The following is a 224,722-nucleotide window of genomic DNA, read 5'->3' as shown; positions in this document are numbered from 1 at the left end:
TATACAGAATGAATAATATTGGCCCTAATATTGAGCCTTGTGGAACTCCCCGAGGAACAGGTGAGGCCACAGAACAGCTATAGGTACCACTTTCACTGCACAGTTCCACCTTTTGAGAACGGTCTTCTAAATAACTGGAAAACCATTTCAGCGCAACAGAGTCGAATCCATAGTAAGCAAGCTTGGATATAAGTAGGTTGTGATTAATTGTATCAAATGCACGCGAAAAGTCCAGTAAAGCCAATAACGTTCCGTTTCCAAGGTCTGCCTCTGACAAAATGTCGTCGACGACATCTAGTAGTGCTGTCGCTGTACTACGACCTGCTCTAAACCCGGATTGTTTTTCAGGCAAGATCCCATTAGCATTAAGATACTCCGTTACTTGTTGACAAACGATTTTTTCAACTACTTTGGACAGAAATGGTAAAATGCTGATCGGTCTGAGATCCTTGTAATCAGCCGGGTTATTATTTTTAGGAATTGGTTTGATTCGTGCTTCCTTCCACATATCCGGAAAAACTCCAGTTTGGATAGACTTATTGACTAAAGCTGTAATAATTTTCAGGGTATGTGGTAGTGTCAGTATGATCATGTCACGTGATATCCCATCTGCACCTTGGGCATTTGACTTAATTTTCATGATAATTTTGGAAACAATAGCTTCATTCACCGGTTTTAAGCTAAATGAAGACGCGCCGAAGCGGTTAAATTCATAAAAGGTAAGTTCAGAGATCGCGACACTATCATTTCCTGGGAGAGTAAGGAAATGAGCATTGATTAAATTTGGGTCATTTAAATTGGGAGGAAGATTATACTGTTTTGAATTGAAGCTAACAATATCACGTTTAATATTTTTCCATAGTTGTCGAGGATTTTTTGAACTATTATTAATATTATGTTGGAAGTATGCCTTTTTTTCAGACCACAAAGCCTCATTTACGACACCTTTTAGTTGCTTGTAATACAGTTTATGGGAATCTAGTTTAGACGTGCGAAATTTAGAGTGGGCTTCATCTCTCAGTTTCATCATTTCCCTTACCGTAGGTGTTATCCATGGGTATCCTTGTTTTTTAATTAGGGATTTTTTAATTGGAGCATATGTGTCATAGATGTACAGTATGTATGCATTAAAAGCTTGTACGGAGTCGTTGATATTATCGTTTAAAAGTCGATCCCAATTGACAGATTGAGTAAAAGCATTAAATTCATTCAAGACGATATCTTTCAAAGGTCTGTACACTATAAACTTAGGCAACGGCTTAGGTTTTCTAACGCTTAAGTTACAAGAGATAAATGCATGGCTGCTAAGATCTGGGACGTGATCAACCTTCAAGTTGGTAACGCTACAATTGCTACATATAAGATCTAAAATTGTCTCAGAGTGATCTGTGAAGTGAGTTGGGCTAGTAACATATTGATTGAGGCTCATATTGTGTAAAAAACTTACCATTTTCTTAGTATTCGTTTCGTCAGTCGAGCTCATATTGATATTAAAATCACCCATGAGAACAGTATGATCAAATGTGGAGAAAGCACAAACGGATTCGGTCAATGCGTCTATAAAGGTATCTATATTTAACCACGGGGGGCGGTAAGCGGTACCGATCGCAAGTTTCAGGCCGTTCAGCTTGATACTGATCCACATTTGTTCCACTAGCGGTGACTCTGGTGGATGTAGTTGGCGCGCGTAGATGCCAGAACGTAGGTAGAACCCGACGCCGCCGCCTCGTGTCCTGTCACCCGCGGGACGCGGTATGTGACGTAAGCGGTAACCCACCGGCATCGGCGCCCGGCCCCCCTCCCCCTCTCGCAACCAGGTTTCATTTATTGCCAGGATATCCACTCCGTGTCGCTCAAAAGCTACCATAAATTCCTCATGACGCGTTCCTAGCGAGCAAGGATTCAAAAGACCTACTTTCAAAAACTTATTAATTGCAAACTGTATAATATAAGAGTGTGAGATTTGTACGTACTTTAAATTTATCAGAAACCTTTTTAGAATAGTTACGTGCCGCAAATTGGTAAATATACGTATATTAATATTTTTAAGATATTGTATGCCATGATAATAACAAAAATACTCGAATTCATGTTTAAAATAGGACAAAGGCATAATTAAGTAACTTGCTTCATTATCGCTCGTTGCTATATACTTGTTTTTACATGTGTTTAGCGTTAAAAGACATTCATTGAACGTTTTAGAAAGAGGTATCCAATAGGAAAATACTGCAAGTAAATATAAAGCAATTGTAATTTTATTTACATGCGTGAGATGCAATGAGTAGTAATACGCACCGTTATATTTATAGGGTCCATATAGTAATAAACCATTAAAATGATAAATTAAACATTGCTTTTCAAGGTAAATAAGGTAAATACATAATACGCGTACAGTAATTACATTCCAATTTTCAGGTCTCAAATAAGTAAGTATTGCAAGAAAATATAAAGACATTGTAATTTTATTCACATGCGTCAGATGCAATGAGTGGTAATAGCAAATAGCATCGTTATATTTATAGGGTCCATATAGTAATAATAAACCATTAAAATGACATTGCTTTTCAAGATAAATACATACGCGTTCAGTAATTACATTCCAATTTTCATGTATAGGTAGGTGGTTACACTGGTTACATACTTCACTTTGTCGAATTAAATCGTAGCTATTTCCTATCGGAGGCAGTAGGGACCACACCGAAAACACGTTGAATGTCTTGCTCGGATTTGATATTAACAGCTTTGGTGTCAGTGTTGTCAGAACGTTTAGCATAGATACGCCCCTCTCTCGTCCATACGAATTTCCAGTCGGAGGCTCTGCCCGCTTGTCGTGACATCCAGAAAAGTCTACGGTTACTTTTTGTTAACCGCTCATTGATGTAGATTGGCTGCGGAGTGTGCTCAGGCAGTCCTATATTTTGAGAGTCAATTCCGCGGCGTACTTTGGCGTTCCGGAGCATCTCGTCTCGAAGTGCGCGCCGAGCCAGCCGCACGGCCAGCGGCCGGGAGCGCGGCCGGGCGTCGGCCGCGGCCACGGCGCCGACGCCGGGGGCTCGCGCGGGCCCCACACGCTCGACACCAACAACATCCTGGGGCTCCAACTTTACGCCCAATTTTTGAGCTACGGCCTGGACTACGTGCGTAGTTGATTCTCCTGTATATTCGGGCACTCCCGAAATTTCTATATCGTTGAGAAGTAACGCCTGGTCCCTATCATTTATGTCTACTAGCAATTGATCGAGTCGGCACTGTATTTCTGATGTGTTAGGCTGACTTTTTTGGTTATTTTTTATAATATGTAACTCTGTGCTCAGGCGCTGGTTTTCAGATTCGAGTTCTTTCACTTTTTTATCGATTGTACGGATATCTAATCGGAAGCTTTTCAATTGTTCCTCCAAAAAATCCGTGGTTTCAGTGAATTCTTCTTTAATCTCTTTAATGGCGAGTTCAAATTCTTTTTTCATTTCACTGAAAATGTCTTGCTTAGTTGAGCTTAGTTTTGCATCTATTATACTTAGATCCTGTTTTACAGTAGCGAGTTTTGAGTCTAGCATGATGGAAAATGACTCCATAATATTCGTCATCGGGTACTCCATGGTGATGGTAGACTTGTGATTATGCAATAGTAGATCATCGACTGAGCTTACGTCTTGTTGAGATGCATCGCACATCGATATATCGGCGCCGGTCTGCGCAGGCGGCGATTGTTCATAGTGGCTGCGTACAGGAGTGCTGTCGCCCTTACGTCCACGCCCGAGCGTAATATTATTACACCGAGGACAGTGCCATTTATGATCTCTTTCTTGCATTCTAGTTTTGTAATATTCTATAGGAATATTCAGACAATAGTAGTGGTACTGGTCTTTACACAGAGCGCACAACAATATCGTGTCTTCAGTGATTACCTCGTTACACGCTACACATGCCATTTTTACGTATCACTTGTATTCACAGTTTAAAATAAAGAATTCCAAATGCAATTCGCACGTCAAGCCACAGCTGCTCGTCCTTGACCGCGCACTTGTCAGCGTAAACAGTTCGGCGCGGTAGGCAGATTCACCACAAGATTAACGCAATTGATAACCCTAAATCACAGTTTGGTCTTAATAAACTATATCATATTCACATCACAATTAGATTTGTCTCACTTTTGTCACAAACATTTGGTCGTTTTATAGTTTTTTCACAATATTATCGTAATAAGTTAGCAGGAGCTCAATATAGTTAATGTTTACACCGCTAACGCCACATCTACCTACACCGCTAACGCCACATCTACTATGTAATTCAAAAATATTGTATACAAAAAGAATGGTTTTAAAACAGCCTGTGCCAATGCCAAGTGTAATTGTAAAGTAAATAAAAGTTTGAAATACTGCCAAAGCCAATCCTCAAGTCCCTAATACACAAAATTATTGCAGGATTGAAATTCCTACATGCTGCTGTGTTGGATTTGTTTTTCTTTTATTGTCTAGTACCTCCAGTAAACTGGACAGGTGTGGTAAAAGTGGTGAATTATCAGCTATACTATACGCAAACCAAACTAAAAACGTTGTTAAATATCTCATTCACACTTGCATAGTCATAGCAGGAGTGAATGAGATGATAATATGATTTTGGTCATCAATTTGGTTTGTGTATAATATAACAGTGTGGACAGTAACCACCAAGTAGCTAGATTTAATACAGGATAAAATGAAACCATTATATATTTTAAATTTTATTACAAAAATAATTGAAATTTCTTCAATTTGCTAATCATCTATTTTGCTTTCCAAGCATTTTATCAACACTTTTTTTTTAAATAGAGATTTTTAAGAAGGTACAAAAAATCTATTCAGCAGAAAAATTTCTAAGATATTGTTGCCAACTAAAAATAATAATATTAGGGAGTGAATTAAAACATTTTTTAAAGTTAGTAACCAAAATGAATGACTATTTGGAAGTCAGTAATTTGAAAATTTTCTTTGAGTAGGATAATATTACTTCTAGAGAGTAATCTATAACTATCTAATGTTTTATTTAATTCAAATTGTTTCAAAATGTCCAAATCCTTCTCACACTAATTATTTAATTGGCAAAAGTTTAATTGTACCTACTATTCTTACATAAATCTGTAATTTTATTCATACCCAAACAATCTTACTACAAGGTTGACCACTTAACTCAGTTGATGAATGAATTATAAACTGTAAAGTGAATATTCAGTGCTACACAGTTGATGAATGAATTATAAACTGTAAAGTGAATATTCACTGCTACACAGTTGATGAATGAATTATAAACTGAAAGTGAATATTCACTGCTACACAGTTGATGAATGAATTATAAACTGTAAAGTGAATATTCACTGCTGCACAGTTGATGAATGAATTATAAACTATAAACTGAATATTCACCGCTACACTACTGAACTTACCCAAGGAACTGACTGAGTTAAGTGGTAGTCCTGTGATAAATATATAAAGTAATAATTATCCTAGATAATTAACAAATGCAAGCCTTTATTGCTTTCCTACATATCGACTAGATTTAGCACCATAGCAAAAATAACCGTGCCTTAAAAATAACCAGTATTTATCTTGATGTCAAAAAACTTTCGTTGTTATTTTGAGTTATTTTTTTCGAGTAAACATAACTGCATTTTTCGATTAGATGTTAAATGAACACTTGAATGTTACGTACGTATTTTTATTATTATTGAATCACAATACTTATTGGGTATTTTTGGTCAGTGGCCAAAAGTAGTTATTAAACTACTTATAATTATTGTTTTAATTTCTGTTAAAATGGAAAGCAGGCTGAACCAAAGTAAGTCTGCCTCTTATTGTTTACTTTAGAATCGAAATGTTAAATAAATAAGATTTTATAATATATATCAGTTAAAACATAATATGTAACATAAAATATACAAACGAATAACAATGAACAAAAGAATAGACCAATAACGACTAATAACCATTTACAAATAAATATAAATGGCATAAAATATTATATTTAGTCACATAGATTATGATAATTGACAAGACAAAATATAACAAACTATCTCTAAATAACAAAATATATTGAATACCTAATCTATCTCAACGCTTAATCCATGTATTATTTGTGCATTACAGCATTGAAGCGTATCTATTTATTTTAATAATTCAAGAGCTAAAATATTTTACATATGTATTTATAATAACTTGTTTGATTCCATAAAGTTCCAGCTTTGCACATTATAGTGAATTATCCATAATCTTAAATCTATTATAATCATTTGAAAAATACGGATAAATTGGGAGGAAAACATTTGCATTTGTGTATTAGTATTATGTGAATGATATAGATAATGTTTACAAATAATTTATTATTTACTTTTTAAATCTATTAAGTCGCCATTTAGACACCAACGCTGACGGCTGAAGTACACATTGTAAGTACGAGTAAATGCAAATATTTTTCGTATCCCAAATTATCAATGTCCTTAATTAATATGTTATTTTGCAATAAATAAAAACTACCCGAGGAGCGCCTTTTCTAAAACATTTCTACGTTATTTTATTACTGTTGGCAAAGAAAATAGTCGACACGAAGTTGACCTTAAAAGTGGCAAAATACTTCATTTTGGAAAATAAAATTAAGCATATTATGTAGTTATGCGAGTTTACTAGTTTTAGACCACAGACGCGAATCTACCAGTCAAATTTAGGTATAAGAGACAGAAGAAAATTTATTTTTGCGAGTCTTTCCTTGTTGTATTGTCTCATACAGTTTAGCAGCTTATCTAGTTTACAATTATACTATTTTACTAAGCGACTGGGTGCCTAATTGAAAAGCATCCAGTTTAACATTTTATAATTAGCTCAGAAATTATGTTTATTAAAAAAACTGAGTAGGTATGATAAACTTTTTAAAGTATGTATTTTTTGTTTATATATACTTCTTCTTCTTCTTTGCCTGGCCCTTTCCCATTTTATTTGGGGTCGGCCCTCCGTATCATGCGTCTCCAGGTAGCTCGGTCCTGGGTCGTCTGTTTGTTGACTTGTTTATATATACATAGGCTGTAAAATATTGTGCAAGAAAAAAGCATAATCGTACACAAATTTATGAGCTGACTATAAATATCACCTTAATAAAAGTCTATAAAGTCGAAAATAGCTTGTGTAACCGGCCTCGATAAAAGCTAAGCTAGGATGGCCTACAAACTAATACAGTATTTATTACCGAAAACACAACCGATTAATTGTAGGTAACCAAATTACATTTTATTTATCAAATAATTTAGTTTAAAGGGAAAAGAAATAGTTTTCTAGAAGGTCCCGTTGGAAATTTCCAAACATTACTTACGAGAACAAGATTAATCACGTATCGGATATATCGTATACATTTATTTTTCGTATGAGTAGGTAGGCAACAATTAACAAAAACCAGTTGTGTTTCCGATTATGTGGGAATTTTAAGGGCGAATCACACCAAACGCAGCACGACTCCAGCTCACTGGATAGACACGCGCCTGGTCTGCATAACCATTTGGTGTGTACCTATTGGCCTTAAAGGGCTTCTACGAATCTATGTCGTACTTATATGATATGTTTCAGGATATGTAAGGAACTGTAAGAGTGAGAAATATCATAATTAACTTGCGCTTTCGGATCTTTGGAAGACGAGTGTTGATTCGGGGTTTCTTACTGAATCCTTACTGATTTGTTTATGATCTGGTATATCATCCCCCGTCCACTAGCTAAGCTTCTTAAGCCGCCTACTCTATATGCTCTGTGAATGACTGTGGCGCCGCCCTGGCGGGTATAGAACACATTATCACTTCGCACATAGCCAATACCGGAGCTCATCTTAAAATATGTTGTCTATAAAAAGAAGACAGGACAGCATAGGCCCAACGTAAGCATTAGTCATATGTGCCTCATGGTTTACAAATGTATTGAAAATAATTATTTTAAAGAATCTCAAATTTTCATAATTTTCATTGCATTCTTAGGATAAAAAATGATGGCATTTCGCATAGCTAGTGAACGATTCTCAGTCTGCTTTTCCACCAGAGCCAAGTTCTACTACATTTCCGTAGGTATGTCCAACTCTCACATTCGTGGCTTAGCTTGGTCGAGTTGTATAAAATTATACCTTATAATTCTGGTCGAAAAGCAGCCTTTTCTTAATACATTTCACCCTCAAACCCCTCTAGGAACCTAAGGCCGGTTTTCTAACAGTATTTGTGCATTTATTTTAGTTTAAGAATTAATGTTTAACGCCTAACACAAGATATTAACAAATAACAAATCGACTTATTGAACACTTTAAAATTTTAAACAGAATGTTATATTGTACGAATAGGGTGCATACGCTTCAGATTCATATTCATATCAGTTAAACGGTAGGTCTTAGCTTCATACCTATATGTACTATCCTCCTAAGGCGTCCTCCATTGATGAAATTTAAATCATATTCAATTGGAACAGAGTCGCTTTTGCTTTGTTTCGTTAAATTTTGAAACTACGCAAAATCAACTCTATTTCCTACACTTTAGGTTCAAATTTCAGTGGATTTTTATTTGTATGCTTGGGTCTTAGGAGGCTATAAGTACCAATTCATAATTGTCAAATATGTGATTTTAGAAAATTTTTACTGTAATTCTATTATGATACGGTAGTTGTCGCTAAGCGCCTTTCTAGAACGTTCCTCAATTAATACATACTCCTGTATTTAAAAAATATTGTTTTTAAAATCACCTCGTTTCTGAGAGAAGGGATTCTCTCCGTGATTGTCTAAGTTCATGCTGCACCCTATTGAATATTGAACACGTCACAGCTGTTAATAATACTTTGGTCCAATCAGGAGCATCTTAGGACGAGCAATCTTATACGCCTTTACAAATTAATGCAAGCTCAAGAAACCGAATGTTTTTAAATGACACAACTCTGAATACATATTATAGTACCTACGTAGTACTTAGAAACCTTGAAAACTAAATAGTCACGTACAGAAATTTCCTTCCACGAACGCGTCGGCTGTGGAAGAAACTGCTGCTGAGTTTTCTCGAGGAACTACGGATTGTGTCTACACTTCGACACCTTATGTACCATGTACCTACCTAACAAGGCGCCGCCATAATCCTATCAGTTCTTTTCTCAGAGGTTAAACTCTTTGCAGAGTGTATTTTCAATAAGATAAGGTTTTTCTGTACGATGTTATAGATCTGAATTCCGACTGATATATCCGACTATTGTAATTCAATGTTATATCAAGTTGTGCCATTTAACAACTATCTTTCAAATTAGTCAAATTAGATTCCAGTCCAGACTTTTACTCTAGCATACACTAAACATCAGGGCTCACAGCCCCATCCCTCTGCTAGAACGTCTGTATGGGCCTATACAAGCCGGTGTACCCACACAGGCGCGCGCGCAGCCCCGTGATCAGCATCGCCGCGCCCGACAAATCGTCCAACAAGTTGGCACACTCGCACACCAGCAGGTACATCTTGTCGCCGTGGCTGGCGACGGACTTGTGTAGCGCTATCTTCCTCATCCCGACGGAGTGAGGGAGATGGCGGTAGAGCATGCGCGCGCCGGTCCAGTATAGCCAGTTGCGCTCGAAGCGCTCGCCATCGTCGCCTTCGAATACCTGGAAGAAGATTGAGGGCAGTTAAAGGAAAGCATCCAACAATAAGGTCCTAAAATCTGGTCTCGTTGGCGGTCTAGTCAATATTGTAGAAAGTGTAATATAACGTTGAGAAGAACCCCATCTCATAGCAGACGTTTTTCACATAAACTGATGACGATCCAGATCTAGAGCACATCCCAACTGGGGAAGTGGGGAATACCTGCACCTTACAGAAAACCGCAGCCAAATTATACTAGACCCTTACTCATAGTGTTGTGTTCCTGCCGGTGAGTAAGGTTGCCAGAGCTCAACGAGGGTGCGGAGCTGCGGAGCAGCGATATTATTTGAGCTGCAACGTTCATGTAACACCTCTAGAGTTGCAGGCGTCCATAGGCTACGGAGACTGCTTCCATGGCGGGCCGTATGCTTGTTTGTCACTGACGTAGTATAAAAAATAAAAACGATGTTCCAGCCTACTTCATTAAAAAACCCGGGTACAAAATAAAAATTCTTCTTTAAAAACTTATCTACAAAATTAAAGCGATCTCTACTAATAGTCTCATAACTATTGGGCCATAAAACTTGAAATGAATCTCATTGGTTCCAGAAACTTTATCTCCAGACAGTATTTACCACACTAACCACTAATGCGACTTTCAGTCGTCTTCGGTTAGTAGGTATACCAATAATACTCGTAGTAGAAAGTCAGAATCCTACCGAGCTCTATGTGAATTTAAATTTCTAAATTATTATTATAGGACGTTTAAGGATAAACGGGACGTTAAACCAGTGACTTCGAAAACTTTCGTCCTAAAAATCCGTTTTAAATAACCACTTTTACAAAAGTAGGCGCTCGTTTTATTTTATCATCCACTTCAATGCACCGTAGTCTTTAGAGACGATCCAAAAGTCGCAGTTAGACAAATCCCTCTGCCAAGACGGCACCGTATGGCTGTTTTAATAGGGCGGAAATGAGTAAAGTGGCAGATCACTTTTCTTAAGTGCTCCATTTGGTTGCCTTCCAAAAATCTTGGCACGGTCCCTCTTATGATCCAAGGTGTATCAACTTATAGAAAGTTTAATAAAGAATTGGAGCCAAATTACGAACGATGTAGCATTTGTTCTTGTAGACTGGTAGTAACAAAGTAAGTACATAATGTGTTCGGTAACTTGATAAGCTAATGTAAATGGACAGGGCAGTGTAAGAACATTGGGTACAAATGGGTCATCTTCGTATACGAGTAAATATCTTAATTGTTTAGCGTTTAGCGTAGGTTATCACGCATGCAAATTCTGTGTCATGTAATAGCTTTCAATAATTTTCTCTCTTATTCTAATGAGTATACAATTTATCGAAATAACAGGCTAAAAAAGGATTGACGTCTATGAATAAGGGCACTTTGATTTACAATTGAAGAATCGTTATTGGATACTCTATACCAGCGGTTCACAATCTTTTTTTTTGACGGAACCCTTTTGGAAAGCGAAATACTTGATGGAACCCTACAATGGCGGTGGCGGCATAGTAAAATTTTTCGAGGCGACTAAAGCATATAATGTTCTAAATTATTGCGGAACCTCTGCAGGGGTGTCGCGGAACCCTAGGGTTCCGCGGAACACACTTAGGGAATGGCTGCTCTATACTCTAGAGCAGCGGTCGGCAACAAGCAGCCCGCGGGCCGTATGCGGCCTCCAAACCTCTCACTTGCGGCCCGCGAGCCTCCCTGGCTATTTTGTATGTAATACTGACAAACGACAATGTCTGATAAAGTCATAAATATTAACAAAGTGCGGCCCGCGGCAACTTCGTTAACTACTATGTGGCCCTTGGCATAGAAAAATATAGTAAGACAAGAGTGCTCACTCCATACATCAGTTTTGGTACCAAAAAGACTAATATATTCATAGTCGACATCTAGCATCGAGTAGCGGAATTGTCAGCACTTCGAACCAAAACTGGTGTATGGAGTGAGCAATCTTATGTATTTTTTTCTCTATGCCCTTGGCTGCTAAAAGGTTGCTGACCGCTGCTCTAGAGAGACAACGGTGCTGTGTCAATTCTGTTCGTGTCCGTGTAGTTAAGTAAGGTAATGTACTGACCTTATAAACACTAATAATGAATCCAGTAGTCGGCGTGTGCGACTTCTTCGGCCCCCCGGCCAAGTCCGTGAACGGCGGCCGGCAGATCATCGCTACCTCACTATACAAGTCCAGCGTATGCGCCGCCGAGTACCGAATCGCCTTCGGATCAAACTTGTTCAGCGAAGCACTCCTCATGTTATTGTAGAAAAGCAAAGGATCGGTTTGCGTAGTATTTATCACATAATATGATATGAATGGGAATTCTGCGTTCCTTTCCATATTTGCGAGTAGCATCCCTCCTACAGCTGTATTCGCCTGAGCTACTTCTGTTAAAAGCTCCCCCGCGGCAGCCTTCTGTTTGATTAAGGGCTTGGACATTGGTGATTCGAGTATTGGCTCGATAGGCTCGAGAGGGCTCATCAGGTGGGCGAGTATGCAGAGCTTGGGGTCGGCAATCTCGAGGATGCTGAGTGAGTTCTGGGCAGTCTTCGTTGTTTGGCCTTTCTCTGGTGTTGGAGGGGGGACTGGAAGCTGGAATGAGAAAATAGGATTTTAAAACTATTTTTTTAAATGTATAGCTTTGTATGAATCATTTAGAAGAGTTGTTGAGAATCCGCGCTGGTGGTAAACTTGAGTTGTAATTAAGTAGGTAAAGGGTATACTAATTTCATTTTACATTTCATTAAGTACTCTCAGATCTCTTTAGCTTCCTCATAATTTTCAAGGAAGTAAGGGCGGAAAAAGACGTTAATTCGGTATTCTTTTATAAAAGAACTTTAAGGACTTTGAGGATGGAGAGTATGACAATCAAGATGAATCAATAAAGAAGAAGACTTACAGGGACGCCATCAGGCAGGAACCTATCCAGCGCGTGCGCCGGTATGACAAAGCAGTCGCGCTCGAGCGTGGCGAGCGAGACGGGCTCTGTCCTCGTCTCCCTCCTGCTGACCCGCTCGGACGCCCGGGTGTCCGTCGGCCTGTCCCAGCGGAGCAGCGACACCCCCGGCTCCCGCGTGACGAGGGGCTGCGGGGGCTCCGCCTCCGGCCCGGAGCCTACGCCGAGCACTGGCCCGCATCGTTCTGAAACAATAAGGGTAATGATTAACTTTACTCACGTCTTGGTTGTTAGTCACAAATAGTGCGGTATGTTTCGGATCCGTCGGTATAATTCTTCAGGGGTCTTAAATACATTCGCATGAATCGCATCACACATCGCACTACTTAGTTGCTGATTCGTAGCGCTACAGTTAAAATTGAATCGGGTTATCTTTACTCAAAGCCTACTCGAAATGGTCAACTATATACCAAGGCAAATAGTACCCTTCCAAGGATAGGCATAAATCCTTCAATATGAACGATCAAGTTTATCGCTGTATCGCACACATTCGATTGTGACATAATGGTAATACGAGCACGCAAAAAAGTGTGTGGCGGAGTTTCATATTAGTTTTACTACGGATTTAGTTTTGCATTGTGTTCCTATCCGGCAGAATTGCAAAGGAGGATCTAATGGAAAACTACTGTTTCCTGTTTAACAAGGGTGGGTTTGGTGTCGTGTGGTCGTGAACCGTCTCTTCAAAGTGTCAAAGTCAGCAAAAAATACATTATTAGATTAAATGGAACTACGAAATGAAAATGTCAAGGCGTCATTAATTTGAGAGCATGACTGGCGATAATACAACTCACACGTTACATTACTTGTATCCGCCGCCATCACAGAACTTAGTGCTCCGCTAGACGAGTGTTTTTGTAATGCTGCTTCGTTTGGCCTCGCTGAAAATAGCCGGGAAGTGTTTTCAGCCAAAACGGTCAGTTTGAGCCGGTTTGAGCGGGTCGTAGGGATTGCACTCGCGGAACTGATTGGAAAGAAAGAGACCAAAATAGCGGATTGGATAGGCAGTAGAAAAAGTGTATTCAGCCCAACATGGGGTCGATTGATCAAAACTTCACATTGATTTATCCATTTAGGCATTTTTTGCCGTCGACATATCGGTGTGCCTGCTCCGATCAACGAATTCCGATATTTTACGTGCATATAGCATGGACGAATTTGGTCATTTCACGGGCCTTCATATCGAATTTGATACCTAATTTACAGGGAAAAGTCTCTACTGTTCCCAAACGTTAAGAATACTGGAGTCCAATTTCTTGTTGTGTTGTGACTTAAATGGTTGATATACGAAAACTGCTCCCAATGTAGAAGTTGTGGGCATTTGTTTCACCAATTATTTATTACAAAGTTCTTATTAAACTTTCAGGGACAGAGAGGCATTACTAAAACCTAACTCTCGGATTGAACCACTCATAAAAACCATGTAACATTTATACGCGTGACAAAATCAAGTAGTTATGTGTAATGTGTGAGATGAACTTTTTTCACTCCACCAGCCCAAGCCGTGGGTGCACTCATCATACTCAAAAATGTCCCATAGCTCTTATGTCAGCGAATTAAGAACTAAATATGAGACATATTTTTGAGTAAGTTGTCTGCACCCATATTTTTTCAATTAACTGTACTACATTATTAGATGTCAGCATAACGTTTGTAGCAATTGTCACGTCAGTGTTGTCCCGTTCATTCAACCGCTTGTGATGTGGTGCGCGTCACGTTGCAGCGTGGCTGTCCGCTATTTATAATGCGTGACTTGACGCGTTGCTGGCATCTTGTTATTAGCGGACAATGCGTCTGGCTTTCTTGGAAGCTGGAAGCTGGCTGGGTGGAGCTTTGTAACTGGGACTAAATTTTGTCGCTTATTTAACGCATTATACCTGATCTAAATCAGCATCTCTGTTCATTTTGTTGTGGTCAATGTGTATATTAACGAAATATTTTTGTAACACGCCTTCAGCTACGTAAAAAAATTAAAATATGATGACTTTCGGTAGTTTCGGTAATTCATTTGGTAGAGTCGCGATTTCGAATTTCGCTTGTGGCAGTTAGTTTTGTTTGTTTATTTCATAGGTTTATTTTATTTATAAACCGCAATTTTTTTTTGAAACCTTAAAAAAAACACAAAAAACAAGTATTTAATGAAATTACCACATAAAAATGCTGAGTAACTTATACATGGCTTTACCGTTTCTATTAAGTCAGTATGTTTTTATTTTACACCGTATTATTTTCTCAGTAGGTCGTAGTCGACGTAAATCGTAAAATGTAGCCAGGGTCTAAGATTTTCATCGAAAATGCCCGAATTAGAAACACTATTCAGCGCGTGCCAATTGCATTCTGCATACCAAAGCGCAGTGGAACGTTCACTGCAAGCACATGTGTAATGAATCATAGCTTGTCCGATTTATGAACTGTATAGGACTGATACTTTGATTCAAAAGCTTGTAGGATTCTTTTGAATTCAGTTTAGTGGCAAACTAATGTAGTATTTACACCTATGTAAACAAATAAGTTATAACGATTAGGCATTTACTTCAAGTAAATACTTACCGTATTTTCTTAAATTATAATTTTTAACTTTTAAACCGACTTCGAAAATGCTTTTTGTAATTCGATCGTTTGTGTTTTTGTTAAATAAAATTGAATTGCAACTGCCACAAGAGTCTAAACAATTTAAGACTAACCATGCCAATAAGTATTCGTAAATTCTTTAAAAAAACGCATTTTACCCATTTGCAAGACCGAAGTGATCCCATAACTCCCATAAGTGCTCCGTGAACAAAGTTTTGTACGGAACACTAGATTAATAAACATACATACCTAGCCACTCCATGTCTTTAAATATAAACATAGTTGTGAGTTATAAACATAAATGTCCATGTAGATTAGAAGTGGCTCATTGTAGACCATTAACATGATAACAACTCTACAAAAACAAGCAAAACATCGTACAAACAACTGAATATGATGGTTTCTCTAAGAAAGTTTGATAACGATTTAAGTTCTACCTAATTTGAAGCCACGGAAAAAGTTTTATTTTGAGTTGTAAACTTACCTGTTCAGCTAACTTTACAGACCACATGTTTATATAAAAACACTTTCCGCCTTGACACTTTCTTAAAACTTTCACGTTATTTCGTCGAGAACTTTTCGAAAACTTCTGTAACATACTTAAAAACTCCACCAACAGGAACACCACTATTAACACATAAACAAACTTTCCAACCTTTACCTGAGCCCTCGTTGTACTGAGTACTGGCCCTCGGCGCCGAGAAAAAAAGATGCGTCCTGTAGTGTGTGTGTTCCTCCATAGAGGAGTAGCGCTCGCGTTCCCGGCGCTTCGCGTTCCGGCCGGCCCCGAGCGCCCCCCTCGCCTTGCCCCCTCCCCCGCCGCCCCCGCCGCCCGTAGTCTTCTCCGTGCTGAAGTTCTTCCGAAACATCAGATTCATCTTGGACTGGTGCCACTGCGGTCTCTCTCGCACTAATTAGAAACTAATTAAGTCCCGCTCTGTCGTGCGTTTAGTCTGGGTTTATGGCTTGTGGAAATACATAGTTCGTTATGGTTGATTTCTTAACAGGTGCAACGTTGCGGTTCAGGTTACGGGTTTTGGTTAAACTGTTTAAAAAGTTATAAATGGTTTAATCAACGTATATAATATCACGTTTCTCTTATTTGAGTCTCAAGTACCTTCTGAAAATATGTATAGCACCTGCCGGCCTAGCCAAGGTTACAATCGCTATCGCCTCGACAACGAAAAGCATTATGTCTCTCTATCACTCTTCCATATTATTTACTGCGACAGTGACAGTTGCGTTTCGATCGCTACGGAGCGTAAGCGATCGGCATCTTGGCTACGCGGCCTGTAAAGGTGCAGCTTTCGATTGCTGTTAACTTTGCGATGTCTACAGGAAAGAAGCGAACTAGTTAACCATACAATAAAATGTGTACGACCCGTCAATTTCTCCGCCTGTAGTATAAAGACAATAATATTGTATTCTTTATAGTTTATTAATTGAGTTTAATTGTCGGCCTTCCTCCGTCAGTCGAGTACTAATTAGAAATGCCTCGTTAATGCACATGAGTGTATTGATGTAAACTTGGAAAACGTGCAAATGTCGTTGCCATGTTTTATTAATGAAATCGAAATCAGCTGCACTTTCCCTCAAGAACAGTGCAACTTCCAGACAATCTTTGGTTGAATACAGAAATAAACAATATAAACATATTAGGTATCAAAGTAGGTACCTACGTGGCAGTAACATAAAGCTATATCAGGGGCCCTTAACCGTTCAGTGCTAACGGGCAACTATACATTTTTTTTATTCGTCAAGTATAGGTAAATTCTTAAGAGCTGGCGCGGGATTTGTACTGAACTGTCAACATTTTAATAGAAAAGCCGCGCCAGTTTTCGTGCAACGACCTATACATATACCATACCTCCAATTGTTAGAAGTATATTCCTTTGATAGGGTACGTGAGCCACTTAAGGGCGCACCAGAGAGTGGATCAGCTACACTCTAATAACACGAGTTAAAAATTGCCTACTCCAGAGCACACAGTCGCTGTGGCCGAAATCGGTCAGGAGAGTATCATCATCATCATTCCTTTGACTTTGTAACATCTCACTTTGTAATCAAATGCAAATTTTGAGTTGGTTTTTTATGTTTGCTGGTAGAAATGACTTTTAAATGATGATTTTGGATGATAAATTTTTAATTACATTCATTTGGATTTGATTTGGTTTGATTTTGTTTGATATTTTACATTTAATATTTGCTTCAAGTTGGTGTGGTGAAAAATTTTGTGTTTCACTCGGGGGCAAATTTTGTTTAACCCTCGTGCTTTGAAACCCTCGCAACGCTCAAGATTCCATTTTTCGAACCAATTTTGGAATCTTTCGCTTGCTCGGGTATCAATATTAGCACGAGCAGTTAAACAACAACTTTGCCCCCTTGTAAAACAAATAACTATTTCGCCCTTATTCAAATTTTACACGTGATTTAATTAAATTTTAGATATATATCGGACGATACAGTAAGGTATATGCGCGCGAGCGAAAGCGAAGCGGCCTGCCTAGTTAGAGCGCCACTCACTGTGGTCTTCTTCAGACTCCTGAGGAAGACCACGTGCCCCTTGTAACCTCAATGCGTTGCGAGATTTTCGCGAATGATTGGATTTTTTTCTGGAAGGCATGGTAATGCGTATTAAATGCGAGTCCCAAATCGTTTGACTCCGCAAACGACCAGTGCCGTTTTGATGCCCTAAGCATTTCTAGACCATGGTGCCCCCTCTCCCTAGGGTCATCGAGATTACATTGAATTTTTTAGGTTAGTTGAGTGACGTTCATTGCCACATTAACAGCTGAGAATGGAAATTAGTCACATCATTTTATTACGAAAATTGACAGTGCTGCAGCAGTAACGTTGCAACAGAGTAATGCTGCTGCAGTCGCCATACCTTAGAAAGTTATTGAAAACGCGAGCGAAGCGAGCGCGAAATTTTTTCGATATAAAATCGCAATTTGATAGACAGTTGTACATTTTTACTTTTAGTATGGAAATCAGTCACATCATTTTATCACGAAAATTGACAGTGCTGCAGCAGTAACGTTGCAACAGAGTAATGCTGCTACAGTAGCCATACATTAGAAAGTTATTGAAAACGCGAGCGAAGCGAGCGCGAAAATTTTTCGATATTATAACGCAATTTGATAGACAGTTGTACATTTCTACTTTTAGTATGGAAATCAGTCACATCATTTTATCACGAAAATTGACAGAACTGCAGCAGTAACGTTGCAACAGAGTAATGCTGCTGCAGTCGCCATATCGTAGAAAGTTATTGAACTACTAAATGGGAGATAAAAAATAATATTAAGCGTGGGTTAGAGTGATCTCAATACAAAATATTATGAATGTGGGAAAGTTACTTATAATTTGTTCTACAATCGTTTATTTTTCTTGTTTTTCGTAAATAACTCGTAAACGGTAGCCCACAGCAAAAAAATATCTTTTACGTAAATAATCTGTTTCAGATTTCTTATAAAATAAGTACTACTGTTTTTCGGTACCATCAATATTTAAAAAAATATTGAAGGGAGAAAATAAATACTTAGGTCCCCTTTTTTAGTCATTCGTAAATAACTCGTAAACGAAGGCCAATAGCAAAAAAAATTTTAGTACATGAATAATTTACATAAAATTTCCTACAAAAAAGGTCATTCGAACTTTTTCGCTAGGATCAATATTAAAAACGATATTAAAGAGAGAAAATAAATTCTAAGGTCCCCTTTTTAAATATTGATCCTAGCGAAAAAGTTTGAATAACCTTTTTTGTAGGAAATTTTATGCTAATTATTCTTGTGTTAAAATATTTTTTGCTATTGGACATCCTTTACGAGTTATTTATGAATGACTAAAAAAGAGGACCTTAGTATTTATTTTCTCCCTTCAATATTTTTTTTAATATTGACCTTAGCGAAAAAAGGAGCACTTATTTTATAAGAAATCTGAAACAGATTATTTACGTAACAGATATTTTTTTGCTGTGGGCTACCGTTTACGAGTTATTTACGAAAAACTAAAAAATAAACGATTGTAGAACAAATTATAAGTAACTTTCCCACATTCATAATATTTTGTATTGAGATCACTCTGGCCCACGCTTAATATTATTTTTTATCTCCCATTTATCAACAGTTTTGTATAATAAACTATATGTCGGACCCTGACACCAGAAAGACGTATTGCAGCGTTATAGTTCATTATTTTAGACGCCTGTATAAAATCGATTAGCAATGTTGAGCTACGTATTATTTGGTTGTAACAAAATAAATAAAGTTGCGTAGAGAGTAACGCCATCTATTGGCATGTTGTTGAACTAAGATGACAGGTAGAATGCTTTGGAACGTCGAGAGGTTTCTCTCGAGTGAGCGTAGGCACGAGTTGGCGTTTTTGTCGGTATGTTGGTAGACTGGTCGAGCAGGTTTGCCAACTTGACTGAGGCGGGAGCGGAGAGGCTCCGCCGCTGGTAGTTCTTCTTGATCGGACCGCGCTAGAGATCGGACGTACTCGTTAGCCAACCTCGTGCCTAACTCGCTACGTTCCTGAAGGCTTATACCTGAAGGATTATTCTGATAGCTTATAGAATCCCGCGTTCTTTAACCATTTAGCTAAGTGTTTTATTTCAAGTGTTATTTTGATTTCTTATGTTTCATTAGAAGCTTACTTTTGTGAAATAAAGAAATGATGTGTTATGTGTTGTTTTAACTTGTTTTGAAAAGATTTGTCCTTCTGAGTATGTTGCCGGTCCCATATAGGGCTAAATCTTCTCAGGTCAGATATGTAGGGTTGAAGCCGGCCTAGTTTGACTTGACTAAAGATTTAAACGGTTTCTTTTTACTTTCATATCGCTCCCTTGAGTTAAAAATAGCAATTAGTTCTTTTAAACATTCAGTACTGAAGTATAGTAGGCACTAGTATGGTTAACGAGTCCTAATGTTTATTTCATGCACTGATAGCAATGGTAGCATACTGGTTTAGCTGTGAAGTAATATATTATCGTACTACCCCCACGCGCCCACCGCCTTTGAGACCATCGGTATTCGACATCAGCAAGTGGGATTGCCAAGGTATCATGTATTGCTTACACGGCCACCTGGGAGCGTGGTGTATTTCTGGTGACCTACATTCCATAATCTGGACACGTGGTAATGGTAAGCTCACGTGTCTAACCTTGATTGAAAGGTGAGTGTAATTCATTGTTATTTGGTGAGAATGATTGTGAAATTGTGAATAAAATTGTGATTGAGGCAGTCGAGCATAGCGGTCGTTACGTGACGTCATCTCTGGGATCGTTACGATTCTTTGTAATTAATTTTTGTAATCCATTTAAATCGAAGCGATCTTGAGTTATTTTGATTTGAAATCCATACTGTTAATTAAAACCGAGTATTAGCTATTACAACGTAATATTATGTCATCGCTCATTTGTGAATTTACCCTCAATAATTGATTTTTCATGAAAATACAATTAATTTTTATAATCCATTTAAATCTAAGTGATCTTAAGTTATTTTGATATGAAATCCTTATTGTTAATTATAACGAACTATCTGCTATAGCGACGTGATATTATTTTATCGCTCACTTGTGAATCTACACTCAATAATTTAGCTATTGTTTAATACAATTAACATTTATTTACATACAATATATATACAGTGGTACTACTAAACGAAATTAATAACTAGCTTAAATCTAAAATAGGCCCTTGAGGCATTGTACCAAGGATGCTGGCGGCATTTCCTCGCTGTATCGCAATGCTGATACGTTGTGCGAGGTAGCCGCCAGCTCTTCGGTCACCAGTTACGTCAACCAGACGCTTCGCGATTTCTGCGAACAACTTATGCGCGCTGGGACCCCATGGACCTAGAGTTTCAACACCAAATGGTACAAAATGGTACTCTCTACCGAGGCTCTTATATTTGTTACGTTTTAGAATTTCGGCGCTTTCCGCCGCTCCGCCCGCTTTTACAGTAGTCCGTTGGAGGTGGGACGGTGCCAGTGTGTCTACGCAGGTAGCATCCCACACCAACATCCGTCCCAAGCTCCAAGGAACTAAGGACACTCCATCGGGCCTCTTGCCATCATCTCTGATAATGCCAGTCGGCTCAAGAAGAGCAGGCACATTGATGGTGGCAAGAGACCGACGGACTATGTCATTAAGCGACGCATGTCTCGAAAAACGGCCTGCACTTTTTTGACAAGATAATCCGTGGTGTCCCAGTCGGTCCACGTCCGTGCCACAAGAGCATATGTGTGGCGTACACACCGAAACCCACAATAATTGATTTTTTTATGAAGATACAATTAATTTTAATAATCCATTTAAATCTAAGTGATCTTGAATTATTTTGAAGTGAAATCCATATTGTTAATTAAAACCAAATATTGGCTGTCGCGAGGTGATATTATTTCATCGCTCACTTGTGCATCTACCCTCAAAAATATTTTTTTTCATGAAACTACAATGCACCGTTAGAAATGGATCCTGCTGATTTGCCAATGCATAGGATTGTATAATCCCTACCCTGTAACGTTTAGTAATTAATAGAATTGCGACAAATTATTGCCCGTAATGCCGTGATAGATCACAAATCTTGCACACTATGGAAACATGAGCTACGCATATGAAAATTAATGTTACAGTGTCCTGCAGCCAGAGCCGAGCGAACTTGCAGACGCTATTACGCCCGTGAAACAGAAGCAGCTGTGCAGTATCTTCTGTGCTGGAGATTTGGAAATAAAAGGACAGGTTTCGTTCCAATTGTTTATTAGTGAATTTTATTTCAGTGGAATGTCGAAGCATAACAGTCTAACGTAACTAATAAGCTGTCACTTTTCGTATTGGCCCCTTTTACCGCGTTACTTATTTTTATGACACGTGTTTGTTTGTTCATAGAAGGAAATAAAACGCACTCGTTGAAAAGTCCCGTATCCTATGGCAATATGTCTTTGTGTCCGCTACTAGGGCACATTCACAAACCCTGAAGTTTAACCTGCATACATGATAAACCTGATACCGTGCAAATGATGATTTCAGTAATAGCCAGCTATGATGAACCACATCGTGCATCTCGCCATCTGCCGCAGCAACGGCAACTGCAAGTTGGAAAGCATCAGCCTTCGTGCTTGGGTCGGACTTCACCACCACCACCTTTGACTTGGTCGCGTGCATCATGCTTTATTAATCTGGTGAGCAGTTCCCATTTCGTTGGGATTATTTTGAGAGGATTTACTTCTGTATAGAAGTGTTGAGCGAGTTTTTGTCGTTAAAGCTAAAGTAGAAAGCGATCTTTAGTGATTTGATCAGTAATGTTCAGTTTCAGTCGATCAGTTGACGCTGATAGTGTCAGTGATTCTAAGTTACATGATTGTAACGCTTTTTTTATTTTCTTTTTGGAATTCACTCTTCACATTGTTTTTGCTTTCGATGGACTGAAAGCTTGTACTTTCGAAGGACTGAAAGTACGCCCGATGGACTGTGCAATACTGTCATGCTTTCGATGGACTGAAGGCAAGCCCGATGGACTGGGCACTACTGTTTTGCTTTCGATGGACTGAAGGCAAGCCCGATGGACTGGGCACTACTGTTTTGCTTTCGATGGACTGAAGGCACGCCCGATGGACTGGGCACTAATGTTTTGCTTTAGATGGACTGGGTATTGTTTAGTGACCGCATCAGAAGTGCCAGAGCATGTAAGAGGTGCACGTGGTCTGCTTTTTATGTGCAGAATGCTCTTTGCAAGGACGCTTACGCGGCTGAGATTGTTACTTCTGACGAGGGTCTGGTATCTGCCGAAGGACTGGCAATGCACCGAAGGACTGGTGTTGTTTTGTTAAAAATGAATTCCCGTTGATGTACTGTGTTCATATGAGTAAAATTGGCATTATTAAGTCGGAGTGCTATTTATTTTAAGATGTCCTACAATGATTATTATCACATTTGACACATTTTTTTTAATGCCAGATAATTTCCCCGTAAATTGATATTGATGACAATAGTAGTGATACTGTCGAGCAATGAATTAGAGCTGTTGTGATTTGTGTTTTTGATGTTTGAGATTGTTCTGTTTTCACATAAATTTGAGAGTATCCGCCAGATGGAGGCGATGATTAATGGAGTGTATCCGCTAGATAGCGGCGATGATTACTGATTATTTTTATTAAGTCGTTGCTCGATGGACTATTTTTGACTAGAGAATTGAGGATTGTTAAAGTAATTTTGAACAATCATTTTTTCTGGTTTGATTGATAACAAAGTTTGATTTTAATAGTAATTTGAGTGAGAACGAAATTGTTGGTCAGGAATCACCGAGCGATGAGATACTGTGCTGAGTATTTTGTTACAGAATCAAATGCATACACCCACACACGAGGACGTGTGTAGCGCAGGACGGCCGTGTCGGACCCTGACACCAAAAAGACGTATTGCAGCGTTATAGTTCATTATTTTAGACGCCTGTATAAAATCGATTAGCAATGTTGAGCTACGTATTATTTGGTTGTAACAAAATAAATAAAGTTGCGTAGAGAGTAACGCCATCTATTGGCATGTTGTTGAACTAAGATGACAGGTAGAATGCTTTGGAACGTCGAGAGGTTTCTCTCGAGTGAGCGTAGGCACGAGTTGGCGTTTTTGTCGGTATGTTGGTAGACTGGTCGAGCAGGTTTGCCAACTTGACTGAGGCGGGAGCGGAGAGGCTCCGCCGCTGGTAGTTCTTCTTGATCGGACCGCGCTAGAGATCGGACGTACTCGTTAGCCAACCTCGTGCCTAACTCGCTACGTTCCTGAAGGCTTATACCTGAAGGATTATTCTGATAGCTTATAGAATCCCGCGTTCTTTAACCATTTAGCTAAGTGTTTTATTTCAAATGTTATTTTGATTTCTTATGTTTCATTAGAAGCTTACTTTTGTGAAATAAAGAAATGATGTGTTATGTGTTGTTTTAACTTGTTTTGAAAAGATTTGTCCTTCTGAGTATGTTGCCGGTCCCATATAGGGCTAAATCTTCTCAGGTCAGATATGTAGGGTTGAAGCCGGCCTAGTTTGACTTGACTAAAGATTTAAACGGTTTCTTTTTACTTTCATATCGCTCCCTTGAGTTAAAAATAGCAATTAGTTCTTTTAAACATTCAGTACTGAAGTATAGTAGGCACTAGTATGGTTAACGAGTCCTAATGTTTATTTCATGCACTGATAGCAATGGTAGCATACTGGTTTAGCTGTGAAGTAATATATTATCGTACTACCCCCACGCGCGCACCGCCTTTGAGACCATCGGTATTCGACATATATATTTTCTTAAACGTAATAAGTGTAGCTTTACAACTATATTTTTTGTTTTCAGATTCCTACTACACTTAAAAAAAAAATTGGTAATTATGAAAAAATCCAAGATACGTTTTTTTGTCTTTTCTACTTTATGTTTTTTTTTTGTTAGAAAGTGCATTGTTTTGGTTCCAAAAAAAAATTCCTCATCCTTAATTTAACCGAAAATGATATATCACATGCCCTAATAAGTACAGTTTTAGAGAAATGTTGCTCCAAGTGAAGCGCGGCGGCGTCGAACTTCCCCCCTCCCCCCCCACTAAATGAGACGTGGCTCTCGAGGTCTCCCGGTCTGTATCTGCTCATGACCAGCTAAGAATCAACTGTGCCAAGTTTCAGCGCATAGTCACAAAGTGCAAGGTGTCGTGCACTAACAAACTAGCTACAAGTACCTTCTGAAAATATGTATCGCACATGTAAGGGTGCAGCCTAAAAAAATTGCTTTTGGTTGCTCTTAACTTTGGGATGTCTACAGGAAAGACGCATACAATAAAATGTGTACGACCCGTCAATTTCTCCGCCTTTAGTATAAAGACAAAGACAATAATATAGTCTGTAGAAGCGGTGGTGGCCGAGTGGATATGACGTCCGAGTTTCAATCCGGAGGTCGCGGGTTCAAATCCTGGTTCGTACCAATGACTTTTTCGGAACTTATGTACGAAATATCATTTGATATTTACCACTAGCTTTTCGGAGTTTTCGGTGAAGGAAAACATCGTGAGGAAACCTGCGTACATTTGCGAAGAAATTCAAAGATATATGTGAAGTCCTCAATCCGCATTGGGCTAGCGTGAGGACTATAGTCCAAGCCCTCTCGCGCATGAGATATATAGGCTGAATTATTATATTACTCGTATAATATTGTATTCTTTATAGTTTATTAATTGAGTTTATTGTCGGTCTTCGTCCGTCAGTCGAGTACTAATTAGAAATGCCTCGTTAATGCACATGAGTGTATTGATGTAAACTTGGAAAACGTGCAAATGTCGTTGCCATGTTTTATTAATGAAATCGAAATCAGCTGCACTTTCCCTCAAGAACAGTGCAACTTCCAGACAATCTTTGGTTGAATACAGAAATAAACAATATAAACATATTAGGTATCAAAGTAGGTACCTACGTGGCAGTAACACAAAGCTATATCAGGGGCCCTTAACCGTTCAGTGCTAACGGGCACCTATACAATTTTTTTATTCGTCAAGTATAGGTAAATTCTTAAGAGCTGGCGCGGGATTTGTACTGAACTGTCAACATTTTAATAGAAAAGCCGCGCCAGTTTTCGTGCAACGACCTATACATATACCATACCTCCAATTGTTAGAAGTATATTCCTTTGATAGGGTACGTGAGCCACTTAAGGGCGCACCAGAGAGTGGATCAGTTACACTCTAATAACACGAGTTAAAAATTGCCTACTCCAGAGCACACAGTTGCTGTGGCCGAAATCGGTCAGGAGAGTATCATCATCATCATTCCTTTGACAAATATACCCAGTTAACAAAGGGTAGTCCTGTAAATTCGCGGGCCGTTTCAGGTACCTGCTTCCAGGAACCACTACTGGTCCGCGAAATACCAGTTAAGGACCACTGCTCTGTTTCAATAAAACAAAATCCTATTTAAGGAAACTATTGAAACGGATTATATCGCGTATATTGAATTCATACTACATCCCGACGTTTCGAATCCTTTACAGCGTTCGTGGTCAACAGGTGACTGAGGAAAAACTACACTACACATTTTTATCTTTACTTGAAAGTTTTCCGCGGTAACCGAAGACAATATTAAAATCCTATTTATTGAATTCACATTTACCATACTTTTCCGCCTATTGTCTGAAATTCATTAATAGATGGAAATCGCTTCAATGTCAGGCAAAATCGATGGAGTAGGTATTCGTGCCGTGAATATTTCAGCAGCGGGGATCGAACGCGCAACAAGTGATCTACTTGCCGAGACACTACTTACGTCCGGTTAGCCTTTAAACTCTTTAAGGTAAACGTCCAGAGCTCGACATGCTAATGCCCAATAGATGACACCCTGCTGTCATCTCTATTGACAATGACTTCTACTGGGACAGTGACGATCACTCGGAGGTCTACCTTACCACAGAATAAATAATAGTACTAGGTACAGAAGAATAACTCTCTAACAAAACGATCGATACGAACGATACGATCAGGACAGATATGGCCGTTAGGTGGCGACAGCGCCACGCGCGGCTTATGGCTAGCCACCAAAATTGGTGTGGAATGGAACGGATGTACTTCTAGCTACCTGTAGCATAGCGACGAAATCGCGGAGTGAGCCACGCCTGATCTTACGTAGTAAACCTTGAAACTTTTTCGAAAATAAAATTCGCAGGACTTGAACCCGCGACCTCTGCAATCCGTGCATCGCTCTTAACCAACTGAGCCTTGCAGAGTTGGTTTATAGACAGACTCGACCTGTGCTATGCCGTAGCATTTAAGGATGTCTCACGTTAGACCAGGGGGCCCATTTTTGAATTTCGACCGCTCGATTTCGTGTATTTCGTTCAATAATATCTCCAGTACCCGGCATTTAAATTCTACTAATAGAATTGAAAACGAGTGGTCAATACCACTCGATTCCCAATTTCTATCGCTCGTATTTCAAAAATTAGCATTTCGCTGTTTTCCACCGATTTTCGAGTGACGAAATCGAACGCTCGAAATTCAAAAATCGGCCCCCGGGCCGTGTCCGGTCCGGAGCTTCCGGCGCTTACTTTTCTATGGCATGACAGGCGATCACGTGATGCTTTCCATAGAAAACGACGCGCCGGAAGCTCCGGCCCGGTCTAACGTGAGTCATCCTTTACCCGTTTAGGAGGCCAGTTCTTTAACGATTGTGTTGTTGATGTCTAATTGCAGTTTGCGCACACAAATCAGCGCGAGCAATCATAGTCGTGTCATCTCATTCGCACTAACATGTGTGAGTTGTTAGTGCGAGTGAGAACGATTCCAGGTCATAATCAAAACAAGATTAAAACCTTAACAAATTCTTAAATTAGAATCAAAGTTGTTCTCAAGTAATAAATCCTCCGTAGATCCTTGACACACACGCGTAATCATGATATGGGTATTGGAACTGTTGGAAATGGAAGTGCCATGTGTTGGGCCTTTATTAATTCTAGTATAGTCTGTGGGCGACCGTGGGCGTCCACTATAATAGGGTATTTGACTACTAGTTAGTCAAATCAGTTTCTTGTTTTGAACTGTCAAAACGATTTTGCTACTATGGAATTTATTTAAAACACTAGCATGTAACGTTACAATGAAATTACCTACACTTTATAGTTTTATACGGGTTTTAAAATATAAATTGTGTCGTAAAACTAACTGCTACGTTTCTCTATTTATCATCTAATGCTTTATTTCATGCATGGTATAACATAATTTATTTTAAATACAGTAAAATACCCTATTGTTAGAAAAGCAGTTAAACCACGGGTATACTGCCAACAATGGTGTCCATTATAATTTACAGTCCGACTAATCCGCCGCCATAAAGACGTTTTTTACGAGAAAACTAATGATCCGCAATACTTGGACTGTTTTATTGAGCAATCCGCAGGAGATTATGGCTTTTACTGTGTTTATGGTGGTTTATGTGGACACTGATCTGATTGTTTTATGGCGTTGTTGGTCTATGGTTCGTGAAATGAATTAGATGCGCAGGATTCATAATGGTTCGAATTTTCAAATTATATGATTAACGGTTTAACCATGTAGGTAACATCTAGTTTTTAATAAAATTGTCAGAACGGGTGAGTACCTAGCTTGTTTTTGTACCTTTAAACAAGCTACTTACGTTAGCTCTTTAGCTCAACTTATCCTGACCAAATTGTGTTTCATTAAGAAAAAGAAACCCTTTAAATTGAAATAATATAATAATAAAAAACTTTACTCCAGAGTCTGTAGCAAATCGAACACAAACTTTAAACGACAAACATTTCTTAGGCATTGGAACATAAACCTAAAACCCCTGTAAACCTAAGCTCGCTACCGTTTTATTTAGTTTTTATGTGGCAGTTGAACTTTAAAACCAGGCTTAGCCTATTTCTGCAAACCCTGACGAATGTTATCACTATCGTTATCGCTATCGCCCCGAAATGCCGGCGTACTTACGCAAAAGGCTGACATTTTAATCGCACGCAATCCTAACGTTACAAATTCCCTAGTTCTTTGGGTGGTTAAAATTGCTTGACACGATTTTTGGTTGACCGACGAAGATGTATCATGTATATATGTAGATAGAGTCGGGCGAAGCTAAGGGCCCATTTAGACGATGCGAGAACTCGCATGCGAGTTTCATTACATTGCGGGTTTTGATCGGTCGGTTGAATAGGACGTAACCAACAGTCCGCAATGTAACTAAAATCAGATGCGAGTTCGCGCGCCGTCTAAATCAGCCCAACTCTGCAAGTCTGAATGACATTTGTAATCACTTCAATGTCATCATTAATGTCAGAGCCCTCGCCTTACAGACCAGTTTAAGGTCAATAATTATGTACTTAATAAAAAAATATTTGCAGAATATTCGACACTTTAACCGAATAATTCGGCCGATTACGAATATTGGAAAGTTGCCGAATATGCCGAATAATTACCGAATATTCTAATCATAACGTTAAACGCAAAATAAATCAGTACGTATATGATGGTCGTTCTTGTCTACGTGACAGCGTGATAAAACGGTGTCCGTCACTTTCTATCCCACGGTGTTAAAAAGTGACAGTTATTTTATCACGTGGATAAAGATGGATAAAGCCATCCATAATACGCCGACAGGCTTCAAAAGCATGAGCATCTTAGGTACCTCCTACTTAATAAATAATAATAATAATAATAATTCGACGATCATTGTCCCGATAGTCGTTTCAGTGAACGGTCTAATAGCGAAGAGTCTCGACCAACACCTAGAGAGACTCTCGCTGGGTGGTTGGATCAAGGGCCAGATGCAGAAGGCGGTAATTTTGGACACGGCGCGTATAGTACGTCGGTTCCTCACTCTGCGGCCCTGACCACCGGCAGCTTGGGCCAAGCCCCGCTGCCGGCGGCAATCTAGGTTAGGTTTTTTATAATGTGTTTATATGTATTTTATATTGTTTTGTAAATGTTTTTATATTTTACTTTTATATTCATATTATAAATAACCTAACTTAAGAGGAGAAATAAATAAGGATAATAATAAATATTAGGGGACATCTTACACAGATCAAACCTAGCCCCAAACTAAGCAAAGCTTGTACTATGGGTACTAGGCGACGATATACATACTTGTATAGATAAATACATACTTATATACATAGAAAACAACCATGACTCAGGAACAAATATTAGTGTTCATCACACAAATAAATGCCCTTACTGGGATTCGAACCCAGGACCATCGGCTTAGCAGACAGGGTCACTATCCACTAGGCCAGACCGGTCGTCAATTACTCGTAATAGTAGTAATATCGTTACTTCGGGGAAACCTATTTTCAGTACTTATCAGTATTTATGAGGACAGATCCCCAATGAGCTATTTTATGACCCATTTTTGACCCGATAACCAATACTGTTAAGTGCTTTTGGCGCTCAACTGGAGTACACAACGCTTTCCTAGAGGCACTTACTGGGGTCTAAGTTACGAGCTATTCAGTGGTATCCAAAATAAGTACAGTGACACTAGTTTGATTTTTTATTGTTGCGGCATTTTACCTGAATATGTACATATAGAGGTATAAGAGGTGTGGGAACCATGACAAGAAAAGTAATTTACTAATTCAAAATGTACAGTGACACTATTTAGATTTCTTATGGTTGCGGCATTTTACCTAAATATATAAGGAGAAGGTGTGGGAACCATGACAAGAAAAGTTACTTACTAATTCAGAAAGTGTAAGATTTATAACGAGATCTCATTAAAAACACGCGCACAAAAATCAGCTCCGTTCACCAGATTTTTTTAAACTGTTGTCATGTCAGGTTAGACCTAGAGTTAGACCAAGATAAGTCTGCAACGATTTCGATAGCACACGCAGTGCAAGTGTTATTTATAGTTACTGTAGATAGACTCTCAGAGAGGAATTTCGGATTTTATCATTGATACACTGACAAATGTCGTCAAAATGAGATGAAATTGCCATAAATTAGAAAGTTACAATCGGCCGCCTGCTGCTTGCAACTGTGCTCATGCAACTAGAGTCGTAAACATCCAGACTTAGAGCCAGACAGATCATATGAACCGCTGGGTATACTGCTGCGGTACCCGGAACATGGAATTGTTTGATTAAATATTTTGATTTTTATGTAGTAGTAATAGACAAATTATAAACTGAAATATGCGTCCTATTGAACCAGCGTCTACTGCATTCGTGGCAGTCTTCGAGCAACACGGAAGGGAGGCGGCATTCGCACTATTTCCCCTCTGCCTAGGTACAAGATCAACTGATCTAGCGCGGGTAATAAAACTAGTTGCGCTCGGATTTTTCAAAGTGTGTGAGAAGTGCGACTGTGTGCACCTTTCCCCCCGCAAAAAATGGCAGAAAGATTTGTACGGTAAGATATCGCTTGGGCCCCTCCCTTCCGATGTGTCGGAAGTCGGAAGCCGGTGTTGCTCGAAGGTGGCAGTAGTATGTGTAATACTCTTATTCTTGTGTCTTGGTCATGTTTTCTTTCGTACCTATTTTCTTATTTTTACACGACTGCCTAAAAAAAGACGTGTGGGTAATTATTTTCATATTTTCTTTTGTATTATCTTATCTATTTAATTCTGTCAATGTAGTATTGTCGTTTTATCATATTATATATAAGTAATTTCAAAGTATAATTTTAAATTTCTTTCTTGATGTTAACTTTAAATGTGAAATACTTAAAATTAGGTTAAGGCTGTAGCCCCACGGAAACGATAAAACCATCCATTACTGGCCACCGGAAACGGAAGCCCCGCCCCGAGCGAGCTCGATAAAAAGATCGCTCAAGTGATAATCGATACAGTGGTAGACAAAAAAGTTAATTAAATAATTTAACTAAATGGGTAGTTTAAAAGTAGTAACGGCTATTGAATTTTCATATACGCGTCACGTAATTTTTTTTTATTGAATGAAATCTAATTATGTTTTTTAGTGACTCTTACTTATATTTATATTAGTTTAATATACTTAGCTTCGCGAATCAATTTATAGTCTCATCTCAACACCAAACCTTCGACTGAAACTTAATAAGTATTGAAATAGTTTTACCGCTGAAGTACCTACTTCTATTGTAGCTGGCACGGTGTCGGCCTGAATCTAATTTTAACATCCGTCAAAAATTAGATCTAGATCCGATCCATATCGTATCCAGAACTAGTTTTTGACGTATATTCAAATTAGAATCAGGCCGTAAGCGACGTACGGCGGTGTTAGGTGCTACGATGGCGTAGCAACTATATACCTACGCGTAAGCCTTTCGTAGCAATCGCTACGCCGCGTCATCTACACAGTTGCTATCAGATATTTTAACGGACAAGCCTCTCAAAAATACCTTAACAGGCACTCTAAAAATAAAAGATAAGATAAAAAAGATAAAAAAATAGTTTATTCAAGTAGGCATATTACAATGCGCTTATGAACGTCAAATAAACCTTTACCGGCTCCAACCGTACACCTCTGCCCCGAGAAGATTTAAATCCCCCCTCAATTGGAGGAGGGTATCCCAATATGGGACCGGCAACAAACTCGGCGGGACACATATTTTCAAAACATTATTACATCTTATAATTAACATGCATTACGAGTAATTAAGAAAAATACAATTTAAATTACTATAGAATTCATGCAATTATACTCAAGAGATGCGTTTTAGATATGTTTTTATATATATGACGCAGGCTGTACCTATGCAACTATGGACAGATAATTACAGTACTACATGTACATAGAATTACGTTTGATTTTCTAAAGTATCTAGTTTAAGTATTATCAAGTGCTTAGAAAATGGATATTCGTACCTACTTTGGACCCCCTTCATTATTAATCACTATTCTCACGAGCAACAAAAACAAGTCACTTTGTATTGAATATTCTATGCAAATGACTCATTGTTAATTGCTCGTGAATGTATATTACCAAACATAGGCATTTAGCAAAGCTCTAATGGTGAATGTAAATCCAAAGGCATATAACGGTAAAGGCTACTATCTCATCATGGTTATGGTTATCAGTGTTATCTCTCTTCGACACGCCTTAGTCACAGATTACTCGACTTAAGAACAAACACACCACTCACAATAACGGTTTTAACACATTCATTGCCGCTAAGTGCTACGAAACGAGTAGCCGCGTTTTCGCCGGGGTAATTCTTATTCTTATGCATTTTTTGTGTAACACGTAAGAATAGCATGTATTTTTGTGAAAATAAGAAAACTCTATATCAATATACTTAGCAATTTACCTCTAGTTTTAGGTCAACCTAAATGTATTGCCCTAAGAGTATTAGAAACATATAAAAAAAAAATTTAAAGTGCGAAATGTCACGGACCGTGTAGTGTGACTTCCCCAGATTTTATGATATTTGATTTTTTTTTTTAATATGAAGTGATTTTGCAATAATTTATATCAAATATAAAACACTAATCCTTGTTCTACAACACTGTTAAAAATTGTATGGATTTATAACGATTTTATATAGTTTTAAACAACATACATTTTGTGATTAGTTTTCGCGTCACCACCGCGCGTGGTAATATAAACATGCGGTACTCGGTAGAAAATTATCTTTACTACTGGCAGCCTTATTAAAGTTTTTTTAGAACAGCAACACTATGTTGTTGTCAGGTTTACAAATGGCTGAAGGGAGAAGTTTTGTCGAAAATTATTTATTTGTGTTCATTTGAAAAAACGGTCAACCTTAACGCGTCACCGCCGTGTTAGAGTTTTCAAAGTAAGTTGCAGTTTCACGTTATTGTTTGTAACATAAGATATACCTCATACATTGCAGATTAAGCTAATTATTTAACATTTGCAAAATCAAAGGAAATGTTTATGTTATATCGAACATGTTCCAAATTATCACGACCGTGGCCTCAAAAATCTGTCACCACCACGGAATTTTGAGTCCACGTTCGTGACATACAGACACGTGGTCGTGTCATTCTTAATTCGTTTGATTAATTTAGAGGCACATGCACTTTTCAGAAATGCATTTTTATTAGCTACAGATCATTTGCTATTAGTCGGGCGACTGCCAAAGCAAAAAAAATGTTTTTCGCTTGTATGTATGTATGATGTGTATCGAATTCTTTGTCACGCTCTACAGCCTTTATAGTTTAACGGATTTAAACGTCTGAGCTGTCATTAGGTTTATCGTAGTCATAGGAGTGACTTAGGCTATGTTAAAATAACTATATAAATAAAAATAGCCGAGTTGGCCACCTTAATGCCGAAATGTCACGACTGAGGGACACTTTGTCACAACCGTGTTTATGTACTCATTTTTTTTACCTTTCCTGAGGGTATTAAGCTTGACCATATGAATCAAAAAATTGCTTTTTGTATGTACTTTTGATATATATAATAATATGTGAAAAATAAAAACGTTTGTCGTTTATGAAAAAAAAATTTTTTTGGACACAATTTAAGAATCACCCCCGTATGCAGCGCGTAGTCGCTACGAACAGTGTACCCGACTGTCGGGTTCTTGGCCCTGAATGTGTTAAGTAATCTTTAGAGATAAAGAAATGAGATGATGAAGAAATTTTCATATTATTAATTTGTATAACAAATTATTCTTCCATTAACTGTTCTGTACCCTAGTGTAAATTTTATTCGATAGCGTGACGTTTGGTACCTATGGGATTTTGAGTTTCCAAAACGTCCCGCTTGGCGCGCTGCTCTAAATCCCATACAAAATAGGACTGGCTCCTCTACACGATGGGCCAGCGCCGGCCACTCCAAGGGACGCATTTATGCGTTAGAGGGAGCAAGTGATATTGCTATCTCATTCTACCGCATGGCTGCGTCCCTTGGAATGGCCGGCGCTGGCCCATCGTGTAGTTATACTAAAGATTCTGCTTAATATTGCATTTTACTATACGCAAACCAAACTGACGACCGGCGTCCTAAAACTTCTCATCTCACACACTTGCATAGCCGTAGCATGAGTGAAAGAGATGGTAATATAACCTCTGACGTAAGTTTGATTAGCGGATAGTATAGGTTTAGGTCTGCCGGATGCATGATGACAGATGGCCCAAAATAGCCACTAGCTGGCATCCCCAGGGTAGTCGAGGCAGAGGCAGACCGAGAAAGAGATGGCGGGACGATTTGGATGCATTCCAGCGGGATTGGCGGGATCTTGCTCAGCACAGGGAGGATTGGATAGGGAGAGGGGAGGCCTTTGTCCAGCAGTGGGACACACACATAGGCTAATAAAAAATAAATAAATAGGTGAATTGGTTAGTGTACCAATAAGTATTATTTTTGGCGTATCTAAAGTAGTAATTAAGTACCTAATTTATCTGTGGCTTAGTACACTTAGTTCGCGTACCTACTATTAATGCACTTACTGTGCGTAGTTAGCACACAACGGTTATTAGCAGGAATATGGCAGGAATGTTACATAAAATTCCCGAAAATATGGGGGATTTAGGAATATAAAAGTAGACAGACATGTTGCTGGCTACTTTGCTCTCTCTTGGGAATTTGAATCCGAGAGCGTCTGATCATTGCAATTATAAATTGGATATTTAACTTAAATTGCTAGTTTATTCTATGTAACTAACTGCATGTGCTGAGCATTATGGGCACTTTTGCACCGGAAGCGATAAGGAACGGGTTTGACTAAATAGTTACTTCGTGTAATGATGTAATTATTTATAGTAAAATAAAATAAATTTAAAATAGGTACTAGCTGTTTATTAGGTTTATGAAATTAAGTTGTACGAGGATGATTATCCTAATCTCTGGAGCAACATGTGAACTTCAATGTCAAATCAATATAAAAATCGACGACCTACTTAAAGCACGAATGCCCTCGAGCGTACCTACTTAACTATAAATATGTTAAGTATGCGTTTGTTACTTTGATTTTAGTATCTTGCATCGGACGAAAATAAATACTATAAGCTTGTTGAATACGATAGAGGGCGTTGTTCCTCTCAGCTGATGCGTTATAAGTAGGTACACACTAATTCCGTTAGATAGTGCCATCTGACACGAAAGATTTCTCTTGATTTATCTAAAGGGAATTAAAAGTTAGATTTTATTTATTAGACCTAATAAGGATTACAATACAGGAAAACCAAACTGTTAATAATACTCTACTGTTTATTGTTGTCTCACTTCTACTTGCACCTGATAATATATAGTCTGGTAAACCAAAATGTCAGTTTTAAGAATAAGCGGTTTAAAAATAGAGTTAGACCAAGAAAAGTCTGCAACGATTTTGATAGCATACGCAGTGATAGCTTACGTCATGACTTCATAGAAGTTTGGCGTTTAAAACGCCTACTTAAGATTATTAAAATAAACTGCGCTCTTAATAATTTATTTTTTAGTGTTTGGCGGTGATCAGCGGAACCAGGGGGCTCTGCATCTGGATATAGGACGATGGTGTGTGAGTAAGACAACGTTATAGATAAGAACAGCGCTGCCTCGCTCGAACATCATCACCGCATCCGCAAACCGCATCAGTTTGTGTGCCTTTGAGTTAAGTGTCGAGGACTAATAAGGTTTTTTATATTATTTATATTTTTTATACCTTTTGTCTTTTTGTCATTTATTATAATGTTTTTACATTTTGTTTTCCATCAGTTGTCAATGCCGGCTTTTTCGTTCGCTCCCACATTATTAGCTATGGAATTGGTTAAATGTCCTCGATTCCGGGACATTTTGACATAACCTTGTCTCATTTACATTCCTACTGACAATAGTTTGCCAAATTACCTCTCCATTACTCGTCTTCCAGACCCGAGTGTAAGCCAGGGCATGCACAAGTCGCTATCGGCACTGGTGGTGAATTTACTAGGGCCGTTAAGTCTGGCCGGGTGCCAGCCCTGCGAGATATCGTGTTATGCTCTGTGGTCGGTGGCGGGAACCGGCACATGTTTTGTTTGTTATTGGGGAAGAGAGTTCGGGGAGTCGACACTAGAGTGCGCTACTTGCAAAGAAAAGTGAGAAAACTTACGAGACGTTTGTATGTGTTTGTAACTACTAACAGCAACTTTTAACTGATAATGAGTAGCTTTTTGCAATAAGCTTTATAAAAGTAAACAAGGTTCTGGCAAAAGAAAAATTGTTGGTACAAGCTTTTATTGCTGGCTTACTTTTCTTTCCACGAATAACTAATACTCATCGAGACAATTCTGACAACTCCAAACAAAGTTTGAGTTGTCTTATCCCATGGCATGGCCACCTCCTGTCTCCGACATTGCATTGTCATCCGAAGTGGGTCAATTTTAGCTTCCAAGATTTACCCAAACTAAATAACACACACACTATTATAACAGGGCAGGTTAAATAAAAGCTTGTAAAAATGAGGCCGGAATTAGACTATCATAGAAATATGATTACGGGAGTCACTTAAATTTGACGAACGGTGTAATCCGTGTAATAACAACATATGATTAATAATTAATCATGGATAAAAAAAACAGTGTAGTCATTTTGATTGCTCGTTCGGTAACCGCTAAAACACTGTATAAAGGTCATAATCGTTAATCAAATGTGTTAATTACCAAACTTATCAGATCGCGTGTGGTCGCACTAAATATTATTCAGGCGAAATTTCATGTGTCCAGTTATTTGCCGCGATTGTATGGTGTAGCATGAACCCTGAACCTTATAGGGTATTTTCCTACTAATCAAATCAGTTACTTTTTTAGAACTGTCAAAACGATTTGCTAATATGGATTTTATATGAAACATTACATCGTGACGTCACGATCAACTCACCTACTTTTTATATTTCTATCCGATTTATTAAATAGAACTTGTGTTTAAAAATAACTCCTATCTGTGTTTTTATAATAATTATCTGGTGCTTTATTTCATGCATGGTGTAAAATAATTTATTTTTAATACAGTATAATACCCTATTGATAGGTTATTGCGTGGCAAAAAATAGGCTCAAACTAACAAAACGAACGAAAAGTTAATGTTTAAGTACATACAACTATCATCAAAATAACAATAAAAATACTTAGGTAAATAGGCACCTACATTCTTTAGTCTAGTAGTAATGGTTTTAGTAAATATTAGCTTACTTTAAAGTGTTAAACCAAAAAAACATCGTCATAAAATTACAGTAAATTGGCACTTAAAATAATTCAATTGTTTTCCTATTTGTACTGAAAGACACAAAGAATTCAGAATTTGAGATACAACAAATAGCCTGCAATTTCTGTCAATCAATATTACCTCCATTACATTGTAATCGATTTCGATTTATTTATCCTGCTTTCTTGAAAAAAAACCCACAGTATCTACCTACACCTACAGAGTTAACCTTTTCGACGCCGTGTCAAACACAAAAGCTGTCACTCGGATCAGACAGCACGCCACCGAATTGTCAAAACTGAAATTGAACTTTATGCATATGCAATTATGCACGTAGGTCTATGTTGCTCTGTGGTCTGTGACCGATTAATCGGTCTTTGGCGTTGAAGCTGCGGTGCGGATATATTGGTCATTGGCGTCCAAAAGGTTAAAACAAATAAACAAACACGCATTCGCAAGCACAGAATAAGTGGGTAGTACAGTCGCCATCAGATATATCGGAGCAGCCAAGGTGTCCGCAATATCTGAACACGCACTGTAACGCCTTGACAATAGAGGCGTGCTTAGATATTTGTGAGCGCCTTGATTGCTCCGATAAATCTGATGCCGACTGTACAAATCTCTCACTGTATTGTATGTTCCATCATGGGTATTTTATTTATCGTAAACAATCGTTCACTACGTAAATACGTTACGAATAAATATGAATGTGCGTAGTGCAACAATAATAAAAATTATCCTAAATTAAAATGAGTCTAGATTTTGAACGAGTGTTGGTTGGTTTGGAGCCCTTCCAACTGTCAGCTGAGGCTATGATCTGTCGACAACCTGTGTGTCATCTTTTTCCCGATTTTACCCCGAATGTTTTAACCCATTCACAGCTAGCTAGCTTTGAGACAAAATATATGTAATAATGAATTTATAATAATATAAAAGACTGTTTTACATTTTTGCGTTTTTTTTTATCGCGAGGTCTTGTGACAAACTAGAGTATTTCATAAAAATGTAACAGTAAGAAATATTTTGATAACTGCAAAAGGATTCCACATTCATGTTCCCAAGATAGGATATTGTTACGAAAATACGGAGATATATACCTATTACAAGGGCGTCTGAAGGAAAGAAAATCGTACCTACTTTTCATAGCATTTATATCGAAAACGGATCACTCTAAATTACATTATATAATTTACTTTTTTGAAACCTACTCCTGAATTATAATAATACAGATTATACCTTTTTTTCAGTCGTTTTACACTCTGCTGAGTGTCGTGGTCAACTGCTGGTAATTTCAACATATTTGTTGTTGTTGTTCTATTTAGTATCCGCTTACAGCAGTTTTGATCAGATGTAATTTCACTATACCTAATTATAAACGGATTTAAGGTCATATATTTTCAAAACATTTGAGATCAACTTGTTATCCCAAAATAGGCACAGGTTATGAGCCGTCTCTCCAAATGAAATGCTTCTCCCAAACCCATTCAGAAACGCCTCACTCAAGAAATATAACAAGACACGGGTCAAACCGTTTTGGGGGAACGTGGTCGCGCGACCATGCGGTAAATGGGATGTCTTTCAGCATTCGCAATGCCTGCTTCAAGACGACCCACTTTACGGGTACGCAAATCTGAATCTTAAAGCCACAATGATACAAGACAGTTATGTTTTTCATGGAATTATGTTCCTAATTGATCGAAGCGTTATAGTCCAAAACGGTATGAACACTGGCGTTCCAATTATCGTCCAATTATGTCTCTTAGGTTCTCAGGTGAAAGTAAAAAGGGTATTGGAGTATTAGTCCTAATCAAAAAAATGTCTTTGAAGATATCAATGTAAATCGTTATGAATGTTATCTTGTTAGTCGTATACCTATTGAATAAGTAGGCATAGGCACCTATGTCAAGTCTTTTCTGCTCAATGTATTTTATGATAGGATTTATAATGGATGCTGTTATCTTCCTGTTTAGCTTTATCTATGGATTTTCGTACGTATGATTTGATCCTAGAGATATACGCACGTTCATAAAGTTACATAGACTACATTATGATAGTAAATACCTACTTTTTTACTGGTATTTATGCATGGATTTATGCTAGTATTTCAGGCATCCAATTTTATGAGTGCACATATGTTTCATTTTTATCTGCAAAATTAATGTGGTCTTATAATCAGGTTAAAATGTAGGTACAGGGGGTAGGGTTTGAACTATGTTAGGAGCCATTGTGACTGAATTTTACGCGCTGTTATTATGTAGGTACCTCTACTAGTATTCTCTGCTATGAGTGTTAGTATTCTGTCATCAAGGCAGTCCGTTGACCATTTGTAAACCGTACTACAACGAGGTAAGGTCTACGAATGGTCAGTTAATTGTGTTGCTGTCAGTAGGTACAAATTACAAACGCCATGTCGTTGTCGTGTCGTGATACTCGATTTAATCGCGCTTGCTAATGTCACACGCAATGTTGTCTACATATTGGCAAATAGTTGATCAATGATCTAACTAATTGTAAGCTAAGGTTATGTCAAAATATATGCATGAATTTCAGAATTGCTTATGCAAACATTTTTTTAAACAGGTAGTTGCAAATTATAGCTAATACAACAATAAAATTTGCGCTTATTTTATGAATAATTGAATACCGAAACTAAACTAGGTTTTGAAGGTTTCTATAGGCTTCGTACGCTATTAGGACCTCAACAGAACCTCAATTTTCAAGTAGTTTTAACTTATAATTTCGTGAACAAACTTTCTTATTAAAAATGCCTTCCTGTATACTGTCGCTATGTCGCTATTCTCACATTCGCGACTAATAGTCGTCGTTTATAAGCGTCCGGACTGCATGCCGGATATTTCGGGCTTTTGCACGTGGGTTGACAGTGTTGACACTTAGCGGATAATACTGTATACTGTGTACATGTAGATCTTCGTAGCGTCGAATCGTTTTTGTTATAATTATATAGCAAACCGCTGGTGGCTTATCGGTAAGAGCGTGCGACTTGCAATCCGAAGAAGGCTCGTACCAATGAGTTTTTTGTATCGGAACTTATGTATGAAATATCATTTGATATTTACCAGTCGCTTTTCGGCGAAGGAAAACATCGTGAGGAAACCGGACTAATCCCAATAAGGCCTAGGTCACCCTCTGCTGGGTTGGAAGGTCAGATGGCAGTCGCTTTCATAAATTTTATATTTATTTTATATCTATATGTATATGTATGTAGTAAGGTTTTGACCGCGACTGTACTCGCTTAGTTAATTGGCTCTATTTATAAACGCCAGACATTTATTTCGGCATAGCGACTCTCGCGTTTAATGTAACGGTGACGTCGTTAAACGTTGGGAGTGTCTACGAATAAACTTGTGGTTTACATGCAGTGCTTGATTTATTCCAGGAATCGGATACCGGTCTTTTTTGTATGGGAACGAAAACGGTATTTTATCGTTCTTTGTCAATTATTTCATTTCTAATTGGGCAATCAATACGAAGTCACACAACTGAACTGAGTCCTACATTTCGAGTATAAAATAATTCGAAAAATATGGTTATTTCGAAGCTTTTGCAAAAAACCGATTCCGATTCCTGATTTAAATAATGTGTGGAAAATAGGCAGGAAAATGAATTTTTGCATAATAAAATCAGTCTCAGGGCATTATTTTCCTACAAACTTATTATTTTTCCGGTTTAAAAATCGTCAAATGACTGCTGGTATTTTATTGTTAGTGTAAAAGTGGAACTGTGCACATAAATTATATGACCTTTACAGACACCACGGAAAAACTTCTCAAGTCCAAGTTTAACGATACGGAAGTCGATTCAGAATGTCCCCATAAAACCCATATTATTAAACAGATAAAAGGTATAGTAAATTATAAAAAGACGACGTCGAGTTTTGTAAAGACAGGCCCGAGAATTTTAAGACCTAATTATATACCCTACTTGCACTTTGCAGGCTTGCACACAATATTTTTTCTAAGACAAATATCTGTTTCTTTGAACATAAGAAAATATTTATTTCGATGGACATAAAACCTTAACGAAACGCCCCGTCCAATAATGTCCCAGTGATTTAACATAAAGTTACACCCCTCCAAATATCGCCGTAACGATCTGAACACTTAATCCGCTTCCTCAGTATTTTGCCAAGACGTAGCGATAAAATCGTCCTTAGGTATGTATGGCAATAAGGGTGTTGATGTTGCAGTAAAAGTGGAATTATTCATGTCTACATTAGACGGTAGTTCTTTCAGTCCTGGCGAGCTTCCAGTCTCAAGGGCTGTTCACACGGTGTTTAGAAGTGGTACGAATATTTTAACTGAAATTTAGATATAACCTGCACTGCTGCTCGTTAAAGGTTAAATACCTAAAGAAATAAACAGCTACTAGTTTAGATTATATGTAAAAGGATAGTGGCTCACCGAGATTTTAGAAAAATAGTTGGTATAGTAGTAGTTTACGGTACCTATACGGTTTCCCATTCGAAATCATAACCATATTGTAAAACGTAAAACTTTTTTTAAAGAAATCCGACTTCAAAAAGGATAAAATAAAATTTCTCCCTTTTATATGCGCTAGCAACTGATATGTTTGAAGTCGGTGCCAAGCTATCGGATATAAAATGTATAATATTTTAGCTAATCCTTTTTGAAGTCGCTTTTCTTTCGTTTTCATAAAGGTTTTTGTTTTTCTATTTTTAGTTCCGTATTCAATGTGAAGATCGCCTTAAGCGGAGAAGTAATTTAACAACTTGTTATATTTATATGTGTTTATCTTAAGAGGTAGATGCGTGTCGTACCATCATTAAAGTTAATCTTGTATTTGTCTTGACAACTTGGGTGTTTACCCGAGTTACAGAGAACCGTAATTACCTAAGGTCGTAATTTGAAGATACAGTTAGTCTGCTGCTACTTTTACAATTTAGTTACAAATTGTAATTGTATTTGTTACAAATTGACGTGCTGCTATAACACTTAGTTTTACCTGTCGTCGCTAAACAAAGTTTATTCTTTTCTTTTTTAACGGCATCCGTGCCAAACTATTTACGAAAACTATGCCACGGCTGTTATGAACTTATGAAATGCGAGTCGACTAATTGTTTTCTAAATCTCGCTTCTCAACAGTATCAATATTATTAATAGGCTGATAAGTTCACATAGGTTAATTTGATCACTATTATGGCCAATGAAAACTATTAAGTATCAAGTTTAAATTAGAAATAATAAATTGATTATTGATGGATTTCAAAACGTAAGTACTATAAGTTATGGGATGTCTCATACTTTATAATTTATTAACTAGTCATGAAACCCGAATAAAAAGCGTACACTGAACTGTTCCTAATCGTAATAGTAGTTTGTAAATTTTTTGTTGTACCTATGAAAAGTTTTACAGGTATCTATGAAAGGAACTATTTTTATAACGTTTTATTGTGTGCGATGATTGCTGCATTTATTTCAATATCAGATCCACGTTAAGTGACGGTCAGGCCGATCCTTATTTAACAATTTGTAATAGTTTTGGTCTTGTTTCAATACGACCTTGACGTTTGTCTTGGTGTGATGCACATCTCACGCAATACTTGCATTGCATTTTGCATGCTCTAATAATCAGCTCGTATCAAATTATTAATTCAGAATCTGTCTCAATATCATGTCATGTTCAATAGTGAGTAGGTACCTATCTATTTATTGTTTTCTGTTTATATGCTCTAAGTAAAACCATTTAATTCTTTTGAAATATTCATAAATAGTTAAATACTTCTTAAGACAAGTTCCACCAGATATCCGCATACTTGTTAATTTCGCGCCATTTTGACCGGAATACCATTTTGAAAAGAGTTCCATCACCGAACAGGAAGCGGGTATACGTCACTCATAATGATTTATTGTTTGAATAATGGAATCGAGACATTTACAAAGGAACTGGTCTTTTGTGGTTCGATATTTGTGGAAAAGCTTAGGAATACATTAAGAGGTTGTTTTGATTTCGTTTTCTTTGTCATATTTAATATTTTTCTTATGATTTAAGTAATACATAGTAATACTTTTCAGTGTCTACCAGTTTAAAAAACTTATTTGGGAATAGACTATGAACTTTGAACTATAGCCACCAAGGCATCATTCATCAAACACCCAAACCACTGGAGCGCTGAACTTTTCGTTTGAAATGCCATAAGGTCAAGGCTAAAGTTTTCGTGATCTCAGTGAGTTACGCATTTTTACGTGGTAACTCACGTTGTGGAGATTCTTGAGGGAGGGTTCAAGTCTAGCAGTGGATACCTCTGACAGGTATGATGAAAATGGTAGGCATTATTTTGCCGCGATCAAAATGGGAAGGGTATAAAAATCCCAAAGTAATAAAAATTGAACTGAGAATTACCTAATTTCCTCACCCTGAAATATCAAATGGGGGCACTGGGGACGCCCCTATGTTTTCCTTTCCACATACATATGTATGTAGACATATATATTACGTAGAAAACAAGTCCAGATATCAGTTTTACGAGCAGTACCCATAGTAAATGAAATCCCTAGGGCCTAGACAAATAAGCCGTAATTCACAAGACTTACTACGACGACATCTGAGACGCGATTAGGCAAACTTTTTATGTTTTCGGAAAATGAATGGTTAGTTATAATCCTAATGAAATGAAATTTCTGGTGTTAAATAAAACATCGTACTTTGGGTCGAAAGTGCTAAAGATTCTAAGAAAGAAAAAAATAGTGATTTGTAGTAAGAAATCGGATTTCCGCTTATTACCGAGCGTAAATGTAGGTATGGCACTGTCCAATTACGCGCCATTGTTGCAGATTTTAAGGTAAGGTTAATTTACCGACGTTTATCTTACGTAGGTACCTACATGACCTCGTACGATACTGGTTTGCCTTATAACAGGGGACTCAAAACTACGGCACACGAGCCAGGTAGGTATTCCAATCCAGCTCGAAGACAAGTACCCTTGGGTCTGGACATGGTCTAATAAAACATGGTCTTCCATTCCCAGAGTGACACGGGCCTACGTCACAATAACATTGCCACTTTATTTCAACATAACATGTTACATGGGTACATTATACCTATGGTTAATAAGTTAAAATATTTCTTTATAATTTTCATTTATATGTATTTTAGCTTAAATTTTACAATAACACGTCATTTTTAATTACTCGTTAGCAATATCTTCCGATTCACGAAAGAAATTTCAGACTTTCGGGTAATTCTGTTTATACTACTGGCAACACAGGATAGCGCTGTGCACATTTGACAATTCGGATCTAGATAACTTCATGCCCTGACCGTCATCCTTGTCGAACGCGTGTTAATTGTTATTTCCTTCTCGCTCAGTGTCAGCAGTCGCAGTGTTTTCCAAACTTTTCACGTCGTAAGCTTGGTAATTAATGTGTAACTGTGAATTAGTTTTTCAAACGTTTGTCTTGTATAGATAAATAAAGTTTAATTTAATACATTAGATTTGTTTTATTTTACTATGTTTCTACATGAATAACTTAAAATTAATGCCGTTAAAATAATTTTCACCGTTGGTTAAAATTCTCCCACATTTCAAAGTTTGAGAACCTGTAAACAGCATGATGACGTAGACGCGTGTCAGTTAGGTCATACGCGAATCTCGGAATGGAGTACCAGGCGGAGTATATTATTATACCATGGGTCTGGAGACCTCTGACATAGAACATAACTCGATTAACCTGCGCCCCTCGCGCCCAATAACAAATAGCCGCCTCATTACAGAACCCACTTAGGGTAAACAGTGTCCCAAGGTCCATTACGCGAGGTCATGGTGCATGGGGTGCTTACATTGTTTGTTTTATTGGTGGAAAATGCGTAGGCTTGTCAAAGGGACTTAAGTCTTTGAAGCTTTCTTTCAAAATAACCCTCTCATGAAACTTGTTGTTTCGAAAGCATCGAACAACTTATTCATTCTGAAGCGCGCGGTTTTTTTGCCGCACATCCATTTTACATGGTATACTTAACAATGACACTACATTGTTTTACGCGGTAAACGCAGCGGTAAGTTCATTGTCATTTTTCCAACATTCCGTTGACGCATGCATTCAACGCTGCGTATATCGCATAAAACAACCGCGCGCTTAAGTAAGTATCATTTCTACGAGTATCATCACTACACATTTTAAAACAAAGTCCCCCGTCGCGTCTATCTGTTTGTGTGTTTATTCACGATAATACTTAACTGATTTTCATGCGGTGTTCACCTATCAATAGAGTGATTATCGAGGAAGGTTTAGGTGTATAATTTGTTAACCCGTGCGAAGCCGGGGCGGGTCGCTAGTTAAAATTAGATTGATATCCCAATTGTCACAAATGTCATTCGCAGTATTCTGCGTGGCAAGAGATTTCATAACATGTGACCTCTATTTAGATTAACGGCTGTGTTATTGCTGTGTATGTGCGTAAACGTTTGATCTCAGTATCAAAGCAAAGTGGGCAGAAATCTCGACGCCGTCCGTTAATACTGGATTTACGGCGCTTCTACGCTAAAGGGGCCCACTGATTAACAGTCCGCCGGACGGCATCGGCATGTCAGTTGTGCGGGACTGTCAAAATTTTGTTCTAACTGACAGGCCGATACCGTCCGGCCGTCTGTTAATCAGTGGGCCCCTTAATAGGTTATGCCGACCTTCGACTTGGCATACAGAAACAAAAAAGATCGGTAAAATATAAAAGATAAGATACCTATAAAATATTTTTTAGCTAGTTTTAGTTTAGTATTTTTAGTTATTACTTTAACTTATTTTTGTTCGTCATTATTATTTAGTTTATATTTATATTTAAGTTTAGTTTTTAATTAGTGTTATGTTTGTTTACTTTTTTGTTGTTATACCTATAAAAGAAAAGAAAGTTCTTACTGTTAGAATTTTGTCGGTGAATGTTACTGGCGAGTACTTAAGTAATTGGTAGTTAAAACATCTATTTAGTTATGATAAATCATACCTACACTATGCCAGTGCAATAAATCGTTACGTCTACTACAAAATTTTATTTTTAAAGTTTTCCTTTTTTATTCAAGGAAACGTTTATACGACTTCGCAATACTCGTACCATATTCCATTTGACCTAATGCATATTAAATTTAGCGTCCTTAATTTCTTCTACGAAATAATCTCAAGCAAACTTTAATATCTAGCTGTTAAGGTCGACATTTGTAAATTTAAGATTCTTAATGTATTTCTAACTTATGAAGAATGATTATGGGTCCCTACTGAATTCATTTCAGGGATGAAATCTTCGTCTCCGAATTGGAGAAATCATGCTTTGTGGTCTGTTTACCTATGGAAGGATTATTGAAAATCATTTCAAATTGAAATAAATTTATCAGAATTTATTCAGATAACGACTCAGTGACTTTTATTAGTTTTGCTTTTAACGAGATTAAATTTAAGCTAACAAAACTCTTACTTAGTTATCATCTATAATTTCTTGTAACTGCGAAACAACCTAACAAGTGTTACCTCACTGCGGTCAAAATATTTTTTATTTAATAAGATTTGTGATGTAAAAGGTGTCCAAGTGCCAAAATTTAGCTACAGCTGAGAAACGCAGTTCACACCATCACATTGCAAGAGGCGCTCAATTGAACATGGCGTTGCTAAAATAATTATTGTCCTTTAAATTCGCTATAAACTTTTAACAATTAAGACTAAGGATACATTATAAATATTATAATTAAGCGTCTGCTTTCACCGCCCCAATTCTATTAAAACTGTTTTTGTTAGGATTAGTTTTAATAAGTTATTTATGTTTGGGCTCGGCTAACAAAAACATCATCAGTGGGGCGTTCCTTTGGAAGACGAGGGAAAAGAAGCTTCTTCGTTATTAGAACTACGGCATTTAATTGGAAAAGTTGCCGGAAGTTTGTTTTGCTAGTTTTGCTACTGACAAAAAGTAAAGTACACATCTACGGTAATAGATGGCCTAGATTGCTTAATAATTGTTTGCGAGGGTCACTTATTTATGTTTTTAACGAATTAGTTAGTTTTACATGAAAATACATGTAAATAAGGCCCTGCGGAACCATAAATGATTAGTTAAAGATAGAACTAGACTTTTACTCATAGGTACTGAAATGATATAGATAGGTAAAAAACAAATTTATTTAGTTTTGTTTTTAATTCGTTTTATGTTTAGTTTATGTATTATTTTAATTATGGAATAAATTTGTTTCCACCAAAAACAAATATAAATTCGCAAAGACTATCTAAAATTGAACGACGGGTCGATATCACTCATCTAAAAGTATTGTTTACTTTTACCGATGTCTCAAAAAGCTATCAGTCGTATGTTCTTACTGTTTATATTAGTCTATTCTCAATAGCAATAAAAAGTATAAGCATTTCTTTACATAAAGACCCGTTTTCATTACTGTAGAAATCTTAGATAGAAATTTTCTTAATGATCTTGGATGTAGGTACTAGGTTTGACAAATTCAGATACTATTACTGTCTACTCCTACTGTTGGAGCCCATAATGGTCCCGATATTCTTCTCTCAGGCATCCTTTTTGGTGAGTCTATTTACTCTTACGGTGACTTGCGTGCCATTTATCTTGTTCTCTTCCTTCAATAATATCGACGCATATATTATATCTGTAAATCACTCATAAGCTCGCTGTCGCCAGCGCCAGACACGATCGTATAAATACAAGGGCTCCATCTGTGTTTTACTACGCAGTAACTACATTATACGAGTGTATCTGCCTTGTTACATCGTAGCCTGTTGGACTAAATCCGTTGGCCATACAAACTTGTATGTAGTCTAAGTGTGGGCTACATGAAAGTGGGTTCTATCGAAAAATGTTTTGAAATAGGTACAACATTTTTGATCTAACATTAAATTTTAAAACGAACTAGATATACCTACCCATGAATCTCTTTTAGCCCTAACGAGTTGCAGATTTATATTTGACACTTATTACCTATTTAGTATTTAATATCTGCTCAGTCTCAGTGTAATTGATTTTGCAGTTATGTGTTACATTAGTTATAATGGAAACATTTCTAAATATCAACCATCAGCCGTACTAGCCAAGTTTAATGTAATAGAAAATGAATTCATTTCCCGAGAACTAACAACCTTTGTTTCCAAGACAAGCCTTTGCATAACAACCTGATTTCCATTTAGACAGATGAATACAGATCTTTATGAATTATTTACTCTGTACAACAGAGTTGAGGTTAAAATTATTTGACTTAACGAGACATCTATCATAAAATTCAACACAAACTTAATGCTGTCCGTTGGGAAACTCTTACGTTTTTATTTTTTAAACTCTTTTAGAGTTAAACTAATTTTTTTTTAGAGGTAAATTAGGTGATTTAGGTCATATATGAAAGAACAAGTCCCCACCATCACCACCATGGATCGAAACAGCGTCTACTGCATTCGCAGCAGAGACGACATAACCTCTAGGCTACCCAGATAACCCAGATCACGGCAGTACCTACCAAATTCAGATTATAACATATATGTAATATTTAAACCCTTACGGCGCGCGTTGTATTTCTACTAATTAAAAATAATTTGATTTGTTAAGAAGTCTTTATTAAGCCATGCGTCGACTTGAGATCCTAACTAGCTCATTAAACGGTTAGTTATGTAAGATTCAGTTATATTAAAATTGACAGTTAAACATATGAGCACAGTCTTCCTGTCATCGTTGGCACGGTTCCCGGCTACACATTATCGTTTTAGCGATGTCATATATCATCATATGGTTATGAGCATACCCATACAACCATTTCCAGTCGCCGTTACGACGCGGTGTTGACACATCTTGTGTCGACACCGTCTGTTTCGGTCACAATTCCAGTCGCAGAGTCGTCGCCGTGTCGACACAGTTACCAGAAATGGGGAAGGGTCGACACATGACACAAAGTGACATAAAGTGTGGTCGCCGTGTGCACACATTGTTTCGGGTTTGCGACTACTTTATGCCAAAATCATTCGTTCATTCGTTCATTTTGTTCCTGTCAAATGGAAACTGTCAGATGGAAAAATACTTAAATAAAAATAAGTGACATTAATACGCCATCTCTAAAACGGATTACAAGACGTAATTATATATTGTTTGCATTTATATTACAATAGGACTTAAATTATTATGGGGAATTAAACTGCTCGAGTGATTTGATAAACTAAGTGTAATATAATCAACGCGCCACCACATTGTTTTAGTTTAGCCGGAAATGAAATTGTTTACTTCTCAGTGCCTGTGTTCATAACTATATTATTTGAAGCATTTTTAGTACTTCGATGCGTATACTATACTTAAATAACGCTTTACATACTACGAAACTTGTTAATTATGATGTATAAATATGGTTTAAGGCTGAGAAATATTGCAGTCACAAAGTAGTTGCAATGTTTCGACTTTGTGTCGACTCTGTGTTGACACATGACACGCGCTGTCAAAAGTAATAACAAAGTTACTGGTATGTTACTGGATTTGCAAAATGGCTCCTTGTGTTGATTTGTTTTCAGATATTCTCAAAGTGTAAAAATGCCGTGGTCAGAGATAAGCATTAATCGATTAACTGTTTATTCGACTAATTAATGGAATAAAAAAAGTTAATTCTCAAATTTTAATCGCGATTAGTTTAGTCGACCTAACATAGATTGAAATTGAATTAATCTGAATATTAATCGAATAAATTATCGATTAAATCTCGATTGAAAGTTGACAGGGGGCCATTTTTGTACGTAAAAATAATAGAAATGTCTTGCATGCAGATGGTAGCAAAACACTTTGTCATAAAAGTCGAGATGGGTGTCGATATATAGGTTTTAGGGAGTGCCGATTTCGAAAATAATGACCATTTTGGAATCCGAAATGGCGGCCATGCACTGTGTAATAAAAGTCGTCATGGATGTCGTTTTATACGTTTTAGGGGGCCCCAATTTTGAAAATGATGACCATTTTGGAATCCAAAATGGCGGCCATGCACTATGCCATAAAAGTCGTTATGGGTGTCGTTTTATAGGTTTTAGGGGGCGCAGATTTCGAAAATGATGACCATTTTGGATTCCAAGATGGCGGCCATGCACTATGTCATAAAAGTCGTCATGGATGTCGTTTTATAGGTTTTAGGGGGCCCCGATTTAGAAAATGATGACCATTTTGAAATCCAAAATGGCGGCCATGCACTATGTCATAAAAGTCGTCATGGGTGTCGTTTTATAGGTTTTGGGGGGCGCAGATTTAGAAAATGATAACCATTTTGGATTCCAAAATGGCGGCCATGCACTATGTCATAAAAGTCGTCATGGGTGTCGTTTTATAGGTTTTAGGGGGCGCAGATTTCGAAAATGATGACCATTTTGGATTCCAAGATGGCGGCCATGCACAATGTCATAAAAGTCGTCATGTATATCGTTTTATAGGTTTTAGGGGGCCCCGCTTTCGAAAATGATGACCATTTTGGAATCCAAAATGGCGGCCATGCACTATGTCATAAAAGTCGTCATGGGTGTCGTTTTATAGGTTTTGGGGGGCGCAGATTTCGAAAATGATAACATTTTCAATTTAAAAATGGCGGCAATGCACTATGTCATAAAAGCCGTCTTGGATATCGTTTTATAGGTTTTAGGGGGCGCAGATTTCGAAAATGATGACTATTTTGGATTCCAAGATGGCGGCCATGCACTATATCATAAAAGTCGTCATGGATGTCGTTTTATAGGTTTTAGGGGGCGCAGATTTCGAAAATGATAACATTTTCAATTTCAAAATGGCGGCAATGCACTATGTCATAAAAGTCGTCATGGATATCGTTTTATAGGTTTTAGGGGGCGCAGATTTCGAAAATGATGACTATTTTGGATTCCACTTTTATGACAAAATACGTAGCCGCCATCTTGGATTATAAAATGATCATCGTTTTCGAATTCTGCACTCCCTAAAACCTATAAATCGACATCCGTGACGACGCAAGTTATCTTTATTTTCAGATCTAACAAATTGCTACAGAATACAAAGGACAAAAAAGAAGCGAGGAGGTAATGAAACAAGCAAAAATACAGATGATTCCTCGACGCAATTGGGTGATTCTTAAATTGTGTCCAGATTTTTTTTGTCATAAAAGTTTTTATTTTTCACATATTAGGGCATTTCCATTTAAAGTTGTACCCTCGAGTTTTTCGCATGTCCCCTTGCATTTTTTGCAATTTACTCTTAAGACGAATTTTTTAACTGGGCAAATGATGTTTTTTATTGAAATATATTATATAGACACATCATTTATGAAGTTTAATGCACAATAAATCACTTTTTTCTTACTTAAAATCAAGTTTTTAGATATGATAAAATGACCCCGTAGTACTGTCCCCTTCACCGACTTCAATTTTTGATGGACTTTTACACATATTTTTTCTATGAAGGCAACACCAAGTAATGCATTCCTGGCATAGTTTAAATGTTGAAAAATGTGTTATTGATGAAAAAGAGCTTTAAAAACATCAATAATAGGGTTTAATTTCGATAAAAACGTTGTCCCCGCGAAATCGTGAAACGGACATAGTCCGGGTTGGTTACGCAGTTTTCGCTACTCAGCGAAATACTTTTTACCAATATTTTAGGTTTTTTTACATCCTGGAAACCCTGTGACCATAGATAAAGCTTGTTTAAACGTCAAATTTGATTTAAAACAGTCAATTCGCAACCTCCAAGGCGTGCTGGCGTGCGACCTGTAAGTTTACTCAATGTTTTGTCCGTTTTGTTCAACTGTTTATGCAGCTTGAACTTTAAGTAACTAAAACACTGTTTATATTAAATAAAACTATGTTTCATATAGTTATTTGTCAAGTCAATAAGTTGAACATTGCGGTTAGTTTTGTTTTATTTTGAATAGATTTAATTCTGGATCAGACAAATCGTTACGTCCGTTTGGTTACAATTTGAAGCGTAACATATAGGCGGACTAGAAAAATGTAACCGAACGGACACGGTAAAGTCGCACGCACATTGAGTATGTATAGTTTTTACCGTGACTTTGTCTATACTTATTTAATTCATGTGCAATTAATAAGTCATATTTTATTAAGTAAAATTGAGTTCCTTATGTTTAAAACTCTATCTACTGATTTTAGTACATATTTAGGCCTCCTTTTTTTATTCGCTGAGTATTTGTGTAAATTTTTGATTATTGTGATTTCGTCTTTACTTTGTCCATTAAGTTACATGGGTGTCCATTTGGAAATGTCCCCTTGATTTCAAAAGTATTTTTATTGTTTATTCAAAGTTTATAAGCTAAAACATTTAATTTTTTTGACAATAATCACATGTTTTGTTAATTCTAATGATTGTTATTCGTCACATGGCAGTAATGCCAATAACTATTTAATAAACCTAAAAATAACGTACGATTTGGGGCCACCTCGTAACCAAACCGCCTAAAATTCCCTTTTATGAAAAATGTTTGCGCTAAATTGGTCAATGATAATTGTTTTTAGGTTGTTTATTAACATTATTATGCTTTAAACATAAAAACATTTGCTTCAAGTATGTATTTTAGTCACTATATCAAAAACCATTTGTAACCAAACGGACCGCAAAAAACCTCCCTCATCCTATTAAATATTAATTTTAACTGGTTTATGCTAAAAATATGACGATTCTCTTTTGTGTTTCATAAACTAGAATATATTTACTCATAGAATTACATAAAAAAGTACCAAATAATCCAAGTTATATTTTCAACTCGTCAAGTGAGTCATGGTACAACTTTAAATGGAAATGCCCATTACTCTCACAAGTTCCGTGACATTTCGACCTTGTAATTTTTTAAGTAAATGTTTTTGTTTATCTGTGAGGATCTCACTAGAATAGTATAATCAAGGTATGTTTATATTTGATGAATGAAATAGTAACGCAAAAAAAAATATATTTGTGTCTTATATTCCTGCCGAAGACTTTTATTTTACCTTTTCCTTCTACACAAGTTTGGCCAAGTAATAAGAATTTAGGGCTCTCAATTTTATTTTGACTTCTACAACAGTAAAGCTATGAAGCCATGTTTGGAATCGTTTTCGTATAAATTCGCAGTACCAAATTTAGTTAAGGTATCACATTGACACCATTCCGAAGTAAAAACATATAAACTTATTAAAATACTTTCTTTTAAACTCCTCTTCACGCTTAAACTGCTGAACAGTTTTAATTTAAATTTGGTACACATATATTTTGAGTCCCGAGACAGGATATAATAAGTTATCTCAAAAATCATCCTTTAAAGGTGTGAAATGAGGTGTAGGGATTCAGAATTGACTTCTTGAAGTTAATCCTGTTTAAGTTTAGGTTTGAAGTCATGTTTTTTCATCATTTTTAACTAAATCAAAGATGTAGACCATCCCAAATTTCATATAAATCGGTTCAGCGGTTATTGATTTCCCGTACAAATTTCCACGCCACTTTTCACACCTTCAAAAGATGATTTTGGTTATAAGATCTATCCTATGTCCTGTTCCGGGACGCAAACTATTTCTATACCAAATTTCAACGAAATCGGTTCAGCGGTTAAGCGTCAAGAAGAGTTTCAAAAAAACCGGCCAAGTGCGAGTCGGACTCGCGTATTAAGGGTTCCGTACATTAAGTCCGACTCGCGCTTGACTGCACATTTCTAATAGGTTTTCCTGTCATCTATAGGTAAAGAACTATTTTGTGTATTCAGACGGACATACATACAGACGCACGAGTGATCCTATAGGGTTCCGTTTTTTCCTTTTGAGGTACGGAACCCTAAAAAGATTTATTTTTATTTTGTGGAATGGTGTCAATGTGATATCTTAAATGGATTCAGCACCCCAGATTTATACGAAAACGATACCAAACACGGCCTAGCACCTTCACTGATATAGATATATCAAGATAAAATTGAGAGCCCTAAATAAACTTTCAAGAGCGGATATCTCAAAAACTATTCAACATATCGAAAAAATTGACTGAATAAACTTGTAACAAATTAAATTAACTTTCATTTTGTATAAGTGGCCATGTCGCTGAGATGCATAGTTTCCGAGATATAATCGAAAAACGGGAAAATGGGACCTTCAAAGCCCCCTCTCTCCCCCCCGCTCAAGGGCTACGGCCGGGGACTTTTGATATGTTCACCTCCTAACTTGTCAAACCGAGTTACGGAGTCAAAAATTGTGTTCCGAGCATTTCCCTCTACAACTTTTGGAGCATTCGTTGCCTGACCTAAGTAGCTTATTGAATTTCTTTAAAAACTTTTCTGTAAAAGGTTGACGGGTGTTGGGTGTTTATATGGCTTCGGTCGATTATTATCATTTGCATTGCCCATGATGACTTACTAGAATTACGAGCACACGAGACACTAATAGTAGTTTGACAAACCTTGGTTTTCAAGAGGTATTTTATATTGACATTTGCTGTCACAAATTTGCTGTCAGATTTAGTCGCAAACCGCACGCAAAGTGCACACAAATGTGTCGACACCTTGTTACGGAAAAGTGTAGACACGGCGACGACACTTTGTTTCGAAACAATTCTAGACACATTGTGTGGACTCTGTTACGACACATCTGACATTTAGTTACCACTTTGTGATTCTGCGACTGGAATGGTTATATGGGTAACTATGTATTACGTTTTCATTGCAGGTTCATGCTTCTCCTATCATCTCGGTACGTTTTACTTGCCTGTTTTGAGGCTAAATCAAAAATTAAATATAATTAAGTATAATTAAATATAATAAAAAGGAACATACTACAAACAATAATAAAAATAAACGAAATAATATATTTTCATAGAAAGTAATTTAATTTGTTCTGAGAATAATAATCTTAAAAGCTAAGAATCATTTTGGCGATACAGTTTTCTGTTGAGTCACCTGTTCCGGTGTAGGATTCGGCAGATTCCCACGGAACCGCCGAAATACGACACCCTTCGGCTAGAAGTCGGCGCTCGCGATGGTTCGCGACGGCGCTAGCAATTTTGAGGTTAAGTATCAAACACATTATTATGAGCCTTGAAAGCTTGCCCAAAGATTATAGGTTTTGACATGTATTGTTAAGTAAAAGCAAAGTAAAAGTAAATGACGACTACGAGCATATAAACGTAAAGCATAGCATCAGCAAAATTTGCATACCTATTATCGTTTTTATGCAGTATTTCAGTCTAGTGTTTAGGTACATTTGTAGAATGGTCCTTCACTAATCAAAAGCTCGTCACTATGAAATTCATATGAAATCACATCGTAGACAACTTTGCCTTTAGACGTCAAGCTTGGTAGTTTCGCAAAGAAAGCAGGAAGGTAATGCGATCATCACTTAGCGGCGCTCCGCTTTGTTCGAGTCAGCTTATCGGCAGTCTTGTGACGGACGCAGCCCGCGGGCGACATAATAATACCAAATAATACTTAATAAAATAGAGGTAGAAGAATGCGAACGCAACACGTATTGATGGACCTCTTATAGGTGTCCGAATGTAACTTGAAAGCTCGTCCTACAATTCGGACTTCGTAATTTCTATAATTCATAAAAAAAATAGTTATTTCTACTCCGAAGTACTATCCAGTAATCAAATATCCAATATATTATAAAGAATCAATGGAAAAAATCACGGATTTAGGCAACGTTAGAAATTGGATTGGTATTCAAACGTGACAAGTTAAAATCTTGGCCGCGTGGCGACTTTTTTTCTATTGTCGCTACCCATACAATCTATATATATATTATGTACGCAACAGTGCAGCTGCTAGGCTGAATTTTAACATAGCGAGTTATATATGTACATATATTTTTATCATTTAACAAAGAGGTGTAGCGTTTACGTACACAGTGTACACACCCGTTACTTCAAATCAGTCTGTTGTACCTGTCAAAGAAGCTCAAAACATTTAATTCCCTAAGTATCTTTAGAAGTCAAGACTGCATAGATATATTATTCAAGCTTTTTCATGTGTAGGTACTTGCAAGCCCAGTAAAGTTTGAAAGAGGCCGTTAAGTATGGTGCGACTGGTGGTGGGCGAAACTGGAGAGTTTACCTCGTAAATGTTAAACTACTTTAAAACATTCATTCAGGACTTTACATGATTGGCAAGCGGCGATGTCTTTCATTTGTCTTTATGTGTATTATTTTACACGACTTGTTATGAAAATTAACGGATTGGTTTGTTTTAAGAGTTACATAGAATTTACTGTGAGCTGTAGACCTCGCGAGCATAGCTTAAAACTCAATTTCAATTTATTTATTGTTTGTTATTTTCTAAAACAGTTGTGTCGATTATAACCTGCCTTTAAGGCGTACAATATTCTAATAAATTCTTATCTTGATTTATTACCTTGCCAATGACAAAACTCGCAGACCATCTCATTGGAACTCGATTCGTATCCAGTTCGTATACCAACAGTTCGTATCATATCAATAACAAATCGAATCAAAACTTTTTGAATTCGAATACGCCTCCTACTCTCATCGTATCTGAGACCTGCCTAGGTACGTACAGAAAGCTGTTTATTTGCTGCTTATATGTGTTGAGTATGTATAGATTTATACTGGCAGGTTAGTTATCAATGTTATTATGAATCTTGACTAGAGTTCTATGTCAAAATGTCACAGCGCTAAAGAAAGGAATATCTGTTATTGTGTTATAATGTTATGATGGTTTAATTTAAATATATATTATATTTCCAACGTCAGTGTATTACTCAATATGGTAGCAGGATCGTGTGAATGAAGAATAAGCGGCAAGATATCGACAAGTAAGTGGCAAAATGAGTAATAGCGATAAAATAATTATACCCGTGTTTGACGGAACTGAATACGCGAACTGGAAAATTCGGCTGATGAAATATTTACAATTTAAGAAATGTAAGGAAGTAGCAACTAGAGATAAAACAGACAAGGACGATGCTAGTAAATGGGAAGAGATGGATATTCAAGCCACGAATTATATTTACAGCGCTATTACCAACCGGCAGTTAGAATATATAAGCGAGGTAGAGTCGGCATATAAAATAATATTAAAATTCGACGAAATGTATTTGAAAGAATCTACCGCTTTACAAATTGTGTGCAGAAATAATCTAGAAAATATAAAGCTGGCTAAATATACGGATATAAATGTTTTCTTCGACGATTTTGAAAGATGTGTCAATGATTTGAAAAATGCCGGCGCCATTATTTCTGAAGGTGAAAAATTAAATTATATGCTAAAAGCGCTACCGGAAAGTTACAGCTACATAGGCGATTTAATAGACGTGTTACTAGTATAGTAAATAAAGGTAGTGGACCCCGCAGTAATTCCTCAGCCAGAAAAGCTTTACAGTATGATAAAGTATCAATAAATAAAAAGTAATGTATAAATTTCCAAAGAATAATAATAATAGAATTAAAGTAAATACCTAAAGTCTTAAATCGTTAATATCTTTTTACGGAAAAATGCTCCGTTCAAACTTTCTTCACCAGACATATTCATGTAACTTATTGCAACAATATATGAAATATCAAAAAAATATCCCAGCAGAAATACCAGTATTAATAAAATAAAATTTTTTGGCGTGTCTTGGACCGGAAAATTGCTCAGTCTAACTTTTTCGCTGGAATGCCATTTTATTGCCGTTTTATACCTACAAAATAAAAATCTAAAAATTTTCCACTCTCAGTTTTTAATAGTTCTATAATACATACATTTCGATGCGCATTTTTTTTGGATTTTTTTACCCACTACGCCAAATTATATTCTAAGATCATTTAAGTAGAAAAAACTGACAGAGCAATTTTCCGATGAAAATGAGCGTCAAAAAAAGGAAGTATCATAAAAAAATATTCTCATGTTTGACAAAACTTTTAGATTTTTTTCTAGTATCACATACTGATACAAATAACTTATTTTGTAAAATAATTTTGGACTGAGGAATTACTCGGTTCAATATATAATCAGATTTGTGTTTTTACCTAACTTAGGAGTATTTTTTTTTGGATATTTATAATGTTAGTCTCGGCTCATACTATACAATAACCAAGCTAAATTTCATCGACTGAGAAATTAATGCATGGGTCTCCATACAACAACTTGCTTCATTTACTACACTATACCGGAAACTGAAAGAACTGTTGAATATCTGAAAAGTAAAATACGAATGAAAAATTTACAAAAAGTAGATGAAGTGCTACCTAACCGATCGAACGCATTTAAAGTAAATACTGAAAATAAACCGACTTGTTTTACGTGTGGAAAGCCCGGTCACGTGCGCAGAGATTGCTGGCACGGAAGTCGTGGTCGCGGCAGCGGATATTCAGGTCCACATCATGGTCGTGGACGTGGTGACAATAATTTTAGACCAAATAGAGGTAGAGGATCTTACCAGAGCAATACATATTATAACAGAAATAGCTTCCACACATCAATTGTGCATAATTCGACGAAAAGTGAAGAGAATACCGTAAAGTCGGGTCAGATAAATTGGCTTTTAGACAGCGGCTGCACAGACCACATCGTAAATACTGATGAATATTTTGACAAATATATAACTTTAAAGATGCCCGTAAAAGTAAAAGTTGGAGATGGAAGATTTTTGAACGCAACGAAAGTTGGCAGCATTACAACATATTTTCCCGTTTATGAGAATAAAAATAAAGTGGTCATTGGAAATGTATTTTACATAAAAGAGATGAGCGCAAACTTGTTGAGCTATGCGAAGATTACAGACAATCACACAATAATTTCGTCAGGACTTTTGTCAAAGATATATAACCGGAATAGAGAACTAATAGCAATTGCGAAGAAAGAGGACAGATTATATAAAATGACAAGCTTCATTACAAAAACAATTGGTGTAAATGTAGCAAGCAGTAATATGACAATGAAAGAAAAACTTCATAGAACACTTGGTCATGTAAATTTCAATCATCTTGACGTTATGTGCAGAAAACAACTATTGGAAGGAATACCTGAGCAATTAGAGTCAGACTATATGAAATGTGCGATCTGCGTTGAAAACAAAATGCATAACTTACCATTTAATAATAATCGGACGAAAGCAGAAGATATATTACAGATTGTGCATACAGATGTTAATGGACCACACAGAACGACAGGACATCAAGGAGAAAAATATTTTCTAACATTTATAGATGATTTTAGCAAGTTAGCAAAAGTATTTTGTATCGGATCAAAGGAAGAAGTATATGACTGTTTTGTGGAATATGTAAATGAGCTACAAAATTTAACAGGAAAAGTAATAAAGGAATTGAGATGCGACAACGGTAGAGAATATATTAATAAAAGAATATTTAATTTTGCGAGAGAAAAGGGTATTATGATTAAGCCCTGCCCAGCATATGTGCATGAGTTGAACGGTACAGCAGAAAGATATAATAGATCGATTATGGATATGGCACGATGCCTTTTAGCAGAAGCAAAAGTTGACAGACGATTTTGGCCAGAAGCCGTAAAAACAGCAGCTTATTTAAAGAACCGAATATTGACAAATACCCAAGAAAGAAAGACTCCCTATGAACTATTTTTCCAGAAGAAGCCATCTGCAAAATATTTAAAAATGTATGGCAGTAAAGTTTATGTTAGAACGCCAGAAGAAAGGCGAAGGTCAAAATGGGACCATAAATCAGAAATGGGAATTCTACTCGGATATACTGATGTTGGTTATAGAGTACTGATTAATGACAGAATTATCATAGCAAGACATGTAGATATAATTGAAAAAGATGTGAAATTAATTGCTTTTGACGGCAAGGAAGAAGTTAAAGAGGAAAATAAAAAAGAAGAAGAAAAGTGGGAAGATACCCTAAATGAAATTGAACCTGAAGATACAACACAAGAGAATGATAATGATAATGATAATGACGACAACGTAATCGATGGGACGAGAAAGTCTAAGAGACAAATTAAAGCACCAGTCCGTTTCGACGAAGAATACGGCTACTATTGTATAACTGTTAATTATTGTGATGCGATGATTCCAGATACTTTTCAGGAGGCGACCAAATGTAACGAGGCAGATCAATGGAAAGAGGCAATGGATAGAGAGATGAACAGTCTTGTGAAGAATAATAGTTGGATGCTGGTAAATGCTCCAGAGAACAAAAAGGTACTTGATTTTAAATGGGTGTATCTGAAGATTATGAAGAAAACCAACGATCTCTATAAGGTCAGGTTAGTGGAACAGTTATAGATATTATAAAAGTGAATTTTGAAGATAATACAGCGGATATCTTGACTAAATCGTTAGGTCATGTTAAATTCTTTAAATTTAGACAAATGTTAAATGTAACATAATATTATTATACACCGTGTTATACATCGTGTTCAAGATAAAGTTTGAAAATTGTAATTGTTCAAAGAATGTGAATTCAATTTAATTTAATATTGTACATTAGTGTTGCAAGTGTTTATGTGTTGCCATGTATAAATCTAAGGAGGCGTGTTGAGTATGTATAGATTTATACTGGCAGGTTAGTTATCAATGTTATTATGAATCTTGACTAGAGTTCTATGTCAAAATGTCACAGCGCTAAAGAAAGGAATATCTGTTATTGTGTTATAATGTTATGATGGTTTAATTTAAATATATATTATATTTCCAACGTCAGTGTATTACTCAATAATATGTACAAGAAACAGGGCTACAAGTACGTGTGTAAATAAGTAGATTGAAAATTGACTTTGGCTAAAGGTTCGCCAAAACCACATATTGAAAGTTGTTATTTGTTCTCCCTTCAGGCGGTTTTACCTCTCCAAGAGGTACTTTTGAATAAAACATAGGGGCCTATTCTGTGTCAACAATTTGATATGGTTTTACCCTATGACCTTGACCGCGATCAATCAGCGTTAGCGGTTCAAACTGATTGGGGTGTTTACAGAATGCAATCACGTGTCGTCACATAAGGCATCTCGCTCTCACTTATTGGTTCGCGTGAGATGCCTGATGACACGACTGAAGGTCGTATAAAAATAATATGAAAACCAGAATCAACCTCGTAGTCGGAAACTCCTTGATGCTCGCAGTCAACGGAAAGGGATCAAGTATTCACGTAATTGTCTGACGAATGAATGAATGAATGAACGAATGATTGAAGTCGTCCCGTTCTCTGGCGCTAACGAGTTTTAGAGCTATAAAGGGTATTTGTAATATGTGAATTTCGAATCAGTTGTCTAAGCTTTTATCCTCCATTTATTTTTACGATAAACTAGTATACCTTACTTACCTACAGATTTATTTTGATATAAAAAATTGGAAAGCCATCAAAATTAAAATGTTTTAGCAAACCTTAAAACGTTTTTTTTTGTTTTCTATATAAGTAATTCTATACTTTTAAATCGTTACCTATGCATTTCAAAGCTAATTGGGTCACCCCACGAATGAGTAACGCAATTCAAGATTTCAATGTTTATTAAGATCTACTCCAGTGGTGGGCAAAGTACGGCCCGCGGGCCATCTGCGGCCCGCGAATGGATTTTATCCGGCCCGCCGCCGGTCCTATGAAATAATTAGTATGTGGCATTGGCCCACGATCAATTGATTGGTTGGACGATTGGTTGATCAATTTATCATAAATCAAAATAAATTTTGGCTACAATTCTGGCCCTCCACTTAAATTTTCTTAACTTTCTGGCCCCCCATGAAGAAAGTTTGCCCACCACTGATCTACTCAAATCTTTCTCTAAGTTCTCATCATTATTTAATTATATCCAACGATCTCTTCAATATCCGCTTTGTGCTATGTAGATGGCGTCGAAGTTAGCATAAAATCTACGAAGTAAAAAAGATCAAAGAAATGCGTTGTATACTTACATAATATAAACGAATATCTATGTATAGACCGTTTTGCCAGAAGGGGCCGCTTTTGAGGGATGGGAAACGGAGCTTAATTATAATAGAACGCACATTAACGTATATTATAGTGAAAAATAAAACTCAGTTCAGCCATTTTGTGGTGTACAAATCAACTTTTCACTCAGGCCAGGCAAAATTTAACTCTATGTCAGTAGCAAAAGGATTTTGATGGGTGAAAGTTTTTCCTCTTTATCTGTACTATTTTACATAGTGTGATATACACATAGCATGCCAAGGCCTTCTTTCACGCATGTGTAATTAAAGGTTTTAGTGAGCAAGGCGTGGCGGTAGCACGATATATCATCATATATTCGGATTCGTTTCTCTCAAAAAATATGTGCGATTGCAAAAAATACTACCAATGAGATCGTGGGGTAGAGGAGCGCGTGGGCTCCTTAAGGAGCTTGGTAAGCGGTTAAGGGAGGCAACAGGGCACTCTCGCGCAGGCAGCTTTCTCGCGCAAGGGATTGCCATCGCTATAATACAGCGCGGGAATGCTGCCTGCGCGATGGGCACCTTGCCGAGGGGCCTAGGCTTTGAAGGTAGGTTTTAGAGTTTTTTTTGTTAGGTTTAGTTTTTGTTATATATTATTTTATTTTATAAGGTACTTAAGTATTAAGTTTATATTATTTACGTTAAATAAACTCTTATTGTTTTAGGTAAGGTAAACGTACTAATGCTCGACATGCTAATGCCCAATAGATAGATGACACTTTGCTGTCACCTCTAATGAGTGGGACCGCGTCGAGCACCAATAAGTTTACCTACGCTGTTTGTCCGGCTGCTCAGCGGGTTGCATTTTTCAATCGATTCTCATGAATTTTTTGAGCAGTTTTGATCATTTTTATACCTAGATTTTTTAATCGTATTAGTTTTTGCACTTTTTTTCAAAATGGCGTGAGCGTGACCATGGGAGTCGCAGAGGCTCTTAATTGATGATTGGCTGGCTAAGTTTCCAAGGATTATATTCACGCCGAGTATTACGCACGATGCAAACAGTAGGCAGTAGGTAAGTATTAGACCGGACGGCAACTCCATGGAATAGCAGGACACTAACTTTATTCACCGAAAAGTATAATCTAATCTGATGATGCAGTCGGAAGGAAACCAATGAAATTCATCGATGGAAAACAAACACATCGCGTTTAGGCTCATTAGAAAGACCTCGAGAAGTACTTGATAGACATGCAAATGAGAAGAAGTAAGGTCAGCCATAAAAGTCGTGTGTTACAAAAAATAATTTGACAGTTAACTTGATTTTTTAAATCTTATAGTGTACTCAAATCAAACGGTAATCTACTTACGTATAACGAGGATTGAATCAGTTCTGCGGTGACAGTTACCAAACTACTGCGATGTATCAATTAGAGTCCCATCACTCACGCCGACAAATTAACGACGAGGACCGTGTTGAGAATTAATTGCACAATACCAATATAATTAAGAGTTTTTATACCACGTCGGAGGTAAACAAGTCTACTGTCCAAAGGTAAGGTAATCAGTCAACACATTGACACTTGCCTCGGAGAGAAAATTGAATTCGTTTTACTTTGATTTTCTCTTTCTCAAATGTAGGAAAAATATCAACCTTCAACTATCAAATATCAACATTCCTAAAGTACAGGGTATTTGTAATACAAAATAGTCAGCTTTAGCAGAGTAAATTTCTCAACATTTACAAATAGTGTAGTAAATAAAGGTAGTGGACCCCGCAGTAATTCCTCAGCCGGAAATAACTTTACAGTATGATAAAGTATCAATAAATAAAAAGTATTGTATAAATTTCCAAAGAATAATAATAATAGCCCGCAGGGCAGCTTGTGGCGAGCTGTTGGGGAGTAACGACCCCACGGACCCGAGTGCTCCCGAGAGTCGGTCAGGGTCTCCGTCTCCGGCGTGTCTTCGTCGGTCGGAGTGGACCCTAAGGGGACCCGCAGGGCTCTCAGCTCTGGCTTGCCTTCATTGGCCGTCCAGAGAGGAGTCGCTAGAGCTATATGCTCCAGGGGTGGAAGTGAAAGATGCATAAGAAGCGAGTTGGCACAGTGGCTGGTAACAGCCACTGGGTAGAAAGCGGCGCACACCTCTCGACACCCCTGAGCCGCTCACACCGATGTTGCTCCTGGTCGTCTTTACGACGGCAGTTTCAGGGGCCCATCTAGTCAGCGGCGAGTCACCGCCTGCCTCGATGACGGTGTTAACATTGTTATGGCAGATGTCCGGACCTCTTTTACAATAGCCCAATCTCATTGTCCACCCAAACATCAATCCATAGACCGGTCTACTGTTCACTTTTTCTACAATAGTCCCAATGCCTGCTGAGACCGGTTCATGGGTGTCTATTGTTGCGCCTGTGAACGGGTTCCAGCAGGCGTTCTACATGACATTAAAGCTCTCCAAAGGGCCTCTACGTGTTGGATCTATATCCCCACGCAAGCCTATCAAAAGACCGGGATTTATAGGCCCGTGATATCTAAGGAGATACAAATAATAATAGAATTAAAATAAATACCGAAAATCTTAAATCGTTAATATCTTTTTACGGAAAAATGCTCCGTTCAAACTTTCTTCACCGGACATATTCATGTAACGTATTGCAACAATATATGAAATATCAAAAAAAATATCCCAGCAGAAATACCAATATTAATAAAATATAATTTTTTGGCGTGTCTTGGACCGGAAAATTGCTCCGTCTGATTTTTTCACTGGAATGCCATTTTATTGCAGTTTTATACCTACAAAATGAAAATCTAAAAAAATTACCATGTAACTGTACTATTTTCAGATTGCCTTTTTACTCGCTGTGGAAAATTTCTCTATCCATTTTATTTACTGAATTAAGTTCACAGTTGTCTTTCTATTCAACTATAAAAACATCCAAAAAATAACGAGCGTATTAAAAACTAAGCATATCGGGAGCAGTGTGTAGGGAGCGGGGTGTACAAGGGATGGTATTACTTTTGGATATTTTGGATTTAAGTGTATACGTGACTACTTAGTACATATTTAAAAAGAAATCAGGCTGAGAATTTTTCCACTGTCAGTTTTTAATAGTTCTCAAATACATAAATTTGGGTATGCATTTTTTGTTTTGATTTTCTTACCCACTACGCCAAATTATATTCTAAGATCATATAAGAAGAAAAAAATGACAGAGCAATTTTCCGATGAAAATGAGCGACAAAAAAAGGAATTATCATAAAAAAATATTCTCATGTTTGACAAATATTTTAGAAATTTTTCTAGTATTACAAATAACTTATTTTGTAAAATAATTTTGGACGGAGGCATTACTCAGTTCAATATATAAACAAATTTGTATTTTTACGTATAAATACCTAACTTAGGAGTGTTTTTTTTGGATATTTATATGTTAGTTTCGGCTCATAATATACAATACCCAAGCAAAATTTCATCGACTGAGAAATTAATGCATGGGTCTCCATACAACAACTTGCTTCATTTACTACACTAAAATAAGAGCTCACAATTCAGTGCTTCATGCGGTTTTTTATAAACACCCATAAGAAAAAAAATCATTACTAATTTAATGTCCTTTTTCTAATATTTAAACATATATTCCTAACGAGAAGAAGACGCTCTTACTGGAACAAGTACTCATTGTTTCTAATAATGAGCGCAAAGTCCTGGATTTCGTCGAGGAATATTATCAATTTTATTATTTTGATTTATCTTGTGAATGCGCTCTTAACATCCGCGCGTTACCGTACTTTTAAAAAGCTCGTATCTTCTGTCTTTACTCTATAACTTGTTTCGTTCATAACCCCTATGCTACTCGTATAGTTATTATGCAAATGTCCTTTTATGCTGAAGCTACGCTTCAAAGAGTTTGGAGCAAGCAAGCAACTATGTAACTAAATAATTATTCCACTTTCTTTTTGCAAACATTTTTTAATGCACATATATAATATATCTTAGCTTGGCAGTTAAAAAACGTAAACCGTCGTAGTTTAAAATAATGTGTCTGCTGTACTGTTCATTTATTGAAGCAAATAGATAATAAAACGCCCAGCTTTATGGCCGAATAAATTTATTGATGACAGGATTATAACTATTATAACTATTATAAGTCTGTGGAATAAATAACTGATATTAGGTCCCGCTCTTATTTGGCGTATATAATGTGACAGTAAGTAAATCCAAAAACTCTCGTAAGTAAAGACACCTACATACAATCGGTCTAACCTCGAAATCTCTAGAACAGTCCTGAAATTTGGTATGTATATTAATTAGGTTTCTTTCATGTCCACACTATTTGATATTTGGGGACCGCGTTAGTACGGATATGATGGTCGTTTTTGTCTACGTGACAGCGTGATAAAACGGTGTCCGTCACTTTCTATCCCGCGGAGTTAAAAAGTGACAGTTATCTATCACGTGGATAAAGCGATCCATTATACGCCTGCTGGACTGTTAAGCTGACAATTCCTATTGTATAACAGATGCCGAGTTTAGCCCATATATGATCTGAAATCCTAAGCGCCTAAGCGGATTACATTAAAAGGTATTTACAAAGCCAAAGCCAGCACTAATATAATGATTTAACGTTTTAATGTTTATTTGGGCACAAACGGTACATGTTTCTTATAACTAATGTCTATACAAACTTCATAAACCAATACAGTTATAATTCTATTCATTTTCATTTTCACCTTTACATTTTCATTCGCATCCTCGGGGCGTCGCCAAGCGCTTGTCACGTTTGTTTCCGAATTTATATATGCTAATGTTATCCAGGAATAGAGCTGGCTGGTTCGCGAAATAAATCAACTACACCCAGAATACCACCTAAAATTATTTCGCACGGGACCAATCGGACAATAATGTCTTATAATATTTCTGCCATAGGTATTTTAGGTACAGGCCGAATAATAAAGAGCGGTTTTTAGCGAGCGAGAGCGAGTAGGCCTTACACTGGAACAGTAGAGAAGTGTAATGGTGACGGTTGGATGGCAACAGCAACTGCATTACTGTTGAGTCAAGACCTTACTGATGCTGCGGCATATATGTGGGCGCCAGTATCTGTCAATGTGCTTGATAAAATGAGTGACGTTCACCGCCGTATTACTGCCGCGATTATGAAGTTCAATCGTTCATTAATTTTATTAAGGAAATAAGTAGACAAATACAGCGGCGGCATCAACGCCGCAGCAGTAATGTAGCATCAGTAATGCAGCTGCAGTTGGCATCCGAATGTCACCTTAAACCTAGTTTTGACGTTGACCGTAATATATGCGATCTACAATTATTGTAACGGTTCTCAAGTTTGTTTATTTATTTCCCTGAATCAGTAAGTGCCGCTCGTCGATGTTGCTATGCCTGCTTACTTGCTTAGGTATTCTACTAAAATGGATTTTGCTTTAAAATTCAAACACGGGACATCGACTTTAGTAGGTAATAGGTATATTCACTCCCTTGTACTTAACCTTTTGGACGCCAATGACCGATATATCCGCACCGTAGGTTCAACGCCAAAGACCGATTAATCGGTCACAGACCACAGAGCAACATAGACCTACGTGCATATGCATAAAGTTCAATTTCAGTTTTGACACTTCGGTGACGTGGCGTCAGCGTGACAGCTTTTGTGTTTGACACGGCGTCGAAAAGATTAAACAATTTTATCCGTTCAGTCACTAGTCGCATTAAACAGCTTTTGCGAATTAAACAGGTAGGCATTACCACGCAAATACATGGATGTACATAGCTTAAAAGATTACTTCACATGAGTGCCCGTGCCCACAGACAATGCATCATCATGCCGCCAAAAATGCTTATGTGCCTCTCATGTGGAAACAGCGGCTTTGTTTAAAATCAACTTCGTTATTTAATACATTGGTAATTCTTGTCAATATCTTGATGGAGCTCAGATCAGTGATGGAGTCGTAAGGTTTGTGTACCTATATTCGTGAAGTTTGCACAATTTACAACAGTTAGAGGTGCTCCGCCGAGGCGTAAATTAAGGGGTTATTTTATTTATCTTATTTCTGGATGCTTTCTGCCGAGAGGTAAAGAGAAAATGTATGTTTCCTTGTCCCTCTTAGAAACAAGATGGCAGAAAGTGTCGAAGGGACAGATAGCACACAAACAGTTTTATTAAATTATGACGTTTAAATAACACTTGCACAGCCTGAGCTATCAAAATCGCTGCCAACTTAGCTTGTCTAACTCTAGATATAATAACATTATTACTAACCAATGTAAATTCAGTGTTTTTAATATCGAGAACTGATACCTATCGATACCTGGTCTGAAAGAAATATTTTAATGTTATAATGAAGATTTTGCTCTCTTTGTCACGTGCCAAAAATTTAAAAAATAGGCGATCTGTGATCATATTTATACTTACGATTCGCGCATTATGTCTGGAACGGGCTTAGGGTATATTTCCAGTAGTCCTATTGACAGTTCCGTTAATAGAACTACGACTAAGCTCAGTATTTACATTCCAGATTTAAAAATGACATTTCGCTTGACATGACAACTTGAGTAATCGGATTATATGATCTAAATTGATCTACTACTATCGAAATATCTGAGATATAAAATAGCACATGGTATGTAATTTTTACTTTCAACTAGCTTATGCCTGCGACTTCCTCTGCGTAGAGTGATGATTTATGCATTAATTAAAAAAATAATGATGAAAAAATCTCATGTCATGTCCCCCAGGACTCCATACAAAATTTCATTTTGATAGGTCGGCACGGTTTATGGAAGGGGTAAGAAACAGACTGACATACAGCCAGACAGAGTTACTTTCGCATTTAGAATATTAATTTTGGAACTTGTTTCAAAGTAGTAGATAACACTTACTACTTTGAAACAACTAAGTAGAGTTTGTGCGGAATGAGAAGAGTCGTGGAATGTATGGGGCCCAATATATTCCACGACTCTTCTCATTCCGAACAGACTATAGATTCAGTTATGACCACATGGTATTGAACTCGTGGTAAATGTTTGACACACCCACCTTGGCCCATAGGGTGAAATTCATGTCATTAACTACAAAATACGTCTGTTTGTGTTCTGATTCATGAGTACCCTTGAAAGGGTAGCCTTATTCGCTTCTCTATTCCGGATTGACGCTGAAAATAGTTTCGTCGAACTCGTTTTTCTTTTAAGTCTAGACGACTAGGGGTCTATTAATGTCCAGCCGGCCTAGCCAAGGTAACAATCGCTTGCGCTTCGCCATCGAATCGCTTTGTGTCTCTCTATCCATATTAGTGTGACAGTGACAGTTGCGTTTCGTTCGCTACGAAGCGTTAGCGATTGGCATGTTGTCTACGGGGCCAGGTGAATTACTGTAGCTTAAATATTGAATTGACGAAGCACGTTGCAGTTTGATTTCTGAGATATTTACTTAAGAATTTGTTTAAAGTTTAAACTTGGGTCTTACGCGCTGTTTAAGTTATTATTGATAATGATAATGGAAAAAAACCTATGGCCTTATATGTTTCCTGGGGGAATATGTTACCTGGAACGATTTTTAAAAATTAAGGTATACGAGTACTTACTTACAATGTATATTCCTGAAGTCAATAATAATGAAATATATGTATAATTACCTATACTTATGTATAGCTTAGGTTAGTTATTTATCTTCTAGAGTGATATGATTTTGGTACCTATAGAGGTACCTACTAAGTTTAATATAGGCACCTGTAATGGCTAACCTGTAATGATAGTTGTTTCACAAAGAAACGAAAACACGCAAAATATTTGATCTTATTGGTAGAGTCATAACTGTCATAAGAACTTGTCATATATTTTTGCGCGCTACGTTGAGAAAGACTGTTATTGCGATAATAGAGATGCAGGAGTCTATAGGCTACGGAGACTGCTTACCATGGGCGGGCCGTATCGTATGCTTGTTTGCCACCGATGTAGTATTTAAAAAATAATACATGTCGTATAACGTATTCACTTTGTTTAACTTATCATGTCAATACATCTATGGATTTATTAAATAATACGGGAGGTTATATTATCAAAGGTAATGATCGTATGCCGAGGCTATAGAAATATTTAATGAATCTTTTGAAAAGGTCAACTGTAGTCGTATTTATTGTGTACGTTTGTTTTTTATTTCAAATAGGTAAGTATTTTGTTAAAGAAACTTACTTTTAAATTCCACATTTAAACCCAGATATTGCCATCCTGTTAAGAAATCTTACCATAACCTAATATTTGAGCACTTAAATTCAATAACACTAACACATTTCACTTAAAAGTTTTCGCACTGTCACAATCACACGTCAATTTCGCCAAAAAATCAAAACCGTCTGAACACATATCGTGCGTATTCGAATTTAGATCTCCGATTCCGTCATTCGATTTTTTTCATTGTTTTTTTTTCTTTTCGGCCAGTGGAGCACTGGCTGTTTACGTCGCGTCTATGGTGCTCACGTGGCGGTAACTTTTCGCCGACTGACGGCGCGACGTCGTGGTCACTAGCTATCGTTGATTTTAATCTTGATTACCACTAACAATCGGGTCAGGGCTCCGGTGTTTATGTTGAGCGAAAATTGACGAAAATTCTTACCGACCGTGAATTGTGAGCGGAAAATTGACATGACGTGGGGAATTGTATTGCCCTTTGGTAATGGCAAAATTATAGTAGAGTTGAGCTTATTATGGTAGCGTGATTGATTCTGTGATGGCATAATTTCATGCCGACATTCGGTCACCCCCATTTGAAATAACTTATATTAATATGCGGTCTTACTTTATTGTTAGGCTATTCTAATGACTTAGCGCATTAAGATACAAGTTGATTTTAACTACCGAGCATATCTCCTGATCCTAGTGATTTTAGGAAACACCATTAGAACCAGGACAAGACGCGTCAAATACCACTCGAAGCTCGGATGTGGTTCTAACATCTCTGATGACAGCATGATGTGGAAAATGAACTGCACCTAGGTTGTTCTCTTCCTAGTATTAGAACACGTATTTGGATTCAATTTAAATTTAGATAAAAGAAATCTAAAGTGGTCACGTTACTTGGTCCCCTTTCTTTTTATTTTATCTATAGTATGAAACTGTAGTCCGGTTTCTTCCACTTCCCCACCTTGCACTTTGTATATATGTATAGCCAATGAGTGAGATCTGAAGTTTGCACCTGTAGCACTGATGTGCAAACATTTCAACTCATCATCGAGTCATCATCTATATAAGTATACCGAGAGTTTTCTTCGAACTTAAATTCCATATTTGATTTGTTATATTATATTGGTATCAATAAAAAATCAATTTGAGACTTTTCTTAAAGCAGAATGCACCTCCTGATCATAATTAGCGACGACGTCATGGAGTTGCTGAATGGTGTTATATGCTACTTATAGTTTTTTTTTATATTACGTCATACGATTAAACGAATAAATAAATTAGTAAGCGAATTTTTCACGACCCTGTTTTCTTGAGTGATAATATTGCATTTTGTAGCCAATAAGAATGAACTATAATTAGAATCGAATTACACGGTAAACGATGACATGAGATCTTAAAATACTGCAACTAAAATGGTGGTATCTTAAATACATATTTTCTATTTTTATACTAACGCATTTAACATTACGTATTTTGAATAAAAAATTCTCATAAGCTGAGCTAAATTGAACCTTGTCTCAGTGCCATAGAGACTGACATGTGAAAGCTTTTAAATCTGTATTTACCCATCCACTTACTTAATCATCGTTAAAGTGCGAGTGAGACTAATAGCGCCGTCCTTCTTCCGCCACTATTACAGGAAGGAAGGTCGAGGTCGTTAATATATTTTTAATATTATCAGTTTCTATCTATGAAACGAATTGTTCCGTGTTTATGTGTATTTGAATAGATACGAAAACCAAAGTTCCAATGAAATTTAGGAAAGTACAGCGAGCTGCAAAATTGCATGGACACACTATGAATTTATTAATTCATTTGAGTTTTTTCGCAAAGAAAATATGTACCTAAGTTACACAAAATGTTACTTTTCATGAGAATATGAAAAAAATTCTAAGCCCTGTCAACATTTCTAAATTAATATTCTTAAACTCAATGTTTCGTAAAAGTTTCCGGCCTTTAGCGACTTACAAAGTTCGGAGAATATAAAGACGTCCTTTGGTACTTAGTTCCGATTGCTTTATAGCTATATTGGGGTTACATTTATGATTATGTAATTATTGTAAAGCGTGGAGCTGGGGTCAGAGCAGAATAGGACTAAGGGCCTGTTGCACCAACCACAATTAACATACTGATCAACGTCAAGCAGCAGAGAACTATGAAACTTTTCATACAATAAAATTAAGCGAACGCTAAAACGGTGAAAGACGGTTTGGTGCAACCGACCTTATATCTTTATATGTCAGGACGGTTTAAGAGTATAAAACTAGATAGATAAAGATAACAATCACTAACATGTATGAACATGTACAGACTACAAAAACAGAGAAACGGAACATTAAGTGCGCATCACGAAATAGACCCAACTCAACATAAGTCTGCCTTTCCACTATGGCGGATTTTAGAGGAGACGTGCGGGATTCTACCAATAGCATTGGTTGTAATCAACTGCTATTCTGTTCTTTATTTGCTTTAAGATCATGCAAAATTGTATACAAGAAAATAAACTTAGCCTAAATCATGCATAACATTCAAAATGAAATTCAGAATAACATAAATTGACAAAAGGCTGATGATAAATGTCCTGACAAACCTAAAGATGAAAGAACCATTTAAGACTATGTAATACTAAATTATTTTAAACAACATTGATATATTTTACACCAATAAAGATAAATACACACTAAAAAAAAAAAAAAAAAAAAGGAAAAAAAAAATACACACTTAAAACAGATGAATATAATTATAATTTAATTATTAAATATAATTTAATTACTATATAATTATATTTTATTAAATGTATTGGTTGATTCCCGCACGTCTCCTCTCATCTCTGCCTCAGTGGAAAGGCAACCTATAGCTAGCTATGAAATCAGCGCTGGTTTTCGGAAGGGCTCATTTAATTATCAAACATCAACGCATTCTCGACGTAACGGTGTCTGTGTGTTTGACCGTCAATCGATCAGTTTTTTTTCTATACAGGATGATTCAGGAGACGTGAGCAGGACTTACACTGCGCATTTCGTAAATTATAAGCAACTTTTTCGTATCAGTATTAATGAGGTTAACTTTAATTTTCTAGTCGTGTTGAAAAAAAAAGTTATTAATTTATTTACGACATGCATGGTCACCCTACAATTAGAATACTAAACTACCGATATTCTGTGTTAAATTGAATGTCATCACTGTCATCACGGTCTGGTTACTTTTGAAAACTCGTATCTCACTCAAGTTTGACAGTTTATTTTCTTCGTAATCAGAATGCTCTCATTACGGTTAAAGAGGTTTTATGTTTATTAATTAGGTCTTGTAGTGACCATGATTGTAGAGAAATAAATTTGCCCTCACCAAAAAGTTAAAAAATAGGAAAAAGTGTGGCTGTTTCACCTAAATACGACGGTGATCGATCAATTATCAGTTACTGAGTGTGCAAGATTAGTCCTGCTCACGTCTCATGAATCAGCCTGTATATGTAAACAACGAACGCCGTAATTGTATAATCACAATCGTAATTGTATAATTGTACTACATGGAAGAATGCTTATAGAAATCGCTGGTCAGTAATAACTAGGTACCCTAATGTCATTGTGTAAATTGGTTTTAATTTTAATCGGTTGCTAGTCTCGAAACAACTACCTTCAGAATACGTACAACGTCCTTTAACCTATTATATATAATATTATATTCGCAAGAATTTAATATTCCTTTGTGTAATAAATTCCAGTAGCTGCTCAAGTATCTTTGAAATCTTTGACCTGTAGAATTCAGTAGGCATTATCGAAATAAAACAGACACAATATTATCTCTGCAGTGAAAAGGGATAGCATGGTCATATTATCATCTGAAGAATGTCCACTGCTGGACAAAGGTCACCCCCAATGTTCTCAACCATTTCTGTGTCGAATATTTTTCTGCGATCTCGACCACATCGTCGGTCCAAGATATATAACTATGTAGAATTTTAAAATTATAAAATCCCCTTCACGGGACGGGCATTGCCGAGCATAGAGGTCACTAAATGCAGTAGGTACCATTTTAAATTATTTTCAAAAATAAACATTTTTTATTTCCTAACGCTACATATCAAGACAAAACTACAATTACATTTCAGAGCGCTGACACTTCAATATTACAAAAGGGATACTAAGTAGGACACTTGTCTCAGTCCTGATGAAGGACACTCGAGGGAGTTCTCAGACGTAGTGACGCCGGCGTCGAGTGTCTTCGGGTATAGTAAATTTTAATATAAGTACACAACAGATATTATGAGTTTGTTACTGTGAGTGTTTCACTAGGTTATAAAGATATGGGATAGCGATATATACATATTACGCGAAATAAAGTAAGTTGTAGTATAATTAGTAGTTTACAGTACATCTGGTGCTACATTACGACACCAGGTGTTATAATAAGCACATTACGTAGGTAACTACGTCGAAAATTTGAAGGGCCATATGATTCGCTTAACTTAAAACTCGGGTAAATCCATCTGTCAGATTATGCGATCATGGTATTAAGTAAAGGTACTAAATACGGTAGATATTTGCTGAAAGGGTCGAATGGATTTACCCGAGTTTGAAGTTAAGCGATACATAATTATGTACTGTAAAACGTTGTACGATACACGTACGAATAGGTAATTCGCAACTCGTGTCGATTTTCCTGTTTTTCGCAGATTTATCGTAAACAATCGTAAATAACTATAATATGACTACTACCGCTTTATAATGAAAGGCATCAAACTATGAATGTGGATTTATGAAACGAGCTGGGCTATAACCGCGAAAATCGAAGTTCGTAAATTGCGGGCATTTTTCTCTGTCACTCTAATTACGCCTTCATTGGAGTAAAAGAGAAAGATCCCCGCAATTTGCGAATTTAGGTTTTTGCGGTAGCTCTTCTGAAACCGAGTAGAGTCTGTTCGAAATGATAAGAGTCGTGAACTGTATTGGGCCCCATACATTCCACGACTCTTCTCTTTCCGCAATAACTCTACCCTAATTATTGTACTGCTAAGATTTGTATAATAAACATAGGTGTGTTGTGTACATATTTATATGTACACAACATTTGAAGGACCCATTAAGTATTACATTTAAATACCTACACTTTTTCTACATACCGAATAAAAAAAGCTTCTTTCAGCAATATTTACTTTAGAAAAAAATCAACCTTACAATATTGGACAGCATAATATACTTTATGTACTTACTTACGGAGTAGTAATTTTTTTATCCAAATTGTTCGCCTAACACGAGTTTGAATAATTCAGGACATTGTCTCCACAAAACGAGGGTAGGTATTGTCAAGCGGCCTAGTTTTTACACCCGACTTGCCTTGCTAGCTCCTGAGCCGTGAGCCTATTCAGAATGACAGACAATCAAAAATACGAGCTACTTAAACTTTTTGTGATTTCATTGTAAAGTGAAGACACGGAGTGCACTTAGCAATTTTTATTTTATGGAGTCGGATAGAAATGTACGCGCTAGGTATGTAACCTAAAATTTTGTTTTAAATCCATAGCTAAACATTAATCTAAATATTTAACCATGTCTGTTACCTTTTTAGGCTAATTTAATTTTTTTATTTATACTTTGCGGATCTTTAATCGACCAATTTGTAAAAAAACTGAAGTAATAAAAATTAAACTAAAATGAATTGCTTCGCTAATTAATCAAATTACTTACACTAAATTCTCCTGCCATTCTAGACTTCTCAAAAGTAATTGAAATTGGTTAGTAATATAAAAGTTTTTTTATTCGTTATCATTAGTATTAATTTATTCTTGCTTTCAAAGTTATTCAGAAAACGTCTACGACCTCAACTTCCTTCAGTAGCACTCAATCAATTGTACCTGCTTAGCCTACACTCAGGATGGAAGTCAATTCTAAAATAAAGTTGACATGGGTATTACAGGCATGGAACCGTGCGCTTTGGAGGGACTGCCATCTTGTGACCTAAATCGAAAATTTTAACATGAAATTTACGCTTCACGCCAAAGAAATTGCTGCCCCCTATATAGTTTAAGGCCAGTCCGACGAGATTATTTTTCGCCCATTCAGGTGGTGCGAAATTTCGCTCGCCGATTCCACTTGATTCGATTGGCCGATCAAATCAGGAGACTGCGAACGCAAAAATGCCAATTTAGTTATTTTAAAGTAAGTATGCACTTTTCGGGACAATTTTTTAATTTCCGCGCTTTGTCACCGTAAAGATTGTCTACGGTGTGGACGCTAGATAAGATTGACGACAATTTCTAATCCCGTCTGGATGGGCCGAATTGAATACTTAAAGGTGACATTTACACTTCGGTCTAAAAAACAGGAGCTCCTGTGTCCCTAAAGTTCATGCGCATACATTTTCGTTTTGTATTACTTGTAAATTCTTGACTTTTTGGGTTCTTCGACTTCGTGGCGTTTAAAGATTATTAAGTAGTAAACGATGTCTATGTCTACAGTCTTAAATTTAAAAGAGAGAGTGACGTTTAAAATAGGTTCAGTTCTAATTAAATTTCAATTAAAGGGGTTTGCTTAATCATAAACCATAAAATACAATACAAACATAAACATTAACTACGCAATAAAAATAACCTACCTAATTTTCAACAGAGCGAGAATAAAGCTCCAACTCGAGTTCTTTAATGGGTTTACTTTACAGAGTAGCGACTTGCGAATTGTTTTGACAATTTAATAACGAGCTAACGACGGTTCAGAAGTTAGTTCTAATACTTCTGGGCCACTTGCACCATTCACTAACCCGGGGTTAACTGGTTAAACCCTGAGTTACCAAGGTTACCAGTACAATTTGACACTGGGTTAACGGTTTAACCGGTTAACCCCGAGTTAGTGGGATCGTGCAAGTGGCGCTAAGGGCTATTTTACAGTTCAAACAATGAAAAAAACCGGACAAGTGCGAGTCGGACTCGCCCACCGAGGGTTCCGTACTTTTTAGTATTTGTTGTTATAGCGGCAACAGAAATGCATCATCTGTGAAAATTTCAACTGCCTAGGTATCACGGTTCATGAGATACAGCCTGGTGACAGACGGACGGACGGACGGACAGCGGAGTCTTAGTAATAGGTCTTTGTAATTTGATTATTATTGTTGACATTGTATAATTACGTTTGCATGATAACTATTGACGATCATAATGTAAATTCATATCTAGATTAGCGTATTAAGAATAATTTATACTGTAATTTATCATTATGAAATAAATAAACTAAACTAAACTAAACTAGGGTCCCGTTTTTACCCTTTGGGTACGGAACCCTAAAAATTGCCAAGTGCCTTATGACCTATGACACCAATGGGAGAGACCACGGGGCAGTGTTGGCCGAACGTTCATTGCAATTGACCATTAACCATTACAAATTGAACCGTAAACGGTAACGGACGGTTACAGTTGACGGTTCAACTTGTACTGGTTAATGGTCAAGAATTTTCAATTGCATTAACGTTTCGGCGAACACTGCCACGGGGTGCCAGCGCCCCCAATTTTTTTTTTGCAGAAATCGCGCAGCGTCTGGTGGACGTAACTGGTGACCGAAGAGCTGATGGCGGCTTCTTCGCACAACGTATGCAAAAAGTCACAATATCAACATTATTTAACAGATGCAGTAAAGCAATAAATTGCGACAAACTGAATTATAACATTATAATGCGTATGACGTAGCGACGACGTCAAACATCCTGAAATAGATGACACTCGCACTTTTGTTTTCAAGTTCACAAGTTCCGTGTGCCAAAGGTCAGTGTGACGGATGGCGACTTGCAAGTTTCGCGGCTCTGGGGGCCTAGCTTACACGACAATAGTAGATTGTGTGTTTGTGTCACAAGGGAGCACAATGTCATATTTACGGTGAGGGCGTACATTGAATCATGATCGAAGCGAAGGATTCCATAGTATCTACACAAAGTGGCGTAGGTCGATCTAAATCCGAAAGTTATTAAACTCAAGAGTTAATATTTAAACATCGCTAAATGATTACATTTTACCGAAAACCTTCAACTGTCAAACATTATTTTTGTTAGACAGGACCTTGAGTGGCATTCGGAATTTACAAATCTCAATTTGATCTTATTTGACGTCACTCGCGGCTCACCGCGGTCACCCACCACGAGCGAGATGCATGCTAGTAATGATCACATGGGGATTTAATGCCTAACAAAACTTCTTTGAGACACAGACATACAGGTAATAATTCGATAGGTATAATAAAACCAGTCACCTGTACCACTACCAACAGTTTTGACACTGACAAATTCACTCACGTCTAAGTAACTTACTTTCTATGCATCTCGGTCGTACTCGCATATTAGTGCAAGCGAGATGTATAGATAGTAATTTACGTAGACGCGAGCTAAATGTCAATGTTAAAACTGGTGGTAGCCGTACCGGTCACTCACGTAGTTGAAGTCGAAAATTGCAGGACCGGTCTTACGTGCTTCCGTTGAAGCTGCTAGTTATCGAGCTAAACATGTCGAGCAATATTCGACTTAAAATACGTGAATGACCCGTTTTAATACATTCAATATGTCTAAATGGAGATCTGTTCCTAAAGTAAGAATACCGCTCCTGTACCTATTTTATTGTAATCTATTGTGTTACAAAAGTTCTCGTGACGTGGCGTGACGAACGACGCGGACTTGCAAGTTTTCGCGGCCCAGGGGATACTTCAGATATTATATGGCTGGAACTTTGGCGTTTGAATCAGGGATGTTGCGAATATCCGCATCCGCAACCGTGGAACTTCCGCATTATTTTCAAAATCCGCATCCGCATAAAATCGATGCGGAGCTTAATGTGGATGCGGATGTCGACCAAGTCGGTACAGGAACGTCTAAAACGTCTTAGCGGCGGCGTAAGTGTAATTTCATCATTACCTATAACGAAATCGTCTAGATCCAGAGAAAAGTCGCCCAAAAGTTACTGTTTATTAAATATAACGCTCCTATATTCTTGCTCAAATACTAAACGTTTCGTTTTTTTCTAAACAAAAAATACTAAAATGTAATATTTTAAAATGACGTTTTTTAAGTACCTAAATCTTGACATCCACATCCGTGGATGTGAGCCTTTAAATATCCGCATCCGCAACATCTCTGGTTTGAATATCGAATTATAATGGCTGCTACAATGACCTTTTATTTATGTAGACGTGTGACGTTCATAGTTGACAAAACTAAAATTTGATCCAACGATTTTGACAACTTGACAGGTTGGCGTCACCCATACGACTAACTAAATATAGGTTCCGGAACCTATATTTGATGGCTCACGATCGTGCGCCTGGTACCATATCTACCTCTTTTTACTTACATCCATGGGCTGCTATTTAACTGATCACCAGATATAGTAAAATTTAACACCAAAAAAATCTATTTTACCACCCTAAAATAATAAATGATCACCAAAATTATACCTCCATTGTAATGTGAAATGATTACCAATTTTATTACATTTTGCTATCCTATTAAAGGAAATGACACCAAACTTCAATCATTATTAACCTAAACATAGTAAATGATTACCAAATTTCAATCCCATATTTTTAATGTGAAATGATAGCATTGATAGCCAAATTTTTACATCTTGCTATCCTATTAAAGAAAATGACACCAAAATAATCATTGTAAACCCAAAAATAGTAAATCACCACCAAAATTAGAACTCCATTTTAATGTAAAATTATAACCAAATTTTTTAATCTCGCTATCCTATTAAAGCAAATGACTCCAAAATAATCATTGTAAAACCAAAAATAGTAAATGACCACCAAAATTGTAACCATTGTATTGTAGCATTTAATTTCTGTAACAGTCGCAGTTCTAACCTAACCTAACCCACTTTTCTAGTAGCATTTCGTTTCTGTAAGGGTCGCAGTTCAAACCTAACCTAACCCAATTTTCTAGTAGCATTTTTTTTCTGTAAGGGTCGCAGTTCAAACCTAACCTAACCCAATTTTCTAGTAGCATTTCGTTTCTGTATGGGTCGCAGTTCAAACCTAACCTAACCCACATTTCTAGTAGCATTTCGTTTCTGTATGGGTCGCAGTTCAAACCTAACCTAACCCACTTTTTAGTAGCATTTCGTTCATGTAAGGGTCGCAGTGCTAATAACCTAACCCACTTAACTGATAGTAGTTCAACCCTAACCTTACCTACTTTTCTAGGAGCATTTCAGTATGCTACTAGAAAAGTAAGTTAGGTTAGGCGGGGTACAGGGGGTTGAGCGGGAGGGGCTAGTAATTTTGGCATCATTTTACTTTATTTGGTAATATGTATACATTTTTTGGTAATCATAGTGGTTTATTTAGGTGAAAATATCGCATTAATTTGGTCTTCAAGGTTTGGTGATCATTAATGATTTTTGGTGATCATTCAATATATTTGGTATTCGAATACAATTTGAAGTGCAGTCGTTATTAAAACGGTGGTACTTTTGTAATTTTAGGCCTTATTTGTTTGGTGTTCAGTATTTTTTTTTGGTAAGCATGATTTTTTTATTTAGGGTACCAAAGTATTTTTTGGTGGTCATTATATTTGTAGCCAATTATAATCTCGATATGACATACACATACTGCCGTATTCGAACTTCAAGATATTCACAAGAGACGACACGTACTAGATCCATTCTAGATACGTTATAGTTTAGATACCAATTAGTTCTCTTTTGCAGCGCAATTCGGGCAACCATCAATGTCACTTTTACGTTAGATAGCGTAAGATATCTATTAGATGTGAATTAGATCTGAGGAAATCGTTCAAGAGTATCTCCAGAATCGCGCAAATGTCATATTTGACAGGTTAGATCTTAAACATATCGTTATCGTATCTTGGTGATGTCTAAAAGATATCTAATAGATGTCTATTTCAAAATCCGAATCGGGCCCATAATATCAGCCTATTATTATATGTCTTGTATAATGTAGGTAGGTATATGATGGTGGCCAAGGTAGGTAGTGGATTCAAGTCCCGTCGTGTTGTTTTTAATACTTACCTACTTTATTTATATAGGTACATATGTCGGAAATACAAAATGTGCTGATTTACACGTATATAATATATATAGTATACTATATACCTACCTACTCTTATAAAATGAGATGTTTCGTAAGGAATTTGCAAGGTGGTTTCCTTGATGATAGTAAATTGTACTCAGTTTAGGAATAAGAGTAAAGTAGGCTTAATTTTTACTTACTGAAAGATTAATACAAATCAGTCCCATGTTTAAAGAAACAACAGTCTCAGTACATTACATAAAAATTACTGCCATCTATTTTATAATAATAAACACTACTGTCCTAGAGCGTAACTCCCATTATGTTAGCGCCATCTACCGGGTGGGTTCGGAACTCAAGCTGAAAGCTTTCGTTGTTTCAGGCTCCTCGTGTAGGTATTTGTTGCTTCGACAGTGGCTTGTTGCCGACGTAGGCCGCTAGGTGGCAGTGATAGGCTAGATCCGTACTTTAAGCACAAAGGGAAAAACAACTGTTCAGAACCCCTAACCTTATTGTAGCAAGGTTTAGGAAGGTCAGTTAAGTCTTGTATGGTACGGTCACCACCAGATAAATTCGAGAAATTTTGATTTTCACGGTAGGCCCTATGGTTTCACTGCGGTTGCCATAAGTACCTACCTTAGGCTTTATTATTCTATGATTATAATGACATAGATTAGATTAGATTAGATTAGATTAGATGTTTTATTTCATGAAAGACAATTACATAATAAGTTTGCATTGATGTCAAAGATATAAGAATTTCTATCATGATCGTCAAAGTAAAATAAAATAAAAATGAAAATAATAACAATTATAATGAAATAAGATTATAGCTCCAATAAGGATTGTCAATAAAGTGCCATAGTGCTTCATATTATAAAATATTTTCTGTGTGTTCGTGATCTACTCGTAATTTGACATTGACGTATAAGATCTAAGGACTGGCCTTACGGGCAATAAGAATGGGGCATGAATGGGGCCAATACAGCGTTGTGACACCGCTACAACGCGATTGGTTGATGAGTTCGCATTACGCGCGCGATTGGTCGCAACTAGTTGCGTTAGACTGCACGATTGGTTCAAATTCGTGAGTGACACCGCTGAACTAGTACCATTTTTAGTGCCCGTAAGGCCCGTCCTTAGATATTATACGTCAATGTAATTTGGTGAGACGACACGCGATTTATCCTGACCCTAATGGGCCACGCGATGCAACCTGACATGTTTAATGTTCCGGTTTTATTTTAACATGAAAATGGTGTTAAGCGTTGTTATCATACAATCCAAGTTTCAAATCCAAATTCCTCGCGAACCGCAGCGAAAGGACCATCGAGTATCTGAAGAGTGCAAACCTCAATCTCTAGATTAATATTTAATTTAAATCAATAATTGTAATGCCATACGATAAATAAATAAATCATACAATAAATTATAGTAATATAAAAGTATACAGTTATAATACCACAATACATACAGGGACACAATAAATGTATATAACCGACGACCGGTCTGGCCTAGTGGGTAGTGACCCTGCCTATGAAGCCGATGGTCCCGGGTTCGAATCCTGGTAAGGGCATTTATTTGTATGATGATACAGATATTTGTTCCTGAGTCATGGTTGTTTTCTATGTATTTAAGTATTTATATATTATATAATATATCGTTGTCTGAGTACCCACAACACAAGCCTTCTTGAGCTTACCGTGGGGCTTAGTCAATTTGTGTAAAACATGTCCTATAATATTTATTTATTTATTATTTATTTTATAACCTGCCTAGCTTACACAGTAGCACAGTAGTAGGTACCTAATACTCGTAATTGATGTTTGGCATTTAAATCTTCGATAAAAACATTCCCGAGCTTACTAATTCCGGTTAATCCAAACTACCTCACAGATTATAAATAATAGTTCTTACGACCTATATAGTATCGTCTGTGATTATAGGCAAAGGGCGCTTTTTTAATTATTTTACTTACTATTAGCCTCCGGCCACGGTTCTCGCAATCGTCTTTTCAGTAGATTACTGTCAGCTTAGTCTCGTAGTTTTAGACGAAAGCGCGCCCCGTTTTGGAAAGGGTAACAAATGAGTGACATCTTGGGCAGCATCTATAGGTAAACTCATTCTCGGCCCTATTACCTTGTTATAAAGTCTACATTACTACGGGCCAATGTTAATGAAAATTGTAATTTGCAAACCGTCAGCAATGCATTCATATGCAAGCAAGTGAAACATGCTCCAAGCCCGGCTTGGTAACAATAGACTTTATTTCGCAAGGAACCTTCCTCTTTTTCTGCTCTTAGAGTTTTGATGCATTTCCTATTTTAACATGAAAATGATGAAGTAAATGATCTTTATCTTATCTTATCTTAAACATTCTTGGTCTTGGGTCAGACTTGAGAAACAACTTGCGTCAATAAAATTAAGGCACGATGAAGCGAGTTCAAATAACTTTTACAAAAAATAATTACGCAGTGGCGCCATGTTTCCCATAATAAAATCTATATAGCCTATGTTAATTTTCTTTTTTGATAATTATATTATTGTTCGTTGGTATGGTGATCAACTATCCCTACAGCTGACTGTGCAAATATAACTATGCACCAATCGATATACAAAAAAAATGGGTTAATGTAGGTAGGTAATTTATACAATTTTCCTGTATTTATTCTTGGGTTGCCGTCATTCACAAGTCACGAAAGGCTTTGTTCAAATGCCGTTCGGGTATTGTGAAAGCTTAAGAATTTTATAATAATGACATGACAAAGTTTATGTGACATTTTAAGTTAAGTCTTACTACCTACTTACTTAAGCTTGTTCGTTTTGTTTGATGATATATTTTTCAGTGTACCACTACAGCTGATTATTTGTATTACATTCATTGCTACTTGACTCATTGATAAAGTCTTGTAATTTCTAGCCTGTATCAGATAGGTACGTACTACGTATGTGTACCATATTTTTTTCTTATTTATCAATGTGTGTCAACCAACGACAAATTGTGGTAAAAGTGAACACGCATTGATAATATTGTCATTTGAAAGCGACAGAATTGCACATAGAAATAATAAAAAATATTTACTTAAACATAAGAATAATTAATTAAGCATTATTAATACGATAAGTTTAGGTATTGGATAGGTGCTTAGGTAGATAATATTAAAATATAACGACATGACGAAACTATTCCGTTTTTGTCATTTTGCCAAAGGTATAAAAAGCAAACTAGAAAATAATAGACTAGCAGCATCATTTAAAAAATACAGATAGATTGTAAATTAAAAATATTTGTTTAAAACACAAAAAATGGTTGTCAGAAGTGGGATTCGAACCCACGCCCACAGAAGTGGACTGCGACCTGAACGCAGCGCCTTAGACCGCTCGGCCATCCTGACATGTCAAGAGCTGACGAAAGTAGCGTACGAGAACGCATTATCATTTGCATTATAATATAAATAAAAGAAAATTAAAATACTTAATAAAAAACTCGTCTATCACTAAGGGGCACTTGCACCATCCCACTAACCCGGGGTAAGCTGGATAAACCGCTAACCCAGTGTCGAATTGGTACTGGTAACCATGGTAAATCCAGGTTTAACCGGTTAACACCGGGTTAGTGAATGGTCCAAGTGGCCCTAAGGGCACACACACATTAAAAATAGGCCATGTCATAGCCGCTGTATTTACGGAATTACAATTTAAATAGTTCAATAAATCCTGGTCCTAATAGTACAAGAAAATAAATAACATCACATCAGCCCACAGGGGTTCAAAAGTAGAAATACCTATATATGTTTTTAAGTGATATATAGTATGAACTGTCTTCTTATATTGTATATTGAAATATTCAGATCAAATAATAATTAGTAAGGTGAGGTATGCCCAGCCTGATATGTGTTCTTTTCGATCTCTAGTTGCGCCAGTTCGGGATTTCCACTATGTAGTGACAATCCTAAACGGTTTCACGATTGCTTACATTACATTTAAGGTAACTAGATAGGAAATGGAAATGACAATAGATACCACTAATTGGAATAGGTAGGTAAATCTCGCTTCCTATAGAAAGCCGACTACTTAGATATTTTTAAACTTTTGCTAACACAAGGAAACAAAGTATTAAATTGTATATGAAACACAAGTGTTCGCCGCACTTTTACTCAATATCCCCAATGCAGTACTTTTACTGCAACCAGTTTAAAAGTATCGAAAAGTAAACCAATATTATATATCCATTGTATGTTCCATTTCCCACCGCCTCGGGAGCGCTATTCCACATGTTTATTTGACAGCTAGTAATATTGAAGTTTTTGTGATAATCTATGATTAAGTTTTAGAGAGTTTAAATTTTCATTTCCATTTAAACTACAAAATATATCACATTTTCCTCCAAAAATTAGTAGAATTAACGAGTTTGTTTTACGAGTAGGTTAGGTACCTCATGTAGGTAACTGATACGTCTATGTTGTATAATTCTTTCAATTATATACATATTTATGAGTTGAAATTTAGCTAAATATCGTACCCACTTTGTGCGGTACTGATTTCTGTATTAGATACAACAATAACGCTGTTTAGTTTTGACATGATCCTCAAAATTCACGCTCCGGGTGCCACCTTGGTATTTGCATTTACACTATGAAACTGATTCTTTAGCACAAATTGCTCTGACTTTTCAAATAACAGGAAAACTGTTTACCGGTGCCATCGCCACTTTCATCAAGTGGAATGTTTGCCATGTCACAAGTCGTCGTTAAACAAGTTGAAATTGTCGGCTGTAATGCTGTCACGACTGCACTAGTTTGTGGTTATGATATTAAAATTTTTCAAATGAACACGGTCGTAAGTTGCATCCTTATTTATATTATATTATTACGCCGTATTTATATTATATTATTATCATTAAAGCACACCGCACAGTTTATTTGTAAACGAATTCGGTGTATTATTTTGTTTATTGAATAACTTATTTACAATATTTGGTGCGTCTGTTTGTAAAAATAGTTAAGAGTTGTAGGTGTAGACTCTGTGCGGAAAGAGAAGAGTCGTGGAACAGACCTACTTTGTACCTAGGTAAAGTATTTACCGGAAAAAGTATGCATTTTTTTTTAATTATATTGATACCTAAGTAAAAATCCGAATATGCGTCAATCTCAGGCAAAGAAAACCTTAACCTAATATTGTACTCAAGATACTCGTTATTGTCACAATTTTTTTTTGTGTGCGCTGTCCTTTTCTAACTAGGTACTTAACTAATATAAATGGTTGCTGTGGTGACAATGCTTTTACTTTACTCTGATTGTTGTTGCAGTCAACTAGTAATTTAATAAAACAAATAGACCGAATTAGAAATGACAAGCGTAGAAATGGATTATACCAAGCACGCAGCAGTAATTAATTTACAAAATTATTTGCGAATTAAATGCGTGCATCCAGATATTAATTATGGTAAGTACCTATTTGGGGGCATGCTACGATAATGTCGCTTACAAAATGCTTTTGCCTTGTATGTCAGCTACCTGAATCAAGTGCGTATAGTTTTAGAATACCTACTTATACTGCCAATTTGTTAACCAAGTCATTAATATTACTGGAACAAATATCGCTTCCTCAGCATTTTCAAAAATATTAGAAGAATGGCATTTTGTACGCTTACAAAATGCCATTCTCTATTCATTAGAGAATGTCGCTACATTCTCTTGGAATGTCCCCTTGTAGCTCTATTAGTTAGAATCTGTATTTTACTATTGACTGTATTTTGTAGTTAGTTACTTAATAAGTTTGTGTGTGTACCTACTAACATTAGTTGTGAGATTAAAATGTGTCACTAACGAAATTTATCCTTTGTTGGTCTTAAATAAATTTAATTTTATTTTAATTTTATTTTTGTCTCAAACGTAAAATATCTAAGTAGATAAAGTTCCTTAACAGTGTAATCTTGTCTCTGATTAGAGGCCATGTTTTGTGGACTAACTACACTAAAATGTGTATAATATACACGTATATGTAGGTAAACACATTTCTGTAATCATCATTAGGTATAAGGGTCGACTACATTCAACCTTATTCCACCGAATTAAAGTCGAGATTTGAATTGACTGCAAAGCGTCAAGCGATGTTACGAGAGTAGATGCTGCAAGTGGTTGTATCGATCCTGGTGCAGTACAATGAAACTGTTGCACCAGCTTAAATCACTAGTAAAATAAAGCCATATTTTCTGTATAATACACCTGACCTCTGCTTTTCACCTGAGAGTGACAATTATAAAACCTACATAAATTGGACGAAGAAATTTATATTATTAAACTTTCAAAATTTTTACCCATTTTTAATAACGAACACGGGATTTACGACGGACAGGTCTTTCTTCGAGACTACAGAGACAATGCCGTGGTCGAAACGTCGGGGGTAAATTTAAAAACTTAATTACACGCGATTAAGTCCCGTTTTGCTAAAACATAAGTAATACGAGTTCTGAGAAAATACATTTTAACAGCTTTTACCGTCTCTACATTTTATTGGCGAATGTCTTTCCTGTCAGCAACAAATAACAACACAACGAGGATTTATTTTAACGTTCCGGACGTTCAACGTACAATAAAATAAAATATAACACATGCCCAATTTATTTATCAAAATATATACTGCACTATCTCTCACTAAAAAGGCTCGGTTTAATAAGGTAAGAGAAATATACAAAGCTACATTTAATACAGATTAAACAAGCGGAATTTTATAGAATTTTATTAATTGATATTACAGATTCATTAGTCAGACTCGAATCGTGGACTATAAAAGTAATTCGTGCTGCCACTGCTGATTATGACTACTTACTGCTCGTTATTAATAAAACCATTTTGTAAAATCCTTTCATGAACGGAGAATACTGCGATAATGTTATTTATTATTATTATACGCTTATTTATTTAGGTATTATTATTATGCGCAGTTTCATTATTAATGTTAAGTGTTTATGTTTTTTATTGAATTGATTTGACCATTAAATAGTGGGCTTAATTTTAAGCTCATTTCAATAACTTCTAAATCAGTATACCGTTCTAAATATAGATATAAGAAATAACCTTACTTTTGCAGACGAAACTATCAGCTTTCTCACGGCCCAAGCCACCGCCATAGGCTTGCATGCAAAAACGCACCTAGTGTCCCCAAACAACCCCGTACTAGTGGTAACCTGGGGAGGTCTGCAGCCTGAGCTGCCGGCTATACTGCTAAACTCGCATATGGATACCGTGCCGGTAGAGGTAAGATCAGGCAATAATGGTCCCTATTACTTCTTCCTCAAGGTACAAGGGGCTTGCCTGCAAAAACGCTAGTGTCAACAAACAACTCCGTACTAGTGGTAACCTATAGGAAGGTCTGCAGTCTGAGCTACCGGCTATGCTGCTCAACTCGCATATGGACACAGTGCCGGTAGAGGTAAGATCAGGCAATAATGGTCCCTATTACTTCCTCAAGGTACAAGGGGCTTGCCTGCAAAAACGCTAGTGTCAACAAACAACTCCGTACTAGTGGTAACCTGGGGAGGTCTGCAGCCTGAGCTGCCGGCTATACTGCTAAACTCGCATATGGACACCGTGCCGGTAGAGGTAAGATCAGGCAATAATGGTCCCTATTACTTCTTCCTCAAGGTACAAGGGGCTTGCCTGAAAAAACGCACATATAAACAACCCCGTGCTGTTAATCTGGGACGGCCAGTAACCTGATATCGTACCGGTAAAGGTAAAATCAGACAATAATGGCCCTTATTACTAATCTTCAAGGTACAAGCTACCATAGATTACCTGCAAAAGGGCATATAGTGTCTATAACAATCCTGTACTGGTGGTACCCTGGGAGGTAGGGTGGTCCAAAAAAAATTTTTTTTGAAAACTGTTTCTCCACATAGCTCATTATTGTCTAAGACCTATAAAAACCGTATATATCAATTTTCATAAGAATCGAGTGGCATTTAGAGGTAGCTCAAAACAAACAAAGTTTGAAATAAAAAATGTATGAAGAAAAATTTATTAACCACAAACTATTAAACTAACGAAGATTTAGATGGCACAGGAAACCGTTTTCTGTGATTTGCAACTAGACGGAGAATATATTGCTTCTGTTCTTCGTCTTTGGTAAGAGTCTGGTTGTATTTTTGAATCAAACTGATCCCTCGTTCAGCCGTGTCATTGACAACTCTGACCTTGGCACTCTTTTCCTGTAATTCTAAGAAAACCTTGTTACTTGGCCATTTATAAGATGGAAAGTTCAAAAATAGCTGGCTTTTTTGTTTTCCATCATCATCAAGGATGTCAAAAAAGGATAACGTTCGTTCAGTAACGAAACTTTCTAACTGAACGTTTCCCTCGCCCTGAGTACCCACATCGATGCGTCGAGGAAAGTTAGTATTTTTTGGGCGAGTTAGATTTTTTGCCATTTTGTCTTTGTTTTCTGAAGACACTCGGTCATCAAAAAATGCAAATGCAACTAAATGTTCAGAAAGAAACCAAAGGTGCCTTGCAAAAGCTTTATAAGTTTTTTCACTGATTTTTTTATTAGGGTACGACTTTAGGGTATCCAAAAACAGTAAATCGTTCAATGGTGCTTTGATGCCCAGAGGTGCTTCATTCCAATAACGCACATAAGCTAAAACTGCAAAAAGAGCAAACTGTTCTACGTTTTTGGACTCTCGGCCGGTCAAGTGAAATTGTTCTCGAAACAGATATATTTTAATTGCGTAAATGGCTTTTGACATCCAGCGAGCATGATGCGTGGGGCCAGGTGCTCGGAATCTTTCTTCAACACCTCCGCCGCCCAGAAATAGAAGAGACAAATGTAGAAACTCCTTGTAATCATCTCTCGGTTGCTGGTTTTTCAAGGCATTCGATAAGTATTCTTGTAAATCATTCCGCAGCATATTAAGCATTGGATTTTCAAACAGTTCATTTTCAGCCGCCTTGTACACCGTGTGGTTGAAACTTGGCCACTTTTTTTGGAAACGGTTGAATAATCCTACTTCCGGAGCTCCCGTAGAACCAAACAAAGATGAAAATGCTGCAGAAAGTACAATCTCCATGATATGGTGCCGGCACGCAACCCAAACTAGTTCACTTTCAAGGGCTTTTTCAATTTCTGTACAAGCACCTGTGTGTAGGCCAGTATTGCTTGCTGTTGTATCAAATACGAGTGCTTTTATGGAGTGAGTCATGTTCCATGCCTTAACCGTATCGACGCATGCTTGGGCTTGAGCTTTTCCTGTTCCTCTGTCTATTTTAGGGATAGCTAAAAGCTTTTCATGGCCATTCCCAGACACAAGTATGGCGATTCGATCAACTTTGGTTTTCGATTCATCAATATCTGGCAAGAGTTTGCCGTCCCAGTGGAGAAGCAAGGGTCCATCCATTTCAGGAGCTGTTAGTTCCGCTTGTGCTGCTCTCTCTCTTTCTACTCTTCTGCCACGTCTCACAGAGCTCCGGGAGAGAGTTTTATCTGAAATATTATGCCCTAAAGCCTTGACAATAGCTCCTGCTACAAAGACAGCTCCTCTATCGGGCAAATTTACACGATCTAAAGCAGCGACAACTTCTGCAGATTTAAAAATATTAGTGCATTGGTCTGAAGAAGAAGCCTTAGGTTCTTGGCATAATTTAATATCATAACGTGAGAGTGGGAAACATATTTCGTTGTCGGAACTTTCTGAAGAACTTGACGAATGCTCAGTTATTTCACGTTGCTCATTATTTTCCATACACTCGTATCTCTTCTTGAAATTACCTTCTCTTTGTTCCCGTTGCCTCTTCCTGTTCTCTTTTGCTGTCGTAACAAGATCAACACTGCCCATACTGCACGAAAATACACTTTCCCTTTGTTTTTGTAGAAAAAGTCGGTCTTCCTCATTTTTCATTGTACTAAAAGCATCTTTTGTGGCTATATCAAATAATTTTTCAAGGTCGTTTTCAAACATACACTGACGCATCACATGATTATCACTTTGACGAGCACGGTTCTTTTTCAGGAGTAAGTATTGCGTATGTAATTTAGATAGTTTTCGTACACACGAATCGACACGTTGCGTAGGTATCCTCGCTCGCTCCCAAACACATAGAACTGCATCACAGGTATTTTTGTAACTTACTGGCAAGGTATTGCCCTCATCTATATGGTAAAATTGAAGAACACGAAGTACGTCTAATGCTCGAGGCAGTCGTGCCGTAGAAAAACTTGAAATTGACTTCCCTAAAAGCCAATTCCTTGGTGCGGATCGAGTCGACATAGTATTTTTGATGTAAAACTAGGCAACATAAATGATGATTGCATGAGCGACCAGTAAAACGCAATCAAATGAGTTAATATTTTGCACAACGATTTCAACTCATTGACAGACAAAAACTAGCTATGTGGAGGTAGATTTAGAAAACTTTTTTTTTTCTCCATACAACCGTGGACCACCCTACTGGGAGGGTTACGGTTAACTCGCATATGGATATGTTGTACAGGTATAGGTAAGATCAGACAACAATGATTTAGATTTAGAATTACATTTACATTTAGATTAATCGAGCGAAATATGCCTCCTGTACCTACGACCATGTAATTTCGAAATAAATCTGCCAGGATGCCTTAACAAAAGTATATTGAAAGCACAGTAAAATTCCCTAATGAGTATTCCAGACGCCTGCCTCAAATAATCATCAAGGTAACAAAGTTTTGACATTGGAAATGTCTTTTCGTTCGCTCCAGTATAGGGTCCGATTTCACGAAAAAGTGCGATCCCCTTATATCTCGGAAAGTTGTGAAGATATGATATTAAAAAATAGGCTCAAAAGACGCATAATCACGAGAGCTGTAAGGTGCAAAAATAATTATTCGAGAAAGTCAAAAACGAAAAAAGTTATGGTCGAAATAGTGAAAATAAAATTCAATTTTTTCCGAATTTTTGATTTTGGTGCTCGATAATTTGGAAACGAAGAATGATATGAAAAATTTGAGAAAAACAGCTCTGGACAATTTAGTCAGCTACATTTTGAGCCTAAAACAAAGACGATCGGGTTAAGGGTTTGCCCTGTAGCCTAACCTTAAAATAGTCAAAAAGTCAGAACGACATTTTTCACATGACATTTATGACTTCATGTTTCGGAGAGTTCGTTATCGGTGTTTGTTGTGAATTATCGGGATTATGACGGCAGAATTTGGGGTAGGGGTAGGGGTAGGGGTAGGGGTAAGGGTAGGGGTAGGGGTAGGGGTAGGGGTAGGGGTAGGGGTAGGGGTAGGGGTAGGGGTAGGGGTAGGGGTAGGGGTAGCGGTAGCGGTAGCGGTAGGGGTAGCGGTAGCGGTAGGGGTAGAAATAGAAATAATTTTATTCGTGAGCACAAACACAAAATAAAAACTTATACAGAGAAACATAAAAAAGAAAAAGTGCCACGAAATGGTCTCACCTCAGCATGTTGCTGGCGGCTGATAGCAGATAGCTGATGCTGAACCCTGGCAGTACCTAGTGGAGCTCGGGTTTAATACAACATAAGCACACGCTGTTTTGGTCATCGGACTCGTCTCGATGAGTACTTAGGAGAGTAGTACCAAGATAGAGCTGATGCTGAACCCTGGTTGTACCTAGCGGAACTCAGGTTTGGTGCAACATAGGCACGCGCTGTTTTGGACATCCGATTCGTCATGATGATCACATGGTAGAGCATTACCCAAGATAGCTGATGCTGAACCCTGGTAGTACCTATTGGAACTCAGGTTTGGTGCAACATAGACAAACGCTGTTATGGTCATCTCTCGTCGCGTCAAACTGCTGTCAAGAAAATTTCATATCTTGCAGCAAATGGGCCGCTGCCGATCAAGACTCGAGTGACGATAACGGCGATGTGGCTACCACTTCTCGAGTTGACTACGGATTTGCCGTGTAATAATTTTCTTGTACTTTGAACATTAATATATCCTCCTTATTAATCGAAAAATGAAATATGTACCTATATTTATGTGCCACGGCGACAATTATTCAAACTTCGATACGCGTGTGGAAATTTTGCAATTTGTTTGTTCACATGCGTTGTGTCCAGGATACTTGTGTTAATCTAAGAATAAAATAATTATCATTCAACGTTGTAGTTTTATTTTGTAACTTTTTCCTTATCCAGACTTTCTCATCGCTCAGCGACAATATTTTTTCGAATTCCGTAGATTCATTTCCAATGTGCTCGATAGGCGTGTGAGGCACGAAATCTGTGAATTTTTTATTGAAATGGAACGTCCTTTTAAATTAAGAATCTACTCGTAATTTTCTTGTTTCAAACTAATTTTACGGCTTTGAAAGGAGACGCCAGAAAAATGCAAACACGACGAGATTGAATTAAGGAAAATGGGTCTTGTGAAAACTTTATTTATAAGGTAGATACAAACATTAAATAGAAAAATAAACTAACTTATTTATAAAATAACACTAAATTAAAACTAAATGGGTCTTTAATTATGCAGCATTACGGTCAGATTTGGTATTCATAAGATTTTCTTAGAATCAAAATGTCGCTTGAAATATCAGAATACTAATAAGCTAGGTACATTTAAAATGAACCGCATCAAAAAGCGGTCTGTATCAATCTTGTTTCAAATATCGTGTGCAACAAGGAAAACGCTTGAACAATTTTAACCATTACTTTTTTTCTAAATACCTATGTAACATTCTTTCAAATTCGGTTAAAAATATAGCAGCAGCTGAATTCTTTATTGTGATAATTTTAGGGAACTTGGAGGCACGCTCCATTCGCAGCAGAGATAGAAGACGGTATGATCTACGGACGCGGCGCGCAGGATATGAAGTCTGCCTCCATCCAGCACCTGGAGGCAGTTCGGGGGCTCATAGCCAAGGGGAAGCGGCTGAAGAGAACTGTTCATCTTTCATTCATGCCAGGTTTGTTCAAAGTCATGATGAACCCTGTTTTTGAACACATCAGATGATTCCAAGTAATGCCTATTAGTATTAGACATAGAAGTAGCAAAATAAAAGCAACATTAGCCACAATGTTTGTTCATTAGGTATATTAATCGGCCTGCCATCAATACATCTAGAAAACTACTACTAATATAGTATTCTTTTCTTTTCTAGTTATCCACTAAGTATCTCACGAGATAGAAAAATGTTCACCAAGATTCAATTGTAAGCAAACAGCGTCTTCTTACTGTTGCAAGCATTGTATTTTAAATTCCGAGCTCAACGCTCAGGCAGTACCGTAATACAGAAATCGCGTGTCTCCCGAGGAAATAAATTATTTCGCTAAAATAGACAGAACACAGTGGCCTAGAACCCAGAGTTTTCGCGTCAGGTTCTTGTTCTGTACCTAAATATTTAGGCGCATCCTTTGGAAATATGCAAATCTGCATGTTTTAATAAACAAAACGTGGTTTATATTCTGCCGGATTTCCGCGGGTCAAGCGCGTAAGCCGGGAATTATTATTTCGTTGGCGTATTATTAAATATTAAATATTTTTAAGGGGTAGGTTCTTTAAGTCTGTCGCTCTGATGATCTAATAAAAGATTCAGAGTCGATTTTAAAGGACAAAATCAAGTTGAATAATGTGGGTTTTATTACATTAAATAAAATAATGTAGGGGAAGTTATTGCTTTACTTTGAGTATCTCCCGTTGTTAATTAGGGTTTGCTCCCGGGAAATACCGGAACCGAAAGTACCGGGAATTCCCGGGATTTAGAGCTAAGCAAAGAACCGGGATTTCAAAATTTAAATCCCGGTACTTTCGGGATTTTCGGGACTAACATTTCCGGTACAATATTTGACTGTTTTCATGAAATATCATGTTTTATAAAGAAAATAAATATATTTTATCAATCTAAGGCTGATGGTAATACTTTTACGGCTGACCGTGACCACTACATTAAAATAAAATACAATAAATACTTAGTCAATGGACACAATGGGTTTGACAATGCCGACAATATAAGTTGCGTAATTTGAAACTTTAAGGTTATAAGTGTGTTTACGATAAATAATTTTATACGAATAATTAGTTATTTGTATACTAAATAGAAGCAAAAACTAGAGAGAATTATGTAATGATTATCGATACTCCTTTTAATTCAAATTCAAACACGGTATAAGAAACTCTCATATGATAATGATATTTTAAATGAATTAAGAGCCCATCAACGTGCACACTCCCTTTTGAATACATCAAACTACTTTTTATGTTGCTGGATTCGTCAATCTATGCGTCCAAAGTTAAACTTAAATACAAAATACAGTACGTAGCGGCACCCCTTTTTTATTAATACCTGTCGTTAAGTTTAAATAATCACGATTATTTAGCAGTGGCGCTAGTGTGCACGTTGATGGGCTCTTAAAATCAATATTACAGTGACATGCCCGGGGTCCTTGGCAAATTCTTAATTCTGGCTTAATAATTTCTTGAATTGTCGTATTGATAGTTCTTTTATTATATGTTCGAAGGTCCACAGCCCATTTTGAACGCATGCGAAAATTAGTTAATTTTTTATCCATTTCACGAAACAAAAAAATAAATGATATTACTGAGCCACAATTCAGTTTTTGCCGATCAACAGATACCTAGTAAAAATATCACATGTAGTTTTAGGATTAAACCAAATTATATTATTTAGTAGAATAGTATGCTGACGCAGTCCATATAACATACGTTAATGTAGGCAATGATTGTGTGGCTTAAAGACACATATTATCGTACAAAAGAAGTTGGTACCTTCATGCTACTTTTTTATTGTCCCAATGTTAGAAAAAGATTCATGGTCGTTTCACGCTTTTTTTACTGAAAATGTATGTAAAAATTGATTTTTGAAGGCAGTCCCGAAAGTACCGAAAATACCGGGAAATCCCGGTTCCATTTTTGCCTAGTACCGACAATCCCGGTTCTTTTAAACAGTACCGGTTCTGCAATCCCTATTGTTAATGTTAAACCAATATAAAAATCGTATCTCTTGCTAATTAAAATTAACTTTACTAGTGAAATAAGATTGCAAACGAAACTGAATAAACTATTAGGGAGATTTTATAGAGGCTGTAAAGGTGTTGTAACGACCTGGAACGAACCGGCGTAGTTAAGTGCTTTGATCTTCCTAATGCAGGGACACTGTAGGTATATTGTGGAACATTTCTCTTTAGAAAAAGTAAACGCTTCTCCATATAAATTTAGCTCGTATATATTCCTCTCTGGATATTAACAAAACAGAAAATATTAGGTATTACCCAATTTAAGGATGACTCACGTTAGCCCTGGCCGGAGCTTACTTTTCTATGACATGACAGGCGATCACATGATGTTTTCCATAGAAAACGATGCGCCGGAAGCTCCGGCCCGGACACGACCCGGGCTAACGTGAGTCATCCTTTAACGTTTGTTTTTGTAAATTACAAGAGAGAGGAAAATGGAGTCTACGTCTGCATGGAGAAGTAGTCTCCCACAGGCGGGCGTCTTTTGGCGTCAGAGAGAAAGCGCCTAACTAGGTACATATATAGAATATGGTAGGGAGTGACGCGAGTGACCCAATGCGCAATTAAATTTAGTTGATTTTAAAAACTGTAGGTACTACCTGCGTTTAAAAATACTAACAATATTATTATGTATTTATTTTAGGAAATAAAGTTTAATCTTAATTTAGCCCTTTTCAAATTGAAATTTTAGTTATTTTTTTATTTATTTTTTTATTTACATACAATATATATACAGTGGTACTACTAAACGAGGTACTACCTAATTTTAGTAATTTGAACGTTGAACAACGCTACAGAAAACTGTAAACTTTGTTACGGATTTACGATATACCTAATTTATTTACTAGAATTATTCATAGGTACTTTTTCTTTATGTCTATTCCAAAAAAAAATGGAATGGACACATTTATGAATGGAATTCACTCATAAGCTCACTGAACACAGAGCTGCAAAAGTGCATGGAGAAATTATGAATGAATTCATTGTTAAAGTCGCCATATACTTTTGCGGCTGATGGTACATTTAGGAGCAGAACGAGCAAATTAAATGATTTTTGCTTATTTTAGATGAAGAAAAAGGTGGCGAACAGGGGATGCGAGAGTTTCTGAAGACCGAGGCCTACCGCCGCCTAAATGTGGGTTTCGCACTAGACGAGGGGCTGTCCAACGCCGGCGAAGAGTACTTGGTCTTCAACGGGGAGAAAACTAAGTGGCGTGAGTATATATAGTCCTCATAGAGTATATATAGTAGTCAATAATAATGGGGCATCAATGGGGCCAGTACAGTGGTGTGACACCGCTACAACGCGATTGGTAGATAAGTTCGCATCACACGCGCGATTGGACGCAACTAGTTGCGTTAGACTGCACGATTGGCTCGAATTCGTGAGTGACACCGCTGAACTAATACCATTTTTAGTGCCCGTAAGGCCCGTCCTGAGATATTATAAGTCAATGCCTTCATCTCGTGTCCGATAACGGCGACCTTTACAATCTCCTCTGATGAGCACGTCGAGTACGCGTGTTGCACATATATGGGTCGCAAAACAAAGTTTTTAAGATACCTATACAAATATGTACTAATATTATGTAATTGCGTATAAGTAAGACCCTTCCATAAATCAAGCCGCGTCTGTCTGTGTGTTTGTTTGTATGTTCGCGATAAACTCAAACACTACTGAACGATTTTTCATGCGGTTTTCACCTATCAATAGAGTGATTTTTGAGGAAGGTTTAGGAGTATAATTTATTAACCCGTGCGAAGCCGGGGGCGGGTCGCTAGTGAAAAATAAAAGTAATACAATTATTGCGGGACTGATTGATTGTGAAAAAATAAATCCTTAGCATAACAGCATAACACTGGCAACGAAAGTTTTAAAAAGTTGGTAAACGTCCCATTTACTTCAAAGGACTGCTATAAAAGTACCAAGTACAGCAAAAGAGCATTGTTTTAACTACAGATAACGGAACTTTTCATTCCCCGAAGTGAAATAACCGTCCGTTTAGAGGTGCCTCGTTGTCTTGTTGATATAATCGGCAGTTAGCGGAATGACTTTGTAATGTAACTCATATAACTTCATCATCATCATCATCTCAGCCATAAGACGTCCACTGCTGAACATAGGCCTCCCTCTTGGACCTCCATACGTACCGGTTGGAAGCGTCCCGCATCCAGCGTCTTCCGGCGACCTTAACAAGGTCGTCTGTCCATCTTGTGGGTGGACGTCCTACGCTGCGCTTGCTAGTCCGTGGTCTCCACTCGAGCACTTTTCGACCCCATCGGCCATCTTCTCTGCGTGCAATGTGGCCTGCCCATTGCCACTTCATATAACTCATAACTCATATAACTTATTGACTCATATAACTGATTCATATAACTTATTGTATTTTAAAAATTGTTTCATGCCTCATTTCGTGATCAAAAAAAATTTGAAATCACTTAACTTGTAGGTACAATTGTTAATGTTCCAAGTTACAATCCTTCAAACATTACACTTGGTAGATGACTGCCTGCTGCCTAGAAATTATATCCCATGTCTCTCTCTGGACGACCACAAACACGTAGATTCCTATAATCGTAACCCTTTTGCCGTAGGTGGGAGAAAATAAAAAAAACCGGACATGTGCGAGTCGAACTCGTCCACCGAGGGTTCCGTACTTTTTAGTATTTGTTGTTATTATAGCGGCAACATAAATACATCATCTGTGAAAATTTCAACTGTTCATGCTATTAAGGTTCATGAAATACAGCCTGGTGACAGATAGACGGACAGACGAACTGTGGAATCTTAGTAATAGGGTCCCGTTTTTACCTTTTGGGTACGGAACCCAAAAACGGACAGCACCACTTTCACACTTATAATATTACTAGAGTATAATGTAAACCATAAGGTTTTAAGTTTTAACCAAAAGTATATTATCGCTCGTAGAAGTCAGATGAGCAAAGTTTGTTCCCTTTAAACTTCGGTTCCAATAATATATAGCTTAAAGTTGTACCGAGCAAAACGGTCCTGGCATCGGCGGAAATTGACTTTCATTGGTCAATTAACGCTTTAGAATTAATTAGTTAAGTTGTTGTTTTACCGCTTTTTGTGTCTAGGTACATATATGTGTACAGAAAATTGCTGGTTTTCCCTAACGTTTTTGACCCTACACTACCAGACTTTCGTACACGGCATAAGCATTAAGATATTTTTGATCAGGGATATTTCAAACAATTTTGCACTAAGTGATGCTTCTCTACCTGCGTATGTAGTATATGACTTACTTAAGAGCCCATCAACGTGCACACTAGCGTCACTGCTAAATAATCGTGATTATTTAAATTTAACGAAAGATATTTAAAAAAGGGGGCCGCTACGTCTGTCTATGAACTCAAAACAAAAACGGCCGTTTTAACTTTGGATGCATAGATTGACGAATCCAGCAACATAAAAACTAGTTTGATGTATTCAAAAGGTACTTAAATACAAAATACAGTACGTAGCGGCCCACTTTTTTAAATACATGTCGTTAAATTTAAATAATCACGATTCACTGATTTAAACTTTCACGATTATTAAACATTATCAAACTGCACAACGGGACTTAAATACGCGATTAGGTCCCGTTGTGCAGTTTGATAATAATCACGATTATTTAGCAGTGGCGCTAGTGTGCACGTTGATGGTCTCTTAATTATGAAAGTTATAATAACACGCGCAGACAATCCATTTCCGACACATTACGCGCCACCACAACACAACCCTTAGTAATTATGGCCTTCAAGTCCGTGACTGTCACCCGTTTACACCTTCTTGGCCTTGCGAGTTACTAAGCCGTTATTGTTTACTTTTGGTAACAACATTCCTCTATAAAGTACCTATGTAAATAAATATTTACCTATACAGAGTATTTTTTGTTTGTAAATTCTATTCTTGTTAACTACTTTAGATTCAACCCTTTTTTTTTATTGTTTTTGGTTTAGAAGAATCTTTCTTATCAATGTTGCTTATAATGAAAACATACTGTACATATAACGTCGTGTGAAAATTACTTGAACCGTCAAATTATTATTTGTTCTACAATTCTCAATAAGCCACGTACAAAATCAAAGCTCACACAAATATACTGCAACATTGCCGGCTTTTACAAATCCACCCTTACCTCACATAAACCAAGTAAAATAATAGCTATAAGAAACCGAAATAAGCTGAATAACATTTTGTTATTCGATATTTTCTCAAGCAATCTCACGTCTGCTGTTACGGACCCAGAATACTAGATCTCATGAAAGTTATTTTTGCTAAAATATTGTTTTTGAGGAATGGTCCTGGCAGATTTTATTAGGGTCCTCATTTCAATGCATGGTTCAAATATTTTAGGTTTTATTAGCTTGTTTTTCTAGTAGGGTGCAAGAATGATTGGTTTTTTCTTAATAGCAGTTAGAGCTTTATAACAAGCACCTACTGCACGCGATATACTTTTGAATCCAATTACGTAATTTAGATAAAAATTAACTACACTACTTATGTCCAACACGACACTAAATAAAAAAAAAATAAAAAAATATAAATAATCAATTTTACGCAAAAAAGTTTTTATCGATTGCCTACCAACCCAAGAGCAATGAAAAGGGTAAAGTTTGTGAAGGTGATTTTCTTCTGCAGTTTATTTTATTACCATAACTCTAACCCGTCAAGTTTCACGAAGTTCTTATTGGAAAGTACACATAGCTTTCCTCGGGTTTCAGGCGATAATTTACTTAACGCTAGCACATGTAGAACTTTTCAAGAATATAGGTGTTCTCGACACCTAATCCGGGAGATTAGCTCATGGAAAAATTATTATTTGCTAATAGGGAAATAGAAAACGGGAGATAGTAGTAGAATTTTAAATTTTTAAACTGTTTGGTAATTTGTAGAAGCATGCATATAGGTTCTGATAGTCGTAAAATTAACATTATTCTTTCCCTAGGTTTCCTAACAATTTGCATTGATTTCCTAATTTCCTAAGGTTTCCTAACAGTTTATATACCTATGTAATACTATGTATATTTTTTGTTCCGGCTATTTATTTTTTCGCTCTCTGGAAAATTAAATGTATCTGTACAAAAATGAAGATATTTATTAAATTGTTATACAAACTTTACGTTATTTGCTGGTTAACCTGATAATCTGTACTACCTGTAGAAATATTACAACCACAATAAACATTATTAGGGAATATTCATTAAAGTCTCAACCAATGCAATAACAAATAATGTACCTACATACCATCAATTAAAATTTTATGTCAATGGTTAACCCGCTAAAATACTACTGTGGATAGTACTTATATATCGTACAGTCAACTGTAAAAATATGGGTGCACAAATCATCTCAAAAATATGTACCATAGCTCTTATGTCAGCGAATTAAGAACTATGGGACATATTTTTGAATAAGTTGGCTACACCCATATTTTTACAGTTGACTGTACAAAAAGCAACACAAATATGTGATTTAATTAAAGTAATGAGCAATGCGGAACGGCCCGCAGTAAGCAGCGCAATGAAGAGGAGCGCATTACATTACTTATTCATCCTACCGGCTGCGCCAAGTAACTCGCCTTACGAGGGCAACTTGGGTACCTACTTGATCACCTAAAAAATATTGGTCCACTGTTTTTAAAAAGGCGAGATAGATTATTTGGACTTTTGAAAACCTTGGTGTTATATACGTATGAAGGTGTATACCTTGATCCGTAATCGCCCAAAAAGATATAAAATCTTAAGACACCTGATCTAAAATCTTAAGACACTGATCTAAAATCTTAAGACACCTGAACTGATTTAAAATCTTAAGATGTCCTCTGCTTTAGGTACTGAAAATATTCTAGTAGGTACAAGTAATTAAGATTCTTGATTTTGTCTCTGCGACGAGGGTACCTAGTGTAAATTAATGAATAAAATAAGACAGGATTTCAGTAGTTTCTGGTTTGTGAACTACTTATCACTCACGGTTGGCCATTTACTTATTTTATAGCCTGTAAAGACAAGAGTTTTTACGAGCCAGGGCCGCTATAACATGGCGTTAGGTATAAAATACTTTTAGTTATTGGCTCAACTTGAGTCTGGGATAAAATAAAGTTTCGACTTTGAACAAAGTTGTTTTACGAAAGTGATTAAAGTGATGGATTCGCAAAAAATATTGCCGGATAAACGTCGACAAAATGTAATCATGATCAATATTTATCAGCACTTACTCTCAATACACCTTGGTAATATTATTTTCTGTTTATTGACGAATTATTATGAATAGTGTGCCAGTGACTATAATCCTTTCATTGGTGATGTTCGACATCGCAGTAATATTTCTTAAATTTAATCGCAAAACATTGTAAGTAGGCATACAAAAATACCTATGCGTATTTGTGTACGCCTGTTGCGAACTTTTGGACATTGAAGTAATCAAATTTTCAGAAGGAAAGTCCACGTAGAAACATTTTCTTGTGCCTGGGGACCTGAATCCAATCCTAATTAGACTAACTTGTTGTGAGGCTGACCCCAAAAACTTCTAAGCGAAACTTGCAAACAAGAAATAGTTGTTACCTGCATATTTACAGGTAAATCTTACGAAGCCTTTAAGTCTTAATGACCGTGTGCTGTTATAGTACCTATCATGTTTTACATACTATTAGTATTTATTAATGTTTAAGTATTAGATTTGTAGGTAGGTATTAATATTACATTTATTACAATTCATATTATGTACATGCCATTCGTGAGTGACTCTTATTTAAGTATATGTTTTTATGGATTTAGATCACACATTTTGACGTAATTTTAACGATTAATTTTATAAATGGCATTATGAGAATTATCTAAGATCACAGAACTATCAGCAGTGATATATTTTGTTTTTTTTTTTTAACTTTTTTTTTTTTCAGAAATGAAAATAGTGTGCACTGGAAAAGCAGGACATGGTTCTATGCTCCTTCCGGACAACAGTGGGGAAAAGGTACGTGCCTCTACGGTGCAATGAAATTCCGCAGAAAGTGACTCGGATCAGATTTAGTTTTGTTTATTTAACCTTTATTATAATCCACTCAGTTTAATGTTTCTAAATGTCGCTCTACTTAGTTTTAAATACATTTGTTTACCAGTTGGTTTATTCAGTTGTCTGGGTCTATAATATTACTCTGGGTTTAATGGCATTCAAATAGTTTAACTTGCCTAGTAATGCATCCCGTACGATAAAACTAGATACCTAGGTACTGTAGGTTATTTTGACGTAGGAAAGATAAATATTATATACTTAGGGTGTGTCCTGTAATATGAGCAAAAAATTAAACTGTAGGCTGTACTCTTCAAACTGACCAACATTTCTGACGTTTTCAACTTTCAACTAAAAGGTACTACATTGTCGGCTGTCGATAAGGTCGATTTAGAATTGAAGCTATATGGAAATAGCGCCTTATTGACAACCGACAATAAGTACCCTTTTGGTTGAAAATGGCACATTTGTTCAGCTACTTTTAAAAATAGCTTGTTTTGATTTTAACACACTTTAAAGTTTATTCTAAGACGCAATGTATTGCGAATTTTGTTTTGTTTAAAGCGTGACAAGCAACGTCAATTACACTGATGACAGCGTACATTGAAGACAATATTTAAGTTGTAATAGAAATACGAAGTCTAAAGTCTTCATTATTTTTAAAAGTCGCTGAACAAATGTTGGTCAGTTTGAGGAGTATGGCAACAGTTAAATTTTTTGCTCGTGGCACAGGACACACCCGGTATACTGGTATCACTAGTTTTAGCAAAAAAACTAATGTGTAAATAGAGATTGGAGAAATGCGAAACTTACTCTGTCTGTCTGTCTGTTACCTCTTCACAATTAAACCATTGAATCGGTTGAGATCTAATTTTGTAGGTATGCATGTACATAGTTTGTACCTCGGGAAGGGACGTAGGATAATTTTTGACACAAACATCATCGTTTTACGCAGACGAAGCCGCGGGCAGAAGCTAGTATGATCACATGTGTGCTATTTACAAGTAATAATCATGTAATATACTAAGTAATGGAGTCTGAAGTGCAGTTATTAAACTGGCGAGCAGCCAGTCGCGTCTGTGTTTATTGCGCCAATGAGAGAAGTATCTCTAGTTCATCCATTACGATTTACTCGTACCAAAGTGTATAATTGGGTCGGGGAAATAGTTTATGAATTTGAATACCTACTATCAAATTCGTTTTATTTTCAATCTAAGTCATTTATTTTACACATTCAAATAAAAATTACATAAAGAAATCACAATGACACAGACAGATTACAGAGAATTTTTTAATTGGATGATGTATCTAGGTACAGTCAGCAATACTATTACTTAGGACTTTTGCATACAAATTTCTATGCAGGGGGGTACCTTTTTTCTGCAGCTGACTGTACGTTAGCGCCGCGTGCCTTCATGTAAATTGTGTCTTTCAGAGTGTTCGTTCCGTTTTCTGAAAACTCTCGTGTCCAATTCTCATCTGTACTCGTACATTCGCGTGTCTGCCTAGATTTAGACACGTGAAGTACTTATATGTATAGACAACTGAGCGTTTCTTTTATTTTTAGCCATTTTTATTTATTGTGACCTTTTTTGCCACTTTTGTGTTATTACTACTCAGAATCACGAGCTCTTACGAGGGATAAAAAAAATGTCCCAGAGTTTTTTTTCCTATTGTGTTACTTTGTATGGCGGTAACAAAAAGGAAAGTTTGAAAAAATTATGGAAATTTTAAAACACTTTTTTTCTCCTATAAGGATGAAAAGGGCTCGCGAACCTGGCTAGAAATAACACAAAAGTGGCAAAAAAGGTCACAATATATAAAATGGCAAAAAATAAAAGAAACGCTCAACTATAATGGATGGACTCTATTTGGAAGGTAAGGTTACCTCTGTGTTTTTCCTTCAAAGTTTAGATTGGTTTAATTTCGACTTACACTCCGAAAAAACCTATTTATTGTTGGTACGTTATGTTACGTGTTTATGAAAAGGGTTTGGGAATGGGAAATGTCTAAACGTTTGTTAGGTTATGGGCACAACTGTTGGGCACAGGTCATGGGTATGGGCACAGTCTATAAAACAATACAGTCATTCGACGAAGCCGTCTCGACAGAAACGCACCCGAGCTGCATACATCGCTATTGTTAGTAGCTCGGTACTACTTGCAGGGCTACCGTGTCTTAATTCAAGTTTAAACCCCAGGGGCAGTGGGCAGTTGTTTAAACCCCTGTGACAACCCTGTCTGTGACAAAGGCGTCGGTCCACTGTTACTCTTTACACTGTGGCATGGGTTTGGGTATTAAACGACAAAAACGATAAATTAACGACCCGATATAATCTGTTAGTAGACAGCTACAGCGGCAGAAGGCTAACCGCTAAGCATGCCACAAGGGCTTAGTTCTTGACACGACTATCTCGAGATAACGCTTGATAGACGGTTCTTCCTAGGAGATGAGGCATATTTGCAGACCTATTTAGACACAAGTTGCCTGGGAATATTGTTATCGATTGTTTGATTGATTGCCCGTCTGATGGCAAGCGATCGCTGTAGTTATATAGGTACGTAATATCTGGGAAACCGAGCTTTGCTCGGAAAACATATAAAAACTCAAAAATGCGCGTTTTCCCAGAGATAAGACCTAGCAAGATCGAAATCGTTAGAGCCGTTTCTGAGATCCCTGAAATATATATATAAATAAATATATATACAAGAATTGCTCGTTTAAAGGTATAAGATACGGCTGCAACTCCAGGAATGTTAAGGGGCCTACTGATTAACAGTCCGCCGGACGGTATCGGCCTGTCAGTTGTTCGGAACTGTCCAAATTTTGTTCTAACTGACAGGCCGATACCGTCCGGCGGACTGTTAATCAGTGGGCCCCTCATGCGCGTTGCCGACCCTTTAAAACCTGATGATTTATGAGTTGTCATAACAAATGATATCCTCTACGAACTTCGTTCAGCAAGTTTCAAATATTATGGTATCTTTGACACCACGAAATAAACTCTTAGATTAATGATGTGACTTGATTAACTTTCAAATACCTGCTAAAGAAACTAAAAATAGGAACACCAATGACAATTCCGCTGTTAAATATAAAAAAATATCTGCTAATTATCACTGCCATTAAAATATAAGCTTAAATAATTACAAATATACTTTTGAAGTCATCCCAAATTACTAAGAGTTAGTGAAAAGGGTAACTGTTTGTACATTGTACATATGTACCTACTTTACTAATATTTACCATATTCGGTAAAACACAAAATCTCGACATCTGTAGTGGCCAGAAAGTTACTCGTAATTCCGAGTAAATTATGTATGCAATCTTACTTTACTCATCAGGGTATCTTTAAGGCCGGATTTATAGCCCAAATTTATATTATAACCTAAGCTTTGCGTCCATTTGGTACTTTGTAGTACAGTCGCGTATATAAATTGCCTTTTTTTATACGACGTGTAGATGACGTTGGTATTTTTAATTTTATTTAGGTGCTAGGATTGAAGTAGGACAGAACGTAATTTTGACACATGCAAACATAGACAACCGCCACAGAAAACAGGGGTTGGTCTGTGCATGCAAAACTACAAATATATTTAATAAAAAAATCGAATCAGACTGTATTTACCTACGGCGTACGCAATCATGCCCATAACCATTAAGAAGCATTAGGAAATAACGAGATAAATTTTGCCTGGTCTTATTGAAATAATTTCGGTTGCTTAAAATTTTGTTGGGACTGTGTAATTTGAATAGAAATAATATTTGCAGTGGGCTTGACTCTGCGTAAGATCTCACTTCTTTCTCCGATAAAATGCGATTAACAAAGCTTGCTATGTTGATAAAAAAAGTTTACCTACTGTAAGCCAATTTGCCATTTATTTGTACGAATCAGTGGCTCCCACTTAGGTATAAATAGGACAAATTGTTTACTTGCTTACTCCTTTGTAATAAGGCGAAAAGTGTAAACATATTTTTAACGTCGACTGTACCTACAGAAAGTACGTTCATTGTCGTCGTGTAAGGCAATCCAACGTAGGTACATCCTTATCGAATCGCACCAAAATCATGGTATGCTTCAAAATTTGGCTTGACACCGACTTCAAACATATCAGTTGGTAACGCATAGACTTCAAAAAGGATAATATTTTATTTCATCCTTTTTGAAGTCGGTTTGCTTTTTTTTGTAAAAAGTTTTTATTTTTCCATTTTTAGTTATAACGCATTGTTAAGAGCGCGACGCATGAATGAAAAACAAGATCATGTTTAACACTAAATTCGTGTACCTATTACTTTAATAAATATGTATGTAATCAGGAATTTTCTCGAGTCCGTCTGGGAAATTATAATTCCTGTTACTACTACACTAAATCCATCCTCCGCCCCGCCACTGGCCCAATCCCTCAACGCCCCGATCACTCAACCTCACAGCGCATCAACCCCTGATCCAGGAACCCCTCGACCCTGAACCAGGAATTTTCTCGAGTCCGTCTGGGAAATTATAATTCCTGTCAACTAAATCCATCCGCCCGCCCCGCCACTGACCCAATCCCTCAGCCCCCCGATCACTCAACCTCACAGCACATCAACCCCTGATCCAGGAACCCCTCGATCCTGAACCAGCAACCCTTCAACCGCCATTCCCCGACCCGTTAATCTCTGACCCCTTAACTCCTAACCCTAACCCCCGATCAGTAGCCTTACCAGCTTACCACGAGTTTGACATTGATATATTCGCTAGCATGTGTGTAACTTACTTCCTATGCATCTCGCTCGTACTAACCTTAGTGTGAGCGAGATGCATAAAAAGTTACATTTAGATGCTTAAGACGTTAGCGAATATGTCAATGTCAAACTCGTGGTAAGGCTACAGTTGCAGTACATCAAATTGGTGGTTTTCGGAAGCAAATGCTCGAGTTACTTTAGAAAACCCCGAAATCACTTAACACGTGCCTTTAAAAATTGAGGAGTTCCCTCAATTCCTCATGGATTCCATCATCAGACCAGAACCAAAAATAATACGTAAACACCTTGGAGGTAACTTCTTCCAAACAAAAAAAGAATTACTCAAATCGGATCACAGGTGCCGGAGTAATCGGTGAACATACTTACATTTAAAGAAATCATCATCATTATCATAAAAATAATCATCATCATCAGGTCTACTTCATCAAATTAGTGGTTTTCGGGAGAAAATGCTCGAGTTGCTTAAGAAAACGCCCAAAACACCATGCATGTGCCTTTAAAAATTGAGGAGTTCCCTCAATTCCTCATGGATCCCATCATCAGAACAGAACCAAATAAAAATGGGACCAACTCGGAGGTAGCTCCTTTCAAACAAAAAAAGAATTACTCAAATCGGACTACGGATGTCGGAGTAATCGGTGAACGTACATAGAAAAAAAAAAAAAAAAAATAGCCACAACCGAATACAGAACCTCCTCCTTCTATGAAATTGAAGTCGGTTAAAAATGGAGTTTACGAAAGTTCATACTTTGTCACGTTAGCGACAATCATCTCTTTATAGAAATCTCTTTTAGTGTGTGGTGAAATTATTTTCACCACACACTTGTTATGAGTTTACCTACAACTTATAAAGCGGCCCACAGATTACCAGTTCGCCAGACGATATCAACCTGTCAGTTAAACGCAAAAGGTGACAGTTCCGAACAACTGACAGGCTGATATCGTCCGGCGAACTGGTAATCTGTAGTTTTGTACTGTTTTCAGGTGCGACACATAATTAACAGCTTCATGGAGCTACGAGACAAGTACCGCCATCAGTTGGTGGACGACTCGAGCCTTACCATCGGCGACATTACCACCATTAACCTCACCAAGCTCGAAGTTTGTATACCTACTTGTTACATTACATACACACCATTTCCATTGGCATTTCGTCCCAAATACGCTCGATAACCTTTTTGAAATGATCCACGTTTATGATTTTATAATCATGTAGTTTCGAAAGCATGTACGACCATACAAAATAATCTAATACGTTCAAGTCTGGAGAACTGGGTGGCCATTCATGTTTCGGCAAAAAAATCTGTCAAATTAGTTAAATACTTGCAAAATACATCCCTGCTGTTAAAAAGATAAGTTTTTTCGTCTTCTTGTGCCTTTTCATTGCATGTATCCTACACAAAGTCGGCCCATCAAAAACAAAGCTTTACTGAAAACAAAACTGAGTGAAATTCCCTTGAATAATTCAAAAAGGAACTTCACGTTTAGTCTATAAGTGTTTCAGTCTGTAATTAAATCTGAATGCATATCGCTCTGTTTTTACTGAGGACTAGGTGGCAGTGTGCTCCAGGCACGTGCCAGATAATTGCGGTTAAAAAGTTATAGCATCTACGAGGAGCTGTTTTAGTACCTGGAAATAGGTGAACTTCTGGAATAGTTGTGGGTTAATTTTACGATAAAGATAGTCATGTTAAATCGACATTTACTACGAGAAAACCGAGCTTTCCAATACCATTGCTTTATCAATATCCAGTTTTCAATATCATTCCATTCCGAAAGCCTCAAACGCCGCAAATATGTCACACTAGGTAGTAGCTACATATTTGCGGCGTTTGGAGTGGAAACCCTGGGGCCGTGGGGACCTAGCGCGCGTCGCCTCTATGAGGAGCTGTCAAAGCGCCTCATAGAGGCCTCCGGTGACCAGAGGGCTGGCCAATATTTTGCCCAAAGGATCAGCATTGCTATCCAGCGGGGCAATGCGGCCAGCCTTCTGGGCACCCTACCTACAGACCACGATTTAGGGCAAATTTTTTATTTATAAGTTTTCGTAGTGTTTTTATTTTGTTGTAAAAGTCCTGAAATAAAATACAAGTTGTTTTTCCATGATGGTAATTTTATCCAATATCTAAGTATAATGTAGACAAAAACTTGAATTTAGCAAACATATGTACAATATATTTTCAAAATAGTGATGAAACATTATTAAGTAGGTACATTGTTAATGGATTTCATATTCACAGCACAGATAGGTAGTAATTGTTTGTGATTTAATTGTATTGCTTTACCTACCCACGCTTAAATAAATTACTACAATGTCGGCATTCGACATTAATTGAAGTAATAAATTTATCGATAGGTACGCCATTAAAATTATGTATTACAATTGGAACAAAAGAAACTACATTTGTACGTAGGTCTGGTACAATGAATAGATAATTGGACTTTCCATAAAATTGAGTATTTATTATAATTTATTGTCTCTTAGGGAGGAACTCTCACCAACATAGTGCCAGAGAAGTTTACAGCCACCTTCGACATCCGGCTGGCCACAACAGTCAACCATGAATTATTTGAAAGGATGGTAATGTAAAACTTGAAAATATTTTAGGCCAAATCCGCCTAAAACATATTATGTACACGATAGTCGAGATGCTGAAAAAAAAAAGTGTCTATCGCTGCTTTATTTAATACTAGCTTTTGCCCGCGGCTTCGCACGCGCATGAGAGTTTTTTTAATTTTGTTTTTTTTTTTTTACGGACTGAACAGTGACTGACCTTAGTCTCACCTGCTGGAAAGTGATGACAAGGCCGAAGGTGTAGGGTTGTAAAAAAACGGTTTTTTTTTCTGACTTGAGAAAAAACATGAAAAAAAACCGTGAAAAAAAAAACGTTTTTTTTCTGGTGTACGTTTTTTTTCTAAAGTATGAAAACTCAACATTTGCAAGGCAGTTAATACTTTTATACGGTTGTTTTACTTGTTTTAGACTTTATGTCAGTTTATGTTAACCATTAAACCAATTTAATTTAACAACTTTGATTAATAACAACATAAATGAAATTTGTAGTGGTAGTTATCGCAATTTACTGTTGGCAACACCAACGCCTCTCGTCGCCGCATCGGGGAATTCAGGGATTCCCCAAAAATTACTTAGTTTTAAGTTACATATACAAATAAATCACGAAAAACCGTAACTGTGGCATATTTTTGTTCATCTGAAAAAAAAAACCTAATTTAGAAAAAAACCATGGTGCCAGGTTTTTTTCATGTTTTTTTTTCATAAATTTGAAAAAAAAACATTTGTTTTTTTTTCTATTTGCAACCCTACGAAGGTGTAGCTCACTATTTCAGTAAAAGCGTATTCACAGTATTCACTCTTGACTTGAAGACACCAATTGTAATTATATCGATTAATCGAGCTCGACTTATTTAATATAATCTAATGTACGTTTTGTACCTAACACCTTTTAATTTATATTTTTTATTTATGTAGTTGTAGCCTTTTGTACCTATAGCACCTCCTTATACACTACATTAGTGGTTCTCCCTTGGATTGCTAGAGGACGATAAACATTGGGACTCAACTTTAGAGGAAGCTGCGTTGTGCGATTCTCCCTTCAAGCTGCGTGAACTTTTCATAATAATGTTAGTTTTTTGTCAACTTACTGACCCGTTAAGTCTCTGGGAAAAATATAAGGACAGTTTTTCGGACGACATTAAACGGCAACTTGAGAGAGAATTGCAAAATGGTGCGGAGTTTTACATGGATGAAGTGTATCAGTGTGTGTGATTTGCTGATACCTAGCGGAGGTGTCACGGTTTACCTCGGGGTGGGTTTGCTGATACCTAGCGGAGGTGTCACGGTTAACCTCGGGGTGGGCTTGCTGATGCTGATACCTAGCTACTGCTTCCCACGGAAACAGTTGTCCTGCCGCTACCAACTCGCAGAGACTACCGTAAGTAAACGGGCGCGACATTTCAAGGCAGTATTCAACGGAGCTGGAGTAATTATCACCGTTACTGTTAATGAGACATAATAACAAACTCCTCCCAGTTGGCCACCACGTGACTAACGATTTGCTCGCGCACCTCCCTGGCCATCACCTGCGTATCATACAGAAGATAGGAGATGGCGCGAAACAGCCGGCCTAGCCAAGGTTACAATCGCTATCGCTTCGACAACGAAAAGCATTATGTCTCTCTATCACTCTTCCATATTAGCGCGACAGTGACAGTTGCGTTTCGATCGCTACGGAGAGTAAGCGATTGGCATCTTGGCTACGCGGCCTGACAGGCTCCATCTCCAATTATAGGTACTACGGTGTGAGCCAACATGGTCCCATCAATATCCAACAATTCAACAGCCATTGTAGGTATTAGTGAAATTTTCCCTGAGCTAATAGCTAAAAAAATTACTTTAAGGCATTGCATTCTCAAAAGTCTGGATCACGTGTGGCTGTAAATCAGCGTGTATGTTACAACCGTCTATGCTATCTTCGTAATTAGCATTCCCCACCAGGGGCCATAGTTCACGTCGGCTACGTTATATTTTAATTTTGATCCCATTTTTGTAATTAGCGTCCCACAAAACCATGGAAATGATACCCATATTGATATTTTGAAATTTCAACCCCATTGCACCCCCACCAGGGGGATGATTGTTCACTTCGGCTACGTTAATTTTAATTTTGATGCCATTTTTGTTATTAGCGTCTCAAAATACTATGAAAACGATACCCATATTGATATTTTGAGATATCAACCCTATTGGGGACTTTTCCCCCTCTTAGGGGTTCAATTTTCAAAAAAACCTGAAACACGTGTTTAGTCATTTATCTTTAGGAGTACTCCTGTGAAATTTGGAATAAAATAGTCTAACTAATCTTGTTTCCCCATACAAACTTTGGACCCCCATTTCACTCCTTTAGGGGATGAATTTTGAAAAATCCTTTCTTAGTGGACCCCTAGACCTTATAAGGAATCTAGTTGCCAAATTTTCTAGACTTTCTAGTCCCAGCGGTTTGGGCTGTGCGTTGATTTAAGTCAGTCAGTCAGTCAGGTCTTTCACGTTTCAGGTTTCGGTTTCAGGTACCTCGACACGACTATTAGGTACGTATTTGTAAATAAACTCCTTGTTGAATGAATATTTTGCTAATACGGAACCTAGTTCAATTTATTTAAATGTGAATTGTCAGGTAGTTTAGTACTTTTTTTTCATTGATAGATAAACCGATGGTGCAAAGAAGCTGGCAGCGGAGTGACCGTTGAGTTCGAGGCCAAGGACCCACACGTATCACCCACCAGAATGGACGAGAGTAACGCGTATTGGATCGCCATGAAAGGAGCATTCGAGAGCATGTAAGGACTCTTCATTATTTGCAGTCCAATTGTGCTAGTAGTCGCTAAGTAAGTAGAAGCCTTTGAGAGCCTTGAGGGCTCCTAACAGTCATCACACCCTCTTTTTTAGAGGGGACAAAACAATAGACAGTTTGTTTTGTTCCATGTACGAAAGAGGTTGTTTTAGATGGGTACTTTAATAGCAAAGATTAAAATAGTTAGATAAGATGATTTTAGCTTCCATACAGTTTTCCCTCTGCGTTGGAATCCAATGACTGTTTTGGTTGAGGCCCTTCCCACGCTGCAGTTTCTGGTACATGGTCATTAGCAATTATGATCAGCCTACTTGTCTGACCTTGGTTCCTCATTTATAATCAATTTTGCCATTATCCAGGAGCATCCCGATAATCCAGCGCACAATGCCGGCCACGACAGACGCGCGGTTCCTGCGCGCACACTGCCCAGCGCTCAACTTCACACCCATGAGACGAGTGCCGCCAATGCCACATCAGAGTGACGAGCGACTACCGCTGCGGGTCTTCGTCGAGGGCATACAAGTGTACGAGAACATTCTTCTGGCGGTGGCTAACGTTTAATAAACGTCTTAACTACAATCAAACTGAGATGCTGATGAAGGTCATCACCTAATCACTTACACACATTCATTCCACCCTTTTTCATTCCTTTTTTCTTTCTTTCAATTTCATATTTTTCCTTAACTATTACATCACCTATTAGATTAGTTTCTTTTCTTAACCTTTAGTGCAAATTGCGAATACGGCTGCCGCGTCACAGGCATGGCCTAGTGTGGGGCCACAGGATATTGATATTTGTTAACAAGGTTTTTTCTTTCAAATAAATATTATTCATATTCTTACGTATTTTATCTTAATATGTTGTGTCAGTAATTTCTCCTATCCTCCTATCAAAGTCAGTTGTCAACTCACATATGAAAATCACTGCCTCGTCATAGTGATGAGCGTTTACCGCTTCAAGTCTTCGTCGAGGGCATACAAGTGTATGAGAACATTCTTCTGGCAGTAGCTAACGTTTAATAAAAGTCATTTTATCATCACTACACAACGGTAACTCTCGTGGCATTTAGGTAGCACTTAAAAGATTAGTTTAGTTAATTTCCTTTTTTTAGTGGTTTCTTTTTCTCGACTCGTATAGGAAGAACATTGTCTGATCACTAGTCTGTGCCTGCTATCTAAATGCCACGAGTTACCGATGTGTGCTCATCACTAATCTTTTAAGTGCTACCTAAATGCCACGAGTTACCGATGTGTAATCATCACTCCTAGTTCAAGACGAGTTGCCAAATTCTCACGATGTACCTATAGAGACTTCACTACTCTGTATGATTTAGTAAGTACAAGGCATACCCAGTAAGCGCATTTAGATGTAAAAAGTATACACGTCTACAAAATACAAACAAGGTGTTAATATTGTATGTTTCATGGCTCCCACGCTAGAATTTATGGTGACAGCATATGTTTTTGAAATCTTAATACACCGCCAGCAGTGAGTAGGCATCTAACTTAGACTCTCATAATAGTAGGTAATGACGCCGTAAACAAGAAAGTCGAGATAAGTATTTTTCTTCGATTTTTACTCTAATAGGTAAAGGCTTTACCTGGTCAGGCTGACCAGGAATATATGATCACGCGCCATGTTGCGGAATTTCACTGGAACTAATTTTTGCATACTATACTGAACTGTCACCATGAGAATAACAGCGCTCTCTTGACAATGATCATATGTTACCGGTCAGGCTTTACATGGTAAAATTAGCTGTTAGGTGATGATTTTGAATGATAAATATTTAATAGCGTTCATTTGATTCATTTAATTGTTTTTTTTTTTTGTTGATTTAATTGTATTTTATTACGTATGTAGTTTATAATCTCAAATATATGAGCGCCGATTAGACGTGCGCGCCGCCGCCATAAGGAGTCCGCGCGCCGCCGCCGCCGCCGGTAGATTAAAATGCGCGCCGAATATTTTTTATAAGACAGTATTATGCAGCGTTAAAATATGTAATAGGTTATAGTCCGATAAGAAATAGTTGAAATAGGCGCCACTTCCTACGTAACTCTCACATTTTTGACGTAAAATACTTACTTAAACATGGCAATAATTACGTACCTACTTACGGAAATTTTTTGGTCATATAATTTAATTTCTACTATTTTATGTCGCACCAACACCATACTAACTATTTATTATGTGGCAGTACGATTTACATAAAAATGTGTTGTATGTACCATGTACCTATGGGTAAAACACATTTACAAAGTATAATGTCCAGTGTTTTAACCGTTGTCGATTACAGGGCACTAGTGCCAAGTATGCGAAGAGTAAAATTATCACGTTTTCTGGTAGTTTTTATGAATATGAATATGAATTAAACAGAGGGATTTTAGGTGTTTCAAAACCTTTTAAAAAGTCATTACTTGTCGTATTGCAACGTAATGAACCAAATAGATAAAAAAATATTATTACGGTTTTTTTTTCCTGTGCGTTCATCAAGACATCAAGAGACAGACCCGATTTCATTTGAAAAATTTCTTACGAAAATATTGATAAAATTGCATGCATTGTTGTATACCATTGCTCAGATGTTGCTGGGTCAATTTCTGAACACGAATTTTTTTCTGTCCGTGATGAAAATCGGGGGTTAGCATTAGATAATACTTACCATTTTTTTTTTACATAAAGAAGTCACACTTTCACACCGAGTTCCATATGAATTCACTGATTAATTGGTTTTTAGAGTACACTTAAAAATACATAAAGGCTCAAATTACTACTCCCGTGCCCTGTCCGGAATCTACTTTTGAGCATTATGAAAAATCCTACGAAAAATTGTACATTAGTATCACTAATTTAGTATCAAATACTTAAACTAGATGATATTTACTATCACTGAGCACATACACTATTAACTTCATTGTGGTAAATAGCTCGTGATCGATGTTTAAATTTTGTCCGAGCGCGCGAGTACAATTTCGTCGGCAAAACCCAAAGGGCTCTGACAGCCGACGTCTGTATTTGAACCGCCTCGTGTCCCGCCTCACCTGTACTGGCAGTATTCGGCTGTCTCTCAAAGCAAGCGGATGTACGTCAAGCCGCGGCGTGTTCGAGCAAATCGCGTAATTATTTCGGAATCCGGGTGGGCGACAATTTTTTTCTAATTTCGATGCCCCTTATAAATTTTATTTCCCACATAGCTTGTCAATAACAATTGTCATATTTAGGAGCCCTTTATGTATCTTTATGTTAGCGATAACATAACAGTTTGGTCAAACACGATTTAAATTTTTGGCGATTTTTTTTATTACGAATTCTAATTTCCGTGCCCTAATTCCCATGGAATATTTGCCTAAAACAGCTGATTAAGTGGCACGGGAATTAGAAAGTATTACATATATTGTCAACAAATCTTTTATTGGGGGCACTGTAAGTTAATTGGCAATGTTTACGTCATATTATTATTATATATATATGTATATTGGCATTGAATATATATCATATGTAATAACAATATGACGTATATCTTTGTATTTTACATTTAAGAAAATCTTAAAGAATGCACAAAAATCTGTAAACGGTTTTTAGTATAAGTACTATAGTACATACAGGGTGGACCCGAATAACCCGGGCAATTTTAATACGTAAAGTAAGGTGGGGTAAGACGACACCGGGGTAAGTCTCACTTGTATGGAATCCTCGTACTGTTAGTCTTGTCCCACCTTACCTTATTCATTGATCATATTATAAAATTAAAATATTATATAAACATAAAACTATTTTTGGAATTATTACATATTATAATACCTGTGCCTAAGGTTACATAAAACAAAATGAATCAAATTTGCAATGTTCTTTTTTGTAAATTAGACAGCTGACAGCGTATGCCGTATAAAGTTTGAACATCTGGGAGACCGAGCTTTGCTCGGAAAACATATACCTACCTAAAAACTAAAAATGCGCGTTTTCCCAGAGATAACACCTAGCTAGATCGATTTTTCACCCCAGAAAACCCTCATAGTTCCTCATAGTTGTTATAAATTAGCTTTTCTAATACACGAATAATTAAATATATCCTATTCTTACTATATTATAAATGCGAAAGTATCTATGTCTGTCTGTCTGTTATCTTGTCACGCTTAAACCGCTGAACCAATATCATCTTGATGATATTTGGCATGGAGATAGTTTACCCCACCTTACCTCATATGTGGTCAAACAATTTTTTGTGTTATGAATTTATGAAGGCAACATATTCGATTTCTTCAGATTAACTTACACAATAACTTCTTCTCACTGTGCCCCTATTTATTTCTTAGTATCATTTCCTATACGGTCATATACCAGATCATACACCTTGTACCTATCTACATGCAGATACATAATGACACTTTTTAATGAATAGTTTTGTATGTAAGGCGGACAAGTTTACGCAACTACTCAAAGTATTGTTTTGAAATATGTACATTTTACTAAGAAAGAGAGATTAGTTGCCATTAAAATAAAGGAAACGATTAGTCAAATACGTAGTTTTTAGTGTATCATACTTTCGTAGATTTGTCGTCCGAAACTAAAATTAAAGAAGGTAAATATGTTCAATGCCGCTTCAGTATGGTTGCAGTATATTATTGTAGATTAAAATATACATAAATAATAGTTTTAACTACCAAAATAAGTTAAGAAAACAATTCCTGGGCCATGTTCTAATTTCCGTGCTAGTAAAATCTAATTCCCATGGACACACTAATTCCCGTGCCCTGACCAAAATTTTAAATTGAAATAACTTTTATAGTTTTATGAATATTTTTACCCAATAAGAAAATTAAAGTTTATTATATTTTTTATCAAATTATCAGCATATTTTTTTTTTGTGTAATGTTGGTATTTCAAAATTCCATGGGAATTAGACAAAAATGCTCGTTTGGTGAAATTGACCCTGCTGCATCCTACGATACCCCGCTAAGTTTGATTTAATGTTAATAAAATGACGCCAATGACTGGTAAAATTTTACCACCTACGAGCTATAAAGCTTTTGGAAAAATATAAAAATAATAGGTTTTACTTTAGTTCATAACATAAGTTGACATTATCAGTAAGTGTATTTGTAATTAAAAATGCAATTATTCTATATTTATTAAAAAAAAAAACATGAATTTGACAAAAAAAACCTTATGCATATAAAGTACTGTATACTAACTAGGCAACGTCCAAAATACTAGACGTCTTTTCATTATGCGGCGTATCTTTTTATTTACACCGACTGGCAACATCCAACATATTTGACATAAGGTAAGTACCCCTATTAACGACCCCATTAAAATTGGCATTCATTACCGAGGTATGTATAAAATAGCGTTTAATAAAAAAGCTTATTAACTTTCTTTGAATCTAAGAACACAGAAATAAAGCTTTATCTTTTGACTGTCGAATAAGTATAACACTAGTACGAAAACATCACGCAAAAAAGTCGAAAATCGTAAACTAGCGCATCAGGAGCGCGAGATTTGGTTGCTCCATACTAACACGCAACATCTCAAGTAAGCAAACGCGTATTATATTTAGTGATTAGCGTAATAATGGTAAATATTCTGAAAAGACTAAGACTTGAGATTGATTCTTAGTTATTATCTTTATGATTCCCAAATACTTTATTTGCGATATTTGCTCGCCAATAGGAAAAAAATAGGAAATTAAAAACATCGGTGTTAGGTTCCATTTTCTTTGTGTGACACCTAATTTCGAGGTATACCTCGGTAATAACGGAAACGGTATTTTAGATTCGAGCGATGTTATATTTATATATAAATGCACATTTCCTTGACTTTAAATGTTATTGAAATATTTAGCCACCTATAAAGCTAAAGAGCTATTAACGAGGTATGAAATCTATGCAAGAACTCTTAATATTTATTACAATTTTAGACACCTTCTCAGACGTTTTCTTAGAAACCCTTATATGAGAAACTTGTTTAAGTATTGATATAAAAACAAAAGTATGGTTATAAAGTTTATTTTAACCATTGTTTTGTAATATTTGGAATCATCCATATTGATCGTATTAAAAAAATACAAGATAACTATTTATTTTTACTAGTCGTAAATGAGTTTTAAAATTATTTGAATTGAACCGTTTAACGATGGTTAGAAAAGACATCACTCGGTAATAAGCTGTATGAGAACCTAATACAGACCCACCCAAAACTTTCATGGCTTTGATATTAATAGATTCTTAAAATACCTAATATTACTTTTGATAGTCTTTTGTATACCAGGTACATAATAAGGATTCTTCAAATTCAAGGGCCGAAGACAGGCCCGAGAATTTTCAGACCTAATTATGTACCGTTGCACACAATATTTTTTCTAAGGCAGCAAACATAAAATTATATATAAAGACAAAGTAAATATTGGTTTTTAGATCTTTGCCTAGAAGATAGCATTTTTTTTTAATACAACACATGGCTATTGTGATATTTGTTTTCATAAATACCCTACTCTACCCTACGCACCGCGCTTCAAATGTAGTTGATTTGGATATCACTGGCAGTCATTTAATCGACAAATAGAAGTGCTGGAGTAGAAAAATATATTTTATGTTATTTTAATAATAAAATAGACACACAAACATACAACATTAACATTAACATTAACTTACACAGATCTTGTATATGTATTGTGTAGAATATAATTCTGATAGCTTGAACGTTTTGGCGCAATTTGCCCTCCACGTCCGGTTGAAATAATTAAGTACCTATCTATTTATTTAACGTAGGTAGGTAATAAATTAAACAAGAATTTCGACAGCATTACACTTGCTCATAAAGGGTAACCCACGATGTTTTTAGCATTAAAGGAACCAACTATTTTCACTTTAAATTCATTAATTAAGTCTTATAATATGAAAAGCGTAGGTATTAAATATACATTTTTTTATCCATTATTGTCAAATAAATAATATTTATCATAATTATGGAACTAAAAATGCGACGGGTTATCCACCCTCGTAAAAAGGAACCCATATCCGCGGTATTTGGGTAACAGTGTTCCAATACCACGGTAATAGGCGATTTCGACATTTTGGTTTTAATAATTATTTTTTCCTTTATAATTTTCTAAAACAAGGCCAGAAACTAAAATAATATAAACTTTAATTAACAAACTAACATAAAAAAATATGTCTTGGTCCATACACCGCCGGTTTATGCTTAATTTTTGGCTTTTTTTGAAAAACTTGCTTAACCCCCTCGTTAATAGGGGTACTTACCTTACCTATGTTTTTTTCGAAACTATTATAAATAGATTTTTTTCATGATTTTTCTACAATAAACAACCACATAATAAGATAATAACACCAAAAAAATGATACTAACACAGTTTTTTGAGATTTTTTTCCCTTGTCGATTTAAGGGTTAAGCATGGCTTTTCATTATACGTCTTAATATTGAAAAGTTGAAAAATTCCACGCCGCCGCCGTGGATTTTTTTCTGGCGCGCCGCCACCCAATTTTTTTCGACCGGCGCGCACGTCTAGCGCCGCCCAATAGGCATTTAGCCGGCGGCGGTTCGCCGGTCAAAATTGGTTGGCGGTGGCGGCGAATCGGCGGCGTAGCCTTGAAAACTTGGTTTATGCGAAGAGAATTCAAACCTTAATTCATTTAATTTCATTTCATTTAATTTATTGAATTATGGTAGGAAAAAAGTTTTTCATGGCATTAACTGTAGATAAGCAGCATAATGAACATCTCTTTATATTGTGAGGTTACTGTTAATTGAATCTATCACTAATTCACTACACTTTATAAAACAAAGTCCCCCGCCGCGTCTGTCTGTAACTATATGAATGTATGTTCACGATGAACTCAAATCAAAACCTACTCAACTGATTTTCATGCGGATTTCAGCTATCAATAGAAAGATTTTTGAGGAAGCTTTAGTTTAGGTGTACAATTTGTTAAGGTTTTGTGTAATCCGTGCGAAGTCAGTGCGGGTAGCTATAGTCAAATATAATAGTTATTATATGTACGTATCGCCAGGAAAGGTGAATGATTACACACACTGCTCGCACAGACCATTTATTAATCGCAAAAATAGTATGAATGAATCAATGAGTGAATGTGACTTAAATGTACGATATTAAAAGCCTATAAAAACCCCTTCAAGAAACTTTTTTGCAGTTGATATCAACTTGATATTGGTACGAAATACGGAACCCAAAAAGAATATTAATTTCAAAAATGTCTCAAAAATTGTATTGAACAACTATTTACAACTAATATTGCTCAAAGGTTAACTGGAAGAGATCCCTTAAAGGCATAACTTCGCCTTTGTACTAATGACGAATGTTATTTTTCCTGTTTTGTTTTGATTTTTGTACAATAAAGTGTTTTACTACTACTACTACTATATTAAAGCAGAAGGAGTTGAAAATAAAGTTCCAGTTAATCCTTGTTTAATATTCGCTGAAAGTTGTTGAGCATTAGACTTTTCTGAGTGAGCACTCTATGTATTTTTTTCTTTATGTGGTTAAATGCACGTAATGATTATTTTTAGATATAATTTTAATTTATATTTTTGTTCGGTAAATAAAACAAAAATATGATATGAAAAGTTTTCTTGATTTCTATTTAAAGTTAATTGTTTTTATATAAAGTACCATCTCTTAAAATATCGGTACCTAATTTGTTAGCACGTTATATAAAAGCAATAAATTCCCGATCAAACTAATCTGCATAGCATTTGCAACGACAACGTGTGTAAATATCATCGTTAATGTCAAAATTCTATGAAAATATGACGTTTATATTATAATAACACTCCCTCACTTTGTTCTGTTCAAATCGGTGCAAAGTTAGCTTAGACAGACTCTAGTATTTAACAAGGTCACGCCGATGCCACACCGATAGCGCAGAATTTTGGCGGCGGCGGCGGCGCGAAAATTTTGGCGGCGCGGCGCTCATATTTCATATGGAAATGTTTTCTGGGATTAATTATTTTCATTAATTCATTCATTAACCTCGTGCCTTGAAACGGTCGCAACGCTCAATTTTACAGATTTCGAACCACTTGCTACGCTCGTGGTTAAATCATGAAATCTTTCGCTTGTACAGCGATCAATATAAGCATGAGCAAAAAGAATAGATAGTAAGTTACATATGTCTTTGGCATGAGGACTTAACAACAACTTTAACCTCTTGTCGCAAAGTTTTTGGTTACTCTTTGATCAAGTGCAATGAATACCGGTATTAAATACGAAAACCATTACCGGTATACTGAATACCTGTTATTATTGAGGTATTAATGAATACCGGTATTTCATTATGTCAATTAGTGTACAAATAGCGATAAAGACAAAAACGGAATGACAGCAATACCTCTAATGCGAATATAGGTATAACATTTTAACCGGTATTCGTTTGACAGTTTTTATACAGGTATTTAATAAAACCGGTTATACGGTCCCTGGCTTAAATGGTATATAAATTTGTAAATCATCGGAATATTGATGATAGTTGCAATGCTTTATATTGGTAATAATATCAGCACTATACAAGATAAAAAGCAACGGGCCTAAAATTGATCCTTGTGGGACTCCACGTATAACGGGCAGCGGACTGGAGATCGAGATTGAAACATTTTCATCTCGAAGTTCAACAGATTGCGTGCGTCCAGTCAGATAGCTCGCAAACCAGTTCAGAGAACGTATATCGAATCCATAAAATGCCATTTTGGAAAGTAAGAGCGTAGTATTAATGGTATCAAATGCCCTAGAAAAATCTAACAGCACCAGCATGACATTTTTACCACTATCTCGATCCGCTAAGATGTTATCTACTACGTCTAGTAAAGCAGTGGTGGTACTTCGAGTCTTTCTGAACCCTGACTGTTTCTTCGGCAGAATTTCATTCGCCTCTAGATACTCTGTTAACTGAAAACTAACTGCTTTTTCTACTATTTTGGATAAAAAGGGTAATATACTTATTGGACGGAGATCTTTAAAACTTACTGGATTGGATGTTTTTGGGATAGGTTTAATAATGGCTGATTTCCATGTGTCGGGAAAGACGCCTGTTTCTATGGAATTATTAACTATGCTAGTAATTAACGAAAGCGTATGAGGCAAAGTTAATAGTACCATATCAATGCCTTGTGCATTAGAAGAAATTGTCTTTATTATATTAAACACTATAGTCTCTGTTACTGGTTTGAGAGAAAAAACTGAAGCACCAAATCTGTCAAACTCTTATTTTGTTAGAAGGGAGATATCCACGCCGTCTTCACCAGGAAGGGTCAGGAAGTGTTCATTTAATTTTTCGGGATTAAATAAATGTGTTGGTAACTCAGTATCTTTAGGTTTGAAGTTAGCGACGTCCTTTTTAGGGTTCCGTACCCAAAGGGTAAAACGGGACCCTATTACTAAGACTTCGCTGTCCGTCCGTCCGTCCGTCCGTCCGTCTGTCACCAGGCTGTATCTCACGAACCGTGATAGCTAGACAGTTGAAATTTTCACAGATGATGTATTTCTGTTGCCGCTATAACAACAAATACTAAAAACAGAATAAAATAAAGATTTAAATGGGGCTCCCATACAACAAACGTGATTTTTGACCAAAGTTAAGCAACGTCGGGAGTGGTCAGTACTTGGATGGGTGACCGTTTGTTTTTTTTTTTTATATGGTACGGAACCCTTCGTGCGCGAGTCCGACTCGCACTTGCCCGAATTTTTTTATATTTTTCCATAGATCTTTTGGGTTTTTAAGGTTACTATTAATATGGTGGTTGAAGTATGCTCTTTTTTCATTGTAAATCGCTGAATTTACTATGTGCTTTAAATCTTTATAATATTGTATGTGGGAGTCTGTCTTGGTTGATTTGCAGCGAGCGTGCGCCTCGTCACGCAGCTTCATCATGTTTTTAATAGTATACATTATCCACGGATACGACTTATTATTAATTCTAATTAACTTGAAAGGGGCAAATTCGTTAAATAACTGTAAAATGTGACTATTGAACATATTTATCATGTAGTTTACGTCATATGCGACAAAGTTATTCCATGGTATAGACTCTACGCGCTGGTTAAACAGTGTCATGTCTATATCTTTTATAGGTCTGTATTTTATCCAACGAGGTGACGGCTTGACTTTTTTAATTGAAACTTCAAATGTAATAAGTGCGTGATTACTAAGGTCTTGAATATGGTTAACGCATAAATTAGTGACACGCGTATTTGAACAAACTAAGTCTATCAATGATTCGCTATGATCGGTAAAATGAGTAGGACGGTCAGAAAATTCGACTAAATTAAAACATTTACAAAAATCAAGAAGCTTTGTTGCGTCATGGTTTTGTGCGTTTAAAAGATTGATATTAAAATCCCCTACTAAAATGATGTTATCAAATTTCGCGAGTGTAATATAAATTATATTTAGTTATAAAAAGGTATAAGAGTTTAGTTTTCCCTCTGGATTGGAACGTTATCAATGTTATCATGTGCATGTCGTATAAAACAATTTTATGAAAGGTAGTGCACCTATTTGCGATCTACATCGTGACAATGAAACTAATACACCTATTTACGATGTAAGATATAAATACGACCCCAAAAAGACGTCCATGGGTAAACGTGTCTTCAAGCTAGAATACCTATCGGATGTACGATAATTTCCGCCTAAATTTAACATGTGTCATGCAGATCCGGAGTCGGCGTCTTGATGTGAGACAAGAATCGAAAATTAATACATTCGCCGCTGAGCTACGGTCTTAGCGCTACATCGTAGCCGATAACTTTATATGGGTTTCCCTGTATGTAGCGAAAACGACAATGTGTCGTAATTAGCGCTGAATGGATTGCTAAGATATGTTAGTAGGTAAATATAGCCTTTATTTTTTATAATTAAAAAAAAAATTAAAAATTGCAATCACATACATTTTTTATTGCAGTGTAGCAATTATTACGAGTCCTGAAAAAATCTAGCCCTGAAACGGACCTGACTTTCTGTTACATATAGATAGTATATAGGTTCAAACTCAAAAATGCAAATGTGTTGACACATAAATGCAAATGGGTGTTGCTTGGTGTTGACCCAGCAACAACGTAAGAATAGGGCTAAATGGTATTATTGGGCACTGGAGTTAACCCTCATCACATAGCCTCATGGCTGGAGTTTGCCATAAATATTGTATAACTACAGGTGCAAATATAAAAGTGTCACGAATTCCTCAGATGAGTGTAATGAATCATTAAACCTAAAAATTGTACATGCAGGGCCAAAGGGCCATTGTCATATGAAATGATTTATTTTGATAAAAATTATTAAAATAAAATCTTGTAAAATTCGTAGAGTTTTGACAGTTTGAAAAAACAAGCTGACATGACTTGTCAGTCAATATTCCTATTGATCGAGTCAAAACAGGTTATTCAGATTTTTTAAATACGGTAAAAATTTGATTTTATTGTTGGGGATACGTATCCCTCTCACAATAATGCTAATATATAGAATCTGTTCGAAAAGAGAAGAGTCGTGGAATTGTATTGGGCGTCATGCGTCATACATTCCACGACTCTTCTCTTTCCTCACAGACTTTACTCTACTCTTCAAGTTATGTACAGATGACGCACCTTATTTGTATCCTTTGACGTGTGATCAAAACCGCGGCAAGCAAACAGATATATGTATATGTAGGTACATTCGCTATTTGATTGTGCAAAGCAATTAGCTAACACGAGACGTTGAATTAGTTGTGATTACCTACCTATAATAATATCTAGGACTCTAGGTATAATGTCTGTCGATTGGTAACTGGCCCCGAGCCGCTAATGCTTTGTCTATTGTTAAGTAAAACCGCAAGTGCCTCTTGCTGTAAAAAAAGGGTCGTGTAATTCTCTACGGTTACAGAGTGCTGGCAAGTCGAACTCTAAAATGTGTCATCCAGATGCGTAACAAAGGCGCGCTATCGGAGACCGCACCTACACTGGTTTTTTGAGCGTTGGACTAGCCCGCGTTCAGGTGCCAATTAGAATAATTAAGACCCTTTTTTCAGGTAATTAGCACGTGCGGTTTTACTTAACAATATACAAAGGATTATACTACGAATCGACACACTATACTATCCTTTGATTGATATGAAAATAATATCTTAGTACCCTTAGGATTGCAACTGCAAGGGAGAGGTAAAGAAATAAAATGCCGTTTAGTTATAATAATTTTATTTTTGACTTAAAAAGGTTAGGTAGTAATTATGAACAATCTATTTACCATGGAACGGGTATACCTTGATAAAAAGACTGTCATTCGTTTAAAAGGATTTTTCACTGAATTCAGGGTATCTTACTAGACGGTCCCGGTCCCGGCAAATGCATAGATTGGCCACCTAACAAATGATTTCGAGACGCATTCTGTTTCCTTATTCTCATCAGGTGGTTAAAAACAAGGTTATCAATCTCGTTCATTAATTGTAATCTATCATCTTGCTCCAGTGGTTTCAACTTCTCGGCTAATAGTTGACCATATAAGTCACATTCTCTTACTTTGTCTTCTTCTCTTTCATTGACATTGGGAAACTCCCTTTCTTGAGCAGGAACTGTTTCTTGCGTTGCTCGTCGTTTCTTAGTAATGCAATAATCCTGCTCGCTAGGGGTAGAATCTTGGGATAAGCGGCGAGTATGCAAAATTCTTGGCCCCCATGACACAGACCGTTTGTTTGAGTTTATTCTCTCTATATCTACGTCAATGTGTGATTTATCGTCTTCGTTGTATGTGTCGGAATCATTTGACAGCGGATCTTCGTGGTATGATTCTAATCCCTGTTCCTGCAAAATATAATTTAGCTAGGTTTAATACTAAAGTACTGGCTTTAAAACAATCAAAGAATAATTTCATGGGCTCTAAAAACATTGATAGCAATTGGGTACCTATTCTTAATGTAATAAAATTTAATAAAATCAGAAATCCTTTAAATTTTCCTAGGTCACGAAATAAAAGTTTAAAAAAATATTTTGAGCTCACAGTATATACCTAGTACCTATTTAAATATAAAAAGATTAAAAATAATTATTTTTTATTTTCTACTAACGCTTTCTTCGAGTAATAATCGGTACCACACCACACACTGTGTTATTTGTGTGTGCATAAATGATTACGTCAGATGCCCACCAACTGGGCACGGATTGCACACACTTGTGCTGTGCACATTCCTGTGTAAATGTATGTACACGTATGAATTCACATGTGTGAATGGCAACGATTAGAGAGGGTCGGATATATTTTGTCGGATTGCCGATAAAAAACTAAACTCGTAAGTTTACGTAGGTAGAGTTTGTGCGGAAAGAGAAGAGAATATATATATATATATTCTCTTCTCTTTCTCTTTCCGAACCAGTTTCCGAACAGACTCTACAGTATGTACAACGGTGTGTTATTTATTGTGATATCGTTGTAATTTGGTTTGCTCATAATTACATCAATCAACTAAATAATTTAAAACAAATATGTAGTTGTTATTGGTTTATATTACTTACCTCTTGTTTTACGGCGCCATCGACAGGACTTTCGTACAAATTACTTAAATAACTGTTCATGACATCAAAAGCAAACCAAGACGGCTTATATATCTCTTGGTCTTCGCCGTCGGACGCTTTCTGCTGAGATTCCTTGATTCTCCTCAAAATGTCTCTATACTGCGTTAACAGACTGTTCCTTTTTCTTTTTAATTCTTCAACCGGACACGACAAAGAGAAGTTATTTTGAATTCGTTTCCAGGCTTGACTCACTAGTTTTCTACTTCTATGAGTACTTGCTCTGTGGTTCCATATAGAGGGTTCTGTCTGTAGTAGCTCGAGGAATTCTATGATTTTTTCAGTCGTCCAATCCATTTTTGTCGTCAACACACGCACAAGCGTTCGAGTCGGCGAGCAGCGCCCCACTGATGCTTTGCCATGTGGGCTCGACCTTTGCAAAATTGACAAAGGCTAACGCACACTCACAAAGGCAACTGTGTGCGTATTTGCGTATTTGAAGCAGAGTCGCGCACGAACATTGACCCACGTCTTTATTTGGAATTTGTATCTTATACTATCTTTAGGTATTATGTGTGTGTGTGTTTTTTTTGTGAAACGTAGTTATGACTGAAAAGCAAAATGTTTGCACAAAGGCTTTTCGCGAAACTAGTTTTCAGTAAACGATAACTTTTATGCATTTAATATTCTCTAAGCGAAACATACTGCTTCACATGTCTTTATGTTTAGAACGACCGCTTTGCTAGTTGATTCGAGACAGGCACACAAAAGTTTTGAAGTCAACTACGAAAAAATAAAAAATAAATAAATCATTTATGCAAATGAAATAAACCTTATTATACAGATTTTTTCTTCTGCCAAACTGCAGGGCAGTTTGTTGGCGGAGGGAACTCCCTTAAAACATAGATGGGTAAACTTAGCTAATTGCCTAATTAATTGTTACAAGTAATTAATTGTTAAGTACATCTTATTGCTTATGCTGGTAGCTGGTAGCTGGTAGTTAGTAAAGCAACCAGACTTGCAAGTTGCTCAGACAATTTTACTAGCGTTTAATTTCTTGAGTTAAATAGTCGAATTAATCGAATAAATAGATCCAATTAAAATCGAATAAATCGATCTCAAATAGATACATAAAGTAAATATGCTAAGCTAAGGAATTAGTAAGTACGTAATAAATCCAAGGGTGAGTCAACCGAGTGCCTGGCACGGCTCCGAGGCAAATGAATTAAGGACAGTACTCAGATGAATTAAGGACAGTACTCAGTACAGACGATCCTGAGGTTTGATATGACTTATAAAAATGTAAACGGCAGCGTTTACATTTTTACAAGCCCTATCATCCACCCATCAAGCCGCATCTATAGGTACATGCGAACACACAGCCCACACAGGTACAAATCAATTCGATGCTTTTATTATATATGTATATATATATATTTATTATATTATATTATATTTTACCTATTATGTTTAATACGTATTTTTGCTTTTCTAAACGAATGATAATTTTCTTGTTTTGATTTTGCTGCTAAATAATGCATATCGAGAAGCGAGATGACTAGTAGAGAAGTCTAAGATTAGCCTACCTTGTTTACTAGATTTTATTGCATTGTCAAACAAATTAGAATAAAATTTTCTTTTTTTTTTGTATTGCTGCTAAGCTGCTATACACCTCGGGAAGCCTATTAGACAAACGGAAAACCTTGTAAATTCCAACTGCATGCCCGAAGAAATTCGTAGATCTGTCACAGAATTTTACCAACATCAGCAAGTCTTTACTTATCCCTTCCATCTAATTACAAGTTTCGCAAATCGAAAGGTATATTAAGTATATACCTACCTACATGTAAATAAATTTTTTTTTTAAATAAATAAATATCTGGGGACAGATCAACTTAGCCCCAAACTAAGCAAAGCTTGTACTATGGCTGCTAGGCGACGATATACCTACTTATATAGATAAATACATACTTATATACATAGAAAACATCCATGACTCAGGAACAAATATTTGTGTTCATCACACAAATAAATGCCTTTACCGGAATTCGAACCCAGGACCGTCGGCTTCATAGGCAGGGTCACTACCAGACCGGTCGTCAATGTAAGTAGTTTCTCAAATTTTCCTACTCAAGCTAGCTTTACTTTAAATATTCCATCGCAAACCCCGGAACCGAACTTTCTTAATTCGGAAGCACATAAAAGAAGCAGTAAAAATTTACGAAATGAAATTTAAAAATTCATCGGAGGCATTGTTAGCGGGCAATTTGTCGACGTACAGACAATGCCTGCCGAGGCAATTATAAATCGATTAGACAATACTAGATGGAAATGATTAACTGACTCAATTAACTTTTAGATTTTAGGAATAATTTATAAAAAGGTGCTGTAAAAATACTGCTGTAAATCACCCTTTTGACAAAGTGTAACTGTAGAGATAAACCATATAAATAAAGTGTGCGCACCTTTCACGAGGCACTTACCTACGCCAACACTACGTATTTGCGAGGTAATCTTCGAGCAACAGTAAGTACTTACCTACTTTTGTTTGCTTTCGCGTGAACCGGCGAATTTACATGAAACTGACAATTTTTATTCGTGATTTTGAGGTTGGTCCCATTGCTATACTAAAACTCATTTAATAGAATTGCTCTTAAGGAGAGGAAATAGGAGATTATAAGGGTCGAAAGGGGTTTCCAAAAGTAAGTAAGTACCTTAAAATCAAATTATTAAACTCAAGGACAGGAGCGAGATTTTTAATTGTTAATGTATATTAATAAGGATAGAGTTTATGCCTGCATTATTCTCAAAATTCAGGTCAAGGTAGGTACTTATACAAAGTTGCAATAAGAATAATGCACTTGACTCGAATCTTTATTTATTTGCATACATACTCGACCGGCACTGCATTTTATTTGCAACCAGGGCTATGACCGCGAAAATCGAAGTTTGCAAATTGAGGGCATCTTTCTCTGTCACTCTACTTACGCCTTCATTTGAGTAAAAGAGAAAGATCCCCACTATTTGCGGATTTCGGTTTACGCGGTAGGCCCCCAGATTCGCTTGCACTTCGTACCGTCTTGTGATAGTCGCCTATAGGCTCCGGCGCAGTTTGTCATTGCAATTTAATAATATAGACTATCAATTTCCGCCAACAGGCAACAAACTGAGAAATATAATAAAAAAAATAAAAAGGTTTTCTTCTCAATCCTAAAGATTACGGTATATCTTACAAAAGTTTCAGTAAGTAGGTAAGTTTTGTTTAGCGCAGCGTACCGAAAGTTAACGCTTACCGCACGGAGGACAGGCAAAGCTATTTTAATGTATCGTGATATTAGTAGTGTATGAAATTTAGGTACTTGGCTATTTTGGTGATGAGGATGGACTAACTCAATACCAAACGCCTGCTTACAAAAACGGTGTCCAGTTTTAAAGTCAGACGGTGACTCATTTTTTTTTAAAGTCCCGGCAAAAGCATTACCAGTCTTTACTATTCACTTGTCTTTTATCGTAGTATGCTTTCTGATTCGAAACAATTGGGCTATTGAATAATATATACTCCAAATCGATTTTCGAGGTTCGCGTGAGGTTTTTAAAAGTGCCTTTTATATATTTAATGGGAATTCCCTAGGCTGCGATCATGCCTGTTTTTGGAGATGGATAACGGATGGATGAATTCTACGAAGATGCGAGGGTACTTATACAGTACAGTCAGCAATACTATTCCCTTAGTACCTTTACATACAAACTTATATGCAGGGAGGGTACCTTTTCTTTGCAGCTGACTGTACCTATTGTTTTTTTAAGCCTACTTTAGTGTCCCACTGTTGGGCAAAGGCCTCCCCTCCTTTCCTCCACTCAACCCTGTCGTTTGTACTTTCCCACCAATGGAGAATTCCATGAAATTGTCTACCGTTTGTCCCGTACAAACGCGAATTTTCTGAAGATTTGCAGGTATAAGAGTCTCCTTTTATATGACAAATGGTCAAAAATATGCACAGTAAAATAATCTCCTGCTTTAAAATTTAAATGCCGAAAAAAAAGTCGCAACACAGGAAATAAAATGCGTTTGTACGGGACAGCCCGTGGAATGCTCCCAATCCGGATAAAATGCGCCCAAGTCGTCCCGCCTATTACCTATTGATTAGTGATTACTGATTACACATAATAATTACCTACTTATTGCATCTTACGGCGAGATGCATGGAAACTTGGAGAGATAATATTCAAAGTAAAAGTTTTTATGTAATAACGGCCATAATTAATTTGGTATTCGTACGTAAAGACGTACATATACCATTAATAATATAATTTAATATATAATTTATTGTTTTTTTGCATGTTTTTGTAGCATATACATATATGAATAAATCTAAATATATAAACGTGAAAGACCTGACTGACTGACTGACTTAAATCAACGCACAGCCCAAACCGCTGGGACTAGAAAGTCCAAATTTGGCAACTAGATTCCTTATAAGGTCTAGGGGTCCACTAAGAAAGGATTTTTCAAAATTCATCCCCTAAAGGAGTGAAATGGGGGTCCAAAGTTTGTATGGGGAAACAAGATTAGTTAGACTATTTTATTCCAAATTTCACAGGAGTACTCCTAAAGATAAATGACTAAACACGTGTTTCAGGTTTTTTTGAAAATTGAACCCCTAAGAGGGGGAAAAGTCCCCAATAGGGTTGATATCTCAAAATATCAATATGGGTATCGTTTTCATAGTATTTTAAGACGCTAATAACAAAAATGGCATCAAAATTAAAATTAACGTAGCCGAAGTGAACAATCATCCCCCTGGTGGGGGTGCAATGGGGTTGAAATTTCAAAATATCAATATGGGTATCATTTCCATGGTTTTGTGGGACGCTAATTACAAAAATGGGATCAAAATTAAAATATAACGTAGCCGACGTGAACTATGGCCCCTGGTGGGGAATGCTAATTACGAAGATAGCATAGACAGTTGTAACATACACGCTGATTTACAGCCACACGTGATCCAGACTTTTGAGAATGCAATGCCTTAAAGTAAATTTTTTTAGCTATTAGCTCAGGGAAAATTTCACTAATACCTACAATGGCTGTTGAATTGTTGGATATTGATGGGACCATGTTGGCTCACACCGTAGTACCTATAATTGGAGATGGAGCCTGTCAGGCCGCGTAGCCAAGATGCCAATCGCTTACTCTCCGTAGCGATCGAAACGCAACTGTCACTGTCGCGCTAATATGGAAGAGTGATAGAGAGACATAATGCTTTTCGTTGTCGAAGCGATAGCGATTGTAACCTTGGCTAGGCCGGCTGTTTCGCGCCATCTCCTATCTTCTGTATGATACGCAGGTGATGGCCAGGGAGGTGCGCGAGCAAATCGTTAGTCACGTGGTGGCCAACTGGGAGGAGTTTGTTATTATGTCTCATTAACAGTAACGGTGATAATTACTCCAGCTCCGTTGAATACTGCCTTGAAATGTCGCGCCCGTTTACTTACGGTAGTCTCTGCGAGTTGGTAGCGGCAGGACAACTGTTTCCGTGGGAAGCAGTAGCTAGGTATCAGCATCAGCAAGCCCACCCCGAGGTTAACCGTGACACCTCCGCTAGGTATCAGCAAACCCACCCCGAGGTAAACCGTGACACCTCCGCTAGGTATCAGCAAATCACACACACTGATACACTTCATCCATGTAAAACTCCGCACCATTTTGCAATTCTCTCTCAAGTTGCCGTTTAATGTCGTCCGAAAAACTGTCCTTATATTTTTCCCAGAGACTTAACGGGTCAGTAAGTTGACAAAAAACTAACATTATTATGAAAAGTTCACGCAGCTTGAAGGGAGAATCGCACAACGCAGCTTCCTCTAAAGTTGAGTCCCAATGTTTATCGTCCTCTAGCAATCCAAGGGAGAACCACTAATGTAGTGTATAAGGAGGTGCTATAGGTACAAAAGGCTACAACTACATAAATAAAAAATATAAATTAAAAGGTGTTAGGTACAAAACGTACATTAGATTATATTAAATAAGTCGAGCTCGATTAATCGATATAATTACAATTGGTGTCTTCAAGTCAAGAGTGAATACTGTGAATACGCTTTTACTGAAATAGTGAGCTACACCTTCGTAGGGTTGCAAATAGAAAAAAAAACAAATGTTTTTTTTTTCAAATTTATGAAAAAAAAACATGAAAAAAACCTGGCACCATGGTTTTTTTCTAAATTAGGTTTTTTTTTTCAGATGAACAAAAATATGCCACAATTACGGTTTTTCGTGATTTATTTGTATATGTAACTTAAAACTAAGTAATTTTTGGGGAATCCCTGAATTCCCCGATGCGGCGACGAGAGGCGTTGGTGTTGCCAACAGTAAATTGCGATAACTACCACTACAAATTTCATTTATGTTGTTATTAATCAAAGTTGTTAAATTAAATTGGTTTAATGGTTAACATAAACTGACATAAAGTCTAAAACAAGTAAAACAACCGTATAAAAGTATTAACTGCCTTGCAAATGTTGAGTTTACATACTTTAGAAAAAAAACGTACACCAGAAAAAAAACGTTTTTTTTTTTCACGGTTTTTTTTCATGTTTTTTCTCAAGTCAGAAAAAAAAACCGTTTTTTTACAACCCTACACCTTCGGCCTTGTCATCACTTTCCAGCAGGTGAGACTAAGGTCAGTCACTGTTCAGTCCGTAAAAAAAAAAAACTAAATTAAAAAAACTCTCATGCGCGTGCGAAGCCGCGGGCAAAAGCTAGTAGTTACATAAAACTCGTCACAAAAAAACAGTATGTATTGTAATTATAAAAAATTATACACCTAACGAGATAAATAAAACCATTAAACATTAAATAAATAGTTAGTCCAACAGGCCAATTTATCTATTGTGCGTCTCGCTCGCACAAATACATGTAGGTACTGTACTTGTCTACGAGCGAAATACACGACATCATTAAGGTACATGTCATTTTGATGTACCTACCTATGTACGTGGCCTGCAAGACAATGCGACCGAATTCCCTAGGCTTCCATTACCGCCATTCCCGTATGCTTAAATTACTGAACACACATAGTAATATGTTACCGGCCAATTTTGCCTTCATGCTAAAGTGCCTTGATAACAGATCGCTCCCAGGTGTCAGTCCAGCTGAGACTTCGATGCTTAATCACCAGTATTAATGTTAGTGCACAAGTTATTTATAAACTATGAGATAGGTATAGTTAGATTTTATTTAATGTTGTAGGAAGGTTCCTACAATTCTGACAGCCTTGGCCAAGTTTGTGATGTCTACCCAACGTTTTCATAGACTTTCGTTAAGTAGGACCCAGGGCCGTAGCCAGAGTTGAATTTAGAGAGGCAGCCGTATTTACAGGCAGGGCACAATACCTATATTATCAAAGTCGATGGTACTACTTTTAAGTTATTTCCCTTTTTCTGAACTGTGACGTGGTGGGCAAATTCACGGTAAATAAAATATATTAACATAATAGGGTGATTCTTATATTGTTATTCTTAAATTGTGTTCATTAATTTTTTTTTTTCATAAACGTTTTTATTTTTTACATATTATTACATATATCAAAAGTAGGTACATACAAAAAGCATTTTTTTTATTCATATGGTCAAGCTTAATACCCTCAGGAAAGGTAAATAAAATGAGTACCTAAACACGGTTGTGACAAAGTGTCCCTCAGTCGTGACATTTCGGCATTTTGATGGCCAACTCGGCTATTTTGATTTATATAGTTATTTTAACATAGCCTAAGTCACTCCTATGACTACGACAAACCTAATGACAGCTCAGATGTTGAAATCCGTCAAACTATAAAGGCTGTAGAGCGTGACAAAGAATTCGATACACATCATACATACATACAAGCGAAAAACATTTTTTTTTGCTTTGGCAGTCGGGCAATACGTAATAGCAAACGAACTGTAGCTAATAAAAATGCATTTCTGAAAAGTGCATGTGCTTTTAAATTAATCAAACGAATTAAGAATGACCACGTGTCTATATTTCACGAACGTGGACTCAAAAGTCCGTGGCGGTGACAGATTTTTGAGGCCACGGTCGTGATAATTTGGAACATGTTCGATATTACATAAACATTTCCTTTGATTTTGCAAATGTTAAATAATTAGCTTAATCTGCAATGTATGAGGTATATCTTAAATTACAAACAATAACGTGAAACTGCAACTTACTTTTAAAACTCTAACACGGCGGTGACGCGTTAAGGTTGACCGTTTTTTCAAATGAACACAAATAAATAATTTTCGACAAAACTTCTCCCTTCAGCCATTTGTAAACCTGACAAAAACACAGTGTTGCTATTCTAAAAAAAACTTTAATAAGGCTGCCAGTAGTTAAGATAATTTTCTGCCGAGTACCGCATGTTTATATTACCACGCGCGGTGGTGACGCGAAAACTAATCACAAAATGTATGTTGTTTAAAATTATATAAAATCGTTATAAATCTATACAATTTTTAAACAGTGTTGTAGAACAAGTATTAGTGTTATATATTTGATATAAATTATTGCAAAATCACTTCATATTTTTTCAAAAAAAATCAAGTATCACTAAATCTGGGGAAGTCACACTATACGGTCCGTGACATTTCGCACTTGTAATTTTTTTGTTTCTAATACTCTTAGGACAATACATTTAGGTTGACCTAAAACTAGAGGTAAATTGCTAAGTATATTGATATAGAGTTTACTTATTTTTACAAAAATACATGCTATTCTTACGTGTTACACAAAAAATGCATAAGAATAAGAATTAAGTACCCGAGCAACAAAACAAAGTTCAGTTATTTTCGAAAATAACAAGAAACCCAATTGAAACCCAAACATCATTTATTTTCTGGAGTAGGAGTAGGTGTTACGCACAGGACGCCTACGTGTATCCAGTATTTATTTTTCCTGGATATTTACACAGTATCACTAGGTTTCCTTTTCCATTTCCTATACGAGTACGAGTATATTGGTAGTGAATAAACCAATAGCCATTGATCATGTTCTCAGCTGTCCGGGCACAATATAAATCAAACAGGTTTACGCTGTCTCGAACAAACCCCTCGTTACGCTCGAATTAACCCATTTAGCGCTTTTGGGCCAGCAATGCAGGTTCATTTTTGTGCATACTAGCTTGCATTTGTTATGCACAGAGTGAATAGCGTGAGCCGCGCATTCAAAGTTAAAAATCTCCCAACTTGATGTCAGTTTAATATCTACAGACATTGAGGGTAGGTACCGGCACAGATTAATAAATAGTTACTATGTAACAGATACTTCATTCCCAAACAAAAGCGAAAATACCTACGCTATAATAGCCTACAAAACCTTAATAATAATACCTGCTGCTCAGGACAAGAAGAAATGTACCATAAGTACGCGCACAAAGAGTCGAGACTGTGTTGCCCGCCGTGCGAGTCACGTGCTAACGCGTCATCGTAAGAATGCGCTAGGGTTGTAGGCATCTACCTATGATGATTATTGTAATAAAACGAATGTTGCGGATCAACCATATTTTTTATTAGTCAATCAAATATGTTTTAGTTTTATATAATGATTTATATTTTTTTCCCTTCTCGGAATTCTGTTATTAAATTTTATAGTTGTAAATATCCTAAATTGCGTAAATAATTTTAATAAATACTCAGGAGCAAAGCAACGGAAAATCAACGGTTTTTAAAGTTGTAATTCGGTGCTACCAGGCCGATTAATTATTACGTCGTCAAAATTATTTAAAAATACTTTTCTAACCCTTCAATATAATTCTTAAACGTTTCAGGTGGGACCTTTAGCCCGCCATAAAAAGATGAATCTTTATTATAGGCTTTTTCCTTTGTTTTTTGACTTTTACACCCATTTACTGCACAATAATTACGTGGTTTCGGCATTTCGAAGCGTAAGCGCGGGAAACGTGCGGTGCGAGCGTTCAGGCGGGCGTTCGGCGGCCCTCTGTCGGTTGTATCGTCGACGATACGCCGAGCGGTAGGCATATAGCGCGTGGCCTTGAGCGTGTGACGGAGCCGGCGGAGGCCTGGTACCGGACAAAATAATGTCGGCGTCTGCGGTGCCGTGTAACTACAACTACTATAATACAGTCATGTCACAACGTGTCATAAAGTTCCATAACCATTAATGAAACTGTTTTTTCACGCTTTACGAGCTTAAACCAATTATCTACCCCCGAGGGTTGCGACCACGAACAATTACGCCGTAACTGGCACAAACAGACAGTGCGATATCGCATGGGACTGCCACATTCATATGCTAATCTAAAACGTCGTATGTCTATAAGAAATTATTTGGTGATATGACCTTCTGGATTAGTACAGGTGATGCCGATTGAAGCATTGGGAAGGCTGTCGGGTTAAACTGTTAGTGTTAATCACTTTAGTGATCAGAGCAATGTTACCATTTTACTCTCACCAAAAAGGAGTATTTAATAAAATTATCTGAGTAGGTACTCCTACTTACACTTAGATAGTTGGCAGTCCTGAACTGCGCGTGTCTCCAGATTGCCCCGAGCATCTTTTGCACGTGCAAAATGAGGGACAAAAAGTACGTAAAGCAGCCTTGGCATTACCGTTAATTTAAACTAAAGTAAACGCAAGTGAAACTCAGCTTATTTACATTTTGTCGTGTGATATATCTTGCGCCACAGAGTAGATAATGTAAAATAGTACACCGCATCGTTAGTACACTCTCAAAGTCTACGAGATGACATTAGTTATGTATAGTGAGCAGCCGAAGTACCTAGTCAAGTGTATGAGTGAGTATGAAGTGTCAGATTACAGATATTGACCACCAAGCGAGCACGCTTTGCTTTTGATTATCATCATTCCTCATTGTAAATAATTTGCCCTTAATGTTTTGAGTGGAAAACGCTTTCTACACCGCGTTTAGATAGTACAAAATCAAATCAAAGGACTTCAAAATGTGTAGCAATTTGGAACTTAAGAAGTTGCGCATTGCGCAGCAAAAGAAAAAATCTATTATGTTACCAAATACGAGTACCTAGTTATAGGTAACCAAATAGTTTGAGTCATTCTTGAAAACATTAAAAAACGCCAAAAGAGCTTACATTATTATGGGCCGCTCACGTGTTTAGATCAAACATTGAACAATGAACATTGCTCGACATATTTCGCTCCGTAACGAGGAGTTTTACCTAGGAGCCGTTTACATTGGCCAACTGGCTACTGCCCAACTAGATCTGCATGAACCTTTTTCTTTATCTACTCTATGTCTACATAAGCTTCGTACCAACATTACACATAAATCAGCAGGTACGTCTACTACGGACTCAAACGTTTCCCCGGGCAGCTTTTTCTGTTTACTTCCAGCAGTAGACTAAAGTTTCTATACAAATCTACATATGTTTACATTACTTTATAACATTGATATAGTTTACGTGCTCGTTTTAATTTCAGTGCCCTACCTAATCTATTCCGTTTTTTACGGTGATCAAATGGATCAAACTGTATTTGGTTTATTCAAACGTTGACCGAATGACACCTAAATACCTAATAACTGCTAATAAAAACGGGATATTTATAATGTATATTTTTATCAGTGATCGCCCGAATACTGCCGATATTTCGGCACTATCACTGTGTTTTGGTGCTTTATGGCCATGTCAGGTTGAAATCGAACAAAGGAAGTAAGTTATTCGCAACTCAGCGAACATGCACACTGCTTCGGCAGCCTCAATAGCTCGGGATGTCAGTTATTATTACCCAAACGTTCAATATTTACGTGAACAATTAAAGTTTTTAGGGTTCCCTACCCAAAGGGTAAAAACGGGACCCTATTACTAAGACTTCACTATCCGTCTGTCTGTCACCAGGGGGCTATTCATAAATTACGTCATTTCAAATTAGGGGGGGGGGGGTCTGGACATCGGATGACGGTAGCATGAAGTAGGAGGAAATGGGGTCATTTGAAGCATGATTTTTTGATGATTATAGGGGGGGGGGGTCAAAAATCGTCAAAAATCGATGACGTAATTTATGGACAGCCCCCAGGCTGTATCTCATGAACCGTGATAACTAGACAGGTGAAATTTTCACAGATGATGTATTTCTGTTGCCGCTATAACAACAAATAGAATAAAATAAATATTTAATTGGGGCTCCCTTACAAACGTGATTTTTTGCCGTTTTTTGCGTAATTTATTATTTATTTATTTTCAATCATGTCCGGCTCACAGCGAAAACCAAACGACAGAACATGGAAAAAACGGTACGGTAATGGTACGGAAGCCTTCGTGCGCGAGGCCGACAGTCGCAGTTGCCCGGTTTTTTTATAGTTATCAATGGATAGAACGTTAAACCTAAGATAATGCCACTATTAGTCAAGTCATAAAGCTTTATAAAACTGATGTGACAACCCTAGCGGCTCATTAGCTACCTACCTACCTACAATGAAAACGGCTCACTTTGTTTATGATTTTCCTTCCAAATTCCCCCATTTCATTGCCCGCCTGTGTACTAGTACGACATGTAGTACACGTTTTCATCAAAGCGGTACGGTTACATAACGCCCCGGCCCGCGGGGGTCGCAATGAAAAACCTCGTCTGCGTACATAAAGACTGTACGACCGGTGTGCTGCTGAATTAGCCTGTTTCTGTTTATTTTGCAACCGTTTAATATTATTTACCAGCAAACTGTAGCTATAATAGCTGCTGCGGGAAAAATAGTGGCAGGTTTTCGTTGTCTCATTCTTAATGTTTTTTAGGATAGGTACGTTACAAGATATGCCCATGCGGTTATGTTCTAAGCAAAGATATATGTATAGATGGTCAAGCAAATCTTGTCAGTAGAAAAAGGCGCGAAATTCAAATTTCTATGGGCGATATCCTTTCCCGCCTACATTTTTCAAATTTGCCGCCTTTTTCTACTGACAAGATCTGCTTGACCCAGTATAACTCCGTATTTTAAGATAGGTAAAGTCTAATATAAGGTGAAAATGTGCTTCGAAAATCAAGAAAAAGTCATTCTCGAATAGATGGCGCCTCACCTTTGGCCTATACTCGGCTACACGACACCGTTTGATAATTAACAATTTTAAAACATACCAGTGAAAGAACACGGGTCAAAGTCATAAAAAAAAAAATTATGCATATTTATATTCATTTTTTGATATTTTTATACATTTTCATTTTTAGTTTTAATCGTGTGTCGATAGATGGCAGTGAATTTACTGTGACTACAAAATTTTCTATGACAGTAACCCTCTATACTATCTATTCTCTTTGGTTCTAAGTAATAGTTTTACTATGCCATTTTTTATTTCCAGGCTCAGATTGCTGTAGGTATAAGATATCTAGGTATAACTAGAGTAACTAGACTCTATCTTCATAAGCAACAGTCGCAGTACTATTGTTTTCCCGCCACAATACTTATGGTAGGTGGTGGCGTCTTATAGATTAGATCTAATTAACGGCCCAGTATTATACACTGAACTGTCACTGAAATAAGGGTCAGTAGGTCACAAAACCCCCTTCATGACATATTTAACGTTAATTACACTATAACTTTGACATAAGACTAGTCGCGAAACTTAATTGCTAATTAAGTTACGCAAATTGGATTACATTTTTAAAGAGGTCAAAGTTAGACATCATCAACATAATAATTTGCATCCTAATGTGTTGCACTTTTGCTCTTACGGTATGTACACGGGGAAATTTATTCATTAGGTATACCTATTTAATTCCTTCCTATTTGTACCTATGTTGTCAAGAAGAATATCCCATATTCAAATTAAAAGTGATATCGAACGAGTACGTTTTTCGCTTAATTTCAAATTGCTGTTGTGGCATTACCTACACAAAGAATAATTCAAAAATGACTTAAACTTGTGGAAATAATAATTAGTACCAAAGTAGAGTTACAATTTTTAAGGGGTCCGATTGTACCTCGTACAGTTCGACATCGTAGAACAACCAAACTACCTATTATATGTGTACTGTACGAAATGTATCGTTACGGTTACAGCAACTCTTACAAAGTATTAAGGGGCTACCCCACGCCAATGACCTTCGATCTGAATCCCTTAGTTTTCTAATGTTTTTGTAGCTTATAATATTAACAGAAACGGCTTTAAGCAATATAGTATCCCATATTTACTTCAAAGTTCATTCATTGTCTTCGAGATATTTGGCATCAAAGTTGAACAATTTTAGGCTAAAAAACCGGTTTTCTGGGCATAACTTTTGTGTTAATTAGTTTAAAATTAAAATGAGACACGTTTTTCGAGACGTCAAAGACGAACCCGAATATGTAGATTTCGTACATGTAAGATCCTTCACAGCAAACTAGATACGAGTGTTTTTTAGACAACATTTAAAAAATTCATAAAAATATAAGTACCTATTCATTTCTTTCAAAATCCGGTGGACAAAACCGGAAATAAAATATTGAAGAACCGATAACCGTTTGTCTTATAATTCTATCTGTAGTGCAAAAAAAGGAGATACGATTCAAAACTTGTCAAAAATCGATGACAACCTCGGGTAGCCCCTTAAGTTTATAAACGGCCACGTATTTTGCGAGGTGTTGAAGCCAAATAAATTACCCACTTACAGTTAGACCTTATCTTGCCTAGCCTTGCCTGAAAAATGTGTTAATCTCAGAAGCTCTTCATCAATGTTACTTAGGAAAGATGTTGGATATTGGGCTTGAGATGTTTTTCATTTTCGCCTAACTTGGGTAAAAATGCACAGAAATATATGCCATGTGCTAAAGGAAAAGAGATCAAGTCTTACATTAGATTTTAAGGCGTTTTAGCCGCAAATTTAAAGACGCCGGTTCGAATCCAGTCTCCGACACCGGGCATGGTCACTTTTCCTATAGTAAGTATATTTATGACATTTATTTCAGTTTATAATTTATAAGTATTGTGACTATTTAAAACAACAAAAATGTCTGGGAGACTTTATATTTAAACTGAATTTATATTACACTAATGACTTTCTTTTGTTTAATGTCAATAACAAATTGGTGACCAGTGGGCAGAAAAGAATGAAATAATAATAAAATATCTCAAGCACCGAGCCAGGAAATATAAAAGAGAACAAAAAACGAGACCTTTTTAGCTTCACCGCCTAGGAATCTTGGAAAATAATTAAATGCAACGAGAAAATAATTAAAAACATAATTTTGCTTATTGTAACGGTGCGAGCCAACGTCTGACTTATTCACTTTGTTCTTTTTTTCTAGCTGAGGAACAGAATCATTAGGTTCATTCTTGAGTTACATAACTATAGTGGTATCCAGTAGGGAATGCTCCCGGTACTAAGTGTGTATGGCGAGAACCGGGAATTCCCGGTTCCGGTACTGTATTTGTATAGAAAACCAGTACCGGGAGCACTCCCAAGTATCCAGACGGGACTGATCAAATCAGTCGATTAGAAATGAAATTGGCGTCAATCTTCAATTTTAGATTTCTGGTGATATTACTGATATTAGAGCCCTCTAAATTGAATTCGGCGAGCCAAATTGGTATTTGCGTCCGCACCTCCTGATTCGATCGGGCAATTGAATCAGATTGGCGAAAAATTGACTAATCTGGATACGCCTTATACTAGTATATGCTGATTTTAGTGCGCTGTTACTTCAAATTAGCCCTTCTTGTGGCAAACTCCCGCAGCGGGGATGTGAAATTGAAATTATATTAATTGGCAGAAAATTATAATTCCCACTCAAAATGAAGTATGCCTAAAAGGTTAGATAACATGCAAAAATGTGTCGACGAAAGCGATTCTCCTACACAGTAGAGTACCAACTTGCTCAAATTTTTTGTCAGTATCTATATATATACCTACCCTACACTAATTCGATATACGCTGGTCTTTGACACAGAATGAGCTGGATGGTATTGGTACCAACTTTGTATCTTAAACTCTTCATAAGGTAAACTACCCAATGATTGGCACTGAAACTTAGGTGTCCATGGCGCCTATTTTCTTAGAAAAGACCTTAGTATTAAAATGAGGTTTAAATCGCACACCACTGGTGTGGTGCTAACAGTTGTACTTCAACCTACATGCTAAACCAAAGTCAGTTTCCGAAAGCATTATCGTCGCGCACTTGAAACAATACAAATCCTATTATCACACAAACAAAGCTTCAGGGGTTATATTCTCTTACACAACTATATTAAATAATTGAAATCAGGAAACGGAAACGGGGAGGTTTCATTGCATCCTGGAATAGTCCACTTCCGGTTAACTGATATGAGGCGCCACAGATGCCATTTACTGCAATGACGTCATGATATTACATACTCGTATATTCCGTCCTAAGAGATGATATTGTGTTTACAACTAGCTTAGAAACTTGTTCGGTTTTGTTTAATAAAATTTAATGTTCAATAATCCTGAGATCATAGAGGTTTTGTTTTCGCCATTTTAGAAGTTGGGGATTTGGGGAGTAGGTACTTGAGTACCTAAGTAGGGCTAAACGTTGAAAAGTCATACTATATACTGTTAGCCCGTGGATATCTGATATGTCAGACTCAATTTAATATAAGCTGTCATTCTTCCTGGTAATATATTCATGACATTGCCTGATATCTACGTAGGTGTACATATTTTTGTGCGCGCCTCAAATACAACCCATCTAGCAAACGGTTACTTGGTAAGTTCAAGTAGCCTTAAACCATCGAATCTGACACGACCCACGGGGACTGGCCTTATTAAACTTTCAGGTCCCAAGACTAGATTAGGACTAGACACAGACCTGCATATTTAAGTACGGATCTTGATATTCAAAAGTCTGAAGTTCTACTTACATTATACCTGCCTAGGTAGAGTAAGTTTTATTTCGGGTAATTCTGCCGAATATATCTGAACGACCGGTAATCCCGAAAATCACCCATAACCTCATCAAGTTAGCGTCAATTTTCATAATTATCCGATTTCTTGCAGTATACGGCAATACCCGATTACACCTTTTATTGTTACTAAACAATTTACTAAACAATTGTTACTAAACAGTTTCCATATAATTTTAAAATTTTTGGTAAGGTATCAGTCGTGGCAATTTTTCGTTCCAGATTTACCTAATTAGACATTATAGACTAATTTCCCACGTCACGACTTATACTTCTGTCGACAATTAAATAAGGCCCATCATATTTACGAGAGCACGTACACCGATATATTTGTAAGCCCATGTGGTAGTTAGCGCGAAGATAACAAAGCCTGCGACGCAATGCGGATTCCCCTTCGGGCTCATTTCATAATACAAGCGCTTTTAAAACCTTCGTGCGGTTTGACTTGCGACATCGGTTGTTGCCATCATTACTGGCATTTCAATGCTTTCAATCATGGAATCAAAATATGTCTGTGATTGGGTAAAATATTTATGTACTAGGTTTTCCTTGGCTGCAAGATACGGAGGGTAGAAAACCGTTTCCGTGTATCGAAAAGTGTCCGTCGAAGCATGGTATAATAATATACTCGGCCTGGTACTCCATTCCGAGATTCGCGTATGACCTAACTGACACGCGCCTACGTCATCATGCTGTTTACAGGTTCTCAAACTTTGAAATGTGGGAGAATTTTAACCAACGGTGAAAATTATTTTAACGGCATTAATTTTAAGTTATTCATGTAGAAACATAGTAAAATAAAACAATAACAATAACAATAACAATAACAATAACAATAACAAATCCGGCGGAACAAGGGGGCCCTCTCAGCCGCTTGGATTGACTACAAGAAGGCCTATGATTCGGTGCCTCATTCATGGTTGGGGAGGGTCTTAGAGTTGTATAAAGTTGATGCAGCTTTGAGAGCCTTCCTAAGCGCGTGTATGAGGCAGTGGACCACAGTCCTTCGTCAACCAGGAGGCGGGGATGACCCCCCTGACCCGCAGGATTTTATTAGGATTGAGCGAGGAATATTTCAGGGTGACAGTCTGAGTCCCCTATGGTTCTGCCTAGCTCTCAATCCCCTCAGTACCCTGCTGAAGGATTTGGGACTAGGTTGCCGGCTTCGGAGAGAGGGTGAAATCATTTCTCACCTTCTGTACATGGATGACCTCAAATTATTTGCACCAAATAGCCAAGACTTGTCGGAGCTACTGAAAACCACCGAAGGTTTCAGTAGCGCCATCAACATGGAGTTTGGTGTCGATAAATGTGCGGTTATGCATGTACAGCGGGGGAGGGTTGTAAATTCAACAAATTTACAACTCTCTGAGACAATGTCTTTCAGATCTATCTCTGAATCAGAAACCTATAAATACCTTGGCATGTCACAGTCGTTGGGTATTGAGGACGAGGGTATTAGACGGTCGGTGAAGGAGCGCTTTTTCAGTCGGCTCACAAAAGTCCTTAACAGTCTTTTGTCAGGAGGCAACAAAGTGCGCGCCTTCAACGCCTGGGTAATGCCCCTACTCACATACTCCTTTGGCATACTAAGGTGGACTCAGACCGAGCTGGACGCCCTGGATCGGAGGGTCCGGTCACTGCTCACCACACATCGCATGCTACACCCACGCTCGTCAGTTATGAGATTGTACATCCCACGGAAGTGTGGAGGCCGAGGCTTCCTAAACGCCAAGGATCTCCACAACCGCGAGGTGTACAATCTCAGGAATTATTTCCTTAACAACGAGTGTGGGATGCATCGTGATGTGGTGGCAGTAGACAGGAACCTCACGCCGCTCTCCTTGGCAAACGAGAACTGGCGCAAACCTGTGGTACTAAGTACTGCGGATCGCAAGGCGGCATGGGAGAGTAAGGTGCTACACGGGCGGTTCTACAAGGCCCTCACGGGACCCGATGTGGACCTGCTCGCGTCGGTGAACTGGTTACGATTCGGGGACCTCTTCGGAGAAACCGAGGGTTTTGCCTGTGCAATTGCGGACGAAGTGATGATGACGAACAACTATCGGAAATATATCCTGAAGGACGGTACGGTCGACATTTGTCGGGCATGCCGCCGTCCCGGAGAGTCACTCAGGCATATCATTTCCGGTTGTTCTCATCTTGCTAACGGCGAGTACTTGCACAGACATAATCTCGTAGCCAGAATTATTCACCAGCAACTTGCTCTTCTATATGGCCTTGTGGACCGCGAAGTACCGTACTACAAGTACTTACCTGCGCCTGTTCTCGAGAATGGTCGTGCCACGCTCTATTGGGATCGATCTATCATCACAGACAGGACTATTGTAGCCAATAAGCCTGACATTGTGATAATAGATCGATCGCAACGTCGGGCCGTGCTCGTTGACATCACCATCCCCCATGATGAGAATCTCGTGAAGGCCGAGAAGGACAAGTCCAGTAAGTACCTAGACTTGGCTCACGAGATAACCGCCATGTGGGATGTTGATTCGACGATCATTGTCCCGATAGTCGTTTCAGTGAACGGTCTAATAGCGAAGAGTCTCGACCAACATCTTGAGAGACTCTTGCTAGGTGGTTGGATCAAGGGTCAGATGCAGAAGGCGGTGATCTTGGACACGGCGCGGATAGTCCGCCGGTTCCTCTCTCTGCAGCCACCGGTAGCTTGGGCCTTGCCCCGCTGCTGGCGGCACCCTAGGTTAGGTTTTTTATAATGTGTTTATATGTATTTTTTATCGTTTTGTAAGTGTTTTTATATTTTACTTTTATATTCATATTATAAATAACCTAACTTGAGATGAAAAATAAATAAATCGAACAATAACAATATTTTTATTGACAGTAAAAGTTTAACAAGCACGTTACAGTGAACCCCGCAAAACAAATCTAATGTATTAAATTAAACTTTATTTATCTATACAAGACAAACGTTTAAAAAACTAATTCACAGTTACACATTAATTACCAAGCTTACGACGTGAAAAGTTTGGAAAACACTGCGACTGCTGACACTGAGCGAGAAGGAAATAACAATTAACACGCGTTCGACAAGGATGACGGTCAGGGCATGAAGTTATCTAGATCCGAATTGTCAAATGTGCACAGCGCTATCCTGTGTTGCCAGTAGTATAAACAGAATTACCCGAAAGTCTGAAATTTCTTTCGTGAATCGGAAGATATTGCTAACGAGTAATTAAAAATGACGTGTTATTGTAAAATTTAAGCTAAAATACATATAAATGAAAATTATAAAATTATAAAGAAATATTTTAACTTATTAACCATAGGTATAATGTACCCATGTAACATGTTATGTTGAAATAAAGTGGCAATGTTATTGTGACGTAGGCCCGTGTTACTCTGGGAATGGAAGACCATGTTTTATTAGACCATGCGTCGAAGGGTATTAAATAGCGGTGGCGTTAGTATTGCAGATGGGTAAATTGGGTAATTTTTATCAAATATCCGGTCTTCACCACTTTTTCTTTGATATACATGTATGACATCTATTTCTGGTTATAAGGCGCCAAATGTTATTAATTAGGGTAGAAAAATAAATAAGGACAGGCCTGTAATAATAATTACTTAATACTAATTAAGAACGCTATCAGGAATGAAGCTCAGCCCAGGCCAGCTTAAAGCCATTCAGGCCATCTTAAAGCCACAGCCTCGGAAAATCAAAAGACTGTACCTATTTAGACTAGCGTATGTACTCAATGTGAAAGAAAATGTATGTAGGTATATAAGGATCTGACTTACCTGGATCGTGTGGTGAAGTTCTTCTGTAGCAGCTGCTAACTTTATTTTCAGCTATAGTTCTCACCATTGTTCTCACCACACTTTTTCAGTCTTCTTTACAACAACATTGGATATTTATTTGCCTTGACATCTATGATGAACATTTGAAGTGACATGTATTTTATAATTTTAAATTTCAGATATTTCTTCTTCGACGTCGAGGGTTTGACACGCCATCGAAAAAGGCGGATGGGCGATAGGTAATGAAATTGCATTATGATAATTAAAAAAAAAATCAAATCTCCTACTAGAGTTAGAGCAAGAAAAGTCTGCAGCGATTTTGACAGCCCACGCAGTGCAATCGTTATTTTGAACGTCAAACTTCTATGAAATTATGACGTATAAATAACACTTGCACTGCGTGGGTTGTCAAAATCGCTGCAGACTTTCCTTGGTCTAACTCTAGAGTCTGTGCGGAAAGAGAAGAGTCGTAAAATATGTGGAAAACAATACATTCTACGATTTCTACGACTCTTCTTTTTCCGTACAGACTCTAATTGAATAGATAGAATAAATTGCTTGTATTCTTAAGTCCCTTTAGAGTGCTTTTCTAAAATTACTTAGGTACTCAACAAAAACGTATAGCGTGTTCATTCCTTAAGCCTATAATTTACATTAGCTAAACAGAACTAGATTAAAAAGTTTTCAGCTAATTTCAACGGAGCGTTCCCATCGACATAGACACAGATAGACCTAGTCCATCGTGCTCTGATTTATTTATATTCTTTATTCAGACATACACTAGGTATACATTTACAGTTTGCCAAGATGCCAAGACACTTGTACTGTTAATACATAGTCAGTATCATGAACAAACATACATATCTCTAGAATCTTAAATTAAACATATTATTATTATTATAGCCTCATTTATTCCTTAATACATTAAAATATAGTACATAACAATAACAATTCGTAGATAATTTCACATGCAAAATTAGTCTAGATTTACAATCCATTTTGATAGTAAGTAAATTTAAATATTTATCTAATCTAATTCATTAAAATTTTTTGTTTTTTATTATTAATATTCAATATATGTCATGCAGTTTAATTAAATTTAAATTATTTATGTAGAATTTGAGTTTGCATTAAGGACCTCTCTTCGAGTGAAGGCCTCCTCCATATTATTCCATACATCTCTATCGTTAGCTTTGTTCATCCAGTCTTTGCCAGCTACTTTGTTTATTTCGTCTATCCATCGCTGCCTTGGTCTTGCTCTCTTTCGTTTATGTTGTGGTCCTGGCCAAGTAGTCACTTTGTATGTCCATTTCTGTTTGCTCATGCGTGCTACATGACCAGCCCATCTCCATTTCTGTTTTTTACAATGTTCCAAGGCGTCTATTACATTTGTTGTTTTTCTGATATCTGTGTTTCGTTTCCTGTCTCTCCTTTTAATATTTAAGATACTCCTTTCCATAGCTCTTTGGCATACTTGTAACTTATTGTTTATAGTATTATTGAATATCCAGGTTTGGCTGCCATATGACAGACATGGAAGTATACAGGTGTCTAGTACTTTTTTCTTAAGCTTTATAGGAAGGTTTGATTTCAACACTTCTTTATAACTCCAGAATTTACTCCATGTAATATTTATTCGCCTGTTTATTTCGTCGTAGTGTCTTGATTTAGTAAATGCTAATTGTTTACCCAAATAAATATAATCCTGTACATATTCTAGTTGAGTCATGTTGACGTTGATGGGTATTTTTATAGAGTTAGTCATGATTTTAGTTTTTGTGGCATTTAACTCTAGTCCTATTTCTTGGCTGACTTTATGAAGTTCGCAAACCATTTTTTCTAATTGTACTGCTGTTTCTGAGAAGAGAACGATGTCGTCGGCGAACCTCAAATTGCTCAGAAAATTGCCTTTTATGTTTAAACCTCTCTGTTTCCAGGTAAGTTTTTTCATAATACTTTCAAGAACAGTAATGAAAATTCTAGGCGAGAGCGGGTCTCCCTGTTAAACATATGTATAACTAAGTTACATAGGTAGAGATTTAAAAAAAATCGTGATATTAAGTAAAATAGGTAGAGTTAAAAAAAATCCTGATACTACGTTGTAGGGACGGCCACTTGTCGACTTGGTCATATTAACGACAGTTAGGTACTACCTAAACGTGAAGATATACTCACTCTTTTACATGCCCCTTTCCATGCGCGGCATACTAATATTCTTTCAGAGACGCATGTTGCATCATTTCGTGAGTATCAGACTTAACTACACTTGACCATATGCGACCACTCGTCGCATTTCAGACTACATTTTCAGTTGCTTTTATATAGGTATATCTGATTCAGTCATAGTATTTTTATTACTTTTTATCCAGATGATAAACCATTATGCTTTTAGCACTGACTGTTACATAGGTAACTGAATGATCAAATGTTCATGTTTACACTTCTTCTACGATTAATATTTTTTTAGTTATTATATATCTAAATTTACCTAAACACGATTTAAAATGGAAAGCATTCAAAGTTTAAACCGTCTATTTACTACTATATATTTACTGGTTCATTATTAATAAGTATAGATAAGGTAAATAATTAGTTCTACTGAAATGCATAAATAATGCAACAAGCAACACAGCGGTGTGCCAAACGACGACTAATTTTATTGGGGTCACTGTGCGTGCGTAAGAGCATGCTATTATTAGTCCTACGGGTTCAATTGATTAAATAAAATAAGATTACGATTATTTAGTGAATTGATCACGATCGGAACTTTCTCTATACCTATTATAACTCCATTTTTTTTGTATTTTGTTGAAAATCTAAGCTAAGGAAAAGTAAATCAACGAAAGCATCGGCAAACGGCGATGCTGTGATTTTTCTAAACCGTTCACTGTTGAGATAAATTCCATGGGATTCTTTGTGCAATAATAAAAGATTTCTTTTTTACTTAATATTGAAAACACCTATAAAAAAATTGTACAATATAAGTACCTCTACTATTATAACACAATAATATTTATTATGGCTGGTTTTTGTTACGTTTTATTGACAGCTGACAAAATACAATTACATTGGCAGAACCACTTTTGGTCTATTCGTCCTGAATAGTTTCAGTGTAAGGTTCGTGAATTTTATTAAAACTATACGGACCGTAAATAAAACAAGAAGTTTGAATGTGCTTTGAAGGCGGAGAAAATTCTTGTAAGTAGGTAGTTTTCTTAAAACTCATCTTCATCCTAAGTTTTTCTTGGAATTTTAAATATCAAGGTTTTATTCAAAGCAAAGCAAACCTCACTTTCAGAAACTTCAAATATTGACTCTCCCCTCTCTGTATATCCTGGAAATAACTTCATTTGTCAAAAATAATCTACACCTATTTGAATTCAATAAGAGTGCGCGTCGCAAAAATAATCTCATTCTTCCAGAATCAATCTTAGATATTTATAAAAAAGGACCTTACTACCGAGCAATAAAAATATATAATAAGTTACCTACTGAAAAAAAAATACAGAAAAAAATTATTTATTTACAAATAAACTCAAGTCCATGCTATTAAAAAAAACATACTATACCATCGAAGAATTTATGCGGGATGATCTATGATTGAAAACAAAGTTCCTATACTTAGATAGTAATAAATATGTAGTAATAATATAAGTTAACGCGAAATGAAAGTCTACTTTTCTGTACTAAATATTATATTTAGTTAATGTATTTAGTTTTAAGGATAATTGCCATACCCTACCAGGGTGCCATGCGACCCTTTTCCATTGTAACATCTATTGTATTGTATTATACCATGGTTTGCAATAAACGATACTATACTATACTACACTAGTGCACCTGTTACCTTAAAATTATCTTATTTTCATTATTTTCACTCATTGCCGGTGTTATAAATACTTTGCAATGTTAAACACAAATATTTTAAGTGCACACGTTGGCGGGAAAAACCGTGACAGCTGATGCCACTGACGCCATCTTGGAGGGGCCTTTCAAAGTGCTGTCATAACAATCTCCAACCAAATTAATTACCGGTTTTATTTTGTTTACATTACGCATCGCAGCGTTATAAAAATAAATGTACCCAACAGTCGCGAATGTGAATATCCGCTAGATTATTTTAGCTTGAAAATACTTTGTACGTCCGGTCAAGAAAAAAAATCACTTACCTGCTTTTACCGAAAATGACAATGAAAGCTTACTCCGCACTTTTACAACCAAACTTTTTCACTGCACTGAAACTTTTCCCGCCGAACTTTTTTTTAAACCCTGGATACGAGTTCTTTTGGCCAACTCACCGGATTTCTGTGGTGTTTCGGGCAAGGGCTGCGGCGCCGGCTCTCTGCGGAGCTGTAGGGCGAACTCGGTGCCGACCTCCTCGGACCGGGGGCACGGCACGTACGCGTACTGTTTCTTGGTCGGCGCCGGGGCGGGCGCGACGCGGTGTTTGCCGCGCTCGGCCATGCGGCGTCTGACGGAGCGGCACTGCCGCAGACCGGCTCTTATCGATAAAGGAACTGATTTTTCGGACCGTTTTGGCGGTTAGGGTCATACATGTTTGTTTTGTCGCATTCATAGGCATTACCTACTGCTTTCCTTCTAACAGTTGTGACCCGGGAAAGTTGAACTAGGAACTCAAGGTTTCCACTTTTATTGTTAGCTTTGCTAATAGGACTTATTGTTTGCTGATGTGACTAATAATACAATCTAAGTAAAGCAAATGTTTATAGAAAACTAAGGTTAGCTAAAGCGAGCAAAAAGCTGTAATTTTTAAATTTATCTATAGGTATTCGCTGTTTATAAAAATTTTATTTATAGGTATTTCGGATTAAAGGTAATTTCCATTTTGTGATTTTGGAATTTTTCGTATTGAAACCAAATCCAAATAATTATTTTTCACTGGTGTCGATATATTTTTAATAGGTATGAGGTATGAGTGTATTTAAAAAACATGCCTATGTATACTTTAAAAAGCATTGAAAAGCGGTACAATAACTAAACTTATCATCAAACTCCAATGCCATTCGAACACAAAAACAAATGAACTATTTGAATTAGAACGCCGCGCTCAATTCCAGTTGAAGTTACTTTTTAAAGTTTTTTTTTTAATTATTGCGGTGCTGTGGCGGCATCGCCAGCACTGGCTGTTTGCGCGCGCATTGCCCGTGCCCGGTCGCAGCATCACGGTCGATAGGTATCCCGGACTATTGCGGAAAATTGAAACAATGGAAATTAAATTTTAAAGAGTTAAAAAAACTTTTAACTTTTTTTACCTCTACTAAACGGCTACAAATAAGTTAATCAATTCGTGTCATTAAAAAAGAAGCACACATAACATAGTTAGTCGAATATTGGATTGAAAGAAAAACATCAAGTACCTATACAAAGTTAATAAACCGAAATAGCGAGCCTCAAGAATAGCAAGTTTCATTGAATTAAACAGAGCGAACGTGCAGCGGCAGGCAAACAAAGGCTGTGAATTATTTATAAGGCTGGATGCTGCGGTATCCACGCACCTCGGAACTACAAGCTTATCAACCCATGTATGAGTTTTTAAAGCTCTTATTACTCTGGATTAGAGTATATATTTCCTTAACACGTAGCACAAAGAAGATGCTGATACTAGTACGACTCACACGCTACGTACACCTGCATACGGTGACAAAATTCTGATTTCTTCAAATAAGCTCTAAGGTTCGATTCACGGGAGACTAGTAACCTCAACAACAGCTAGAAAATAAAGTTAATAAAGATAGGAAAGCCATCATACATTTAACTGATGATGCTCCGCCTGTATTTTTCTGTATGAGTCTAGGATCCCTAGATTTTTTTTAAAAGTCTACAAAACCTTTACAAGTCGTTGTCTTTATCCCAATAAATAAATATAAATAATCTTGAAAGCATCATCAGGATTTTTAGACCGCGATCCATTTCTGACCGCAGCTGTACTACTAGTACGAAACGCGTCGGTGTTATTGTCAATTTCCATAGTAAAATGAATGGTAGTGCAGCTGTCGTTGGAAATGGACTGTCAACTTGCTCTAACAATAGAGCGGTATTCTGATTTTAAAATCTGTTATATTCCTGATATTAATATAATACGGTCGCTCGCGCTCATTGGTGAGCACGAAATAGTACCGCGAGTCGTCAAGCTCGTGTCAAAAAAATATCAAAAATTTAACTAATTTTAAAATCATAATGCCGCTTCAGAAAGCAGCTCGCAATGCGGTACAACAATGTCGTTGGAATGTAACCCAACTTTTATACCCACTGATTTTCCTTTAGAAAAGTTACCCAGTGTCTTTATTCCCTGTAACAAAAATATTTTCTTCCAAAGCATAGCTCGCGTAAAGATATCAATTTGCTTCCGAACATCTCAATATCTTTTGTGGAATTTAGATAGAAGTGTGTTTAATTTTTTTCTGTTTCCCGTCAGCAATATACTTACCTATATAAACAGAAAGGTTTATGCCAAGGATTTTTGGCTTGTCAGTAGTGTTAGTACCACAGAATGGCATAGGAACTTTATTTATACTATTTATTGGGTTTACCAATTCAGGGTATTAATTCACGCATCTCTGAAAACTCATTTTCTTAATTTCGCAATTAATAATGGTTGTTGTAGATGGAGATTGGAGACCCAGAATCCACTTTTGGCATGAATAAAAAATATAGGTACTTTAATCTTACTTAGGCCTATATGCATAGTTAAGTAATCCATTATTTAACGTGTTTATTAAGACCAAGTATTATTCTCTTTATTTATTTTTCGTCTTAAGTTAGGGTTTTTATAATATGAATATAAAAGTAAAATATAAAAACACTTACAAAACGATAAAAAATACATATAAACACATTATAAAAAACCTAACCTAGGGTGCCGCCAGCAGCGGGGCAAGGCCCAAGCTACCGGTGGTCAGGGCTGCAGAGAGAGGAACCAAGACCAAGTATTATTATTAGTAGTTTTTTACTAGCCACAAAATACGTAACAGGTTTCAACAGGTTTTAACATCATTCAAAAAACTCGGTTTTACAATAATAATATTCCGACAGCCTTTTCCATAAATAAAAGCTATCAAGCCCAGTTCCATATCGCTGAGCCAAAATCTCAATTTCGACTGCCTACTCTCCCATTTCACACCTTACTCGATTTTATAATTGAAAATGAACTATATACGGCTCAAAATAAAACTCACAATTGATCAGCGGTTGAGGTAGATACGACATAGGGGTAGAAAATGTTGAAAGTTGATTTGTCCGAACACTAATTGGGACTGCACGGGATTGCGACAAAAAGATAGAAATGTTTGGCACAGGTTTGTTTTATTCAGCTAGTGACTTTTGCTAAAAAAACTTAAATTATACCTATTTCGATTGAGACAGCACTGCAGCGCAGCATTTCGATTATCCAGTATATTGACTTTGACTTTTCGTACATTAATGCTGCCTTTTTGTGTTTATGGCCCAAATAAATAAAATAAAAGTATAAATCCTATAGTGCGAAATAGAACTAAAAAAGTTCCATGCTGTGTTTCCATGTTGCCATGTTTTTAAGCATTTTACGTCAAAAATGTGACAGTTACGTAAGAAGTGGCGCCCTCAATAATTTTCTACTATTTATTTTTGGACTTTACCTAATGTTTATTTTATATCAAAATTAATAAGTGAATTTATCAATTAACCCCAGACAATTCTACGTGTTTTAGGTATGTAGGCGTCTTAATCAAAAATATTTTAATCCTTTCATTTTGTAAGTCCATCGTAGCCATCGTAGGTAACCTTTTAGCTTGATGTCTATGGTTTATCATTTAAAAACTGTATTTTCGGCCGGTGTCTTCTCGAAGTTATCGGGTATTGGTGGTCCCCTTCAGGTCATAACAAAAATTCCTTGCAAATGATGAACCTTTAATCTGTTAATAATGAATACATGATTACGTTAGTAAGAAAAACCTACCCCAATGATTATACGAAGAGAAAGTATTGTCACAAACACTGCATACAGTTTCACGACTTTATTGTCGGTAAATTACAAATATTTGGTTAATCTGGATGTGACATGATGATGATGCGTGATCCGGCTCAGCAGAAGTGCATATCCGTAAAGTTTTTCTTGTTTTTGAACATCTGGCCAAAGGCCCCGTAGTTTTCTTTCTTCTCCTCCTTCTTTGGAGCGGGGGATGCGAAAGGCTTTCTGAAATAACAAGGAATTATTTGAGTAAAGGAAGAGCGCTGTACTATAAATATTAAGAATGGATCTGTATGTAAAGGTCTCCTAAATAGTATGTCGTGGATAAGTGTAAAGGGGCCCACAGATTACCAGTTCGCCGGACGATATCGGCCTGTCAGTTGTTCGGTGACCTTTTACGTTTAACTGACAGGCTGATATCGTCCGGCGAACTGGTAATCTGTGGGCCCCATGAGACGTTACCAAGCCGGGTGAGCTGCATAATTTCGTCTCATTCCCTTAAGAAAATTGGTTCTACATGGAAAAGGACATACACTGTCTATTGGCTCGTATTCTAAAACAGCATTTCAAGGATTATAGGTATTTTACGATAGTAAAAACGTTATGCTACTGCACTGCCTTAGTAATTCTTGATTTCAAAAGTTAGCGAATAATTAATTGAATAAATACAAAATGGTCGTCACTTTTCCTGATGATGACCAGAGTTTGGATGGATTCAATTTTAAATTGATTCGCTTTGGTTGGTTTAGCTGTTGACAGCAGTAAAGCATTTTTTGTATATTTCAACTCAAGCCTGAAAATCAACTAGAATAACTTCAGGTAGCTACTCACTTCATGGGACCAGTGACATCTAAGTGTTTACACGCGTGGTTAGCCTTGGTGGCAGTCTTGGATTCGTCGCCGCGGGCCATGCTAGCAGCGATCTCTTTCTGTTGTTGTACAGCGGAGCCGGTGGAAGCGAGATGGTTGATGAGGGGCGGCCGGAGGGGAGAGAAGCTAAGGCACGTGCTGGATGTGGGTAAGCACCGCGTGTTCCAAGCGGTTGCCGGTGTTCGCTCGACGACTACCCTTGCGGGTACACAGGTTTTTAGCAAGTCTGGAATAAAATACAAGTTTGCGTTTAATTTTTACATAATCTTTTATAATTTACTTTTCTACTCATAGTAAATAACAACTAAAATCCATTGGGTCTGTATTTTTCTATCACAAATTGCTTGTGGTGGTATTCCAGCTCCATCATCGCAGTAGCATATTATTCGTATAAAATATCAAGTCTGCCCGCTAATGAAATATTTATTAACATGGTCCTTCGAGCCGGATGGAATATAAAGTAAAAAAGAACACATATCATAATATTGAATATCAAACTCTGTCAGCTATAAACCTCGACGTGGAACAGGTCAGGACATTCCGATATTCACTGGGACATTTAACCATAATGTTTAATTCATATAACTCGTTCTATTCGATAAACAATCCCATTACAAGAGTATCGCTTTTGAAACAACTTAAGTAAATATGGGATCGATATTGAATCGAGTTGTTTTCGAAATTAGAAATGTTATGTTGATGTAGGTTTACCATAAATCCAAGTTTTTGGATTTGCATACAAACCGGACCGATGGGCTGATGCAACTATTTGCATATTCTCATCAGAATGAAACCTGTTTGTCGTGCTCGGTGCAAGATTACTTTGTTGTCTATGGTTTGGTTAGAAATATCAATTATTTTAGAGTGCAATGGAATTTCAATGCCAAGATACATATAACAAATAAAATAATCAAATGTCCAGTGAGGAACTGTCATCAATTTGCCGAAAGGAACACTGTATACACATTAAACACCTGAATTAGGTTTTCTGCTATAGCTACATACATATTTAAGTTTGCATTTAATATTTTTTTTCTACAATTACTATATACTTACTATTCGTAAGCATGACTTCACCATTAATACCGGTGACAATAATTATATTAAGAAAATGAATCATTTGATAGGGCACTTTGGACATTGATATTTTCTCGGTAGAGTTAAGACATTTTTCCTTAACAATACACATACTTGGAAAGACATACAATATATCGTCTCACATGATGCATCAACTCCGGGCTGTGCACCAATAGACAAATCCCCCATTGTAATTATGTCCACAATGATCAGATATAGAATTTTTCCTGTCAAAAAACGAGTTATTTATTATAAGTACATATTTTGGTAGTTTTCTATAATTTTACTCTATCTTACTTACGTTTCTCGTTTTTATAAACTATAAATAAGTATAGAATAAGTGCATCGATATGTAAAGGGGCCCACAGATTACCAGTTCGCCGGTCGATATCAGCCTGTCAGTTAAACGCAAAAGATGACAGTTCCGAACAACTGATATCGTCCGGCGAACTGGTAATCTGTGGGCCCCTTTAATGTTTTAGTCTTCAAACTTTCATGATTACCACATAATACAATACATTATATGCTCTTCTATTTAATTATCCACGACTGTAAGACTTATCGATCGTTCATTTTGTCAAGAACTCTTTTTATGCCAATAATTCTATGTCTGACCATGACATAGACTGAGATTGGTACCTATATAAGGTCGTATTTAAATATTATCTTCCGCCGGTTCTGTTTCCGTTGCTTTTTGAGGGAAATAACCTGAGATCGTTAGACGTCAATGGTTCTTAAAATAATATTGAATATAAATGAAATTAATAGAAAAACAAGACCACGTATAAGACGCATGATAGAACAGCCGGCCTAGCCAAGGTTACAATCGCTATCGCTTAGACAACGAAAAACTTTATGTCTCTCTATCACTCTTCCATATTAGTGCGACAGTGACCGTTGCGTTTCGATCGCTACGGAGCGTAAGCGATTGGCATCTTGGCTACGCGGCCAGCACATTTAAATGAATAACTCAACCGGTTCTATGAGTCGAACGAACATGGTGTGGCTTCGCTCCGGTTGTTAAGTATTTTGTAATTCACTGATACAATTAAGGGCAAAAGGGAAACCGCCATATATTAGATATTATAGAAATGTAGTATTGCAATGGGAAATGGTAATTTCACGATTAGATCTGCAAGATTTGGGTTTTGGCAAACAAAATATCGATATGATTCTGACACGGTCTGTGTTAGGTACTTACATCCATTTCATAAAATTTTTGTACCTTTGGAATTCGATTTATTTTATTTTAAAGACCTTTATAATTGTAGTTCCAATAACTATGGCTATTATCATCTGGCTCATTAGTGACAAATTTAAAACTAACTTGAACTTAATTATCATAATGTTATAGAGTAGGACCAGCCAAGTAGGATAGCCTAACCGCCGGTGTTTTCTCTTGTTTAGCATTGGCAAAGTTTAGGAAATAGAAAACAATGAGCGCACTTGTTGCCCTGGCTCTTGGCAGACACCATCAATACTTGTGCCAAATGAGGCAGTATATTGTGATTGTGAGAGTGAATGAACGTGTGATAAAATAGATGATGAATGGAAAACTTGTAATGTGAGATTTTATTGTTATAATGTTGTTAAGTTTTTTAAATTCTTTTGATATAATTGTATAAGTAGTAGCAAGTGTAATTGGTATAGGTAAGTACTGTAACCGTTCTTGTGATATTAATAATAATTATTTTTATAATGTGTTTATATGTATTTTTATCGTTTTATTCATATTATAAATAACCTAACTTAAGACGAAAAATAAATAAAGAGAATAATAATAATAAGCCTGACATTGTCATGTGATAATAGATCGATCGCAACGTCGGGCCGTGCTCGTTGACATCACCATTCCCCATGATGAGAATCTCGTGAAGGCCGAAGCACACAACCAGCAAATACCTACACCCAGCGAATAGGTTTTTGTAAAATTAAAGGCCAATTATATATACACTCGCTATCAGGCTCGATGTCTCAGGCAAGAGTATTTTTCCGTTTCACCAAATATCAGCACATCGTTAACAATATTTGAAATGTCTTAATCCGTCGTATTGAACTAAATGGTTCCAAGCATTTACAAGAGCACACTAGTTTATATAGTTGGTCAAGCAGATCTTGTCAGTAAAAAAAGGCGGCAAATTTGAAAAATGTAGGCGCGAAGGGATATCGTTTCATAGAAAATTTGAATTTCGCGCCTTTTTCTACTGACAAGATTTGCTTGACGATGTATAGAATTCAATTTTTAAAACCTCGGGCGCCGGCAGAATTTTTTTAGGGGGGTGAGTCTGGCATTTCCTTATATTAAAAATAACTTTTTCACTTCTCATGCTCAAAAAGTGCACCTTTATGTCGTGCGTAGACGACATAAAATCGCATGTTATGCTCTAGAGCATAAAGTAAAATCATCTATTACGACCCTTATTGACTTAACAATAAAGTCCAAATTCTGCCATACAAACTGCCAGCCCTGCCGGCGCGCCCCCGACCGGCGCTCTCCCGATCGGCGTGCCCCGCGCCTCCGACCGGCCCAAGAACAATTTTCTTTAGTCTTGAATAAATACGTTAAAATAACCTAAATTATTTGATTTTTTGTATATTTTCCTCGCAATCGAAGTGAAAAGCAGAGTGTACAACAAGGGCATAAAGTCCATTTTTACCCTCGTCTACTATTTTACTTACTAAAAAATTGCCTCGGGTAAAAATGGGTCCCTTTATGCCCTTGTTGTACAATCTACTATTTTTAATCAGTTTGCTGTGTTATTATTTTTTTAAACTTAAAGAGCATATCCTGTAGCGCATGAATGAACACAGGGGGCATCAATTCTAGGAAACATTTACTGTTACGTTTTGTGTTGCATTACAACACACATTTTGTATGTTTTTTAGTGTGAAATATTTTATACTTGTTCTTCAAAACAAAAGTTTAGTTGACAAATCAGCGACGCGTGTACAAGTAGTTTAAGCAAAACAAAACCATTAAATACCAGTTTAAAGTATGTTAAGCTATTGGACACATATTACTAATGAATTTATTTTTTACAAAGGAATCCAATTTGTATCAAATTTAAGTAGAACGTGTTATTTTAAAATCATAACTTCATATAAGTTTGACATTTAAAATAACACTTGCACAGTCTATGTTATCAAAATCTCTGCCGACTTAGCTGGGTCTAACTCTAAAGCAAAGATCATGTCCTTAGATTTAAATAAATAGAAAATACTTTAACACTATTTTTACTAACCTTGGGAGAAATTTGTCGGTGATCGCGAACTTTCTCTTAGATCTTGTCATTGACACATACAATTTGTATAAAAGTAATAAAAGAAATTCCGAAAAAAACAATTTAGACGGCCGAATGGGGAAAAGACGTTAGTCAAACTGTCGCGGCGGCGCGCGCGCCGGTATATATGTATGGAGTATGGACACCGGTTCCCCGCGTGACATCACATTACTCGTATGTATAGTAATGTGCGGTATAAACAACGTGATTGAATTAGTTTATTATTTTACCAGTTTTATTTTTTGTTATATTTACTATTCCACGTAACCAATTCCTCGTGGAATTATGTAATTGGAAGGACTGGGGACTACCAAATTTTATTTTAATTAGCATTTTGGGCAAAAGGGATTTTTCTTAAGAAATATTCTGAAAAATGCCTTAGTGGTCGCTACTGTCGCAGATAGCCGGCTGAACTGCCACGCTGGATAATAAACCTGATCTACTGGGAGAAATAAAGTCCCCTAAGGTAAGGTCACTAAGAAAAAAGCATCTAGACTTGGACGGCCCCAGAGCAGCAGAGCTACAACCCCAAACGCCGCAAACATGAATGTCACTGTCCAGACCGATAAGGTCGAGAAATGCTGGCACCTAGGCACAGATAAGGACACTCCGACTGTTTGCTCCATCACTCCGCATTGGCCATGATAGGTAGGTCATATTTGTTGATGCCCATATTCTACGACTTTGTAGTTAATTGGAAAGTGTTGATCTCTGACTCATATATTCAACCTGACTTCGACCTGTTTGAATTTTGCGGTAAACACTCAAAAGGTACCTACGTGATTTTAATCACGTCTTTTAAACTCTGTCTCAAGCTTCCTTGTTACAACTCTTCAGAGAGGAAAGATTTCATAAGTCTTAAGGAAGAGTTGGGAAATCGGGAGCCTTGGAAAGTTGGAACATTAAGAACCGAAAGATATATATGTATAGTACAGTCGCCATCAGATATATCGGAGCGGCCAAGGTGCTCACAAATATCGGAACACGCCTCTATTGTCAGGGCGTTAGAGCGCGTGTTCAGATATTGTGAACACCTTGGCCGCTCCGATATATCTGATGGCGACTGTACCTATTGCAAACGTGCTGCTTCATCAAAAGGACTGGTGGTCCTACAGTTCCACTAACCTTACCCAAGTGGCGAAGTCCTTTCGCTTTTCTTTAACAGCAGTTCTTCTTTCACTTTCCTCTCCTTAAGTAATGCTTTTATACTGACCAATTTTGACCTAAGTATATTTATAATCACTACAATATTTCCTGTTTCTTCCTTACCCGTGTGTCCAAGGGGGATGTACAGCCGAACAAGTTCAATGACTTTTCAATTGTCCATCTCCGAACAAAAATCAGGTTCCATTGCGTCCTCTTGGCAACCGTTCCAGTATGGTAATTTAGAATATTTTTCCGGTCTAACCACAGACTGGATTTAACCCAGTAAAAATTCAATCTTATGTCTTCACCGATAAAATTGAGTGTGTCCTTTGATATCTCGTAAAAGCTACTATCATGTTCTCCCCACGTGGTAATAAGCACTAGTAGTAAATTCTTCAATAGTATGCTAGTTCAGGATTTGGAGACGAGCAATTTTTTTTTCATTCTGGTTTGGACTGGTTTTGAAATTATGCAATCTCGATTCATCCGCTTAATTGTTGATAGTCACACTTTAATCGCGTGACACTATCTAGTCTGAGTAGTCTGCTATTTAGAATTTAGTGCCTATTTATTGCAAATGTCAAACTAGTTACCTTATAGGCAATTTAGATTCATCCATAAAATTTTTGATGATATACAGTTGCCAACCTGTGTCGCGAATACCTAAGAGAGGAGAAAAATACTAAAATTAGAAAATAATAATTAGAACAGTGGGTAAGAATAAATAAATAAATGAGTAAATGGCTTAGAGTTTTTAAATAAAAAAATATGAAGTAGGTAGGTAATTGACGAAATAAATTTACATTTGTAGTTTGTAATAAGTAATTTTCCTACAGCATTGGCGGCCGGCAAAACGACCTTGACTGCGAGCAAAGAAACATTTTAAAACAGTATTTCGCTATCAGGGGTTTGGTGATCAAATAGTTACCTATTATGGAGTAAACAGAACATAATTTTATTCCTACATACAAAACCTACTCCTTTATACGATATCTCTATCATCTCATCTGGTACATATCAAGTACACATAATTAGAAAATACTTACATATTTAGATTAAGTATACCTACATGCGCTCGAAAAACATAACCCCTATGTTCGGCAGTTGGGTGAAAAGAAACGGCGAAAGGAAAGAAAGCACTTTACATCGTACAAGTATGAATAAAAATTGAAGAAATAAAAATGTACGTAACCGCATGGTCACGATTATCACACGTAAATCTGAACATCGCTGCTGACACACATCCCACTTATATTGAGATTGAATTTTGCATACACGTGTTGGGCCAGAGCAGTATCGAGTATGTGGAGGTTTAGCAACTTTCTGTTGCAGGTCGACAACCCAAGGGTGGAGGAACCATTCACGTTAAGGTGCATCCACACCGCCAGTTAACTTTTGTGGAGCAACGGTGAGCAACAACTGTGCAAGTGTGCAACAATAATGTACTGTAACAATATGTAGTTGGTACCTACTAGGTAAGTTACCTAAATGTTACCGTGTTTCTCAACGTTGCTCCACTGCAGTGTGGATGCACCTTTACTTTAATCATTGGACGTTTTACGTTATGCGAAGTGGAAGCGTGCTGGGCCCATAACCTGTTGGTTTTAGAACATAAATTAATCAACTATGGAAGGTGATTTAATGAAGATTTATTTATTATGGCTTATGGGACACTGAATAACACACAATTTGTACGTTCGAAAGCCGAAAGGACTGTAACGAAATCGGTTCTATGTGCGTTTACGCACATAATCTAACAATTCCCTACTTTCTGCAGCGAAGATATCTAAACCTAATCTAAGTCAAGGACAAAATTAAACGCCATCGAAGTTGTCAAACTTTTACACATTATTTACAAAATAATTTTTAACGCTTTTATAATTAAATATAAATTAATTTCCCCATTTAATACAGCAATAGTCACTCAAATACTTAAATTTGAGTTCACGTTATTCCACATAGGGTTTGATAGCGTCATCCTCTTTTTGACTCTTTCTTCTATGGTAGAACCACTCCATCAGTAACACCGACGAAGCAGAGAAAAACCCTGTAAACAACAAAACTGTATAAATATTCAATCAACGTGTGTTAAGTTACATAAATTATATTAGAAACGTATTGATTTCGTGAGTTTGCTCGCTTTAAAGGGGCCCACAGATTACCAGTTCGCCGGACGATATCAGCCTGTCAGTTGTTCGGAACTGTCAGTGATACTGAACTGATATCGTCCAGCGAACTGGTAATCTGTGGACCCCTTAAAGCAAAAACATGTGTCGTGCGTGGGTGATGCACCAAATGTAGAATTTATACTGTAAACAGTGTTAACTGTAACAGTAATGATTTTAAATTTTTGAGATAAAAACAGGTTATCTACTGTGCTTACTGCCTACCGTTTGTCTAATTTATATAATTTATTATTCATAAATAAGTTAATCGCCAGCTTACGTCTCTTAATGTGAAAATTAACTTGAATATACTCGTATAAATTTAGATAACCAGTATAAAGGTAGGTACCCAGATGAGTAGACTAAGTATACTCGGACGAGTAGACTATACATATACAATACGTGTTTTATAACCAGTCGGACGTGCAGTCGTTGTTTACGCCAAAACACGTATCATAGTCGTCGACCTCAGTTCTATAGTCGCAGTTTGCATAGACAATTAGGCCTTTTAATATTAGACAGAACATTATTTTAACTAGTACTTAACTGAAAATAACCAGACGCATTAGAGTTAGACCAAGAATTATTTGCAACGATTTTAATAGCATACGCAGTGCAATTGTTATTTATACGTCATAATTTCATAGAAGTTTGACGTTTAAAATATCACTTGCACTGCGTGTGCTATCAAAATCGTTGCAGACTTTTCTTGGTCGAACTCTCTACTTGGTCTACTAATACTCTCTCTACGGTGACCATACATGCACACAAAAATTATATAGTTTGAAAAAAAAACCGGTCAAGTGCGAGTCGAACTCGCGTCCCAAGGGTTCCGTACTGCACACATTTTCGAACGAGCGAGCAAAGCGAAGTTCTTAAGTAGGTACATTCAACTATTCACTCAATTGTACCACACACGGCTGGCTAGGGGCACGCCCCGGCTTTTCCGTGTTTTTTAACTGAGCCATAAGAGGATAGTTACGCAATATTTCTTTTAATTTTGTTCAAGTATTGTGTTAAGCATAGTGCCTACATTTTTTTTTGCGTTGGTTAGGCGTATCTCTGTTCTTTCAAGATAACAGAGGGCTATAACCGCAAAAATCGAAGTTAGAAAATTCCTGGCATTTCTCTCTGTCACTCTTATTACGGTTTCATTGGAGTAAAAGAGAAATCTCCGCAATTTGCGAACTTCGGTGTTCGCGGTAGACGCTCTGATATACGGCAGTTCAGCCTTCTCATTTAGCTACTCGTACTTAAACCAATTATTTGTTTTGTTTGAGCACTAACCTCCTACAGCTCATACTTCGACCTTACGTGGAGGCGCACCTCTCTCGGATGATTCAGGCCTTCGGCCCAACGCAGAGCTGGGCCTTCGACCTTCGCACTAGCTGTCCACACCACGTTTCAAATAAACAATTGCGGTTGTGGCCCTGATAGAGCTTATCCGCAATTCTTATTCTTAAGTCCGGCTCTCGCTTAATTGCAGACTTCTTATACGTTTTTCCAGTAATCTATAGGTATCGGGCCCAATCGCTTAACAAAAGATAGAACAAAATCGACGATGTCGTTTGCAGGAAGCATGCACATGTCGGAGGCTCCGGGCCTTCAGGGCCTTCGACCTTCGGATTCAGACACTTGGTACTATAATTGTTCTAAGTTTGAGCACTAACCTCCCGCAACTCGGCCTTCGGCCGTGCGTTTCAAAAAGTCTCTAAGGGACGCTTCGGGCCTTCGGCCCTACGCGTAGCTCGGCCTTCGGCCTTCGCAAAAGCTGGACAGCAACACCACGTTTCACGTAAACCATTACGGCTGTGTCCCTAATACAGCCCAACCGCGTTTTTTTTTCTTAAGTCCGACTCACGCTTGACTGTAGAATTCTAATAGGTTTTCCTGTCATCTAGAGGTGCAGAACTATTATGTGTATTTTTTTCAAAATTTTAGACCCAGAAGTATGGGAGTTTGGGGGGGGGGGGAATGGTCATTTTTTGCCTATTTTCTTAAGTAACTTCTAAACTATTTCATATAAAATTATAGAAAAAATATATTTGAGATCCTCAAAATAAGCCCTTTCATTTAATATGTAACACGATATGGTTTGCAAAACTTTGTTTTTTTAATTTTCTCATACTCCCCCTAAAAGTGCCCCCTATGCTTAAAATTCATTTGTTTTTATTACATGTCCGTCTTTGGGTCACAGACTTCCATATGTGTACCAAATTTCAACTTCATTGGTCCAGTAGTTTTTGAGCAAATAGGCTGTGACAGACGGACAGACAGACGCACGAGTGATCCTATAAGCTAGGGTTCCGTTTTTTCCTTTTGAGTTACGGAACCCTACAAAAGTATACTAAGTATAGTGTACAACCTTATAAAATGGCCGATTGGCCACGCTATTCTAGGAGTAATCACTGGAGCAAGCCAACCACTTACCAAGGAACAGTACGAAGAATGACCCTTGCATATCGCTGAGGTTGACGGTATGGTTGTCCACCTCTTGCATGATGGAGGACGTTTTCCAGCAGCGGTCGCGTTTTGGCAGGTACGCTGACAACCACTTGGTGATGAGCCCCGCTTTCTGCATGCGGTTTATTCTGAACAGATAGGTATCATTTTGAAATTTATCTAAAGGTTAGTAAAGTTAGACGCTGGTATCGGACGTGACAACGTCAAATAAATTGAAGTGATTTTTCTCCAAACAAACGAAAGAAAAGCTTAATTTCCCTAGATATAATATAACCGTAAAGCCGACTCCGAAATTGCGATTACCGACAAAAGAGAGTTTTTGTTCTTTGTTGTTCCAGACATTATTCATCTTTCTTACTCGCTTATACAAATATAATGTACGAGCCTGGATACTCAGTCTAATCTCCGTGAAAATGCTCAGGAGGATACCTATATTCTCTTTTAGACATATCCAATTTTGCAGTCGAGTAGATGATTTAAGATGCCGCATCTCTTTGTGGGTATAATAATATGATATTCCAATGCCTTATCCCAAGCCCATCTTTTACTAGGTAACTTACATCTTTTGTTTGTATTGGATGGAGACAGCCAGACACCTTACATATTTGTATTTATTTATAACATTATCGTAATACATTTATTATATAGAGTTAAATATCTGACTTTGTCACCATACATTTTCCATAGCGCAGGTGGTATTCGTTGACAATCCTGCCCACAATAGGTCAACTGTGTCAGTAGAGCACTTAGCTCTCAGTCTCAGTCGTGACTAGGATTTAATGCTTGCAATCGGAGGAGTTAAAATGAGAGTTATAGAGTTTAAATGCTGGGAAAATTAAAAATATAGGCTCTAGTATAATGTTTAAAGTACCTACTTAGTTATTCAGGTTACGCATGTGTGTATTTCCTGTATTATTATACCTACACAAGAATTGGTGTTCCGGAAATTCGGAAGGCGAGTTTTGTTTCGATTTTATAATTTGATTGCAATTTTTCAAGACAAGGAGAAATTTCCAGAAAATCTTTAAACAAATTAAAATATTTTTGGAATAACCTTTCTAGACGGTTTTGCCATGTACCCTCCCATTCCAAATGAGAATACCAATAATGATCTTACTCTTTATTGAAGACAGGTAAGTAAGGGCTGCCTGCGGGAACGATCATTGCCACTTGCTCGTCCAAGAACTCTTCCGCACCTGTATAATAGTTGCAGTTTGTACATTTCAGAACACAAAATAACTTAAATATCGACAAATGGAGGCAAAAAGTGATAATTTGTTTTCAAGGAAACTTGTTGGTAAATATACACTCTCTCTATCTATACAGTATACATCTGTATAATACCAAATCCAAAGGGCAAACCAAGGCAGCGATGGCGCAATGTCATCGCCGAAGATTTAAATGTCTGTGGGTTAGCTGAAGGATATATCCAGGATAGAGCGAAGTGAAAGGAAAAAAGCAGGAAAGCGGACCACTTCATAGAACGGGACAAACGCTAGGAGGATGATGATGAACACCTGTCCGTGACACTTACTACACCTAAGTCTAGAACAGATCTCGGATCTTACTCAGAGCGAAGTCGCATTTGTCAGTGGCGAGATGTTCAGCCCTCATCAGGTAACTGAGTCGCAGCTTCCAGTCGATAATGACGTGTCGATCCTTACGCACACGGGAAAGCAATGGCGACCCTAGAAAGAAGGATATTATTGCTTCTGGACAGCCAAAAAACAGAATGATGAATGAATGAAAATGAAACAGAAAAATAATGACCCTGCAAGTAGCAATGGTGCCTTTCAACTCCTGTGTTTTGTAATAAACAAAAGCATTACCTTAAGGAAGATGGATAGCGTTTTTCAGTTGGCCGTCTAGAAGCCGCCAAATTGTGTTTCATAAGATTGCAATGTAATATTTGTTGGAAAAAGCAGAGGGTTATTCTTTTTATCAGTAACAATCTTTAAGCAACTTTATATTAAAGGTGTTTCATAAGTAAACTTTTATTTTCTAATGTATTTTGTTTAGCAAGTTACCTGAAGCAAGATTCCCCTCGAGGCCAGAAGAGTCTGATGTGAGCTCGGCTCCCTTCAAAAGCGACACATACTTCGGCTCATCTGAGTTCTGGAAAGGCAAGAAATCAATGATAAACTTACCTGGATAAGTAAATTGACAATATGCACAGACAATTTTTGTGCAGCTATTTGCTTGTTCAAAATAATGTTATGCCTTGAAAAACTTTTTACTTCCCTCAAAGTTTGAGGGTTAAATTGTATGCTTAGCACATTAGCGCCGCGACAGAATCTCGTCTGCGAGATAGGCTACCCGTCCCTTTCTAATTAATACAGTCAGAAAAAGATGGGTTACTGTCGCGGCACTCCTGAGGGAAGGATAAAATTACGTTGGCAAGATTTTTGAATAAAATAACAATGCTTAAGACAAATTTTCGAAATAGCTAAATGCCTTCTCTAGCCTTAAGTGTTCAATCTGTTACAAACGAACCTTTAACTCAAATTCCAAGTAGCTGCCTCTGCTGATAGACCACGTATAAAGGGCTCGATTCTCTAGCAGCTCCGACACGGTGGTGACCGGCACCTTAAATCAAATAAAGTTAAAGATTTAATGCAGCTAAGAAATAATCGTTGACCAAAATCGGACCCTTGCGCACCCCGGGACTAATTTGTTTAAATTCTAACGACAAGATTACGTACTCTATATAATTTTTTTAAACGAAAGATTTAATCATATTATTGTTTATCTCACACCGGAGGGTGCCGAAGACTGGGCAAAGTGGAGAAGATTGAGCCGGAAAGCGGACCCTGGCGCTAGGCCGGGAAAACGCTAGGTTGAAGAAGAATCGTTTTTATAAATTCTTAGAAACACAATTTCTGCTTTAAAATGTTAACCAACTCCGCCAAAGGCCTGCTTTAACCCATTTTATCAATGATTACCTCCTGCTTAGGGAACGTCAGGAACGCCACCAGATTACCGGAGTAAGTGGTAACCACCACCAAGACGACTAGCCACCACGTGCCGACAACGAGGCGGCCGCTGTCTGCTCGGGGGAGGTACATACCACCTAAAACGAGAAAGTAAGTATCGCTAAACTGGGAAAAGTACCTATAGTGAAGTGTGAACGCATGATCACATAAATAATAGTGATTAAGCTTAGAATAAATTTACCCATATGGTGGAAAGATTTGCTGGCTATTATAGATGAAGTCTTGGTGGCTCAGATGGCAGAGCGTTGGAGTCTCACCCAGGACAGTAATTTTTCCACTTTTAAATTTATTCTAAGCTATTAAAGCATCTCTCACGGACGTTTCTCCTTGTTAAAAATTAAAATAATATTGATATCAATACAAGCCCCACGTTGGGCGCCATTTATATTTTGTTAAATTCAGTTTACGTTAGTTTATAGATGTTTTTCACGAAGCTTGTTGCAGATATTATGGTTTGTTTTAGTATTAATGTAAAATAAGGTTGTGACGATGAAATGTGACCTTTGTATTTAAATATGAATATAAAAATTACGTTGTGTTGTTACAAGTTTTTGTCTTTCTCTTAATCTAATACTTAAGTACTCAAAGTATAAAAAAGATTACAATGAGGCCATCGAGATTGCTAGCGTTATTTGTTATTTTGCCAGTTCAAAGGGGTTATTAGCATATTCAAAACCGTATGCGTTACTTGTAAATAGGTTTTATCACATGTTGATAAGGGATGTTATTTTAAATAGTGCAGCCGGGCTAGCACAGGAGTGGCACGACAAGTATCTCGTCTACAATCCGTCCCTCTTTAATGAATAGCATCAGAAAAAGGCGGTGTGTGGTGTAATTATTTCAGAGGTTATAAGTGTGCATATTTTCATTAAAACTCTAGGAATATTAGAAAATTACCTTGCTGTAAGAGAGCACCATAGATATACCACAGACAGTTGTGTATGGTAGCCAGGCCACCTTGTCTTGTGACCCCTACGGCCTCGTAGTAGGGGCTGAGACGGTGAACCACGTACAAAGTGGGCCCCATTAAGATCACTGCGAAGCCGAGACACAGCCAAGTCTGCAAGTTATAGGTCATTAAAGAATTCTTCTAAGTTTTACCAGCACTTCGTCTTAAATACCATCATTTTTAATTTTGTGATTGGACAGATCTATGGCCGTAGTTTCTCTGTATCGTCGATAGAATCACAAATGAAGATATTCGCAGATAAACTAAGCCTAACCAGGGGTGCGAAACTCCTGACTTCGGCCAAATTCGGCCCCGCTCGACTCAGCATTGCTCCGAGCAATTATTAGGGTTGACACAATTTGACGTCCCTTTGCATCCGCGACCACAGATAAGATAATGGCTTGAATTTTGACAACCCTAAATAGCCGAAAGGGATAGTGCCATATAAAGGGACAGCATGATTCGACCCTGAACCGCTGTCAAATTTCGGTTTTGTAGGAAGTTCCCTTTCTGTACGGCAGTAGGTACTATTATTTATTTTGTGGCCTAACTAAAGGTAACTCACATAAGTAGCGCGTCGGATTACGATATCAATGAGAGACCAGACCAGTCAGGAGACAAGATGGTCAAATTACAATTAGGTAAAGTCCTAATTTGGCGACCAAAGAAAAAGAAGAACTGCACATAGCAAGGTGCCTTAACAAAATGGACAGACGATCTTATAAGGATCGCTGGGGATGCAGCATGATGCGCCACACATTCTAAGAGGAAGCTTAATGTTCTTCTTGTTGTCGAATTTACTATGTACCTACTACTCACGTCAGTAGTGAAGGGCAGCAGGAACAGCATGGCTCTACTTAGCTCCCGCGGCCGAGCTATGAGAAACGTGTACGACTGAGTGCTCACTGGAATCGTGTAGTTTATACCTGTAAAAATATTTTTTTTGTAGAACTACGCTTTTTAAGGGTCACCGAAGAACACAGCTAAATTCAAAGCTGGATTGTCTTATAAATGGAGATGGAAATCTCTCAGGTCTTAAATTTTTCTAAACTTATTTTTTAAACCTCAAACAAATTACGCAATTCTTAATTGCAAGGTGACTTAAACGCTTTCGCTCATCATATATCACAGTATTTTTATGAAGAAAGATTGGAGTGAGTGTTAAATCAAGCAGCGGGTGGTACGAGTATATTGGTTTGGCGCTAATGTCGCTATATAAGGTATCCCTGCCTTCTGGATAGTATTATTATTATAATAATATGAATGAACAACAGTACATGAATGAACAAATAATAGGTATTATAGCATCAGAGCAGTGTTTACGGATATTTAATCCATTTAAATTTTTATGGTAAATTAATCTCTTCAATAATTTACATAATGTAATGATATCCGCGATTTTTTGTGGTGGAATATAACTTAAAATTTACAGTCTAAACATCATCACAATAAACTTCAAACTAACCCAAAAAAATATGCACCTCCTAGTAAGGTTACAATTGCCGACGATTTATATCAAACAGTTCTTTCTTCTAGAATTAATATTATAGTCCACCAAAATCCTTACATAATGAATATTATACTTTAGTTGTTATAGGTCCTTAATTTGTTATAGTGTAAATACTTATGTTAGAGTTAGTTTAATTTATGACAGTCTCATTCAAAAGTAGACGAGTAGAAAAAACACATTTAAAGGGTTTGTTAAGAGGCCCATAGATTACCAGTTCGCCGGACGATATCAGCCTCAGTTTAGGGGCCCACTGATTAACAGTCCGCCGGACGGTATCGGCTTGTCAGTTGTTCGGAACTGACAAAATTTTGTTCTAACTGACAGGCCGATACTGTCCGGCGGACTGTTAATCAGTGGGCCCCTTTAATCGCAAAAGGTGACAGTTCCGAACAACTGACAGGCTGATATCGTTTACCAGGATTCCTGTCCGACAACACTGTGAAAGCGGCGGCGGCAAATGCGGCTTGCTTTCTCGCAACGGCCATCATCGTCAACTTAGCACTTTGACTGTACATGTCCTGAAATCGACAGCAAAATTAGTTTTAACTTATGTAGTAATACGCGATTTAAATAAAGGATGACACATGAAACAACGGTCCGGGCCCGGGCCCGGGCGTCCGACACTTTAGTTTTCTATAGAAAGCGTCACGTGATCACCGTCACCCGTCATAGAAAAAGAAGTGTCAGGCATCCCGGCCCGGGACCGGTCTAGCGTGATAACCAACAACATTAATGTGAAGTAAAATCGCGAAGTTGAGACACCTATTTACGAGTAGACACCTTCGTCCATTATCAAAGGAGAAATTAACTAAGAGTTTTATTAAATAATACACAAAAAATACATGGGGAATTTCGGAATATTTCCCTACTACATGGTCAAGGTAAAATAAATTTTCAATAAATTGTCGCTTTAAAATGCCGCTTCGTGTAGATTGTTAAATAGCTAAGTGCTGCTTGGCTAAAATCTGCCTACCCAACGCCGTGCACTCGGTTTAAAACAAAAATGCAGTGTTAAAAACGCAACCACATTCTTGCAGCAATGCGGTATTTTCAGAACAAAAGCTGTCGCAAGAATTACTGCAAGTGTATTCTAGCGTGTAAGTTAGGTAATAAGCCTTTCCGGAAAGAAAATCAATAGATTGGCTGAAGATGCAAGTGCAGTTTGCTTCACTACTAGGATAATAAAGAATATTTTTATTTTTATAACATAAGGGGCCCACATATTACCCCTATGCCGGACGATGTCAGCCTGCCAGTTAAACACAAAAGGTGACAGGGCTATAACCGCGAAAATCGAAGTTCGCAAATTGCGGGCATTTTTCTCTGTCACTCTAATTACGCCTTCATTGGAGTAAAAGAGAAAGATCCCCGCAATTTGCGAATTTCGGTTTTCGCGGTAGCCCCTCAGTTCCGAAACGCGAACGCGAACAACTGACAGGCTGATATCGTCCGGCGAACTAGTATTCTGTGGGCCCCTTTACAGTAATCACAGAATCAGAACCTAATGTTGAGTCTTACTTAAGAAATCATTAGTTACTCGTTAATTAAATAATTTAAACATTTTAAACCATTATTCTTATCAGAATGTACTTATCAACGCATATCGGCAGTATCGGCACATCCCTAACGTCGCTCTAACTGGGAACTCTAATTAAAATCTAGCCGAACTTGTCAGTAGACCAGGTATGGTTAATCCGAAGTGTAACGACATTAAGAAAAAATCATAAAATAGCCATTTACGAGTATTTACTTGTGCATTGTGCATGCTCTATCTATCTAAAGATACTTTGCAATTTTCTTCTTTACATTTTTTCAAGATTAGAGAATTAAATCTTATCGGTGGCCTTTCGTTCGTGGTGTACTAATAATTATATACTAGTAGAAGTCCGAAAAACTCACGTTAGTCACAGTTTTGTTAGATAAAACGTCCTTCAAATCCCCTGGGAATATGAGTTTCAGCCTGAAACAAAAGAAGTGTGTAAAATATTTTTCACCTCAGCAGCTCGAACAAGGGTACTTTGCTTCTTAAAAACAGTGAGCAAAATGCGATTTTGCTCACTGAGTCATCTTGTCTCACTCAGTGAGCAAAATGGCATTTTGCTCACTGTGTGTGTCTCACTCAGTGAGCAAAATGCGATTTTGCTCACTGAGTGAGACAAAATGACATTCAAGTGACCTTTATAGTCAAATGTCATTTCAACATGCGGGGTCTAATACAAGTTCGATATACTTGGGTTCTATTATCTCTGTCCCTCTAGGTATGTTCTCACTGCTTAGGGTGAAAAATTTTGTGTACTACACGAGATCAAAGTTATTTACATCTCGTGCGCTTTTGAATCCCTTACTACGCTCAAGATTCTAAATTAGATTCACTCGCTACGCTCGTGAATCTATTATAGAATCTTTCGCTTGCACGGGACTCAAAATAAGCACTCGAAGAAATATCAAACTTTGATCTCTTGTTGTACAAATAACTATTTCTAAAATATTTCCGGGCCATATTCATTTTATTTGTCTTCTACATTTATAATTCCAGCTATTTACATTGACATCTGTAGATTTGTTACCTTTTGGGTTGTGTCAACCACTTAGTTACTTTAAAGCAGTGGTTCTCAATCTTTTTTTATGACGGAACCCTTTTGGAAAGCGAAATACTTGATGGAACCCTACAATAAAACAATAGTTTTTATAAGTGTGTTTTTTGCATAGTAAAATTTTTCGAGGCGACTAAAGCATAGTGTTCTAAATTCTTGCGGAACCCCTGCAGGGGTGTCGCGGAACCCTAGGGTTCCGCGGAACACACTAAGAGTATAGCTGCTTTAAAGTTTGCGCGTGAAGCGAAATCTAAGGAATTTCGAACTGAGGAAAGGGGGTTCGTATCGGGCGTAGGCCCTGAGACTCCCCCAATGTCTTGGACTTCACGCGCGAACTGTGCCTAACTGCCTACTTCGGCTACTTCTTTCATTTTTTTTCTTTTGGCAGATATAAACAATATAATGATTACTTACGTGAAATTCTTATTTTTCGCCAGTTGGTCGACTATGTCGAATATGAGACCACTATAGCTCGAGATGGAGCCTGACTCGTTGGCCTTTAGAATCGTCCACGGGGGATTCTGAAGGCGATATAAACAAATGTGAATAGGTTTTACCAAAAACAGAAATACGACCTTCTTGAATCATAATTATTCAATGAAATAGATTTAACCAAATGCGGGTCATGCAGGACATTAGCGGCCAATGTTTTTTCATATTTTTCATTTCTCATGCTCTGACAGCGGGTCATTGTTGTTCTAAAAGGTGTGCAGAAAATGATACGTTTCTGCACTATGCATTTTAGGTTCCAAGTACGATTTTATATAATTTTTTTACGATAGCAATTGAAATTTGGGTATAAATGGATTTGTTATACAATTTTCATTCTGAAATTTGAATTGTTAATTTAAAGTACCGTCAAAAAATACTATAAAAATGTATACTTAGTCATCTTTTTAAAAAACACATGCATTTTACTTTCCTTATTTTACGTTCGTATTCGAAATGAAAAAAAGTAGAGTGTTCTTGGGTGAAAGGCATCATTTCTGGCGAGATAGTTTGGCGCTCGAACGCAGTGAGCTTTCATCCCTTGGTTAACAATCTACTATTTCTGTAGGTTATTTTAGGAATTGGGATTTCGTTAGTCGTCTGGTAGTTAATTGTCTTATGTTAGATGTGAAATTGTGAACACAGAAAGATATGGCGGGAATATATATTCACCCCAGACTGGTAAGTCTCGGTGACTCAGTTCGTGGGCCTATATCACAACCACGAGTTCGAGTCTCAACCAAAATTGAGTTTTTTTTTTTCATTTATTCTTTTCGTCTGACCCTTTTCACTATCTTGCTGCTAAAAAGGACGTATACTAACCGTTATCTTATCTGTCCCTCTCAGCAGAAAGTGAGAAACGGTAGTCAAATTACACTACCTGTAGTAATTTGTTAAAATATATTAGGTAATTTAATTTAAAAAGTAGTTCTTACGTTATAAGTGATGATCGGCAGGACTTTCCCTCTGAAGCCGTGGACGATGTGGGGAAACAAGAAGTCTGTGAATCTCAGGCCATCGCTGGGGCGCCAGTACGCGACCTAACGCAAATTACCATCTCTATAATATACAGTGTGGAAAGATATGTCGGGCCCTGGAGGGAAACTATAATACCTTAAATCCTTAAGTTGGCTCATTTTACTTAAAGGAGACATTCCTTTATTTTTAAAAAGAAACAAAACTGCATTCAAAGATTTTTCTTTTTTTCTTCAAATTTGTCTTGTCTAAAAATATTCTTGAGTACTAAATATTCGATTTTATGGATATTTTGTACGACAGACGAGTGTAAGACCTAATGTTTCTTAGAGAAATGTTATCATTAACATTAACTGGATCGCCTAGTAGAAAAAAATAGCGAGTGTTTATTTTTTGGAAGTTTTACTCGGTTCGATTCCCGGTCGAGACAAGCAAATATGAAAAAATCTTTGAATGCAGTTTTGTTTCTTTTTAAAAATAAAGGAATGTCTCCTTTAAGTAAAATGAGCCAACTTAAGGATTTAAGGTAGTTTCCCTCCAGGGCCCGACATATCTTTCCACACTGACAATCGTAGATCGACAAACGCCAAACGAAAAGAAAAAATGTAGAGTCTGTGCGGAAAGAGAGGAGTCGTGGAATGTATGGGCTCAATACATTCCACGACTCCTCTCTTTCCGAACAGAGTCTATCGGGAATAGCGGGATGACAGATGCGACGAAAAGTCACGTGAAAATTTCAATACATCAACGATTGTCGTCTTGGGTAAATGAAATGAAGGTGTGTGTGTGTGTGTGTGTGGAGGGGGGGGGGGGTGCTTTCATTCGTGCGTGCGTGTGTGTATTTGTGTGTTTGTGTGTTACGCTTTTGAATTTGGGACTTTCTTTTATTTCTATATGAGTTCATAACTCGAATTTAATGTGTACCTGTACAAGTACGCGGGGACTTACGAGGTTAATAAGGTTTAGTTCTCCTTCGCATAAACTATCCCTAAACCCATCGTAACCTAACCTGACCTAACCTGCAGTAGTTCTATCTTCTGTATAGCGTCGTTAGTGCCGTTATCAGGAGCCGCCGCACTGTCTTGCACATCACCACCGTAAGTGGAGCCCCAGGTGTTGGCCGCCATGGCTTGCCAGGTCGAGCAGTTGCCGCATGCGCTGTTTACTGCTATATGTTGCTGTTTTACAAACAAAGAAACTTAAAATATATTATAAGACCTTTGTTCGCTAGCAAACAAGTAAAATAATAAACTTTTTAACAAAAAGAAACAAACTTCACAAAATTAAAATTAAGTCAGGAAGAACTAAGTTTCAGACCAGTGAAAAAAAATATGACTGTATTTTCCGCCTCCGAAGTATTGATTGAACTCTTCTTCAAAATGAATCATATTAATCCCGCTTTAAAGGATCCACCTCCTGATCCGATCAATTGTTTTCGACAGCATTTCACAGAATGCTGCACGCAGCTGACGCAGCTGGAAACGGTAATTCAGGTGGTTGCCACATTGTTGCCGGGGAATCATTCAAATCCTTCTCTTTTTCACTTTATCAAATATATTGATACATAGTTGCATCGCCCGTTTCCCTCAGCATGTAGCATCTTAAACTGCTTTGCAGCAATGCTTTCACAAACGGAGTTCAACCTTACATAAGCGGGTTAAAACAGGTATTTTCGATACCTGCATGTGTTTCAACAGAGTGTCCCTCCTCTGTATCTTCGTGGGTCTAATGGCTTCCCACTCCTCGTCAGACACCTGGGCCGCCACGTCAAACTCCTCCTGAACAGCTGAGTCCAGAGCTGAGATGAACGCGTTCATCATATCTTCGCAGTAGCACATTAGTCCGTTCTGAAACATATTGGTTTGAATTACTTTACCTAATACTTTACTTACAGGTTACTGGTACACTTTAACTCTATCTCGTGACCTTTCAAGCCTCAAAATTAGAGCTTTAATGGGTAGAATTTTACTTGCGGTTGTAAAATGCTACCCTTGAGATTTAGTCTTGTTTTTAAAGGTTTGCCTTTTTTTAGCCTTTTAGTCTTGGATCTAACAAATTTAAAAGTCTTGAACTTTGGTCTTGAGCCTTATAGGCTTTTGCCTTACAATTTTAAGTATAAAAGGCTTTAGTTTTTCAGTCATAAACCTAAAAGTCTTAAAAGTCTTAGGTTTAATAGTATTGAGCCTGAAAGGCGTGAATATCTTTTTTTGTCTTCACCTTGCAATCCTCTCTATCGTCAGTGATATTGTATATGTATGCGATGTTCTCCCCCTCGTACAGTTCGTTGATCAAGCTAGACAGATTGGAGTTGTGTATGCTGGTGTCGGAGATCACGTAGAGCCACTGCGCCTGCGTGTTCGACATCAACAGGTCCCGGGCCGTTTCCGCCATCGTTGACATCACGTCGGATGTCACTATTGCTATGAAATTTTCACCTGGAAGTACACAATTATGAATGAGATATTGAAGAGTCTCGCCAGAAAATTGTAACAACAGAAAATATTATTTATACAAATCGTAACGGAAATTTAACTTTTCTTTAACAACTCTTTAAAAACCCATAGACTTGAGTAAAGTTAAACGAATCTTAAAATATACAATCAGCAACAGAAGTTGCTAAGCCGGCTAATTGTTCAAATAGATCTTGACGCGACTTTATTGTTAGGAGAATAAGAGCGTGTCAAGGTAATTTTTGAACGCCTCGCCCGCTTAGCAACTTCTGCTGCTGACTGTACACTGACATATTTTAAAAGTGTCGATTAGTGCACGTTTGGATCATGTTTGGATCTTTCGTACATTTTGGATTTGGATTGAAAACCCTAGTGAAAAGGAGCTTTAATTTTAAGATTGGGTTTACTCTAGCTCAATATTATATATATATATTCCTCAATAAATGATAAGTCGGATGGATGATCTTGCAACGTCTTTTAAACTTACCTATATGTTTCACAGGCAACTTCGACAAAACTCTATGCATCTCTTTTCGTCTAAGGTACTCGTTAATCTCGTGTTTCATCTTGAAGACTGTGACTGATATGGTAGGGACGTCTTCGTCGTCAATCTGAGATGTAAGTGACTGCACCACTCGAGACACCATATCACGATCTAACAAAAGCGTTTATTTAAATTGTCATACTTATATATTAAAAAACAAGTGACCAAACAAAAAAGGAATTAAAGTCTTCTACATTCACAAGATAATGGAAATTAGTAGAGACGCCTCCTGCCCACATTGTGGTAAAGAGGAGACTAGCTTACATTTACTAGCAGAATGTATTATGTACGCGGCACCGCGATATAATACATTCGGTAGAGACACACTGAAAGAAAACGAACTAAAGGACGTCGAACTCAAAGATGTCCTTCTGTCCTGCAGGAAAACAAGAAGATTTGAGGAGAATATTATGGGAACGCCGCCGGGACAGTAACCTACAGCTCCAACTCTAGGGAACAGGGCTGAATGAACGCGATACGCAATCGACAGCCCGCCTGCTTCCGGTCGGGCATCCCTACACTACATCTACATCTTCTACATTCTCGAATGACGCCGCAACCCAAAGGCCGTTCAGAATGTCCAGATTGACACGGTGGCAATTTTAACTTCGTTACACCCTAAACGAACTTTATGAACCGTCAAGTGGGACAACTGAGGACAGGAGGGGTAACATAAGCCAAAGGAAATATTCGTCAATTATATGTCCGTGGCTGACATTTGAATCAGGATTAAGCTAGATTAAGTAGCTCATTCATTAGTAAAAAAATATTGTCTATAGTTAACCCAACTGGCCCCGTTACCTCACTTGACAGACAGAACTCGTTTCCTTCCTAACTGAATCACTTTAGGGAACCATGGTATAAGTTATTTAATGAGAGAGGTGTGGTTATACCACAGAATGAGTTATACGAACGAAATAGGAAACAAAAGATTCTATGAATAAATTGTAACACTTACTCAAAGTGTCATCGTGCAAAATCACAGCGGACTTCCAATTAAAAGCTCTTGTGGTTCTCAAATCGAGCAGCAACTGGGGTAACTCCTGTCCGGGATCTGTAGAATAAAATGATACATATTTTGAGCGTGATGTGATGACAGATACAGATACCTGTATACTTGAAAGAGATGCAAGATTTCTACCTGTATACGTGACCGTGATGGCGGAGTCCGGTGGCAAGCGCGGACAATCGACCTCTGTCAGCGCGAATAACAATAGTTCTTCTTCCTCTGTCCGGGAGAAGAGAGACCAAGTGTCTTCGCACGACGCTATGCTGAAGACTGCTATGAACCCTGGAGACCAAGGCAAGTATCAAGGCGTGTCCAGACGAGTAAATTTTTCGCCAATCTGATTAAATTGTCCGATCGAATCAGGCCGTGCGAATGCAAACGCCAATTTGGCTCGCCGAATTCAACTGCCGATTATGACCGATATTACCGATAAAATGGAGTGCGCATGCAAGAATACCAATTTGTGACGCCAGTATTTTCGTTTTGGGGCATTTTTTCAATTTAGAGGGCTCTAATATCACCAAAAATCTAAAATAGGTGATTAAATTGGAAATTGCCGCCAATTTCATTTCTGATCAAATCGGTCGATTTGATCACCTCGTCTGGACTCCACTTCATTGTCAATGATCGATGCTTAGCTAATACATAAGAGGAAAGTGTCGTTTCCGAACTTTTTTGTTCCGATTAGGTATATTCCTTGGCTTAGTCTTAAAAAAATTACATTGTCTAAGTAAAACAGCTGCCTTGCATGCCAGCTGGTCGCCATACCTTGATTCACCTTCCCGCTTTCTCAGCGTGTTCGGGACTTTGGTGCATATCTGGCTTATCTAAAGATTAACTTACCTTTCTTGAGACTGATAGTGCTCCAAGAGTAGTAATGGACGACGACACCCCCGTGCTTCAGCTCCACTCTTGCTAGCTCCTTGATGTAGTCTTTTAGCGCGTCCAGAAGCGGTTGGTACTTCTCGCCGAGGTACTGTCGGTCTAGTACCACCGCTGTGGTGCGTAGAAACAGTTAGTAATCATGAATAGACAACTTGATTTACCTACCTAATTTAATGACAACGACTGAGTTATACATTAATATGTGGACTGTATCTATAGGATAAAATATTAGCGATTAAGGCGATTAGGTAACAGTATCATTGTAAATATCAGTAATGTACCGTAATTTTTAATATATAGATAAATTTCGTTATTTTCTGGGCAATTATCCATATTAAAGTGAAAGTGACTCTCGCTAGACCGGGCCGGGGCCGGGCCTGAGCGTCCGGAGCTTCGTTTTCTATGGAAAGCACTACGTGATCACCTATCAGCCGTCATAGAAAATGACATGTCGGACGCCTCGGCCCGGGCACGGCCCGGTCTAGCGTGAGTCATCCTCTAGTAATTAATGAAAGAATGAAAATCTTTATTTCAGGCAACTAGTAATGCTAAGCCAATTTCTCTATGCCAAATAAATTTCCCATGAGACCTCTCTGGGCTATCCGCTATTTTGTGGGTATACCTAAACCCAACTGACCCTGTAACCGAGTTTCAGTTTCTGAGTACATATGATCAGGGGCCTTACCATGATGTCCTTATTGCGATTCTGTTTAGGACCTAAACTGAATTGCTAAAGGACGGAGCTATATAATGTAAATCGTATAACTCCGTCCCTTTAGGTCCTAAACAGAATCGCAATAATGACATCATGCTGGTAAGGCCCCACAGGCACTTTAGAAGCCTTTAACTAAGAAGTTAGGTACATTGAACACATTCTTACCAATAGAAGCATTTGCTGTTATCAACGACGGAAATTCCTCTCCTCTCACGCCCACAATACATATCAATACCACCCATATTCGCATCTTGAAACACGAGTGCCCCACAACTGTCTCCTTCCAGAAATGATACCATTGTTTGAACTATAATTTTTAATTATGACAAGTTATTATTAAGGGTTTAATTAGTCGTAATGAGCGCAGGTGGGCATGATAACATTTCACGCGGAGGGCTTACAGACTGAATGGCATAGGTATCGGCGAAGAAATTGTATAACGTGTAGAACAGGGTGTATTTTTTCCGCTAATTCTGAACAAGTAGGTAAACATATATTAAAACATATTTTACAGTAGGCACATTATGGTGCTTCTTTAAATTACCGCACTAGTGTGGTAATTAGCACTTTACGTGCCTATGTCGAAAATTAAAGGGCCATATATGGACTACAAAACGTTGTACGATATATACACGTGCGAATAGGTATAATTCGCAACTCGTCTCGACTCAACTAGTTGTTCCTTACAGAACAGGCAACCGTCACCTTGCTGCTGACTCACCTAACCTTCAGGTAGGTACCCGTATTTTGTACGGCATGTTTTGCTTTTTATATTTTACATTCCCTACAAATAAAAAGTCCTATCGTGTATTATGAGATGAGCATTTTAGTAAGTATTAGATTCTGTCAATTTGCCAAAAGTACGTCATAGTTCACGTTTGAACTCCCGATTTTAGTGTTTACCTAACCCACACACATACAAACTGTTAAACAACAATCTTATTTTGTGGAACACCCCTTATACAACGGACCATGTCAGCAAAAGGTCAGGCAACTCAGGCAACGGTTTAAAAATGCATGGCGAAGATAACACTATTCTCTATGACACGCATGAACGCTGGTTCGAAGAAATATTTTACGGTAATAAATAAATACCTACGTGTAGAAAGTGAAATATTATGTAATACAATTTTTTTTAATATCATACATTTATCATAATTCAAGACATTAAAATTACACCAAATAGCTCATTTCAAGGTAGGTAACTAAGAAAAATCGGGAAACAAAATTTGTCGCGAATCAATTAAGTAGCAATTATATAGGCAGGTACCTACTTAAATTACCCCGTTTTCGAGAAATACATCTTAAGTACCTATTAATTATTTTGGTAATAATATGTAGTACTCAGAGAGCCCGGCCGCCGGCCACGGCCCTTTCGAAAGTTTCAGTATTTTGGAGTAAATAGGTTACACGTAACCGCTTAAAGTGTCAATCAGTGAAATCTGGCGCAAGGGCAGGCCGTTTCGAAATGCCAAGGAAACTCGTACTTGACATCATCAAGAAACTGCAGGTTAAAGAAGTCTATAGGACACATGGGCGTAGTCCATCTCACGTGTGCGTGTTTTATTTTTTATGGCCTGGCTACGATTGTATTTATTATTCGCGAATTCGGTGTTGACCTGTTGACAGTTTAGATACACAATAAATACAGATCCCTAATAACATATAATACAAGTGCAATCTCAGAAATATCCAATACCTAAATCGTAATCGTAATTTTTTTTTCGTCCATCAGGATAGGCTAAAGCTCTAAGCCATACTGCCTAGTCATAAGTAGATTTTTTGTCTTTTCAGTAAGTTCAATCCGGTAAACGTCTTCAGTAAATACTATTCATATTAAGTCAATTCCGATAGTAATGTCTTCAGTAGTCTTGATCATATCCATTAAACATCCATTCTCATTGGTGATTTAGCTCTTGTAAAGCGATAGCGAACTTTACAAGGAACACTTGGACAACCGACCGTTGACTCCAAAATGATGGTTAAACGTGCTTCAAGATTAATTCTCCATTCACTGCACACTACCACATTAGTTTACTGTATAATAGGCTATCGATATTACACTTTAATCAATATTAATGAGCAAAAAACAAAGTAATTCATCTCGACGCGTGCCATCAAGATGGCGGTCGAACCAGAAGTCTCGTAATCGTAAACTTTGCTGAAGTTCGTTTTCCCGCCAAAAAGATTACCAAGTTCACTGTCTATCACTAGGTCATTCGAGTCAATTGTTACATTGTGAATTTTTTTCTTGACTTTGATCGTTTTATTCTAGAACTTGAACGACGCAAAATGACAATGACAGCCACGTCACTGACGTTACGGTGACGTTTATTTTTTAGGTTATATTGTTGTTTTTATTTTGCGATTATACTATTTTTGTCCCATATAATGTCAACAAACTACAAAAAAATATTCGTCACCGTTGGCACAACACGATTCGATACTTTATGTAAAACCATCAACAATGAATCCACACTCGAAACCTTAAAACGGTTGGGATGCAAAGAAGTAACCATGCAGATCGGTTCTAGCGATTTAAAAACAGGCGAATATGTAAAATGCGGGATAAATCTGCATTTATACAAATACAAAGATTCCTTAGAAGAGGATGTAATGAACGTCGACCTGGTTATAAGTCACGCAGGGGCAGGAACTTGCTTAGAAGTTTTAGAAGCCAGTAAACCACTTCTAGTGGTCGTCAACGAGGACTTGATGGATAACCATCAACTGGAGCTAGCGGAGCAGCTGCAGGTCGACGGACACTTGTACTATTGCACGTGTGACACGTTGGAAAGCACTTTGCAAGAAGTAGATTTTAGTTTACTCAGGCCATTTCCTAAGCCTGATGCTTCATTGTTTGTTAAGTTTCTAGATGATGTGTTCAAGGTTACACTACCTTCAAGCCAGAAATAGTACATGCATATAAAATAAAACAACAGAGAAATTACTTGCCCAAAGGAAATGGAAGTTGTAATTTGTTGTGACCTCATGTCCGAGGGACGTGACTCCTATGGGTCATTCTTCCTACCACTGCCCTCCAGGCCTCTCGATCTTCGGCCATCTGCATCGTTGCCTGGAGCGAAGCCTGGGTAATATTCTGGACCACATCTGACCATCTACTGGGTGCATGCCCTCTACTCCTTCGTCCATCGACACTCCCATTATTTTTTTTTACTGATACTAATATGTGCTAACATTTACACAGAAAACTGAACACTAGTTTTTTTTTACCTCAAAGGTCTATTTAGTCTGAATTTTAGAATTTAAACTGGTTATTATGTAAGTTGGTAAATAAAGTTAAGAAGAATTTAAAGTAATGCATTTCAAGATCTTAAAAGATCCTAAAAAAAATGTAATATTTTTAAGTGTACTGAATCACATTCCTGAGTTAGCAGTTAGTATGACTTAATTTTTTGTAATATTTTTTATTTATGTTACTACTTGTAGGTATATTAGTAAAACAATACATTTAAACTTATGTTTTTTAATCAAAAAATACAGATCACTTGCAAAACACATCAAATATACATTAGTAGTAGTATATATTATTTGTTTCTAAAACGATAGTTCTAACTATTATTCATACATTTCGAAAACATTTGTTTATTGTTTTATACCAGAAATTCCCATGATCTAATTTAGATTGAAAGAGATTTATATAAATCCACTTTATTTCATATTTCAAAGATATATTTGTGATGTGAAGAATAGATTGAAAGTAATGGTTATCAAACTGATGTGATTTGTGGATGTGGTAGAAATGTGATAACCATCTTATTTATGATTATAAATCACATGTGCAAATCATGTAGAACTGCCATTTATTTTATGCTAGCTGATGAAAGTTTGTCAACTTAGTATAGAAGCTAAGTGCTATTGAATGGACTTAGACATGAACTCTTACCTAACTACTGTGTTAGGTAAGACAGTAGTCTTAGGTAAGAGATCTTTATGTGTTTAAATAAAAGTAAACAAATCATTTGTACATTTTCGGGTAGTTATAACATTTATTGGTTAACCAACCAAATACAAACCGCCTGGATCAGTCACTGAACGACCTGACTTTAACCTGTTTTATCTACCTTCAACTGCCTTAAGGAGCCATTTGAGGGTAGATTTTGTTTACTTTTATTTAAATACAGATCTAAAGATACAGACTGTAAGTTCATACAATAGCACTTAACTTCTTCTTCTTTCTTTGTGATGGAGGATGATACACATCATGTTTGGACTTAGACCTGAACTCTAACCTCAGGTCTAAGTCCATTCAATAGCACTTAACTTCTCTTATGAAAAACATGATATGTACCTCCATCACATGATGATGATATCCTGTTATCCCTCATCAGGGAGTTATCCAGGGGTGTTAAGCCCCGTCTCCATATCGCGGGGCTTGATCCATCACATAGAGGTACCAAAATAATAATATTTTAAGCTTTCACGACACTGACATTGTGTTGTTTTTCAGACTCTATTATAATTTAGATTTTACAAATTGGGACTACTCAAAGGCTTATAAAGTAATACTCATATTTTAACCTTTTTAAGACACCAAACTTTCTTATTAACAGATGAACCAGTAATGACATTATTATGTAGACTAGACAAATAAAATACCAGTGTTGAGTTTGTATGGTGTGAACAGGAACTAATTATGTATAGAAAACAGTCTGGAAAGCCCCAAATATCTGGTGGAGATGTAACTATAAGTACTAACGGAGTAAAAAGGCTAATCTTAAGGTTTTTACACTAGTTTCTTAGCCTCGAAGAAGCTCTTGAGATGCCTCATCTGCCAGTAGCCGATGCCAACAAGCACACCAGTCTGCAGCAAGCTCCACCACAGCACGCGCTGGTTGGTGCTCTCAGATGTTTGTCTGAAGCGCTCCTCGCGGTGCTGTAGAAAGAAATTGTAAAATAAATCCTTGTTCAAAATTATAAATTAAATATTTGACATAGAGCAATTCAGATACTCGAGTAACAATAGAAGTACTGACGTAATTGTTAAGTTGCTTTAGATGCTGTGTAAAATTAGATTAATTGGTAGAAGCAGGGGTTCAAACTCACAAATTCCGGTTTCACTACATTGCTAGGCCACTGGGGCTCATGTCGTACCTGTGCCAAGATGTACCATGTCTATCATTTTATATATGGTACAAAACACTCACCCGCTGGTAGCTCTGCTCCTTGGTGATCTGGTGCACCTGGTCCAGCAGCTGTCGGATCCGCAGCTGCAGCTCTGTCAGCTTGTCCTTTTGTGCCACATTCGCGTAGTCCACGGCGTGTTCACCTACTTGGATGTCTAAGTGTACCTGAAAAGTATACAAGTTGCTGTAAAGAAAGTATTGTCCACCCAGACAAGCCACTTTGCGAGTAGATTGCCATAGGAAGCAAAATTAGTCTGTGTTGAATGATGATGTACTTGACACAGACTAAGGGTCGGTTGCACCAAACCATCTGTCACAGTTAAAACTTTCGCTAGACTTTATAGTATGGAAAATTTCATAGTTCATTGCTGATTGCCGTTGAACAGTTTGTCAATTGTGATTGGTGCAACTGACATTAAGATGCATCCTTGGTATGAAGAAAGATCTTCTTCATGCGGAATTTCATTGTGAGCCTACTCATTCTGTGTGGATTTACCTATTAATTATTGGAAAATGATAGCAGCTAATTTTGTGCAACACTGTTGACTGTTTATTTAAATAATTTTAAATAATTTCAAATAATTATAATATTGAGGTAAAATAGAGCTATACTGATAATTCAAGTCAGAATGGATTCAAAGGTGGTGAAACACTTTAGTATTCTTAGCTTATACAATGTTTACTCAGCTGCCTAGTTATTATATTTGATCACAAACATCTGATTCAAACAATACATTCTTTGTATATACAACCTACTCCAAGGAGAGAGGAGGTCCTTCAAAGAATTTTAATACTTTTAATCATAACTCAACTTGCAGCCTTCACGAGGGCATCACCAAGAGGATCAAGGGGATAATGTATGCCCCTTCTTCACTCTGCTACGGCTATATCAACTTGCCCCTCCCCAGATCCACTGGCTAGCTCTTTAGTCTTCAAGAATCATTTACATTAAAAAATTAGGAATTAAATGGAACTTTCCGTGTTATATTCCTGTTTCCAGGGGACAGGTGAATGAAATGTGTGGAAATGTCATCATGAAAGTTCCAATTTCTGTAAAAATAGGCTGTTTTGTGAAATGTGCACTAACTCTGTGCACCACTTTGATCCTAGTTTTTATAATATCTTACCCGTAACTGAGAGCCGCTGAACCAAGAGGTACTATTAGAGTACATGCAAATGACATGCTCTCCGGGAGTAGTGGATGTGAAGGAGATCTTGCCCTCTGAGGAGTACACCCGAGACAGCACCACGCCGTCGTTGGGGTCACGGACTTCCACGTGCATGCCGATCCCGGGCGATGAGGGCATGAACCCGCCAGAACGAGGGTCATATAGCTCCACCTTGTAGTTCACTAAAAAAAAATTTAACTGTCCATGGTCATTTTTTTTATTCGATACGCCTTAAATGAATTTGGGATTTTTAGGCAGCGATACAGGCAAGCTAATACCAATAAGAAAGGCTAAGAGAAAACTACGTTACCCATAACAGTTGTGTCATCCGGTATTTCCTCGATAAAGCATTTTCGCTCCCCCTCCCCTATGTGGAAATATAGAGCGGAGGTTAAATCGAATATCAAGAATAACGCAAATAAAGATGAAAGCTTTAATTGTTCCATATTTTCGGCCTTTTTATAAATCGGCGACAATCCTAAAATGACATGACAGACATGACACACGTCACCTAAAAGCAGATACGTTCGGATTCACACTTTGGTCATTTATAAACGATATTAAAATACGAGTTAAATCATGAAGCTTTAGAATATTTAAACTGGAGGGCGCTGTCACTTTTTTCTACTGTAATTAATTACCAATGAATTACCTTCTTATACTATTTTAGTGCTGAGCGCCTACCGCGAACCACGTTCGGCGAGTTGCCTCTCTGTCGGACTTGTAAATTCGTACGTAAGCGTGACAGGGAGCCATGACGTCGAACGTGGTTCGCGGTCATAGAAGGTAGGATCGTATAGAAGTGGTGTACGCGTGCCTCCGTGAGGGACAAAACATACGCAAATGCGACACTGTGATTGGTCGAATTAATTTGTTGCCCACCATAATCCATACTAAAAAACGGTGGGGAACAAAAAATATGTGAGACTGTGACAAGGACAAACAATAATAGCGCTTTCGCTGCTAATCCTACTGAAAGATACATAAGACTATCCCGTTCTGTCAGTTATCCCCACCCTCATGCCAGATCCAGTTTTAATACTAGATTCATGTTCGCGGTAGGCACACTGTTGTAAAATTTTTGAACATGGCAACACGAATATAATGGATATTTCTACTGTACGGTAAATGTAACGTTCTACGCCCGTTCATATTGTTTAATAAATTACAATAATGAAATGTGACATTATTTTAAATACGACTTGCTTAAGAAATATGTTAAACACAGAAAAATATATCTGGTTTATTTATTTAATAAATACAATACACCAAATATGATTAACCACACATATGCTTATGATATCTGCTGCTTTATGAATCAAATGAAACGTATTCATTATGTAGGAATAGACACTTAAGTTTAGCAATCTGTCACTCTGGCACTGACAGTTCCCTTCTGACGTAGCGTAGATCAGTAGATCAATTATCTCATTTACGTGTTTATACGTTTACGAAAACTAAACTATCCCATGCGTATTGCTGTGGCTATGTCGCAAACAGTGTTTAGCTGCAAATAAATATTTAGTTCGATTCACAAATTTATACGTAACGTAGTACTACCTATTTTCTTAAGTAATTTAATTCAGTAAAAATATCAACACCATGGATCCCTTCATAATTGCGGCAATTTTGAGTGCAATAGTCATTATAATTCTATCTGTTGCATTTCTTCGAGTAGTTAAAGTCAAGCCTCAACGTAAGTAGCGACTTTTATTGGAATAACTTTAATAACTACTATCTCTTCAAAGATAAAGAGTTGACCTTTCACTTTTGTCAATATGTCTTTATTTATTTTTAGCTGGAGGAGCAAGACCTGTCCCGCAGAGGGAAGGTGGGCCTGGTAGAGTACAAGCTGTAAGGAACCAACGGGCACGCATGAGAGCTAATGGTAAGTAGCTTCTGGAAATCTATTAAACATTGTAATACAATATGGAAATTACAATAGTTCTGTCTCAAATCATACTACAGATGTAGTGCATAATTGTTTTCCATCGTATTTTCTCGGAAACATTCGTATTTGTCATGCTACTTCGGACAAGCTCAGTACTTTTTGGACCAAGACTGACTGAAATAGCAAGACACATTCGTACGTTTCTGTGTTACTACAATGGAAAATAATTACGCACTACATCTGTACCAATCTTGAATCCTGAATTAATATATTAAATTGATTGATTGATGAATTGATTATTTAAAGATGGATATCATTTGATTTTACCACAAATGAAATGTTTTTATTTTTAAATAATTAAACAGGCAAATTAATATTATAATTTAATTTAATGAATATGCTTTTTATACAACTTGAACTACTGACTCTGCCCACTCTTAATCCCAAGCAAGGCAAATATTTGATGATAAGTGATGGCTACAAAATTTTGTTTCTGAGAAATTGTATATCTTTGATACACAGCATTGCAGCAGCACCTTTGATTGTTTTGTAAATGGTGGATTTGAGTGTCCCATCTTGGCCAGAATTCCTTTGACCCCGTAATGGCCGGTAAACACCCCCGTTATGATTTGGAGTTGTCTTTTGCTAAGTTTCCAAAGCTTTATGCTCCAGCCGGAGCCTACTCCTTGCATAAAGAGCTTTGCATGCTTTAGACCCGTCAGACTGTCCCATTCTTCCTGATGTTTAGTCTCTAGTCTCTCTAACTCTATAGCGTTACTCAAAGATAATTGCTGTTAAATAGAGAGAAATTGATATTGAAGTAAACCAACCGGAACTGGAAAAATTACAATATTTGTTGTGTCTTCAATAGTTATCGTATAAGGGGTTTACACTGTATTTATTTTATAATTTGTATGAAGCTGTCCGGAATCAAGCTGCTCTTGAAGAAGATGAGCCGGGAGTGGCCAATGAAGACCATGACGAAGGCCAAGATGGTCAAAGGGTGGAGTTTGATGATAAAATGGGAGCTAAGGTAAATATTCGCAAAGATATATGTAACTCCGTGTAAGATAAATAAAGTCTAAAGAAAAAACGTGCCTCAGAAATCAAGAAAAAGTCAATCTCGAATAGATGGTGCAACACCTTCGGCCTATGCTCGGCTAGATGGTGTTGACGACACCGTTTGATTTTTAACACATATCAGTGAAATTTACATATGTAGGTCAAAGTCAGATGGCGTTAAAAAATATAAAAATCATTTATCCATATGAACAAACATTTTTTGATATTTTTACTATTTTTATACATTTTCAGTTTTAGTTTTAATCATGTGTCAATAGATGGCAGTAAATTTACTGTGACTAAGACTGGAAGAGACCACTTTTAAGCCATGAGACCACCTGTCATTACATTCTCAATTGTCAGCCTCTATCATTAATAAATATTTCGTTTCTTCTATAACTGTTCCTTTAAATGATGTGTTCAATAATAGTTATTTACGATACAAGTGCGAAAAATATTAAATTCGCACGAGTTGCAAATTACCTATTCGCACGTGTATCATACAACGTTTTACAGTAGGTAGATTTGGCCGTTCAAATTTTCGACGCAGTTACGTAATGTGCTTATTATACACAGGGTGTCGAAATGGAGCACCAGATGTAGGTACTGCAAAGAATATTATATTCTAATGGCCCGCGAGTTTTTTTTTTTTGTAAAACGGTTTTTTGATTTATTTACAGAAAAGAGCTAAGCTGGAAGCCAAACAGGAAAAGAAGAAAGCAAGGGAAGCTGAAGAGCAAATGCGGGAGATGAAGAAGAAGAAAAATGAAGAACTAGAAGAGGAGAGAAAGAAGATCGAGGAAAAGCAAGAGGTATCATACCAAATACCTACTTTATAAAAAAAAATCCTCAAAAGAGTTTCACCTCACCTCATAGTGTGAACTAGAGTAAAGTAGATGGGCTCAAAAATCGTATCATGTGTCTATCTAAGGGCCGATTGAGACAGACTGCAACCAGACTGCAACGTCGGCGTGTCATACAAGTTGCAGTCCGTCTGTACCGGCCCTAAGAATTATATACTTGTTTTTGAAATCCGAAAACTACACAGTTTAAAGTGAAATTAAGGTTAATTTTTTTTTTCAATAATTTTTATTCTCATTGATAATTTTATTGTCCAGTGTCCTGTGTGTAAAACATAACATGTATAGATCTGCACGGCTCTTTATTTATTGCGGTAACCAGGTAGAGTATTATTAACCACACTGTTACCAATACCACATAACGTATGGCGCCTTCTACTTCAGCGGTCACATGTGCAATAATTTACACATTTTAGTATGTCTACTGTTAAGTTGTTATTTATTTATTTAAATTGTGTAGGAAGAGGAACGCAAACGGGAAGAGGCCGAAAAGAAGGCCGAGGAGGAGCGCAAGCGCCGCGAGCAGGAGGAGTACGAAGCCCTAAAGGCTGCCTTCACTGTGGAGGGCGAGGGCTTCGACGAGGAAGACCAGGACAGGGAGTCGCTGCTTAAAGACTTTGTTGATCATATCAAGGTATGTGCGAAGTATGTTGTAGGGCGAACGAAAAGGTTTTAAGCAGGGGCGTACTTTGAAATTTGGCGCCCCGGGCGAATACGTTTTGCCGCCCCAGAAGTCAAGGAAGAAAAACAAAATGCAATCCGGCATGCCGCCCCTGGGGGTTGGCATATGCCGCCCCTGGAGGTTGGCGCCCCGGGCCATGGCCCGGATGGCCCTAGGGTAAATACGCCCCTGGTTTTAAGCACAGATTAACTTGCAAGTCTGTGCAGATTTAGCGACTATGCCACGAATAAAATAAATAAATATTATTCTACATTTCTACGCAAATTGACTAAGCCCCACGGTAAGCTCAAGAAAGCTTGTGTTGTGGGTACTCAGACAACGATATATATAATATATAAATACTGAATGTGATTAGAATATTAGATGAACGACCGAATTTATTGCGAGCAATTTCAGCAGTGGCGATTTGCCCTAAGGCCAAGTAGGCCCGGGCCTAGGGCGGCAAATTGTGACAAAATATTCGCTGATGAAATAACTCAAAATTAGTCAATATGATGGGTGCTGAGAAAGGGACGGCTACAGGGCCTGGAGCCTAGGGCGGCAAAGACTGCAAATCCGCCACTGGCAATTTGTATACTGCTCGCGCAATGCACGCATGTATTACGTTACGTAGGTATTTTCCGGCAATTTCGATATGGTTGTGTTATTTCGCAAGTCGTACCTTGGGCTATTATAACTTCATCAGATCAGCTCCACCTCCATGTTCGTATGACATGTCATCACGCAATCGCGTTAATAATAAGTTAGCTGCTACTGCTGGGGCAATGCTTAAGACTATAATTACTTCTATCTTCACCCCCTTTAAACGTTTAAGAGTACCCTTACTACTCTTACTCAACGTATACGTCGTATACTGACATATAAAACTTTTTTCAGTCACAGAAAGTCGTATTACTGGAAGATCTTGCCGCGCACTTCAAGCTAAAGACCCAAGCTGCCATAGACCGGATAACAGACCTCCAAGCGACCGGCGAACTCACTGGGGTGATCGACGACAGAGGAAAGTTCATCTACATCTCGCAGAAGGAGCTAGACGATGTGGCGAAGTTCATTAAACAGAGGGGGAGGGTCTCTATCACTGAACTAGCAGAAAGCAGTAATGATTTGATCAATTTGAACCCAGTGCCACTGTCTACCTGAATCACAAAAGCCATAATTTTAGGGGGATAACACACTGTCTGATTGTTATCCGCCTAAAGGTTGCATAGTTGTGTATTTTTATGAACTGTTGAGTGAGGTTTACAAGATGACTAATATTTTGTTATACAGTGTACATAGAGACCATGTAAAGAAAACAACAAAGTTCAAAGAAATATTTATTAAAAACTCATGCACTTATTCATTTGTTTCATAACCAAACATATCCTTTTCCTTTTCCAACAACAATAATGAGGATTCCCGGATTCTATCCAGGATTTCCATTAGCTTATCCTTAGTGAATACTTTGTAAAGCCCTCTGTTTTCTCCTGCAATCAAATTGCTTAGTTCCACGGCTTCTTTATGACTTTCTACATCATCACCACTTTGAAGCAGTTTTAGTATCAGAATAGTAGCTTCTGGAATACATAGGCGCCTCAAAGTCTCTAACTGTTTGGACCTTTCAGACTTCTCATCCTCACTGAAGTTTGGAGAAGAAGAGTTGTCAAATTCATCTTGAAGCCATCCCCCGGGGAAAAGCAGAACATTATACAACAAGCTCTTAGTGTGTTTTAACTGATGAAGCACAGCATTCATCCACCTTGCCTTCTGTTGCTCTGCTTGAGCACATTTCTGCTCATGGTATACTTTATCAGCAAAGGACGCGTCAGCAGGCAAAGGGTCGACGTCTTTAGGCTTCCCGCTGATGAAATGTCTGTACCAAGTTGCAAACCCTTCTAAAGCTTCAAGGTATGCCTTCAGGCACAAGTGCTCACGCAGTTCAGAGGAGTTTTGAGGAACCTTGTTCACAAAAGATGGCAACAGCTGGTTTACGTTGACAATACAGGCAGATGCAGCGTCTGTGTTGCCAATGAAGATAAAAGTGCGTATCATAGCATTACTTAGCCAGAGTGCCTCCACCACTTGATTTGGGACTAAAGCCAGCCATTCAAGAGACGACAGCACTTTAGTAATCAGTGTCTTATCTTTCTCAACTGCAGTAGTTTGATTGAACATCATGTCAATGTTCCCATAGCCTTGTTGGATTTCAGATATAGCTCTCTTTACAGCAACTCGGGCTGAAGCAGCCACATCTATTCCGGCTGTGGATCCGGCTTTCACAACCTCTTGCCTGTTGTCACTTTTGCTTATATGATCCATTAACTCAGCGTATAGGACCACCTGGCTGTCTTTTGGCACTGTAGAAGTATAGTAAGCCAAAAGCTCTGGACGATCAACAGCTCCAAGAGTTGTCTTTTCAATGAGCTGCGAAACATATTTTTCTAATATTTTGTCTCCAACATCATGTTGAGGATCTTTTCCCATTTGTCGAAGTACTAGGATGAGATGAGCTAGAAACCGGATAAATTGTTCATCTCCACTCTCCAGCCAATCCAATGAGTCTTGCATAACAGCTCTGACATGACCTAGCATCAGGTACCGTTGGCATGTCTGGTAAGGTGTCTCTTTCTTACCATCCATTAGGGCATTGACAGCACTGAACACTTCCTGCAATGGCATCTCCTCAATATGAAGCTCTGATTGCACCAACTGTAAGACATCTGGCTCCGTTGTATTAGCATCAGCTGTGGCATGATGCTCATGCAGAAACCTATCAACCCTTGCCTCAATTTGTGTTCTCAAATGAGCCCAGAGCAGATCTTCCCAGTTCCCTTGACAGGCTGCTATGGTGCTAGGAAGATGTCCACAGAGAATACCCATTGTAGCTCTGTAGTAGATATTCTCAGCGATATTGGTTGCAATCCCCAAGGCACACCACTTCCACAAATCCCGTGATGGGTTACCGTAAATCTCAAGATTGCTGTTAGGATCTTCTCTCGGCAAGTAGTGCATCAGTCTCCACCCCTGCATGGCAGCTCCGCGCCAAGCCTGCCCGGCACTGAGACACAATGAAACAGCATCTTTAAACTTGCCACATCTTACTTCAGTGAAAACACGCTTGCAGAGATCACTATCATCTTTCTGGTCATCGGTGTGAATAGTCTTCTTCTGCCGTCTTGGCGCATCTGGATCTATACAAGTAACCATGTCCTTAGCTTTCTCCTTGTTAAACAGACTGGATCCAATAAGTAAATGATGCAGAGTATTGCTCCAGTGAACATTATTTGGAATTACCGGAGCTACATTGGCTGAGGCCTCATCTTGGTATGCAGCTGAAGCTTCTAGCCAGTCCACCAACAGTTGCAACAGTCGCAGTTCGGAATCGCTTTGAAATAAGGCACCGACCAAATCTTGCTGAGATAACATAACCTCGCTTAACAAACTCTCTAAAGATTCAGGGTGTTCCTCAATGGAGTCAGCATATAAGCAGTGCAGAAGCTGCCAGGTGTTTGCTTCTTCACCTAACCAATAATTGTGCACGTTGTATCGGTTCCAGGGCTCTACCTTTTCCAGCGACTCCCGGCACTTTTGACCTAACTTCGCCATCGTTTCCAATACGTTGCTTCGGTGACTTGAATGAATAATCTCAAAAAAAGCTTCGTTCAAACCTTCGCTGGGGTTGCCGGGGTTGATCAGCATTGAAGATTCATCCAGTACTTGCCGTAAACTTGTGTCATTGAGAGTTTTGAATATGGAGGTATCGTTAAGAATGGGCGACATATTCAGCGTATCGTCTCTCGGCAACAAAGACCTCGTACGTTTATTCCGAAGCGGCGTGTGTTGTGTGGAATGAAACTGGGCGGATTTGTCGAAACTCATGGCTAGTGATTTTAATAATAATGTAGCTATTGTATACAAAACATCGATTAATTTCCCACTCTCATATTATGACTGACCGCACCGCCGCCGTTAGCAATGGCTTTGACAGTTTGAGCTTGACAAGGTGACTTTTTTTTCATTTATGATTTTGAAAGTTGACATGGAATCAAGGGATAGAATCCAATATTAAAGATAATAAATAAAATATTAAGCAATAATATTAAAAGTTATATTAAAAGACGTTTGTTATAATCGTAATAAATTCTAAATTACTTAGGGAAGAATAATTTTTGCATCATATTAAAAATGTTGACATACCAATATACCATCCATCATTCAACTCTGTTCAACTTCCTCCCTTCTCTCTTTTACCCCTTGTTGTCGTTGCGTGCGAAGGTAAGGTCGTAGACTCCTAAGATATAAATACATATTATTTTGAATAATGAGCAGTTTTCTAAATCCTATTGTTTATGAGGGTTACATTGTATTATTTAACTTATTATTTTGCCAAAATTCTGCTTTTACAGAAACTTTTTTGAACTTGCAAAGCCTACTTTGTTAGATCAAAATCTGAGAATATTCTGTTGGATTAATAGAAGAAAGTTAAACAGGTATATACTTAAGATTATTGTTTTTACCACGTTTATTTTAAAATATAAACTTCATAATCGTAGTCCGGTAATCAGAGGAACCTTACTAGGTTCCTACCTAGCTACATATGTACCTACCTAACTAGAAACTACAACTACTAAACTTAAAATTTAATTACATACGTAAATAAGACCTTATAAAGGACGTCCAGAAATGTTTGTATTGCCTACACATCACTTCTAAATGTAGGTCTATACATATACCAAAACTTATGATTATTGTAATGTTGAGTAGATTTATGTTTGAAGAATCAAGGGTGGAAATGAGATCTACCAGTAAACAAATCAATAACTCTTCTTTCTTTTCTTATTTCGATTAATCATTAGTCAAATAATTGTAGAGCTATGTAACTACTGCTAAAAGAATTTGATAAAACAATATAATGTTGAATACCTACCTAAGTCACTTCACAAAACTTGTGTATTTTTTGTGAATAATAAATAATGAGTATATAATTCAGAAAATGAATAAACTATTAAACAGTCTCTGTTGGGTATTGGCATTTTTATAAAATAATAAGACAAATCAACAAGTGATCAAGATTTTGGATTTGCAAATGAATATTTTTGTCACTGATTGCTTAGGATTGTCTTTATAATTATGTTTTTTGTACCAAAAATAATCTAGATTGCATTAATACAAATATTTAAGCTATTTACATGAATGTATGTTTGCTTTCTATTCTTCTATATTTTGTATCAAACAGTAGATAGTACTTCAGTTGATACAACATTTTATCAATTAAGCGGGATATAGAATCGAAGACATCATCTAAAATAGGTGCACATTCCTTTTAATTTTGTTCAACTACTTAGCTAAGGAAGATTGATTCATCGAAGGAAATAATACACAGTTGATACTACATTTAAACATTATTTAATAGCAATATTTTTTTTATTGGTGACATAAGTGTTGATGCTACTTTAACATTTGTGTATATAATTTTTTGTTTAAGTACCTAGGTATTTTTGTATGTTGAGTTAAATCTTAACAATCAATCTAGGTAGGTACAAGATAAAAAGAAATATGTAGTTACATCATAAATTAAAACATTATTTAATTCTAATATCTCTTTACCTACTGATAACTAAGCATTGAAGCTATTTAGTAACATTTGTGAGCAAGGAACATAACATAACATAAGTTACTTATTTAAGTAGGTATCACACCTACTTAAATATTTTTTTGTTTAAGTACTTACTTAAGTATTTAGGTAAAGTACTTGTAGGTAATTTTTTAGTTTAACAATTAATCTGGGTAAGTACCTACTATAAATACAAAACAAAATAATCTCATCAAAATAAAAAAGAGAATTAAGGGAAAATTATATTTCTAATCCCTAATACACATGTATGACCGGTGTAATTAAAGCTAGATTTTCTTAAATACTGTATAAGCTAATATAATGGTGAAAGGGAATATGTATATTATTTACAATAATACCTATAATCTACAATTAATTTTTTGGTTCATGTCATAATAAAAACTTTTAAGAACAGATACCTACCTATTTTGTTTTCAAACTTTCTGTCAACATTGACATACACTCTGCTATGTCAATGATCTGTCATTTCTAGTAAATTGTAGTCAGTTCAGAAGATTGTTTCAAATAATATACTATATAATAGGCACAGTAAGCTTAAGTTATAAATTATTGTTTTCTAGGTTGTAGAAAAAAGAAAAATCAAAAATGGAAATTCAACCAGCTCTGCACTTCTTGAACATACTGATTTCTCCACATATTTCTGTGATTTACATTCAGGTAAGACAACATAATGTTTTTTTTTTAAGTATTGTTCTTATTTATTTAGTATTTTTATAAACAGTAATTGCATGAATTTAGGTTTTTAGTTATGATTACATTTTGTTTTCTAAGCTAATAAGAATGAGCTCCTAAAGCTCAATTACCTATTTCCTATTTATGCAAGCTTCAAAATCAAAACCTGCAATCATATTCTCATTTGAACATAAACAGTATTTACCATTATACATCATAGGTAAATTAGGTACCTAATCATAAATATATATAGGTAATTTGCAATTTTGACCAAACCACCATTTTGAACACCTAATTGAAGGAAATAATATGTAAACCCGAAAAAATAAACATTTGCTGCTCAATGAAGACCTGACAACAAGAGCCAATCTTGGATTCTTAAAAGCTGCAATATTTTTTTTTAGTTACCTTAATGACTAGGTATTTACTTCTTCAGTAAATACTGAGAGAATAGGTATTAGCTACTGGCAAGGGTATAAGGTATAACCAAGGTTTATTCATCTTTCCGAACCTACTAAGTAGGTACTAAAAAGGTCTAAATTTGCTTTGCATGTCTTAGCCATACAATGATTTACAAAATCATTATGCAAGGACTTTTTACCTTACAAATGACTACTGGGTTAACTACAGTAAAGAATTTGACTTTTCGGTTGATGTAGGTAAATGTTGTAAAATTAAACTTAATTATTTGTTTAAACATGAAACAGATTTCATGTGACATTTCGGTTTGCAGATAGGTATTAAATTGTAATAAAAAAATATCTTGTGCCTCAACTTAGCGACAGACAGCGGTCGAATCTCGCTGTCACGTGACAAGTCTACGATTAGTAAGGAACGGAATGTAATTTATAGTAAGTACTTTACGAAACTATCATCTGCGTTTAACGGAACGCGTTATTGCGTTTTGATATCGATATATTTTTATAGAAAAAAAAATACACATAGCTTTTCATTTCTTAACGCCACCACCAAGAAATACTTTCTTGTGTAATAATATTATTATTTTAAAGTTTAGGTGTATATTTTAAATATCGGTAAATTTCACCAAGAAAAGTGAAATGACTTGAAGTAAGTTTTTAAGATGTTTGGAGAAACGAAACGTTGAAAGTAGGAATTCAATTCAATTCCTTTTAATTGAGCAAATATTATTTTAAACACTATCATGTAGGTATATTATTCTCTAAAATCGACTAAATCTATTAAGAAAATTTTACGGACGCTTAAGTGAATTTATGTTCATTGATAAGAATTTCGTCATCATTTCAAATCAAATTTCAAAAGCCGTAGGTATGTCAAATACAACAAGCGTGGTTTGTGAAGAAGTAAGACAACTAAGTGCCTCTTTAAATTACGATGAAACTTTTATGGTAGACATGCTTCGGATACCAAGTGTAAATTAATTTAAATCATTCATAATTATCATACGTAATCATTAGTTCATTCGACCCACTTTATAATGTTTATTAGATTTGATTTGACTTTACCGCGCAAGTACTAGACCCAAGGACGTACTAGCCATCTCTTTTTCACAAGTCTGTCTTTGTACGCTTACCGTGGCGTACGTTTCGTCACTGGAATACAAGGCGGATCGGATTGTTTTCTGTCCTCATTCCGCCATTATTATTTAAAAATTCATCATTGTTGTATTTTCGTGCTCAGTGTTATTCATTTAACGGCAGAAAGTGATGTTATCGTGTGACTGTTTCCCGCTAAAGTGTTGAAGTGTTACGTTTCCTGTTCGATTATCATACCGCTCGGATAGAAACAAGCAACTGCGATCAGCTAGCCCACTCTTTATCACGTGGGTCAAAATTCAAATTTTAGAGCTATGTCTGAAGTTTTTGTCGTGTATGAGTATCTATGACGCTTGATATCGATTTTGCATTGGCTACACCTAGAAAAACCGGCTTCTTATCGCATCTAAACGTTGTGTATTTCAGGAGCGCGCCGGTCGGGCTGCTCGTTTCGGCCGGGGATCGGTGAACTGGCGGGAGACTGACGGGAAAGAATGGTCAGATCGGATAGTGCAGTGTAGTGAAGTGATTGTGTGTTGAAGTGCTAACTGTGGTAACGGGAAACTCAGGATTACATAAGGGCGTTATGGGTGAGGATAACGAGAGAGCGTAGCCGGGCGACGCGGGTCATGGCCCCGGGTCCCCGGCCACCCGCCGCCATGGACGTCCCGGAGCCGCCGTACGCGCCGCCCGAGCCTCCCGACCTGCCAGAGCTCTCAGAACTGACCCTCTCGCTCTCGCAGTGTGATCGAGCACTCGCATCAAGCTCCGATCTCGCCACCATGGACGACGACGATATGGGGATTCAGGAGCAGCCTAATCTCGCCAAAGACTCCCAAGAAATGGAACAGATCCTCAATGATCTCAATAACACTGACCTGGGACAAGCAGACCTTCTCCAAGCTATCAAAACACTAGAAACAGGTGATGTACTTTCAACAGGAGATGCTGACTCCATATTTCCCCTATCTGGCTTTGATATGGCTGAACCGGCAGATTCAGAGGGTGATGCACACACAACAGAAGAGAAGATAAAAGCAACACAGCTTCAGCTGGAGCGGAGATGTGCATTTTTACTAAGAAGAATGAGGATGTTGCAAGCCAGAACATTAGGCAAAAGAGTGTCAGAAGAGGTGGCTCATACAATTGACAAAGCTATGAGAGGAGCCCGTAAAGATGGTGTAGGGAGACCAATGGGTCTTAAGGCATTTCTAAAGAAAGTTGAGACAACAGCAGCTTTGCAAGCCAGTGCCTCCTCTCGGTCTACTTCAGTACTTGGTCCTAAGTACTACAGAGCCGGAACCTCTAAAGGTGATGCATCAAAATCAGCATCAATTGCGATTCCGTCAGGGACATTGGCGGGTCTAGAGGACACGGCGGGGGCGCTGCGATCTCATGTGTCAGCTGTAAAGCATGCGCTGGATTCTGATGCCACTGCATCTTCATCGGGGGCAGAGAGCAATGATGAGGCAGTGGTCTACAACAATCCCCATCAACAGCACATGCCTATGTAAGTTTTTTATACTTTGCTCTGCGAAATTGCTTGTAAATAAATTGTATACTTTCTTAATAACAGAATTAGAATATAAATTTGCATGTTTTTGATATTTTGATTCCTATAATTGACAATATCTAAATATGGCATAAAAGTGCATTTATGATTAATAGAAAAACCTCTTGTTGTTTGTTTGTTTAGTTCCATTATTAACGGTTCCAATGCATGCACATTTAGTCTTGCAAAAAAAATAATTGACAAATGTATGTAGGTAATTATGTCAAAGTGCACTGCTACCATAACCCTTACTCAAATACTCAATCTATGGCTTAACATCTCTCAATAATTTCTTCATTGCTATACATAATTTCATCAGACATCCTCTATTATGCTAGTGTTTTATAAATTATAACAGAATTACTATACAGAAAGTATACACTTCAGTACTGTCTGTTACAGGCATATTTTTACATTCTTGTCCATATACAAGCTATCTAGTTATCAATTTGTACTTGCCACATTCAAATGTTATTTTGCAAGTTTATCCTCAAATATCAGAGGTGTGTCATGACTGTTTTAATGTCATTATAGCTGACTCATTCTGGGTAGATTGTTAGTAAACATGCAAACTGTTTAAGTGCTTGTTAGCTACACAAGATTGATTGTACAGATTATACAGTCAGGGGCAGAAATTTGGACAGTGTTTAAAACTATCTGCAGATACTTGTCCCAGAAATATGCATTATTCAGGTCATTTTCATAATTATCTTCTTAACAATAATTAATGTGTCTACATTCAAACAATGTATAATATTGAGGAATGGTGCCCAGTGTATGTAAACTTTGTTTGTAATAATATACCTATGATTAGGTATATCTTGAAACTCCTGAAATTCGCAAGTTTATTTGAAAAGATTTATTAAAAAAAAAAGGCTGACTCTCTTCACTTTCTCCACACAAACTTCTTCCTGACACTTACATTAGGCAGGTCCAGCTAGGTTATTGCACAACTTTCGTAAGATATTAATCAATACTTTGGACGTCCAAATCTTGACAATATGCCAGCTTAAGTAGGTTAAGCACATTAACCTATCCCAGCCCCTAAATGTGTCAACAATTCTTTATGCTAAGCCACTGGACTGTGAAATAACAGTAGATAATTATGACATCATACATTATAATGATATTATAGTATACTTTAATAAACATAGGCCCCTTGACTATTGCATAATAAGAAGTAACAAAGTTGAAATGTTTTATTTGTAGATTCCTTGAACACTTATTACAAAATTTTGATTTACTTCTAAAGATTCGCACATCATGCCCAATTGCCCACTAGTGACATGTAGAATCTAGATTCTAGTAAATCTAGTCAATAGTAAACAAAACATACGTACCTAGGTACATAGAACTTTTAATTTTAAAATTGGTGACCTTTCATCCAGTAGGTAACATATTGCATCATTTTTCTGTTTTCATTTTCACTTGTTATTTTAAACAATATTCTATGCTTTTGTGTTTTGTTTAATTTAAACACATGGTGTTCAACTGTTCTGTGACCAGTTGAGACTTGTTATAAGATCAGACCTTGACTGATGTGGCTCTACTCTAGTCAATAGTTAGTACCTTCAATGCCATAGGCATGTCGGATAAGTGAATGCTGCCAGATGTATTTGAACAATTTGTAAATTAATAAATACTATTCCTAGTTATCATAGCTTCATCTTTAGAATTTTTCTGTGTATTCTCAAGGCAACAATCACTCTTTTTGATGATAAAAAGGGCTATTTAAACACAATACAGGCACCTATAAAAATTCTAATAATTCTTATTTACAACAAACTATGTCCTATGTTAACACTTGTATGTAACACTGGTTAATTACAATAATAAACAAATAAATAGATTATCTATGTATCTATCTAATATTAATTCAATGTACAAATGCAAACTTATCCCTATAAGAAATCACTTCTAGTTAGCCTTTTAGCAACAATGTGTCTTGTATTAGGTATAAGGCCCACTTGCACCATTCCACTAACCCGGGGTTAAGAGGTTAAACCGTTAACCTAGTGTCAAATTCTACTGGTAACTTTGGCAATTCCAGGTTTAACCGGTTAACCCCGGATTAGTGGAATGGTGCGAGTGGGCCTGTAAATGAAATATATACGAATAATGAAGCCTAAATTCATTAACCGCTACTTGCACCATCCCACTAAAAGCAATATTAAATAAAATAGTAAGCATAAAATAAAAATTACGATATATTACCGTGTATTGATATAATCGCCACGGCAATTTCGTGAGGTCATTGCCTCCTCACACATTTATTATCTGTTTACATTATCTCTGTGCAAGACTCGCGCCTGAATCATTTTCCTGCATGTTAAGCTAAGTTGCCTATACCTACTAGGATCTTTGACCTTAAACATAATGAACTTGAAAATTTTTAGCACTTTATACTGATAATAATTGTCAACTTTCTACTTAGTGTACTAGGTTTTATGTTACATTGTGTTTGTTTTACAATTTGAAAAATATTCTCTTAGACATGCATGGAAATATTGTCTTTACGTTACGTACATTGGCAGCTTTCTAGTAATGTACTATTTATGTGAAATGTAGATAAGTGACTACATTACATCTCATAAACATATACAAAAACTAGGCCATATGGCCTAGTATGCATGCCATGTAGTCAAGATATCTTGACTACACTTATCAAGATAGAGTTAGATAAAGCATGTATTTTTGAGTCACAAACGCCCACTTCTGGGAGCAAAACTAAGTCATTTCATAAACCTCATGAAAACAAACGGTATTAGTGTTTATTTTGCCTTTATCGTCTCTTAGTCATTAGGAATGATCATCAGACAGGGCTGGTGATGGTGATCTCATTAATCTCATTATTCACATTTCTAGCACTAATGCACTCTCTTAACTTTTTAAGAAGGTATTAATTTAACTTCAGAAGAAGAGGCTCAAGAGCCAATTGCAAATTAATTCGCCAGTTCTTGGCACCACAAAGCCACACGTGCTGCTAGTGGTCAAAGAAACTCAAGTGTTGGTCTTTAGGATGTTTTGAAGAGCTGCATGTGTGGAATGTGTAATTTAGCTGGAAACAGGGCCGGATTTCCGCCTAGGCCTACAAGGCCCGAGCCTAGGGGATTCAATATTTTTAATAAAAGTCAATGTCTCCTCTCATAACACGGCAAAAGTAGTTCAGAAATGACCTATTTTGAGCATATTGCTCAATGAGTTGTAACATTGTCCACACGCGTTCCAGTGAGAAACGCGCGCTGTGGTCGTACCAACGCGCTCGCGCTTCCATCGCCACCCGCTGGTGCTGGCTCCAGGCCCAGGTCCAGGAGTTGGAGTACAAGATACGGCAACACACGGATCTGCACAAACAGGTAAGATTATACAGTAGAATACAATACTCTTTATCACACAGTTTACAATACATGTACAGAAACATAAACAAAGACTATTGAATAAAGGTAACAACAGGCGGAGCGATATCTTCCAGACAATCTTTGGGTAGATTATTGTTTAACTCCAAGAGTCACAACGCGACGCTCTAGCGAATGCACGCTAAAGGAGTTGTCTTTTTGCTGATATGGCTTAATAATACAACTGTTTGTATAGGATAGATAAGTTAGATCACAGGTCCCTCGCGAAATAAAGTACAAGTTTCCTTATTAAATTCGAAAATCTTATTATTATCGTTGCGTTGATATATTATCCTATTCTACGAGCATAGTCGCAATGATCGCGTTCCGTTCTTTGTGTTCACGTGTTCGGCGTTCGTTCAAATTGCAGGAGTGTATAATACAGTAGAATTTTAAAATGTTGTATTGGAACTTTTTGTTTCATTTCATGTTATTACTTGAATATTTGCATTATTCACCTAACTTTATCATTATATGATACGCTATCCATATTTTTATAAGTTATTCACTGTATACAGATTCTCAGCATCGTATTTCTTTCTTTGTTTTGAAATTGAGTGCCATATGCAGTGACTCGGTTCAAACCACATTCTTGTGGTATGATTAGGTACTTGTAATCGGACCGCGTATTATTACAGCGATACAGCGTAAAGATATTTAAGATTTAGGCCTTGGTGACTAATTAGGTTGCGTTTCTTGAATTACCGAGTTTTTATCTAGTCTTTTACTCCTACACTACAAATAGGGTAATGATTTCGAATTTAGGCTTCATATCATAGTACAAATATGTTTATAATTCTTTTGATTGGTTTGTTAAATCTTTGATATAATGATGACTAATAACTGAATGATTATAATCATGATTCTGTTATCAATCCCTTATGTATTAAATACCCCATTTATGCAACTTGATTACATGTAGGTTTGGTCATGTGTTACTACTTTTCCTGTTTCCAAATATTTGTATGTATTTATTTGGTTGAACTTAATTAAATCTACGACAGAAAGTATCAATTTAAAAATATTTCCCGCAATCCAGTGTGTTTTACATAAACGTTATTTACATAATACATACAATAAATTACCTCCACATCAGGGTTTTCAAATATAATACTACACTTAGTTTTAACCTCCTGAGTCTAATCTAAATGTACATTACAATGTACATATATCTGCAATCTAATTTTAACTTTTCATGAACCAAATAAAGTAGCATTTATTTTGTTTCATTGCTTTTTAAAACAAACGAAATTCGTTCCAATTTACATGTAGAACAAGGTTCAAATAAAAAATTGAAAAACTTTATATGGTGGGTCTTACGAAGGGTCGTATTGACGAGGAACTGCGAGTACAGAGCAAGGAAATTTACACTAATCATTCTCAAATTGTCCAGGTCCGCGAAGCCAAAGGCCCCGTCCAATTCGAAGGAGAACCAGCTCAGCCGTCCGCCTACGAGGGCCTCTTGCCCGGCGCCACCCTCGCCGACGACGATCCAGCTACTGAGACCTGTGCACGTCATCGGCCACTCCGTCGAGACACCTTCAAGAAGAGGAAGCTTCTGCAGATGCATAACCTGCATATAGCCACCAACAAGGCTGCCAAGCCTGCTGATGTCCAGTAAGTAGTCTTCTGTTGGGCATATGCTTGTTACAGAAATTTTGAGAGTGATCTTGAAGAAAAAGTTACTACAAACTAGAGTCTGCGGAAAGAGAAGAGTCGTAGAATGTATGGGCTCCCTTACATTCCACAACTCTTTTCTACCCACACAGACTTTATTGATTTACTAATCATAGTCATAGTGCTTTCACAAGGGGTACCAAGCTTGCGAGTTGTGTGGTTTGGATGATGATTTGTGAACTGTATGAAGATTATTTAAAATGTTGTTTTGTTTTGCAGTTGCAGCTGCGAGCACGGGCTGGAGAGCTGCTGCGTTTGCACGGGGCGTGCCTCACCTACACAACCACCGTCTGAAGGGCTCGCGAGGCTGGACCCTGGCTACCATCCTGTTCTTAGTGATTTTAAAGGTATATATTGTTAACCATCGTTTGATATAAATTATCTATAGGCTATCGTAGCAAACCCAAACTGCGCCGCGGCGTCTTGGTGCGCCGTAGGCACTAAAGAGGGGCGCCGCGAGGTAATCCTCACCATGTACGTATGTATTTCGAATAGTTAGGTTAGGGTGTTGAGATACAATTTTAAACTTGCAAGTGTGCCGTGGCCGTGGACTACAAAAGATTGGGAATCCCCGGGTTAGCAATTTGTCGAATGATGTGAAAATAGACAGAAGAACTGGCAATTTAATGTTGCGTTTTCAATGTTTTGTAAAAGGTAAGAAATTATAACCAAATAGTGGAGCGACGCAAGCTAGGTGTGAACTAAAGGTCTCTGCCCACTACACCGTATTATACCATGACCGTGCTGTGAACGTATCAGGCACGGAATGTAACGCGATACGGACTACTATGCCCACTACACCGTGTCCACATTGTTTCATATCCGTACGTTACGTACGTTACGGTTTAGTGCCCGTAGTAACCGCGCAGCATCTGATAGCATCCGCCTATAATCCCCGTAGCATCCGCGTTTCATCCCCTTAGTACCCGCGCTTTATTCGCGAGAGCAATACTCGTCAGAAAGAGCGAGCGAATAGTTATCAGACTGGTAAGAGCGGGCAAGAAATATAGCAACGCGTTTATAACGGGCTTAGAACGGTCAACATACGCGGTTATAACCCGTAAGCCCACCGTTTCGACGCCTGCACGCACCGTTCTGGCAACGTTGCGTGCCATGCACGGAGCGTTTCGGCACCGGCAAAATATCCTCGCCGACTATTTTTGACGGTCCGTGCATGGCACGCGACGGGTATGGTCGGCGACGGAACGGGCTAGTGGGCATACTCTCATACTTTTTCATACAAAGAATATTTTTTTGCCTGACACGTTCATAGCACGGTCATGGTATGATACGGTGTAGTGGGCAGAGACCTTAAGCAAGCTGAAACGCGCCTCTAATGCGATTGCGGTGTTGTCGTTATATGAGACTGTTGTGAGCGGAACGCGGGCGTCATGCTTCTTACTTACGTTGTACATGCACTGTGTGTTAACTGTGTGGCGAAGGTTTTCAGCAGGCCGATCAAACTGCACGCGTTTTAACTGTGATACCATAGTTTGTTTCTTTCGTAGTCATATATTATTATATTGATTCTACTCCTCCTGTGAGCAAGTTTTATAATAAAATGGTATTGTTTTCCAGACATTTCCCTCGGGCTGCACGTGGGCGCGCTGACGTCGGCGCGCTGGTTCCGCGCGCGCGCGGCGGGCACGTGGCGCGGCGCGCACCACGCACCCCGGCCCGAGCCTCGGCTGGAGCGCACGCCGCCCAAGCCGAGACGACCTACCAGTACGTCCATACACACTGTAGTTCCAGACATCTCCCTCGGGCTGCACGTGGGCGCGCTGACGTCGGCGCGCTGGTTCCGCGCGCGCGCGGCGGGCACGTGGCGCGGCGCGCACCACGCACCCCGGCCCGAGCCTCGGCTGGAGCGCACGCCGCCCAAGCCGAGACGACCTACCAGTACGTCCATACACACTGTAGTTCCAGACATCTCCCTCGGGCTGCACGTGGGCGCGCTGACGTCGGCGCGCTGGTTCCGCGCGCGCGCGGCGGGCACGTGGCGCGGCGCGCACCACGCACCCCGGCCCGAGCCTCGGCTGGAGCGCACGCCGCCCAAGCCGAGACGACCTACCAGTACGTCCATACACACTGTAGTTCCAGACATCTCCCTCGGGCTGCACGTGGGCGCGCTGACGTCGGCGCGCTGGTTCCGCGCGCGCGCGGCGGGCACGTGGCGCGGCGCGCACCACGCACCCCGGCCCGAGCCTCGGCTGGAGCGCACGCCGCCCAAGCCGAGACGACCTACCAGTACGTCCATACACACTGTAGTTCCAGACATCTCCCTCGGGCTGCACGTGGGCGCGCTGACGTCGGCGCGCTGGTTCCGCGCGCGCGCGGCGGGCACGTGGCGCGGCGCGCACCACGCACCCCGGCCCGAGCCTCGGCTGGAGCGCACGCCGCCCAAGCCGAGACGACCTACCAGTACGTCCATACACACTGTAGTTCCAGACATCTCCCTCGGGCTGCACGTGGGCGCGCTGACGTCGGCGCGCTGGTTCCGCGCGCGCGCGGCGGGCACGTGGCGCGGCGCGCACCACGCACCCCGGCCCGAGCCTCGGCTGGAGCGCACGCCGCCCAAGCCGAGACGACCTACCAGTACGTCCATACACACTGTAGTTCCAGACATCTCCCTCGGGCTGCACGTGGGCGCGCTGACGTCGGCGCGCTGGTTCCGCGCGCGCGCGGCGGGCACGTGGCGCGGCGCGCACCACGCACCCCGGCCCGAGCCTCGGCTGGAGCGCACGCCGCCCAAGCCGAGACGACCTACCAGTACGTCCATACACACTGTAGTTCCAGACATCTCCCTCGGGCTGCACGTGGGCGCGCTGACGTCGGCGCGCTGGTTCCGCGCGCGCGCGGCGGGCACGTGGCGCGGCGCGCACCACGCACCCCGGCCCGAGCCTCGGCTGGAGCGCACGCCGCCCAAGCCGAGACGACCTACCAGTACGTCCATACACACTATTTTTTTTTATTAGCCTATGTGTGTGTCCCACTGCTGGGTAAAAGCCTCCCCTCTCCCTTCCCAATCCTCCCTGTGCTGAGCAAGATCCCGCCAATCCCGCTGGAATGCATCCAAATCGTCCCGCCATCTCTTTCTCGGTCTGCCTCTGCCACGACTACCCTGAGCAGTACCGTCTTTACCATAAGGGCACACGGGGCCCGTGCTCAGGGCCCCCATCCTCAGGGGGCCCCAAAAGACAGACGGTAACAGTATATTTATTTAATTACCCATAATAAATAGAAGATCATAGTAAAAAAATGTTAGTTTAATTAGCTTTCTTTACATTCCAAAAGGGCCCCAAATTCTAATGTGCCCAGGGGCCCCAGCATAGTTTAAGACGGCCCTGACCCTGGGGCCCATCATACACACTATACTTGCCGCTAAACTAAGTGGCGAGTCAGGCCATCTCTTTCACTCTTGGTTGGTCTTAACAAGGGTAAAAGAGATAGCATTATGATCTCAGTCGCCAGTTCGTTTTGCGGCGTATAACTGAGACGCAAATCCTCACAAAATGGTTTTACGGAAATGGGCTCAGAAATTGCAGGGGCGGCGTTAGGCGTAGGCGACGTGATCCATCGCCTACGGGCCCTACGGCCTCGCGGCCCGAGTTGCCTCGCGCCCTAATGGTTGATGCACAATTCGACCACCAGAGGGCCTCGCCAAATGAATATGGCCACATTAAATTTTGGTTTTGCACTTTCCCTGAGAAACATTATTTCTACAATAATTTGGTAATCAAAAAATTAGAATTTAAATAAAGGTTATTTTCGATTTCAGGATTGAAAAGAGGCAGACCGCCTTTATCGAGAAGAATCAAAGAAAGAAAACAGTCTGAGGAAACTTTGACATCTACTCATGAAAGGTAATTATAAATTTAAGCCATTAAATCAGCATCTATTTATTTTACACTTTTTTCAATCGTAAGTATCATGACTATAATATGTCAGATGTATAAATTAATAAGCAATGAAAAATAAAGTGGCAGTATCTTGTGTAAAGTTGTAAGGGTAAGATTTATAAAGAAAGTAAATGTTTTCCCGCCAATCATTGTCTATGTAAATATAGTTTTTAAAAGTATATGTGATAGGTCTCTATGTTTCACCTTTGCCTATTGCAAAACTTATCTAGTGACCTATGTAAAGCTTGACCAGTAATATATGATCATCTGTGGTTCTATACAGTATTAAAAAAATACCAGTGAAATTCCCCAACATGGCGCGTGATCATATATTCCTGGTCAGGCTTTATCTGATGTGTGTATGTCTGTCCTAACCTATGTGTGTCGTGCAGGTTGCGCGGCCGCGGCAGCACGGAGGCGCGCGCTCGCGCGGCGTCGTTCGACATCGACAACATCGTCATCCCGCAGTCCGTGGCCGCCGCCACGCGACCCCAGATACTCACCTACAAGGAGATCGTCACGCCGAAGTAACTACTTTACTGTCTTTATAGACCGCGAGCCAGGAACAGATTTCCATGACCAATCGCTTCCCGGGTGATAACTCGTATAATGGTTGACCGCTATGTATGATGAACCCTCATGGACGTCAGCTGCCGCTCCGTTGGTGGGTTGAGGAATGGCAGCCACCGAAACATGTATAAAAAAAATGTTGTCATCGCCGTCCGTTTGATACTTTGTCAGATGATAGTTTAGATGCTATCATGAATTAAAAAAATAGTCCGCCGCTAGCCGGTGACTCACGATATTTGCTCCTGGCCCGCGGTCTATTACTACTTTGATTGTTGCAAACACAATTTACTAATACATTAACCTTCGAGCAACACCGCCTTCCTACACGTCGGAAGGGAGGAGCCCAAGCGATATCTCACCGTACAAATCGTTCTGCCATTTTTTGCGGGGGGAAACGTGCACACAGTCGCACTTCACTACATACAAAATTTAATCTGTAATGACGACACAATTACATATCTTCCACACCTCGATCTCTTTTTGTGTACGAATGAGTCACAACACGCACCGCGCATGCGCGTTGTGTTCATGTCCAGCTGGGCATGTGCAGCATGTGCTTCGGCAGAGGGGAAATAGCGCGAATGGCGACTCCCTTCCCGGTGTTCCTTGAACACATTATCAAATAGGAAAGAAAACTAAAGTACACAATCGAATTGTTAGAAATATCGCATAAATATATAATTAGTTGCAGTACTTGCAGCAAAAATAAAACTTTATTCTTTTGAGTAAAGCATTGATATTCTGCTGGAACCTAGGTTATGATAATAATATAAAAACTTTTTACAAAAAAAATTAAACCGACTTCAAAAAGGATGAAATAAAATATTATCCTTTTTAATTTCTATGCGTTACCAAGTGATATGTTTGAAGTCGGTGCCAAGCCAAATTTTGAAGCATACCATGACTTTGGTGCGATTCGATAAGGATTTACCTACGAGGGGTGTTCAAAATATTCTCGGTATGAGAATGAAAACAAACAAGTACGAAAAGTTTTATATTTTTATTTTTCAATATACTCCCCCCCTATGTTCATCCACTTAAAAGATCGATCAATTATTTTTTTTAATCCCTCATAAAAATATTTTTTATATTTGGTGTAAAAATGCTCCTCCACTGCCGCCTTCAATGCTTCATCCTCAGAAAAAAAAATCCACGCAGATCCTTTTTAAGATTGGGGAACAAAAAGAAATCGCTGGGGGCTAAGTCCGGATTATACGGTGGGTGAGTAACAGTTTTAAACCCACATTCAACAATAGCTGCCTTGGCAATATGAGCAGTATGGACGGGGGCGTTGTCACGCAGAAGCAGAACACCTTTGGTTAACTTTCCTCGCCTCTTTTCTTTGATTGCATCCTTTAATTGACGTAGAATGTTAGCGTAGTACTGTCCTGTGACATTTAAACCTTTTTCTTTATAATCGATTAGTAATATTCCTTCACAATCCCAAAATATCGTGGCTATGACCTTGCCAGCTGAAGGGACGACCTTGAACTTCTTGGGATGAGCTGAACCCTTAATGTGCCACTGCATGGACTCTTGTTTACTCTCTGGGTCATAATGATGAACCCAGGTTTCATCTCCAGTAACTATTCCTTGCAGCACCTCATCAGGATTTTCACCGCACAGGTCAATAACATCGGAACAACACGCTACACGCATGTCTTTTTGAAGCCGAGTCAGCATTCGCGGAACCCATCTTGCACTTACTTTTGACATATTAAGATGGTCATGGATAATATCATGTATGATACCAATAGAAAGATTGGTTACTTGAGCTATAGATTTTACCTTCACTCGACCATCTTCCAATGTAAGTTTATCCACTTTATCAATATTTTCTTGTGAAGTAGCTACTACAGGCCGACCAGGTCTAGGGTCATCTTCAATACTCTCCCTTCCACGTTTAAATTCGCTTGACCACTTTTGAATGGTAGATAAAAAAGGAGCAGACTCACGGTAAACACAATCCATTTCCTCTTTTATGGTTTTTTTTATTTTTACCCTGTTTTGTCGAGAATCTTATGAAGCATTGATGTTCTAATTTAGTTAACATTGTCAATTCGCACATGATGTTCATGTTTGTTCAGCAATTGCAGGAAAACAAAAGAACATCTCGGTTCGAATTATACTTTTTTTTAATGTCAATGAATAAACCTTAGCAGCCAGTAACGAAAGAAATTTTAGAAGAGGTTGTAAGATATCAATACCGAGAATATTTTGAACGCCCCTCGTACGTTGGATTGCCTTACACGACGACAATGAACGTACTTTCTGTAGGTACAGTCGACGTTAAAAATATGTTTACACTTTTCGCCTTATTACAAAGTAGTAAACATATCATTGACGTCGACTGGACCTAAGAACTAGGGCTCCCGATATCCGTGCTACACGCCAACCCGTGCATCCGTGTTCTTAGCCCCGGCGGTGCTAAGCCTTTGAATTACACGAACCCGTCAAAATCCGTGCCCATGTAGTGCGTTCGCATCCGGATTTGCGTTCGGCTCCGGATCTAGTTGTTGTTGTTCTGTTTTTTTTTGTTTAGGTTGTTATTGGTAATGTATTATTGTTCGTTATAAACTTTTAATTCTTCGCTCTTATAAAGAACGCGTCCGATCGTCACTATACGTCGAGAACGGGCCGGACCCTTGTATCCGTGGACACACGGACACACGGGTACACGGATCTTAATTACCCGTTCCGAACGGGCCATAAATCTGGTTTCGTGTAGCACGAGAACGGGCCCTCGGCAACGGGTACCCGAAACCCGGACCCGACCGCGAGCCCTACTAAGAACACACCTCAGAAGTATTTTTTAAGGAGCATTTCTTACTAATGCTCGAACAGTCTATAGCACGCAAGTGTGGGATTGGGACTGAGTTATTTCCCGTCCCTTATCCCGAGGACTACATTTCAAAATATAAAACAATTCAAGGAATTTACCTTCTTGCCAAATTTCACCTAAAGCGGTTCAGTTGTTTAGCCATGAAAAGGCGACAAAGAGGCAGACAGAATTCTTTACACATTTATAATAGTTATTAGTACAGTTCTAATGGGATGTACAGCCATAAAGCTGATTATTTTTGACTGGTATTGTTACTACTTGGCTTGGCACCGACTTCAAACATATCAGTTGGTAACGCATAGACATAAAAAAGGATAATATTTTTTTCACCTCAGCAGCTCGAACAAGGGTACTTTGCTTCTTAAAAACAGTGAGCAAAATTCGATTTTGCTCACTGAGTCATTTTGTCTCACTCAGTGAGCAAAATCGCATTTTGCTCACTGAGTTGTCTCATTCAGTGAGCAAAATGCGATTTTGCTCACTGAGTGAGACAAAATGACATTCAAGTGACCTTTATAGTCAAATGTCATTTCAACATGCGGGGTCTAATACAAGTTCGATACTTGGGTTCTATTATCTCTGTCCCTCTAGGTATGTTCTCACTGCTTAGGGTGAAAAATTTTGTGTACTACACGAGATCAAAGTTATTTACATCTCGTGCGCTTTTGAATCCCTTACTACGCTCAAGATTCTAAATTAGATTCACTCGCTACGCTCGTGAATCTATTATAGAATCTTTCGCTTGCACGGGACTCAAAATAAGCACTCGAAGAAATATCAAACTTTGATCTCTTGTTGTACAAATAACTAATTTCGTCCTTTTTGAAGTCGGTTTCATTTTTTTTGTAAAAAGTTTTTATTTTACCATTTTTAGTTTTAACGCATTGTTAAGAGCGCGACGCATGAATGAAAAACAAGATCATGTTTAACACTAAATTCGTGTACCTATTACTTTAGTAAATATGTAATCAGGAATTGTCTCGAGTCCGTCTGGGAAATTATAATTCCTGTCAACTAAATCCATCCGCCCGCCCCGCCACTGACCCAATCCCTCAGCCCCCCCATCACAACCTCACAGCACATCAACCCCTGATCCAGGAACCCCTCGATCCTGAACCAGCAACCCTTCAACCGCCATTCCCCGACCCCTTAATCCCTGACCCCTTAACTCCTAACCCTAACCCCCAATCAGTAGCCTTACCAGCTTACCACTAGTTTGACATTGATATATTAGGTCATTACCTATGAAATTGGCGTTTTGTTCGGAGAATTTCAACGAAACACGAATTTCCATACAATTAATTTTGCGGATATTTTTTTGATGGCTAATTCAAACCAAACAAAATTTTTCCAGTAATTTTTGACACCTTTAAGGTATGTTTTCAATATCTCCATTTCTTGAAAATTGGTACCATTAGAAAAATATAAGTAATTTTAATACTCGAACCGACAGCACATGAAAAGACCTATTTTCAAGGCTTAATTCTGAACACTTAACAATAAAAAATAACAATTAATTGCTGTCAAGCAGTTTGGCGAAATCATATTGTAGTTTTATTGTAATTGTGTATGTACTTTTGTAAAAAAAAAAAAAACTAGGATCAGACTTATATCTATGAACAAAAACGCCAATTTCATAGGTAAGGACCCAATATTCGCTAGCATGTGTGTAACTTACTTCCTATGCATCTCGCTCGTACTAACCTTAGTGTGAGCGAGATGCATAAAAAGTTACATTTAGATGCAAAAGACGTTAGCGAATATGTCAATGTCAAACTCGTGGTAAGGCTACAGTAGCAGTACATCAAATTGGTGATTTTCGGAAGCAAATGCTCGAGTTACTTTAGAAAACCCCGAAATCACTTAACACGTGCCTTTAAACATTGAGGAGTTCCCTCAATTCCTCATGGATTCCATCATCAGACCAGAACCAAAAATAATACGGAAACACCTTGGAGGTAACTTCTTCCAAACAAAAAAAGAATTACTCAAATCGGATCACAGGTGCCGGAGTAATCACTGAACATACTTACATTTAAAGAAATCATCATCATCGGGTCTACTTCATCAAATTGGTGGTTTTCGGGAGAAAATGCTCGAGTTTCTTAAGAAAACGCCCAAAACACCATGCATGTGCCTTTAAAAATTGAGGAGTTCCCTCAATTCCTCATGGATCCCATCATCAGAACAGAACCAAATTAAAATGGGACCAACTCGGAGGTAGTTCCTTTCAAACAAAAAAAGAATTACTCAAATCGGACTACGGATGTCGGAGTAATCGGTGAACGTACATAGAAAAAAAAATAGCACAACCGAATACAGAACCTCCTCCTTCTATGAAATTGAAGTTGGTTAAAAATTATAATAATTTAGCCTATATACGTCCCACTGCTGGGCACACGCCTTTTCTCAAGTACGAGAGGGTTTAGGCTATAGTCCCCACGCTGGCCCAATGCGGGTTGGGGACTTGACATACACCTTTGAATTGAGTTATATATATAAATTTAAGTAGGTGATGTGGCTTTGATGAACAGATGAGGTATGCGAAGCCATTCGTTTCAGAGTCGCTGAACTCATTATAGTGTATTTTGGTTTGCAACAACGGGGTCTTATGTTTTATTTTACAATGTCACATTACGTATATTTGTTTATCTACACACATATCATAAACTCTCTATGATACCTTCAAAATCCGTAAATAATGGCCCACATTACGATAAACTGTTTTGTTACAGCAAATTTCTTATCTGTAAAAATGTGGTAATAGCTTCATTACTATATCAAAATCGATTTGGTAATGACATTCAAATTTCGAACATCTCTGGAAAAAAAGGCAATTTGATTTGACCCCTATTCTAATATCAGTCGAGATGACGTTTTATTCGAAATCAAATGACAATTGCATACAATATTGACAAATCTCGCTTGTAAGTTGGTATCGGACGATATGGTAATCGACCCCGACTCTAGTTCGTCTTTGAATTAAAAAAAAAAACTACGGATGCGTGACATGCGTGAAAAAAGTTTTCATTTGCCGCCATTTGACGTACAGTTTATCTTTTAATTAGTTTGTAAGTAAAAATTAATTTGTTTTGTTGTTTTTAAAGTAACTATAACAAAAGTTTCGTGTAAAATGTGCGATAAAGATATTTCGGAGACGCCATCTCATATCCGCGAGTTCCGCCAGAGAGGAAAGTGCCCCAATGTCGGCTGTAATATGTTAGTGAATATATCATAGAAAGTTTATAATATGTGTGTAGATAAAGCAGTGTATGTAACTGTACATAATTAGGCATTAAAACACTCGTGTGATACTATATTATTTTTACAGGTGGCGAGTTATGGAGATGTCGGACGCGCGTCTGAACAACGGCGTCTCTAAGATAAGGCGGCTGTCGTTGGAAAGCGAGGTATAATAAGTACATTTTGTATGCGGGGACTGGGGAACAGTGCTAAGATAAATTTATGAGGTCAATTTCATATATCGGGTTATCAGTATAGGTCGATACACAGGAGCCGGTACGAATGTAACGAACGAGGGAATGAAAATGTCTACGCGTTTAAGACATTAACCAGTAAAATGAGGGCTCCGACCGTATACCGAACCGATACAGGTGTCACTCGTACAATTAAAGTTTCGTTTGTCCCATTTGGGCAGATTTCTTGAATCAATTTGTATATGTATTTACTTAGTATGATTTGGTTGATCTCCGAAGGAACTCTTTAATTAGTCGTCTCGAGGACGCGATTAAACAGTATGTATATTATAATGTAGGAGGAGGACATATCGGACACGGCGGTGCGCGCGCGGCACCTGCGCAGCGAGGCGCGCGAGCGCGGCCGCTACCTCGGCGCGCGCCGCGGCGGCCGCGGAGCCCCGCCCGCGCCCGCGTCCGCCCCCGCCCCGCCGCCCGCTCCTGCGCCACCGCAAGAGCCCCGTGAGGTACACAATTACTATTTACACCAGGATTCATTTGATGCAGCTATGCCTGAACATACGCCCTGAAGCGCCCCTGCCGCTATGCTTAAAGCGGAACCGAAACCCGGTCGCATCGCGACGTACAGTACACCGACATAGTTGGTATATGTAAACCTCCGGGAGTCTGCTCAAAGTTACACAAAGACTTTCGGCAATCGTTCCCTCTCGTATCCTTAGCTCCTTCGGTCACGTTCCGCGCAGCGAAGACGACGCCACGGAGAGGCTTGTAGTTCCGAGGCGGAGTGGATGGCCCGAGACCCAGATTGCGGCCTTCAATGCGAGGGACCGACCGAGTTAAAGCTCTCATCGGGTCACCTTTAAATCTGTGCGTGCGGAATGCAATAAATAGAGAAGCATGGTGGGAAACAACAGAAAAGGCCGTACGACGACCTCAATGACCACGACTGCTCTGACAAGAGTATCCGACTAAAAAGAGAGTCCAGGAGTCTGCAAACCGCGACTCGCGAGCCGTATGCGACTCTTTAGAAGTACAATTACGACTCCTCAAACCACTCAAAATATTAACACTTGGGAGTTCCCAGACCAAGGAAAACATTTGCGACTCTAAGGTTCCCAAAACTAGTAATTTATACTGCGGTTGGCTCTTCTCAAAAATTTGGCGACTCCTGGAGGGAATTCAATTAAGCCACAAAGCCTCACGAACCAGATTTCCCGTTTATATTTTTTATAATAAAGCTAAATATACAACAATGCACTCGCCCAAGTCCGGTATTTTTACTGTACGACAACACAGTTGTCCGATATGCACGTAATCAATAAATATGACGAACAAGCACATAAAATTCTCACACAGAAAAAACGAAGCTTCTCTTCATGACAAAACCTCGTATGACATAAAGCGCTATACGACAAAAAATCCGCATTACAGCGAGATTCTAAAATCGTCGCAAAAATTAAAATCGTAGTGCGGGCTTGGCCTACCGGCGTATATAGCCTTAGTTCCAACCGAATATAACATCACTATTTAACTACCTACTCTCCATGCTAACCCATCATCTCTACTTGCAGACAGTGCGACCGTACTCCCCGCGCCGCTTCCCCCTGCCCGAGCACACGTACTCGGACATGCTGGCCTCCATGCCGCACGGTTACCGGCCCGCGTCGCCCCCCTCGCCGCCCTCCGCCGCGGGCGAGGCGGGGGAGGAGTCGGCCGGCGACAGCCCGCTGTCCCCGCTGTCGCCGACGCCCTACGAGGGCGACGACCCCGACGACGTCGAGTGGGACCCCAGCCAGGAGAAGGTGGAGAAGAGAAAGTCCACGTTCAGGTGAAAACGACAGTGAACGGTTTAGGTAATGTTAGACGCCACTTTTTTAATGTTCCAGTGTTACTCATAAGCTGTCCTTATCATTCGGATAACAAAAAATTTCTAACTACACGGAAATATCCATTCTAATTGAGTATACAAGCTATGATATGATCGTAATCGATCTAGACCTCAGTCATTTTTTTTAAATTATGGCATCAGTCCAGTGTGACTATTTCGCCTATCAAGGTATTAGGAACTAAATACGACGAAATTGATAACTCGAGATATTCTACCGAAGAAATTTGAACTTAAAAGTAACTTGCATAAGTTTCAAATTTCTTAAATTTTTCCCGAGAGATATCAACTTCTTCCCGCCGTGTACGGAATTGTATGGTTATAGTACAAGACGGTGTACGGTGATTTTGTTAGTTGTTGTAAAGCGATAGCTGGACTTTACGGCCGGTAGTCCACGTGCTACTTACGTGGACTACCGGCCGTTGACTCCAAAATGGTGGTTAATCGCATTTCAAGATTAATTTCTCCATTCACTGCACACTACCACATTAGTTTACTGTATAATAAGCTATCGATATTACACTTTAAACAATATTAATGAGCAAAAAAACAAAGGAAATAATCACGACGCGTGACTGCCAAGATGGCGCTTGAACCGGAAGTCCGATATAGACCTCGACGACAAAATAGAACGGCACGGCTACAATAATAATACAAATAATAAAATTGTCTCTGGGCCGATCGCTTGGAAATAATAATTCGGAAGGAAGTTGCAATATTTTCTTACTGGTAAGGGAAAACCACCAATGATCGACACTTTTAGACAGTGTTTGACATAAGTACTATAGGTCAAAGTGACAGGAATTAATTTTGAATATAGAGAAAAAAATCGTTCTTCAAACTTAAACTATATTATTACTTTGACATAAGTGCCATGTCGAACATTGGTGCAGCGTCGATCATTGGTGCTTTTACCTTAACCACTTTCTTGTAAAATATCTCCGATACCGGCTTCCTTTCGATTTAAAGGAGTTTAACAGCTAGTAAACTTCAACAAAAATACATATTCAATTAATAACCAACAACAAAGCACAGACAGCCCTAGAATGTCCAATAATAGTCCAGTTGGCACTTGGCTCAATCGGCTTTTAAACAACAAATTAACTACAATTATTTTAATAAGTAAAATAGCATTTAATAATAATTCAAAAATTGTCTGGCATGCCGGATAAACCATATTTATTTTATGTACATGATGTATGACATAAATAAATAAGTTAAAATTGTACTACAGAAATAACTATACATTGTACAGTTTGCACAGGGTTGACGGTTAATTACTGTCGTGTCTGTCTTAATTACTGTGGTGTTCACATATTGTTTTGATGTGATGTAAGTCTTACAGTTACACCAAATTAGAATAATTCTCAGGACAATATAATGTGCATAGAGTTCTCTGCAAATACTGAATAGTTCACCGTAATATTACCTACGGGCCATTTTAAAATTTGTTGCGAATCTATTAAATTTACTAGCCTCGCAGTAACAAAAACATTTAGTCATATTGTAAGTTGGGATCAGACCCGACATAAATTCTAAATAATATTAGCAATAGCTATGTTATTTTTGTATGTAAACTGCAACAAATTTTAAAAGGGCTTTTAAACCTAAGAATGAGTTATAAGCAATTAATGTTGGTAGTTTGATAAAATTGTTTGGCTTCATTTAAATTGTTTAAAAATTGTTTTGGCTTGTTCTAATATTTTTAAATAAGTTTGGTAAATCACTATAGATAATTTTAAGAGTCGTTGCTTAGGGTATCGATTATAAGTAGGTATTGTTGTTTTAAATCCAAACTCTTAAAGCTTTATTCACTGTAAGATATATCGGTAATTGTAAAATTGTATAGATTTCGTTTGAGTTGATTTCACAACGGAGCCAATTGTGAGGCCATTTGGTGCACCCCCGCGTCCTCATACATTCCTTGCCGAGTTCAAAAGAATATTGAGATGTATTTGTTGGGTGCTTTTATAAAAACTGTGTTTAAGAAAATTTTGTTCTTGATAATAATTGTGTTCTAAAACCGGCAGGCAATGCCCCTTTTTAAATAGCTGTAAATAGTTGAAAGGCATAAGTGTAACCTGCTGTGCTATTTTCGAAGTTTAGAACACAAGGGACAGTGGTGTGTTTCTGTATTAGATGTTACCATAGACAATTGAATTAATAGACTTGCGCATTCTAAATAAAATTTGAGCTAGAATAGTATGTAGTTTCACTGGGCAGCACTGATATTTAGTGGTGACTATAACGTCAACCTTTTTTTTTTTGGATTTCGCAAGTGTTATATTTCAATTGTCTTTGATGTTACGGAACCTGGGTTCCATAGTTAAGCTAGTGTTAGCCTGCCCGTTTGCCGCTAAGCGATATGTAAATATTATGATATAAACAGGGCACTGAATAGTAACTAATAGACTGGCTACAAATTAATTATTTGAATCTCTAAAAGAGAGTACTTTCTGTATCAAAATTCCTTAACATACAAGAAAATGTGATAACATTGGAGATTGCATGGTGTGTGTTGTTGATTCTGCGTGACCCAGGTGGATATAGAAGGAGGATTGTTTTGCATTGTACTCTCTAAATTGCTCATATACCTAGTTATCTAGTAACATGTACGTGTTTAACAAGCTACAGTTTTACACGAAAACAAGACTTTTAATTTTTTATATGCGTGTATATCTCATAATTTTTGCCGTTTTTAAAATTTTAAATTGGAGCTTTCTAAAGCCCTACTATTAATATATATGATATTAGTATATTTTATAATATGGTCGTAAATCAACAGTCCTTCTTCTATTCCATCTCAGTGTAAAATAGTAAAAATATGCATTTGCTTGTGTCATAACTTTTAAATTGGAATGTTGGTAAATTAATGAATTGTAGGCCGAGTTCGGACATAATCAAATTGGTTATAAAACTATTGTGTATAAAAGATGTATTGGTTATTTTGATTTGCATTGTGTTTATATTGATCCGGACTGGGTGTCGAGTGATTGGATGTTCGGTTGAAAGGGAAGCCAAAGCCTTCTTGTTAGTAGTTAAGTGTAGGTTTAAGGGGCGTCTCCATTCGAGACGAGATGCGCTTGAGAAATACAAAATGTCTTGTATAGTATGAAAAATAAATGTTAAAAATTCACGAGTCATTTTGTTGTTTTATTTTACATCAAAGAATATAACTCTTAACCCTTTACCAAGCAAAGTACGATTTATCGACCACCAATATGCACCAATATATGTAATATCAACTTTAGCATTCCGATTTAAGGTTCAAATTAGATTGAACTTTTGGGAATTGTCACTTGTCTTCAAATGAATCATCAAAGGTGGATTAACAATGGACTATATTTGGATTTTTTGGGAACACTTGTAGATGGGTGCGGCCTGGAAATGGATTAACATGACTAAACATTTATAGGCACCGTGCAGAAACTATAGATGGCGTTATAATCCCGACAGTAGAGACACCGTGCGAGTAAAAAAAGAAACTTTCCAGACCCATTGGATGTCACTGTCAAGTCTGTAAATGTGATTTTACTGATTTTACAATGAATAAAATTATAAAATATGGTTTTCTACCAATAATCAATGATCGCCAGCGTGGTCAAAATATATCAAAAGGCCAAAAGCTATTCGAGTCAGGACATGTTTTTGATGTCACAGAAACAGTTGGCCAACAAGAAACAATATTAACTGGCAAAATTGTTGCTCAGACAAAAATTTCAAATGTATATGATGTTAAGATAACAGTAAGTACCTTTTCTAAATTAATTGTTATTACAATATCTTTAGAAAACCATTAT

General features: G+C 37.6%; 9 protein-coding genes, 2 long non-coding RNA genes and 1 other non-coding gene across 16 annotated transcripts; 5 read left to right on the top strand and 7 right to left on the bottom strand.

The window, feature by feature from the left end:
- Positions 1-5,372: 5,372 nt before the first annotated feature.
- Positions 5,373-153,541, bottom strand: LOC134794179 (uncharacterized). Of its 4 annotated transcripts, none has more exons than XM_063765906.1 (5): positions 70,726-71,306; positions 15,810-16,113; positions 12,524-12,765; positions 11,704-12,216; positions 5,373-9,624 (listed from the first exon to the last, which is right to left on the bottom strand). In XM_063765906.1, the coding sequence occupies exons 2-5, from the start codon at positions 16,024-16,026 to the stop codon at positions 9,352-9,354; spliced, it is 1,245 nt and encodes a 414-aa protein (XP_063621976.1). In that variant the 5' UTR covers positions 16,027-16,113; positions 70,726-71,306; the 3' UTR covers positions 5,373-9,351. The 4 variants fall into 4 exon arrangements, with proteins under 4 accessions (XP_063621976.1, XP_063621975.1, XP_063621978.1 ...); XM_063765905.1 differs by having other exon boundaries at positions 70,779-71,306; XM_063765908.1 differs by lacking the exons at positions 15,810-16,113; positions 70,726-71,306 and adding an exon at positions 153,272-153,541.
- On the bottom strand, positions 85,025-85,108 carry Trnal-cag (transfer RNA leucine (anticodon CAG)). Its single transcript has one exon. It is a non-coding gene; the product is annotated as a tRNA-Leu (tRNA).
- On the top strand, positions 87,012-114,400 carry LOC134794190 (aminoacylase-1-like). 2 transcript variants are annotated; one of them, XM_063765929.1, is made up of 9 exons: positions 87,012-87,158; positions 88,806-88,972; positions 94,452-94,620; positions 97,756-97,902; positions 103,597-103,667; positions 109,434-109,550; positions 110,935-111,030; positions 113,671-113,804; positions 114,178-114,400. In XM_063765929.1, the coding sequence occupies exons 1-9, from the start codon at positions 87,062-87,064 to the stop codon at positions 114,377-114,379; spliced, it is 1,200 nt and encodes a 399-aa protein (XP_063621999.1). In that variant the 5' UTR covers positions 87,012-87,061; the 3' UTR covers positions 114,380-114,400. The 2 variants fall into 2 exon arrangements, with proteins under 2 accessions (XP_063621999.1, XP_063621998.1); XM_063765928.1 differs by lacking the exons at positions 87,012-87,158; positions 88,806-88,972 and adding an exon at positions 89,219-89,317.
- On the bottom strand, positions 127,088-128,758 carry LOC134794492 (uncharacterized). Its single transcript, XM_063766304.1, has 2 exons — positions 128,347-128,758; positions 127,088-127,626 (listed from the first exon to the last, which is right to left on the bottom strand). Exons 1-2 carry the CDS (start codon positions 128,686-128,688, stop codon positions 127,135-127,137), a joined length of 834 nt encoding a protein of 277 aa, XP_063622374.1. The 5' UTR covers positions 128,689-128,758; the 3' UTR covers positions 127,088-127,134.
- Positions 153,542-156,970: 3,429 nt separating the features above from the next.
- On the bottom strand, positions 156,971-162,285 carry LOC134794208 (uncharacterized). The gene is made up of 3 exons (XR_010144642.1): positions 162,129-162,285; positions 157,771-158,035; positions 156,971-157,164 (listed from the first exon to the last, which is right to left on the bottom strand). It is a non-coding gene; the product is annotated as an uncharacterized LOC134794208 (long non-coding RNA).
- Positions 162,286-165,218: 2,933 nt separating this feature from the next.
- On the bottom strand, positions 165,219-183,491 carry LOC134794163 (ionotropic receptor 93a). Its single transcript, XM_063765880.1, has 21 exons — positions 183,220-183,491; positions 182,298-182,450; positions 181,587-181,736; positions 181,404-181,499; positions 180,389-180,556; positions 179,669-179,886; positions 179,131-179,298; positions 178,471-178,629; positions 177,412-177,516; positions 176,402-176,508; positions 175,293-175,353; positions 173,809-173,911; positions 172,703-172,809; positions 171,832-171,994; positions 170,884-171,011; positions 170,435-170,527; positions 169,969-170,056; positions 169,510-169,629; positions 169,059-169,137; positions 167,909-168,069; positions 165,219-165,360 (listed from the first exon to the last, which is right to left on the bottom strand). The coding sequence occupies exons 1-21, from the start codon at positions 183,302-183,304 to the stop codon at positions 165,263-165,265; spliced, it is 2,610 nt and encodes an 869-aa protein (XP_063621950.1). The 5' UTR covers positions 183,305-183,491; the 3' UTR covers positions 165,219-165,262.
- Positions 183,492-185,015: 1,524 nt separating this feature from the next.
- LOC134794211 (uncharacterized) lies at positions 185,016-224,065 on the top strand. The gene is made up of 2 exons (XR_010144645.1): positions 185,016-185,086; positions 221,415-224,065. It is a non-coding gene; the product is annotated as an uncharacterized LOC134794211 (long non-coding RNA).
- Positions 185,384-186,291, top strand: LOC134794141 (UDP-N-acetylglucosamine transferase subunit ALG13 homolog). The gene has a single exon (XM_063765846.1). It carries the CDS (start codon positions 185,446-185,448, stop codon positions 185,968-185,970), a length of 525 nt encoding a protein of 174 aa, XP_063621916.1. The 5' UTR covers positions 185,384-185,445; the 3' UTR covers positions 185,971-186,291.
- LOC134794139 (transmembrane emp24 domain-containing protein eca) lies at positions 186,526-189,885 on the bottom strand. Its single transcript, XM_063765845.1, has 4 exons — positions 189,681-189,885; positions 189,329-189,552; positions 188,223-188,366; positions 186,526-187,951 (listed from the first exon to the last, which is right to left on the bottom strand). The coding sequence occupies exons 1-4, from the start codon at positions 189,814-189,816 to the stop codon at positions 187,802-187,804; spliced, it is 654 nt and encodes a 217-aa protein (XP_063621915.1). The 5' UTR covers positions 189,817-189,885; the 3' UTR covers positions 186,526-187,801.
- LOC134794138 (DDRGK domain-containing protein 1) lies at positions 190,804-195,203 on the top strand. Its single transcript, XM_063765844.1, has 6 exons — positions 190,804-191,066; positions 191,169-191,258; positions 192,182-192,294; positions 193,004-193,135; positions 193,644-193,817; positions 194,742-195,203. Exons 1-6 carry the CDS (start codon positions 190,973-190,975, stop codon positions 195,003-195,005), a joined length of 867 nt encoding a protein of 288 aa, XP_063621914.1. The 5' UTR covers positions 190,804-190,972; the 3' UTR covers positions 195,006-195,203.
- On the bottom strand, positions 195,169-197,814 carry LOC134794137 (nuclear pore complex protein Nup107). The gene has a single exon (XM_063765843.1). It carries the CDS (start codon positions 197,721-197,723, stop codon positions 195,201-195,203), a length of 2,523 nt encoding a protein of 840 aa, XP_063621913.1. The 5' UTR covers positions 197,724-197,814; the 3' UTR covers positions 195,169-195,200.
- LOC134794162 (uncharacterized) lies at positions 198,050-224,065 on the top strand. Its single transcript, XM_063765879.1, has 12 exons — positions 198,050-198,334; positions 200,040-200,136; positions 202,092-203,175; positions 206,447-206,573; positions 208,006-208,229; positions 208,509-208,636; positions 210,042-211,232; positions 212,068-212,152; positions 212,581-212,715; positions 218,932-219,010; positions 219,376-219,543; positions 220,609-224,065. Exons 3-12 carry the CDS (start codon positions 202,295-202,297, stop codon positions 220,867-220,869), a joined length of 3,279 nt encoding a protein of 1,092 aa, XP_063621949.1. The 5' UTR covers positions 198,050-198,334; positions 200,040-200,136; positions 202,092-202,294; the 3' UTR covers positions 220,870-224,065.
- Positions 224,066-224,722: the final 657 nt, after the last annotated feature.

This window comes from Cydia splendana, chromosome 10 (assembly GCF_910591565.1).
Source record: "Cydia splendana chromosome 10, ilCydSple1.2, whole genome shotgun sequence".
NCBI classification, from domain to species: Eukaryota; Metazoa; Arthropoda; class Insecta; order Lepidoptera; family Tortricidae; genus Cydia; species Cydia splendana.
Note: the sequence above shows the minus strand (reverse complement) of the source record. Positions and strands in the feature narration are given on the sequence as shown.

What these genes read in the sequence shown, in the direction of transcription:
- LOC134794141 (XM_063765846.1), top strand. Translation starts at nt 185,446, where the DNA reads ATGTCAACAAACTACAAAAAAATATTCGTCACCGTTGGCACAACACGA.
- LOC134794179 (XM_063765906.1), bottom strand. Translation starts at nt 16,026, where the DNA reads ATGAATCTGATGTTTCGGAAGAACTTCAGCACGGAGAAGACTACGGGC. An exon ending in TCAGTACAACGAGGGCTCAG is followed by an intron (nt 12,766 to 15,809) that starts GTAAAGGTTGGA and finishes TTATTGTTTCAG; the next exon opens with AACGATGCGGGCCAGTGCTC. An exon ending in TCATTATTAGTGTTTATAAG is followed by an intron (nt 9,625 to 11,703) that starts GTCAGTACATTA and finishes ATCTTCTTCCAG; the next exon opens with GTATTCGAAGGCGACGATGG.
- LOC134794163 (XM_063765880.1), bottom strand. Translation starts at nt 183,304, where the DNA reads ATGCGAATATGGGTGGTATTGATATGTATTGTGGGCGTGAGAGGAGAG. An exon ending in CTAACAAAACTGTGACTAAC is followed by an intron (nt 173,912 to 175,292) that starts GTGAGTTTTTCG and finishes TGTCGATTTCAG; the next exon opens with GACATGTACAGTCAAAGTGC. An exon ending in CAAATGCGACTTCGCTCTGA is followed by an intron (nt 169,138 to 169,509) that starts GTAAGATCCGAG and finishes ACTATTATACAG; the next exon opens with GTGCGGAAGAGTTCTTGGAC.
- LOC134794139 (XM_063765845.1), bottom strand. Translation starts at nt 189,816, where the DNA reads ATGGAACAATTAAAGCTTTCATCTTTATTTGCGTTATTCTTGATATTC. An exon ending in GGATGACACAACTGTTATGG is followed by an intron (nt 189,553 to 189,680) that starts GTAACGTAGTTT and finishes ATTTTTTTTTAG; the next exon opens with TGAACTACAAGGTGGAGCTA. An exon ending in AGGAGCAGAGCTACCAGCGG is followed by an intron (nt 187,952 to 188,222) that starts GTGAGTGTTTTG and finishes TTCTTTCTACAG; the next exon opens with CACCGCGAGGAGCGCTTCAG.
- LOC134794138 (XM_063765844.1), top strand. Translation starts at nt 190,973, where the DNA reads ATGGATCCCTTCATAATTGCGGCAATTTTGAGTGCAATAGTCATTATA. An exon ending in GGCACGCATGAGAGCTAATG is followed by an intron (nt 191,259 to 192,181) that starts GTAAGTAGCTTC and finishes ATTTGTATGAAG; the next exon opens with CTGTCCGGAATCAAGCTGCT. An exon ending in ACTTTGTTGATCATATCAAG is followed by an intron (nt 193,818 to 194,741) that starts GTATGTGCGAAG and finishes AACTTTTTTCAG; the next exon opens with TCACAGAAAGTCGTATTACT.
- LOC134794190 (XM_063765929.1), top strand. Translation starts at nt 87,062, where the DNA reads ATGACAAGCGTAGAAATGGATTATACCAAGCACGCAGCAGTAATTAAT. An exon ending in TGGATACCGTGCCGGTAGAG is followed by an intron (nt 88,973 to 94,451) that starts GTAAGATCAGGC and finishes TGATAATTTTAG; the next exon opens with GGAACTTGGAGGCACGCTCC. An exon ending in TTAACCTCACCAAGCTCGAA is followed by an intron (nt 109,551 to 110,934) that starts GTTTGTATACCT and finishes ATTGTCTCTTAG; the next exon opens with GGAGGAACTCTCACCAACAT.
- LOC134794137 (XM_063765843.1), bottom strand. Translation starts at nt 197,723, where the DNA reads ATGAGTTTCGACAAATCCGCCCAGTTTCATTCCACACAACACACGCCG.
- LOC134794492 (XM_063766304.1), bottom strand. Translation starts at nt 128,688, where the DNA reads ATGGATTGGACGACTGAAAAAATCATAGAATTCCTCGAGCTACTACAG. An exon ending in AAAGTCCTGTCGATGGCGCC is followed by an intron (nt 127,627 to 128,346) that starts GTAAAACAAGAG and finishes TATATTTTGCAG; the next exon opens with GAACAGGGATTAGAATCATA.
- LOC134794162 (XM_063765879.1), top strand. Translation starts at nt 202,295, where the DNA reads ATGGCCCCGGGTCCCCGGCCACCCGCCGCCATGGACGTCCCGGAGCCG. An exon ending in GCCAAGCCTGCTGATGTCCA is followed by an intron (nt 208,230 to 208,508) that starts GTAAGTAGTCTT and finishes TTTGTTTTGCAG; the next exon opens with TTGCAGCTGCGAGCACGGGC. An exon ending in TTGACATCTACTCATGAAAG is followed by an intron (nt 212,153 to 212,580) that starts GTAATTATAAAT and finishes TGTGTCGTGCAG; the next exon opens with GTTGCGCGGCCGCGGCAGCA.